We start from the raw sequence: 287622 nt of genomic DNA, 5'->3' as shown, positions 1-287622 counted from the left end.
TGTCAAATACAATTTTGAGTGTCGAACGAAGGTCAAGGTCTTTCAAGATGAAAACTGTGGCCCAAAAGCTGAATTATTACTTACTCTAATGATCTCCTGATGACACTCCAGTCTGTGTATGCAAACATGACCAAGTCTCTCCCAAAACTGCAAACCACACATACCAGAATGCTAATTTGTGATGTTTATGACAGAGATGATCTGGAGCTGCGACAACTGCAGTGAATACACGACTGGCAAAAAATATATTTATTTAAATCTCTCATAAATTCTTTTTGAAATCTGTATTGTGTTAACAGTTCTCCAGAAGAAAATCCCCACAACACAAGAAAATCGCCCTGAGAACCCAGCCTCGACACTTCATCTATGCAGGATACACAAGCGGCATCACGAGTGCCTCTTTTAAAGCCACGGGATTAATTCATTCATGTGCACAATTCATATCGTGAACTGATGACAACGCCAATAAAACCATATGAATTAAGTTTCTGTGCAGATTTCCACTGTTAATGCTTCAAGTCTGAAACCCATTTGCTGCAGCAGGAGATGGAGGAGATACAGAAATGCTTCAGATGTTTTACAGCCAGTTTTACCAGCAGTAAAATTGCCTCACTTCATATACAGTAGTACTGCTCAGTGTCTGCAGGGTAACATGTGGGCATCTTGATACAGTATGGAAAACATATAAAGCACAGCCATGAACTCTGTGTGGGGTGTGACCCGTTACATGAAATAACATTTGGATAACACGTGAATTTACCTCTAAATGAGTGAGTCATGCTGGACGTGGATTTACTGCGAAGCCTCCAGAACAAGTAGGTCCTAATGTTTAATTTATATTTTACTTTTGTTTTTATTCACTATTAAATATTATTGCTTTGTTTCTGGGCTGCCTTGTGTGTTTCATTTATGCTGTTTGTGTTTAACATCTTGGACTTGTGTTAGCTGTCTGAAATGTTATACATGGTTTTTGTTTTATGCCAGAAATCTATACAAAGACCAACTGATGACCTCAAATCACTAAGCCAATGGCTGTTTTAATGGTAGATTTATAATGTTTAACCTCGTATTGCTTCCCTGTGCAACCTTATAGTAACTACAGTGATTTCAGTGGAAAAAAGGGAGAGATACCGAATATACTGAACAAAGGATGTTAAAGATGGAGCTGCCAGGGAGGAAAACAGGGAGGCCGCGGAGAAGATTCATGGATGTAGGGCAGGAGGTGGTGCTGAGGACTAGACAATAGTAATATCCAGATGAGCAGAGTGAGAAGTCCACAGAACAGACAAAGACAAGCAATTTATTCATCCTCATATTCATGTAGTCTATTATTTTTATACAGTCGTGTGAAGAGAGTGTGAGAAACAGTCGCAGTGTATGGAAAAACGACAACTTGGTAAACAAAAAGGTGTCCTCTATCTCATCTCTTTGTGAAGCACAGCACTGCTCCCAGCGCTCCTGATTCAGGAAGTCCAGACCAACCACAGTTGCATTTGATTCCCTGGTAAAGAGGTTACCGAGTCAAATCAGTTGGGCTGGTGGTTCAGTAACATTGTAAAGTCCTGGAACTTGTGATCACAAAAGTGCAAGGCTTGAGCGGTGGAAATGTCCTGTAGGCTTTTGGCCTTTGCACTCTCCTGCAAATGTTTCTTCATCACATTCAGTTTTTTAAGAAAATCTTTATTTCATATTAAAGGGTGATACAGGACATATAAAAATGTGTGGATAACGATTAGTAAACTTTAGAAATTGCTGAACAGAATAGAAAACTGAGCACAGACAGCCTGTGAATGGATCTTCTTTAGCTAAAGCAGCTGTTTAGCTAAAGAGCCTAGCTAAACTGCAGCTGTTTAGCTAAAGAGCCTAGTTAAACTGCAGCTGTTTAGCTAAAGAGCCTAGCTAAACTGCTGCTGTTTAGCTAAAGAGCCTAGCTAAACTGCTGCTGTTTAGCTAAAGAGCCTAGCTAAACTTCAGCTGTTTAGCTAAAGAGCCTAGCTAAACTGCTGCTGTTTAGCTAAAGAGCCTAGCTAAACTGCTGCTGTTTAGCTAAAGAGCCTAGCTAAACTGCTGCTGTTTAGCTAAAGAGCCTAGCTAAACTGCTGCTGTTTAGCTAACTTCTCTATGTGCCTCTGTGATACTTGCATGTCATATTACTTTGATTTACTTTAACACAAAACAGTTTTGTCAATCTGTATGCTTGGTTCATAGATCGATCTGTGTGCTTATAGACATGCAAACTTAATTAGCTAACTAGCTGTATGGCAGCTAAACCATGCTTACAAAGGAGACAGGTGATGCTTTGCAATGAGAGGTCTGTTTTTATCTTTGTCTGTTTGAAAGGAACAAGGAACTGCTTTAAAAAAAAGACTTTCGATTACTTCAAATCAGTTGAGTCCAGCATTATTTTCACGTGCTAGTAACTGCTGATAAGCAGCTAAGCACGATTTAGCAGTTGGCGAGTTACACAGCACTACAACAGCACCTAAATCCTTAACAACTAATTGGTGAGAAAGAGAAAAATAAATGCTTATTTTTAAGCATGGTTAAACATGTTCTTGACGCAGTTCTCCCTGAACGATGAGCTCCAGCTTCGTCGGGAGCTGCAGGTCTTGCAGTTTCCACACAGTGCGCGCAGTCTCTCCCTTTCCTCATAGTTGGTTTTATTGGAGCTTCATCACTAGATGCACATGCACACATAAATTATGCTCAGCTATACACACGCACATGCAAACAGGCACATACCGCTCGTACACATGCACACTTCTCTCTGGCTTTGAGATGCCTCCAGTGGGTCACAAAGCGAAACAGGCGATTGACACCCTCTGGTTTCAACTTCTGTGACCCTTCCAGCTGCCTGTGAAGTAGGCACAGAACAGCAGAGCGAGGCCCTTGGAAATATCTGCGGTCAACTGCATGGGGAGGAGGGAGCGAAGGAAAGAAACTTGCTTTTAATAAACAAGATAATGGGTGCCATACGCCCCTTCTCACACCACCGCTGCTCAGTCGCTCCCTCGCTCCCATTACTTTGTTTCTGTCTGCGCGCCTCGCCTGCTCTATCTGACTTTCGCTATAAAAATTACATTCATTGTTTAAGGATGGAATGAAAAGACAGAGTAAGTGTGAGAAAAAAGGAAAGCAGAGTTGAGAGGGGAGGTGGGAAAGGGATGGGGTGGGGGGCTGCTGATCTTCAAACCAACAATTAACTGGCGTCAGGATGTTTATGGGCAGAGTTAGTTTAAGCGACTGGTCCTCAAGTCAGTTCAGCTGTGGCCTTAAACACTCATTCCCTTTAATACTGAAATTACGTAGAAAGAAAGAACGAAAGACAAAAAAACAAACAAGCATGTTCATTTTCAACTCTGAGGAAGAAAATCTGTTCATACCAAAAGCAAAGGACGACTTTCTGTCTGTAAATTGAATTGTTTAACTCTTTCAGCAACAACTTCATTCCTGCAACTCGGGAGCCCAAGCGCCGGCCCCAAAGCGCGTTTTCTCGATGTGCGCGTGTACCAGAATAGGAGCCGATGGCTTACAGCACCGTCCTATCTGCCTCACCCTGATTTCAATAAGTTTGACAGCAGTCTGAGTGCTTTTCCAAGAATCACAGAGAGGTGTGGATGGGCTGACATGAAAACTCCACAATGAGATTTTAAACTGGAAAAAAAAATAAAAAAACGCTCACCCACAGCAGTTAGCACTTACACAACCAGGGTAAGCTGCGGTGCTGTGTGTGTGTTTGGGGCCCACATCTGGGAGAACCCCGTTTCCCTTAGACAAACACTTGTTTGAATTAAATGCAACCAATCAGACTATTTTCCTGATTTACGTGTCAAAAGTGGGAAGAAAGGCATTTAAAATGTGTCTTTAAGAAAGCTTTTCTAAAGCACAATCTTGGAATATTAAATAGTTTTCCAAGAGAAGCAAACACTCCTTTTTTCACCTACACATATTTCTCTCTCCTTTCCCGATTAAGTTCGATTACAGTTTTGAGAACAGTCATTCAGACAGATTCATGTCTTCACGTAACCTTGCGGTCTCGGTTGTCAACAAATTGCCCTGCGTCTGCTCGACAAGTCAGCTTAAACGTAACTGTTAACAACTTCACTAACAACTACTCTTAAGTGAACCGCAGGACGAGCTGATGAAGTGTCTTTAAGGAGCTGCAGTCCTGGGAAAGCGCACAGCCAGAGCGCAGCCTCGTGTCATCGAAGTCGCACACAAAGACAGTAAGTGGCTCAACGATTTTCATGTCCTACCCGGCAACTCGAGCCGTAATAATGCCCAGACTTTCCAAGTTATGAGACATCTGAATACTTTTTTTCTTTGTAATACATATTCATGTCTGGTGAGTGGAAAACACAGAGGATCAGTATTTTGGATCCTTTCAGTGTCAGAGCCCGTGATTCTGTATGAACACGTAATTTACATCCTAGGCAACAAAGTGGTTTTCACCACAGTCATAGCTGTAAAACCGCTGCTAACTGGTTGATGTGGATCCCAGCGTCTTGTGAAATGTAACGTCCCACAAGACTCCATCCTGGCCATCGCCCCGCTGTACTGGGACTCCTTTTTTTTATTAGCAAGTCCTTTCTTTTTTTTTTCTCACTTTCTCAGCTACCACCCCCCCCACCCCTTCTTCATTTCCATTGTCTTTCTCTCCCACTTTTTGCTCTTGTGCTGTTAAGCCCTCTGAGACCGCCGCTGTGGTGTTGCGCCAAGTATTTTTGGCTCGACACTGCTTACATGCAAAATGCAAATTATGGTGAAATCCGTTGCTCCACGATCTAATTTACTGCTAAAACCGCATTTTATAGTGATATCTTTTCTGTCACCCCTGCTCGTTTCAGATAGGTTTTCACTGACACATCAGTTATAGTGCCTCATATTTCTGGCAAAGAGAGCATCTGTTTTATTCAATTATATCACTTGACTTGAAATTGACATTTGGTAATGGATCCAGTGCTGTTATTAAAATGTACTCACCCCTACCACATCTGCATCGCAGCGTCTTCATGTGACTTTTCTCCTCAGTTACATATAATCTTAGGATGAGCACATGTCTTTACAGGTAATACCACCTTCCACTTCAACGCAGATGTATTGTTTTCAGCCAGCATAGGGGCAGGGGATTCCCCCCTCTATTTATGCGGTATTAGTGCAGCCCCTTGGCCAGACACTTGGCCGGCCCTCTCCTGTCTGGCACGGCGTAAAGCGGGGCTTGCCAGAACACGCCGGTGAGCCAGGCTGTAGCTGCTGCCGCTCGCAGGAATGTGTCAGTCATCCTTGCCAGTCCATTGCTGCTGATAATTCAAAATGACAATATAATGAAAGCGGTGGGGTAGAAAGTGCGTGGCACTGCGATGTGTCGCTCTCACCCACTGCTATCAGCTGAGTGGGCTTGGGGGGAGGAGGGAGGTGGATGGTGCCAAGTAAAACACACATAAAAGGTTAGTGAATGGGGAGAAGTGTGAGTGGCCATGCCAAATTGTTTGTGGATATCAGTGCTTTTGGACCTACAGCGTATTTGGCCTCGCTTTGCACAGCGCGTCATAAATTCCAGGCGGAGGAGAAGCTGGCGGTGCTTTTTTTGGCCCGTTATTACTTGATGTTTTGTCTCCATTTTTCCAAGATGAGCGTCCAGGAAATGGCATCAGAGACATACATCAGAAAAAAAACACAAAAACAATAAAACAAAGGCCTTAGCTACTTCCAGAAAAGTTTCAACTTTTTCCTAATTAATAGATTTTCATCCCATGAAATATTAATCAAGACGGATGGTTTAACGTGGGGGAGGGCGCAGGGAGGGATTTGCATATTCGAGGTTCTTTCGGCTCGCCCATAATTTCATCTCTCTGATTCCACCTTGTGGCTTCTGTCAACCAGAGAATACCTCTGATGAAGGTGTCCTAGTCTGTCTCGTTCTGGCTCCGTTGCCAGACAGATGTTGGCATTTGAGTCGGGAACCTTAAGGGACCGGCGTAGTCCTCTGGGTTGAAGGGGAGAACAAATTATATTGACAAACATGCATGAGATTCATCCTCTGTCACACAACCTTTTCAGCAGAGGAAAGTTTGAGTGAGTCAGACAGGATATGAATATTCTGCTTTATGTATTAATGACGTGACGCTTTCGATTGACTGACAGATTCGTTGTCAAAGCTGATCACTTTTTGTCTTTAAACGAGACATTTAGCAAAGTGCCATCGCTTCACATAACCAGGTCAGAGGAGAACAGTTGCGGCCCTTAAGCCCAGCATCGCCTTCCAGCATCCCGGCGAGGACGGCGAGTCTAATCGGTGGATAAGCGTGCTGATACTCCTTGCTTTCCCCGATGCCTCCCGAGGGACGTCCTGGCTTGGCCGTCAGCTCAGGATTAATTAGAACCTCCTGCGTCCCTGCAGACGTATTATAGAGCTCAGTGCCGGTCAAACACCAGTTAGCGGTTAGCGGTTAGTGCAGGAGAGGCTAATACTTTGTGCTTGAACACATCGTGGTATAATTAATAACTACCTCTCTGCTCCCTCAAGCATCAGCAGTTATTATTTACTACATGCGGCCTAAAGGCATTTTTATTCCTGATGCAAGGGAGCACAAGCTTTCTCTCCTTTTTTTCTGACTTTAGTAATACTCCGCAATGCCGTGCAATTTTTAAGACATCTAGTTGCCAGCTAATTATTGGAAAAGGACACTTTGAAGAATCAGTCATGGAGGCACGATGCAGTGAGATAATTCCTGCCATTTTTTACATGTTTGTTTGCATTTTTTAAAAAAGCATTTTATATGAATGTAATGAATAATCAACGATCAGATCCTTTGAGGAGTCCCAAAATAGAAAGGACGTGTTTTAAAGACAAAAGCAAAAAATTTCATAGTTGCAGATCAGCAGATTTGCTTTGTATTTTAACAAACCAACTGAGATTACTGTATATTTATATATAGCTTTCGCCCTGTTTTGCTATGCACACTGATTTTGTCTTCATCTCTACCCTCACGCTATTAGCAATTTTCAAGCCGTTCCCGTCGTCACACACGCCCCGACTCAGATGGTCCACCTCGCTCTTGAATAAACATGGGCTGAGGAAGATCAGGGTGGCCTCGATTGCCTGTGGTTTGGCGAAATGTCACCACAGAAAGGAGCTGAGGTAGATGTGGGCTTGATCACTCAGTCATACTGCGTCCATTGAAGGTTAGAAGTGAGGCAGATTTGGGCAGAATATGCGCTCATAGCTTATAGACATGCAAACAAACACACACACAGTCTTAGCGGATCACAGCATATCCCTTCTATCCGACTAGCAGGTAAAGGGAAGACGCACAATCCCATATTTCTCAGGTTAGAGGGCTTGACCGTTGCCTTTGAAGGACTCGGTAAGAACGCATAAGGGTATGGAGAGAGGATATAAAGAATCCCTGCAATATTAATGTCCAAAATGTCACAGAAAGGCCACCGTATCATTCAAAGTGCGACAGGCCTGGCTCAGGCTTGCGGAGTGACATCTAGAGCCAGTGAGATACTTGCCTGGTATAATGAATGAACTCAGAGTTCCCGCCTCAGATCCCTCTGGACTTGGGTTTGTCTCCGAGTAAAGCGTGGCCTGGACTGTCAAGAGACTTTCTGTCTAGACGTTAAGGGGAAAACAAACCGCACTCCGCGAGGTCCAGTTCAAACAACAAGGCTATCATCCTCATACTCACTCAAGCCTGAAGTGATTATTTTCCTGATTACTCCCGGCTGAGGAGTACATGTTTAGTTACCTCAAATAAAACAACAATTTGCCTTCTGTTTTGTGATCACCTCCCTTTATAAATGAAGCCGCGCTGAAATTCAAACAGCCAAACGATGAGCACGAGCGTCAATATTGCAACATCTCTTTTGAGAGGCTGTAAGCTCCTTATATCAAACTGGTTTGTTTGTCCCCCAGTCACAAATCATTTAGTATTTTGCGCTACTTTTTTTTTTTTTCGCTCAGTGGGTTATATGAAAATGAGCGACGAGCCTCCGTTTCTCCCGTGTGCGGATTATGAGCCTGTGTTTGGGAGGGCCTGACTCTAATGGGCTAGTAATTACAGTTTGTTTATGAGTTTATCGATGCATGCCACCACCATGCCTGCATGGGTTATGGGCAATGCAAGATAAGGATCGCACATTTATTTTTCACCCTCCCCTCGAAAGCGCGAGTTAACTCACGTCGTGCACTCCCACTGCGATCGTATTACAAGGCCCAATACTTTTGATCTGCGCCGCTATAGGTCCGGGGCATGAATCTTACTTGACTTTGCATCCTTGGGATAAACAAGTCGCACCGTTTCTCACTTTGATGTGGAGCCAGAAGCTGTGAAAAACACAGAAATAGCTCATTATAGGGAAAAAAAAGTAAAAAAAATGATTGTCCAATTTACACCTCCACCGTGTCTCTGCAGCATTGCTATTAACAAGGTCAGCAGCTAACCTTATGGTGAATTTCTAGCATCGAACTGCAGTTCCTTCATCTGTGTTTACATCTCTGGACCGAATCTCAAAGCAGGGCCGGATGGTGGGTCATGCTCCTGTGGTGTCTTAAGGGAGGCGGGGGGGTCTGAGGGTACTTTCCATGGTGTGTTGTCAGCAAGGCAACAGCAGCAGGCGGTTTGAGATCCTGCTTACTTTCCCGGGCTCCCGACGACCTGCATGGCATATGCTCTGGGAACCCTTGACGCAGACCCACTCGCCTCCATTTGTGTTTGTGCGGTCAAATTTAATCAAGATGGCATCTGTTGGTGTTTAATGTGAGTAATTGTCCTATACAGTATGTGCGTGTAAGTGTGTGTGTGTGTTCAGACAGCCAACCTTAGCATACACTCAGGGAAAGCATTTAGGCAAATGTGCTTTCTATATGCTCGTATACTATCTCACATTTACTATTGACGCATAATTTTGCTCCGTATGCCGTCGACAGCCCGGACTGCTTTTTTTCCCTCGCTCTCTACAGCAGTGTCTTCTTGTTATGAGTGCATTCCCTCTATGATGGTGTGTTGGTCTGTGTCAAATCATGTGCCAGAGTAATAACTGTCTTGTATGAATGTACCTGCAACTGGCTGGCTGTGGAAATGAATTTCCTCCTCGACAACAAATAGAGCTCTAATCTAATCTACCCTGCATCTTTCCAGAGTGTGTGAAGATACACGGACACGCAGTATATGTGTGTGGTCGGTCGTAAGTGTATCTCTGCAAGTGTGAGAGCAAAGACGGAGCGCAAGTGTGTGCATGACTTCGGTGTGTGTGTGTTTGTGTACAGTATGCGTGTTTGCATTAAGGTTCGCCTAAGAGCCCATTGTTGACTTCAAAAGGATTCCTCTGAGGTTTTAATTATGCTACTGCTTAACTTGGCACCAGAAAAAGAGAGTGATCCTGGCTGAAGCCTATAAATCTCTCGGTGCAGACATATCCACGCCCTCCAAAGCCATCGACTCCCCTGGACCTCCCAGACACATTAAGAAGGAGCGCTAAGGTTGGCCCCAACCACAGTCACCTCACTCGCAAACACCAGCGCGTACACACATGGACACAAGCAAAGCGCTGAGCACACATGGGCAAACAGCCGCCTGAGCTGATGCCGCCAGACTTGCCCTCACATGTGTATGCGTACACGCGCATTTATGTTTGCATCTTTACAGGTATGCAGAGTTTAAACACTGTTGCTCTAAAAGACTTTTAGAGCTTTGTCCCGTAGGGTTAAAGGAGAATGCTGGCACACAGCAACCTCATCAGGATAAAATGCATGTGAGAAAAGGAAAAATGTTCCCCTTTTGTTACATGAACACGCTTTCCGAATCAGACACTAGCCCGACACTCGGCAGAGCACAAATCAAGGCTTCCGGGATGCATTAAGGGATGGATTTAAATCCATCTGCTTTCAAATGCATTCTAGCCAGATGTTGAAAAGTAGTTAGTGCAACTGTTTCTCCCAGATGCATACATAAGCCGTACTCCCCTCCTCCCCACCCTGAGCGCCCTTGTCATGTGTTATTAGCTACACAGCTAACTTTTTGCACATGTTACTTTAACATAGTTGCTATTTGGGGGATTGTTACCAAACAGCTTCAGGTGTAGCATCATCCTTTGGACTGTGCAGACCCCGACCCCAATTTGTTTCACGTAAAGACAAGATGCAGACTTGGAAGAAAGACAGAAGGGCAAACCAAAGGGTTTTGAGTGAGGGTTCGGTTACACTGGGCTTTAAAATGTGAAAATAAAAAGGCCTACTCGGTCCCAAAACTTGGTGCCCTTATCGAGGCCTGAGGGCAGGCACGTAAACTCTTCAAAACAGTTCCTCACAGAAATGTTGCTGCAGTTATACAAAAGACAAAACTCAAGCATCTACTAGCAATGTGAAGAAAAATTGTTTATTTGTATCAGCTTTTTTTTTTTCTCTCTTCACTGTGAAATGACTTTCTTGATGTCTTCCAGAGTGGCTGACATATAGTTAATGTAGTGTATCCCCCCTCCTCTGCCTTACCCATATGCCTCTAAAATCTGAAGTGGAATACCCAGATTTATCTCAAAGGCAAATGATGGTTGTTGGTAGCAGACAATCTTCAAATGACTGTATCTTTTATCTGTGTACCCTTTTCCAGGGTAAAACAGAAGGAGTGAGGGACTTGAAAAGTGATACCTCTGCGTACCTGCTTGAAAGAGGTGTTTTTTTTTTTTCCTCAGCGAGGGATTAAGAGCAGAATGTTTTTTTCTTTCTTTTTTCTTGTTATTCTTCACCATTGCGCTCCACCCTCCTCATTAAAGACCATGCATATTCTCCCAGGAGAGTCCTCCAACATTACAACTCTTCTCCACAGGTACAGCTCTCTGGGGTCCTTCACTTTTTCTCTCTCCTCCCCTTTCCTCTTCTCCGCTCTCCCTCCACCTCGTCTCCTCGTCTGTTTCCCAGTCCGTCGCCCTTCTTTTCATGTACTTCCCACTCCCTGCGCCCTTAGATCCTCTCTACCTCCTTCCCTCGTCCTTTACCTCGCTACCTTTACTTCGCCGGCGCGGCGCACTCCTTCCCTCGTTCGCTCCTATCTCCCTCACCTTCCATCTGCATATGCGAGTGCTTATTTTGAAGTCGTGGCCCACAACAGATATTCAATATTAATGAGGACCCTCATGAATTTTTGAGCTCTAATTAGATGGCTCAGAGTTCGTTAACTGAGAGGGTTTTGGTGCTCAGTAGTGGTGATGGAAGGCTTGGGGGGGGTGAGCTGTGAGAGCGAGGGACTGTCCCACCCTCATCTTCCACCTCTACGCTCCTTTCCCCCACATAATGTCTTGCGGTGGGGACGGCAGCGGGGCGAGGAGGGGGGGCCTGGATCGCCAAGCTCATTATAAGACAGCTGGCCATTAGTTTGCGGGCCCTGTGCATTGTATCATCTCGGCAAGCCGCCTCCTGCTGGGACATTATTTAGCTATTCTATTTCATCGTCGCTTCAAATGATGCAATGGCCTTTTCAGGAACAGGCAGGCAGAGACGGGGCTGAGCCGAGAAGGTGACACCTCCGCCCTTCAGTGGCAGGAGAGGCATTCCTTTTCACGAGCGGGAACGACTCGCCGTTCATCCGTGGCTTGCCCTATCTTTACTGCACCCTATTGACCGCCTGCGGGCTGGAATTGCACCTTTAAAAGTTTGTCTTCTTGGTACCTATCCCCATTTGAAGGTTTTTTCAAACGGCTTGCTAGCTGACACCTCTGTGTCATCTTGCACAATGTCAAAGTCGCGTGGCTTGCCCTTGCGACACACCCGAATTCCCTATACTCCCATACCGATTCTCCCACTCCATCTCGAGAAGCATTCCCTCTGTCCTTTGGTTTCTGATTCCCAAAGGTGTGTGTCATGATCAGCAGATATTACAGGCGTCTTCGCCTCGCCACCTCCCCTCCCCATCCAGTACCCTCCCACCCACCCCTGCCTTGCTTGTGCATATGCAGAGGAAGGAAGCATCTCCGCTGTGGCAGCAGCAAAACACCACACTACAAAAGAGATGCGCACCTCTGACAGTAACCATCAAGAAGGGCGTTGACAGAATAAGGGCGGGAGATGATGATCTGAGAGGCAGAGATGTGCAGAAGGATGCAAGAAGGAAAGAGAAAGGGCTTTCTTTCCTCTGTCTCTCTTTTTTCATATCTTTTTTTTATTTTCCCAGGATTCATCAAGCCCCACTTGACACATGTCTGACTGGGGTGGCGTTAATCTCCCCAGAGGGTAGGGTCCCCCTTTCTCCTCTTCATGCCACTCCTTCACGGAGCCCTTTCCTTTTCCTGTCAATTTACATTTCAAAACAGGCGATGAGCCGATCAAAGACGGTCACTAACGATGAGGCCTTTCATCAGCGGCTGGCATGGTATGCAGAGATAGTATACAGTGAGGTTTCATTGATCATAAGCAGGTGGGTGTGCTGTTTGGCACCGGTTTGTGTGCTGTGGGGCTCCTGTCATTGTTTTATCCCAAGTTTGTCTCTAGGGGCAAGACGTCGCTAGCGGGGGATGTGCCAGTGGGTCTCACCGGAGAATGTCTTTGTCATCTCGAAGCCTTACATGCCGGTGAATTAATAACAAGCACCTGAATCCAAATCTAAAAACTGTCTGTCAGAGAAGTTTCAGTAGATCTTGGCCATTTTAACTACTCGCTTACTGAAGTTAAATCTGAAGTCAATTCAGTTCAAGTCAGACGTAAAATGGAAGGACGGGAGAAAGGAAGTAGAAATGTCACTTGTGATACCGAGGTAGGAAAGGAGCAGAGCGCGGGCCGAACGCCAAGTCGGCGTTCTACAAAAAGTCGGGGTTTTTTTGTTTGTTTTTTCGGACAGATGCAGAAAAGCATCGTTGAAAATCCCACTAATGCTTAGACCAGTGGTTCTTAACCTTGTTGGAGGCAGTGTTGCCAACTCCTCAGTAAGGAAAATCACTATTGGCTGTCCTAAAAGTCGCTAGAAGTCGCTAAATGACGTCATCACCTAATTTGCATAATTGGTCATGCTAATGTAATTGTAATCTATGTTGTTGGAGAGAGAAATAACATCGTGGACGAGACATAAAGTGAGTAAAAAACGTCCTAAATGCATTTAGAATTTATTTAGAACTACAAATTAAATTTATTTTAGCAATTATTGTTTTTTTTAATGTCACAATCACACCCTGCTCCTTTACCCGGGCTTGGACCGGCAAAAGTGACCCGAAATAGGCACTCTGGTGGAGTTACTTTGTGTGTGTGTGTATAAGTAGTTTTAAACCTTGTGATCCACAAAACAGCATAAGAGTAAAAGAATAAAAGAAGAACTGACTGCGTTACAGCACCCGCTGCTTGTTGAGAGTAAAAGCGATATGCACTTTCACGTCTTTTTTTTTAGCGACTTTTTGTCGCTAGGGGGTCTGAAAACTCGCTAAATATAGCGACAAAGTCTTTAAGTTGGCAACACTGGTTGGAGGTACCGAATCCCACCAGTTTCATATGCGCATTCACTGAACCCCTTTACTGAAAAATAAAATGTGATTTTTTTCAAATTCAAGACATAGATATGTTTTTTACTGGTGCACAAAATGAGCCGTGCATGTCACGGCGGAGGTTCTGCTGAACCCCTAGGGTTCGATCGAACCCAGGTTAAGAACCACTGGCTTAGACACACACACACTGAACACTGTGATTCAGCTCATCACTTATTCAGCTTTGCAGGAGAAGATAAAGAAAAACAGTCTATATGGTGAGTCCGCTTATATTTGTTGCTAAGTGTTGGGGAACTTTCCTCTGGTTTGTGGTAAGCACCGGGCTTAAACAAAATTACAACTTTTGAGTGACTCAAAGAGCTGAATACTGCAATGAATACTGAGTCAGACCCTTAATCTTAGGATCAGACCCCCCTCCCCCCGGGGTGGGAGATTATATTAGCAGAGACATTCATCTCCAATAATTTAGTAATGTAGATAGTAGATTAGCTCTATTCCCCATTGTCTGCCAACACCTGGGGCAGAGCTCATATTCAATGCCTCCTTGTTCTCTTACTGTATATTGTTGTAGGTGGCCTGGACTCCCTGCTATGCTCATTTGACTCCAAATTGCCAAGTTCTCTGGGGAGATAATTCAATAGCAGCTGACCAAAAGACCCCCACCCCCACCCTTTGCACAAGTCTGCACTCTTTCTCTCAATTACTATAAAAGATCACACATTAAGGTGTAAAAAGAGCCGGATTAAGCACATTAATGCCTAATCACATGTCATTTTTATTATACTCACTCGGTATGTAACCCATGCCCTTTTTCCTGTAATTACAGCCAAGTGGCAGAAGGAAGGCACGCTGTAATTGTCTTTGAGGGAGGAATGGCAGTGGCAAAGATAGATTTCAGATGGCATATTTGCACTGAGGAATTTGAGTTTTTTTCCTCTCCCCCCTTTGCTTTCTTCCAACCAAAAAAGGACCCTGTCGTTTTCAGAGCTTGCTGCTCCCGGGGTAGTATGCTTTTTATTATTTTTCCAATTAGAGTCAATTGACCTGACAGAATGGAGGGCAATTAGTGATATTTCCCCCTCCTCGCAGGCCTGCGGGGTAATTTGCTGGAGGTTCTCAACGCTGCTTTATGTGAATATACGCCCCGCCCCGCAAACCCTTTTCGGAGCATAATGGCTTATGATTTTTCAGAATATATCTCCTCTTACTTTTTTTTTCTCTTTCTCCCAGGAAAGTACAATTACAAACTGTTGAAGGGCATCATCTTTTAAACTGCCTATAATCTCTCTCTCTCCCTATCTGTCATATAAAAAGAGGGGCTTCGCTATCAGTGCATTGCCTTAGTATTTATGAACAGAATAGAGATCATGTTCGGGGATTGTTGTCGGAGTAGTAGCGGTAGCTGTGTTGGTTTCATAACACATCCATCCAAAGAGGCATAATTGCAAGAAGAGAATTTTTTTTCGGGGTATGCAGAATTAACTTGTGTGTTGAAAGCCAGACTTATGGAGGATGGCGAGGAGGCGCTGCAGAGGGAGCCTGTTGGCTTAAATCTCCACTTGCTATTGATAAACTTGATGAATGTAATTTGTGCCTGCAACCCCGGGTTTTTTGTCCCCCCTTTGTACCTGCAATGCCAGAACTCTCTGTTCCCGTGTGCAGAGGAGCACAATGGACGGGTCCACGCCGGCTCCCATCTGAATACCTGTATCTGCCTCTGCCTCTGCTGACGAGCCTGACACACAAAGAGGAAATAATCTTCTGAACTAAGCTTGTCTGGCGTATCCACTGCTGAGTCTATAAGTGCGGAGAAAATCTCCTCAAACTGATGCACTGAAATAAATACGCTTAATTTACCGACGCGGAAGCGGCACTGCAGACCGTAGAGGCCGTCAAATAAAAAGAGCCGTCGATCGGAGTTGTATGGAGACGGAGATGCAAGGCAGTGTGGGTTAGTGGAGCATGATATGTATATAAGCAACATGCAAATTCACTGAGAGGGGGAGAGGATGCAACAAAAACACGTTTGATACATTGGGTAAAATTTATTCCATGCATGCGAATGTGCCGCCCCAACCCGAGCACATCATTTGCTCGACATTCAGTACATCTGTTGTGTTAAGTGACTGTAATTTAGGTGACATTGGCACAAAGCCTCTTAATGTAGCCCCGGTGGACCCCCTGTAAGAGGGGCACGCGGGACCAAACAGAGGCATCTCGCAGCTGGAGCCGCGTCAAGGATCATTTCCCTCTTCACATGATTAATTACATTTTGATCACTTGAATCTAAATCTGATTAATTTCGGTCACATGTCAGGGAGGCATCAGTGGTCTATAATGTATACTGTGTTAATCTCTGCCAGGCTCTCCTTGAGAGTCGTTTTATGAGACTACAACATGTGAAACTAATGTTGTGCATGTGTGAAGAGCCGAAATGATCACTTTGTGTCATTCATGTGTGAATCTTCTGAATCGTCGTGTGTGAATCAGTGGATCTGGCAACGGGGAAGTGAAATGTGCTCTCTTTAATGGGCCACCCATACGAAAAGGGGTGGCGGAGACTCTCCATACTTTTTCATCTGCATAGGAGCACTGCAGCCTGTGTGCACAACATTAACCTTTTCTTGGAAATCACTTGATGGGATATATATGAGGAGCTGCAACCTTCAAAAACCCATCATGGCTGTTTTTTACTGTGATCAACGGGAGAAATACTTCAAGCAAAAGAAGGGGCTTTAAATCACACACACACATGCACCCATTCCCTTAGGACCATAGGCAGGATTCCTGTCTTAAGTGCTTGTTGTGGAACTCCTGAGCTGTCAAAGCCTCACCTCTCATGGGTCAGGGCACAGTGTCAGAATTCAGCTAACTGTATGGCTAACTGTTTACTGGCCTCAGTTGTACCTTAGCTTAAAAAAACCCACAGGACAGATTTATTTATTAAACTGTATTTTTACTGTAGGCAGAGTCAACACTTTTGTTATATTAAATCATTAGAATTTCATTATGTTTGACCAACATGCCTGGTTCAGTTTATCCAGTGACAGCAATATGTTTGCTCTAGCATAAATGCGAGGAAGTAAATATTGTTGGATTGTGAATAAAGTTACGGCATGAACTGTTTTCTAATGTCTAGCTGATAGACTGTATATAAAAAATGGAAGTATCTTCCATACCTGAAAGGTGATATCGATGCAGGACTTTTTTTTTTTCAATACAGAGTCAAAGGAGCTTAAAAGTCTTTAAGTTGCTTGAAGACGTTTCACCTCTCATCCGAGAAGCTTCTTCAGTTCTAAGGTCAAATGGTGGAGAGTCCCAGATTTAAACCTAGTGGGAGTTTCCCACCACAGAGGGACAAAAGGACCCCCTGATGATCCTCTAATCGCCTGAGCCAAGGTGTGAAACTGGGTGTGGGTCCCAATCACCCAGAGTTTCAGGTGAGTTCATTGTGAAACCTGGCCCCACCTTATCATGCGAATTCCTGAGGTCAGATGGTCCAGGATGTGAGTGGGCGTTAAGGCGTCTGGGAAGGATCTCAAAACTGGATTATAGATGGCAGAGAGTTGGTGTCGTAAACCACCGCCTCTGTTCAAAGATGGTCGCTCACAGTGGACATAGATGGCTTCTTTCGCTCCTCTTTCAAACCATCTGTCCTCTCTGTCCAAAATGTGAACATTGGCATCCTTGAAAGAGTGACCTTTGACCTTAAGATGCAGATGGACAGCTGAGTCTTGTCCTGTGGAGGTGGCTCTTCTGTGTTGTTCCATGCGCTTGTGAAGTGGCTGTTTGGTCTCTCCAATGTAGAGGTCTGGGCATTCCTCGCTGCACTGTACAGCAAACACCACATTGTTAAGTCTGTGTTTTGGCGTTTTGTCTTAATACAGAGTTACTCCTGAAAAATGGTAAATGGCCTGTATTTGTATAGCGCTTTACACATCCAGTCATCCACCCATTCACACACTGGTGATGGCAGCTACATTGTAGCCACAGCCACCCTGGGGCGCACTGACAGAGGCGAGGCTGCCGGACACTGGCGCCACCGGGCCCTCTGACCACCACCAGTAGGCAACGGGTGAAGTGTCTTGCCCAAGGACACAACGACCGAGACTCAAACCGGCAACCTTCCGATTACAAGGCGAACTCCCAACTCTTGAGCCACGATCGCCCCGTGGAAAACATCCATTGTGTACAGCTTTATGGGAAGTTAACCTTCAGCTGCCCTGATCAGTGAAAACTGATCATTTCTATGATCTTCAAATCAAATATTTCAGTCAGATTAGCTCAAAACTTCACCACGGCTTACCAATGGGTGATGTCACAGACACTGTGTCCATCTTTTATATACAGTCTGTGAACCTGTGTTTGACAGACAGCAGAAAAGGTGTAGATCAGCCTCACAGGGATGCACGGCCCCTGTGAGGCAGGAATGACTCGTGACAGGAGTACAGTGCAAAGAAAACACAGAGAGGCCAGAGGTTACTTTACAGTACACGAGTACCCTCAGGCCTAGGGCTTGTTTGTATCTCTTTCCCTGTTTTCCTGTGTGTGTGTGCTGCAGATTTTTGTGGTTGCAACTCATCAGTGAGCTACAGGATCACAATCTCTGCCAAAACCAGTAATTAGATAAGAATGATAAACACACCAAAGCTAACAGGGAAATTTGGGGGAGCTGAATGTCCAGTAATTTACGTTGTTTTAATAAAATATCAACAGTGTGTGTGTGTTTACACCTTGGCCCCCCTCCCCACCGCGGGCCTATTTTAACTGTCAGATGACAGCTTAGTCAAATTGGTGTAATGTTTCAGTTCTGAGATGTCACGAGACGTCGCGTCCCGACTATCTTGTCAATGTCAAACATTGTTTGGTATAATCGAAATCACCTTGACTGCGCTTTGTGGGCAAACAGAGGAGGAACTGTAATTGTAGATATGCTGTATGAAAGAGGGGCACAACAACTTTCAGGGAGGCTTTGTGAAGAGTGCGAGCTCTGGAACTGTGATCCTCAAGGGCGAATCAGCAGAAAACAAAAGCACACAACAGTCGTGGCCTACATTCATGTTGCAGCGCTTTCAATGCCAACAGAGCTTATTTTCATACGCCATTAATTGCTTGAATAGATTGCCTGTTGAATTCTTAATGTGCTATAAATTCCATGTTTGTTTTCCCCAAGTTGACAGCACACAGGCACATTGTGTCAGGCCTTGCCCTGTAATCAGCACTGGCCTTGGAAGAACCTCAACTAAAGAAAACCCTTCCGTGTTCTCCTCTCTGCAACTTTACGCGCTCCTTGCCTCCTCTCGTTTTCATCGCAGTGGGATCTGGCCGTTACATTTTGCGCCGTACATCGGTGGCATTGCGCCAGAGGGATTTCTTCTTTGTATTGAAGAAGTAAGTGTGAAAGCTGGAGATGGTCACCGAGAAGTGCGCAGCGTCGCCAAACCGATTATCCAGCAGCACAGTGAGGAGTTGGACAGGACTGAAGGGACATCTCTGGTTTTTGTCTCCTCAAAGTGCAGAATCAGTCACTCCGAGGGTTTTACCTGTAGGAGTCAAACCCTGCTTCCAATCCATTTTAATGCATAACCAGCAGGGCTTTCCTTTCCAGCTTAATTCGTACGCAGAGACTTTGCATGTTTTAAGCTCTATGCAAATATTATTGGATTTTCCAAGGATTTGGGCGGATTTCCTGCCATGGATTTTCCTTTACAAATGTCTTTAGAAAATAAAGTGAACCTATTTTATTTAAATTCGGTTTAAAGAGGCAAACAAATATTTAGATGCTAAAAATATTGAGTAGGGATCTTCTGAAGTAGGTACCCAACTTTATATGAATTTTTTTGCCCATACTGGCATTTACTTTCCTGCCTAATCTTTTTTTTTATGGGAGATGAACTTTCGCTTGAGTCAAATCCAAAGTCTATCAACTGGATCACAACCCGTGTGGCTCTGTGATGCTCAGTGTGTCTGCTCGCAATAAAAGTAGATCATAGCCAAACAAACAGACAAATTAAAGTTTGAACCCTTGATTCTCACTGTTATGATGATCTGATTTGGCTATATGTTTTCCCTGGTCTGATTATCTGGGGTATTAAAAATGATATGAATTTCTTTGGCTCTCATAGTCAACAAGTATTAGCCAAATAAACACCGAAGGCTTCAGTGATGCAAGCCTAGACTGGTCAGCAACATCTTGGCAACTACTGGTCGCTAGGGAAAAATGTGTATTTCCCAACCAGTTGGCAGGGTTGCTGGTGAAACTGGGTGAAAAGAGCAAAGGAGATGCTGTACCACAAACCGGCTTGCTCACAAACAGATTGGGACACATTTGTCTGCAAGTCTCCAAGTGGGCTTCTTCTGTGCAAGTTACAGGTGACCACGGCAACCTGCTAATGACCAGAACAATCGCATCACATGGTGGTTTTCGGTGGAGCATCGTCTACCTCTTTCCAACAACCACCGACCAACCAGCCTTAGAACACACACACCTTTCCATAGCAACCAGAGCAAAAGGCCTGAGGGAGATGTTTGATCTCCAGCATGTTACCACACTAGCAGTCTGCAGGTGTTACACAAGTTTTGCCTACAAGTTTCAAGGGGTTAGTCTCAAAAATATCTGGAACGGTCAGTCATGTAGTTTAACTCCTGCCAGAGAAGATAAAGATGTTCATATACAAAGAACTTAATGAGTCTTTAAAATAACAAAATAGTGACAGTGTTCTTCTCACCTGTGTTTTTTGGTCTTTGGTGGGTTATTTCTTCCTTTTTTTTCTTTTAGTTTTTTCTTCTCTCCATGCTGAACTCCAATCAAGAGACTTATTGTTTAAATAAAAGAAGTGTTCTACATGTAGGCAGCCTAGCGTTGCAGTCATGCTACATCAAGGCTCGCAAAATTTCAAAATCTCTGGTAGCCCTTCGGGCAGGCATTCTTCAGTTTTTGGTAGCCCAAAATAAATTTAAGTAGCCCAAATAAAAAAGAAAGCAATTTTATTATGTTTTGTTTCCTTTATTGTACTTTAAAGTATAATATTGTAACGGAAACAAAAATTAATCAAAAAATCGTTAAAATACAAATAACAACAACTGTCTAGAAATTACAATCATCAACTCAAATACTTGGTTTTAATTGAACATAAATTTCTATGAACTTGTAAGAACTGTGTAGAACATGAATCAGTCTGTGTCAGATACTGAATCTGAAATTTCCACTGAAGTCACGGGTAAGAGGCAAGTGGAACCAAGATCGAGGCCATTTGCTTTTTGAAGTTTGCAAAGACGGCTAAATTTTGCCAGAGAGATTTCACTTGTCACGTTTGAATAGTAAGCTAATGAGTAATAAGTCGATGTCAGAGGAATTGGTGCGCAAGTAATCCTCACTCACCAATCAGTGCTGCCGCTCTCTACACACCTTTCCGCGATCGCAAAATGAAAGTGAAAGCAAAAAAAACAAGCGCAGATTCAAACGCGATTTCAATATGTCAGATATTGACAGTGGCTCATCGATGCCAATGATATAATTACCCAGCTACATTTCCGAAAGAATGCAAAAGCATAGACATATTTTCCTTCCTATGACAGCCCGACGGGCAGGGCAGAGATAGATTTTGGTAGCCCGACTGGAAAAATCGCTAGCCCCGGGACGTCGGGCTAGCGATTTTGCGAGCCCTGTACATGTTGGTTGCATTTTGGAGGACAGCGATCAAGTGTGTCTCCAAAGCTTTTCTTCAGTTAACATCCTACGTAACATCCTGCATTAGGCCACAATCTCAACTGCAATCTTTTAAACAAAACAAAAGGCAGGAGATGGGGGGGTCCAACCCTCTAGTAGACTTCAAGAGACTTGGAGAATGAGTACCAAGAACCACCGAAGATTAACGGCACGCAACACTTTATGATGATTTCTCCCTGTATCTGTGTAATGTTGCACAGCATTGTTTTTCCCCCAGCCTTGAAAGGCAGCACTGACAACATCCCATCCTTGAGCAAACCAAGAGGCTGTCCAGAATAATGGGCTGCTGTTGCAGTCATGTCATCTGAGAGGGCGTTGTATTCAGGAGCCACAGCAAGGAATATGATGGGGGTTTGTTTGGACATGACCGCGGCGGGTACACCATCCCCTGCGGCCGTGGAAAATGACACCGCGAAGGAAGAAAGCACACAAAAACAGGTAAAGATTGCCCCCGAGAAAAGCTCTAAGTGCTGCCCTCCTGAGCAAAACGGCTAGCTCCTCTGAAAGATGTAGACTGTGTACACAATTTTCCCAGTCGCAAATATTAACCCAACAAACAGGGACAAAGGCGAGTATATCCCCCCCCACACCCCTCACCCGCTGCACCTCCTTCAAAAACACAAAGTTTCAACAACTACTCTTGTTTTTCCAGCGTCCAGCATCGTAGCTCTCGAGCGTTTTAGCAATCAGCTCCTGCATTTTTCTGCGAGAGTGTAGCTGGTGGCAAACAGAGCCGCATGCTGAAAGTGCATCTAAATCTAAATCTAAATCGAAACAGAGCCGGGGTAAGCAGTGACTCTTAGAGTGATACGTTAAAGCAGGAAACTTGCCCATCCCTGTTTTGACAAAGGCTAATCAGACAGCGCTATGAGTGGAATTTGAGATGCACGTGTTTTTGATTAGCGCTCACTTGTGTACCGTTCCTGCATTGCAGCTTTAACGGTGGCAGACATTTTGCCAGTAATGTGTTTTTTTGTTTGTTTTTGTTTGTGTTTTTCTCCCTCCTTAAAACAATGAACAGCAATTCCTTCATTTACAGCGTTACAGTTAGCCGTTCTCAGTGTACGGGGACCAGTTTTAACGACTTTCTCTCACACCCCGCTCACTTTCTTATGTCTCTACCCTTCATTTCTCTCATAGTTTAGTCTGTTGGTGGCTTTTCGGGCTGAGAGGGGGGTAGGCCCTGGCCACAAGCTGAAGGCTTGATTACAGTCCTGGCAAAAGAACAGAAAGCCGAGGGGCAGAAGGGATGGAACAGGATGGGGAGAGAGGAGGGAGGAGGGGGGAGTATGGTGGGACCTCAGGCTTTGACTAAAAGCAGCTGTGGAGTGAGCTGGAGCGAAGGCCCTGTTTGCTCTTAAGGCCTCACCAAGACTGACCTCAGCAGAGCTACACGTGGTAGCGCTAAGAAGCCCACGTTAGCAAACTTGGCATAGCGCTCCACTCTTAAACGCTTTAGCATTACCTACGGTTAATTGGGTCTTATTTATGCGGCCTTGAACGGTGGTTCTCTGATAACTTGTACTCACCAAAGTAATTACTGAGATGAATGAACGCAACACTGCAACGTTGAATTGCATTTTTTCTATATACATTGATTTCTTCTAAATGAGACCACATTTAAAAAAAAACACCCTTTTTAAATGGTTTATACCCTGTAATAAATCGCTTTATTAATAATTTCTTTCTTTTTTTAGATCAGTCTATAAGGGGAAAAAAAAATTTACTATTGCTTTTCCTTTTTTACAATTTGGCTCTCATGAATGAACACTTCTGTGCAGCTATTTACAACCTTTCTCACTGTGCATTTTATTTATTAAGCTCAAAGCCTAAACACGTTTCAGTAAAACTCCTAACTGATATATAACGGTTTGTAAAGCATTCGCTAAGATTTGCAAAGCCAAGGATTAATTGATATCCCAGGTTTATTTCCCTGCTGAGCTTCCCAATACTGAAAACAATATCGGCAATAATGATGGCCAAACATCAAACACATGAACTCTGCCTCCTGACATCTGACCCACACTAAACTCATGGACTGGACACACACCCACAACCACCTACACACACACACACAATGGACAACCGTACCCTCAAACACACAATAATAACATGGACTGAACCACCGCTCACAACCACCAGCACTTTATAGCCTCTGTAGAAATTATCCACATATCTCACTGATCTTAACTGCACTACTGTATAGTTCTGTGTAAATAATCATTCTGTACATACGATCATTTTTAATCCTACAACTGTTTATAACTTGCATAGTTCACATTTCTGTATAACTGTATATCTGTATATATGTACATACTTATAGTTATAGAATATTCACAACATACTTCATACCGTGTACATTATAACATACCATAATAGACCCATTTCTGTAACATACTTACATATCTATATTACTGCTAATATATATTGTAATATATCTATATCACTAAAGCACTTCTGGATGGATGCAAACTGCATTTTGTTGCCCTGTGCATGTGCAATAACAATAAAGTTGAATTCTATTCTATTCTAATTCTATTCTAAAATCAAAGCTTCTGAGAAACCAGCAGGAGCTTAATCGTGAGCGATGTAACATAAACCTTTATACTTAAGGCCCTAGTGGGATAAAAGAGATCTTACAATCAAAACCAAGTAGTAACATAGTAAACCTCACGAGCAAATGAGTCCGGTCAGTAATTCAAGTGACTTGATGCTGTCTTTTCATGAAGCTTTTATCTATTCAAGACAAAAAAAATAAAAAGGATGGAGAGAGAGAGTAATGGCGATGAGCTGGAAGTGATAGTGCTGCCAGAATAATAATATATTCAATATAATGGCAGTGAGAGAGCTCCCTAATGGCAATATTCAGGAGCTGAGTATTGTAAAGAACCGCGACAAGGCTAAACTTGTGCGGTGGATTTACATGAGGAAATAGCCAGCGACTCCCACTCTTTTCCTCAATATCCGGGAGCGGGGGGCGGCAGGAGGGGCGCGTTTCTGCACATAAAAGATTTGCAATAGTCCACGCGGTGTCCTAGTATAGTTTTTTTTTCACACTCCCACAAACCTTCTGTCAAATGCAACGCTATCATGGGAGAGAGAAAGCGCCAAAGAGGATCGAGATTTACGAAGACAGCGGATCTGAAAATGGGGCGAAATTATCCTCTCACATATGTAAAACTTTAATGCTGCAGGAATTCAGATTTCACTTAAGTGCACTGTCATCTTGGCCAAACGGGCACAGGAAAGGAGCACAGTTTGTTAGTGTCTTCTCTTCAGCTTTAATAGGGGGAGGAAATCAGCTTATGTATACAGCTTATGTAATTTGGGGGATATTCCGCCCAAGCGGGGTCTCGGTCCAGCATTTTCCCCGCAATCTTGCATGCATTTGGGCTAAAGCGAGGTCATCCTCGGAGGCTAAGGTTAGGCGCGGTGTGTGGATTCCCCGTCGAAGCAGCGCTGGGATCAAATGCCTTTTGTTTTCGGAAAGGGGCTTTAATGTGGAGATAACATGTTGTTGTTTAGAGATGTTGAAAATGCAATCTTAAGTATCCCTCTTGAATGTGAATCATCTCATTACCAGGCATTCTCACACTGAGATAATGCGAAACATAATGTGTTTTATATCATCATGGTATGAAGCAGGGCCAGCAGTGCACTGTGCAAAAAAAAAATCCCCTTCAGTGGCATTATTTTGGTCATCAGAAGCATAAATTTGGATGTGAGAAACATCAAAGCCTCCATATAAATGCCTTTCTCTTCATGTTGTCATCCTATCTTTGAATCACTCCCCCTCCCCCCTAGGGCCATGGTTATTTACATTTTCAAATCTGCATTTTTCATATAGATCTGTCTGCCTCTGATTTTAATATCAGTGATGTTTCCCACGACACCTTTTGTTTTATTATGCATTATGAATTTCTTCCCCTCTCACTCCTCCCTCTCTTTCTCCCTCTCTCTCTCTCTCTCGCCTCCATCTTTTTCTAATCCCTATCCCCCACACTAGGCTTATGAGTCCCAGTGTTTTATCATGGGGAGAGAGATTTATCATTTCAATCTCATTTCAATAAATAAAATAATCTCTCTTCTCCTGTACGTGACAGCAGCTAATAGTATTTTGTTATCGTGGAGTGAAACTTTGCAGACTTAGTGCACTTGCTGAAATGCTTTGCATTGGCATTCTGCGGCGGCGTGCGGTCGCCTGCAGTAGTGAGGAACGCTTATCGTGTTGTAAACCGTGCACCGGTGCATTTAAAGAAATGTGACTCCGGCCCACCTGATTAAAGTGAAGCGTGATGTCAAAACATTTCACGCGCCGATTTAATGGATGTAATAATGTAATGTGCCTCGGTTGCAGCACGCGCTGATTGGCTGCTACATTGTCATTGAGAGGTTAAAGACAACATCGTGTTAGATGCTTAGTAATTAAAGATAGTGCACCTATCGGGTTCGGTTTGTACCTATTTCACTTGCAATATAAGGAGCCTCTTGTACCAATTCCGTCCTCTTAAAAGCTACTGGGCTGCACTCATGTATGCTTTTATCTTTCAGCCAGGATATGTTCTTAAAGCACGGTCTGTCAGATCCGCCTGCACTGTGGTGTGCACAAGAACAAGAGCAGCCATCAAGACGACAGTTTTATTTTAATTGCTATCTCCCTTTCCTCCCGGTCCTTCATTTTCCCTTACCCCTGGAGCAAATCAACAGAAAAAATGTAAAAGGACTGACAGGAAAACAATTGCGTTTCAAATTGAACTCCCTGCAGAGTGTGTTCACTTCCTTAACCTGACATCCCTCCCTTCCCCACACATGGCAGAGGAGAAGGCAAGGCGAGCGGCAGCCACACTAAAGCCAGAGAGAGGGGGGAGACCGTCCTTTTGAATATGTGTTTTCTGTTTATCATTAGCTGACTGGGTGCTTCATCATTCGGCGAAAATCCCTATCTGCTGAACATAAGGCCGAGAGACAGCGGGGAATCAATCTTTTGTGCTTGGGCAGATAAACACAGGACGCAATCAGGGGGAGACGGAGCGACGGAGCAGGCCGCGGGACTCACGCCGCCGGTGATGGATGGCGGAAGTGAAAGTGTCAGGATGGCATTATGCAAATGGGGGAGGCATCCGAGCATCGCCCCGGTGATTATGGGAGATGGGAGAGCAGCCTGTGGTCCCCCTGGCACCAAGGCAGCCATTTTGGGGGCTTGTTGTCTCCTACTGGAGCTGGGGGGGGGGCGGAGTAGAGCGATGGATAGAGTGGTCGACGGGGTGGGGGAGAGAAAGGAGGAGATGAAGGAGGAGGGAAAAGGGAGGGAAGAACGTGTCATGGTATCATTCCCTCACATGCGCCGCCGCCTCACCCCCCCACCCCCTTTACTCCAAAAAGGGGAGGAATAAGTCTATAAGCAGAGTGAGAGGCATCTGTGTCATTTACTGAAACAAATGATCAGCCTTCACTTTCCGTGGGGTTTGAATGAGGAGGGTGAGGCTGGCGAATGATAGAGATAGAACACTGATGGAACAATCATGAATAATGAACTCGAGCTGGACAGAAATAAAAGCCGGTCTGCGTGATTGCGACAGCCGCCGTGTTTTGAAACGACTGCACGCAGAGTGACTCTCGGAGGCCTACGTGACCCCTGGGTACAGTGGCGTGTGCTCTGTGCCGCCGTGTAGACTGTGACACGCACGCGCGCCGATCTCAATGACAGGCGAGCAGGACACACACTCTCACGGTAATGACCGAGGATGCTACTTGTATTCAAATGAGGGTTGAAGTGAGAGCAAGGCAGATACTTCAGGGAGCAGCCGGGCCCAGAGGGGAGATCCAGCCGCAGTCCCCGCTGTACCATTACAGTAAGATTGGATGAAGATGGAAACATGGAAAATACGATGGCGTGTGTGCGAGCGGATGGGGATGGCGCAAGGAGACGCCGCCCCCCCTCCAATGATCTATGCGCATGAGCCTGTGCAGGTTTTGTATATCCAAGAGGTAGTAAGATGATAGGTGAAATTAGTCACACAAGCCTATTTTTCTCTTGTTTACACAAGAAGAACGTATTTGTTTGTGAAATGAAAGAACAGGTGAGAGTTGTTGTCACAAATGACTCTGTTATGTTTCACTCGCCCGTCTCCATCTTTGCAATCCTAAATTGTTGTCCTGTTTCTCCTTTTGAGGCTATTTTTAGTCCCTGACCTAGCGAGACAAAGCGGGCTGAAGTGCCCGTCCTCCACCTCTAACTTTACCACTCGCCACAACGCACAGACAATACCCCTCCGTTCCGCCTGATTGGATCCATTTGCATTGGACACCTCCTCTGCATATTGATTGATGGGTTTAATCAGCGAATCAGGGGGAGCGCTCAGACATCAATCTCTGTCAGGCCCCTACCTTTTTTCCGAGCCTGTGATTCCCTGCTAGGACTCATCAAGGAAAGCAAGTTTAGACAGAAAGAAAGGGTGGGGGCCGGAGAGGGGAACAGAGGCAGAAGATTGGGGGGGGAGAAGAAAGGCATGCGGGGAGTGGAAGGACAAAGTATTTGCAATAACTTCAGGTGGATTTCTCTGACTGGGCCCTATAAAGTAGATCAGGTGTAGCATAAAGGAAGGTTGGCCAACTGTGACGCCATGCAGGAAATCTATAAATGAAATAGAAGCCAGAGCAAAGACATTTATGCAGGTAATACATGTACAGTAATGCAGAAAATGTGTCCATCAAGCATAAAAAGGGGTTTCAGCGGTGCTCTACATGTGTGCATTTACAGTTATTAATCATATCGTTTGACACATTTTTTCTTTACTTTTCCTTTTGTGTCACGTTAACTTACACGCACGGACACAACAGACGATGACAACAAAGGGGAAATGAGTGGCATCAACCAACTCGCGTCGTGTCTTCCTGTTGGAATTTTTTTTGCAGGTCCTACAACACATGTAGCTGTCAAAGCCCCGGGATCGATAGGAAGGGTTGGAAAACAGCTTCTTCACCCCCCCTCGCCGCCCCCGCTGTTTGTGTGCGAGTGTGTGTTTCCCCGCGCGCACAACTGTATATATAGAAAGTGTTAATTGAGTTGTGATTGCCATTGTGCGCCTCATCGGGGGATGAACAAGACCACCCTCCGCCCTTCTCGTGTCGACGTGAGAGCGTACCTGTGACACGTCGAGCTGACAGATACTTCGTTTCCTTCTCACTTGATAATTGCCGCAATGCAAACTCAATTAAAAGTAAGCAGCTCGACGTGGAAGGCGATGAGTTTGATTAAAACGGGAATAAAAATACAGATCTGTGATCCTCGCAAATGTATCCTCGGAGAAGGTTTTTTTAGTTTTCCTGGGTGTTTCGCTTCTTTGTGGCAGCAACCAATAGATGAATGAAACATGAAAACACTCCTTCTTCGCCATGAGCAGACACTCACTATTTTGGAAGTTATTAGGGACCAGATAACTGTCGTGAAACGGCCTCAAACGCCACTTGTAAAAACAGCAAATGAGCTCTCTTCCTCTGTATTTCAACATTTGAGTTTGTGTTTTTTATATATCTTCTATTAAACTCAATTACTTCCTGCGTGAACCTGGCCTTGACGAAAAGGGCCCCATAATTCAGTTCGAGAGTACAAAAAAAAGCAAAACATTGCAACACGCTCGTTTTTTGGAGGAAGAAACTTTTAATACCCACAGCTCTTAATGACGGCACTGCAATTAGAGTGGCTGCATTTTTGCTCTAGCCGCGAGTCAAAGGAAAACAAATAAAGCAGCTCGATTTAGAAACCTTATTAGACTTTGAGTCCCTGAGCAATTAAAGTATTACAGCTGAAGTGCTTCTGTGAACCCACCGATGGAAAGCATTTATAGGTGGTCTCTACTTTACTGGTGGTCTGTTACTGGGCATTTTTTTTGTTTGTTTTTTTCTTTTTCTTATTAGTGGCACTCAGAGCTGCAGACGCTGTTTATGCACAAGCCGGAAAAGTTACTGGACAATGAACGCTCTTTATGTATCTCAGCGTTCGTCAAGGACAAATTCTCCACATGCAAACTTCTGCTCGCTCGCTTTGCTGCGGCAAAACGCCGCGACACGTGACGCGGAGTCAAACAAAATCCGGTGATTTAAGAATTAACAAGAAAAACGATTAAAATTAAACCCAACTCGTCTTTTTATCATCTATTCTTTAATCTTCTTGCTGCAGCATTTGCCCCATGCAGTGTCTAAATTGGCTTGGCTGTGATGATGCCCTTTGCAATGCAATCTCTCCAATTTGATGCCTTATCAAATTACTAACCCAGAGGAAATTAATGGTATCATCTGTGTCAAGGCATTGATGTAGTTTCACTTAGCCTGAAACACTATGGTCCTAATTGAATGATTAGATTCCTTTAGATTTTCTATCCATCTTTATACTAATTACAATTGAAGAGGAGAAGCGAGTGCCTTACATATCAATTTAAGGAAATAAAACCAGGTAAAAATTAAACAAAAACTTATATCAATCACACCAAACTCAATAACAGGTTATGATAATTGGCGATAATTGGAGGAGATGTGTTCTGAAGACAGGCCGAATTTCATTTTCTTAGATATGTGTTATTTTAATGGGTTGTGATACATTTTGGAAGAAGCAGCACAGCAATAAAAGACTGAAACCTGATGTGCCACTAGGGGGGGTGCTGATGCTTTTTGGGCCAGGGTTGGTATGCATTGGAAAGTGAAGCACAAAAATCTTGCCTTTCAGTGACTCACACACACACACACACACACACACATGTAGAATGTGGCTGTATTTTAAAGCAGATAATGAAAAGAAAGCGAGAGAAAAAAAAAGATCACACGACTACTTGTGTTCCTGCTACAGCTCCGTCTCCACTAACTTTGGCGTGCAGCAGTTTCACCCTCCGCCTGCTAATACCATAATCCCCCTGGAATGACCTCCTCCTCTCGGACCGCTTCCGACACCTCCCGCTCGGCCACCTCTGCCCCCGGTTCCTCCCCTCTGATCACTCAGCGAGAGCCCCAGCCATAATTGACTAATGACCCCATATCAATATTTGGCTGTGGTCACAGGCTTTCAGTACTGTTGTAATTTAAAGTGGATTAGTGTTCGCCTCAGCACGTTTCTTTTGGCAGCCGGCCAGTGGGACGAGCTTTTGATAACAGGTTCCTTCTTGCGTGAGTGTGTTTCCAGTGTAAGTGTGTGCATGTGGGTGTCTACTTTGTACTTGTGTTTCTGTGAACTGCGCAAGCTGTCCATCGTCCCGTGTGCCTTAGATGCCAAAGCGGCAGAAAACAAAACAAAACAAAGAAAAAGCCTGCAGCATTTCCTGGTCAGAAGCTGGGAAAACACGCGTGTGGCCGCAGGTCGACTGACTTACCGCCCGAGCCTGTTCCTGTGTAATGCTGTGGTCCCAGTCCAGCTATTTTTACTGGTTATGGTTAATTACTACATATAGCTGATCAATATAACAGCAAGACAGCTATTCTAGCTAATCTTTTATCATTTGTGATGATAGCCACAGATTTCAAAAGGTCGTGACCCCACGGGATGGGCGCTAGTGCACACAACATGAACTCAGCTCTCTATCTTGACTTGATTTACATTCTTAAACATTACTTATAGATTTCTCCCCCCCCCCCCCCCCTACTGTTTTATTTCTACGTCTGCACTGCTGTGGCTGATCACACACAAACAGATCCAGACTTGTCAGGATACACCGTCTGCCTCTCTGCTGCGCTAAACAAACCATCGAGCTTCGCTACAGCAACGCCGAGACACCGAGACAGAAAGAAGAAAAACAGAAAAGAGACTCCGGCCGTGTCTTACCTCGTCCCTGCGCTGCTCTCTGTATGCAGAGCGCGCAGGCGGTGTTTATCCGGCTCGCTTGGTGGAATGTTTGTGTAAGTGAACGCTAGGCTGATCGAGTTCAAATCACGGCGGGATAATTAAAACATGTTGATCCCTTCAGTCATGGGAAAGGGGCAGATTTATTAATGATACACTTACCGCAGCCGTGGACGGCGTGTGCGGCTGAGAAATGGTAATATTACTTGAAATCATTGGTTATCGTTGTCATTTACCTGCAGGCCCGTACCAGTGTGAGTGGTCTTTCATGTAAATGAATTTGTCGAGAGAATGAGAGAAATGAGAGACAGAGGGAGGAGTGAGAGATAGAATTAATAGCTTCGGGTCATGGGGATAATGATTTCTTCATGGACCTAGTCAGAGTCAAATGGCCCGGGCACCTCGTTTGGGTTTTTCTTTTTCTACAGAGGAATGAATGTAAGGGTGAACATTACACCGAACGGGGCATTTACCGAGTATGTAAATGCGTTTGCTTTTACGACGAGGTCCACATGCCAGTAACGCTTCCAAATGACCCACTTTGTATTCACGCGACGCAAATTTGCCACCGCGTCGTTAGATCTCGTTGATTGAGTGCCGCTCCCGTATGTTGAACAAGAGAACATATAATTTGCTCATGATATCAAAATATTATGACAGTTAAAGGTTTTAAAAAAACCAACATTTTCCTTCTTTCTTTACAAATATAAATCAGACTGCTTGGTCAAGTTCTTCTCATTCAAAAATCGCCCAATCCCAATCGATTTTCACGGATTCACTGTGAATCCCGCGTGCATAAAGGTGCACGTGGGATTTTCCACCCATGCTTACTCAGTGGGGGGGATGGATGTGTCAAAAGTTGCTGGTCAATCTTTTTGCGCGGCTATTGTGAAGGGCGCAAGTCTGACAGAGTCGAGCAGCATGGACACATGTGAGCATAAAGGGCATACCTCACACCCCCACCACGCCATGCTGAAAGAAGCCAGGAGGAGAGAGAGGAGGGGACGGAAAAATAAAATAAAAGGGCCCGGGCCGGGGCCTAATGGTGGGAACAGTGCGGAGGTGAAGCCTTCTTTTTGTTCGTCCCGGATAAAGGAGGCTTTTGAGAGGCAGCGTGCGTTTTTGTTCCGCGGAGGGCCATCGAAGCTGCAGGCCATGCTTGTCCTGGGCTGTGTTGTTTGAGCAGGGGGGGCAGGAGTGTGGACACAGGCGAGAGGCAGAGTTACTCGCTCCAGGGAGAGAAATATGCTACTGCGAGGGTGCTGGAAAGAGGACAGCATATCATCTGTCTATGAAGAAGAAGCAGGAGGAAAAAAACGGGAGAGTGAGAGAGTGAGACGGGGCAATAGAAAGAAACAGATGGAGGGGGGGCAGAAAGTGAGACGGCGAAAGAGAGAAAGAGAGAGGAGAGGTGTGAAGGTGCTTTATGGGGTACTTAATGGCTCATGTATCCAAGCTGCCGTCATTTCAGGACATCCATTATGGTGTGTGCACCTGTATACATGTGGTTTTCACTCAGAATACTCAAAAAAAACACGCAAGTTCTCAGCTAATAACCGTCTCTGTCGGCCTGTGACAATGACCTGCTGTTCAACTCGATGGCGAGACAGCTTTAGGCAGTCGGCGGTGAACTCTCGGTGCTCCCTGACCCGTCTGACCTCTCCAACAGTTCAACTTCCACAGAGCAGCATTGATTGATCTGCCTTCAGGGCCTTTAAATCGCTGCGCGTCTCTTCTGCAGACGGGGAACAAAAAAAATCGGTGATTCCTTCACTGAAACCTGATCTTGTTATAAAGTCTTAAGAGGAGAACGATGCATTCACAGCAGCCGAGCCCCTTTATCTGCTGACACGGTGTTACACCTCCAGCCTTCACGTGTCTCGCATTAGCACGTTCAACTGGAAACATTTGTTTTCTCACTTATTTTACATCTAAAGTTTTTTGGTTTTTTACTGTAAACATCAACACTGATATGCTCAAAAGTGTCACTGCAACGTTGCCTGACTGTCAAAAGAAAATTATGTAACTCCAACTATTGTGCTGTTTGTTATGTTTGCTGCAGTGAATGCAAACATGATTATATAACTGATTTAAAAGTTTACATTTTAGTGATTTATTGTATGATTTGATGTATGACTGGATAAACTGTTTAAAGGATAAAACTGTTAAATGTTTCACATTGTTTCATTATAGGACACTCCATACCAGGAGTAAACAGGAAGCCAGTCACATATTTTTTATCCTATTTTTAAATTGTTTTGTTTTGGTTGTTTTGGATTTCTTTATTTTTTGTTTTGATGTTAAGTCACTTTTTTCTTAATTGATCCGCGGGGATCATTTAAAAGGTCTTTTAACCTTTTGACTGACTGTAAAGCTTCTAAACATTCATTAGGTGTGATGGAGAGCACAGTGCGATTGATGCTATCAGATGGCATTTCATAAGTGTAGGAGGACAGGCTCCTTGATGAATTGCGCGGACCTAGGATTAAGTGACAGGGTGATTGTTGAACTCGCTGCTGTTTTTGCTGTAGGTTGACTATCTTGCAATTTACAGTCACATGAAAGAGAAAACTCTATACAATCCCAAAGTACAGCCCATGATTTAGAACCATCTTTAGCAACAATCAGAGGAAGTAACCATTTTCTACATGAGTTTCTCACATCAAGCAACCTTGCTCCGATTTATTTAGGTTTGCGGGCATTAACTTGTGTGCAGGTCTTAAGGTGCTGCCACAGCATTTCTGTCAGGTTGAGGTCTTTTACTGGGTCATTGCAACACCTCCATTCTTTGCTTTTTCAGCCATTCTGTTGCAGTTTTGCTGCTTTAGCTTTCAGACAGATGGCCTCATATTAGACTAATGTAAGACTTGTTTTGCACAGGACTGAGTCCTCTGAAAACTCTTTTTAACTAGACTGTACCTTTAATGTTTGTTTAAAAAAACTTAAATCTGCTCTCCAGCTGTATAAAAAGCGCTGAATGTGATTCAGTGTGATGCAGTTTGTATATGTTTAACTTTTATATCAAGTCTAGTGATGCAAAACAGAATTACACAATTATAGAGGAATTATTCACTACGGTGCAGGTAAGAAGAAGAAAAAAGTCTGCAAAACTGTGCAGGATCACAATGAATGTGACGTTAGAATGCTTGAAGGATACCTTCTGGGTGAAAGGTGAGCTTACTCGAGTAAGAACTGGCAACGGCAATTAGACCACAATGAGGTTTTTTCTTTCAAATTTTAAATGGCAGTATATCACAGTCTGATTTATTGTTACATGGCCAATTAGCACCTCAGTCAGCCATTTACCTCAGGGTCAAAGGTCATGCTCCTTTAGTCTGGGAGAGAATGAGAGCTTGACACAGGCAAAAGAAGAGAGCAAAGAATATTGACTTTTTCTGGGCTCGTGTTATTGTGGGAAATTTAAAACTGGAAGAAACTTCCATTACAATATTACATTAAATATATGCAAATGTGTAACAGAGAGTGGTGGTGGGCAATGTAGCCTCAAAATTATATTGTGATATTTCAAGAAAAGTGCAGTAATGATAGTTTTGATAAGATTTTACAAAAGAAAATGCTTCCAGGCAACAGCACTCGCAAGTGTAGGTAAATGAAGGCATCTTCAATGTGCTGCTGTCATCAGTGACACACTTCCTGAGTTTGAAAAGTGAATGCACTGAATCGAGGTGCCAGCAGAAGCTTTGTAGAGCAATAGTAGTGAAACAGCTTTATATTCAGTAACACGGCGTAAGTCAAATGTAGGCACAAACGTACCGTAGGTAGTGCTTCAAAGGTAAAATTAACTGTGCTCATCAATTTTAAGTAAGATAACAGCAGCTAAACAGTAAATAAAGCTACATAACCCTGTGACTTATCAAGAATCTATATAATACTGTCACATAATAAAACAAGATGTTTTCCACCTGGGATGTTGTATCTTTTTCACCAGCTGCTTTTCCTCCATATAACTGCATCAGTGATTTCTGTCCTCTGCTGCTAACAAGTGCAGCTAGCTCTTTTGAGGCTACATACACACGTACACGGGTATTTTTGAAAATGCACATTTATCTATGCGTTTGGTCCTTTTGTCCACATGTAAATGGCGTTTTGGGTCACTGAAAATTTTTGCGTTTAGGTGTGGACGAGGAAAACGGAGATTTACTCAAGCAGCATCTTATTCTTCTTCTAAGTTTTATTAGCAGACTTGTGCAACGTCAAAGATGTGCCACATTTTGACATCAAGCATTATTGTTTACATGAGATGAATTTCTACAATAGAGACAAAATACTGCTGCTGTTAATCTCACTATCTGTAGTTTTTACACACTTACAGATACACACACAGTTTGAAATGATGAAGGCACTTGAAAAGTAACACAAAATTAACAGAATAACAAAAACTTTTCAGTTTTTGTGAGGGCACAAAACCCTGTTTACTCCTTCCCTCCCAGGCTTCTAGACTTCTGATTGGCCAAGATTTCGTTTTTAGCGTTTACATGTGGACGGAGAAATTTTTTCAAAATTGTACGTGTGGACGTAGCCTGAGACACTTCGGAACTTGCATGTCAGAACTGAGAAAACACATTTCAGAAAAAGCAAGGAGAAAGGATTCGTTTTGGTTCTTAGCGAGGTAAATCCATTCATGTATCCACTAGAGTTACACCTTAATTCCTTAATTAATACTGTTATTCTAGGTTGTCGGTGTTGTGCCAAAAACTGATTTCCAATGTTTCCGTGTATTTTTTATGTTTAATATCTTTACGTATGTTGGTAAATAGACTTTGGTGAACAGCGTTTACAAAGGGGTTATATATAGCATTAAAAAATTATCTGTTTTTTCAAGTATCTTTACAACTCTGTGTTATTGTACTTACATTATAACCAATCCGGTCCTTTATCCCCACTTAAAATATTTTTACAGAACTATTGTAATATTTGCTGCCATTTCTGCTGTCCTCATGGCCAACTTACTCTTACAAAAGACATTTAATGTTAATGACATTTTTTAACTGCATAAATAAAGGTTATATAAACGTCGCTGCCAAAAACTGATTGCGCCTTCTACCTTGTTGTTTGTTTGTTGAATGTCGTTTGTGGCTCATTATGACTTTGTGTCATCCATGAGGGATGCATTTGACATATGTTTCACATATTATAGCCCAACAAGTTACTTATAGCAGTTTAAATACGAGCAATCACTTTTTGGCAAATACCGGGACTGCTCCAACTTTCCGAGTGGGAAATCTGAGTTGAGGGGGCATTCCAGATTGAAACTCAGTCTTCCTAGGAAGCTATGAAGGTAGCTCCATTTTTAGACACTTCGTCATCATGGGAAGCTGGCACACAGCTCTTGATCTCAGACATGACTGGGCTCGTCTACGAACGTAAACTCCATAGCAAAGATATCGCGACACTTTTATGCAAAAAATTAGACCGGTATTACTGCAGATGACATGATATGACACAGCCCTAAAAGAAAGGTGAAATCACACCCGCACAATAACAACAAAGCAACATCTAGATATCTTTGTAGATTAAACACAAACTTCCTCGTGTCACTTCATATCTTGCACTGGATCCTGTATTCATACATATACTATGTAAATCTTCAAAAAGGCATTAGATTGCACACAGTCGTCTGTAAAAGGCAAATTATCTCTAATAATAGCCTTTATTTGAGAACTAATTGCCATAATCCATAAATCATCCTCAGAGATTACGTCACCTAAGGACTGTCAAGTAGCACAGATGCACGGTAAACCTCCAGAATGAGCTAATCGTCTCTGAAAGAGTATATAAAATGAATGAATGGATTCTCTTTAAAAGAAGCTTTGTTTGGATAAGCTAGGACATGCAGTGAGTGAGTAAAGCTAGCGTGTGTGGCTCTCCTGTCCATTGCTTTGCTCATTTGGCATTCTCCAGCAAATAGACAGTAAAAACAACACAATCCAGAAAACATGGCGCAGTGGTCCTGACTTCAAACCATCAGCACTCTCGTACCTACCAGGACCCTCCATTAGCCTGCCCATGTGTTTACATTCCAGGGGTCTGTTCACAAATGATTTGAATGTATTTTTCTGACTATGGTTATTTATCACATGCAAAATGGGCTGGGACACCGTGATGTATGCTATCAGCAGTGACAATGATAACCAGGACAATAATTACACAAAGCTCAGGCCATCCATCACAGTCACTTATCACTTAAATAATCAGGCGTTAAACAGAAGGAGGCGTGGAGAGGAGAAGAAGGATCCTGAAGCAAATCCAGCTTGTACACATGGTTTCATTGGTTTCAGTGGTGTCAGTGGTGTCACTTGACGCAGAGCTTATTAGGCTACAGGGGTATTAGGTAGCCTTAAACAGCACAGCTTCCACATCTGATATATTGTTGATATCACCACTAAGCTGATGCTTTTTGCGGCGCTCTAAATCACTTACGCCTTAACTTTTATGCCTTACAGATTTGTATCCCTTTTCCATCTTGAATAAGAAATTTGCTCAGAAACAGTAACATGTTATCTGCTAATAAAGATCACGTGGTCTCACTGAAAAAAGCTCTAAAATGCCTCAAATAGTCTCAAATCTTGTTATTCTAACACCTGAAATTAACATGAACCTAAACTTTTTGTTGATTAACCCTTTAAAACCGGTCAGAGCAGCACGCTCAGTTTTGTGTAACTATTTTTAAATCCCGGTAGCTCTGCAACCACGTAAGCTAGCGCAATAATTGTTTTTGCATATGAAACCGGAGGAGTTGTACTTACATCTTATGCCATCAGCTTGTCCTCGGTCACAGTTTCCTTCCACATATAGCTTTGCAAAAACTGCATAAAAAGCGCTTGCAGCAACAAAAACATAATATTCCAGAAACACGCTTTGCAGATCCGATCAGCTGTTCATAACACTTCCTACGTTGGAATAAACGTCAGCGAACTTTTGCATGTCCGCCATTACCTGCCGAAACTGGAAGTGACGTCATTTTCACGGAAATGTAGTTTTTTTTACGATCAGGGCCTCATAAGCCTATACTGGCGTTTTTAAAAGTTATCTTTGACTTTATGACTTTCTGTGTCGTTTCTGGGATGCTTAGGACTCATATTGCACTGCTGGAAATAGTTTATTTTGATGCATATGCTGATTTTTTGCAAATTTGCACTATAATATTTATTTTCGTTTTTCCTGCAGTATATAAAAATTGGTGTATTTCAAAAATAAAAATATGAAGACACTTAAAAGAAATTTCCTGTGGTGGGAAACTATTTTGTGCAACTTTTTTGTATTTACAGTTTTGAGGGATAAGCCTCTTAAATTTCTCTAACTAGAAATATATGTTAAAAAAACAAAAACGATTTTCTATTTTTTTGTAGTTTATTGCACTTTTTTGCAATTTATGTAATTATTATGCACTTAATGCAGACATATTATTAAAATTTAGGTTGTAATGGTTGGATTGATGTATATCAACTTGAAATGCTCCCAAAAATGGCTCCACAGCATGTAAAAATATAATATAAGCTCTGGCGGACTTGGTTCTATGGTAGGTCTTAAAGGGTTAAACTTTGACTTTTCAAAAGACTAAAACATTTAAATTCATTTTAGCTCATGGGTCACGCCCACTCCCCCAATTTAATCTGTAAAGCATGACAACTTTAATAAAAACACAAAGCACATTATGAACAAGATCTATCAGGGTTTTTTTTCAAATGCTGCTGTTATAACACACACAATAGCTGATGTTCATTGTCATTTTAGGATTGCCAAAGAAGAATGACACCCTCTGTTATAAGTACAAAATCTGCGATCATGTTTTATTTGCTTTTGCTTAATTTCTGTACTTTGGAGACTAAATTTTCCACAGGTTAAAAAAATGTATCTTTGTTTGGCTTCAGTCCTGCATAGTCTCAACATGTCTGGGCTGCGCTGATGGTGAACTTGAACCCTAAAAGCCACGAAAGAATCCGGAGAGGGAACGGCGCACCGAGAGGGAGTGTCCAAAGCAGCCAGAGGTCACAGGTTATGTAAAGACTAGGGAAGCCCTCTGGGTCAAGTTGATGCACTTAAGGGTAATGATGTTGACACCCTCAGGGGGCTTGTAGCCTTTCAAACATGAACCTACCGTGTACTGAGCAGAGGAAAAGTGCAAATGCGCACTGGCTAGAAGACTCGATGGAGGAAATATGGTTTAAAAACAAGACAAAAAGACGACTGAAGAGCAAACATCTGCTGCATGCCAGCACCAAATGAAAAGCACTTTACACCAGCGTTTCATTCCCTTGTTTATTGGAGTAGAATTATGAATACGTTTCCTTTGAACATGATGAATCATTAAAGTAATGGTGTACTGAGGTTTTGTTCTTCTTCTTTTTCTTTTTTTTTTTTGCTTCGATGTTTCTTCTTCTTAATACAAATTTCTATCTGTGTCTGTGCCTCTCCTGAGAGCTGCCATTGCTCTACTTACCAGGAAATACTTTCTAGATATGCTAATTTATAGTCATGAGAGAGAACAAGTGTGTGTGTGTGTGTGCTGAGAAATGCATAGTTGAGTATTGCAAAATAACAGCAAAGCAGGAGCATTTAAGTAAGTCAGAGTCTCTGAGAACGTTTGCATGTACTGTTTAGGTATTTAAGGTGTGTCTATATTTGTCATGTACTCAAATGCATACTGTATATAGCCGCCAACAGTTTGTCAGGACAACAATGCCAGAGGGCAGCTTGTGTGTACATCTCCCTTGCTGTCGGCCAAAACAGCCGTATTTGAGGTCCTGCGTGAGAACTGTTTTTTTCTTCGTGGTTCTTTGAAGCAAACAAAGGCACCAGAGCCTTAACATTATCTGCATATCTGCCTATGTCAACCACACTAGACAGACCCTCTCCTGCCACTGCAGTAGGCCACTTGTGAAAACCTGTATGAATGCAGTGCTGTGAAAAAGTGAGATGGAGAGCCTGGGATGGTTGTACCTTCCTGCATCAGTTGCTGTAACTCTTATAGATTTTGGCAGTAACCATTTATTTATTACAGACAACAATGTATGGAGTGCTGAGTTTAACCGCCCAGAATTGTCATCACTTCATATCAACTGTAGAGCTGGTTGCAAACTAATATCTTTACCTATTCAGTTTGACAGTAGACATATTTGCAAAATACACAGACAGATGGACGCCACATGTTTTAAAGTGGTACGCTCCCCTGGGAACAAAGGGATAGTGTAAATGAAACCAACTTCCTCTTCCAAAAAGTGTACGTATGTACATATTTCGTATTGGGGATCAACCTAATAAAAAAAAAGAACGAGTTCAAAAATAAAAATAGGATGAACTTGTGGGTCATGTGACCTGCCTTTGCCAGCTGTTTGTAGTGGCCCAGGCTTAAAGACAAAAGAGTCTGTGGCACCGTTGTCAGAAAGTCAATACTGTGATTAACACTGTCCTTCGGTCGAGCCGCAGTCCACCACTTTAGCAGCCAATAGCTTTGACAGTCATTACCTAACTAGTAAATCACCACAAACAGGATGCAAGTAAATAGGAAAGTCAGTGATTGAATAACTCCACTAAACGGCAAAGAGGAAACATGTTGCTGAGTATTTTTACACAAACTCATTGTAAGTGGAAAGTGAGCATATGTTACAGAAAATGAGCTTGTAAAACGTTTTCGTATTTCTTCTCTCCGGCCCCCCCTCCAATAGCTCTGGAAGTGAGTGTCATTCAAGATGTGGCCTTTCCACACTCATAAAGAACACATAAAACACACATTGTGCTCTCGTTAAGTACTTACAGAGGTGAGATTTATGTGCTGGGGTCTGGATTTCCAAATAGAGACCGATGCTGTCTCTAAAGTGTTTGTGATTTACACAGCGAATGTATTGGCACTGGCAGAATACCAATGCGATTGCTTAACACCGGAGTTTGAATGGAAAGAGGTGAGCGCAGTTAAAATGTTTGCGAGTGTATGCTAAAGGAGGGTCCCTGGTTAGTGCCAACACATTTCTTTATAATGTGTAGTACGGAGCAGCCCGGGGTCCTTCTCCTCCCCCCGTATCATTTCGAGACGTGATCTTGCTCCTCCTGTAGGTAGGCTAAAAAGATCTATTTGCTTGTGTAACCAAATTCTCTGTAACTGCAGAAAAAAGACGGAGATATACTTCAGATTTCCTGCTACGATAGTACAGGAGGTGCTCCTGCTTTAGTCAAGGAAAGAATGAATCCCTCTTTACCTGGAAGTGTCACCAACTTCACTAATGTGTCTTTAATGTAGCCAGTTTCACCCTTGGACAAGGATATCAAAACACTTAAATCGACCTGCTCACTGGAGGCAGAAGTGAGCCTTGTAAAATGAATTATTGATGCCATGCGAGGCTCCTCGCTGACTGAGAACAATGTAACATCGCGCTGGTGAATTCATCTGAGCTCTTTAAAATCAAGGTCTCTCTGTTCACTTTCATGTTCTGACGAGGGCTCAGCCTCCAAGCCGCAAGACATTCCTCGATTGCCGGTGATGTCCAAGTCTTTCTCGGAGGCACCTCAGTCCTGTCGGGACAGAGAACGTTATTGTTGGGATACCTGCATAGTTGCATGATTGGTGTCAAATAAACACGGTGCTGAGCTACAGTGCTAGAGGTCTTTTTACCTGTAATTATGGCATGGCTAGCTTTCTTCTGTGGGCCAGCTGCCAGCTTGCTTTGGCTTTTATGGGGCTTCTGGTCCTTTCTTGTGGTTGTCATGCTGCAATTAAAACTGTCTCCAATCGCTGGGTGGCAAAAGGCGCTGAGACAGACTCTTGTCTCTCTCACACACAGACACACATATGCCTGTGTGCTTGCATATGCACACACACACAAACACACTGTGGAGCCTCTGGCTGGAGGCAATGGGAAAGTGTATGATATAGGAAAAACATAGTTAATTACATTTGACAGGTATCTATTAAAGTGCATTCTTAGACCTTAGAGGCCTTCACACATCTAATGGAAATACACACTCAACTTCTGCCCATGAATAATAGGGCTTCTCAGCCAAAAGCTTTGGCTTTTTTCCCCCTTATCTCACCAACATCAAGCATCTGTCAGCGAATATACAAATCACCACTAATCAAATCCACAGAAGTATAAACCAAGGTCTTACGCTGGTATTCGGATCCTTTTTAATTAGTTATTCAGGGATTCTTTTCACTTTTAAGTGAACAGGCACTTGAATCCCTCCTCCGGAGCAGCGCGAGCTCGCCTGTTTATTACAGACAATAGCAGTGTGATTGTAATGATGGCACCCGATTAAAGAGGGGACGTATGCATCGCAGAGGTTTTTGATTGGAACCTGCGATGTTCAAATCCATGGGTATGTGTAGAATAAGGCAGGACAAGGTTGAGATGGCTGTCTGTCTGTTTGGTCTGTGCATGGCCTCGTTCGCTGTTATGGTCTGTCAGTCTGTCTGGTTTGTGGGTTCAGCGTGTCTGGATCCCCGTTCTTTGCCGTACTTTCATCTAATCCGCCTGAAGACTTTGTCAGATCAGCTGTCTTGGAAAATCCAATTTAGGTTCTTGATAAAATATATTTGAGGCAACAAGAACGGGAGACTGACTCAGTTTAAAATAACACGTGTTCTCAAGGAGGAAATTACGCGATTTTACAAGATTTTTTATCAATTCCTCACAATGATCAAAGACGGATTAATTAGTGGAAGGGTTACATTTTACATATGTTGAATTTGGAGAGCGCATTAGTTGTCATTTCATGATAATCTCAGTAAAATGCCTCATAAGCATTTCTAGCTCAGTAGTTTTTAAACATAAAAACACAAAAAAGGAGATTTCAAAATAAATTTGCATTTTATTTTGAAATCTCCTTTTTGTACAACAAACTACAAGAACACCCAGGAGCAGCTGTGGCTCAGGTGGTAGAGTGGGTTGTCCACTAATCGCAGGTTTGCATGAATAAATCCAAGGACTTGCTGGAGGTCCGTTACAGATAGGTTGCTAGGCAGTCTCTGAACTCAGCCAAGGATCAGTTTGGCCTGTCACCTCAGCATCATATTAGATACAATATTAGACCGTTTTTGCATTTACTAACTTGAAAAGTTAGTAAGCAATTCAGACTAAAAGCAGACCAACGTGCTCCTTCACTTTCTCTGCAGCAGACATAAAGGATAATATTAAGTAGTATTGGCCCTGTGCATGGTTTAGTTGACACCTTAAGTCCCACCCATCAGCTCAGTTTAGTGCAGCAGTCCCCAACCTTTTTTGCGCCACGGACCGGTTTATGCCGGACAATATTTTCCCGGACCGGCCTTTAAGGTGTCGCGGATAAATACAACAAAATAAAACTAGTACCGGTACCGAAAAAATAAGATTTATTCATAACACACGTGAAAAGACCCAGGAAAACCGAGTTAACGATAAAAAACAATAACAAAATAACGCTGAAAACCGATAAAAACCCTGAAAACCATACATTTCACACCTGAGCCTCAACTCTCGCGGCCCCGGTACCCGCTTGGTACCGGGCCTCGGACCCCAATCCCCGGGTCAGAGGCCCGGGGATTGGGGTCCGCTGCTTTAGTGGATTGATCCAACCTTGCAGCTTCTTCTTCTATTTCTTCTTTATCAGTTGAAATATGATAAGCTTTGGTGGTCCAATTTCCAAAAAGAAAACTTCAGTTTATGCAACAAATCGAGCGTAGTATTTGACATCAACTAATAACTTAGCTGTTAGGCTTCTCCACATCCAGTTTGCTAGCCTGTCCACAGTTGCTGCACAAGCCACTTTGCAACCCACCTCATCATCATGCTGTTTCTGATTTAATGTCACCTCTGTTGTCACTGATCCCTGGACTGTTCTGTGATACGGGTCTTGCTGCTGCCTCTTAAACTTTCCATATATGTGCATGGAGCACTTCGCTGCCAAATATGAATTACTGCAGATAGAGATATCAGCCTTCTTTTGACTATAGCAGGCCTGAGTTAAATATGTTTCCTTATGGCAAGTAAAGCTTGTGATTACAGGCAATGAAATGAAATGAAACAAACTGTGGTTTCCTACTTGAACCTCAGAAATGCAACGAGCGCTCCAGCCTTCACATTTTCATCCCATCCAAATTTTATCATAGAGGCGATGTTGACACCTTAACCAGTAGTGGCATTTTATCCTTGGCTACAGCAAACACTGAAAAGAATAGAGGGGAAAAAAGAAGCAGGGAGATGTTTGATGTAGCCAGGCAGGATGTCAGGAAAGCTTGTGGTGAGGTAAAGGCCATTCAAATTTGGAAGTTCTGAAAACTGTGGAAGTCAGTGACATTTTGAATTTTTGCCCTTCCAAGAATTTCCAATGCGCAAAATTTGGCTCTGTGCAAGTTTTGGCTTGCTGTGTTTGGCGTGTTTTGGACAAGCTATTGTCTGGTATCAAAAAGGTAATGATCCTACATGAAATGTCAGATATTAATGTCAAAACTAGGTAGCCATCATGTTCATACCCCTTGGTCCCTTGATGGGCTTAACAGGAAATATTTGGTGTAGCGCTCGGTGTTATCAGACAAACTGGCGAATGCTTGTGGGTTCAGGCATTCATTGTGAAACCTGGGAAACATCCATGTAATGAATGTTTGCTGGCACAATCCATTCCTCTGACTTCTTTTTTCCTGGCCAGGGAGTTCTTTGTGCGGCAGCGTTAGTTCGCCCAGTCACCAACTGAACTACTGACTTGTTGATTCACGTGTTTGTTAATTAGCTTTCGATGCCTCTGACAGTTAAACGCAAAGTTAACGAGTGAATGTGCAAGAATTTTCTCCGTGCATCGATTGGCATCTTTGCTACTCGCTCCATTCTGCATTCCCCCACCCCCCAAAAACATCACCTCTCCCATTTCCCCCTCCTCCCACACCCCTATGTTTCCCCGTGTCCTATCTTCTGCCTTTAAAAGGGCTCAAGGATCCCACACAAAGCCAGGAAAAGATGATGATGATAGTTTTGTTGCCTGCCCCCCCGTCTCTGTCCACATTCCTCTGAAATGAAAGGCGGCAACAATTATCTTCATGTCTGATGCCTCAAGTCTTTTGACACCTACCTGGTAGAGCAGGTCTGGCTCTCTGCGGCTATGCGAGCAGGTTTGTCGTTTGCCCCAATTACCGTCCACGTTAAAATGGCTGAAACCTGGGAGTTGCCCATCTCTTCAACAAAGTTGTATGTGTGAAGCCGGCAATTTTCTTTGGCATCGAACGCTGTTCTGCATGTGCAGGCCAACCTTTTCTGAAACAACTGACAGTGTGCTTTATGTGCTACTTATGGACAGCTAGTCAGGATTCACTCTAAATATTACCACAGGTCAGGAGAAAGGCAGCGTGTGGGTATTTAAATAGACCGTACATCAAAGCGTAGCAATTTGAAAGTGACATGTCTGGAAAGTGCTAATAGCCTCCCTGAGCTGATTCCATCCAACCTCCTGCCAATGTCAGAATCCAGCTGAATTTGCTTTCCAAGATGTTCTTCTGAGGTGAAAGCCAGCAGTCAGTTGTAGCTCCACTGGTAGCCGTTTCCGATGCTTTGGTAGCGTAGCATCAAAGTCACGGGGCACACATATATTCCGCAGGATTAGAGCGGCGTAAAAGGACAGCCCCAGCCCATTCACTGTTGGCACGGCCGCCACAGCCTCGGCACAAGTGAGTTTTTAATGCATTCCATTTAACTTTAATTACTCCAATCTCTGCGAGGGCACACAGGAAGAAAAGGCCCGGGCGTTTGTGCCGAGCAGATTACCCCACTGCCCTGCCAAGTCCGCGGCGCGCTGCATCCTAAGATAGAATTCAAATTCAAATGTGGGCTAAAGAAAGTGCAGCTGTCACCCCTCTGGCCTGCGAAGCCCCAACCGGATCAAAGATGAGCTGTCCTCCTCCCCTGCCCGTGTAAAAATGAGCTGTCCTGGCCGTGCCAGTGTCTCGTCCCCCTGGGGCACCTAATCCTCCTCTCCTGACTCCACACTGACAGTCTGAATAAAGGCATTAAACCCCGCAAAATAATTACCAATTAAAACGGATGGAGAAGTCATCAGGTAGTGACTGGGGGGGGAGAGCAGGCAGAGGCGGCAGAGAGGGATGGAAGCTGTGGCGGGTTTCTTTCCTCCCTGCCAAGAACAACCTGTATTTTCTCCTTTATGGGTTATGGTTTTGCAGTTCTGGATGAGTGAGTGACCTTACACAGTGGTATCAGAGCGGGAACAGACTTCTCAGAGCTTCTAGGATGTCGAAGAAAGTTTACGTGAGGCATCCCAACTGTACCGAAGCCAGAAATAAGTTTTATAAGCTGCTGAAATTAAGAGTAGTTGTTTTATCTTGGATGATGCTGTGCAAGGCTGAGTTAGAGCGACGCTTTAGAGATTGCTGGTGTTTTTCTCCTTTTTTTCACGCTTTAGGATCTTGGTATGTTTGCACATGTGCGAGGATACGGCGCATAGGTGCGTTTGGAAGTGACCCTAAGTGCAAAACGAGCCATTAACTGTGCGTCAGCTTGCTGTGCTTGTGCTCTAAATTAGCCTGTGTGTGTGTGTGTGTGCTTTTTACCTGTCATAGAGTGTTATAGGGTGTTTGCAGACTAGCGTGCCATGAAGCCCCGGGCACTAATCCACCAGCGCCACACTGCCGAATCCAGGTAAAGTGATCCTAAAGCCTTCTTACCCCTCTCCCGCCCCTGTTCTCGCTGCTCCCCTTTGAGCTCTGTCTATTAGCAGTGGCAGAGATCAGACTAGAGAATATCCACTCAACAGACCAGTCTGGACCAGGACATGCATTTTGACAACTTAATCTCCTCTTTGACGGCAGGCAGAAAAGGAGTGAATTGCCATGCGACAAAGGGGTTTCTGACTTGACCATGTTCTTTAGAAATTCCTCCCTCTGGTATGGGAGACGACCTGTGCGGCGCTCGCACAAGACTGCCGATACCATTGTGCAGACTCACTTTGCAGCTTCACTAAAACTTTGCTTTTTTTTCCTCCTCCTGGCTGCACGAGGTTCTTAGCAGGAGGACGGATGGGGACGGAACATGAAATTCCAGCTTGACACTAACGGTCTAATAAAAGGCAGACGGCATAAATCAAAATTACGCTTGAATGCTTGTTTATGACCCTCTGTTTCATAACGATGATTGAGCAGGGTGTCTCGTTCCAGTGAATCCAACTGCTTGTCTGTGCCTCACCGCGGTATTTCACTGATGTTGATCACTTTTGACCTGAGGGACAGTTTGCGTTGCTGATATGACTTGCCTTTTGGTTATTGTATCTGTGCCAAATTCTCTCTGGGCTTAGCACAATGGGTGTGTGCACTACTGCGGACGTTGTAGCTTGTGAGTGTGTGAGAAGAAGAAGGAAGAGATTTTTTTATTTTTTTTGTCCATCCTGTGAAACCCATAATTAGGTCATGACTTTGACTCAGACACACGGGAGTATTTGCAGAATGCATATGTACTATACACAGAAAACACTACATTTATCTTCAGCAGAAATTTAAAGGTGATCCCATGTGGGTGTTTTCATCTGTCTTTTACTGTCTGTGATTAAGCCTGGGATCAGTTTAAATCTGCTCCCGTTTCATCTCACTATCCCACAATTATCATGTTATGGTTATATTATCATCTTGATTTACAAACTGAGCTTTTGCGGGGGCAAGTCGGCTCAAAGCGGCAACTTTAATTCCGTGTATTTTTAAGTGCAGCCTCGGGTATTTTATACCTGAACCACCTTGATCTCTGAGTTGACAACAGCACTGTATCCAGACCTCAGTTTCAGTCCCTCTCTAAAGATCAATCGAATACTGTCGGACGATACGAGGGGGAGAAAAAAGTCATAGTCGCATAACTCAGATGATTTTAGGGACTTATTCTATGTAACTGCACCTTTTAATATATTTAAATGCAAAATCTCGCATCCATGCTGCGTGCCCATTTTTTGAGCTTTTGATTAATCCCATCAACGGCCTCCTTTGTTCTTGTCAGCTAAATTAAACACCTTCACTGATATCACATTAAAAAACCCTTTTGACAGGTCTGTGCGTCGTGTCAGGAGAACTGGCAGCTTATGTTAAGTTTAGTAAGGAAGATCTGTATTCACTCATCTGCCTACATTGCAGGGTGTTCAGGCTGTTAGGCTATCCTTTACATCCCTCCGCTCTTCCTCGCTTATTTCATTCCAATTGGCTCCACCCACGTCGCCTAACTTTTCCTGGCCATGTACGGATCCTCCAAGATCCAAGTCCTGACCCACCTCCCAACATCTGTGTTGTGTTATGTAGCTTCATCAGAGTCTTAACACCAAGTTGTTTATTTCTCAAGGCATAAAAAGTTTTTTAATTTAATTATTATCCTTTAAAATGTGTTTTTAATGAGATGATGCCAATTGGATACATTTCTGGAACGTGCACAACCTTAAAATTGCAAAAAGACAGCTTCCTGTCAGCCACTATCAGTTTCCACAAGCCCTTCCCCACTGCCACTGTCCCAAAGACCGGCTAGTTTTTAGCAATTCTTTAATCCACTGAGTAAATGCTGGCTTCAAGTTCACTCTGACCTCTGCTACATTTGATAACAAGATTTTTTTGGCAACAAAAGCTATAAACAAAAGCACTTTCCTCTTTCTGTTTATGTTGCACAATTGGAGATACAGTGGCCGTGTCCAAATTCATGGGTTGCATCCTCCTGAGGACCCAGCCTTTGCGGTCTACGTGAGCCGGGTCCTCAGAAGGTCGGGTAGGCCGGAAGTAAACGGCTGGGGAAATTGGACGGTCTAGCCTTCTGATTAGCGTCACCGCTGTCTCGGTGGAGTTTAATAAACTCGGCCGTCTGCTCCTTGCTATCTAAAATATTACAGGACACTGGAGTAAAGTCTCACACTTCTGTTTAATCAGTTTTCTGTTTGACGTTTATTCAGCTGTGTGAAAACCAAGGAGGAACCCACCCGGGGGATTAATAAAGTTTTATTTTATCTAATCTAATCTAATAACTTTAATCTCAGCCAACACTGAAAAAAGCCCAACAATAACATTTTTAGGTTGTCTAAGTGACTTATATATTACGTTTAACCCGAGCAGCGAAACTCCGCGGTGATCTGAAAATGATGTGCGGGAGTTGTGCCGTTCTCGGCGGCTTCAGTGACCCTCGAGCTCCCGGCTAGCTATCGAGCTGGTGGGTAGCAGATGCTCCGAAAACGTCGAAGCACTTTTGCAAATATGCGATATCTTGATAAACCGAGCAGATATTTGATGTTTACACAGCTACTTTCTTGCCTGAAAATATGTTAAAAGTTTATTTTGTGACCCAGAAAGATTAGTAAGAGTAATTTTAAAACTTAGTAGTGGCCGCCATTATCGGAAACTGGAGTTTGGCTGGGCCGCGCTATGAATTCTGGGATATGGTAGGCCACGAAGGACACACCCAACCCATCCTTCAAATTCGGGGAAAAGGAGGGCGCATTTGTCGGCCGCATTCAGAGGAGTCTACGAATTTGGACAGCCTTCGGCGCGTCGCTGTGACGTAATCGGTCTACAAATGCGGCCTCAGGAGGATGCAGCCCATGAATTTGGACACGAGGAGTGGGACCACGCCTCCAAACACGCTCCTTCCGGTCCTCATCTATATAGGTTCCCCCAGTTCTGCAAGCTGTTCGTTCTCGTTTACGTGCCCCACGCTCCCCACCTTTTCTTTAACTTCTTACACGGGGATCAGCGAGGCACGGGAGCCGCCGTCAGTCCCCTTCGAGGCCTTCCCCAAATGGCGAATGCTGTCAAACCTAAAATGAGGACGTGGGCCCAGCGAGTTGAAACAAATCTTTATGTTTTTGAGACTTCAAACCTATATAGATCCCAATTCTCAGGCAATCAATATGCAGGGTGTCAAAAAATGCTTTAATTCTGCAGCTGGAGGAAAGTGATTCACGACTTTCACGGGCTTGCAGGTAGGTAGCATCACAACAACAGCGGGTGCAGTGACTCCAGACAAGCCTGCAAAAGTACGGGATGAGTTTGGGTATCATATGGACACATGCCGTACATCTGGAGACGACACAATGGGCCTTGTGAACATTATAAGTTTTGTATATAAAACTTTTTTCGGCCATGTATAAAAATAATTTACCACAAGTTATGTATATTTCAGAACAAGTTCAAAAAAAGGAGCCTATTTGATGTTAAAGAAAATACAATAGTTAGAATTGGCGTTGTGGCAGAAGATGGAAGCTGTACAGTGGTAATACTCACCGGTGTGACATCAAAAGATGTTGGAGAATGCGTGGAAGTGATTAAAAGACAAAATTGTTTAAAAAAAATTGGCTAATGATGAATTTCTAGCGTGTGAGACATTCAGAGCTCGCGGTCGCTTTCTCTATTGACGTTTTCTCACTTCGAGGTGGCACACGTACAGCAGCGCTAGCACGAGGTAGACATTAGCATATGATTGCTTCCGACCACTTTCCACTTCTGCCATCCATTACGTTTTAAAAGAAAGGACTTTTAAATCAAATGCGGCACTTAAGCAAAGGCAACATTCAGTGCGCTCGAAAGCATCTTTGATAAAAAGATGAGAAACTTTGCGATACGCTGAGGTCGAAGGACAATTTGATAATTTAGGGAGGGCAAGGATTTCTCTTTTCATAAAGAAAGAAAGAGTGCCATATAAAGAGAAAGAGAAGGCCTTCAGACCTTGTCAACCATCTTCATTAGAAACCCCACTTTAGTCTTAATGCATTTCTAGTCATTATCCAGGGCACAATATGTCACAGCCCTCTTTAAAAGAATATATACACATTGTTCGAATAATTGCCCTGTGAAGGACAAACAAGCACCATGTAAAAGGCATCATTATTTAGGTGAAATCACTGGCAGGGACTTTCAGGCCTTCCCTCTTCTTCGCCATTGTTGCAGAAGGCCATTTGATGTCAGAGTGTCTGAGCGATTCGCCAAACAGCAGCACGAGCGCCTGTGTGGGTTTAAACAGTCTTCGATCAGAGCTGCTGCTGCCGTGATCAACACGTATCCAAGAATCACGATCCTCTGTCTAATGATATTGTTTCAAACTGGGTGTGTTAATCTAAACTTACAAAAAACACTCTGCTAGTTTGGGGGAAAAAATGACACCCTTTAAAAACACCCCCCCTACTCCACCTCCGGTTGTCAATCACCTGTTATAGATCTCAGGTTTTTAATTAATATGCATAGTTAATTAGCTTCTTTCTGTCAGACAGCAGTAAAATGGCAGCTTGCTGAACTAACCAGCATCACCATGCATGGCTGGTTGCCATATTGTCTTATGTATTATCATTACTCTCACTTGATGTCAAATCTATAATAACCCATAGAAACTAAATACTGGCGGCCTCTCCTACCAGTCAGACGAGTTTTTACGCCCTCTGATATTCCTACTAAAAACAAACAAACACTGGTTTTATGACACCGGAAAAAAAATATTTTTTTAAATTTTACTTTATTTTACTTTATTGTGTGCAGGTGAGTGTGAAATGTCGTCCTGTGGCAGATTAGAGACCTGATAAATGATAGACAAGTGTAATTGTGTCACAATCAGCAGGGCTGACTGTGTGTAGAGTGAAGGGTGGACCCAAATGCAGATGAAAACAAAATGTGAAACATGACTTGAATAACAGAAAACGAGCCGTTTATTGAGGCTGGCAAAGTAACTGTAAACAAAAGGCAAAATGTAAGGCTAACAATAAACTAAACTGGGTGAGCTAAATTAACTACAAAGCTACAACAGGAACGTGGACTTGACATGAGGAAACTTGACGCAACTTCTTGGCTTGCAAACAAAGCAGACGATCTGAAAACAGAGGACTTAAATACACAGGAGGTGATTGGGGGAAGTGGGAACACATGGAGGAACAGCTGACTGACATGAGCTTAATGACAGGACAGGGGAAGTGAAACTAAATACAATGAACAAAGAACACACGACTCCTTCAAAATAAAACAGGAAACACTGAAACTAGACGTGACAACACAAGCTTAACAGACCTAACACGTGATGAACGATACAAGAACTCAAACATAGAAACCAAGGAAACAATAAATAATAACTGCCTTTCCTTAACTAAAGCTAAATAGGAATGACACATAAACTAATCACAAATCTAAAATGAGACAAATACAAAATGAACTCAGAGCGCTGGGTCAGAAACCCAGCCTGTGACATTTTGCCTGTTCTTAATCAGGCAAGGTTTTGCTTAGGGTCAGGCTTAAAATCCTCACTTTCCCAGCATTAAGAGGCCAAACTTCTCTGCAGCCAGCTTCCCAAATATTCCCTTAGTTACCACAATTATCACAGCTGTAACCCTATTGGATGAACTTGTTCATTGACAAATTATCCTAAAGGTGTTTAGTGTGAATAGTGTGTCTGAATAAACTGATCAGGATGGGGGTGATTATAAGTGAGCTACTGGACAGTCAGCCGAGCACTGACCCGGACAGACCGATTCGGCTCTGCTGCCGTATTGGACAGATGCAGGAAATCTCCTATACTTCGCCCTCTAGGTCTTTACATTGCAACACATCTGTGTAGCAGAGACTCATCTCTTCTCTCATGTTAAGAGTTTAATTCAACCCTGCAATGTCACAACACTTAACGCTGATATTCTTAAGCCGCTTGAACGTCATCTGACATCTGCTGTGCCTGTTTTGTTGTGTTTTTTTACAACATTTAGCAAGCCTCTTTTATTCTGCTTTGGTGAATTTACTGCGCTATCTGACTTTGTTGTCACTTCATTAGGGCAGCGCTGTGGTTAGCACCATCGCATCACAGCAAGAAGGTCCTCAGCTGAAATCCACCAGCCTGTCGGGGTCTCTCTTTGTGGCGCTCGTGAGCTCAGTCCGTGCTTGCGTGGGCTTTTTCAGGGTATCCTGGCTTCTTCCACCAGTCCAAAGACATGAATTTAGGTGAACACTGGTGAATCGAATTTGGCTGCAGGGTTGAATGGGAGCGTAAATGGTTGTCTGTCTCTCTGTGTGAGCTGTGTGACAGACTGAGAACCTCTCCAGGGTGCATCGTGCCACTTGCCCTGTGGCAACTGGGATAGGCTCCATCCCCCCCGAGACCCTGAATAGGATAAGAGGAAGAAAATGGATGGATGGATCTTTTTGCTATTTTTTTATATGAATAACTGTATAAATGTTATGTTTACCTTTATTGTCTTTTTTCTAGATTTGTAATGTTTGACATTTGCTCCATTTTATTTATTTCATTTTATCAAGCTGTCCTGCTGTATTTAGGCTATTCTGTTATAGGTTTGTATTTAACCCTTTAAAGCCGGTCAGAGCAGCACGCTCTGTTTTGCGTAACTATTTTTAAATCCCGGTAGCTCTGCAACCATGTAAGCTAGCGCAATACTTTTTTTTGCATATGAAACCGGAGGAGTTGTACTTACATCTTATGCCATCAGCTTGTCCTCGGTCACAGTTTCCTTCCACATATAGTTTTGCAAAAACTGCATAAAAAGCACTTGCAGAAACAAAAACATAATATTCCAGAAACACGCTTTGCCGATCCGATCAGCTGTTAGTAACACTTCCTACGTTGGAATAGACGTCAGCGCGAACTTTTGCATGTCCGCCATGACCTGCCCAAAACCGGAAGTGACGTCATTTTCGCGGAAATGTAGGGTTTGTTTTTTTTTACCATTAGGGCCTCATGAGCCTATACTGGTGTTTTTAAAAGTTATCTTTGACTTTATGACTTTCTGTGTGGTTTCTGGGATGCTTAGGACTCATATTGCACTGCTGGAAATAGTTTATTTTGATGCACATGCTGCTTTTTTGCAAATTTGCATTATAATGTTTATTTTCGTTTTTCCTGCAGTGTATAAAAATTGGTGTATCTGAAAAATAAAACTATGAAGACACTCAAAATAAATTTCCTGTGGTGGGAAACTATTTTGTGCAACTTTTTTGTATTTACAGTTTTGAGGGATAAGCCTCTTAAATTTCTCTAACTAGAAATATATGTTAATTTTTTTGTAGTTTATTGCACTTTTCTGCAATTTATGTAATTATTATGCACTTAATGCAGACATATTATTAAAATCTGGGCTATAATGGTTGTATTGATGTATATCAACTTGAAATGCTCCCAAAAATGGCTCTACAGCATGTAAAAATATAATATAAGCTCTGGCGGACTTGGTTCTAGGTCTTAAAGGGTTAAAGTTTTGGCTGTTTTGGTATATTGGTGATCATTAAATACGCTTGGCTAGTAGCCTGTTGCTAAGTTAATTTGCCCACTTTATATGTATCCTGCACACAAGAGTCAAAATCCTCTACATAAAAGTGCAGCGCATGTTTCACTGAGATGCTATTGATAAAATGGTTACAAAGATCCAATCTGTCATGTGAAAAAACACATTTGTTTGTACGTCCCATGTCAGTTTTTCAGGAAAGTCTTAATCTCTTTAAAAAGAAACAAACATGTCTACAGATGAGATCCTCAAACAAATTACAGATTGTTGGCATTTTTTTTGTTATTTTCATAATAATATGAAAGAATAGACAAAACCGAAACATCACATGTCACAAGCACCCCTGCTTTTATCACGCATTCAAATTCATAAAATTATCAGGGTTTCCAGCTCCGGAGCCAACGGTACAGCTTTCTTAGGGAGCTAGTTCAACCTCAGACGTCTTGGGTCTGCTGTTCTCTTTGTTATTGAAGTGTGTGGTGTCAACACGCCAAGATCTAAAGAGCTCTCTAAAGCTTCTGGGGGGAGGAGGGGAGGGTTGTGGATGCCCATGAGTCTGGCAGGGGATTTTAAAAGATCTCCAGGTTTTTTTTGGGAATAAATCAGCCCATGGTAAGGAAAATCATCTCCAAGTGGTGAAGATTTTTTAAATGACTGCCAGTAATTCCAAGACCGGCCTGCACAGTAATTTCACCCTAAAAGCAGACTCAAAACCTATCCAGGACGTGCGGGTAACTTTTGCAACTACTGGTGTCAAAGTGCATCTATTGACAACCTCTGCTGAATGTCTACACAAAGAGTTTGCCCAACTTTAAATGAAATGGAAAATGTGCCAGGAAAATGTCTTTGCTCTCCAAAAATGTTCTGGTTTGGGGTTGCTTCACTGCCTCGAGGACAGGTCTGCACGCAGGCACTGATTCGGCTACGCTTTCCGCATCACGCGAGAGGGGCTCGGAGTTACTTTGAGGCCATCTGTCCGAAAAGCGAAGCTGAAATGGAAGACGACGTTTCAACGGGATGGCGATCCTAAGCAAACAAGCAAATCCGCCACAGAATACCTCGAAAAGAAGGAATGAAAGGTTATGGCATTGCCTGAGCCCAGATTTAATACCATCATAATGTTGTGGGAGGATTTGAAATAGGTAGTACATCCAAGAAAACTTTCATGAATCTCACGACCGAAGGAATTTTGAATGTAAGAGTGGTCAAAATTTTCAGCGAGCTGATGAGGAATGAGTGATTTCTGCTAAAGAGGCAATTCTAGCTTCTGAGGGAAGGGGTCTAATTCTGTCTGCAGAATAACATTGAAATTATTCTCCAATAGATGATTGAAAAAGCTCATTTTCCCTGCAGTGTTGTTATGATGTTACTTGTAGTTACTGTTTCACACGTGTCAAATATCCAGCAGTTTCCACGGGATATAATTGCTTTTTTTTCCGTTAGAATTCACAAAGGAATTTATGCTCTTTCAATTACACTAACAGAAAACATGCAATACAGATGATAGTGATTAGATGATAATACTGGTAGGGTCAAGATCACGGCATCTCGCTTTCTTGTCAGCTTTTGCTTTTGTGGTGCAATTTCTGACATGGTTTATGTGGCGTGCTTTATATTTTGGCTATTTGTTGGATTTTTGTCCCTTTTCTGCCAAGGATCCAGGTTGGCTTTTGCCTGCGTTCTGTCAGGCTGATGACGTAAAGAAAAACCACGAGTCCGGCACTTTTAAAACGACACAGGACCCATAAGTGATCTCCTGATAAATAGCAAAATAGAAGACGTGACAGCTGAGGTGACTACGCAGATGTAAAGTTTAATACCCGCACTCTGTCTGCCAAAACAGGAAAAGCAAGGGTAAAAAAAGGACACATTTTTGGCAGCCCTTCATCAAAAGCATAAAGCAGTGGCCACAAGGGGAGAAGTAAACAGATTAGAAAAGCTATTGACATTTCCCTGTAGCAAGGAAGGGGTGTCGAATGGCAGCGGGGATGATAAGGTGTACAGGCATTTAGTCCCCCCTCTCATGTTTTATGTATCTGTGATCACAACCGATCGTGAGCGAAATTAATCAATAACAATGCCGCCAGGATGTGTGGATGACACATGCCACTGCCCGCCCCCCGCCGCCGCCGCCGAGCTGGCCCCCCACCCCCTCGGCACCCTCTCGCCACACTCCTCCATTCTCCACCCTCCTTCATTTTCCTCACCCCATCCATTTTGATACGGGGGCCTGTTGTTCGCCCACGTCTAGGTGAGGGATTTTTACATCCCCGGCGTGCTTGGAGGAACTCCATATGGCCGGGATCAAAGGTGTTGCTGGGTGCATGGTTCTGCTTGGTTGCCAGCCACCGCCGTTAATTAGAAAACAAGATCAGAGGCGGTATTAAAATCCAATTAAGCCCGTATGAACAGATTGCCAAGTGATGTTCACTAATGCATTACTGAGCACCATGCAAATTTTAGTGGCAGCATTTGGCTTTATGTTATGTGTTCATGTCATTAAGAGTCTGTGTGTATTCGGGAGTGTATCCGAGTGTCTGCGGGAGTGTGTCTATGCGCATCACTTGCCGGCTATCTAAGGCTCTGTGACATTGCCTGATCTTTTCCTTGATACACAGCCCTAATCTCATACAAACAATCAGCTAAAGCTCTGCAGAGCAACAACACCTATCCACACAATAAGATTGGATGATATTGCTTCTTACAATTAAAGCATAATTGAGAATGCTGAATTATTGATCCATCATAATTGAGTTCTCTTCATTTGATTTGTATGAGAAACTAATATGATGCACAGAAAAATACAGCAGATTTGACTAAATTGCCTGAGAGTATTTGAGCTTAATCCAAAGATCCATAACGTTTCTACGTGGCCTCCACTGGCCACTCAAAGACATAAATTACAAGCGGGACAGGAGCCTTCTATTTAAATCAGTTTAAAATCCGAGATAGCTGTCAGCAGATAAAATTAAACCGTGTTAAGGAATTGGATGAGGCACATTAAAATGCGTACATAAAATGATTCTGCACAATAAGTGCCAATTTAGTCCATGAGTTTCATTCGCACAGCAGACAGACAGGGCATCTGTACCAAAGACTGACAAGTGGATGCAGCTGGTGGCCTATGGCCCGAAGCATCCACATTATCTCAGACGAGGGTTGTTAATGTTGGGCTGAATGGAGCCCCTTTTGAGATACAAAATAACATTCTGATTAGAAAGCCAGGAAATACACATCTGAAGAGCCGGAAATTGTCACAATGCAGAACCGCGGCACATTTGGCACAGTCTCAAGCTGGGTATGGAGGAATAAGATCTTAATGAAGGGATGTGCTCTATCAAATGCATTGAGCTTTCTCATATAGTTGCGCTGTTTATCAATTTCCACAGGATATGTTCTTCGAGTTAAAGTTTTGTGGCAAGGAAACAAATTGCTGCACCCCAGTTTGCGGTCGGTGCCGATGATTTGTTTGCTGTAAAAATCTTTCGGAAATCTAATATTTTACGAGGGAGCCGTGTGATGGGCCTTTTGGCACTTTAGCTCCACCAGCATACAGTGTTGGGAAGGTTACTTTTAAAATGTATTCCATTACAGAATACATGCCCCAAAATGTATTCTGTAACGTATTCCGTTACGTTACTCAATGAGAGTAACGTATTCTGAATACTTTGGATTACTTAATATATTATCATGCTGTTTACAACTACATGAATGTACTATTGCTGTGATTTATTACTGTTACTGAAGGTCCGCGGCTCCGAACCGTAGTAAAGGGACCTCTGGCTAATACGGTGGGTTCTGTGTCGGCTCGTAGCTGAAAACTAGCTTTACTTTGTTGTCTGGGTCAACTTTGCTAGCGAGAGACAGAGAGAGGCGTTGAAAGGCTGCTCCAACTGAACTTATTGTTTTTGGAGGAAAACACGAACACAGCATACAGTCGAGTCTTAATAGCTTACTTACAACTGGGCTCGTCAGGCTCTCTTCTTGGCTGCAGTGGTTATTATTATATTTACATGCTTCCAGCTCCCGTTTTTGCTCGATGACAGCTCGTACTTTTCCTTTTTCTCCCTCCCTCGCTCACAGACACATAACGTGTATGGCAGTCCATTCTCCCTGCAGCACGGACTACACTGCCTATGATGCTACATTCTTTAGAGCTATACCTGTAGCATTCTGCCTGTTAGCTTAGCACAACAACAACAGGCGCTCTCTCACCCAGGAAACACGCAGAGAGAGAGCGTCACTCTGTAACCATGGCAACCGTAACGCTGCCGCCTGGAACAACAGAACGTAGCTGTCAAACAAAACCCAAACAGTCCTGACCCGCCACAATATGAAACAGGGAAGTACCGCCGTGTAATCCATTTATTTCAACAAAGTAACTGTATTCTAAATACCACCTTTTTAAACGGTAACTGTAACGGAATACAGTTACTCATATTTTGTATTTTAAATACGTAACGGCGGTACATGTATTCCGTTACTCCCCAACACTGCCAGCATAGGACATCTTTCTTGTGTTTTAAAATGTTATTTATCTTTAACAACGCAAGACTCTGAGGGATTCAGTTAGATAGGTGTCCGTCTCATTACAGTATGGACATGCTGCTGAATTACCGGTGCACGTTAACCACGGTAAAACAAGTGACCAATCAAAATCATTGGGCCAACACATTCACGCAGTGAGGCACAAAACTGTATGTAAAGAAAACGTTTTGCACGTACTGTAGCGCTGAACAAAATCATTGCAACTGGACCGGCTTAAATTTCAGGTTGAGGGCTCCGCCTTTATCTGTGCAGCTGTGCGTGGTTAACTTGTTGTGCTGTGATTGGTCAGGGCAGGTCATTGTAGCATTTATAAAGCTTTGACAGGGCAGCAGTGGCTATTAAGAAGCTCATTCAACATGATGGGTGTTTGGCTTTCCTTAGGGTAAGTGTGTGGTTATATTTTCTGGGAGGGTGTTGTTAGTTGCTGCAAAGTTGCTGCAAAGTTGCTGCAAAGTTGCTGCAAAGTTGCTGCAAAGTTGCTGCAAAGTTGCTGCAAAGTTGCTGCAAAGTTGCTGCAAAGTTGCTGCAAAGTTGCTGCAAAGTTGCTGCAAAGTTGCTGCAAAGTTGCTGCAGTTAAAATTTTTCTATGTCAACAGGGCTTTGCTGCTTGTCATGCTGAGTGGAGATGGTTACAGCTACTCTGTGAAGAGAGGTAAAATTCAACAAGTCTCAGCTTTTCTAATTCCAAATGTTAAAAATCTGCTTTAAAGTTGTACTAATGACTTCTCTTGCTGTGCAGGTACGGATCCTGACATCACCTCCAGCAGCGGTTACTTTAAATCTCCTGATTCTGATTGGGAAGTACCTTCTGCTGTGTTTGCACCCGTATCACCTGATTCTTGGGTTGTCCCAAATTCAGATCACCCTGAAAGTAGTGCTGCGAGTGGATCAGCAGGCAGCTCTTACAGCTCTGATGCTTATCCTGCGTCTGCATACTCGGGACGCAGTAGTGGCTCCCACGCAGACTCGACACAACCAAGTTTTCCGCTGGGCTTAAATCACGGTAACTAGTACAGACATGTAGAAATAAACTCTTAATAAAAGCTTGCCATAATACTCAACATCCCTCTTTAACTTTTGTGCTCAGACTTCAGCTGGGCAGTTATGCCTCCCAGTCAATCTGACAAATTTCCACCTTTCTATGTGGGAGCACCAGACCCTCTTCCTCCTGTGTTCCAGAAAGGCGAACTGTCTCGTGTGGCGAGGGCCTTTGAGCATGGCAACTCTGAATCTGAAACTGAAATGCAAGGTTTTGAGTCGTATCCTGATGCTGAAGGTTTCAATGAGGACTTCAGTGACCCTCTGTCATCAGACCTTGATGGGTTTTGGTCTGAAAACCCTTTTTTGGACTACATGTTTCTTACTGGCAAGTATCCCCCAGGCACAGTCACTCACTACAGTTCCAGTTTTGAGCAGGGGGGTGAGCAAACACATGACACGCACTACATAAATGACCAACCTGCCACCTCTGATCCTGATGACCTTACGCAGCCAAGCCAGTCTGTGCAACAGTATCACAGTAGCTGGCTTGTGAAGTGACTGGACGACACCGGGCCTCGCAGTGGGGGTCCCCCTCACAGCCAGGTTGATTTGAGCGGCCGTGCCTGTGCATCTTAGCAGGCAGCTGCAGCCCTGAGGACACTCTGAAGGCCAACTTTAATGTTGCCCAATAAAGATCTGATTCACCAATACTGCGCTCTCTATGGGTTGTTTTTCCACCCTCTTTCAGTACACTCATCTAAATGAGTTGACATGGCAAAAGACATTACTTAAAATGACACTTAAGATTTCTAAATTTATGGTTTGTAGTCCACTCACAAATTTCAGCAGAAACATGTAAAGGCCATTGGGGAGTCACATATCCAATAATGACTGAAGCTGTTTAATGGGGCAAATGCTAAAAGCATCTCGTCTAACCATTTTCTACAACACCCCTAGAATTAGATGCTCATAACACTTGAACCGACGGTTCAAAGCTTTTGAGCTTGAACAAGCAGATTTATTAGAATCGTGCATTATGTGCACTTAATGGTGCACTTCAGCCCACACCAGATTAGCTTATAAACTTCAATGCGACTGCATACAACTACCTCAAACCCAGCAGGAAGATGTATGCTGCTTATCAGTCTTCTGATGACTCGTATCCCATGCATTTGTAAACTCATCTAGGAGGCTGCTCGCAGTTTGCCGCGCTACGAATAAAGGACATTAATGAGCAAATCCTAATGTCATGAGCTACAGTTTAGACTGCGCTATTTCTCACGCAAGGGCACATCAATACCCAGTCTTACAGTGATATTGCCTGACAACATTAATGGACACCATTCTAATTCACATAACAAATCGGCTCGGAAAGACTCTCCATTGATCTTTAATTAGAGGCGGCTGTTAATCACCTTTATGACTCCTCGGTGGCACCGTAATAGTTTCTGCAGTGAAGCCACAGCAGTCTGTTCTAAGAACCGCATCAGCGGGGAGTGTTTACTGTGTTTATGTACAGCACAGCACATTGCTAATGGATCTGCTTGGAAGATTTTGACTTTTTTATCTTTGTGGTTCTTATTCACGAGAGAACGGCAGAATTGCAGAGCCTTGATCCGAAGCTCTGCTGCTGTAACAATCTAAAATCCTCTTTCTGTAATGGTCTTGTTGGGCGTAGGGACAAACAATGACCCACAGGAGAGAAATGGCAATTACCTCTAGTAAGATGTCCACTTCACATACCTGTCACAACGCTGATGAACCCATCTTAAAAGGCCGGCAGAGAGGGACAAAAACAAGGGAATTTTCCCTTTGTGACCCTTCAGCTTTCAGTCTTTCTTTTTCATCTATTAAGACATAAAAGGGTGAGTCCCCAGACAGATCCATCCTTTATCCCTCCCTCCCTCACTCATCGCTAACATGAACCCTGCCGTGTCCATATTCTATGGATTATCAGTACCCGCTGACATCATGAATGTAACTGTAGCATGTATTTGCTCTATTGGTGGATTATTTTTCTGAGTGATGGTTTCATGAGTTAAATCGGGACCAGAGCCAGTTTGTCAGTGGGTCCAAACCAGCCCACTGAGTGGCTTTGCAGAGACGGTGGGTACAATGTTTTGACTTCATTGTATTTTACACCAGGAAATGCTGTGTTGTAAATCTTGAAGAATGGATCATGAACCCTATATTATCAGTTTCACAGCCTTCATATTGACAAGTCATATCCCCTGCCACACTGTGAACAATAAACTTGTTAAAATACTTATTTTTAAGACATCTGTTAAGACATCCATCCCTTCTCTTCCAATTATCCGATCCAGAATCGGACTGAAACCCATCTGATAACGACTGTGTTTAGACTGTTCCCCCCATTCCATGCAAGGCCACCTGGGTTGGCTGGAAGACTGTTTACTTAGCCTGGCGGGGCGAAGGACACACACACACACACACACACTGATCCCCCCTCCCTTTCCAAACGCCTTCGATGCTTGTGCCCTACCCGGAAAGACGGCAGTCGACTGGACCAGCGCAGACATGCTGCAGGACCGGATGCGCTGTCTACACCGGCTCTCTTACCCTTTACCCGCCCCTGTTGCTTGTCTTGTGTTTCTATGGTGTATTGATAGTCATGTGCTTTTTGTGCTGAGGTGTTTTTTCTGTTATCAAACTGTTCTCCCACTAGGAGCTCAGTCTGAGTGGAGTTTTTTTCTCCTCCTCTTACCTCATGTTATTCAATTCAATTCAATTCAATTCAATTTTATTTATATAGCGCCAAATCACAACAAAAGTCGCCTCAAGGCGCTTCATAGATACAGAGAAAAACCCAACAATCATATGACCCCCTATGAGCAGCATTTTGGCAACAGTGGGAAGGAAAAACTCCCTTTTAACAGGAAGAAACCTCCAGCAGAACCAGGCTCAGGGAGGGGCGGGGCCATCTGCTGTGATTGGTTGGGGTGAGAGAAGGAAGACAGGATAAAGACATGCTGTGGAAGAGAGACAGAGATTAATAACAGGTATGATTCAATACAGAGAGGTCTATTAACACATAGTGAGTGAGAAAGGTGACTGGAAAGGAAAAACTCAATGCATCATGGGAATCCCCGGCAGCCTACATCTATTGCAGCATACCTAAGGGAGGATTCAGGGTCACCTGGTCCAGCCCTAACTATATGCTTTAGCAAAAAGGAAAGTTTTAAGCCTAATCTTAAAAGTAGAGATAGTGTCTGTCTCCCGAATCCAAACTGGAAGCTGGTTCCACAGAAGAGGGGCCTGAAAACTGAAGGCTCTGCCTCCCATTCTACTTTTAAATACTCTAGGAACAACAAGTAGGCCTGCAGAGCGAGAGCGAAGTGCTCTAATAGGGTGATATGGTACTACAAGGTCATTAAGATAAGATGGGGCCTGATTATTTAAGACCTTGTATGTGAGGAGCAGGATTTTGAATTCAATTCTGGATCTAACAGGAAGCCAATGAAGGGAAGCCAAAACAGGAGAAATATGCTCTCTCTTTCTAGTCCCTGTCAGGACTCTTGTCTATACATACATGTTATGTATTTTCGTTGTTTTTTTCCTATCAGCCGACCTTTCTGACATGTCTCCCCAATGTGATGTTTGTGTAAAGTTGGTCAGAAGGTTCCTTTGTAAGTGCGCATGCGCCATTAGCGTGCTGCCTGCTGTAACCCTAATTTCCTTCGGGATTAATAAAGTATTCTGATTCTGATTCTGATTCTGAACTACCACGGGGCAAGAGGTGGGGTACACACTGGACAGGTGGGCAGTCTGTCACAGGGCTAACACAGAGAGACCGACAACCATTCACACCTAGAATCTCCAGGTAAGGTAAACACACTAAACGCCTGCATTAGACTGTGGAAGGGAGCCATCACTGACACGGCAAGAACATGGAAACTCTACACAGGAAGTCTGCGCCCAGATGGTGGATTCAAAGCCGGGACCTTCTTGCTGTGAGGCAACAGTCCTACCAACTGTGCCACCGTGCTGCCCTAAACGAAAACATAAGGAAGAATTTTAAGGTGCTTTATTTGTAGGTTTTCATAAACACATTACTCGATCAAATTTGAGCACATGTATGGTGGCCTGAAAGTGAAAAGCAACTAAATGAAAACAAGAGCAAATAGAAAAATCCTGCAAAAGCACACAAAATGTAACACAAGATTTTTTTTGGAGACAAATAATGCAACGGACCAGCTGTGATCATTTGCATTTTTCTATTTCCTCTTGTTTTCTTAACTTGCAGTAAGTTTTGTTTTCTCTCTCTCGGGGCTGCCGTACATTTGTGAATTTTACACCCTGGTTACAAGTTGTAACACTCGTGTCTACACGAATATCTGCAAAGCCGTGTGTGCATCTGCCAGTCGCTTACACTGGACTTGTTGCATTTTACGTCTCTTACGCTGCTCAAACTCCTCCCCTGTAAATCAACAAATGTGCAGGTTGGAGGCGGTTCGTTGTAACCTATGGTTACATTTTAAGATTAACTGACCTCAGGGGGTCGGAGAGTTTTGGTGCCTAAATTTGAGCAAACTGTGAGTGAAAACCAAACAAATGGTCTCACAGGAGACTCAAACCACATTTCTCCTGGTTGAAAGTGTTGCGTGGAGGTTTCGCAGGCTCTGATGTCCACTTAACTGGAAACACTCCTGTTGTTTCTGACAGACTCCGCAAGCAGCCAGTGTATTTATTTGGCTGGAATATTTGTTGTATCAGAGCATGAGCATTGCTTCAAAATATACTCCATGACTTACAACCCCCCCAAAAATTCACACTTTGTTACCATATGCTGTGATTGGGCATCTGGCATCCTGCTGTGTGCATTGATGTGAAGGTGAAATCTGGTTCGACTTAACCATTTGGCAAATGTGGGCCTAAACAAACATGTATTTCAGTTGCGTGGCTGTAAATACCAGATAAAGAGCTGAAGCCCTATGTGGAAATAATTTGCCCATAAAATTCATAGATAATACACGTGTGTTATTTTATGTGTTTTTTGGCTCCGTCCTAAGATAATGCACGAGATAAAAGAGCCACGGTTTATTTAAAGGCGTTCGCACATCAGTGTGATTTCTTTTGATGAGATTTGGTCATTTATTGTTAAGTTTACTTATCTGTCTGACTTCACACAGTCAATTTGAAGCGTACAAAGACCAGGAAAAAAAGCCCCTTTATTCTCACCAGAGAATTTGAATACCTTTGTGGGATGAAAACCATATCATTAAGTGCACCGCAGAAATAGAAGAGGCATCGTATTCCATTACCATGTACATCTGCTTAACTCTTGACTCCCCCCCCCCCCCCAGAATCCACAGGATGTGTACAGACCAGTGTTAAAATCTACCCTCAGCCATTGCAAACGGCCAAATTGCCTTGTGATTAACGCACAATAAAAGAATGTGATGGCTTAAAGAAGCTGCAGGAAAAGCTGCCCAGTGAAAGATGGGTGTATGGCGCACTCTGTAATTAAGCCAGTCTGCACTTGATGAAAGTAGATCACACTGGCGGGCCATGGCTTCACAGCCAGTTTGTTTTTACGACATAATTACAGTCCAAATCAAATGAGAAGATTTAATATTGCACCACAACGAGCATGTGTCCAATGTCAACAATGACACTGACCCCCCTGAGGCAAGGTGTGCATGTGTATGAGTGTGAGGGGGGGTGTGTTTGAGCGAGGGGGGGGCAGGTCAGGCGTCAGGAAGCCGACAGCACAGAAGCTTCCCCACCACAGCAGCTATCTACCTGTGTAGGAGCCTACCTGGGAGGTCTGACACCAGTGGAATTACACTGACAGTGGGACAGAGGGGAGTAGAGAGGAGGAAGAGTTTATCTAAGAGATAGAAAGAGGGAAGAAGGAAGAAGGAGAGGGGGAAAAAATGATCGAGAAGAGGTTAATCTAGCTGAAGGAAGGAGAGGAAACAGAAAACAAAGAGCCGAGAATGAAAGAAGCGATGTTATGAGCAAGTGATGAAGTGACTGAAAAGAGAAAGAGAAGCAGCAGACTTTAATATGTAGACAGCGAGGGTGTGGCTGGAGCGTAAAGATAAATAAACGTTTTGCTTGACTGTGTCTCCATGGTGAGGTGTCGGCCAGTGGTTAGGAGGACTTGTGCAGTCACGACCCACTAAGTTTGTAAAGCGCTTAAAAAACCCGAATCACTCGAGGACAAAAAGGGGGAAAAAATCACTGTTCGAGTGAAAAGAGCGCTTGTGAAAATAACGGAAACTCTAATGACTAATTGCCGAACAATAGATTTCAGGCTCGCTGTAGCCGAGGAATCCTTTGAATATAGGTTGGAGCGATTATAGCATCTGAAAGTTGTCATTTCTGTTTGGAGGTGGGTGCTGTTATGATGCTTGACGACATGGTTATGCTGTAAACGACCGAAACCTCCCACTGAGCGGCTTTTGAGTTTTCTTCCCGCTGTAAAAAAAGTCTGCATTTCCTGTCCTCTAGTTAAACACTCAACACAACCACAGCGCCTTTGTTCCTCTGGGTCAGACTCTCCCAGAAGAGAGAATCGTCCCCAGCCACAGCTGTTGAATGACCACCATCGACCACACTGCTTTCTGTCTTCTGACCACCCTACTAAATTGCTCTTCTCTCTATCCAGTCCTCCCTCCACCCTTCCCCTACTTCCATGCCTCTTTCCACCCCTTTTTCCTTCTTTTCCCAAGAGCAGCCAGCTGGGCTGGATTTACTCTGGTCGGCGTGTCGCAGGGCGAAGCGCCGTCTGCTCTTTGGGCGGGCAGCGTCATTTGACTGGGTCCTGGTCACTGGCAGATTACTAACTGGATATCTACAGAGAGGCCAGTGGGGCCTGAGCCCTGTCATCCACTGGAAAGCGGGGTCTCTGCGGTGACCCCGTGGTTCTGTGGGGCCCAGGACACGAACCACAATCCCTGCTGACACCCTGTTCTCCGAGGACGCGGTTTTACTCCAAATTGTGATTTCCCATCGACTGCTCCGCGACAGACTGTCTGTGACTGCAGGCCTCTGCCCAGCGCTTTCTAGCGAAGAGGATACAACGCCACCTCACTGGCAGTGCTTGTGGCCACATTTCCCCCACGAAGCTGGGCAACGCAGGAGGGGGCCTTCTTCTGCACGAGCTTAAAAGAGAGCTTTTTAAACTCGTGTGACATGTGTACCATGAGCCGGTGTCAGAGAAGTGGCTGGAATGTCTCTGATTACATGGAGAGCAGCCCTTTTGAAAAAAGAGACAGTTCAATATGAGCACCAAAATAAGCTGTATAATAAGATGTTTAGGGTTGTAACGTGATTTACAGTTTTGCAAGCGGAAACTTGCAGCTTTGTATTCAAACTTGTCCATCTGAAAAGAAAATGTTTAGAAAAAAAGCGTCCGCCGTGTAGTTGGTGGGAAAAATATTAACTTTGATCAATCTATTTGTATTTTATTTCTCTCGTTAAAAACATCTGCAGCCACAAACAATCCGTACAGTCACACTGTTCCAATTGTTATGTCAACAGTTATGCCATTGCTAGGATAAGAGCTGTGGGAATGTGACATCTTCTCAACATGCACATTTCTGCTGACCAGAATCATCAACATGGTACCCAGATGTCAGCCTTCAGGCACAAACACACACAGTCAGCAAAATCACCGTCGGATTCCTTCAAGCAACAAATCCATCATCTGAGTATTTGTAGCTTCTTATCTGGCAATCCAGAGAATATTTTACAGTAATAATCATATATCGCTCGCAACTTTGGGACATTTTGTTTCGGCCTTTGCGCCGACTTTCTCACACAAACCCACCCAGCGCGCCTCTTTTCCTTACGTTACTCCACCACCTCCGCCCTATTGTGGCGTTTCTCCTCTCCCTTCTCGAACTTTCTCTTTGAGCACGCGCGTCCTGCACGCGCACCATTTCTGTTATGCTATCCAATGGCCTGGAGGCTCGAGTGAGGACAGACTTGACTGCTGTTGGCCTCATATCAAGAAATACCTGATGGGTCCCTGCACTCATGCCAAGACTCATTTATGAAGCGTGAGACCGTCAACAGCCATCTTCAGAAATAAAAACCTATGAGTCACATTCATAGCATTACTCTCTATAAGAACAAAGGAGTTCTACTAGCAGTTATCGCTGAGGTTCCACGTAAGGTGTTTTGTTTACCAGTGAGCTGGTTGTGTTAGCGCGCTGTGAAATACGGTTTATCAGATTCTAATCAAGATTCTGTACTTACCATCCATCTGTGTCTCGTCTTGCCCCGGCCTTCGGCCAAATGTCTGCAAGGCAGCGAGATTTCTCACTGACAGCGTGATAGGTATTTCTTAAATTTCAACCATAAAGATATCAACTTAGAGAGATCCAGCTGAGACTGCAGTTCAGTCAGCACCGCTCCGTTCTAGGACATTCAATTTCAATTCAATTCAATTTTATTGGTCGTGGAAGATGGTTGCCCCTCCCTGTGCATGGTTTCTTCCTGTCAAAAGGGAGTTTTTCTTTCCCACTGTTGCCAAGTGCTTGCTCATGGTGGGCAACTCCAGGCCTCGAGGGCCGGTGTCCCTGCAGGTTTTAGATGTGTCCTTGAACCAACACAGCTGATTTAAATGGCTAAATTAGCTCCTGCAGTTCTCCAGAGGCCTGGTAACGAACTAATCATGTGATTCAGGTGTGTTGACCCAAGGTGAGATCTAAAACAACACGTTCTCACTCCCAAAGCGTAACATTTTACGCTAGGTGACAAATCGTCAACATATTACGTTTTCGGCTACCCACCACGTTCCTAAATGACGACCTCGGAAAAATTAGGAAATATGAGAACCATATGGACTCAATCTACACATGTTCGCTCTTTTTCTTCAAATCACTTAGAAACACGCTATTTAACATCATTAAAGTCATGGTTAAGGTCAGGAAAAAGGTTATGGTTAGGGCTAGGGATAAGGTTAGGTTTAGGGCTGGAACGTCTATTACCGCGGGAGCCTCATTGCACTGGATTTCGGCCATAACCCGCCGCGTACCATAAGAACGCCAAAGATCTCCTTTTGCGTTCCTCAGGAACGCCGCGGGACGTGACAAAACGTCGGCATGTTACGCCTCGGGAGTGAGAACGGGCTCTCTAAAACCTGCAGGACACCGGCCCTCGGGGCCTGGAATTGCCCACCCCTGTCATAGGGGGTCATCTGATAGTTGGGGTTTTACATTACAATCTACTCCACCTTGAGGTGACTGTTGTTGTGATTTGGTGCTATATAAATCTCGAGATTGAACATGACTGATTTAGTAGGAGATTTCTTTCTTCCACTGTAAGCACAGGAAACAACTTAACTTGGGCGACCGTGGCTCAGGGGGCATCTGTAACTGGAAGGTCGCCAGTTCGATCCCTGGGCTCTCTGTCCTGGTCGTTGTGTCCTTGGGTAAGACACTTTACCCTACCGCCTACTGGTGTTGGCCAGAGGGGCCGATGGCGCGATATGGCAGCCTCGCTTCTGTCAGTCTGCCCCAGGGCAGCTGTGGCTACAACTGTAGCTGCCTCCACCAGTGTGCGAGAGTGAATGAATAGTGGTATTGTAAAGCGCTTTGGGTGCCTTGAAAAGCGCTATATAAATCCAATCTGTTATTATTATTATTATTAAAACTGGACAGCATCAGAGAAACGCTTAATTATGCACTTATAGTATCTCACAAAGAATTTGACGAATCCAGCAGCGCAGTAGTCTAGCTCGCCACGCACAGTGTCATAACCCTTTTGAATATGCTTTTGTCTTCTGTTGTTGTGAGTCAGAATGGATTATCTGATCTGGCTTTCTTTTTTTGTCTTCTGTTCCAGCAGTTTCACTTCATACTTAAATATGATCATAAGACATGAGAGTCCTTGCTTTAACAGTTTACCACATCAGTAATATCCGTAATCGGTGGCCAGAGTTTGGTTTTTTTTTGACAAAATGCAATAAAGCATATAAGGATAAGCAAAGATTCACTGAGGAGCAGGAATAATGTTTTGGCTCATCAGTCCAAGCGGGGCCATAATGGTGGCTGGAGCCTATCACAGCTGCACACTCTGCACAGGTCCAATCAAGTCCAACCGTTCATATACAAACAGCAACTTTAAAGACACAGATTAACCCATCGTGCATGTTTTTGGACCGTGGAATCAAACTTTTCTTTCTATAAATTCCACAACATGCAACGTTTAGATTAAAGGTAAGAGTAACTGGGTTTCTGTTTGGCTGGCGTGTGCTTTGTATAGTTTTTATTCATGTTGCAATCTGCAGATCAGCAGCACACTTAGAAGCAACATCAGATTATGAGGTTATACTAAATTATGAGCAGCTGTTTCTGTCGGTTTGTACATAAGTGTATGCAGAAGTCAGTTTCTCGTGTGTGTCGGCGCAGCGAAATGATTTAAAAAATAACTTTTTCTTAATGCCTTACAGAGATGCCTGCCGCGGTTTCGAAAAACGGATGACTATTCGCATTTTAGACGTGCACTAAAATTAAAAAAAGTCGCGCACAGTAGCTGTTCCACGGCCGCGTCCGAGTCAAAGGAAGAAGAAATAATCAGAGAGGAAAATTGTTTCAATCATAGAGCAATTGCAACATTTATTGAAGTGTTGGCTTTCTTGTATTGATTTTTCAACACATTACAAAAATACATATATGTTCAAAACAGCAGATGTGTACTGTTCTGAAATCACTTATTTTTTTTCACAAGGATGCACCCCCCCCCTCCCCCCACCCTCACCCCCCCAAAAAAAGAGAACAAGGAAACTATTTTGTACAAAGAGTGTAAGTGAAAGTTGTGAAAAGTGAAATATGAAAATGTATTTAAAATTACATTTTAATGTGCTAGCACAAGACCTTCAACCAACCATGAGGATAAACACCAAAAAAAAAGAAGAAGAAGAAGAAAAAGGAGTCCATGAATGTCTGATAAAATGATTCGATAAAAGTATTCCTGCACAAAACCACTGTATTCGTTTTTCTCATTTTTGAAAATCATTTTATTTTACACCCGTGGAGCATAGCTTCACCAAAAAACAGCAAATTCATTTAAAAAAAAACAGAAAAATGGAAAAAAAAATACTTAAAAAGATGAAGATACCAAAAGTCAATAATGGCACCACTGTTAGAAAAAAACATGATAACCTGGCATGATTCTGCAATATTACAAACCAAAAAAATCTGTTCATAGAGTGAACAAGCAATCATACAGAAATATATTCATGTAGATAAAATCCCTCCACCAGGACAATCATACAAAAACTGCTATGGCATTCAAATCATTTGAGAAAACATTGGAGGAAAACAATAGTTTATTATCATTTTTAAACACTTACACAGAGTATTTCATTAATGGCATACTTCAACACTGTAAACATATTGTAAGACTGAATGTCCATGTGTGTGTGTGTGTTTGGGACACTGTGAGGGCTCCACTCTTCCAGTTGCACGACTCACTTTGGCCTACGTCTGAAACTGGGCTTTCGGGGGGGGGGACGTGTGCGTTCTCGACAGAACCTCGATTCTTTTGCAGTCGTGCGTCAACACGTGTAAGCAAACTGAAAGTAGCTCATCGGGCAGTCTCGCTTTTCAAGTCGATTTGATAAAATATGTCAAACTAGCAGGTAAGTGGATAGCTTATGAAGAGCTCGACAGCTTGTTCCTTTTTTCGAAAATCATTAAAAGAAACAAAGAGCACTTTGAATTCAAGGTACCGCGTAGTTCGGTTTCTTTAAAAAACTAAACGGCACAGATAAAACCTGAAAATAGGCCAAAACGGGAGGTCAAATCTTCAAGTGACAATGCTTTTGATGATTGAGATTTGCAGTAGTAAAATGAAAGATGTATTCTCAATCTCCTTTCATGTGGCTTCGCTGTCTCCCTCCCCTCTCACGCTCACTCTGCCTCACTCTGATGGTCTGTTATAAGATGTGGCGAGTAGATGTGCATTTGGTTACAGAAAGAAAATACACTTTTCATATGCTCCCAATTTCATTTGAATGACTATTCTCCCTGGTCAAGGTCTTGCTCTCTCTCCCTCCATTTCTTTCTCTCACATCTCCATTTCTCAGTTCCAATCTTTCATTTTATGCTCTGAGAATAGCCCCCAACTCAAGGTCGGCCGGCCATCCCTTAGTGCAGCTGTGCTCAAAATTATCATAACTCATTCAGCCTCTCTTTTTATATATATATATATATATATATATATATATTATAGATTCATTTCAGAAGGAACGATGCAGAAAATAAAAACTCCAATCCCCAGAAGACACGAACTCGCACACTGTCTCAAAATCTGTTACTGACAGTTAAACCCGTATCACTTTGTGAGGCGAATGAACAGGCTTCCCTTTAAAAGCAGCGCTAATACACGAATCTGAGCTAGTGAACTGTGAAAAGACGCCGTCACAGAGAAGGGCTTAGAGCGCGCCGCCGAGAGGAGAACGCACGCTTTACACGGACTGATGTGAATTTCATCTGAAACTATTTTGTGCGCCGCGAGGGGAACACAGGAAGTCGACCTGGGTCAGAGAGAGTCGCCGTGCCAGACATGAGCGGGAGATGGAGAACGATTTAGAGAGTGTTGAAGCAGGTTTGGATTAACAAATGACCTTTAAGTAAAGCACACATGAGGTGGGGTCGTGGGACAGTCTGATAAAGCAATAATGTATGGTAGTTACATTTAGCATATACTGTGGATGACGCAAGCAGCTGGTCTTCTGATTGTTTAGTCTCGGCCATATTTCATGGTCAGTCAGGGCTACTTTTACATATATAAAAAAAAATAATATATTTACAAACCATAAACAGGACTGTTCTCCTTCTCACATTAATCACAAGTAGTCTCAATTTATTCAACATATTAAATATGGTGGTTTTAACCTACACTGGGAATGTACTGAGCATCAGTTAAGGGTTTCTCCATCAAGTGCAACCTTTATTTATGTCCTTTGTGAAGCAAGGACAGCAATACAGTAACTGCATTTTCAAATTATTCACATGCCAATGTTGAAAAGGACAAAAAATAATAATAATTCCCTGAATAAATTAAGAGGAACTCACCAGATCTCTAAGGTAACGCTGGATTTTTTTTAAAAATCCGCCATATTGTTTTATTGTCAGGCTGACATTCAGTGCTTTGAGCCTGTACGAAGGGAATGGATTGTAGTCCGCTGCTGCAGTTAATATAGAAAACAATTATTTATTTATTTATCTTACTTTTAAAAGCTATCTGCTTCACACAAATTTATTCTCACTTGATAATAAGCTTCCTTACAGGAAAAAAAAAGAATGAAAATTTGTATTAAGGGTGACGTCTTTTATCACATTTTTGTAAAGAAAATTCTATTTATTTTTTTTTAAGCACATTTCAAAACTAACTCCATATGAAATCCCACAAAGATGTACCTGCACATGCCAAATATCATTACAAAAATCCAATAAATACAGAAATTATTGCACAGTAGAAAGGCTCCATGGATTCCTAACTGATAAAATCCTCAGACGGTTTGCCAAGAAACACCTAGTTAGGCATTCTAGGCAAGTTCTCATTAAAGTTTCCCTTTGTTTATATTCTCAGGTGGCAGTTTCTGTGACGAGGAAAAGAAAGAAGAAAGAAAAAAGGATGAACATCAATCATTCTCAAAACATTTTCTAGAGAGATTATCCAGCCAAGCCCCATTGCAGAAAGTGGTTATAAGGATTTTGTGTGTGTGTGTGTGTGTGTGTGTGAGTGTTTGGGTACACTGTATGCTGTGTAACTAATGGTTGCTGGCTTAACTTCTGTCTGCTTGCTCCAATTTGACCTCGCTGGCCATCAAATGTTCACCATGCCATTTCTTCATGTGTTTCTCCAGTGTGCTGTAGACACTGAAGGGCATGTGGCAGATGTCGCAACGGTATACCTCTTTTCCATATTGCCCGTGGGTCTTCATATGGCGCGTCAGCTTGGAGCTCTGGGCGCAGGCGTAGCTGCACAGGTCACACTTGTAGGGCCGTTCCCCCGTGTGGCTGCGTCGGTGCACCGTCAGGTTGCTGCAGTTCTTGAACACCTTGCCGCAGAACTCACAGGTGTCGTTCCTCCTCTCTTTGGAGCTCGGAGGCCTGCCGGGTCCGGGTCCCCGCAGGAGGTGCGGGGTGCTGCTGCCGCTGCGCCCCGAGGCGCTCCCGCCTTCCATTAGCTCCCCAGGTGGGGTGGAGAAACGGAGGCTTCCCGTTTCTGAAGAGGAGTGCTCCGAGGAGGTGGCGAACGGCGACTGGCGGGAGTCGGTGAATCCCAAGAAAGGTTCTCTGATGAAGTGGCGCGAAGCAGCGTAGCCAGCCAGCAGCTGAGAGTAGACGTTTTCCGGGGAAATGAGAGGTATGGTCGGGGGAATCTCCAGCTGTTCTTTCTCTATCTTGATCCTCTTGTTGTTGGAGGGGCTCGGGCTGGTGATGGGGGTGGGCCGCCTCTGGAACAGCCCGGGAAAGCACTCTGCTTCAGATACGCTGATTCTGCCGTTCATCACAGGCCTCTGGTCCTCCTGCTCCTCTCGCTGTCTGTCAGGTTCCCTCTCGTTTTCTCGTTCTCCTTCGACCCCCTCGCCGCCGTCGCCGTTGGGTTGTCTCTCCAAGCTTCTCTTGTTAGGGTTAAGTCTAAGGTGATTGTCCAGATGGTTGTAGGGGTGCATGATGCCCACCCCGCCACTGTCGTTTACTCTATCCCCACTCGGGGGCTTCTCACTGGGAGACTGTCTCGAGCCGTTTTCTCTGTTCTGGGTGAACTCTTGGGAGTCCTCGCTTAAGTTGGAATCTGGCCGACTGCCATTTTGCAGTTCTTCCTCCTCTTCCTCTTCCTCCTCCTCTTCTTCTTCCTCTTCTTCCTCCTCCTCCTCATTGTCCATCCCCATTCCTCTTGCATCTCCCTCCCTATTCTTCTCCTCACCCTCTCCCCCCTCCCCTCTATTTCCCTGTTCTGGTGAGCCGGTTATGGCCCCAGACTTGTTGTGCATATGTGTCTTCATGTGCCTTTTAAGCTTGCTGGCCTGAGAGCAGGCGTGATCACATAGATGACACTTGTACGGCCTCTCACCTGTGTGACTGCGTCTGTGGACGATCAGGTTGCTCTGGAACTTGAAAATCTTGCCACAGAACTCGCAGGATTTCGATTTCCCCGGGGCCTGGTTCTGACCCTGTGTGTCAGGAGGGCTCGATGAGCCGTGTCCCCCCTGAGAGGTGGGTGGCTGAGGGGGGTAGGTAAGAAACGGCGGGAGCTGGGATCCGGGCTGGAAAAGCGTGGGACTCAGGAGGCGATGCATGGGTGGCACGCGGTTGGGTGAGAGAGGAGGCGTGGGTCCACCGTTGTTGGTCGTGTTGCCTGCCAGTTCCCTCAGCCGACGGGAGAAGTCCATGGGCGGGGGCTCCATGGGGGTCATTCGCATCACCCTCTCGAAGGCACTGGGGTGCTGTGACAGCAGCCCCATTTCCTCTGGGCCCAGCCGCTCGCGAGGTGGTCTCGGGGGAGGCGGCGGGCTGACAAAGGGCGGTGTCGCGGGCAGCCGCGTCTCCATGTAACCCGGAGGATGGGGGTGATCCCTGAGCTGGGGTGCAGCCATGCGGAGGAGGTGGAATGGGTTGTTGGCATCACCAAGGAAAGTGGGGAGAGGGGAACGGGGCAAGGCGTCAGCTCCTGGGGGTGGAGGAAGAGCCATGCGGGGGGTGAGGGAGCAGTTGACCGGGTGGTTGTCCAGGTAGATGCGGATGCCATGGGTGTGCTGGGCGTGCTGAAGCAGAAACCAGGCACTGGTGAAGGTCTGCTTACACGTAGTACAGATGTAGCTGGATGGCTCATCTTTTTCTGTGGACCAAGAGAGGAAAAAAATCACCATCAGTGATGAAACGAGAACTCAAAATCATTTTTTTCCTTCGACAACTAAACCAAAACATAATATTTTAATAAACACAAGCAAATGAACTGCGCTGTGTGTGAGTGTGAGTGTCTTCTGTGGGCTTTTGAAATACATGTGCAGTCAGGGCATGTGTCTACAGGCTAGTGTAGGTGGCAGGTATTGCCCTTAGGCCATAGCATATTATGCTAATTCTAATGTCAGCTTGGCTTTAATATACAGATCCATCTCGTCTACTTTGTCATTTCCATATGAAGAAAGGGTAGGCAGCAGTGGAAAAGGGGGAAGAAGGGAGGCGGGGGCGGCAGCTGGGGAGGGAGAGGGAGGTGAGATGTGGAACTAGAGAAAGAAAGCCACTCAAAAGGAAGGAAGGAAGAGCGAGACGACGTGTAAACAGCAAGAGCCGACGCTGTATCCACATTAAATAAAGCTCTACGTCACGGATGTAATAACAGCAGTAAAGTGATCTGTTGTGACTCCGCGTGCAAACACACGCACAGAGCTATATGCCACACACTGACAAATTGGCCCCTTTAAATGTTGAGACTTAATAATGCCAAATGAATCTATCAGTCACTGTGGCGTGGCCCTGTCAGCCCGCTTGTGACTCATAAAAAGGGCCTTCGTAGAGATTCATCTAATTCAACACAGGCTCGTGCTGGAGAGGCATTTCCACATTTCTCGTGTTTGCTCACAAACCATCTGCATCTACTTTATCATCGGCGGCTACCGCGAGCGGAGTCGAGTTGGTACGGTGGTCCCAAAGTTTGAAGCAGGGACAAAACAAAGACGGGGAAAGTTAGTAATGCTCAGAGTTTTGTGTGATCAAGAAAGAAGTCCTGAACCGTTGGCTGACGAATATAAAACACACATTTCCCCTTTTTCCTATTTCCTTTTTCACTCCTTTCTCTCTACACCTCTGTACCCACTCGCGCAGATTCACACATGAACTCGCGCTGTGGAGAACAGATGAGGGAAAGCTGATGTTGGATCAGTGTCTAGTACAGGAAGCTGATTTGGCGGTGTGATTGGTTTGGCTTTCCCCGGGGGAGAGAGGGTCAGAAAGAGTTAATGAGGGGCTCATTTACTGATTCTGTCTGTTTTTCTCTGCTATTAGTGGTGCTCTGGTGTAGCCGTCGCTCTCGCTGCATGTGTGGGGTGGGACACGACCTGACTCCCGCTACTTAATGCGTATGCGCGAGCGTGTTTGTGAACGTGTGTGCGGACATGTATGTGGATGTATTTTTTTTTTTTTGCGGACGTCTGTGTGTATGTGTGGGGCGAGTGGCGGGCTGCCTGCCCGTGTTTAGTTTGGCTAAGCTTCACACGGCCGCTTGGCAGCAGAGAGCTGGACAGCTTAACAGCTTGGACGGGGAGAAGAGAGCGAGAGAGGGAAGGGGAAAGGAGGAGGAGGAGGAGAGGGGGTAAGAAGAGAGGTGGAGGGACTTTAAGGGCCAGACGTGCTTGGCTAAACACGCGTGCACGTACGCACACACGGGGGCTGCTTACATGTCCCCAGGGAGCACGTTAGGTGTATAGACTGAATAATCTCATCAATGCACAAGGATCAATATTAGATGAAAATGTGAGTTTAAGAGAAGGGCTGGCGATTTCTTTCTTTTCCAGTTTTGTCTACATTTTTGTCAGCGCACAAGGCCTCATCAGTACAAGTTATCCAATCAAACAACACCAGTCCCACAACCTTCCAGCCCCCCCACCGCTACAACAACACATTTGCATCTTGTCATATCTTACACAGCCGTGCCATATGCTGTTAAAGGAAGCGTGGCAGCTAATAGAGTGGCAGCTGATGGCTGCTGCCTAATGACGGCCAAAGACAAATTTCATCAACTTCCCAAACAAGCAAGCAAGGAAGGAAGCAAGCCGGGCGGGGGAGGGGGGAAACCGAGACAGGGGAAAAGAATAGAAAGCAAGTGCTGTGCTGCCAATACGGCACCGGTGTCGTCGATATCGATACCAATACTGTTACTTTTAACCCATAAAGCCAGCTTATGTAATGGAGATCAGTGTGTCATGACTTATGAGATGAATGCGAGTTCTGAACTAATTTTAACGACCGCTAAATCAATGTGATCTTTACTTTAATCATAATTAATTAACACAACAAAACACGGCTTTTCATATATTTTGAAACTGCGTTTTTTTTGGGAGCCTGTCTCTAAAGGACTGTGGCTAAACATGCCATAAGCTATAAATAAAATAAACTTGAAAGACAGCAAAAAGAAAAATCAGACATCTTTTGTAGTGTATGAGGTAAATAACACAATCTAACACAATTCAGTGAACTCACAGGATAGAAACAAAGTATCAATCCTATCATTCTAGTGTCAATCTGATACCAATACCAGTGTTGGTACATCTAGGAATCACCAAAATCGCCTGCAGCCTCCCTTATGAGTAACATCACAGGGCACTACCTTCTTGTTGTTCGCCAACTAATCATAATTAATTAACACAACAAAACACGGCTTTTCATATATTTTGAAACTGCGTTTTTTTTTTGGGAGCCTGTCTCTAAAGCAGGGGTGTCAAACTCAAATACACAGTGGGTCAAAATTCAAAACTGGAACAAGGTCGCGGGCTAACATTAATATTTATTGAAATATATTTATTCCTCCAGATATAAGAATTAATCTTTTCTTATGGACTCCAACAAGTTTTGCTGAAAAACTGAATATGGAACAAGAAAAGCTTAATACTAAACAATATCTATATTAGCTGTATAATACCAGTAGGCCAGCTCTAATAGTAATTTGGTATGGCTTTGCAGGCCAAATGTAATTAGGCTGCGGGCCAAATTTGGCCCGCGGGCCAGAGTTTGACACCTATGCTCTAAAGGACTGTGGCTAAACATGCTATAAGCTATAAATAAAATAAACTTGAAAGACAGCAAAAAGAAAAATCAGACATCTTTTGTAGTGTATGAGGTAAATAACACAATCTAACACAATTCAGTGAACTCACAGGATAGAAACAAAGTATCAATCCTATCATTCTGGTATCAATCTGATACCAATACCAGTGTTGCTACATCCAGGAATCACCAAAATCGCCTGCAGCCTCCCTCATGAGTAACATCACAGGGCACTACCTTCTTGTTGCTCGCCGACTACGAGCCGTGACACACACAGCTGCACAAACAAGTTATGTTACACACATCCTCTCTCCATTCTTTCCTCTTATATAAAGACTTCCACACATGCTGAGAGAGCGTCGCTCGACAGTGCTCCGGCCAATAAAAGCCTTCATTAAAGAATCACGGTGGGCCGTGTCATGCTTCAGTTTGTGGTAATTACAGTCGTCTGCCTGACACGCAGGCAGGGACCCCTCCACCGCTGACCGCCAAGGTCAACTACCAGTTAGAATAGTTACATTCTGCTCTCTACGCGATCGCTGATGCTGGACCTAATCGCCCAATTTACTCCAGCACACCATGCGCACACACACACACACACATTCAGCGTGTGTGTGAATGAGACTGAGAAGAGAGGTTAAATGAAATGGAGTCACAGCAGGATTCGGTAATGTGGTACAGTGCATTTTGCTGTTTTTTTTCTTCTTCATTTTGCAATAGTGTGGTTTGTAAATGCTCTAGTGTAATGGGATTCACCTCGAAAAGACTCCCAGCCCAGGTGTTCACTCCTGCAGACTTTTCCCATGAAAGAGAGGAATACAATACAGAACTGAGACCAGCTTAGGAGGGCAACTCTTTGTCCTGTGCAACAAAACAAGGGCTAAGGGCCAGGAGGCCTGGAGGAAGTTATTAAAACATTGGCACATGCGTGGAGCTGAGGTGGGCCAGTAATAATGCTCTCCTTCTCTCCTGGGTTGTTTTTTTTTTTTTTTTACTAAACCACCAGGCCAATTAACCCAGACTTCGGGGACTAAGATCTGAGCTTTACATCAGATTTTATTCTTTCCAGATTGCCTTTTATAGCCATTATTTTGCCTTAAAAAGTACAAACAAAATGCCAGTGAAGGAAGGGGAGCCATGACATTGACTGCTTGCATATGGCCGGTGTAGTTGGTGCGGCTGGTTAGGATTGACGTAGACACCAGGTGTATGGCGGAGGCATATGGAGTTGTGTTTAATTCACATATTCCATCTCTGCAGCTTGTCTGATTTATATTTCAAAGCATGGGCTTCTTCCATTTACATTACACTTACATTATGAGGCCTTTATCAGGTGTGCTAATCCACACGGACTTATAATAAGACCACAGAGGGATAACAGAATTCCACAGGCTCAGCCTTCAACGAGAGGGGCAAACAGGAGCCTCTCTGCTGAGTGAGAACAGCGAGCGGATGATAATGAATCCTCGCTGATGCCAAATTAACTCTCAGAAAGCTCAGGGAAGTACAATCATAACTGGAAATAAGTAGCGATGGATTCCAGCCTCGTCAACTTCTGGACAGCACCGAACCAAACAGCATGAATGAAAAGTGGAGAAGAAAGTTGCTTTAATGTAAAACAACCCAAAAAAGAATAAGCCAGTGCAGGTTTTTGGTTGTTAAGAAGAAAACAACTGGGGTAGAGAGGATGTGCTATACTCGGCGTCTCTCACACACACACACACACACACACACACACACACACACACACACACACTGCAGCATTCCTGGGGTTCACGTTCGCTGTACTGCTCCAACATTCCATCAAGGGCGACAGAACGCCACAGCGACAGATTTGCATACAGAACAAAGCCGCCCGCCGGCTAGGCCACTGGGACACAAACCTGCGCCCCTGCAGCCCCTCCTCTCCTCTCCACCTCTGTGCACGCACTCACACTGCCTCTGATGCGCGTGCACACGCCTGCACAAGCCCTGGGAGTACGCATGTGTGCACCTGTCAGGGGTTAGCTGACACCTCTGCTGCTGGCAAAGCAGCTTCTCATTAGCATGGCTGTGATCTAGGGGTCCCCAGGGGTCCCAGCCTCCTCACCTCACCCCTTGCCCCCCCCCCACAAACCTCTGCTCCTCTCCTCCTCCTCTTCCTCCTCCTCCTCACTTCTCCCAACTATCCCTCTCACTCGTCCTCCTCCTCCTCCTTCTGTGGCTGCGCTCCCTTTCTGCTCTTGATGGCTTGTTTGTCATGAAGCAGACTAATCAGGAGACACAGGGCCACGCAGATCAACTGTGGAAGCCTGTGTGTGTGTGTGTCTGCTTCACATAGGGAGTTTGGACGGTAAACTACAGTACAGCCCCTGCTGACAGTCACACATAGGTGGGTAAAGAAAGAGGGAGATGGAAAGAAAGAAATAAGTGGAGAGACTGTGGAGGGTGGCAGTAGTAGGCAGGGGGTAAGGCTCTCACACAGTGTGGCTGGCTCCATGCTAACTCAAACCAGCTTTAGCCTGCTAACCATATACATCTGTGTGTGTGTATGTGTCTGCAGCCAATATGACCAGCTGAAATGCCTGACAGCCTCAGATGGGATTTTAAAGAAACAGCACTCTTTTTAAGTTGTGGCAAACTCAGAGCCACACACACAAAATATATAAATATTTATTATGATGTTTTACTATGGCCTCCTTTCTTTTTCTTAATCTCTTCACTTATCTGCATGTTTTCTCTCTTTTCCCTGTCTTTCTTTTTCTCTCACGCACACACTAAGCACCTGTACATGCTATCTGGGTACTCCACCCTGACCCTCATGCCTTTTGCTATGTGGGTCAAATGAACAATATAAGGGATCGGGTATCTCCAACAACTTGATCACAGACACGCACACACGCACACACTGACTAGGTCCAGCTGCACAGCAATGCATGAGTGGAGGAGGCTCTCATGTAGCACGACTGAGGGAGAATGTTACCGCCATGAGGCAAGCTATCCCAGCCAGGGCACGGAGGACACGCTGTGAAAAATAACTGGCAAGACCTCTCCGTCAGTAAAGAGCTATGACTTTGGCTCAGGTTCTAGGACAAAGAGGGAGAAAGAGGGAGCGATATAAAGAAAAAGGGGAGAATAAAAAGAAAAAGGGAGCTCCATAAAGTGCATTAGCTAAGCCCTCTGTGCCATTTCTCTAAGCCTGACTCATCGCTATCAGCTCCTAACTGGTCCCAGCGCCTGTGTGTGTGTGTTTTGGGGGTCTTTGAACACACTTGTGGGGTCTGCTGTCTATCACGTGATGATGACAAATGGATGACACTGAGTCGTGCTTGTGGTTGAAAGAAGATGCAAGAAAGTCGGAGTGAGATGGAAAAGGAGATTGAAGGAGGGAGGAGAGGAAAAGAAGTGGAAAAAGTAGAACTGCACGCAGCGTGGAAAGAAAACAGAATCGCACTTTGTTTTTGTTGTTTTGTCTTTGTCTTTATCACATGCATTTCAATTTTCAGGCAAAAATTACATCCACTTTAATCTCTTGTTCCATCTCCTACCCATTTTACCATGACACAGAAGCGCGAAAAACAGACAAAACATAAACTTTAAAAAAAAAGGACCCAGTAGTCGGCGGCGTCACCGGGTGGGGGTGATGAAGGGAAAATTCCAACAGAAATAATACGAGAACCCAAAAACCACTTTCATAAACAAATTGAGAAATTGAGTTAGTGGATTCGCACAAGGTTTGTTGAAAATGTCCTTCCCTCTAAAATGGGCAAATACGTCATTCGTGAAGGCGTTTTTACAACCTCAAGTTCTGTTTTCAAAGTTTAGCCACCTGTAGCCTGAATGAGTAAAACGCTCGCCCGTGTCAACATTTTCACACGGAGCAGGTTTCTAAGCACGCTTAACCTAGAAAACGGAGCTTTCTAACAAACCCAAGCTATTAATTTTTTCCTAAAATTACCCAATCAGTTTAACGTAATCTACTGAAACAGCAAGCGAAACTTGAATTGCATCACACAGTCACAATTTATGGGTGTAAATCTTTTTTTACTCATACTTTTACAGTGTCTTAAAATAGAAACATCCTGAATATTTTCACGTATTGTCTCAGACATGAGGAGCAAACGGCAGATATCACTGGTTCGTTGGAGGTTTTACATCCAAATGAGTTTCACTTATACCCACAGGGACACTCTGTCCACAGAGTCAATTTGCTATTCAGCGGCGCTAAATAGCAAATTGACTTGTGACATGTGAGCGAAATGTGCGTAATTAAAACAATGTAGGCGTTATAAAATGATGTGAAAATGTGAGCTTTAATATGGCGAACACACTGAAATGTAGTGTTTGTCCTGACTTGTATTAAAGAGCACATCCTTTTGCAAATGTCTCCCAAGGATGAGCCGTCTGCATTGACATGTTGCACATTATATCTTTTGCAATGTTGCTTCTGTGCCTTGGTTTTGTGATGTATGTGTATCTATGTGGCATTCCATGTGCCCTATATGTGTTTGCATGCATGCGCCCTTGTTATTCTGTGTATATCTCGGTCTACCATTCTGTGACGGGGTGAAATATTCTTTCAGCAGTAGTAATGATTCCCAGCTGGCTTCTGCCCACTGGAGCCAAGAAGCCAGTCCCGCTTAACTAACAGCCCACAGGAAGACACCAGCATGGCCTTGAATGGAATACAAGTCCTTCCAATCTAATTACCTTACTATAAAACTCGCCTCTTGCATGCCACAAAGGAGAAGACCTTCATGATCTGAGTTACTATTAATGAACACCTTTTTCTAATAATGATCAATTCTGTTCCCCTATTTCAGGAACAAAGCAGAGGCAACAAGAGAGACTACAACAACGATTGCATGTAATTAGTGCTAGTTCACTAAAGTTGTGTTACGGGGGGGTAAAGTTGGATTTACATTTTTCTTATCTAACTCGGGGTCGAAAGGTAGTGTACATATTTGTTCATCAAATATGAGGCTAAAGCCAGGAAATTGTGCACTTGGTTAACAGAAAAACTCAGCACAGCGGAAAAACGGGGGAGCTTGGGCAGTCATTTTCACACTTCAGCTCATATGGATTAAATAAACGAGATATAACTTAAAAAGCTTTAAAGCTGACGGGCTTCTCTTAGATTTGTGGTATAGTTGGGTTTTCCAACACGCTCTCATATCATAGTCACATGCGGCCATTTTATCAAACAGGAAACAGCGGTTCGTGTCTCATTTCGGAGGTGTTTGCTTTGCCCTTATTTGCCCTTTGTTTCCATTTGGCTGTTTACTTTTTCTTCTGCCGTTATCTTGTTGGGCTGTTTTTTCAGCTAAAGCATCCATTTTTCAGTTGGGTGATGTTCGTTTTGAAGGATTCGTGCTTTGCATTTTTTTTTTTTAGTGAACTTGATGCATTTGGGAAAATTCACAAATTGAAACCTGGGGTTTGAAAAATCATGCTTAGCACTACCCAAAATGCAATTAAATGTGACCGTAAAGGGCCCCGAAGCATCACATGCATGCAGGTGTCTACAGGGGATGATTTGAGATCTGTTATGCTCTTCCCTTAACCAGCATGTTGAGCCACAGATGCCACTGTGTTTACCTCGTGTGTATCACTGTGATTTATCACGAAAAAACGCACTGATGCCAGCATTACAGCACAGGAGTGAACATGTACGGAAATTTTTTTTTTTTCTAAAGATCTTCTTTTTAAAGGAAAACTGTTCCAAAACTCTACATGTTGAGATTTTTTGCCTTCAAAGATAAAAGGGTCATGGAATGTGGAAAAAACTGCAACATAGTTTTAAAATTGCTTTTTTTTTTTCCTTAAAACATTTCAGTTTATCAGCTCTTGTGTAAATGGATGGTTGGTAAATGTACAAGTTTATTGAAGGTTTTGTACTTTTTTCACCAACAGAAAGGGTAAATAACTGGAGTTTGGTACTTGAGATCAAATTAATTACACTCCACTGCACACAAAAAACAAGATATCAGTAATGTTTATTTTCATTATTTCTGTCTCTATATGCAAATAAATGAATTAAAACCAATCAGTCTTCCCCCCCCCATGTATTTATGCATCTCTCCCAGCTATATAATGTCTTGTGATCCAGTAAAGGCCAGCGGCAAAATGCTAAACGTTATTTGTAGTTGTAGCTGTCATGTCTCCAGGGGGAATTCTGTTTTTTATCTCCTATCAGTTCTGAAGAATGCCTCAGTATGTCAAACCATCTCCTGTCCCACATTGTGTCTAAAAACAAAGCCTCTCAAATTACCTCATGTAAAAAAAATGTAAGCACGAAGATCTGAAAAAAATAAAAATAACTACAGTTCATCGAAACCAGATAATCTACCGAAGACTTCTTCTGACACAAGGACAAGTCAAAACAGGATATAAATTTTTTTCAAACATTTTCAAAGTATTTTGTGGAAATTCAGTGTATTAAAACATTGCTAACCCATTTTATTAATGTTGAATACATTGTACTATCATTTCTACGAGCATGACTAGAGTTAATTCATGCCTTTTGTGATTTAACTTATATTTTGCCAATATCAAAATCACTGTTGCATTTTTATAACACGAATATAATGTTGTCTTTTTTATATTTTAGGTAATATTATATATTTTGACATAAATTATTTTACAAGTAATTTATGTCAATATTAATTTCTGAAGATTGCAGCTGATATAATCTTTGGTAGTGCTAAAGTAACTCAAAATAGACAATCTTTGTAAGGCCTCCTGGTTACTACATAAATGAGAAATCTTGGTGTTGCTGCTTCACAACAATAAGGAGTGTCTGAGTAGATTTTTTTTTCTTTTCAATATAATTCTAGCCTTTTTGTGCTCCAAACACTATAAGCAGCAGCCTTTGTAGGTAGGGAGTGAGTAGACATAGATGTGCTGATGATTAGCTGACCTTGGGTACTTTGCTAAGCTAAGACATTTTAGATGCATACAACATTTTTTCCAGAGTAAAAAATTCTAAATGTTATCTTGCAAGAAATGATAGTTTACAAAGCCTGCAGTTGTGGAGAACAAAGACTGCACGCCAGCTGTTTCAAACTCCTGGCAGAAGACGTTTATGGATACATTTCAGGTGACGGCTAAGTAGTAAATAATGCTAATTGCTAATGCTATTTAGCAAGCTAACAGAGGCTAAACTACTAATTGTATTCTGTGTAATTAGATGGCAGAAAAGTAGCAAGAGGTGTCAGTCTAGCTTTTATTAGGCAGATAACATGAAGAACAGGAGCCTGGACAATCCTCTGGTCAGTGTTTAGGGTTTCGAGAGGATTTTAATGTGTACCAAATTAAGAGCTAACAATTCTCAAACAGAAGGAACAAATGACAGGTGTGGGCTTATATGCTGCTAAGCACAGGTGAGGGGAGAGACAAAGGCTGAATAAGGTTAATCTGTTCAAATAATTATCTAGCCCATGTAATCACTAATAGTGGGCGTAAGTGGACAGATACTAATACACAATTCTGAAAATGGGGTTGGCCATTTTTACATGGTTAAGAGGTTAAAGGCAGCCAGAGACTAACGGGAAAATTTATCCTATATTATTACGAAGTATTATCTAACTTATCTAATGTTTGCAGGATTTAGTTTATATATCTATATATAAATATATATAGATATATATTTGTAAAGTAAAATCCTAAACGTAAAATGTATGTACATACATTTTTTTCTGCAGGATTTAAGCAGTTATGTGCAACATTTACATATCTTACTGCAAAGTGGGACATAATCTCAGTTTTAAAAAATGGAATTGGAGAACAGCAACAGTCTCTTTTCCTTTGCTTTGACAAAATATTAACATAGAACAATGATTTGTTTTACCCCACATTAATTGAGGCTTTGATGCCTACATCTGTTCTGTGGCAGGATGTTTTAATCATCTGCTTGTATTTCTCTTTGAAAGATTGAAGATGGAAAATAAAAAGCATTTCCTCACAAATTTTCAAAATTACCTGACAAATGTTAAAGTTATCTATTTATTCAAGTTTACTTTACCTGTTTATAAACAATAACAGTAAAATCTAATTGCGTTATTCCATGTGTAGATGAATACTTGACCGTTAGTTGGTCATCAGCAGCATGGTGGAGGTATGGTTAGCCCTGTCACCTCACAACAACACATGATTCAGACCTGCTGACTGTGTTCTGTGCAGGTTCTCAGCCAATGAGAGGATGAGTTTTAGCGGTGTAGAGTTCTCCAGCTTCCTCCCACAGTCCAAAGACATGCATGGAAGGTTCTAAATTGGCTGTAGGTGTGAAGGTGAGCACAAATGATTGCCTTTCTGTGTCAGCCCTGTGATTGACAGGCAATTTTTCCAGGCGAGAAGAAGATAAGAGATTGAGAAGAAGAATAGGTAGATGGACGGTCATTTTTAAATGGAGAATATTTTATCTGCACTGCATAATATGGTGTTTTTATTCTTTTCTGTGTAGGTCTGCGGTGCCAGACTGGGACACAATAGGGACTGATTCTCCTTCACACACCACCTTGTTATTGCCACAGTTTGAAAGATTTGAACGGTACAAGATGGCGTTTCCTGAGAAACACCCTGAAGGCCTCGGTGGAGGTAAGCTGAAGGCAAGGCTAAGCTCGCCACCTGTTTGCTGATGATCCATGAAGGCTGTGTCTGTAGAACCTTGAAGTAGAGTTTTCAGGGACGGTCAATCTACACAGATCTCGTCACTGCACTATGGCTGGATAAGGTGTCAAATTAAAATTAGGGTTAAAATTAAATTTGGGTGAGATGATCTGTTTATCCCATAAAACTATGCCAGTGTTTGTATCTCTCCAACTTCTACCCCTTCCTTTGCATCTCTCATAATTTTCCTGCAGCATGATGGGAAAGCAAAAGTAGCAATTCAGAGTTTAAAGGCATACGCTAACAACATGTTAGTTGACAAAGGTTCTTCCCACTACACACACCATGAAGAATTAGACTTTTTCTCACTAGGACTCGACAATGGTTCATGTCACCACAGCAAAACCATTAAATCCTTTTTTTTAATATAGTTTTTTGACTTCTTGATCTCGTGCCAGCTGCCATATTGCCTGTTTAGACTCACTGATGTCATCCCACATGGGACTATTGACGTCTTTGTCCAATGTGAACAATATCACTGGCTGGAGGATTTTAATTTGCACATGCCTTTACATACCAAATGTGTCTCAAGAAAGCAGTGGCTCTCTTCAAAGATTTAGTCGATAAATCTGAACAAGAATCTCACAACCCAACGACCCAGCACCTCTATGTTCTGCAAGCTTTTGTTAGTGGAATCTAGAGGCTTTGACAAGAGCAATATAATAGCTTTAGCTGCTTGTTAAATGGGCTGTTTGTGGTAAACATGGCCTTAAATATAGTGCACACTAAATTGATGTGAGTTTTAAGAAGCAGCTCTTCTGTGTGCCGATCATTCGCTGTAGGGAATAAACTGACTATAGATAAGTACCTCATACTACCCCACTTCAAAGGAACCAAACTATGCCTAAAGGAGTGAAAACAAAGTAAAGTGGTTGTTATTTTAAAAAAGGATGGTGACGTATGTAAAATGAAATTGAAAAAGCTTCTGGCAAAAAAACAAAAACTAAATATGTTGTGTAATATTGATTTTCGCTCGTGAACACTCACATTAACTTTGGCAGTAAATGCTGAGATTCACATATCCTGTATCACCATTCAGACTGACAATGCAGAGGACTGATTTTTGATCCGTATTTCCCAGCCCTACACCATATCTGTGACGGCAGCAGAAGCTCTGAGGTATTTTCAACCTCCACAAGAATTCAGACTTTTCCTGTCCTGTAACCCAGGAGAGGCTGAATGCATTGGCCGTGCTGTCAGCGGAAAAGAGATGACTTACTTTAACCAGAATGTAATTGAGAAATGTGCTGGCCAGTGTTTGGGCAGCATGACAGGGTGGTGTTTTAAGTCTTTTTTGACTTGAGTTTTGGTTTATGTTAGGCAGTAAAATGTCTGAACAAATATTAAATGGATTCAGGAGCGTGTATTTGACACACTTCACTGACATTTCTTTGAGTTTTCAAAATACATTTTAACTGGTAATGTGTTCGATTCACAAATGACAGCATGATAAATACTGAAACTGAGGAATTTGATTGTAAAATATATAAACTCATAAGCTTTAAAGTTTGATGGCATCTTTCAAAAGATTTTGGCATGCGGCAGGAAAAGGTTAGAAATGTAACACCTAGTGGATTATCTCACAATTAATAAGGTAAATAAATAATATGATTAGGTATAAAAAGTACATCCCAGAGAGAGCATGCCTACGAAAGACTGTATGGGCAAATAGTCCACAAATGTCAGAATTACATGAAATTGAAAATATTATCTATGATTGCTAAATGTGTGTACATATGTTTACACACATTACTAAATCAACTCCTGCATTAAAAATCTAATGATTTTGCTGTGGAAACATAACAGGATTTATGACTGCATTATTGGACATGGACTGGATAACCTGCACAAACATGAAGGCCCCATTAATACTGAATCGTACGTCCCTCTGGGGTTGCATCACGAAGGGCAGAAATCTGCCAAAACAAGCTATGCGGAGCCACCCGCTGCCAAAAGTCGCTCCTTCTTAAATAGACGGTTTGAAGCATCTTATATCCTGATAGCATCTCTTGAAAAGCAAATCTTGCTTATTTCAGCAAGAAAATGTCAAGTCACATGTGCATGCATTCCAACAGCGTAACTCGACGGTAGTGTTCGTCCTGTCCTGCCACACACAGAAAACACTCGGCACATTATGAGAGAAAAAATCATGGAATCTGTTAAGCAGCTAAAATCTTAACACAATCAGGAATCATTAAACAGGTTTCTTTCAAAACTGCAGCAGTCCAAAGGAATTCCAGAGGAGTCCTCTGCTAATCTGGTATCAAATTCAAAATGAGAACAAATATTTCTCAAAGAGTTTAAAAAGAAAATTCATTTTCAATTTTTTTTAATTCAATTTTTTTTAAATTTACAGATAAATGACTGGTTTCAAAAAGTTTGATAATTACATTGTAGTTTTACCGTGATAACGTGATTATTTTCTAATGTCTCACGTATTATTGGTGCTCTTAAATAGGTTCAGTTTTGCTTTGTGAGTGTTCACACTTGAAGTACCGATCAGTGGTACCTTACTACAGGGGCTAACAGTGACTTTCCTTCTTTCTTTTTTTTATTCCTAGCCAATAAGCAGTGTTAATACATGGATATATCCTGTGTCAAGTGGCTTTTATCTAGTCACACATTACTGATTGTGTGATTTTCAGTGTGTCTGCACTCACAAATTTTTTTAGCATTAGCCGCCAGTGCACCTAACACATTTTTATGAAGGGCTGAGTTTGGCTCCAGACCTCTTTCCCTCTCTCCTTTCTTTCTTTCTCTTTTTCGTTTTTCTCTCTGTCTCTTATCACGCTGATACATTTCCTGCTCCTGGCACGGCTCCTGCATAGCTTATGGTTAAAGAAAGCTTTCATCTATCCAGTGCCTCTAGGACACACACACACTCGTTCACACACACACACACACATAAACACACTCACACCTATACTCACACACACATATACAATCACTGGTACAGGCCAGCGCTGCCCTGCCAGACCACAGGCCCAGACAAGCTCCGCTGGCACCAATCACCCTGATAACATCTTAGGCTTTATTTCATTTTGGCTTGCTCTGTTTTGCTCTGGGAAAGACCGGCACATGCAAGAGGGCTTTCTGGAAAAGAATGAATTAAGCCAGTATACGGGGAGAGTGTAGCCCCTTAGCCTTGAGCAGTTAACTCCCCTGTCTTCAATGCCATCTATGGACATGACAGTGCAAGCCCTCTTTCATCCCAAGAAAAAAAAGAGCAGGCCAGAGCTGATGTTTCTTCTCCATTCTTATAGATGGAAACACAGTTTTTATAAGGTAACATAATAATAAAAGATAATGAATAAGGCCAGAAGGACAACTATGAACCTTTCATCTAGAGGGTGTGTTTGCTCAAAGCGCTGAAGAAATAAATTAAATGTCAGTCCGTTAAATGTCCCCTGTAGTCTGGGTAATTCCAGACTTCACCAAAAAAAAGACTCTAACATGGAGATAATTTTTACAATGTAAAAAAGAAAAAACTTATATTTTATTTTATTATTTTTTTAAGGTTTTTTTTTGCTTGTCATTTCTCATGCAATGGGGGCGGAGCCATTCAACCCAGAAATCTGTATCTCAAATCTGAGTGAGTGAATGAAATCAGATGACTGATTTGGTAAGTGAAAAAAACAGACACTGAAAGAAATGAAAGTGTAAAAAACAGAGGCGACGGTGACCTTTGCACCCATGCTTTTTCCTTCCCTCCTTTTTCCTGCTTACAGTAAATCGTTGCTGATTGCGTAGCGTGTAGGAAGGAGGCGGTATTAGTAGCATGCATATCACAGCATTGCTCTAGGAGCACTCCTGATTTATACTTAAGTGGTAGACCAGCATAAAGGCAGCCAGTTCAGCACGTGTTTGTCTGTGTCTAGTGTTCTCTCCCGGCATAATTGCTCAAGACAAATAAGCAGATGAAATAAAAGGAATTGCACCATGAAAGGCTTCCAATATCTCTTGCGGTGAAGCAGCCTGCAAAAAAGGGGTGGAAAAAAAAAACGACATAAACGCTGTCTCCTTATTTTCTTCTCGCGACCATCCCACCCAATCAGAGGCAGGACGCTAATAAGATAAGAGGAAAGGAACAACAGCGGTGTGGCAAGTAGGATTACCCCTGTCTGACTGGCTAACAAGCACCATCTCTTTTTCTTTTCACAAACACCTAATGCTAGCCCCACTTTTCCTCCCCCAAAGGCAAACACACACAACTTTTCAATAGGAAAATGGGAGCGAAAATTCCCCCATTTATGTCTGAAAGGGGCATATGATATGTTTACGCGCTAATGTCTCCGCGATAGCTGAGCGCACATGTGAGGATTTTATCCGCATGTTTACTTGAAGGTTTCTCCGAGAAGTGTTTCCAGAGTGGGAGAAGTTCCCGTTTAAGGCCCATGCACGTGTATACTTTAATTATAAGCACGTACTGTAGGTTCTTTAAAAGATTTGCAACATTGCCCATCACTGATAAAAGCACACCTGTTATCAATTGTCACCACCAGCGAGGGGAAGCGAGGGGTAGCTCAAGTTCAGCGGTGGAAACACCTTGATTATAGCTATTTACACAAAGAGCATAAACACATTCAGATTCCCACTGGCACAACGTAAAGTCTTCACTTCCCTCAAACTCTTGCGCCTGTGTCAGAATCCCAAAGCGCCATCATCACTCGCCGTGCGTATGTATGTACACATATACATAGAGCAGGGACCAGGGGTGTGAGGTTCCTAATGCCTCTTCAGTAAGGCCGTTAAGGAGCAAAGAGTCCACACATCTGGAAGACACAGTCAGTCAGCACATGCTGAAAGTTAGCGGTGGCGCTCGCAGTCCAAATTAGTGGCGAGTTTTATTCCCCCGCTGTGGTAGGAAAATATCAAATCTGTTGCCATATGAGTGCCATAAAGCCGGCTCTGGAGTGTTTGATGCCTTCATGTGGGAGCCTTTAAGCCGTGTGTGTATGTCCGCGTGCGTGTTTGGTGGGAGATGCAGGCCTTAATGGAAGATGAGAGTCCCTGTATGAATTCTTGCATGCACATATGTTTTCTATGTGTGTGTGGCTCTTATCAGTTTATGTTTCTACTTTCCTGCACACACATGCAAATGGATTTTCTTGAAATTTCTGTGTGTGTATGTGTGTTGGATGCTGTGGCAGTGTGCATGTGCAGCTGTGCCATTTAGCAGCTTGCTTATAGACCTAGTTGACCCTGCTGCATAGAGCAGACAGACAGACACAAGCAGAGTCAGACGGCCCCTGGGGTGGTCCTGTCTGAGTCGCGGTGTTATGTGCCAACAACACTAGGGGCCCATACACAGGCAGGAACACATACGGTAATTGTGCGCACGCACACACACACACACAGGCAAAAAAATGAGATTTTAACCACCACAAAGGATTTAATTATTTTAACCTAAATTTAAAGCTGAGGCAGGAACTACATTCGCTGTGTTTTCACAGGTTCAGTATTACTATGCATGTGCAGCTCCTAGAAAACACACGGTCCAGCGTGCATCTCGCTCTTTCATTAACATGTTAGAAGCTGAAAATTGCAAATAAATAAGTGGCCAATTATTTTTGCTTTCAGCCCGCAACCGCCTGTAGCTGTGCAGAAAGGATGACTTGAGAAGATTTACGTGCAGCTTTGTGCAAAAGCACCAAACAAAAGCGTGCGCGCCAACTCTCCACACCAAACTGCATAAAATAAAAATACTTTTCCATGCATGTGCTGGACGTATTTTGCAATCGACTGCAGTGTTTCAAATGTAAAACCGAGCCAAACATGTGTATTGCGAGTCTTTAAAAAAAAGCGTGTTTTATTTATTAATGCAACTGATACTGTGAATTTGTGTTACTCAGTGTTGTGTGTTTAAATAGAGGAGGGAGTGTTCGCCGTTTTTTTTTTCCCCCTGCAGAGGAATAAGGAAATATTTGCCACTCGTAGAAACTAGGAAACACACGCACACACACAAATTAAAATAGACGCACATGCCTAACAGCAGACACAAGATAAATTCCTTGGCAAGCATTCAAAACACTCATGTAAGGACAGAGAAACACACTCAGACCGCAGCAAAAGACACACACACACACACACACGCTACCTCCACAACTCCCACCATGTGACCCCTAATCACAACCCCAGAGCTTGGACATCAAATGAAGCAAGTTAAAAAAAAAATCATCAGGAGTAATTAACGCATTTTCATATGCAAATGTGATTAATGCAAAACTACAAAGTCATTATGCAAATCGACTTTTCCTTGAGCCTCTGTACAAATATTCGCAGCTCAAATCAGGGATCAGTCTCGCCATCTTTCTTTTTTTATCTCTTACCCCTCTCTCTCTCTCTCTCTCCTGCTTTTCCTCTCGCTCTCTTTTGGAGTAGAGATAATACATAAGTAGCATGTGAAGTTATTTCTAACTCACGCAGTGTGTGTGTTTTCATGCGATGGGCCGGGGCTATGGCATTACGCCGCCTGCCTACTGATTACTGGCTGCTTGGCACTGGAGCGAGACAGGGAAGCCGGCGAACAGGGGAAGGTATGAATATGCAAAAGCCTGATTGCTTTTCATGATTAAAGCCTATTTAATATGGAAATGAGAGCAAGCCAGGTGATTAAAGGAACATTGGGTGGTGGGGCAAAAAAAAAAAGGGAAAAAAATCAGGGTGGGGAGGGAGAAACAGAGAGAGGAAAGAAGAGGAGAGAGGAGAGGGACACCTTCAAATCTAATGTAGAGGTGTGGAAACAGGAATGTCACCGTTATTTTGTGGCAGTTTTGACCTCTTTGATGGCAAAGGTCAGTGTTGCTTTTGTAGGTTACTCCACAGGCCTTTATCTAGAAACCATAATGACTCATTTCAGGTAAAAAAATAGAAAATGTAAAAAAAAAATTCCCTGTTTCATTAGGACTAAAAAAGACGTGTTTTACGTTAAAATGCCTCTGCGTGTTTTTGCACCTGCAGAAAATGTAGGTGTGACAGTTCTAGAGTGGCGGGTGCCTCATTTGAGTTCTTTGATCGTGAATCCAGCGCTACTTTGGCTCAGTTAAGAAAAGAAGTATCGGTATCGTATTGAGTTTGTGAAGAAGAAGAAAAAAGAAGGAGGAAAAAAAAAAGCAGCGCGAAATCTTTATCTGAGTGTAGTGACATGCCCACTAAAGCGAAAGCAGGGGGATCAGAGGTGGGCCGAAGAGAGACACACAGAAAGACGTTTGAGGATGTCACTGTCGTTCACATCACCTCATGAAATATTTACTTTGAGCTCCTCGCAACGTGTTTGCGCGCGCGGGAGAGAATGAGATAGAAAAAGAAAGAGGCTGTCATGATGCGACTTCACCCGTCTGTGCTGGATGTCTTAAAGTGCTCCAAGGGGGCCCAACAGCAGTCCTAGGAGGAGTTCAAAGCGGGGCCAGGGTCGTCTTAGTACACTAACACTCCCCTTGCGACAACCTCTCGCTTTCTGGATGACACGCATCATTCTTCACCCACACATACACATATACAAATTCATCCCAGGCACACACGCACGCATATTAACATAGTCTGACAAAGCTCCGACACACACGTGCACACATAGTGCATGCATCAGCAAGAGAAACTCTGGAAAAAAATACAAACAGGGCACAGAAGGGCCATTTTTCATCTACGCCGTCGAGTATGCATTTGCTTGCGTGCATGTGTGTGCACGCGTGTGTGTTTGTGTGTGTCTGCGTGCAGCTTTTGGGGTTGAATCTGCTAGCCTTGCAGCATGATTGCAGTTTAAGCAAGGAAGCTGACAGACAAAGAGGCCAGACAGGATGTTATAAAACACAACCAGGTGAGGAGTGAAAAAAAAAAAAAATCCAGGACCAGGGGGAGGAAAGCAGAGGGTTAATAATGTTAGATATGCAGGGACGGCCCAGGCATTTCATGCATTATCAGCATGCTTACATTAAAGCTTGTTTCATCTTCCCGCAAGTCAGACACACACTCTAATTTACCTGTGTGTTTTGTGTCGACTCCTGTGCTGCAAATATTTGCGTGCATCTGGTCGCGCACCCCAAACTTCCTCGATACCACGTGTAAGCCAATGCGATGTTTCCTTACAGTGTGTGCGTGTACAAATGTGAGAGCTGCTAACACACTGGACGTAATTAGACCTAATAATGTAATCCAATTTGGTTGAAACTTGAGACTGCCTTGAGTGGCAGTATAATGTGTTGAACAAAGCCATCCTCCTTTCTTTCATTTGGGGCTTCGAGTGCTTTCATGTTCTGTTCTCTTAGTGATAAGACTGTCTGTGTGAATGACTAACTGACTGCTGCTGTAACAGGTTGACTCACCCCCTCCTTTAAACATTCGCTCAGCACCTCTGTAAAATGTATAGCATCTTTGTTTTTTTTTTTGCTTTCAAAACACTATTTTTGCTCTCGTGTTGCTACTCAACGTGTCACACTCAGTTGATTTTGGAAGTCTAATGGGAACAAACTAGACAGTTAAAAAAGATTTTACTATTATCAGTGCTGGTTGGTTATTTTGTAATTGATTTTTTTTCCACTACTGGGTAAAGTCTTAGTAAAGGGAAACAACATCGGTGTACGCTAAAATTAGCAGGTACATCAAAAACAAGCTGTTGCAGGTTTGTGGTTAGTAGATATTAACCAGTCTGTATGATAGTGGCACATGCAGCTGCAACCTGTAATAGTCTTTAACTCTGTAAAGCCTGACACATTGAACGATGGCTATTTTGAAAGTATATTTTATAAAATATGAAAAGTATCATTGCTATTTTTTCTTCGAATATATTTGATATATAAATGTATTCACGGTGCAACGCTGGTCACGACTGTATATTTTTAAATCAAGAGCAAATGTTTTTGAAAGTTTATAGCAAAATATTGCACATATAAAAAGACATCAAAATATAAATTTTAATAATTTACTCAAAGTGTAAGTTTATTACAGCTACATGCAACTTTATGCAACATTGTTTCACTAAACAGGAAGGAGTGTGTTTAATTGATGCTGTTTTGTAATTTGTATCTGTTACTCCACACGTTATTAACAAAAAAATCTTCCCATATGGAAAAGATATATATAAATCTTATAAAGTTCGTATCTGTTTTGTATGAAACTTGTATGAAAAGCATACAAGAGTGAAAACACATATAAGATCCCTTGAAAAATTATATAATGAAACTTGTATGTTTTGGATACTTACTAACAAAATATATGAAAGTAATGAGAAAGTGGCCACTTTCATGAGTAAATCATGTATGTTTTTACTATTTCTTTTCCATATGGGTTTACATTAAGAACCTTTAACTAGTAAAGTTTATCTATTTTTTATTCACTTATTTGATTTATTTCAGTATGTCAGTCACTGTCTGAAGTTCCTTTACGATCCATAAGTGGGCGGTACACATTCATCAGATCGTATATAAGGTAACGCTTAGAATATATGAAAGGTTTAGAAATTTTAGACTGTATTTAAATATCACATTAATCAGATTTCAAGTCTTCACAAACAAAGGCGGAGGAGCTTTAGCCTGCTAGCAGTTCTCTTTTTGAATGAAAGGAAAAGGTAGCGTTTGCCAACGAAGTGGCGTTACGTCAAACTTTACATTTCAATCCTTTGATGTTGTTCTGAAGAATCTGAATTTGTTTTTCCTTTATCAAAAGATATTTTTAATGCACACTAGTAAAAGAGATAGCATGGCATGCTCAGTAGAAGGACATAGAAAGGAGGGTGGGACACTTGCAGAAAACTGAAGATCTGTACTGAAAAATGGTAAACGTGGAACTGCTGAGAGACGCTTGCCATGGTGAGACTGAGAGATGGTAAACCATGCAGGCAGAAAAGAGGAAAAATACCAATATATTCATGTTTCAGGACAAATGGAAGCTCTAATTTAAACGACGTGGTAAACATTAAGAGCCTGAACACTGGTGCAAGCCTGTTTTAGCCCTGGACCTCACAGCTTCTTCAACTCCACTGGCATATGACGAACGATATCTGAAAGCTATCTTCATGTCTTTGCACAAAAACACATCGTACTATAGCTGTTGTGCTTTTCAGCAAAGATTTACACACTTATCCAGCACACAGAGGTAAACAGGTGGCAGCCTACATTAGACAACATGGATCATGTATGTTTGTTCAGAAAAATAAGATGGCATGGACTTCATGTCTCCACTGAGAATCATCTCAGACGCCTTTGTAAAGTTCGACTGCTTTTTTTCGTATTTTAGGCGCAAGCAAGGCGGGTTGTGCTTAAATGTCCCCGCGCTGTCCACAGTGCTGAAATAAAGAAGCACACAGCAGCCTGTTACTGGCTGTGCTTGAGTTATTGTCATTGCTTACATTAGATCGGTGCTGCTGGCGTGTATGATGTTCAGATCAAGTGGCCTGTCTGTGCCTTTGACTCTGCGTGTGTGTGCATGTGTGTGTGTGCAGTTAGGCAGTGCAGCTGCTACGGCCGAGCGTGCTCTTCTGTGCCTGGCGTCTTTGCCTTTTTGCTGCGTCTGTAAAAGTTCCTGATCGCTGTGAGCCCTGTACTCGTTGCTCTCATAATGACATTGATTTGGCCGTTGTGGTGTCTGTATGTGATGCAGCATCCTGTTTTACTGTGATAGTGGTGCATCATTGATGGTTTCACTAAGCGTGCATGCATGTCTTTGCAGTTCTTCGCTCTCATAGGAGTTGTGTTTTGTCTTTCACCCAATTTAGGTTAGAGTCGCTGTAAATATGGTGTGGTTGTCAAATGACAGCAGCTGGTGGAGCTCTAAAGTGTCACAGTGAGGTTATTGGGTAAGATACTGTTTCACATATCAGCTCTGTTGCTACAATCTTTAAAAAAATAAATAATAATGTTACAAACTTACTGAGGTTTACTCAGGTTTGCCTCTGAATCTCATCAAGTTTGGGATCAGATACTTGAAATCAACTTTCTGCTGTCATAAGTTCACCGTCGCTTCTACTGTACATGTGTGTAAATATATTATAAATTAGTGTTACACGAGGACGTAACAACATAACGTTGTGCTGACCGGCTCCTGCATTAACTGCATAATCTCGCATGTAATTCTACTCGGTAACTTTCACAATGAAGCCATCTTCCCTCTTCTAACCAGCCCTTTCTGACTCTACTGGAGTCGGTGTAATCCTGGATACCCTTCCCAGCTCTCGGGTGTGATGGTGACTGTCTCCCTCCTGATAACTTTGAATTGGTTTCCCTCCAGCGCTGGCACTCTCCAGGCCTTGCCCCCCACCCCTCCGCCTTTCCCTTCCCCTCACAGCCAGATGAACGGCCTTGCTGCTTTATTAATCCCCTTCTCCTCACCACGCACACAGATGAATTTTAATCAGCTTTCTTAACCTCTTCATATGCTGCAGGATTTCTATACAAACGTTCAGACACGTGAGGTGCACTCAAAAAAAAAAAAAAAGGAAGAAGAAGAAGGAAAAAATACAGGCACACACAAATAGACACACACATTCTGGGGGCGGCTCCTCTATCACCTTCTTTCACAATTGGTTTCAGCTGAAGAAGTCCTTGAGGCCTGCGAGTGTGCGCGTGTGTGTGTGAGTGTATGTTTGTGTGTGTTCTGGTGTGTGTGTGATGTTTTACTTAAAACGGAGCAGAATAGACACACAGTGCAGCTCTCACTCACTCTAATAAAATCATCTCAGGCTACATTAATCCCTCCTGAAGGCCACTGTCAAAATAACAAACAGCTGGGATTCTTTAAAGAGAGCTATCTGTCTCGGACAGGTGAGAGACGCGTGTGCGCCCGATCCAGGTGTTACTCGTGTTGTGGGGACCTAAATCCGTTTGCTCTGCCATGATAGGCCAAGTGTCTTACTGACGGGGACAAAAACGTGATATTTTCAACACAGCGGGTTGAGGTTTGGGTAAGTGTAGTAAAATGAAAGCAAGTCGACAGCAAGTCCTCTGAAGTCACAGATATAAAACTGCATGTGTGGATGTGAATGCTCATTTGTGTAAGTGCGCCTCTTGTGTGCCTCGATGTGTGCCGGTGCTACAATCTCTTTACCTCCTCTCTCTTGTTTCGGGCAGATCCCTTTGGCTGGGGTCAGCCTCCTCGCTTGATCCTCCTCCCCTCCTGGGGTCACCTGGACGCCCACTTCCACCGGAATAGCCCCTCTTCCCAGCTCCAGTGACCTGGCCCTCGGAGAGATGGGAAGGCCCATAACCCCGCCAGCCGCCCCAGGTTTGGAGAAGGACCCCAGTCCGCCAATGGGCCCCCGGCACAGACGGCGCTTGTGCTCGATGAAAACCAGGATATCACCCAGAGGGAAGTTAGTCTGGCACTGGCCGCAGGTCAAGAGGTCATGCTCTCCAGATGCTCTCCTCCGAGGGCTCGGGGTGGACAGCTCAGGAGATGGAGATCCTGCCCCTGAGTCATGATTGGCGTCTGCTGCCGAAATAAGAAGGGGAAGGTAAAAGATGTCAGTCAGTGATGTTATTTTAAGAAAGATAGTTAGAGCCAAATATAGAGAGGTAAAGGGAAAAAACACCCAGCGAGGTTAGTTATCCCTGAAACCATTACCTGATGAAAGCATCTCTTCCTACCACACAAGATGATCATTACAGTCACAACTGTGTGTCACTTTCATGGCATGAAACAACGCCGCTGTTAAGTTGCTTCGCCCAGGCAAACACCTGCACTGCTTATCCGTGAGAGATCTGCGTGGGCTGCACCCAACACATAAACTCCACGTGCATGTGTGTCTGTGTGCACATCAGCCTGTGTGATTGTGTGTGTGGCCAGGAAGCTATTCATCTCACAGTGCAGGCTTGGTTTCCGGTGAGGGCCTTTTGCTGCACTAAGCTGTCATAGCTAGACGGCTCCCTACACCACGGGAGCCCCAGCTCGTGCAGAACAAAGTGTAGAGTAACGTAGGCCACATCCACCACCCTGTGTGTGCGCGCGTGTGCGTTCGTGTTTGTGTGCATCCTAGAATGAGCGAGAAGAAAAATTAAAAGGAGCGAGAAGAGAAAAAAAAGTGTCTAAGTGCGTGTGCACATGAATGGATCAGGTGAGTTTGAACAGCGTATTCTCCACAGACAGAAAATCTATAAAGCCAAACCCGAGGTCCTGTTAAGAGAGTAAATCTCATTCTTTACAGATCTGACACGGTCATTAATAACATTTACACATCCTTCCCTCTGTTCCTCCCCGATGGCGCAGACTCTGTCCCTCAGCTTAACGTAAATCCCTCATGGACAACCTCCGTTTTTTTTTTACATTTTAAAACACCACCCTGATGTACCGGTATGGAAATGCGTCCTGTTCTAAAGAGCCCCGAGGAAACCTGAAGCTCCAGAGACTGAAGGCGTGTCTGAGCGAGCGGGTACCCAGGGAGAGGTGTTGATGCCTGGGAGAGGAGCGTAGCAGCACTTGCCTGTCTGCGCCCGTATCTCCCCCCCTACCCACGCCCCCACACCCCTCCCCCTACACCCCTTCTTCTTTGCCTCCTTTTCTCTTTTCCTGACACCCTAATAATTGCAAAGATTAGACAAAGAGGGCGTGTGCTCTCGCTCTCGTCTTCTTTTCTTTTTTTTTGTTCTGCTGTATTTATCAGACCAAAGATCCTAAACCTTCTTATCAGCCATCTCACGCTGTCAGGGAAGCATCGCATCGCTGTCATAACGCTTAAACTCGGGCAGGATTGGGGATGAATACTAACGCATCCCCCTTTTTTCACCAAATTATCATTATTATTATTATTATTTATCATTTTCAAATATTTCTTTGTAACTACGATCCCCCCACCACCACCACCTCCACCACCCCCTTTACCAAATCACCCATCCGCCCACGTATACACTCATACACACTTTCCAGTCCTCTCATTCCACCCTGGAGTGATGATCCGATGCCAAATATCTTTTCTCTAAATGGCGATGGCTTCCTGGACGCCCGCCAAATAATTTCCATCTCATAATCTTTTGGCGGCAAAGAAGGAACACAGCCGCATATTTACCTACAGTTCACAGCTTGTGACCACGATTCGCTCGCGCAGGCAATGTAACTCTGCATGTATGTGCAATGCATACAAGTAGGACGGTGCAGGAGACGTTATTTTATTTTTTATTTTTTACTTCGGGGAAAAAAAACAACAAAAGAGAAAAGAAAGAAGACAGGTGGCATGAGGCTCGGATCCTCGTGTGAGAAATGAGAAAATGAAAAGAGAAAAAAAAGACGACTACAAGTCAGCGAGCTGACAGACACCTGGGCATTTGAACTCGACTCTCTCCCTGTGAGAGACAGAGACAAATAGTGAAAAGGCCTGTTTGTTAGCCTATGGTTGAGTAACACGGCCTGAGGCTGAGGCAGTAAATTAGCAGGAGTTGGCACCGTGACTGTGAATATCTGGAATATCAGTCGGACATCTTCTGAAAACCGCACCCCTCTCTGAAACCCGCGCACTCATCTGTCCCGAGGCTCACCTGTGTGAGAAAAACATGTGTGCAAGAAGGAACCGAACGTGGAATGCTTGCGGGGCGGGAGGGTGGTACAAAATAAATAAATAAATAAAAATCTTGGACACAAGCAAAATGGAAACGTGAAAGAATAACAGACTAATGTAGCCGATCACGGTGACAGACAGCGTCTAATTCCTCAGTATAAACTCCTATGTGAGAGGAACGAGCTTGATAGGTAAAGGAGCATAGCTGACACGCTGTCAAACATGCCATCGTTGGCGAAGGCGTGATGATGGCAATGAAACCGGGCTGTCTGACATGATAGCACACATACTTTATTTCTGTCTCTTCTTCTTCTTCTCTGTTTCTCACACACACACATATAAACTTGGAGTTATATTCACCCTATGACAGTCCTGCTACTCTGCCTTATCAAGTGTGAGTTAACTGAGGCAGCCTTAGAGCACCCCCTATCAGTTTGATGAGGAGAGAGTCAGTCATTCACTCCACTATTACTACTGCTGCTGCTGCTGCTGCACACAGCCACTGCACAATATGTACCAGATGGGAGCTCAAGACAATGGGCCTCTTTCACCAAAATTTCCATCTTTGTAGAAGGTCAAAAAAAGCTGTTCAAAAGCCAGAAAACACTTAATAAAAAAATATTTTTGGGATTTTTCAGATACTTATAAGTGCAAATGCTGAAATTGATCCCGTGTAGTTTGGCTATGCTCGAGCGGTGATTAAACTGGTAAAAAGTTAGGTGGGTGAAACCTGCCAGGGTGCATATAGGAGGACTCTGGCCTCCAGTCATGTCCTCAGACATTAATTGCACCTATAAGTCTTTCTAATCCTCAACTATTGTGTTTGTTCTTATATGTCCTTATACATGACGACTCCCTCGCAGTTTCACTGTGCCCGAGGTGAGGGCAAAAGCAAGGAAATTTGACAGCACGGTAAAACAAGTTCTGCTCTTCCCAACGGAATAAAGGGAGGGGGGGGGGAAGTCAATTTTTTTTGGATAAGACACAATTTTCTTTTTTATTTTTTTTATTTGAATTTGACGAAATGCCCCGAAGAAGCAGTGTCAGAACAGAAAACCACGAAACTATTTTCCGCTGGTCTTACACAACACTTTAATACCAGCTGCGCGCTCTGTTCGGCAGTTGAAAGGCAGAGGAAGGCCATGGGCACTCGTATGACAGTCGGCCATAGCGTATGGGTTCAGACCTGTCTCCCTCTCTTTGTTTTCCCCCTTTCCATTTTGCTGAGCTGAGAACACATGCACACACACAGAAACCCCCAAAGGGGAAAGTTGGGAAAGATTCACGCTGTCGTTGAAAATAAATGACACCAGCAACGACGCAGATGGTTGCAATCAAAAATTCAAACGACAAGCGGCCTCGCTTAGCCTCTCCCCTTTTTTCTCAGCAGCGATTGCCAAGGAGAGCTGCAACAGTGTGCGTTGTGAAAGGCCAGGCCTGTGTGTTTCATTATCATATCACCATTTAATCTGTAGCAGCCCTATTTCTTATCATAAATCTTAGATTATCAGGCCTGAAAGTGAGCAAAATACGACTGCAGCTGACTGCGACTTGTCACTAAATCGCTATAAATGACTTGCAACCTCTGAGGCATGACATTTGGTGATATAAATCAAATTTGCCAAACAATTTTTAGAGATATCATAATAATAATAATAAAAAAAAGCCGCTTTATAAGCATTGCAAAACGGATTAAACGTGTTCGATAATATTGAAATATAGAAGGAAAATCGGCGAACGAACTGCAGCACTGCCTCGCAGCGAATCATAAATCGCTCAGCAGTCATCTCCCCTGTGAGATTATCATCCGGTTACCACAATGTGTGTGCATATTTACTGTGGCGTAAGACTGCGTACGGTGGGTTTCTCCCCATCATTTGACAGCCATATGGTGTGCATAAAGAAGAAAACATTAACTGTTTCACAAGTAGCATGCCAATTCAGAGGGTAAACAGTTATCACGAGGCGTTTCCACGGCTGAATCCAGAATTCTCAGAAATAAATCTGATTCGAGATTGCAAATGCACCACTCTCTGAAGAAGGGGGGGGCAAACCTGGGATGCTAAACGCCAGTCGTTCCACATTAATTTGACTAATTCATAAGGATATTTGTGTGACAGGTCTCTCTTTGTCACGGATGACTCCGAAGCTGAATCACCGAGCCTGAAAAAGCCTATAGGGATGATTTCCCTGTAAGGAAACCGAGAACTATAAACTGCTCCGGCTGAATCGGCCTGCTGCATTTGTCACAGCGAGCATAAACAGATACGTGCTGATGTATTCTGAGCGTGGCTCTTTCTGCAGTTGCACAGTATAGGCAGAGTCTACATAGAGCCAGCGTGTTCCTTCCTTGCTGCATACTTGCGCACCGAGCGCCTCGACTGCAGTTACAGTCGCTCGTTCACCCCTTTAGATGTCTGGCCTGGCAAGTACACAGGCTTCTGCTAAGCCTGTCCAGAAATATGCAGATATTCAGGTTCTGTTCATAAGTAGTGCATGACCTGTAGGCCTGCAGCTGGCACAAGGCTGTGCTCTGTTACAGTGAGCCATGACATGTGATTTGATGACTGCTGGTGCCCTGCAGAAGCTAAATATCATTACTTTTATAAAGAGATACGCCGAGACTGGTCTCGACAGTCGATACCAGTCGAGCTGCAAAGCGATATTAAAATCAAACTTTCTTTTTTCTTTCTTCCCGTCTTTCTTTCTTTTTCTTTGGCAGTATCTCTGTGCATGTGTTGACTTAATCAAATAACAAGTTGGCTTTCCTCCCACTGCCCCCTTTGTCCTGCAGCCTGAGTTGTGGACACAGGTCCAAGTTCTCCCTCTTGAACCTGAGCCTCTCAGGTCTTTGCCACTGCTGGAGTATTTTTTTTTAGTAGGTGACACTGAAAGAAGATGAGAGCCAGGCCCTCTCTCCACACATTTCCCCTCCTTTCCTCCACCCTGTACTCGACCACTCCTGTGTTATTAGGCTAAGCACCAAAACATTTGTCAGCATTTACAGATATTAAGTTGTTTTGTGACACTTGCAAGTTTTATTTTTTTGTTTTTCAAGACCAGGCCAGAGATGATTAAAAAGATTTCTAAATCCAGTCGTTTAAAGCTTCAGGCAAGAGCAAATGAATCCTGGGGACATTTCAGCGCAGCTTGAGAGCTTGGACAGAGAAATTAAGAAAATGAAAGCTGATCTGTGACAGCTAATTATCAGCCTAATGACATTCAGCAGGTGCAGAAGAAGAAGCAAATATTATTTTAGCCTTAATTTGTACGAGTTGACTAATAACAGAGGGATGTTATGTAAAAAAAGAGGAAAAAAAGCTGCAATTGTTAGACACACTTTATCCAGATTAAGTGTTAAACACACAAAAGCAGAGCCTGAGGTGCAAACAAAGTTTTGCAAATTTTTGTTTGTTTGTTTTTCGGTTCAGTCGAAAAAATGTGACTGGGGCTGAAATCATCTCCACCTTAATTAATTATCAGACAACAGAGAGAATCAGCCTTCACATCAATAGCTGCACCATAGCCAAGCATCAGCTTAACGTGGTGCTGCACGTTATCACAAATAAAAATAATTCCATTAATTTAACAAAAAACCTCCACCGCTGATATCTGGATGTGTCTCTCAGATCGCTCTGTGTGTCTGAAATTGGCGAAACAATTTCAGCAACAACAAAAACAGAAAGAAAGAAAAACTTCAGAGGGGAAAGTCAATGAGAGAGTGCCAAAGTGAATAGTGATGAGTCTAAATGTTAAATGTGTCGGGTGGGACGGAATGCACCTAACCGTTTTCAACGCAAAACAGATTGGCCAAAGATTACATCATGAACTTCTGCAATGAATTACCCAGATTAGGCCTCTATGAAATTGGATTTAGGCACAGCAGAGCGCTGGGAGATGAAGGTTAGATTGATATAATTGATTTGAAATTGGATTATAAGACTTTTTAATCATATGCTCGCCTCCCTAAAAAAAAGAAGAAAGAAAGAAAAAGGAAAAATCCTGCGCAGTTTTTTTTTTGCCGCACTCGTGAAAAGAAGTTGTGACCCTACGGATCCTAAAATGTGGCCCACGTAATAATAAGATTAGCAAATATAGTAAAATAAAATAAAATAGTGATCTTCCCCGTGTGTGTATGTGTGTGTGTGTGTGTTTATTTTCGTGCTCTGCTCCATTCTTAAATATTCTTCTTGTGTATCGCAAATATAACAAATCATTTTAAGTTTGATGCTTTGTGCCAAAATGTTAGAGTGTGTGACAAAAAGTGAGAGAGAAAAAGAAAGAGGCTATTTTTAAGAAAAAAAGAAAGAAAAAAAACTTTAATCGTGCAAACTCACCCTCTGTGGAAATGTTTAACAAAGTATCCACGCGCAAATGTGACACATCCCGGGAGAAGAGAAAACGTAAAATTGAATATGAATTGTTAGAGTACAACCTCAGTGCACATGTGTGTGTGTGTGTGTGTGTGTGTGTGTCTATGTGTGTGTGTGAGCACTCACACACACAATCAAGCAGACACCCCAGTTGTAGCTGTCATAGGATCGTCCCTTGTAGTAAAATCCACTGAAGCCGAAAAAGGCGCATGTAAAAACGGTCTCACTTACACTGATACAAATGATAAAATAGTTTAGAAGCCGTGCAGTCACTCGCTTTGAGTCTAAAAGTTTAGTTTTAAATAAGCAGCTGCACGGTATACTATTTTTTATTGTTTGTGCATTAGTGACATCACATGATCTATTTATTTTTTTCTTGTTCGGCGCATTTTTTGCAATCACTGAAAACAACGTGTGTCTTCGTGTTTTACTAAAAAGAAAAGTGCGTTATTAATCATTTTTAGTGGTTTATTTATTTATATTGGCCCGAAAGTCCGACTCGGGCTAAATAATAATATTGACAAAATTGCAAAGCAGTAAATGTTACGATAAAGGAAGTGATGAGCGTGTAAAGATTTTAACCTCACCTTGTATTGTCTCCCTGTGCGTCAACGATAAGTGCTGCGGGTTCACCTGCTTGCGGCGGGACATTGCCCCGGCATCTACTCTGGCATCGCCCGGTGAACGGCACTTGGAGTCGGCTTGGACCGTGGTGTCGGTCCTCTCTGGATCACAGGTCCCCGACTTCCCGCTCCCTTTTGTATTCCCCTGCTGCTTTTCACAGTCTTTAGCTGGAACTCGTCTTTTTATGTTTCTTTTTTTGTTTCTTTTGGAAAGATCACCAGTCGGACAGCAGCGCGATAAGGATGGAGGACCGCTCAGTCCACGGTGTCCTGCTGCGCCTCGGAGGAAGCAACACTTGGATTAAGGACGCCAAAAAAGTGTAGTTTTAGCAAGGAAGCGTCTGCAGACGAGTTAATGAGTGCGCCGGTAAAGTGAGCTTTTGCAGATTAACCAAAAAGGACAAGGAAAGGGAAAAAATCCTGGACTGTCCGCTTCTGCAGCGACCGCGGTGACAGATTAAGTAGCCTACGGAGCACTCCACCAGTGATGGATGTTGTCACCTATTTAACTCCTTTTCTTTATTTTTAATGATATAATTATATCATCTGGGTTCAAATGGTGGCTCTTTAGTTTAGGATTCCCTACAGTCCTTCCATCTCAGCAGTGGCGCGCTACAATGACCCTTTGGCACTGACTCCCCTCGCGCGTTTTGGCATCGGTGCGCAGAAACGGCAACTCTTGGCTCTCGTGGCAGTAGCCGCGTTGATTGAGAGAGGGAGAGAAAGCGACACAGAGAGAGAGAGAGAGAGAGAGAGAGCGCGCAGGCGGGCAGACGGACAAGAGACACCTCCCTCCCCTCCTTCCAACAAGCTCCAGTGTCTCCTATTGAGCCGTCTTTGCAGCTCACGAAACATGCCCTGTTTGGGGCGACCCCGCATGTGTGTGTGTGTGTGTGTGTGTGTGGTTGGTGTTGCCTCATTCAAGTTTAAGTGCGTCCAAGACATCAGCCACTACAGAGGTGTGAACGCCAGACAACACAGAGACAATTTGCGGGGGGCAACCAGCAGTGGCTCCCCAGAGCTCCACCACCAGCTTCACACGCAAACATCACTCAGCAGTGGCTACTTCACAGGCACGCTCATGTCTGGCTATTGGAAGCCGAGTCAAGTTAGCAGCCAAAATTCACCTTGACTTTCTTTAAGTAAATCAATCTGATCATTTCACCTTTTACCTATTTAGAACCACCACCTCATCATCATTGCTTACAGAAGCCTCACAGGCACAGATGGAAATGATCTTAAAACAAGAACAGCAAACACCTCCATCAGGTCCAAGTCAAACTTGGATGAAGGGTCACCTTTAATTTAGACAATTAATCCTTTGTGTTGCTGTGCGTTTGTCGGCTAAACGGTGAAGCAATGCACAGGACACATGGCACCATACATGCAGTATTTACTCACATTTGAGTCAGAGGGTGGAAAACCCATGCTGTAGCTTTGTTGTTGGGGATCATTTAAATATGTTGTGAGGCAACAGTACCCTCTGTTGGCACAGTCTGGAGAACCTGTTTAGGCGGTGATACCTTAATGCAGCATTACTAAACTCCATCCCTATTTTTAGAATGAAGCCTCCTTAATTTGCCATTTATACAGTTCAGCGTCTGAGAGAGAGTCCTTGGAAAAGCAGATCGGGTTCACTGAGAGGCAATTAATAGCACTAAGGGAAGGTAATTGCACACGTACGGGTCTGCATTGAGATGCGGGTTAGTACAGCTCTAATGCCACCGCACCATACAGTCCAAAGTGGCGCCGTGCCGTAATTTGCTTGAAATACATTGTCGAATAAAAATAATAGCCTCACACGGCCGTTTAAAGTTGACACTGTTTCCTCGTAGATCAGCAGAGAAGTGTGCAGCCATAGCAATACATTTTACAGCCCGCCATTAATAAAACATGGTGGGCAATTTTAAGAGCATTAGAAGTTTGATTGCTTCGGGGCAGGCCTAGGGGACTTTCAGGACAGTAATTATTTATATAAATGAAATGTCATCTCAGCTCTGGCTCAAGTAGACGTAACCTCAGCAGACGCCACATGGAAACACTACGGCACAACAGCTATCTTTCACAGATAGGCCAAGCATGTTGTCGAGCATATTGCTTTGACTGGAGCGCATAAATTCGATATGTGATATTACACGGAGTGTCTTCGACTCCGCGTCGGGCCAAGAGAGCAACAGCAGTCGCGGACATATTGAATGCTGAAGGAAAACATTATCCTGAGTTCACACACGCTCTCTCTCTCTCGCTCGCTCTCTCTCTTGCCATCCCTGCCGGCTGCGAGCAGCTCCTTGATCCTTACCCATGGGTTTCTCAATAATACATCAATGTCTCCATTATAGCTTGTAACTGCAGGCTCTGGGCAAAGGCAGTTTAAAGCTGGGTTGCATGGGGCCAACATACCACAAATACCCCACTTGTGGACACAGGAAAGGTTTTAAGTCCAAATGTTGCCTCTAAGGAGACATGCATCTCTCGTGCTGAGTGCGGTCGCTCAAGAGGAGGTACCTGAACACACCACGGGGCAACATCCAAGCAAGATGTGAAAGTTTTGTCCAACTTACAAGGGGCCACGGTGCTGACATGCAATCGCTTTTTCCAGAATCTACTGACTTTAGAAAGATCTGCCTTGTTTGTAACTTACAGTTAAGCATTAAAATAATGAGCTTTTGCATTTGCGTGGACACGCGACTCACCCGGCTTTGACTCTGGGTCACCTCCATCATTGCATCCCTCACGTCTTCCATTTATTTACTCTCCAAAGAATACAACAAAGACATTAATATAGTCCTAAAATAGACTAATGTACATGACGGAAACTGCACTTTATACAGTTTTTAGGTGAAGTGTGCAGACCTTTGGAGGCAGTCGCTTCAATGCGTTTAACCACAGCGTGACAGAGCTGACATAAACAATGAAAGGTCCACTCCAGGAGAGCTGGGGTAATATGAATATTGCTCTGGGATTTGCTTATAGTCGGCGCTTCATTATGCAATGTTTAATATTAATAAAGAAAGTATAAGTATATATTATTCATAAGCTGATTTACGGTGGCTGGTGTGTGTGTGTGTGGATTTGAGTGACAGATTGAGATGCTCCCTTGCTACAGGCAATACAACTAGACAAGGCTCTTACTTTTCTACAGGACACATCCTGACAATTTCTCCCACAGTTAAGAGGATTTGTCCGAGCAGGGGTGAATATATAATGCATGCAGATTCCAAATTTTAATTTGGACGGAGTAAATGATTCAATGCTGGCTTTTCTCAGAAGTGAGACTGGGCGGGTGGGGGATGCAGAGGGCACAAGATGTTACTTGCAAGCCCCGCTCTTATGCAGTGACATTTAAACAAGCACAGATGATGCTGCACCTTTCACATGTCAACAACAGGAACCTAAAGGAAAATTACTTTTCTAATATTTTTCATTTTCCTGCTTAAAATTCCTTTTTGGTTAATATGATAGCAAGTTTCCATTACCAATAAACACCACAAAAAACCTCTTTTTTTTGTCCTAATCAGTCCCTGTTCTCGCCTTCTCCTTTGCAGCAGGATGAGGTGGTAAACTTTCAGTCTGTCCTGTCTCACAACCTCCATGTTTGAACTCAGAAGCCATCGCGACAGATAATGCATAATAATTATTTGCAGTTTGAATCTCATGTGCATATATTGTTTTGCGTATAATTAATATCATCGTCATTCTGTGCATACAGCTCAAAACCAATATTTAAGGTAAATTCTAAACGTGTACGTATTGTTTGATTAGATAGAAATAACTCACGAGTAATATAGAAGATAACGCCGGCACTGAGGTAAAAGAATGAGGGATTTTCTTGTGTTTAATCAGTAAAATAAACCAGTGATGTTTATTTTAGGGAGTCAGAGTAGATTTGGACTCAGTGTTCTTTAGTATGTGCTCTCTCAGGCAAACACCGGCAAAACTCATCTACTCTTGGATCCAGTTGTGCATCAGAAGTATGTTTGTAACACATACAGATGTATAAAGATCTATAGGTATCAAAGGACAAAGGAAAATCTGCTTCAGTTCATGTATTATACGTGTTTAACCTTGTCATTTTTTCTTTTTAATTAAATTTTTAACTTACCTGCAGATTCGCATTTATACTGGTCACAACTCATACTTCCTTTTACATCCTGCTACTGCTACATCCAGTGATGTTTCTTGTAAGGAGCATATTTCTATGTTTGGGTGTTGCCTGCTGCAGGACTCACCAGGTGTGAAAATAACCGGTGACTATTCAGCACAATGTAAATAGTATTTGCTTGCTTGCTTGTAATTTGCACACGTAAACTATTTGGTCAATGCTAAGTCAACGCTGACCGCCAAAGTCCAAGAGAGATTCTGTGTCTCCCTCTAGTGGATATTATTGGGAATATCATCCTTTAGATTATTATCAAGAATATAAGAATTTAAAATGTTTCCAGGAAAGGCGGGCTGTTTCCAGCAACGCTAGATAGACTCAAAACACGAATGAAATTAATTTAGCAGTGGAAATGGAAAGAAAAATGTGACCAGAGAGCACGTGTACCTGAGTGCCTGCGTGATGACGTCATCCAACGGTCTGACGTACCGCAAAATGGTGGTGCCCTTGTTACAATGGGGTCTGTTGTTCACTTGTTAGCCAACTTATTGTGATCAACAGTGGATTATTGCTACAACTGCCTGATTTAGGCGATTTATTCGGACGTCTACATGTTAAAGGTAAGAGTTGTGTCTCGTTGGAAGCGGCGGGGAGATGAAGAGGCTGAATTCTGAACTACTTGTGACATGTCGGAAGCTGCGGCGTTACACCGAGTGGAGCAAGTTTGCTAGCCGAGGTTTAGCTAGCCGAGGCTGGTGCAGAGTGGCCCTGTTGATGTGACAGCGTTGGTTGCCTTCAGCTTGAGAGTTTCATAGATGTTAGCCTGTCGGTGCATTTAAGCCGCTTCGAGTGTGTGGCTCGTGTTACCATAATCTCCGCCCCTAGCTGCTTTTTTAGTTTTACGAAGCTAAGTTACCATCACAGCTAACAGCGCCAGCAGTAGCGGGTTCGTTGCAAAGCATTATTCGCTGTGTCTAAACTCGACTGTTGATGCTGTGCTGCTGTATGCACACTGGGAGCCGACATTCATAGATCTATGAAAATTATAGAAATATATTATGTTGCTATCTGAATCCATTTTAATCATCTATTTGTTTACAACGAGCCTCGAGCTCAGTGTAGCTCAGAAATGTTTACTGCTCTTTAGCGTTTCACACCGTCGACTACAAGCTAATTACACTTTTTATAAGCCTGAGTGTATGTATAAAACTGCGCTATGGCCTACACAGAATACACTGGTGGCCAGGTTATAGACGGATCCTTTTAAAGAAAGAGACAGGATTTGTGGTACTCTTTGCCTGAACGTAAATATCTACTCGTGTAAGCTATGCTATTTAATGCTTTGCTGTCCTTAGTGATGATCCTTTTTATTTTTATCTCAGCAGTCCAGCACAGCGGGTCCATCCACCTCCTCTCCTCAATCAATGAAGGAATCCAAGGAAAACGCGTCAATGACGGGCCAGGCAATCTTGGACCATATAAAACCATGCTGGTACTGGGACAAGAAGGATTTAGCCCACACGCCCTCTCAGTCTGAGGGTCTGGACCCTGGCACAGAGGCCCGGTATCGCAGAGAAGGGGCTCGCTTCATATTCGACGTGGGGACCCGACTTGGCTTGTATCCTTGATTTAGATGATAGATTCATTGCTACAGCTACAAGAGAAAGGGTCACAAGATTAATCAGTGCCGCATGCTTCAGTTTTATAGTTAAAGATAAACAGACTTTTAAAAAGCAATACATCTTGTCCTTTCTCACAGAACCTACTTTGATGTGAATGTGAACATTTTTACAGGGTCCGTCTGATATACTTATATATAATGATGTTTGTGGAAGTGCAAATGACCGTTAATAGTCTTTGTGAGTCCTTGACCTGCATTCAGACACTATGACACCCTGGCAACGGGCATCATATATTTCCACCGCTTCTACATGTTTCACTCCTTCAAGCAGTTTCCCAGATATGTAAGTAAATCTGATACTGGTCTCTGTTTGTTTCACTCCTGGAAGCAGACCTGATGTTTGTAATGGTGAAGTGATGGTGTGATATGTGTCTCGACAGGTGACGGGAGCTTGTTGTCTTTTCTTGGCTGGTAAAGTAGAGGAAACCCCAAAGAAGTGCAAAGATATCATTAAAACTGCCCGCAGCCTCCTGAATGATGTGCAGTTTGCCCAGTTTGGAGATGATCCCAAGGTGCAGTTCCTTGTATTGACCTTTGTTTTGAGATGTTTTTCACTTGTGATAGCAGAAGCAGAATGGGTGTGAATACCTGTTTAAAAACAGGTAGTGGGTAGTGGTCACAGCGCTCACTGATACAGGCAGATTAATAAATGAGGTCCTGGTAAAACTGAAGACAGAGTTTTCAATAACCTAAAAAGTTCCTTACTTATTTTTTTAGTGATCAGATCTTTTATTTACCTTAGCTGCCTGTAAGTGAAGCAGGCGTGCATTACAAACAAACTTTTATTCCTCGCTTTTATTAGAATAACTGTCTGTGTTCACTTGCATACAAAGCTTTAGTTTAAAGCTGGTACATTAGGTGTGTAATACCACAGTGAGCCATGACTCATTCTTTAAACACATCAGCGAGGTCATCAGAGCGTCATTCAACACAGCTTTATGTGCCCTGACTCACAGAGACAGTAATCAAACCAGCAGCTCTCATGGGGTCAAAAACAAACAAGAACAAGCTGTAAATGTGGAATATGATTATGTCATTATGGCCCTTCACGTCTTTGCTATTAAAAACAAAGAACTCCGTCTCAACATTCAAGATTTTCTTTTTCCTCTTACCAGTCGGCGAGCTAAAATATCTATTAGCATGAAGTAGCCTCTGTTTCACTTAACTTGACCTTGAGTACTTTTGATGTGACATCTGGACCTGGCTTATAACTTGTCACTTTGTTAGACACATTTACAGCACTCACATGAAGCGGCACAAGCATCTTACCGACGGCTTGTTTGCTTTCCATGTCGCTCTTTAGCTTATTTAGCATCATGCTAGAATTAGCCAGTTTCTCCCAAAACATGATGCCCTGAGCCTGAGTGCTTTTCTCAGTTGAGCTGAAGCTTTAACTTATAGAGGGCTTTTACTGCCAATCATTTGCAGTCATACCAAATACATCAGTGATATTTGGATATCAGCCTTTTAGTTATAAGCCACCATCAGTGTCCTGGCTTTTCTCACCAGTTTTAGTAGCTTAACTACTGTCATTAAGTCAGAATTGTACATCAGCTTCTTTCTTAAGTGTTTTTAAATGAAAAGTTAAGCCAGATGAGAGTCGAATAGCTAATTGTTACTAATTGCAGGTAAAGGTGATGGAAACTTGTCTTGTTAAGCCACTAAAATTCAGATTTTTCCAAAAGACAATATTATTGTTACATTTTTTAAAAGGAGAATTTTTGTCATTCATTGCCAAAACGAATGGCGACATCCAGAGAAAACGACCACAAGTGCAATCTAGTTGCGAGCTTTCATGTTTTTAACATGTGCAGAATTTCCAGCACCTACAGCCTCCACATTTACAAGCAGGGTGTTTTTTAGAAGAACGATACTGTGACAAATATTTAGATTTTGGACTCAGCAGTAAGCCTTTAATTAGCTTGTTTGTTGTAACAGGAAGAGGTGATGGTGTTGGAGAGAATTTTGCTCCAGACGATCAAGTTTGACCTGCAGGTGGAGCACCCCTACATGTTCCTGCTGCGCTACGTCAAGCAGCTCAAAGGTGAGATCGGATAAGTATGACATCAGCTCCACAGAGCGTGAGAAATAATGGGCAAACTCTGATATGTTTCATGTTACAGGGGAGAAGAATAAAGTGTGCAAGGTGCTGCAAATGGCTTGGACCTTTGTCAACGACAGGTGAGGATTTTGTGTGTCAGGTTTTACATCCTGGTTAGTTTTGATTTGCAAGGAATGCAAAGTTCTACGGTGATGTCACAATAACCTGGTGCTTCAACGGGCAAAAACTCAAACCACCTCTCGTGTTGTTCGCAGCCTGTGCACCATGCTGTCTCTGCAGTGGGAGCCGGAGATCATCGCGGTCGCTGTCATGTACCTGGCTGGCCGCCTGTGCAAATTCGACATCCAGGAATGGACCAACAAGCAGTCCACACGCCGCTGGTGGGAGCAGTTTGTCCAGGACGTTCCAGTGGAGCTACTTGAAGGTACTCAGCATAAAGACGTTCCACTTAAAGCCTCTTCCTTTGTATTTTTTTTTGTCTTCACCAAAAAAACGTGTCTTTGCCTTCCAGACATTTGCCACCAGATCCTGGACCTGTACTCTCAGGGAAACAAACCCATCCCTCAGCAGATGCAGGAGAAGGAGAGGGCACCTGCTACTCCGATCTCTGCTCCTCCAGCTCCACAGGGACAACCGCCAGCCGCTAACCCTCCTCCCCCACCACCAAAGAAGACTTCCCCTCAGGGTGGCAGCCCGTCACGCCAGCTTAAACGCTCACATGTAAGTATACATTCAGCCTGTGCTGTACAACTGCTGTCAAACAACTGATGATATATGGCTCGTGTTTAAGATTCATGCACGGGGCTCATATTTTATTTCCTCTTTGTTGACAGACGTCCCCCAAAGATGAACCAAAGGCTCCAGGTAACACGTTTATTAATGATTAGGCAGGTTTTAAAGCTGTTAAAATCTGATGAAATTAAACTGAAATGTCTCCAAGAAAGCAACAAATTAATGTCAACGAAGAGCAGCTTAGAGAAAGATGAAAGACGGCAGTTAGATTTTCCTGGCAGGGTTGAGGTGTTTATGATTATCCAGGAGCACAGAAGCATTTGGTTACGCAGTTACAGTTTTGTTTTAAAAAAGCTTCTATTTAATTCACAGAACAAGTTGGATCAAAGATTCCTCGACTGGAGAGCCCCATGCCTCCACTACCCACGACGCAGCCTCCCCCAGGTAAGCGTGACTCTGTAGCTTACGTCATCTGCATTCTTTACACTGTCCAAGAAGTTCAAATGATTTAGAGCTGGATCAAAATACCGTTACGTGCCGGCGTCCTCTTAATGCTCTGTTTGCGTGCGCCACCACAGCAACCAATAATGAGCAGCCAGGACCCCCCGCCTGCAGCTCGAGCTTAGAAGCAGCCCGCAGTCGTTAGTCCTTTCAGTCTGCTTACATAACCACATCTCGTCTGGACATTATTTCCCAAGACACGCATACCCCTAACCTATCCCAGACCAATCTGATTAGTGCTTGAGCCTCATAATGAGACCTCCTATGTGGCTAAGCCCGGTAGTTTTGGTCTGCCCGTGCGCTCACTGTCTGAGAATGGCGAGCTTCATTTTAGATCTTTGCAGTAGGGAAGCTGATTTTTATTAACAAGTCGTTTCTCTTTACTTTGTCCTTTCACTCCAGCTCCTCCCGCAGAAGCAGAGCCTGGAAATGAAACAGCTCCTCCTCCCCCACAGGCTCCACCTCCACACCAGCCTCCTCCGCTGCCCCACCGCCCTCCTCCTCCACCACCTTCCAACTACTTGATGTCTACAACGAGCTCTTATATGTCTGGCGAAGGCTACCAGAGCCTACAGTCCATGATGAAGACTGAGGGTCCCTCCTACTCCATGCCGCCCAGCTACGCACCCCCAATGTATCACGTCTATCCACCACCTTCAGCACCTCCTCCTGGGCCACCGCCTCCTCCCTCCACATACCCACCACCCAGCTTGCCACCATCCTATCCACCACCGGTCTACAACAACTACCCCCCGCCACCGCCTCCACGCATGCCACCAGGCCACGTGCCTCCACCAGTGATGGCCCTTCCACCCACTGGGTACCCTCCTCCGCCTCCAGTGCCTCCAGGACAGTCACAGGTGCCCTTGCCCCCTCCGCCTGGTATGCCTATGAACCGTGGCGCATGGATGAGATGAGAATGTGATAAGTCTGAACTGAGGCTGTGCAGAGCCACAACTGGGGCGAATAAAAACAACCAGGGTCTTGTTATCTTGGAGCAAAACACGAAAAGCGGAGCTGCTTCATGACTTAGAGCTTCTGATAGAGGTGCAGGGTTGTGAAAGAAAGCGTGTAGGTAAATGGACTTTAAAGATAACGTGAGGTCTGGACAGTATTGTTATGGGAGGTGATAGGAAGGTTAACGAATTAGCAAATATGTACAGGATAGGTACTCACAGTGCCCAGTTCCAGGAGCTTATAAGAAACACTGTCCAGTCATTGTTTTTATTCGTTTTTTTCTGGAAATTTATCAGGAAATAAGAGATTTTTTTTCTGTTGTCATACATGCACTCTCACTAATTGTGGGTGGTGAAATGTTCGTTTCATTCAGCCTTTGAGTGGATCTAAGGTTGGGTCTTGTGTTCCTTCCTTTAGTCTATCACCTTTATTGGTTTTCCTGAATACACCTCCCTTCACTTTGTTCTCTTCTCCACATTCCCGTTGTTCTGCTGAGAGCAGTGTAATAAAATCTTAAGGTGGTTGAATATGCTGTGGGACTGTCGTATTGAAAGACTTGAACAGACACATGCTGTATATTTTTTGTGGTTTAAACAGCGTTTTTTCTTTTGTTTTTTACATTTTACTCTTATAATGCTGAGGTAGAGTTGCAAGACATTTCTGCTGCTTTTCCCCCTCATGTCACCACCCATCGTCTCATCGCTTCTGCACCCAGAGCAGTAAACATTAAAACAATTTAAAAAACTAAAAGGGTTTAATTTCCTCATTCACTGTCACTGGTCTAAGAAGCCCAATAAAGAAGAAAAACTGACTTCAGCTGTTCTTTATCTGGGTTTTGCTTTGTTTCTATTTTTTTTTTTAATGGTACTTTTTATGGCCGTAAGTTAAAAAGAGTCAAAAGTTCACCAAAGAAGGCAGAGCGAAGTACTTCGTCTGGGTTAGGTACCTCTGAGTGTCTGTTCCTGCAGTGGGAACACACACATGCAGACCACTAATAGTTAAAACGATGAAAAGCTGCTTTTTGTAAGAGAGGAAGGTTACAGCCTGGGCAGGCTGGGCAAGCGAATCTAAGTACTAAGTACTCTGAGAAAAGAGACACAGGAAGAACAAGCAAAACCTGGGTGTGAGGCCACAGTGCTAACCGCTGCACCACCAGCTTACTTTTAAGCACCTTTTATTTCCTTGCACTGCAGGAAACACACACAGATCAACCACAACTAACACTGGACAGTTTGCAAGTGTAGAGTTCAGTTTTTTTGAGCACTTCTGTATAAAACTGCCTTAGACTACTCTGTGCTTTGGTTTAGGTGTAAGAAAAGTTCTCGTCACCTGCTCTTCATAGCTGAAAATGGGGTCTGTGTGAAGAGAGGTGTTGCTTCTTAGATTTCTTCCACCCTTTACACACCAGCTCATGTTCCTCCTTATCTCCACCAGTCAAATGTTTATGAACAGAGGCCAGGATACAGGCAGATGAGCAGATACCTTTTCCACTAATCAGTTTTAGCAGTGAAAATGATACTCCCCCACTTCTTCAGTCCACCCATTCAACTGCTTATTGACGCAAATATCTAATCAATCGCATAGCAGCAACCCAGCGCATCTAGGCAGACAGACGTAGTCATGATGACCTGGTGAAGTTAAATGGGAAAGAAAGTGAGCAGCAGATCTCTTGGCAAAAATACGTAGTTGATGCCAGAGGTCAGAGGAGAATGTTTTGAGATGATAGGAAGACTACACTGACTCAAATAACCAGTCATTGCAACCAAGGTATGCAGAAGAGCATCTCTGAACATACAATTACCGTATTTCCCGGACTACACAGCGCACCCGAATATTAGCCGCACAAGCTAAAATCAGGGGGAAATCCTGTTTTGTACATACATTAGCCGCACCTGACTAAAAGCCGCATATGTAAGAGAATATGCACAAAGCAAATTGTCAGGAAAGAGATGGCTGTTTGGAGACACATCACTTTTATTAATATTTTGAAAAACAAGTTATGGGTACATATTTGCATAACTTTTTAGGTATATGTACAAGTAGAGGTAATTACAAGTACGAAACATGTACTGTGCTTCATAAATGAGTAACAAATGTAGTACATAACAATAACCTACAGCACACCAGAAAAATAGATTCGGACTACCTTTTAGGCTCAGGTGCAGTGACACGGCTTTAACAAGAAGAAAAGTCAGTCATTCACCACCATCTTTCTCTTCTTCCTGCGCACTAAAACCACCAAAGTCCTCTTCTCCAGTGTCGGAAACGAACAGGCTCAGGATGGCTTCGTTATCCACTCTCCGCTTCTCTCCTTCAAATCCTGGTTGTCAGTGTCAGAGTCGAACACCCTCTGAAGGGCCGTGGCGGTGTCCTCCTCTCCATCATGCAGCAGTCCAGCCCTTTGAAATCCGTTGGTGATCATGGATGTTTTCATACTTTTCCACGCTGTCAGAATCCACTGGTGGAGTTGGGCGTAACTTGCTGTTCGCAACTTTATCGCTGCTCATCATCCACGCCTCCCGCTGAATGTAGCGCTACTTTGAAGTTTGTTTTTCCCGCTACTTGCCTGGCGGAGGGACATGTGACCAACATACCACTCTTGAACCCCGATCCTTCCGCCAGGCAACGTAGCGCCGTACAACAGCGGAACAAACAGAACAAATCCTCTTACGACATCACAAGGATCATGGACAATCCATAGAAAAGCCGCACCTGACTAAAAGCCGCAGGGTTCAAAGCTTGTGCAAAAAGTAGCGGCTTACAGCCCGACAATTACGTAGCGCCAAATCACAACAACAGTCGCCTCAAGGCGCTTTATATTGTAAGGTCGACCCTACAATAATACATACAGAGAAAAACCCAACAATCATATGACCCCTTATGAGCAAGTAGGACAGTGGGAAGGAAAAACTCCCTTTTAACAGGAAGGAACCTCCGACAGAACCAGGCTCAGGGAGGGGCGGGGCCATCTGCTGCGACCGGTTGGGGTGAGAGAAGGAAGACAGGATAAAGACATGCTGTGGAAGAGAGACAGAGATTAACAACAGGTATGATTCAGTGCAGGTCTATTAACACATAGTGAGTGAGGAAGGTGACTGAAGAAGAAACACTCAGTGCATCATGGGAATTCCCCAGCAGCCTACACCTATTGCAGGGAGGATACAGGGTCACCTGATCCAGCACAACCTATATGCTATGAGCATCATTTAAAAGCCTGTCTGAGTATTGTTGCAGACCAGGGTTTTTATGATGTATTTTATGACTGTATTATGTTTTTACCTTGTAAAGCACTTTGTGACATATGTCTGTGAAAGGTGCTATATAAATAAACTTTACTTACTTACATGTCCATTTTTCACCATAAATGTGCAGAAACTGTGTCATCCTATCCTGCCAACGTGGACCAAAATCACTGTTTTGTTTTCAACATCTTCTTTAAAACTACGCCAAAAATGAAGGCACATTTGAAGGGGTACCTAATAAATTGGCCAGTGGTGCGCATTCCAGTTTTTGGTTTTACATTTTCATTTCCACTGTTCCGCCACCAGAGGGCAGCCTACCTCAGCTAATGAAAAAATATTGCAGCGCATGCTTAAATAAAGAGCCGTTCACAACATCATTAAGCAACTTGTTTATTTTCTTCCAAATGTTTCTAAAAGTGGACTATTTCATGTTTTCGGTCTCACCAGCGAAATATTCACCTTTATTGGTGAAACCACGAAAAGAGGTTCCAGTCATGCTAGTTACTAAAGGAATAGACATTTACACTGTAGATTCTAGGTTTCTGTATTGTGGCTTTAGCATATAGGCAGGAAAAAAAACACTACAGATGCTTTTTTTTTTTCAAATATACAGCTGGGTCCAAATTAAAACACAATAAAGAAAACAGTGTGGCACGTCTCAAATCATTTGCCATATATAAAGTACTCAAAATTGTATAATGGCTTCAAATCGGTTCCTAGAAAAAGGACACTTTAAAAAAAATCAGATTTTGATTATTATTATTATATATATCTATATATTTTAACCCTTTAATTGAGAGTACCAAGGTGGACAAACGGGTAGCCTCAGAAATGTTCTAATTTGGAACAAATAACACTAGAGATGGGAGAGCCTGAGCTGTCGAGTCACTCGGCAAACTCATCAGACAACTTTAATAACACGAAATCCGTCTGATGAGTTTAAAACGTGACCGTTCAGTTACCAACTGCGCTCCCATCTCTATCTCACTATGTTACACCTGGCAATAAATACACCGACAAACAGTATTTGTTCATTCTGACATCAAGAAAAATTTTTATGTTTTAAATGTTAGTGTTTTATGGTACGGAGACATCAAAGGGAAGACTTATCTCATATTCTAAAAAAGAAAAAATAACTTCAATAAAACACGCACTGCATAAACACACCTGCTGAATCCATGATGCGAGAAACTGTCTAATATCCATCTATGTGACTTTTCTTTCCCCTACCCTTATCATCAGAGATACAGTGGTGTGAAAAACTCTTTGCCCCCTTCTTGATTTCCCAGTGTTTTGCATATTTGTTACACTTACATGTTTTGGATCATCAAACGCATTTTAATATTAGGCAAAAACAGCCCGAGTAAGCATAAAACACTGTTTTTAAATGGTGATTTCACTGATTAAGGGAGAAACGTTATCCAAACCTACCAGTTCCTGTGTGAAAAAGTAATCGCCCCTGTAATTAACCACATAAAAAAAAAAAAGTTAGCACTTTTTGCACACAGGGCCATGCAGGTTTGGATTTTTTCCCCCATTAATAATAAACACCTTAATTTAGAAACTGCATTTTGTGTTTACTTGTGTTATCTTTATCTAATATTTAAATTTGTTTGATGATCTGAAACCTGCAACTGTGACAAACATGCACTTTTCAAACCACTGTATAAGAAAAGTTTCAGAGCAGATCAAACTGAGTGGGGAGGTTCAGGATATTTTAGTTATAGCAATTACATTTTATTTTGGATGGATTCAGAAAATGTCTTCATCAGCCTTCAATCGGGCTGTAACCAGGGTTCAATGGCCCAAAAAAAAGAGGATTCACAGGCAGATGCTACAGCTCCAACCATTCAGTCTCCTCCCACACAGACTCGCACTCTTAAACACACTCACACACATGCACGCACAGTCACAGATGGGCAAAGGTAAAGCTGTAGCCCTCCCAACCTGAGAGAATGATTGTCAAGCATGCACACAGCATACAATTTTTAGCCCGTTTCACAAAAGTAAGAAAATTTATCTGTTCCTTAATAAACAGAGCGAGACGGCAGATTCAGAATGGCCCGGATACATTTGAACAAACATTACAGAGAGAAGGAGTAAGAGCAATTCATCTGGAAAAGAATGATAATGATAACAATGACAATAACAAAAAAAGAGTGTATTACCAAAAGCAAACCCTGTTTGAGGTCTGTGTGTGTGTATATGTAGGTGTGTGTGCTTTTTAAAACTCAATTCTTGATCACATGGCCACGCTAGAATACAAAATAAAGTCAAATCAACAGAAACAATGAAGTAATGCTATGGTTTTATACATAATATACACGAGTTAACAGCGATTTCTAAACTTTATTATCCATAGACTTGTCTTACGAGCAAAAAGGCGCTAGGTCACAGTGGGTTTCACTTGGCTAACATTATAGAATGCTAATGCTAGTTATACTCATTGACCGCTGGAGGAAGTGGGGAGGCGGGGTCATACATGTGACAGGAGCTCGGGAGGGGATGGGGGTGTTTCTCTCTATAGAAACTAGTATTAATCGCCTCACTGTTGCCAACTTCTGCCCCCCCCCCACCCCCGTCACCTGTGCTCAAAACCACGTCTCATCACTAGCTTATTACAGCTCAGCTAAGCGCTAAAGGAGCAAAAGCGGGGTGCGTTTGTTTACAGAGAGAAAAGAGAAAGCCTCCAAACCGATGCGGAAAAGTGGCGGGTTGGTGACACTAGCTGCCGGCTGTCAACGTGTCAGCGCAAAGATCCAAAAACGTATACAGGCGACGCTGTTCACGTGAACAACGAGACTAACAGGTCCATTCTGTAGCCAGTCTAAAACGAGAGCGTTTGCCGGAGGAATGCCGGGTGCTGTCGGCAGGAGGGAGCACGGTGGCGTGACGGGTCCGTGTAGGTGCAGGTGGGAAGGCGGCGTTTCAGGTGAGTGTGGATTCTGATATCTCTCCGTCTCTCTCTAGGGCTGATATGCTACAGCGGGCCTTTGAACTGGTTACCAGAGAGGTGCTGTCTGACGGACAGCTTTGATCCTGCTGCATCACCCAGTTTTCTCCACACCACCTGCGAACAGAAGAGGAGAGAAGAGGAGCTGAGCGAGGAAGAGGAACAGCGGGAGAAAGACGAGCAGACACAGAGTGAAAAGAAAAGACTTTCTTCTTCAAGAGGGAAAACTTCAAATGCCCACAGTTTGGCTTTGAGCTGGGAAGACTACACACACTCACACACACTCACACACTACAGTAGAGCTTCAGTACAGTGCAGACGTCTCGAGCTTCTTTATATTTTGCTTTCAAGGAGCCGGATTTTCTCATAATTTTTTTAAGTGGTCTTGAGCAACAGTCCTCCCGCCTTTCTGAAGGTCTTTCAAAGTTTTTCTTTGGACTCATTCTTCAGTCGATACGTCTACTGTTCACTGAAACCTGATCAGAAAGGGCTTCAGTAGAAGGGGTGGCCCATTCTTAAGAAAGGCAGGGTGTGAAAAATCAGGTCTGATCGATGTGATGAGCTAAAATTTGAACGTTTGGGTTCACACCATCATCAGTATGTTGGGCCGAGGTCAGGAGAGAGGGACAACAGCCATGTGTAAAACACGGTGGAGGCTCTGTCATGGTTTTGGGCAGCGTTTCAGCCAGTGGTGTTGGAGATTTATGGAATTTTAAAGGGAGAAAAGCACAGTGAGGTTTTAACCCACCGTGTAGCACCATCTGGAAAATGTCTGACTGGCAACAGCTTCATTTTTCAGCATGACAACGATCCAAACACACTCCCAGTGCAGTAAAAGCGTACACGGATGGAAAAAGCACACAATGGAGCCGTATCAGTCATGGACAGGCCTTCCTCCTCAACATTACTGAAGCAGCGTGAGATCAAAAAGCAGCCATGAATGACCTTCAGGAAGCCTGGAGAACTATTCCCAAACACCACTTTAAGAAATGCTGCTTAAGAGAGTTATTAAGGAATAAAGGTGGACACGTCGAATATTGACTTTTAAGCTCTTTGGAGTTATCCCAACTGTTATACACTGTATATGTTTGAACATTTCAATGAAGCACTGCACCTATTTTCCATTTCCATCAAAGCATAAAGACAAGAACGGGACTCTATCTCAGTCCGTGTCGTCTCTCCGGTGCTGAAATCTCTCTATGAGAGTGAGAGGGGCCCCCGCGGGACCCCGGTGATGTTACAGAGGTACTATTGTAGTGCTTCCCCATTCCTGGCCTGTCACATACCTCTGCAGGGCCCAGATAACCCGACTCTCGTACTCGCTCTAATCAGCAGAGCTTTTTATCCTGGGAAAGGCCTTTTCAGCACAGACAGAGAAAGATGAGGGGAAAATGAGAGGTGGAAGAATAGAAGGGTGAGGTGGAGGAGTGCTATTGGGAGGGAGGAGGGGGTGGTGCTCTTTTTCCTGCCGCACCAGTTTAATTGCTCTGACAGCTCAACTATGAGCCTCTATACTTTGGGCTTTCAGCTTTGGAGTGGAAAAGGGGGGCACAAAAAGAGAGACAGAGGGATGGATAGAAAGAAAGAAAGAGTGCTGCTGTGTCATTCCAAACCAAATGAGCCCAAACGAGTTCCTCATTAGCCAAAAAGGCTCAAAACTGACCTGATTTGAATCTAGTAGAATGAATTTAAAAAGCTAATGAACAGACTGATGAATTTACAACTATAAAAATCCTCATTTTTCCATTGTTACACTAATGGTCTGCATATAGTGCATTTTATATTATTGGCACTAGATCAGTGACAAACCTGTGGTGTGATTAGCTAAGTGGTTCTGCAGTGATGGCGACAGACCTGTGTGAGAGCTCAGACACCCACCTAGCCCCCCACTCTCAGGCTCTCCAATAATCATGACAACACACAGACAATTAGAATAAAGACCGGGATACGAGTACATCTGTGGGAGCAGGAGGTGCACTTACATTGCACATCTCTCGCACAATGGCCTTCTCTTTCTCGCTGAGATCATCCTCATAGTCCTCAGGAACCTGCTTATCCAAGTTCTCGTGGACCTCCAGCACCTGATGGCAGACACAGGGATGGACATGCCTCATTTTCCTTCTGTATTTACAGAACTACACTAGGCAACGCTGTTATCTTCCAGCCTAACTGCCAATATGTTCTTGTTTTTTTCCATAGCGCTACCAGCCTGACCCACTTGAACATGGTTAAGTACTTCTAGGCATGCTAATCTGCTAATATAATGCTACCCCCTTTTAACCATTTAAAAGAAAGTAACATTACAGTAGCAACAAATGTGTTTTTCCCACATTTGAACTGTCACGCTGGTCGCAGCCATAATAGCCTTCAGGCATCATCCTGCAAATTCTCCAGGAACAGCACTATGACAGCATCACGGCTGCATCAATGATACAAAAGCTGTAACACTGTTTACCAACAATTACACCCTGTGATTGATTTCCCTGACTAATATTACCTTCATGGCGTGGACCACAGCCTCAGGCTTTTGGACGCAGGACAAATAGCCTGTAGCTGGAGAGGACTCGCTAGTTGGTAGGCGTCCAGTCCCCTAAGGGGAGAGAAAAAACAGAGAGTGAGAGAAAGAAACAATAACATAACAGTGGCAACTGAGAAGATGTTAGGGAGCGGGAGAACTGTGACAGATGCAGGTGTTAACCTGCACCGGCCAGGACATCTGCAAAGAGCTCTTCATTTGAGTCAAGATACCAAAAAAAGGCCCCACTCGTCCCATCAGGGGGCATCTGTTCAGATTTAAAAAGAGAGTATTCCTGTACTGTCGCACTGAAAATGTCACCCCCTTCATACCAGCTCAAATCACCAATCCTCCACTGGTGTTTTTCTTCCCTGTTTCTTTTGTATTCCACTCCCTCCCCTGGTCTGCTACCTGCACAGTGTGATTTAACCTGGTGTGATGGGAGCAGCCAGCCAGGAAAGAGACTGGGGGGGGACTTTGCTTGACTCATCACCACCCCCCTCCCGGGTAGTTCCAGACAGTGGGTCTCTGTCTGAGGGACACAGAGATCGCTGGGATACACAATGGGTCCCATTCACTGTAACCTGGCATCGGGGTCTTGCATTAGACACAGATCCCTGGCTCTGTTAGCCTGGGTTAAATTCTCTGCTCACTAGTGATGCGCCTGTCAGCTCCCTCCATGCCCGCTGGCCCCATTTGGGTGCCAGAATGATCCCACGTAACCTGATAGCACGGAGATAAAATAATAATCCCACTGCACCCAAGAGGACTGATTTGTGGAAACTGCCCAGCAGTTTATTCACATCACATAAACCGCACGAAGCACTGATTTATGTCTAGAGGCTTTTGGCCATACAAACCAATAAGAACAGTATTCTTTAAACCATTGGACAAGAAAAGGTCAAAGTGGCAGATTTATAGAAAATAAAAAAAGAGCTTAACGGCACATTTCCATGTTTTTAAGCATAATTTGATGTTATCCTCAGACAAGCTCTGACATGAGAAAAATAGGATGAAAGTGAATGTGAGTGTACATTTGCACATTTTGCCAGCACTTGAACTGACGCAACGTCGTAGTTTAGTAACTACATCAAAACAACCATTTATGACATCCACTTAATTACATACAGTACCAGAAAAGCTTGGACTGGTTTGATACTTGATGTAATCCAGTGCAGATGCCAGTCCAAGCCCCCTTTTTTGCACATATTTAGTACATTAAATTTACCCACCCTTTTTGTTTTTGCCTGTGTGGATTCCAAGGTTTCTCTTTAAATCTGCAACTGTCTGATCAAAGAGCAGCTAAACAACACAGCAAATTCATCCAGACATCCGACGGAAACATTTTGTTTAGTATTCCACAGACACAGTCGAGTTCGCTCGTTGCAACAGCTGCTCGCTCATGTTTGACCTAAAAATTACGCTTGCAAAACTTTGTGTGTAAAAACACATAAAACAAAAGACAAATGGAGTTGTTTTTAAAATTTATGCCAGTTATGATATCCAATTATCTGTATGTGCATCACAAAGACCTATCCATACTTTACAAGCGCTTCAATTTTCCAGTGAGTTAAGACTGTGTCTTTATACCAACAAAAGGTAACAGCTTCCATACAGTGAAGTGGACTTTGGTCTGACTGAAAGTATGAATGTATAAATCATCGTTAAGCCTTTTGTGATATTCTAAAATTTGAAATATGTAAACATTTACTGCAAGCATTTGCCAAGAGCAGCGCAGTCAAGAAAAGGATTTGGACACAGATAGCTCGGGGCAGTGTTTACTGCTCGTAAGACTGTAAGCATCTCCTGCATTAACAGGGCTGATTTGGGTCATTGCAGCAGGAGGCGGGCAGGGGGACAAACACTGTCAGGAGCAATGGTTTGAAGTTTAAACATACGAAAATGAGCACAGACTGTTGAGCGTCTTCTATTTGACAATCTCATGTACGCTCACTGACCTGAAACTTTGAGTAAGACAAAGAAGTGAATATAGAGGATGAGCTGATCGATTGGGAGGGACACACACAACTAAGAGTCCACTTCACTGAAGTCATTCTGAAGTCCCACATCTCATCTTCGATTTTATGCCTTCTTTCCCTGCTCCCCAACATGAACCGGGCAAACTACAGAGCTGAACATTAGTGCTGTTCTGTGGGCTTGTCACAAACCATTAGCAGACAAAGCTAAAAATAAATAAATAAATAAGATAAAAAAAAAATCTGCCTTTATTGTACAATTTAAAAACCCACAAGAACATATTACAGTCATGGTGGTGGATTATTTTACTGTCAAATAGCTCCAGACTAGCCATTTCTCACCGCTTTATCACTAAGCTAAGCTAAGCTAAGCTAAGCTAAGCTAAGCTAGGCTAACTGACAACTAGCAGCTATTAGCTTGCCACTCTCTTTACTTCCTCTCTTCTCTCTCTTAAGAAGAGTTTCACAGCTTTTTATATTTATATAAGCATATAGAGAAATATGTGTATTTTAGAGTTATTTTTACAGCGCAGAGAGTATGAGAGAAATACAGCACTTCATGTATTGTATTTATTATAAAATTTTACAGCTTGCATTGTATTGCTACTTATGGAAGCCCATTTCTGCCACTGAAAAAAAAAGTACCAATTTTGGTAACTCCAAATTTTGACTTATTTTCTCAAAATTTCGAGTTATTAACTCTAAATTTTGAGAAAAGTAACTCGAAACTTCGAGTTAGCGCTGCCAATCAGTAATATACGTGAATTATGTCATTTCCTTGTTAACCGGAAGCTAAAGCCCTCAGCTACAAATGCTAAAGCTAAGCTACTAGTATTACAGCCAGTCGTGAATGCACAAATTGCTGATAATTTTCAGCGTGGCTTCACAAATGATGAAATCTTTGTGTTATTAGCTGAATCACATGGCGTTACTATCACCAAACGTACTCTCGAAAGCGCCAATTTGTTGCGATCCGGTTTTGAGTGCGAATTCCACGTAGATTACTGATTGGCAGAGCTAACTCGAAATTTAGAGTTATTAACTCGAAATTTCGAGTTAAGTCGTTCAATCTAAAGAGCAACATATATAATTTTAGAAATATTTAAATATAAATATAAAGCAGGGGTAGGCAACTCCAGGCTCGAGTGCCGGTGTCCTGCAGGTTTTAGATCGCACCCTGGGTTAACACACCTGAATCAAATGATTAGTTCATTACCAGGCCTCTGGAGAACTTCAAGAAATGCTGAGGAGTCATTTAGCCCTTTAAATCAGCTGTGATGGATCATGGACACATCAAAAACCTCCAGGACACTGGCACTCAAGGCCTGGAGTTGCCTACCCCTGATATAAAGCATAAAATAATAATCTAAATCTAAACGTTAGCAAAGCGTAGCAGCTAGTTTGCAGGAAAATGTTACTATAACGATCATAGGATGTGTACATACATAAACTATCTCCTCCTTAACAGAACGACAGTTAAGAACAAACTTTGAACAAATATTGTCACACATACTTATTAATATCTATACATTTTTTAGATTTATATTACATCCCAATTCTTATGGATGTAATATAAATCGGGATGTAACATAAATATAAATATGTTCTTTTCTGATATATTATGTACATTTAATCATCTCAATGTTATGTTCATCGCTTGCGTTTGTTCAGCGTACGTCACCCATACATAATTTAACAGTCACCAAAATTGTGACCACTAAATACACAATGAAATGATGAATAAATGAAACAATGAATAAAAAGCGCTGCTGCTAATAATTCTAATTTAACAATACAAAAAACTCTATTTTAATACCAAATTCATGATGCTAAAGCAAAAATATAGTTACATGATGATTTAATCAAATATATCCAACATTTTTATATCCAGCATATTTTTTCACTACACAACACATGCCTGTTAAATGTCTTATTCATAGCACGTCAAAAGTTTGACCTTATTTCATATAAAACTACACTGTAAATATGGGGAACCTACAATTCACAATTTACCTCTGTGTTACAAAATGATCCAGTGATTTAAACAAAAATTATATATATATTTTTTAACACAAGGAAGATTTAGTCTTATGAGTAGCAGCATAGCCTGACTCTGACCTTGCTTAATTGCCAATCCTCTCCTCCTGAAGACATTGGCAGGGTTAAGGGTGGAGGTGGAGTGGAGAGGATTATTATTTTCATAGTGGAATTTGGTTCAAACAAGCTCCAGGGAGGAAGAAAAAGCAGGGACAGGATATGAGGAAGAGCGCTGACTATGCTGAATTTCTATCCTGGTCTCTGCCTTAGTTTCTCTTCTGTCTAAGACTCTGTCTGGATCATCCCCCTTATGCCCCATTTCCTTTCATTCCTTTTCTTCTCCCTCTCTCTTTTTTCTTCTTCCTGTCACGTGTAAGCGAGAGCGAGGTTGCCTGTGGAGGTTTAATTGGAGTGTGAGAAGTAAAGTGAATTAGAGCTGACTTGACTTGATTTTGCCGTGGAGGCACTGGCATAGCGCTCCCTACAATTAAGCATGTGCATGTCTGTGTGCAATTAAGCCCCGTCTCTTTATGTAACCACATCTGCATAAGCAGTCATAGCGCTGACTGATTGCTGTGACTAGTGTCTTAGCGGTTAGTGTGAGCGGGTATTCATCTAAGCGTGTCAGTGTGAATCTTAGTATAGGTGGTTAGCCTTCTCAAAATTTGTGTGTTTGCATATGTGTGCGTGTGTGTCAGTCTTCTCATTACTGACCATGTGCATGGCTTCCTGGCGCTGGGGCAGTGAGGACAGCTGGGACTCTGAGTGGTACAGAGTCATTCCCTTCCTCAGGGCACGAAGGTCACCTGGGTTACACTGCTGGGCACAAACGGTCACAAAACAAACAACAAAGGAAAAAAAAAAGAAAAATAAGACTTCAATGTGAGTTTTACCTAAAATTACCCAAAGAGTGGCTTCACGGCATGCTAATAAATCAAAGTTAATAATCCAAGACAGAGTGCCAACACACAGGGAATCCTGTCAGTTTGTTCACTGTTGACAAAATCAATGTATTTGCCTCTATGAGAGATATTTTAACATAAAAACGGCCACTTTTTACTCAAATACTCAAAATCCTGAGGTACCTGTAAGTACCATCACCAACATTTGATGGAGATTAGCCCAGTTTTGTGCACATAAACAGAGAAAACACTGCCTGTGAAGCAATCTTACATCAATTTGCTCTTGCATCTGTGTCACTAGACGCACAACTACCAGCATCTTTGTTACTACCCAGGTTTTGCCCGTTGGTATTTCCATCCAAGGGGGTTTATTAAAGTGTTTGGCTGTGCCTCCCTCACCATACAAGGCACTTTTCCTCATCATCACTCTCACGCCATTGCTCGTGTGCGGAAGTATCCCGTTTTGCCTTCATTGAGGTTCACTACATAGGGGCAACATGCCTAATATTTGTCCTCATTAGCAGCCAAAGACCACTGGTTCCTGGGGGGCAGTTACCAGCCCAGCTTCGCTCTGCAGGCAGGGACACGGCAAACGCCACTGTTCCTTGTGACATTTCTCGTGTCGCGCACTAGTGTTCCCTCTGTGCGTGGCGCGGTGCATGAACACACGTGATGCCTGGGAGCACTCGGCTATAAATAACCCGTTGAGCTGTGGGTGTGTGTCTATGAATGCCCGGACATTGTGCTGTGTTGTCTGCCTTTGTATTATCTTTGTGTGTGTGTGACGCACTCAGGTGCACGCTCGCACACACAAAGCCACAATCAGCATTCCCCTCGTCGTCCCCGTCCTTTGATATTCCTGCTCCTCTTCTCTCCTCCAACTCAGTATCCTTGTAATGTTCCTCTAACCTTTTCCAGTCCCCCCCCTGGCGCTTCTTGATCTATCCTTTCGGTTTCCATATTCATGCCCTCAATAGTGCATCTTTTTTGACATCTCTATAAGCTTCGTGTCTGGTAACCTTAAATGTCAAAATCAGGAGGGGTGATATAAACGCATAGTTGATCACCTGAATAAGAAGGCTTGCTTACCGATGCAGACCTCTCCCTGAGTCTAGCTTTTCATTTAACCATCACAAATCTCCAACTTTACTTCCCAACCCGACATGACCTTGACCGCTGAGACCAGCAAAGCCATTTGTTTGCCAGACAGCTGAGGACAGTTGGCTCGCTGCAGTCTTCCTGGCTAAAATTCAGGGGCCCTGCATCTTATCCATCCATCACAATGTTCTTGGTGCTGACGGGAAGATGCTGTGGGTGTCTTGCATCGTTTCCTGTTTGAGTTATGAGGGGCAGGGGTGATGCCACGCTGACAAAAGGGTAGGAAGGACAGCGGGATGCTCCTCCAGAGCCGCGATTTAATCAAATACAGGATGGAAACTGTTAAATCAGAGTAACCCGTGCTAGACTGAAATAAGAGGCGTTTCTTATCACAGTTACACCGTTAGACAGTTGCGCTGTACATCATATGCCGGTGCATATGTATCTGAAATCAACGACCTGGTCTTTAAACTCGCTCTTCCATCATTATTGTTGCCTAATTATGCCATGAATGCAAAGCCTGACAGTCATAACATTAAGTGTTTGAGAGTTTGGGGCTTATTGCAGCGACTCAGGGGACGGAGCATCGTCTGACATACAGATCATTACGTGCAGTGTGAATTGAGGAGGAGTGCATGAGTGCTTCACACACTGTAGTGAGTTGACAAAAGATATTTTCTCCACAGGTCTGAGCCTCTCTCAACGACGGCGCAAATTTCTGACATTGGGTGATAAAAGTGCTTTGGGTTGCAAGCTCCCAAATGCAAAGTTTACAAGATGCCTGACTCACCCTGCCCTAAACCAAACAGTATTTACCAAGAGTGAACTTCCGACAACGTCCGGACCAGATTATCTCAACATCGTCCGGAGTTCGTGTGCGAGCTCGACTAGAGACAAGTAACAGCTGGAAGAAATGGGAGAGCTGAGTGGGAGAAAGCCTGAGGAGGATGCGCGTGTCTGAGCATGTCTGAATGTGTGCATCTGAGTGCACACACCTGTTTTTCTAATTGTGTTTACACCTGGGCTGCGTAGGCCCTTGTTAATGTTAATATCCACTGTGGGATCCTGCTGTTAACTCCCTCCACGCTCCCTTTAGTATGGTTAAAATACCTCAGCCAAGCTGGTCTGGAGGGTCAGCATTCCTGCACTAAGAGGCCATTGTTTCCTCTGGTTTCGCTGGGCCGGTTTCATAACACAGGAAGTTAGGCAATACAATCCACTGGGGCAGCTAATCCATTGTAACAATTGAACCTGCTAATATGCACACACGTCATCAGGTAGGATATTATGAAATCTAACTGAATGGTAAACTTCAGTAATTCTTATTTTCACCCAATATTTTACTGTTATCACCCCTGTGTGAAAGTCATGTTTAGTAACAACAACCAGAGATTACAGATTCATATTTTTCAGCTTCAGATTGACAGTCCTTCATTGTTCAGTTGCACTCCAACAACAGTTTCGGCCATGCATAACAGATGCCTGAATCTACCTGGCTTGCCCCCCAGATCTTTAATTATTCAGCCCTCCAGACGTCAACACAAGCTAGGACATGCGTGTGTCATTTATGCACCAAAGCACAACGTAGCATTCATTCACTTAAGTTACCTTGTACCAAACACTGTGCGGAGCAGTTCCAAGGACAGATAAAAGCTTTCTTGCCAAGAAAGGCCACGTACAAGCAAGGGCCACCTGTGTTCATTCATTAGCACGGCATGCTAGCAGCACAGAAAGGAAACCCCTGGACACAGAAGCCACAACCCTGCAAGGCGGTGCATTTAACTTCCCGTGTTCTCGGGAAACCGGCACAATCACAAGGTGAATCATTTCTGTGGTGATGTTTGTCAATGCACTTTACTGTATTACGAAAAGTTGGAGATCAATATCAATATTAGGTTTGTATCGATGATATGAAGTCACAAGCAGAAACCGGTTAGTTTAGCACTACAGGACGAGAGGGAGTGATGGGGACAAAGCTCGTTTGAGTCTGATAACACGCTCTCTCGTGATTTGACCACTGACAAGCAACAGAAGCTATGTGTTGTTTAACTTTTTTTTTAATGGTATAAAACCATGAGATATATTATGTTAATTAGAAGTTCTAAGTGTTAATAATACTGTTATGTTAGCACTTTGAACCACAGACAGTGGCTGCAGCTTTCAGGTCCGGAAAGTAAATCCAAAGTGTTTTTACGGTGGCCCTAAGAGGCCAAACGGACTGCAACTTAAGAAATAAGAAAAATGCTGCAAAAGCACACAAAGTGTTTCTGGGGAGACAATAACCTGACGGACCAGTTACAGGAACCAAAACATGCTAAGTCAGTGTGTTTTAATCTCATGATTCATAAAATACTGATGATGGATTTTTAGGCTAATAGTTAAGCTAACACACTTACCTCTCATCTTTTCTCACAAAACTAATAGTCTCTCAGCAAAATTATTGGCATATTTTGGTTCCTGCAACTAGTCCGTCGGGTTATTGTCTCCCCAGAAACACTTCCCTTGTGCTTTTAGAAATCAGTTTTTTCCCATTTCTGTTTTTGTTTTTCCTATTTCCGTTGTATTTTGTGTGCTTTTGCAGCATTTTTCTTATTGCTGGTGTTTTCTTAGGTTTCAGTCCGTTTGACCTCTCAGTTCCACTGCAGTTTTTGCTTAAAAACAAAATGATTTCAGGTCCTGTAATTTATGTGAAAATGGATTTCTTGTGTAAATACTTTCCAGCTGCGTTTATGGGCTCAGTCGCTCATTTTGGGTCATGAAAATTAAGTGTATTTCGTAAATCCTGGTCCTAATAGGTTTCAAACTGGAGGATTATCGGCGGTATGCTCATTAGCTAACGATTTGATATTGACAAATTCATAGCCGATGAGCAAGTGGTTTGACGGTCAGACCCACCCCTCCTCGTCATATTAGATTTGTTTGTTTAACCAAAGTGGAAATAGTTTCTTCAGAAGCCAGTGGATGATGTCACAGTCCCGATCTTTGCCGCACTCTAGCTAGCGTCTAGCATTTATGCTAAGCTAAAAAACACTACAGGCCGTTGCGTCATAATAACTTAATCCCATCAAGGGAACAAATCATCATATTCCTACCCTTTAAACATTACCACAGAGGTGATTCCTTGTCTGAAAGGCACAACATAAAACATTACTGCAAAGAGTCGCCTTGCCTTGTACAGCTGCTGCTTTGACAGTGTCAACCCTCTACAGAAGAGAAAGCAAGAAGCTCAAAGATGTGAAAAGTCCCACCACCAAACGAGTAAAAAGAGTGAAAGGGCCAAACAGACTGAACCAACCGGCCAGCAGAAGAGCCAACAAACACAGACATCACAGAAAATTACCTTTCTCGTCTGTATTTGCGATAAGCTATAGCGGCTATAAGCCTAGGGAGAGAAAAACATAATGGTGGAAAGGTTTATTATGTTGTTTTGCTCTGTGAGGAGCCGTGAATGACAGCAATGGAAGCAACTGTTTTGCTGATGGATTTAAACACATAAAATTAAGTTAATGTATTTGTTAAATAAAATAAAATAAATCAGTCATTTGAACACATTCATATCCCAACTTCACGTCTGCAGAAAACAACGTGAACAAAAACTATAAGACGGGAGTTCATATTCTATGCTTGGACTGCTGCGAGACAATGTGTAACACTTAACTGTAGCGCGTAAGAGATAATTATGAGGATCGTTTAGGTTTCATGTCAGTGATAACAGCCTACACTCTGCCTACACATGAATCTGCTGGGATATAAGTGGGAAAAAGACTTCAAATTACAGTGTGAAATTCAGCCTCGTCTCTGTGCAACCTGATTTGCATTCAAACGAACCGACTCGCATCATAAAATGATGCGATAAAATTAAAGAGGCCAAATTATAAACTTAAAGCCTGAGCTGTTTTTTTGCCAATATTTAGTCGAACACTTCATGAATCAGATTTCCCCTCACGTGACCAGATTAGTGTGCTTCGGTTTCATCATCTGCTGCTTGTGCTCGACTGGGTAAACACACCTCCGCAGACTGACATGTGACCTTCTGGTGAACCACACCAGCATTCCACACACACACCCCACCCCGTTTTTGCACACACACCCCTCCCTCACCGAGCCCCCCATCCTCCAAATTTGGGAGAAGTCAGAGCAAGGTCAGCTTTGGGGATAAACCCTTTACTCTGTCACTGTCACTTAATGCCTCTTTCCCCTTCTTTTTCCTCCTCTCATCTCTGCTCCCACAGTTCGCCTCGGGGGCTAACATCAGTGCACGCTGCTGAAGCTTACTGACTCCCTATGAATTAAACATGGATAAACATATTCCCCAACTAACAGGGAGCCTGTTGCAAGGGGTAGCTTCACAGAAGCGTTAGGCAACGATTTTATGTCATCGCAGCTTCCTGTCATGTGTTGAGGATGAGTTAAAAAGTCGCACAAGAGGAGTTTAGCGAGGATAGAAGAAAAAACTCAAGTGGGCTAATTGCGGCATGGCACATGTGCCTGTGTGTGTGTGTGTCCTTGTGCAAGCCTCACCTGTGAGAGGAGCTTATTGTTATCGTCTTCCAGTATCCGCACTTTCGTCTCCAGCTGCCTGATGTAGTTGGTGGAAGAATCTGGAGGAGAGATGAAGAGGGAAAAAAGAGAAGAGGAGGAGTGATTAGCATTTCAAAGACCTCAAGCGGAAAACGGGCAGGCAGGGCCACTGAGGCAGAAGGACCACAGAGAGCTCCAAAGGTTGCCGTGCAGTTTGAGATGCACATCAGATCCTTGTGAAAGAGCATTATAATATTAGCTAATATGCTAGCTCTGACACTCAAAGGTCTAAAAATATTAAATTGGCACGAAAAACAAAAGACAAAAGGTACAAATTCTCCCACCTTTTGCATTTTTGCACTATGGATGCAAATGTTGGTATGGGCTTATATCAGGTGACTTACATTGGCAAAAAAATAAAGATGGCATCAGCTTTAAGATGGCTAAACAAATAGTAGTAAAGATTTCATCCCTAATTTTAATTTTTTAGTAATTTTAGTTGTTCCAAGTATTGGTTCTAGGGCTGTGCGATATGACCAAAATCTCATATCCCGATATAGGAACTCTATCGTCTGATAACGACATAAATCACAAAAATGTAACATTTTCTGTAAATTCTGTGAATCTCGGGCAGCTCGACTTGCGTGAAGTGTTTCCAGCTGTGCGTCATGTAGCTGGAGTCGAGTGTTTTAACCGATGCATGAAACGATACATTTTTAGACATAAGTTGTAACGGCCGCAGTTTTCTTTGAGTATTTATTACACGGCGTGCTGCGGGGAAAAACCTGTTCTAACGTTTGAGTCTAAGGTTTATTTTTTAGCACCTGGCGGCTCTTTTTTAATTCTCATCTATAAATAATCTGCTCTTTCACGTGATTCAGTTTATTTTGAAAAGTCTCAGCAGGATCTTGAGCTTTATTGTGAAAGTTTTTTGTGGAACATAAACAAGCGGACACGCAATGGTGTTACCGTGGTTGCTAACCACAACGCATAAAAACAGGCACTTGTCCGTCCTTAGTGTGGTTATATTAAATATAAGAGAAAGAGAGAACTTTAATTAATAATAACTACAGTGACCATCAAAACGATAAAAAATTTGCCGTAAACAGTTTATTTTGCGACACCACAAAACAAACGATAGCGTAAAATGAAACCATAGACGTTTTTATATCGTCATCCGATATATATCGTAATATCGAACAGCCCTAATTGGTTCTATCCCCAAATTCAAGCCTATTGGTCGCTTTGCAAAATAAGTTCTTGCAGCTGATGTCAAAGGTCAAGCACAGTGTTCACGCTGACCCATTTTTTGACCCCATACTCGACCGCTTTTTCCTTTCCCTACTTGGTGCACATTTCTCCTGTTCTCTGTATGAAAGAGAGTCAACTGACATATTTGAGATTCGTCACAGAACTGTCTGTAATCTGCACATCTGACGGTCTAACTGCAGCCTAATTACCCCACAGAGGTTTACACAACCAAGGTTGATCCCGATGAAGCGGCACTCTGTGCTGACTTGAATCAACTTTCCCGAGTTCAAATCAGGGACGGGAGCTGATGTGAAGCGCGGAGGTACAGTTAGACTGCAGGTGCCAGGGAGCCTGTTATCTACAAAGGCATGTTTAATTTACAGAGAGAGATCAAAGCCGAGTTACGCACAGGAGCCGCGCTCTGGTAGCTACTCGGGAGCACAACACTGCACGCGCGGCTTTATTTTGTTTTGTTTTCTAAGTGGAATTACAGAGAGGCTGAGAGCGGCGACGGCGGGGAAGCTGCTGATGAAAATGATGGGTTGAGGTTTAACAAGATGCACATGAGGACTCGCAGCTGCAGGGTGCCGCACACGCAAATGAAACAAAGCTTCTCGCATCTGTTTGGCAACTCTCGTCTTAGTTTGCCTCGACTTAAATGACCCTCACAAGTCCGACACGCATTTAAGCAAGTCGACAAGCGCTTTGCAAGCAGGGGGCACCACTGTTCACAAATCAGCCCACTCGAACGCCAACCTGGATTCAGCAGGTTTGCAGTTACATGCACACAGCCACAGATGCTATCAGTTTCAGACATACTTTATGCAAACAGCAGGAGGTTTCTAAACACGTCAGACAGCATGCACACTCAGCTGTCTGCAGATCCATGAAGTTTTGGTCAAGCTTATGCTGGTGTCCTAAATCTACCTTACATTATAGATGCAGAACTGAATCTGGAGCCTTTAAGTGTTCTCATGTCAGAATAGAATAGAATAGAATAGAATAGAATAATCCTTTAATTGTCCCACAAGGGGAAATTTGGTTGTAACAGCAGCCAAAAAGACAAATATACAAACAAACAGTACACAGGACACGGAACAGATACATACACAATTTTTCTTACATATTTACAGTGGGGCAAAAAAGTATTTAGTCAGCCACCGATTGTGCAAGTTCCCCCACTTAAAATGATGACAGAGGTCAGTAATTTGCACCAGAGGTACACTTCAACTGTGAGAGACAGAATGTGAAAAAAAAATCCATGAATTCACATGGTAGGATTTGTAAAGAATTTATTCGTAAATCAGGGTGGAAAATAAGTATTTGGTCACCTCAAACAAGGAAAATCCCTGGCTCTCACAGACCTGTAACGTCTTCTGTAAGAAGCTTTTCTGTCCCCCACTCGTTACCTGTATGAATGGCACCTGTTTGACCTCATCATCTGTATAAAAGACACCTGTCCACAGCCTCAACCAGTCAGACTCCAAACTCCGCCATGGCCAAGACCAAAGAGCTTTCGAAGGACACCAGGAAAAGAATTGTAGACCTGCACCAGACTGGGAAGAGTGAATCTACAATAGGCAAGCAGCTTGGTGTGAAAAAATCAACTGTGGGAGCAATCATCAGAAAATGGAAGACATACAAGACCACTGATAATCTCCCTCGATCTGGGGCTCCACGCAAGATCTCATCCCGTGGGGTCAAAATGATCATGAGAACGGTGAGCAAAGATCCCAGAACCACACGGGGGGACCTGGTGAATGACCTGCAGAGAGCTGGGACCAAAGTAACAAAGGTCACCATCAGTAACACACTACAACGGCAGGGAATCAAATCCCGCAGTGCCAGACGTGTTCCGCTGCTGAAGCCAGTGCATGTCCAGGCCCGTCTGAAGTTTGCCAGAGAGCACATGGATGATACAGCAGAGGATTGGGAGAATGTCATGTGGTCAGATGAAACCAAAGTAGAACTTTTTGGTATAAACTCAACTCGTCGTGTTTGGAGGAAGAAGAATACTGAGTTGCATCCCAAGAACACCATACCTACTGTGAAGCATGGGGGTGGAAACATCATGCTATGGGGCTGTTTTTCTGCCAAGGGGACAGGACGACTGATCCGTGTTAAGGACAGAATGAATGGGACCAAGTATCGTGAGATTTTGAGCCAAAACCTCCTTCCATCAGTGAGAACTTTGAAGATGAAACGAGGCTGGGTCTTCCAACATGACAATGATCCAAAACACACCGCCCGGGCAACAAAGGAGTGGCTCCGTAAGAAGCATTTGAAAGTCCTGGAGTGGCCTAGCCAGTCTCCAGACCTCAACCCCATAGAAAATCTGTGGCGGGAGTTGAAAGTCCGTGTTGCTCGGCGACAGCCCCAAAACATCACTGCTCTTGAGAAGATCTGCATGGAGGAATGGGCCAAAATACCAGCTACTGTGTGTGCAAACCTGGTAAAGACCTATAGTAAACGTTTGACCTCTGTTATTGCCAACAAAGGTTATGTTACAAAGTATTGAGTTGTATTTTTGTTATTGACCAAATACTTATTTTCCACCCTGATTTACGAATAAATTCTTTACAAATCCTACCATGTGAATTCATGGATTTTTTTTTTCACATTCTGTCTCTCACAGTTGAAGTGTACCTCTGGTGCAAATTACTGACCTCTGTCATCATTTTAAGTGGGGGAACTTGCACAATCGGTGGCTGACTAAATACTTTTTTGCCCCACTGTACATTAAGGACAATGGTTACTATAAACAGAGTACTGTACAGTTATTAAATTAAATAAAAATAATTACAGGTAAGAGGCAAACCAGGTTGTAGTGTGAACTGGTTAATTAACTAACTTATTGCAGTTACAGCATTGATGTAAACATCTATGTTTGTTGGGAGCAGTTCAGATTGTACAGTCTGACAGCTGCAGGGAGGAAGGACCTGCGGAAACGCTCCTTCATGCATCGAGGATGCAGCAGTCTGTCACTGAAGGAGCTCTGCAGCAACATCTACATGCATGGGGTGGGAGACTCTGTCCATCAGAGATGTTATTTTGGCCAGAGTCCTTCTGTCTCCCACCACCTGTACTGGGTCCAGGGTGCATCCCAGAACAATTGGTGCTCTGTATTAAATGCACTTTACCAGAACAGCAGTGGTAAAGCCCTGTTGTCTTTCATTCAACTACTTCTTTTATCTTCTTTTGCATCATTTTTCTTTGTGTAATAATGTAAAACAATTCCCTATTTTAAAACCCACGGGATCATCGATCTTTTTCCCACAACTTGAAAGCAGACAGAGCCAAGTCCAATCGGTCTAACCCCATCACTTTTTTTTGTTAAGAAGGGCCAGTGCAGACAACACTTGTTAGCCAGTGACTGGACACCTACAGGAGGCCACAGTGGGACGCTGGCCAGATCTGGTAATCCTCTCTTACTGCCTTGTGACACTCTAATCTGTATTCATCTGCTTGCCTGACCTGCAGCCAGATCTCAAGCTGATTAGGATGAAGGTTCCTCAGCGTTCAGTCAGCAAACAACAAACGAAGAAGACTCTGAAAGGGGGAGGGTGGGGGGCAGAAAATGGATGTTAACTGCTGCTTTTCTCCCCCAGTGTTGTGTATGTTGAGATTATTCACAGGGATTAAGATTAAACCATCAGTGTTCGAACAAACTCGCATTTTTTATCTTCTTAAGACCAAATAAATAACAATAAGATGTAAAGATGTACAGTCGAAGGTAAATATTGATGCGGTTTTCCGTTTTAACTAGAAAAACAAAACAAGAACAGAATTGGCCCTAAGTGATGGGCTCCACAGACGCGAGCATGAACAGCTTCTTCACACACCACAGCACCATCCCTCCCCTGCTACTCCCCACAAGCCTTTGATGTGTTATAGGGGGCTAAATCTCAAAGTGCATCCCTTCAGCATCACGCACGGCATGATTAAGTTGTCTTTCTCAAATATGTGCAGATCTGCTGTGAGAACATTCACAAGAACACACACACACACACAGAGTGCTCGTGCTCAGAGCTGCAGGGATCTGCTCGTGGATCCAGCCGTCACCCTCTCTCTTTAACACCCGGCTCCGGAGTCATCCTGGTGGGAGAAGGGTCAGGCAATTAAACTGTTCCCTGGCTCCCCTGCCACTCCTTCATCCTTTTATCCCCGCAGCCCCTCCAGCAACACATCCTCCTGCATCACTCGTCCACAAGGAAACGCTACAGATCATACAGAGATCACACAGCCGAGCCAAAATAACCGCCTCTCAACTCTCAGCTCGGTGCATCTGCTCTTTCATGCACACACAGCCCAACAAACACAGGATCATGGGAGAGGCTGTTATTATTTATGCACAGCCTGAATGCAATCTTAAACAGGTGAATAAGCGAGTAGAAGATGCTGTGAAGCAGTGAAATATTTCCAACTAGGCTGTAAACAATGCAGCATGAGAACGCTGGAGGCCCTGAGAGGGCGAGGAAAACCCGGCCTTTACGTGAGCTATTTTTATATCTGTGCTACTGTTGTTTACCCGCTGAGCTGAGCTGACGTGAGACTGTATATATCTGTGCGCGCGCCGGACAAAAGGTGACGCAGACGGCGGCACGAGTCCATCCCCCTTTTCAGCGCGTCGCTTTTTATCACGTCAGTGCCACTGTGACCCACTTCCAGCAGCCACTCCCCTCCTTACCTCCACTCCCACTTTTCCCTCCATTTTACTACATCCCATTACTTTAACGACTTTCTCCATTACAGCTCTTTTGCTGCTCTGGCAGAAAAAAAGGGCAGTTTTGAAGAGACTGACCTGATATTATGTCACAACAATAAAAACACATATGAGGCCGTTAATCTGACTGAAAATAGAGTTACAAAAAGTTGTTTTGACCCCGTTTTAAAAGGGTCTGGGCTCCACTAGCTCCCGTTTGGTTGCTACAAGGCTCCAAGCAGCCTATGCCCATCTGTCTATAACAGCCCATCTTGCTGTCTTTGCTGCACGCCGCTAGCAGAGAAAAATATCTGCGAGCCAAATCACAAGTGAAACAAGTGTGGAATTTAATACTGCACAAGACAGTGTATGTGTTACAACAGCGGTCACCAACCTTTTTTGCGCCACGGACCGGTTTATGCCCGACAATATTTTCACGGACTGGCCTTTAAGGTGTCGCGGATAAATACAACAAAATAAAACTAGTACCGGTACCGAAAAAAAGAAGATTTATTCATAACACACGTGAAAAGACCCAGGAAAACCGAGTAAATGATAAAAACGATAACATAATAACGCTGAAAACCGATAAAAACCCTGAAAACTACACATTTCACACCTGAGCCTCAACTCTCGCGGCCCGGTACCGAACGACTCACGGACCAATACCGGTCCGAGGCCCGGAGGTTGGGGACCGCTGTGTTATAGTATGAACTCTAATGCACTGTAACATTTCATAGTATGAAATTTAATGCATAATGTCTATTAAGTGTTAAATGGACTTCTGTCGCCATAAAAAAAAACATAAAGACCTTTAAAATAATTTAAATGTTGGAACCTCTGAGGCTGAAACCTGCAGCCAGTGCACTCGTGCCAAAAACTGCAGTTCTTCAAATAGCTGCTTGAAGGCGTCTCCAAATACAAGTCACTCGAGCATAGACTCCTTATGTTTAAAGACCAACTTTACAGCACAAATAAACAAGTTTATTAACTTTTTATACAAGTTTGTAAAACTTTTAAACTCTAAGAAAAAAGGTGTTGCATTTTTCTCCTTTTGCAACAACAGTATGTTGGTCAATGTTAGCCATTTAATGATATATTAAGGCTTAAATTGTTAGTTGTTTGGCCACTTTGAGCAACAGTTAAACAGGTCGCTACCAGAAGACATCTAAGAAGCTGGCTGTCCACTTCAGTCAGTATGTGATTTTAACCCTTTAAGACCTACCATAGAACCAAGTCCGCCAGAGCTCACTTTATATTTTTACATGCTGGGGAGCCATTTTTGGGAGCATTTCAAGTTGCTATACATCAATACAACTGTTATAGCCCATATCTTAATAATATGCATGCATTAAGTCCATAGTAACTACATTTATGGCAAAAAAGTGCAATAAACTACAAAAAAATTGAAAATCATTTTTGTTTTTTTAACATATATTTCTAGTTAGAGAAATTTAAGAGGCTTATCCCTCAAAACTGTAAATACAAAAAAGTTGCACAAAATAGTTTCCCACCACAGGAAATTTATTTTGAGTGTCTTCATAGTTTTATTTTTGAAATACAGCAATTTTTATATACTGCAGGAAAAACGAAAACAATCCTATGATGCAAATTTGCAAAGTAAACAGCATGTGCATCAAAATAAACTATTTCCAGCAGTGCAATTTGACTTCTAAGCATCCCAGCAACTATTCAGAAAAGTCATACATGACTTATAAAAACACCAGTATAGGCTTTTAAGGCCTACAAGTAAAAAACTACATTTTGCGCGAAAATGATGTCACTTCCGGTTTCGGACAAGAAATGGTGGACATGCGATCGTTCACGCTGACGTCTGTTTCAATGTGGGAAGTGTTCCAAACAGCTGATCGGATCGGCAAAGCGTGTTTCTGGAATATTATGTTTTTGTTGCTGCAAGCGCTTTTATGCAATTTTTGCAAAGCCATATGTGGAAGGAAACCGTGACCGAGGACAAGCTGATGGCATAAGATGTAAGTACAACTCCTCCGGTTTCATATGCAAAAAAAATTATTGCGCTAGCTTACGTGGTTGCAGCGCTACAGGCATTTAAAAATAGTTACGCAAAACGGAGCGTGTCTGCTCCGACCGGCTTTAAAGGGTTAACTTAAGCTAAGCAGCTAACTAATAAAGCTAATGCTAGCTAACAATTACGCCAAACCTTTTGTCCAATTGTGGCACTTCTGGTTTAGAAACAAATAAATAAAAACAAACAAAAACAAGTTAGCAACAGCCAACTTTAGGCTTCATAGCAAAAGTCCACAAACCAATGGGTGATGTTAATGTCTGTGTCCATCTTTTATATACAGTCTGAGTTTTAAGACTTTTTGGTAAGTGTGAGATTTTGTACGTTACACTGCTGATTAGCAGGACAAGGTGGGAACATCGCAGCATTTCACAATACAAACAAATGTGAACCCTCTCGTAAAACCGTGCTCCGCCGCGCTACAACTGGCCAAACCTCCAGAGAGTTCCTTTAGTTTCTGTTTGAGTACTCTTATCTTCCAGGATGATTTATACAGCCTGCACTGAATCTCCTCATAATGATAATGTATCATCCACAAGAAATGGCAGAATTAGTGTCACTGTGATGGATAGCGTATGTATAATATCATTCTCCTCCTTAAATTTGTAGCCTGCTTTTCCATCTCTTTATTAGTTCTTTTTCTCTGTTACACCCTCGGTGCATATGTTTCAAACCCGAGTGGAACAAAAGGTACGCCTGATGTTATCGGAGGTCACGGCAGAAGAGGGGGTTGCAACAATTATAATGACGAGTCTTAAATTTAGACCACACATATACATTTATACTCGACATTGGGCAGATAGTGGCGGGAATATAACAAAAACCAGCCCACGAGGTCTTTGTTACATCAAAGTAGCTTTGGTAAAACAGTATGGTTAAAAAGGACCAGGCTTTGGAATCCCCTTATGTTTTCAAGTCAGATCCCAGGGCTGTTTAGAAAGCCTGCAGTGCATTGAAATCACTCTGCTTTTATTATTCCTGGCTCGGCTCTGGCTTTCATCTCCTATTCACAGCTGTATCTCAGTGTTTTAGTGCAGAGACATGTATATTCTCTCAGCGACGTGCGTGTCTGTGTGTGTGTAGCGTGTATGAGTGCTTATGCACAACATTTTGAAGACGGGGAATGCATGTGGGCTGTATGGGTGTCTAAGCTGACAGTGTGAGCTCATGTGGGAGGGTGAAAGAATGAGTGAGAGGGTTCGTGCGAGAAAGGGGATTTTTTTTTAACCCATCTGTGATACATATATATATATAAATATATATATGTATGTGTGTGTGTGTGTGTGTGTGTGTGTGTGTGTACATGTGTTCAAGGCGGGAATAGGTTGGGTCAATTACCTCAAGATGTTGAAGAAAGTGAAACAGTATGGACTGTTTCTGCTTTTTTTCTCTACACTTACACCCGAGTCAGTGGTCAAATCAGTTCCACTGGTTACATAAAGCTTAAATCGTTATACTAAAATAGCTCTATTAACTGGCAACTTTTAAAATCTCAGTTTGGAACGAGCCGTATTCATGCTGGGAATCTGAAAGAGGTCCACCTTAAAAGCTGAAAAAGAGGAAAGGCAGAGAGGGAAGAGAATCAAAGACATGGAGAGACGCCACTCCCTCCAGCCAGCAGTCAGAGCAGCAGTAAACATTTAAATGTAATGTTTGTCTAAGTAGCTGCAAAAGTAATTCCTTGAATTATTGTTCCATCACTTTATTGCTTTTGTAAAAACCCATTAATTGCTGAACTTACCCTTAAACCCAGTGAGGATGGAGCTTACAGGAGTGCGTCACCATAAGGTGTGTGAAGTACAGTCACCACCTCGAGTTACGGTGTTGTAACTGTTGGAAATGCATTGCTTGCATAACATGCCGCATTAAAAGTGGCTTTTCAAGCACCTTCAGCTGCTCTTAAACAGTGTGCACAAATTAAGATGCTAAATTTTAATTTGTGAATACAGATTAGCCTCCATTTGCGTTGCCAGGTGCAAATTTGCATCAACTCAGTTGATTACATAGGCTTTGTATGAAATCAAGAATAATAAAAACAGGCTTGGTGTGAAGGCACCATTAATGCTAGCCCATATCAAGCTACACACCCGTTCACCACAGTCTCTTCTCATAATGCAGCTTCTGGCTTAATAAATGGTGTATCTGTCGTGACTGATGCTCTCACTTTTCTGCGATGGGATCTCGCTGCCTCCAACTTTCCATGTAGCACTTGAACGGTGAGGAGTGCAGCATGACTGATAGAGCATTTTTAAGAGTGATACCAGTGGCTATATTTGTTGATTAAAAAAGAAAATGTAAAAAATTGTGAAATTAACTTTTTTTCCAGTTTTGGTTTCCAAACATTAAGATAGCAAAGATGACAAACAGACGGTATTTTCATTTCACAGCGTTGCTTTCTTTTCCCCTTGATGTTGCAAGTCTAACAAACCTCCGCCCTTGTGTAAAAATGAAACTTTCATGAAACATTCATTGCCCAGTTCATCAAGATGATGGAAAGGGAAACTGTGTTCAACAAACAAAGAGAAACAAAAAGGAAAAGTATTCAGTAGGGCTGCCACGATTAGTCGACTATCAAAATCGTCGACGACTGATTTAATAGTCAATGCGTCGTTTGAAGCTTTGTAAGATCACAAAAGACGCAGGAATAAGTAGTAGGATTTAAGAGTGTAATAACGGACTGAAACAGAAGATGGCAGCACTGCATGTACAAGGATGCCAGCTGCCGTTAAACCCCGAAGAAGAAGAAGCTGTGTCCCAGAATTCATAGCGCAGCCCAGCTCAGTTTCCAACAATGGCGGCAGCTAGTTAGTTTTAATATTACTCTTATTCTTCTTTCTGGGTCACAAAATAAACGTTGAACATATTTTCAGGCGAGAATGTAGCTGTGTAAACCTCAAATATCTGCTCAGTTTATCAAGACACCACATATTTTCAAAAGCGCTCCGACGTTTTCGGAGACGTCTGTTAGCCACTAGCTCGATAGCTAGCCGGGGGCTAGGCTAACTAGAGCCGGCAAATCGTTTTCAAACCCCCGCTGTCTTCCGCTACTCGGGTTAAACATGATATATAAGTCACTTAGATAACTTAAAAATGTTATTGTTTGGCCTTTTTTTGTATTTTATTTGTTCCTGAGTAAATCGGTTTGGCTGAGATTAAAGTTATAGTTTTTACACAGCTGAATAAACGTCAAGCAGACAGCTGATTATCAGAAGTGTGAGATGCTCCAGAATATACTCCGGTGTCCTGTTATATTTTAGATAGCAAGGAGTTTATTAAATTTCACCGAAACAACCTGCAGATTTCATTAAAATTTAATAAACTATCATCTTGTCTTTATTTTTAGTTAGCACAGACCTTAAACACTCAAAGCTGTAAGCTAATGATAGTTATATAAGAGCAGATGCTGCTGGTGCAATAAGCTGTACGTTTTACGTCCAATGGATGATGATCTGATTAGTCGACTAATCGCAAAAATAATCGGTGACTAGTCGACTATCAAAATAATCGTTTGTGGCAGCCCTAGTATTTAGTGACAATTGCCTGCAGAGCCTTTCTGTGCTCCATAATGTAGACATGGCTGTGTACTGTCAGCTCAACGAGATGTTAAATTCAGGCAGATTAGTTGGGAAAATCCTTCCCTAAGGAGACTGGTTAGAATGGTCAGGAATGTCAGATTGAAGATGGAAAAGTTGAGCTATAAGAGTTATGTCCAAGAAAGAATTTTTGATTACTGATGTGCATTTGTGTCAAAAGTGAAGAAATCTTCTTTAAATGTTTGAGATTTATTTATTTTTTCCTGTGACATTTTAGCCCGGAGTGGCTGAGGAACCCAAAGAAACAGGGTTTCAGGCTTTCCTTTCTAGATGAACAGTTTTAATTTATCAATTACGTTTATAAAAACTGCAAAAAAAACGAGCTAATATTTCATGTGCTGCATTCTGCAATCCACAAATACAGGCATGCACTTGGCCAGTTAGTTCCTTTGCTTGGATGCACTGTAATCGGTCATAGCCAGGGCAAACTGGCCAGGAGAACAGAGAAGAACAAGTTAAGTGGGCAACCATGCTGCATTAATGAGGGGGATGGCAAAACCTGGCAACCCAACCACGTAAACCACAGGCTCCTGGAAGGTCTTCAAAGCCTCGACTGGCTCATCAGCCGGCGGGGAGCTAACCCCATCTGACAAGACATGGCACCCACTCCAAGGGAGCGAGAGCGCCTCACCTCCCCACGCACTCTCCCGTGCGCGAGTCCGTGCATGCGTACATGGGAGAATGTGCTGCGGAGAGAAGCAAGAAACAAAACCAAACACCGACAGCTCAGCGCGGCTTCAGCGCAGAGAGAAACTACTAGAGGAGGTTTCTGCCTCGGGGAGTTTTGGGTGGCATAAATATTTCACGCACTTTGGTGTATCACATGAATAAGTTGGCCTTATGAAGCATTGTGCGGGCATGCAGTGGAAAGTAGACAGTTGAATGGATGTAAAGTGCACCTTGGACCTTGACCACAATAAAAATAGTGAATAAACAAGCTTTGTGTTCTCGGTTTAAGAGTAACAGCAGGTCTTCCTCTCTGCTAAGCATCAACTTTCAGGTCTTGTGAAGAGAGAAATGAATTACATCTGACCATCAGTAAATTAAATCGGCAATTACAAGGTTAATATTTGGTTTGCACGCCGTTTTCTGGACAGTTTTTTTCCTATGGAAGATGGGTTTTGGTTCAGTGTCCCATCCTGACAGAAAAACAAAATAAAAAATTGTAAATAAATCTTCCAGTCACATGTCTAATAGTGAAAGCACCAAATCACAGCAGAATACAGCATCCCTTTTCTCTGATTTCAAAATAAAGACCAAAACTTTCAAAATCAAGTTTTTCAAAGTAAAACATAAAAATATTTGTGTGTTAAAAGAAGGACACATGGAAAGGCCGGCCCTCTGAACCTTGTTAAAAACAAGTTTGGAGAGGATTGAAGGAAAGTGGGACACCCAAACTGCTCTTCAATTACACTAACAGGCTTCTGTCAGTTGGAAATGTCCTCTCAGTCCAGAAGTCTAACCACATTACAAAATAGGCTTTCCACTCGTTTCCTGCTTCTTGCATCCTCATTTGGCCTCACATTTTCCAGAGCAGATCAATCTGTCTGGATAAACAAACGGATGCTGGCATCGAATCCCTATTTACTTTGTTCAATTCCCCACGGTACTCATATCCTGTTATGCATCTAATCATGACAATTTCAGACATTCACAGTTACGCACAGGTCAGCTGGGGCTCTTCATAATGTCAGAGGTTATTCGCTTCCATTGAGTGGAAATTGAAAACTAATTCTCTGACGTCCAACGATCGATCGCTCCGTCTGCTTCGACGGTGGCAGAGAAAGAGGGAGAGAAGCCCAATTTATTTATAGGTGCTCCAACAGACAGCGACGCTGACGCGCGCCTTGTTCCCGTCGCACATCCTGCCCGACAAAGCGATGCCTCCCTCCGCTGTCTCCTCAGCTCGTCATCACCGCCCTTGCAGGGTCAGCGGATGCCTTTGCACGTCTGCACCTACGGGCTGAAAACACGGCTGCAATACAGTACGTGTGATATCCGTGTGCGTCACTGATTACGTGCACGGTATGAGGCCACGCATTAATGCACAGACATTTTTGTATGTTTTTTATGGGAGATCTCCAGGGTGACTGCTTGCAAGGCTGTCGAAAATCAATACATATGGTTTAGCGCTTGCATTGCTTAAGTGCTACACAGTACTAGGCCACTTCTCAGACTACTGCCCCATGCCCTTAATCTTTTGATTAGGCTAAAAGAAAGGCAATCAGGCAGCTAGTTGAGTTCAATCCTGTGCAATCAAAGCTGTGGGCTTAATTTAGCCCGCACCCTTACTGTCCATGTGTGTGTGTGTGAGATGGCTATTTACTGCGAGACAAAACAGAAGATTAGCGACATTTTGTAGATGGATTAGCTGGTAGCTATTGTTTGCCTTCAGATTGCCGTCCCGAAACCCTTCAGCCTACAGCACAGCGTGTAAGTTCTGTTATTTAGCAGATAACCCTTTTTAAAATCATCCTTTACCCCTTGGTTTACTGGCCGATCAAGGTCAGGAGCCAAACTACAAGATAAATGGACATTAAAAGCGCTCCAGTGCTAATTTAAGAAGCTGTCAAGGGCTCGCTAAAGCTTTCAGCGGTGAGCCATATATTCTGTTCAGTCTATGCTGATTCCAAGAGGACCAAAAAAGGCTTTACCGATATCTCACGCTCGGCAGCACTCAAGGCCCTCGACAATGAAGGTCAAGGGTCATAACTCTTGACTGACTCGGGGACGGGACGCGTCATTCCTCTAGATCAGCAACCGTTTTCTGCTGGCGCAGAAGAAGACGATGGTGGAATTAGTGCGTTTCTGTGTATTTATTTTAAATAACAGCACACAAAACTGCACAATCCCCTTTGTCTGAATACATTCCAGTACAATGCAGCCATTTAGATGGGATGATTTGTTCGGGGGATTAGGAGTGCTTTATGAATATTTACTTGTTGAGTTAAATCATGTTTTAGCCAACAAAATAAAATGAAAAAAAAAAAGAACATTTTGGAAATGTCAGCAAAAACAACAATTTAACTCGTGAGTCTGGACGACAGATTCAAAGATATGTTGCCTGTAAACATGTGGATGTCATCAACGTGAAACCCCACAGTGCCCACGGAAGGCTTTGCAGAAGAGGCTTAAGAGATGGCTGGCTTTACCTCGCACAACCCACAACCCACCGCAGTGTGTAAACAAACACCAGAGGGCATTGTGGGTAGAGAACGTCCCCCCAGAGCCCACGGCCCTATTTAACCTCATTCCTCTCCCGTTACCACGGTTTCACCACCGCAAACCCAATAGCAGCCTCATTTGCATAAATCTGCATTCTTTTAAAAGCCTGTCTGACTGACTGCTGAGCTGGCAAAGGTTGTGCTTATGTAAGCAGAGTCTAAGAGTAGCAGTTAGATGGTAAATACAGGGGACGTTCAACACTGAAACCCCTTTATTATCGGCCTCTGAAAATCCCATCTCCCGTGTGGGTTCTGATGCAATCCGCAAAGCGGGGCTTTTTCTTCCAATCCTGTGAAAATAACATTTCCAGTGACATCATACGGAGGTTTCATTACTGTTGATGCCAATATCAACCGCCAGTGATTTCATTCTAATGTAAATCGGAGAAAACAAACAGAAAAAAAATGGAGGGCAAGATTCAGCTTGTGACTGCGCTATTTAATCTATGAGCTGACAACATCTGTCTTGCTATGTGTCGACATGGACGGTATTTATGTCGACTACATCTCAAAACAAAGATAACATGTGACAACATGAAGGAAATCCCGAAAATGACTTTGCATAAGAATAAAAGTAAGAAGGGGTGAGTTAACTTAATGCAGAGTCGTATAGGTGCAGCTCTCACTGCTGCCGGTGCGAGGACAGAAAGAGAAGCAAGAAAGTTTGTTCAACACTTACGGTTTAGGGTCTGGTCAGAAAAAGTTTTCGACCAATATATGGGTCCTATCAGTCGACATTAGAGACGGGGAAACACTAGAGGTGGGAATCACCATACATCCCACGATACGATATTATCACAATACTTAACGCACGATACTACGGAGCCCCGCAGGGGACATGGGAGAAAAAAAAAATTAAGACGGACTTTTGCGAGATCTCGCAAAACAAACTCGGGATCTCGCAAAAGTTTTAGCCGCATTCTTCCCATTAGCTCGAAGCTAACGGGAGGTCGAGACCTACTACAGCCGGGAGGAACACCGCTTTCCCGGCACATCGTGCCTCGACCTCTCGGTCGGCTTCAAGCCAGCGTCCGAAGAATGCGGCTAAAACGTTTGCGAGATCTCGCAAAACTTTTGCAAGATCCCAAGTTAGTTTTGCGAGATCTCGCAAAACTTTTGCGAGATCCCAAGTTAGTTTTGCGAGATCTCGCAAAAGTCCGTCTTAATTTTTTTTTCTCCCATGTCCCCTGCGGGGCTCCGTACGATACGATATTATTGCAATTTTTAAAAATATTTTGCGATATTCATATTCTGTACATAAAGGTAAACTTTATCAATATTCATTTTATCTAATATCAAAGTCTCACACTCAGTCTTTCTCTCATTTCAGTTTTATTGTTGACAAACTGAACGGTTTGTATTACAGTCTAGTCCAACTTAACTGAATCAACCATCTGGTACAATTATAGCTATTCTGAACAATGCAATTTATGAAAATTAAAGTTTTACACTTAATTAAAATAAAACATGTCTTAAATTAAAATAAGTAAACTGTCATGTTTATTGCTGCCAAAAAAAAGTTAAACACATTTGGACAGTGAAGGAATGTCAGGATTCTTGCTCAGAAACAGGATCAACATGCTCTGAAATCAGAGCACAAAAACCTTTTTCTGTAACAAAATATCGATTTCTGCTGTCCCTGTATCGATACATTATTAGCAAACAAAATATCACGATGCTACACAGTATCGATTTTTTCCCCCACCCCTAGGAAACACCACTCAAACTTTTTATGAGTGTTAACGTTGCATCGTTTGTTCACCAGAGGACACTCTGCAAAGTCAGCTCGCAACACCGCAAACATCAACCAGCTGATTCGAGTAGTCACTGACGGCATCAAAGTCATCCATGACTTCCTGCGATCAAAAAACTAAATTATTTTTAAACTTATACTTTTTTAGGCATGTATCGATATTAGGGATGCAACGATACCAATTTTTTCAAACCGATACAATACCGATACTTGGATCTGAGTACTTGCCGATACAGAGTACAAAAACCGATACTTCTACCACACACACACACACACACAAATGCAATGAATTGGAAGACAGGTTTTATTTTATTCTCTGCCGATAAAAAATAAAATCGTAATAAAAAATGACCACAAAAAAAATTTCAAGTGAAAAATAAGCACTTCTGTTAAATTATTGCAGAGTATCCACATTGTAATTTAACAAAATATCACTGAACTATTGGCACTGTCTCGAGCTTTCAGAAAAATAAATAAACACTTCTGTTTGTTTTATTTTATTCTCTGCCGATAAAAAACAAAATCTTAATAAAAATGACCACAAAAAAAAATTAAAAAATTTTCTTCGCTTTTCCAAAACCTGAGTTAAAGTTGGCTGTTCCGGTCCACACTGCTGACATTTTGTTTAGCCTAGCTACAGCAGCCTCCAGTTTCTCAATTTTTATCTGGAGCCGCCAGTCTCACTCGCCTAACCCTGTGCCTGTTTTATGTCCCCCTAGTGGCCAATCTAAAAAACTACAACAGAAATGACAAGCCACCCTCTGATTGATGAAATAAGTTGGTATCGGTTCATGGTATCGGTTAACTTTTACGAGTATGAGTACACACACATTTTACAGTATCGGCCCCAATACCCGATACCAGTATCGGTATCGGTGCATCCCTAATCGATATCGGTCTTAAACATCCTACATCAGTCGGGCTCCATTTCTAATTGCACAACTAGTCGAGAGTTTTGTAACAGCACAAGGACAATTCTCACAAACGAACATAAAAGCCTGTCCATGCGCTGGAGTCATCTGGAGATGCACCAAAAGGGGCTATTGGCACAGAAACTGCCACAAAGAGAAAAAAGGTCTTATGTAAGAGCTGTTCAGATAGACAGTATCTCATCCAAACCACAGCTTAAAATTGGATTGATGCTGGATCCGAGTTCGCTCCCATAACAGCGATTTGAGAAACGGTGAAGCTAAGCGAAGGCGACAGCACTTATACTCTGCAGTCGTCAGGAAAGAGGGCCATTAGAAAGGAAACAGGAGAATGACAGCAAGGCGTACAGTAGGGAGACAGGAGACACTGTGCAGACAGGACAGAAACAGGCATAATAACAAAGGCAATTCTATTATAGCCTCCATTATGAATGGTTAGAGCTGGCTGGACTGAAGTCTCCACTACAGAGGAAAACAACGCTAGCCAGGAATCATTATCCACGCCACTGATATTATCCCCTCAATTTTTTTGTTTTTAGCTCCAAGTAAAACTGGCCAGTCTGCCAGCTTTGAAATGTCTGCATCCTTTTCTGCAGGAGAAGCGTTCGTAACAAGTCCACACAGGGGCACGCTGCTAATAAACACATTCACAGACACAGGATGTGTTTAACCTCTCCCCGACGTGAGGTTCCTGCAGCAAAGCAACAATTTAATCGAAGCGAACAAGTACTCCTTTTCCCTTTGATGGCAAGATGACACCTAGCTGTTCCAGATGGATACAAACAAAAGACTTCTTCATCTAATATTTAAGTGCACGAAAGATAAAGTCAAAGGTGTGAAACCTGAGGGAGAAGAGGAGTCAAGTGAGCGTAAATGCCGGCGACCTTTGAGGAAGAAAGTATTACGAGTTGTGACAAGCACACATTAGGCTCCACTCCTGCTTATTTTTGTCACGTGGCAGGCCTGAGAGAGCAGGGCAGCACTGACAACTTGTTTTCCTCGTTCAGGCCTGCTAAGCTTTCCTGAGGTGCCTGATCAGCCCAAATGTGTGCAGCTAAAACTGATCTAGAGCCAGCGTCCTTCACGATGGACCACTAGTCTCTTCATAGCTCTGCTTCAGTGGCATCTTTAGTAAAATCCCTGTACCGAATTTAGCAAACACTGAAATTTGCTCCTTTTCTCTCTCATAAATTGAGTGCGGACCCCCCCGGCTGAGAACAACTGCTTTCATATTATTCCAATATGCCAATAACGATTTGTTTCAACGCTAAATTGAAAAAGTTAAAGAGAAATGGAGCCCGTGGTGACAAATACCCGAGCGGCGCTCTGTACTGGCAGAGGTTTAAATACTTTGTAAAGAAGCCCAATCAATAAAGTAAGCAGCTCCAATCATGTGAGGGTGATTAATTATCCGAGTAAACACTTAACTAATGAAGCTAATGAACGGCTTCGTGGAAGCGGTGCCGTCGCAAACATTAACTCTACTTCCAGCCGAGCGCCGGTGCCGCCACCCGTGTCGGCCGACCCTGAAATTTAGAGCTTTAGATTCAATCGGATAATGGAGTGGATTAAAGCATTATAGATAACTGTAACCCAGCATATAGGGAGAGTTTAAAATCCCATCGCGCACACCGTGCGGTGGTACATCACAAGGGTCCCAATTCCATAAGTGCCAGTGTAGCAGTGACGCGCTCCATGCTTTTAATAGGCCTAAACCCTGACTCTGACTTTACAGTCATTAGGTTTATTAGTGTAGCTTGTTCACGCGCACACATACACGCAGGAGTTCAGAATCCCAGGAACAAATTCCATTAGCGAGTAAGACTAGAGGTTTATGGCCAGATGGTTAACCTGCCTTGAATCAGCCTACAGTAAAAGACACACACACACATAAATGCCTCATAAAGCTTAATGGAAACTCATCAGTTGGTAATTTTATTATACAAGACCTCCCCGGCACCCCGTCGTCTGGTCGTCAAGTCACACTTTCTCTCTGCGTGATGCATGGCTATCGTTCGCACAGCGGGGCGGTTACACAGGCTGTTTGGTTCGAAGCCTCTGATCAGGATCAGAAGCCCGTTTTATGTCAATCTGACAGATGCAATCTTTGAAGATGGTTTTCGGGGTCTGGCTGTCATAAATAAAATGTAGAAGAAGAAGAAAAAATGTGAGGGGACCATTTTTCACTGGGAAGTTGTAACTGTGGCAGGAGCTGCTGAAGCCGCTGAACTTTAGAAGGTGGTTGAGTGAAATATGCACTCGACTGGGATAATAATTTTAACGACCAGGATTGGATTTTTATTTCACGAATGCCTCAAAACGTCTCCAGAAACTTCACGCAAAAACTATTTCAGCTTGTCCAAAAGTAACAACGTTGCTACAGGTTTAAACAGAAGCGTCACCTCCACACCGAACGGTCGTCTATCTGGAACAAAGTCTGTGAAGGTTCTCAGTCATCCAGGTCATCGTAGTCAAAGGAGCTTGCAAAGAAAAGCGTCTGGACTTCTTTAAGTTGCTTGAAGACGTTTCACCTTCATCCGAGAAGCTTCTTCAGTTCTAAGGTCAAATGGTGGAGAGTCCCAGATTTAAACCTAGTGGGAGTTTCCCCCCACAGAGGGACAAAAGGACCCCCTGATGATCCTCTAATCGCCTGAGCCAAGGTGTGAAACTGGGTGTGGGTCCCAATCAGCCAGAGTTTTGGGTGAGTTCATTGTGAAACCTGGCCCCACCTTATCATGCGAATTCCTGAGGTCAGATGGCCCAGGATGTGAGTGGGCGTTAAGGCGTCTGGGAAGGGATCTCAAAACTGGATTATAGATGGCAGAGAGTTGGTGTCGCATGATAAGGTGGGGCCAGGTTTCACAATGAACTCACCTGAAACTCTGGCTGATTGGTAAATGGTAAATGGACTGGTTCTTATATAGCGCTTTTCTACTCTTTCTGAGCACTCAAAGCGCTTTACACAACTTGTACATTCACCCATTCACACCCATTCGCACAAGCACATTTTTCTAAGTGCTTTCTAAGTAACATTCACACACATTCATACTCCGATGGACGCATCGGAGAGCAATTTGGGGTTAGTATCTTGCCCAAGGATATTTGGCATGCAGACTAGGGGAAGCCAGGGATCGAACCACCAACCTTCCGATCAGTAGATGACCTGCTCTACCACCTGAGCTACAGCCACCCACACCATTGGGACCCACACCCAGTTTCACACCTTGGCTCAGGCAATTAGAGGATCATCAGGGGGTCCTTTTGTCCCTCTGTGGGGGGAAACTCCCACTAGGTTTATATCTGGGACTCCCCACCATTTGACCTTAGAACTGAAGAAGCTTCTCGGATGAGGTGAAACGTCTTCAAGTAACTTAAAGAAGTCCAGACGTTTTTCTTTGCAAGCTCCTTTGACTATCTGGAACAAACTCTCCCATTAAGCCCATTCGCCCTTCTTCTCCTGATTGGCCGCCCCTGTTAAGCAGAACGTTTGAACTACTGGGGAGGCAAAAGGCACCAGACACCAGTCAAGAACAAAAGCGGGGCTAACTTTATCTCGGCGAGCACGGTTGGGTCACGCGCTGCTCGGCCTCCATTGTCGTTTGCGGAGCCAGCTGTCCTCTGGGAGTCGCCGTGTCAGCTCAGATTAGCAGTGAGTGACACAGATCAGAACAAGACAGCGGTCACCAGGTGGTCTCTGACTCCACTGATTGTACTAACAGGCCTACAGTAAAAGCAGAGGGTGGTGAGCAGTAAATCTCCAACAGAATCCAGTTGGGAAAAACGTTAGTGTGTCAAAAGGCAAACGGAGGACCAGGCTGGTGGCAAACAAATTTGTACACACTTACAGATGGACAGAGTATATAGGAACTCCAAAACATAAGAGGGAGGTAAATCTTTCTAACTGGATTCAGCCCTCTGCCTTTTTTTGTTTCATTTTTAAATGGAGGCTTTTCAAACCTCTAATCATCTTACTGTAAAAGCTCCAGATTAGCAAACAGGAACATATGTTAGCTTTTTTTTTGTCCTTGACAATATTCTCATGTCTGTCTCCGTTTAAAAATTCCACTTAATCCAACGTGTTCAGCGAGAGGAAGCTTCTCCTGTTGGGAGATTTTTCCCCCCCCTCTTCTTCTTCCTTTGTTCTCCTGCTCTGCGTCTTCAGATTTCCTCTCAGTTTAAAAACATGTAGGCTGTGAGCGTCTTGGCCTTCTTGTCTGTGTCAGCCCTGTGACAGCCTGGCCTTTCACTTCAGAGTGTGCGTCGGGAAAGCTTCAAGCAATCCTGCACAGGACAGGATGGATGGTAGGGGTGGGGGAAAAATCGATACTTTGTAGTATGGTGATATTTTGTTTGCTAATAATGTATCGATACAGGGACAGCAGAAATCGATATTTTGTTACAAAAAGGTTTTTGTGCTCTGACTTCAGAGCATGTTGATCGTTTTTCTGAGCAAGAATCCTGACATTCCTTCACTGTCCAAATGTGACAGTTTACTTATTTTAATTTAAGACATGTTTTATTTTAATTAAGTTTAAAAGTTTTTTATTTAATGTAAAATTATATTTTGTTTTAATTTACTTTCAAATTCTTCAGTTGCTGAAGGGGCTGCATAGTTTTCATAAACTGCATAGTTCAGAATAGCTATAATTGTACCAGATGGTTGATTCAGTTAAGTTGGACTAGACTGTAATACAAACCGTTCAGTTTGTCAACAATCAAACTGAAATGAGAGAAAGACTGAGTGTGAGACTTTGATATCAGATAAAATGAATATTGATAAAGTTTACATTTATGTACAGAATCTGAATATCGCAAAATATTTTTAAAAATTGCAATAATATCGTATCGTGCGTTAAGTATTGTGATAATATCGAATCGTGGGATGTATGGTGATTCCCACCTTTAATGGATGGGATGGTGTTCAGTCCATGAGGTGTCCGCACAGAGACCAAAAAGACGGGCGTCAAACCGCTGCAAGCTGACAAACTGATGTCAGCTGCTGTGTCTCCTTCACCGGTTTAAAAGTTAGTTTCACGTACATTTCTAATGTTTCCTTGCCAACCTAGTGGAAAAAACGAATCCGTGCATAAAATTCTCAACGCTCTCACACAGCACGGAAATTAAAATAATAATGATAATAATGGATTGGATTTATATAGCGCTTTTCAAGGCACCCAAAGCGCTTTACAATGGCCACTATTCATTCACTCTCACATTCATACACTGGTGGAGGCAGCTACAGTTGTAGCCACAGCTGCCCTGCCACTGACAGAAGCGAGGCTGCCATATCGCGCCATCGGCCCCTCTGGCCAACACCAGTAGGCGGCAGGTGAAGTGTCTTTCCCAAGGACACAACGACCAGGACAGAGAGGCCGGGGATCGAACCGGCGACCTTCCGGTTACAGATACGCTTCCCAACCCCCTGAGCCACGGTCGCCCGACAAATGACAACATTATGGCAAAGCGCCTGATTTGCCTTCCCACCTGGTGGAATATGACCTCTTCTGTCACATTTTTCCTTCCGTATGTGGAATCCCACGAGGCAGCTCAGCAAAAAGGCATCTTCACAGAAACAGAGTTACGTAACTCACCTGCTTGTTTTTTAAACAGCGTAACAACAATAAACTGCACTCGCTGCACCTTTCATTCAAGTTCCTGTCAGCGCGCCATTCTCATTGACTTCCCACAGAAATGGAAAGAGTCACAGAGGCCCCACCCGAGAGCCATTAACATCTGCGGCCTTGCAGCAATCACAAGTTCACATTCCATATTTTACAGTGAAAGCCATAACTCATATTATAAAAATCATGTAAATAAGCGAACTTCAGACCACCACAGACGTCTGATGGTGACAGAGCAGTTAAGAAGTTGGATCCGCTCCAAGCTGGATCAGTTGTGAAACACACTGATGGCGATATGCACGTTTATGAATGCCTGGCTACAAAAGCGATTTGCATAGCGTTGCATTTGGTGGATTAAGCTAAAGGCTGGAATGTGAAAAGGGGAGTGTACAAGCCAGACCTTTAAAAAGCATCAATCATTCAAATCAGCGTCGTGGGAGCACTTTTAATGAGCCAATCATCGCTGAGACCGAGGGTAACGCCCCTCAAACTGCTGTCAAACCCTGACAAGCTGTGCGGTGGGACACTGGCCTCCAATGACTGGTTAGTGAGCATTAGGGAGCTAATCTCGCTAATGCCTCCAGGCAGCTATTTGGGCAGTTATTTTGAAGGTGCTAGCTCAGGGGTCAGCAACCTTTAAGACCCAAAGAGCCACTTGGAGCCGGTTTCCACGCAAAAGAAAACACTGGGAGCTTTTTGACATCTAAAATAAGATAACACTGTATATATTGGTTTATACCTTTATGGTTTGTGTGAACAACTAAAGTGTGTTGCTTATGAAATCCATGAAGTGCTACAGAGAAAATGACATTTTATTTATGTAATTAACACATTTTGAACTCTTAAAGAAATATAACAACAGGAAAGCTGAACTAAAATGATCCAGCAAACAAAAACTGTTGTGAGCCGCCCCCTTATATCGCCTTGACCTGACTTTTAAAAGAAAATAATTGGAAAAAAAGCACTATGCTGCTGAAAGATGAAAAATACTGCCTAAGTATGTATTTTACGTGGTTAATGTGTGTGGTCGGGTGCGGTCTGCAGCACCGCTGCAGGGGAGGGGACGCACCTGAGCGGCACTCGCAATCACGCCTCGCCGCCTTAACGTCTGTGCTCTCTATGCTGTTGTTGGTGTGTGTCGGGCTGTGAGCTGCAAAGCTACAGCCGGCTGTGTGCGTCAGCAACCGTGTGAAAAGTGGTCAATAAAGAGATGCTGAAAAGCGTTTTCATGGAAACATCGTCAGGTCTGCCGTGATATGTTTACAATAAGACTTCTGCTCCTGAACCTCTGCGCACAGCGTCTGCAAATCAGGGCTGCACGAAGTCACTTCATCTTTACGCAGGACTGTAAGCTGTCATCTGTGAGGCGTGAGCGGTGTTTGTTTTTAACATAGTTCACGGTGGAGAACAGCCGCTGACATGATCCGAAGATCCATAACTGGCCTACCTGGGTTTGAAGTCTCGATAAATGCACGGCGTTTCGGCGGGTACACCGGCTTCCGCGAGTGTGACGCTTATTTTGAGCGATGAAAAAAATAATAAAATATGATTTATTATTATATTTTAATGTCACAATAATCTTCCAATTTAGACCTACAAGTTAAAAAAAATAACTAACATAAATAAAATACACTTCAGCTAAATACTTCTCATTTATTTCCCAATCCAGGCGGAGCCGCACTATAAGGACTAAAGAGCCGCAGGTTGCCGACCCCTGTGATAGATGAATTGGGAGAGAAAGCTACAACTTCAGTTTCAGTGGTCACCAGGACCCAAAACTGCATGTGTGAAATCTCAAGGCAAATTTTATATATAGAAACAAAAAAACAGCTTAAAGCAGCCGCCCAAAAATAAGGTTTCTAAAGCTATTTTATCCCTCTTGGGTTACATTAACTTTACAGCTTTGTTATCAACACAGAGAGCCAAATGTCTCAGGATCATCCATGCAAAGCACAGATATGAGAAGAACTCATCTGCATTTTTACTACGATAACACGTAAATATGGCTGCCTCTGCCGCGTGCGCATCAATGTAATCACCTGATTGTCGACTCATGTTACGAGTTTTCGTTTCACAATTCTTGAAGTGCCAAGTCTCCTACAGCGTGGCTGATATCGGGAAAGAAGTGAACAGTGTGGAATCCCAATCATCAGCACCCAGCAGGGCCGGCCTAAATTACTAATGTTGTGGGAAAAAAAAAAATACATTAAAATTGAGCAGATTCCTCAGATTCCTTACAAAAAAAAACTTTACTGTGTTCGGTGCTTGGTAGAAGAGGAATCACTTATGTGACTCAAAAGGTATGCAGGGCAGAACGTAACTTGCACTTTGTACCTCCAATGTAAAACACAGTGATAAAGTGGGAGCTGTGCGAGCAGATAAAAGGCTTTCCTCTGGTGAAATATTTACTCCTCTGAAAATGAAAGTATGTTAAGTCAGTGCCAAGTCCTTTTTTCAGCGCTTAGTAATGTGCATTGTTCAGTGCTCTGCAGGTGTAGTGATGTTTCTAGCTCCTTAGTCTTTTTCTGTGCGTCTTCTTCAGATGTTTTTTAAGCAGAAGCACTTAAGGTTACTGTGGATAGCCTGTTTTGTCTCTTTTAAAGCCGTGAGATATTTCCTCTCTTTCTTTTATACTTCGCCCCTCGTCCTTCCCATCAGCTCCACCAATAATTTGGTCTCTTCTTTATTTAGGCCCCTTTAATGCTTTTGGTTTTCTCTCCTGTTCATGTTTCCACATGTGCTCAGATCTTCTTTCCCTCTTGCACATTTTTCTTAAGCTTTACAATTTCTCAGATTTCCCCTCATCAGCTGATGGTCACTGACGTGAGCTCCCTGAGAACCTCCTCTGTCAGCCTTTCCACTCGCTCGCTGCACCGCTCGCTGCGTGTCTGTGCTTTTATTTTACTTTGTGGCTTTCTATGAAAGTGTTATCGCATCCAGCATTTCTCCCAAACAGTGAATGAAACTTCTGCATGGAAAGTGCTTACACTGTATCTTTCATCTTGTTACACGTTGTATAAATGCTCCACCTTACGTAGCTTAACTGAGCTCAAACCGTTACCACATTTTCGTCTCTTTCCGCTGAATGCCCGGTTATTGTTCAGTGCACATGTGCTGACTACGAGGAGGCCCCCGCAGGTACGGAGCGCACATTCCTGCTCAAGGGAGGCCTGATTTAAAGTCGCCAGCCTCCATCGAGATACATTCCTCTGCAGCAAGATTCAACTTGTTTAGAAGTTTCCCCCCCAAAAAACAAAAAGAACTAAAGCTGACAGGAGAAATTTATCAAGATGTACAGCGAGATGTACGGCAGAAATGAGCACAGCCAAAAGAGGTGCCTCTCTGTGGAGAAAGCGCTGTAAAGCACACCCCATAACGCTGAATAAAAAGGGTATAGTATCCTAGCAACTGGCAAAAAGGGAACACTGCTTGCTCTGCAGTGTCCTCCGTTGCTCCTGGATCTTCAACCTTGCATCCTTCTTACAGAGGTCCCCCCTCAGCAGCCCCCTCCCTTCTCTCATACTCTATTCCTCCGCTTCCTGTTAGGACACTATTGCACCCCAGTGAGGGGCACTTTCATCAAGCACACATGTCATTTAACACTGCTATGTCATCTAAAGGGTTTAAGAGAGTGCATCGGTTTATTCGGCGCCTATCATACGCAGGGCTACATGCCACGTATTCAAAAGAGTGGTGGGCAGAGATATAGCACTGGAGCCTGCTCTTCAAATCCTTTTTAAACAGAAGCCCTCCCCTCCAAACCCTCTGCCACGTTTGAGATCCGTGGCACAGCTACAACATCAAGCGGTTTAATCCACTTCCATGTTTTGCAGACTGAGAGGAGATTTAGCAAGGAGGAGTGGATATACGGGAGATAACGTAGAGCGAAATGTGTCTGGAAATTCCCCATGGCTGCTTTTGCTACTGTCTACAAATATAGTGACGGGTGTCTGCGAAGACAGACACGGGTCAGAGTGGCTTCCTCAAGAAAAAGGACGGTTTTAGAATATGAGATGTTTGTTTGTTTGTGGGCAAAAATTAATAGGCCAAGTGTGACTGGAGAAAATAGCAAACTAAAGCGTTGGCCTTGGTGAAGGACACACTCTGCAAGCGCCCTTTGAGTCCTTCTGTGCTGTGGCATCTGCTTGTCTTTTATCCTGTCTTCCTTCTCTCACCCCAACCGGTCGCAGCAGATGGCCCCGCCCCTCCCTGAGCCTGGTTCTGCCGGAGGTTTCTTCCTGTTAAAAGGGAGTTTTTCCTTCCCACTGTTGCCAAAGTGCTGCTCATAGGGGGTCATATGATTGTTGGGTTTTTCTCTGTATCTATGAAGCGCCTTGAGGCGACTTTTGTTGTGATTTGGCGCTATATAAATAAAACTGAATTGAATTGAATTGCATATGAGGATGTGTGGGGTCAACCGGTCCACTCAGACAGACGGCATAGAAAATATCCCAGCTGCAACGTTTCCGTAGATTATATCATATTTAGTTTTAGTACATCTTTGCTTGTGGATGGACACTCTGAGATTATGCACATTTTAATTTTTAGTGAAACCCTTAAGCCATCTTTAAATTTATGTGAGACTTCTAAACAGCTACTGAAATTTATGAGTTATGTGTGACAAACTTGTTGTCTTTGACGCCAAATTCTTGACTGGCTTTTAATAAACAGAAAATAATTAATAATAGAAGTACCGGTCATGAAAATTTACAGAATATTTTTCCAAACCAAGCTCGAATAAACAGATCTGACTGATCGGAGAACTGTCTTACTAAATGTGTATTCACAGCTCAAAACGGCGACCTGTACTGAATATAGAAATGTAAAATAACACTATGGGTGAAGCCTTTTCTTGTTTAGACACACGAGGACCCACATTCAGATCTGCAAAGTGCTCGGCCTTAACGCGTTAAAATCAAATAAATTCTGCAAATTTTTCCGGTGAAATTACACGGTCGGCATTTACGCGTCTGGTGTGTAAAAGCCTCAATTCACTTTAACTGAATTTGGATAACGTTCAGCTTATCACTCCCTTAGTTAGCCATCAATAACCATTAGCCTATTAGCCCAACCACTGATTTAGCCTGCTAGCTTTGGCTACAGCAGCTAATTGCTTCTTTAAGACGTCTAACCGTGTTTCACTAACATTCATTTCTAGTGTTTGCTTTTAGCTAGCTTTTTAACATTTATTTGAAGTTGCAGGCATATATTTAGCAAAAAAATTCTACCCATAATTTTAGCTACTCCACTTCAATGGTTTATTCATTATTTTTTAGCTAATGTTTACATTTTTCTTTTTTAAATGAGTAAATCATTTAAATTGCTGTACTTTTAGAACACTTTTGCAAACACTTATTTATTAATAACCATTAGCCTATTATTGCAACCACTGATTTAGCCTGCTAGCTTTGGCTACAGCAGCTAATTGCTTCTTTAAGACGTCTAACCATGTTTCACTAACATTCATTTCTAGTGTTTGCTTTTAGCTAGCTTTTTAACATTTATTTGAAGTTGCAGGCATATATTTAGCAAAGTTTTACTCATAATTTTAGCTAATGTTTACATTTTTCTTTTTTAAATGAGTAAATCATTTAAATAGCTGTACTTTTAGAACACTTTTGCAAACATTTATTTACTTTGTGACCATTACTTTTCCATTTCAACCAGTATAACTAGTTTTTGCTCTCTTGGGGGGTTACATGTGTTTAGCTCAGTCATTCGGTGCAATAGCTAAGTTAATCTTTCCACATACGCCCTTCCTATTGCAGCAGGACCTCACACTTAAGCCACTGGTTAGAAATCGCTGTTTCAGTCGCACCGAGAGCCTGATGAGGATGAGTTCTTGTGGTGCCTTGTGAGAAACACTCGAGATGAAGTGCTAGCCAACCTCTTTCGCCCTGCAAGCAGATGTCTGACTCAAAATGTGCCGATGCTGAACTTTCTCAAAAAGAAAGAAAAACACAAAAACCAGCAGCCGAGGAGAAAAGATCAGAACCAACTAGGCCACAGAGCTGGGGAGGAGAAATAGGCTGGCTATAATTGGCTGTCATAAGTGTCATCTCCTCTCAGTGTGTGAGTTAGAAGAGATTTGAAATATGACGTGTGATGCCCCTCTGAAGATGAATAACTGCCTCAATTTGCCTCATATGACACCAACCAACTTTACACCAAGCTCGAAACCCGTCTCTATACAGGGAGGCTTGAAAAGACGGAAAAGAGAGGGCGATTTCTTTTCCCTCCGTTTCCCACTGCAACACTTTCAAACCAAACTGTCTCGCATCCTTTTAAGAACCATCATTGCGGCCAACCATAGCCAGGCAGCCTGTGCTTAATCAGACATTATCTGCGCATCTGCAGAACCCACAGCTAGCTCTGATGGAGTCAAAGAGGATCGGAGGGAGACCCAGGAACATGTCCAGATTTTCAGATAATCACACAGACTTTCCCTGGCGGCTAGTCCATAACCGTTAATACCAGCACAAACGGCAAACGCACGCCAGATAAAAAGCATCTGCATCACTCTCCGTCTGTTGCCAGTCATCGATTTAGTCAGGTAAACGCCTTTTCTTCCCGTGAGCTTGCATTTTCGCCCGATTATCAGCTTTCATGTAAGCTCTTTACGATTGTCACGGTGGAATCAAATGGCCTACATTTGGCTCGGTTTGAATAAATAATGACTTTGATCAGGCTGTATAATCTGAGGCCGAGCTCAGTTAAGTGGGGTGGTCTTAATACCTTTTTTGATGGACTGTCGACAGCTGTCAGATCGTCGCTGAGCATTTGTGGTGAGAAGTGGGATGTGGTAAAAGACAGATGAATACAAATTTAATGTGTTGGGAATACGTTTGATGCGTATTGCAGCTTCAAAGCCAACCTCTGACCTTCTACGTTCTGACTTACCTTCTTTTCATCTGTTGAACTTTCTCTTTACAATCTTTTCCCCCCAAGTTCAAAACAGACATGCATTTCCCAGCACACCTAGATGTTATTTTTGCTTTGCGTCATTGTTCAACTTGACCACTTCACTATTAAAGCTCTACTTTAAAACATAACCAAATGGTTTCAATTGCACTTTCTTTCCAGCGCCCAACAAGAAATAGCCGAGAGAAATGTGTTTCTCAAGTGCCGTGCCAAACCACAACAGAGATGTTTAAGTTACGCAGCCCAGCCTGCAGGAGGAAATTAGCCTCCAGAGCAAACCAAAGTAATGTTACCTGAAACCATCTAAAAAAAAAAAAAAAAAAATTCCTTAGGATGGAGCAATAGTGCTGTAGACTGTACGATTGATTCCAGATGTTTTAGCCGAGAGTCAGACCTCCACATTATCTCATCCATCTCGATGGCCAATGGCCAGTTTCATTATTTGTGCTCCAGTGAACATCCAACTAGGAATGTGACGCTATTCTCACCCAAGCAACAAAGCAAGCGTTTCAATAATTCTTTAATTTTCTTTTTCCTTCTTCACAAAGAAGTGAAGAAAGTGAAAGCAGTATCCAATGTCCGTTATAGTACGTCCTGTGCCAGGTTACAACTCATCCAGTTCAAGGTGTTGTACAGGGTTTACTATTCAAAGTCTCGTCTGTCTGAGATTTACCCACAAGTAATGGATCAGTGTGAGAGATGTCATGCCACCCCATGTGACCTAGGCCATATGTTCTTTCTGTGCCCAAGACTCCACGGCTTCTGGAGTCAGTATTCAGTTATTCTTTTCAAGGCTCTTGGGACCCAAATCTGCATGGACCCTTTTCTAGCTGTTTTTGGGCTCCCAGTCAACACTGGTCTAACCGACCCCACACACTTCAAAATATTAGCCTTTACATCACTTTTGGCTAGACGTTGCATCTTACTCCTTTGGAAATCTTCAAAGCCACCTTCAGTTTCTTTTTGGTTTAGAGATGTGATGTCATTTCTTAACCCTTTAAGACCTACCATAGAACCAAGTCCGCCAGAGCTTATATTATATTTTTACATGCTGTGGAGCCATTTTTGGGAGCATTTCAAGTTGATATACATCAATACAACCATTATAGTCCAAATTTTAATAATATGCATGCATTAAGTGCATAATAATTACATAAATTGCAAAAAAGTGCAATAAACTACAAAAAAAATTGAAAATCATTTTTGTTTTTTTAACATATATTTCTAGTTAGAGAAATTTAAGAGGCTTATCCCTCAAAACTGTAAATACAAAAAAGTTGCACAAAATAGTTTCCCACCACAGGAAATTTATTTTAAGTGTCTTCATAGTTTTATTTTTGAAATACACCAATTTTTATACACTGCAGGAAAAACTAAAATAAATATTATAGTGCAAATTTGCAAAAAAGCAGCATATGCATCAAAATAAACTATTTCCAGCAGTGCAATATGAGTCCTAAGCATCCCAGAAACGACACAGAAAGTCACAAAGTCAAACATAACTTTTAAAAACACCAGTATAGGCTCATAAGGCCCTGATGGTAAAAAAAAAAACTACATTTCCGCGAAAATGACGTCACTTCCGGTTTCGGGCAGGTCATGGTGGACATGCGATAGTTCGTGCTGACGTCTATTCCAACGTAGGAAGTGTTACAAACAGCTGATCGGATCGGCAAAGCGTGTTTCTGGAATATTATATTTTTGTTGCTGCAAGTGCTTTTTATGCAGTTTTTGCAAAGCTGTATGTGGAAGGAAACTGTGACCGAGGACAAGCTGATGGCATAAGATGTAAGTACAACTCCTCCGGTTTCATATGCAAAAAGAATTATTGCTCTAGCTCACGTGGTTGCAGAGCTACCGGGATTTAAAAATAGTTACGCAAAACGGAGCGTGCTGCTCTGACCGGTTTTAAAGGGTTAAATTGCAAAAGATAGGCCTTGTGGCAAAGGGCAAATAGAGAGAATTTTATCGTATCTGGGGCCCCTTCGTAAACTATTGCAAGTCATTAAACGCTCTACCAGCTGATTAATATCATATCTCCCCCCCCCCCTTTTTTTTTTTTGTGTGTTTTGGGTTTGTTGTTTGTGTTTGTTTTGGGTTTCTTCTTAGGTTTTGTTTTGTTTGTTCGTTTTTTCAATTTTATTTAAGCGTGTGTGTATCATCGTATCTGTTCATGTAAGAAAAACTAAAAAAATATGTGAGGGGAACAGATTGTATTGTCATTGTAAATTAATCTACACTTGTCTCTCAATAAAAATATGAAAAAAAAATTTAAAAAAAAGAAGTGAAGAAAGTTCATTCTCCTGGCTCCAAACCGATAACGCCTCATTTAAAGAGCCCAAGCACTCACAAAAACACAATCTATAACTGTTAAGACTGGAGGCTGGAGTAAGGTGACAGCGCTGTGTAAACCGAAGCAAGGCGAAGACATCTGCTGACTCCAATGTCACAGCGACCAAAACAGAAGAGCTGACAGGCAGAAAATCCAGATAAACGCCTCGTTCCTCCCGGGCCCTCGAAAGGAGCTGATGAAGAGGTGTTCTATCAACGAGATGCTGACTTTTGGCAACCTGTTCTACTCTCGAAGGTCACCGGCGGTGTTGCGTAGACAAAATCAAATTGCTGATGGTGACTTTACAGCGCGGCCCAGACGGGTTTTTGCGACAGGGCCAATTGCACCAATTGAGGTCTGTCCAGCTGCTCTCATTTGCATCCTAATCAGCTTGTTATCGGATCTAGTGCCATCTGACGTTAAACGTGAATCGATAAGGGTCTCGCCAGGAGTACAGCGTCTTTCACTTACCTCGACTTTAATCGAGAGGAGGTCGCCAACCAGGGATGATGAAGATGTGAGTTAAACTAAAGTTAGCCACATTATTTTAGAAGAGAAGCAGGAAAAAGATTTTGGACATAATCTCAGAAGGGTTTATGTCAGGAAATTTAAAGTGCGTTCTACGTTTAATTGTTACAATGTGACGTGTTTTACCTGTATGAAGCTGTCGCAAAATATTGTTCAACTTCACACGACAGTGCCCACATAAAACGTGGTCTAGTGATGAGTAAGCGCACAAACCACGCCCTGCTTGTCTATTATGAGTGAGTAACTCGCACACAGACAGAGCTGACCTCACTGGGCTGGCATCATTGTGCACGGGTCAACCACCATGGAGGCCAACCATGCCCAAACCGAGCCCCATCCCCCCCAACCCCTTACCTCTCTCCGCTTCAGCGACTCTGAGGCTAGGCGTGGGAGCCATCGACTCGCCCCACTGATCACTGCTTGTTGCCTTGGCAACTGAGCAACCAAGCCCCTCCAGCAGCCCGCTGTCCAACGATCAGAAGAAAAGGACAGCCTCTTAGATAGGCACGGTCGCAAAACGGCGGCCGAGCGTGAGGACGACAGAGCCAAGCGCTTTTATTAATTGTATTAAAACACAACATCAGCGGCACTTTTATAGATTCCAGCGTGTCACTGATGACCACACGGACATTAAGCAATGTTATAAAACTTTTTGTTCTATTAAAAGGCCTCGCGTTGGATCTCCGAGCCAGCCCGTGTGCATGCGCGAGCCTCACGCTGGCTCTGTAACCTCATTCTGTCGGCCGGGTGCTGCGCTGACGGGAATGAAAGGACAGTGAATGAGACAGCAGGTTCACAGAAATCGGCAGAGAGACGAATGCGGAGAGAGGCAACGACTGGAATAGTCTGTCACGTAAGAATAGACGGTGAGGCAAAAGTTCAAAAAGCGGCCTAGAGACACACGCTTTCCTCGATTTTTCCATCCTGCTGCTCCTCTCTCTGTGCAGTCTCATTCCTGCTGTGTCACAAAGAGGAACAGGACCCACTTCCTCTTTTGTTTGTTCAGGAATGTGGGACGTCCTGACAGGCAGGCTTTTCATTGACAGTGAACAGCTGAGAGTTTCCCCACTGAGGCTCTTTCTCTCTTAACCTGTCCTGCGTACATCAGAGTTTGTGTTTCTTCTCCATTATCTGTGTTATCAGCCTAGCGGGCCTCACACAGATAGTTTGCTGGAGGAATAGAAGCCACAGATGCTGGCTATGCTCCAGGGACACGACATGTGACACAACCCAAGTCACCGCTGGGTCTAATTATGTTTTGTGGGGTATTTTGCAAACTAAAACGACGAGCCACGGCAAGTTTACGTAGATTTATAGTTTTGTTTTAATTTGATGTGGTGAACCTTTATTCACTTTGGCAGCTATGATGATCTCAAAACTGCCGTTTCAGTTTAGCAAGTTTTGACTAGGCAACATGAAGCTGTTTATCTTTACCAGAAAAAGCGCCACTAAGCGGGGGAGAGGTTACAAGAAACCACCTCAGCGTCTTGGAACACAGAAACATGAATCTCAGCGTGGACAAACAGGATATCTGTGACAGAAACATCCTATTCCTGCTTAGACGCCCTTTTTCTGCCACACAGACTTCCACACAATGACTTGAAACGACAGCAGAGAGGAAAAACACCATTGTGTTGCTGGTCCTATGGTTTCCTTTGAAACAAGAAAGGAGCTCACACAGAAACAGAGTCGCTGGCTGAGACATAGTGAAGAAAAACATGGGAACCATTCAACTTTCCTTAGAAGTAACAAACTCTTCTGCATGAAGACTTTGAACTAATGCAGAAAAATAGGCAGAGACTGATTTTTTCCCCATAAAAACTGACCATAAAGGGTGTTTTAGTTCAAAACTACTGTGAGGAGATGAAAATAATCCTTGATCCTTTGCTTTTAAAGTAACTGATCAATCATAACGCAGAGAAAACTGCTTCTGTCACACACGAATGTGGACATGACTAATTTTCTTTAGTATGAAGAAGCACACAAACACACGCCGGTGGCCAACAAAGACGGCTGGCTCTACACTTTCATTGTGAGCTTTTAGGTCATGTCACTCCCTAAGGGCAACGAAAAAGGAAATGAAAACAGAGTGAAAGAGGAAGATCGCTACATGAGAGAGGGGAACAGTTCCCACCGACTGTGGCACCTCATACATTAAAGCGCACATACGTGTAGCAACAGCAGGTGCTAAAGACCCCGGTTTAAACATGCATTTTTATGACGTCTCAGTCAGTTAATTAGGAGTAATTTGAACCTAATTTCAGCCTGAGTGGGTTGGTTTAGTGGATGACTCAGCCCAGTGACTAAACATATTGTACTAAGGCACAGCTTCTCAGGAACAAAACGTTTTACTCAGTAAAGTAGATGCAGGAGATCGGGGCACGCTTCGATATATAGAATACTGGGAAAAACGTTTGAGCCACTCCTTAGTATTTTCTATTTTGTTATGTTTTGAATAGAGTGCAAACATACATAGATATACATGCACATACAGTATATAAAAGGCAAAAAGAGCATTTGTGCAGTTTTGACAGTATCTGCTATGACCTAGGGATGCACCGATACTGGTATCGGGTATCGGGGCCGATACTGTAAAATGTGTGTGTACTCATACTCGTAAAAGTTAACCGATACCATGAACCGATACCAACTTATTTCATTAATCAGAGGGTGGCTTGTCATTTCTGTTGTAGTTTTTTAGATTGGCCACTAGGGGGACATCCCGCGCTAAACAGGCACAGGGTTAGGCGAGTGAGACTGGCAGCTCCAGATAAAAAAGAGAAACTGGAGGCTGCTGTAGCTAGGCTAAACAAAATGTCAGCAGTGTGGAACAGCCAACTTTAACTCAGGTTTTGGAAAAGCGAAGAAAAATGTCAAGAGAAAATCCACGGGCAGTTAAAATAACAGAGGCTCTGACTCATTTTATCGCTCTGGATGACCAGCCAATGCCGGTCGTGGAAAACATAGGATTGCACCGTCTTCTCAGCATACTCGAGCCGCGATATGAAATTGGACACTCTGCAATAATTTAAAAGTTTATTTTATTCTCAAACCTAATTTGTATTTATTTTATTCCAAACAGAAGTGTTTATTTATGATTCTGAAAGCTCGAGACAGTTCCAATAGTTCAGTGATATTTTGTTAAATTACAATGTGGAGACTCTGCAATAATTTAACAGAAGTGCTTATTTTTCACTTGAAATTTTTTTTGTGGTCATTTTTATTACGATTTTATTTTTTATCGGCAGAGAATAAAATAAAACCTGTCTTCCAATTCATTGCATTTGTGTGTATGTGTGTGGTAGAAGTATCGGTTTTTGTACTCAGTATCGGCAAGTACTCAGATCCAAGTATCGGTATCGTATCGGTTTGAAAAAATTGGTATCGTTGCATCCCTACTATGACCATCTCTATTCTTCAACACAGTAAGAACCATCTTAGACCAGATTCCTCGTCATTTCTTTTAGTCTTCAGGAATAGTTCTTGAGGCTGAAAAATGAAGCTGTTCCACATATGAATGCAGATAAATCAGTCTAACTCCAACACCACTGGCTGAAAGGCAGCCCGAACCATGAGATAGCCTCCACCGTGTTTTGAAGATGGTTATCCCGCTCTCCTGACTTCCTCTGTTTACACTCAGTTTAGATTCATCACTCCACAAGTCCTTTCCCACTGATTTTCAGTCCAGTTCTCCCAGTTCTCGTGTAATTACCCAACAGCTTTGGCAACACATCAGCATTTTTCTCCCCCTGCTTTCCTTAAGAATGGCGTCTTGACAGTCACCCTTCCAATGAATCCATTTCTGATGATGCTTCGGTGAACAGTAGAGGGACATTTTCTATTTCCTAAGAACATGATGTTAAATCCTGACATTTATTTGTTTATCTCTAAGGACTGAGTTACAAATGAAGCGAAAAGCAGCCAATGTCAAAGAAAAAAAAGAGCAAAAGCTGGGAGAACTATTGCTCAAGATCACTTTAAACAAATAAACAAACATATACAAAGAAATCTGGTTTCCTGGAACCAAAACGTAAAGAAAAGACGAGCGGCACAAGTTTTTTGCATGACGCTCTAAACCAAAATTCAAAAGTAGTATCTTGACACATCTTAATCTCTGGTGACTCACCAACCTATCTGACTGGTTCCTGCGAGCAGCACACACAGCTGAGTGGGCTGACACACTGGGCGGTAACAAGCTCTAAATAAATAAATGAAAGAAAACTCATCGCAGAGCTGACGAACTATGTCAGCTAGCGAGCCAGTCGCTAACATGTCAGCCGCTCACTACTGCGGCTTCTCTGCAATGTGCACTTTATCCCCCCCTTTGTTCTCAAGCTTGCACACTATTCCACTCAAGCATTTTTACTGAATAAGGAAAATAATCTATCCAAGCTTGCTAATTGCTCGCCAGCCAGCTCATTAACTAAGCTACTAGCAAGACAAAGTCCCCATTGTTTATTCAGAAGCCATGCTTGCAGGTTTCTGCCTTCCTGTAACGCTCTGCAAACCTTTATGTTTATAGTGAAACAGCAAACTAACATCCTGAAGTTTGGACTGTAGGGCTCAAAGGTCAGCTCTGTGAGCCCACCCACTGCAGCAGGGTGACTAGAATAATACGAACTGGTAAAAACAAGCCTTTGGGAAACGTTTTAATAATCAAGTATACCAGCATTTTGGTATACTTCTGCAGATGTCACCAATGATTGGTGACACACAGCCTAGTGCGAGAAAACACTCGCACTAGGCTGTGTGAAAGTAATGGATTAACCAGCTGCACCTACGTAGCCCAATTAAAAGTATTTACTGAATCAGAGTCTTATTTACTACACGTTTTATTCATCTGTGTTGGTACACAAGTGTCAGAAGATTTTTTGTAGACTGGGAATAATTTATGAGAAGTGAAATCCACAGCACAGCGGGGGCTGCGATACTGCGGATAGATCTTAAAATGTTACAAGCGGGCAAAAATGTGCCGATGACAGCGTAAATTTCTCTCTTTCTTCAACCGAGTCTGAGAAACCTGATCCTCCGGGTTAGCTGGGCCGTAGCCACAGTAACAACTTTCACTGAAACCATCTCTAATAACACGTCCTATCATAGCGATCATTCGTGTGCACCTGCATGGTGGTTTGACATCTGCTTTACACCCAGTCCCAAGCCTGGAAAAATGGGAAGAGTGTCCAGTCTGTGGATCTAGCCTTAAACATGGCAAAGCTCGGACAGTTTGAGTTATCAAATCAAAACTGGCTCATTAGTAGTGTGGCTACTAAAGGCGAAAAAAATGCAAGTAGCATGTTTACACCATCAGATTATCTGGGGCTGTTTCAAAACAGAAAACATTTCCTCTCCAGGTGAGAGTTTCAGCAGATTATTAGATAAGTCTTGATAAGTGCTGCAAAGAATGCAGCAAATGCAAGTCAAGTTAATTCATCATCAAGGCGTTTATTTCCCAGAAAAGGAAGGACACAAACTGATGCTTCCTATCACCGTGTCATGTCTAAAGTTTATCGACTGAAACGGGCTCGGCAGCACTTGCAAAAGTCAGGAAACTGTGGACATCGGGCGTGAACGTCGTTGTGTGCGACAGACTGCTCTTTACGATCCCTGGCAGCTAAAAGGCCAGTGGAATGTGTAAGAGTGTCTAAAGGTCAAAGAAGCACTACTGCAGGGAGGATCCTAATCAGTTCATCTGGACAGCCTTTCCCCCGACTCGTTTGGTGTGGCTGTGTGAGTTTCAGGCAATCTGTGCGGCACTGTAGGGGAGCCTAAAGCGAGCCCTCTGTGACAGCATCATGTTTCAGGCGGTCTTTGACTGGAACCAAGTTCCAGACCACCAGAAGCAAATGCAAACGTTAAAAGTCTGGAAATAGAAGTCACTGTTTTAGATTAGAAAACTGAGCCGTACTCAAAGCAACCCCCCCCCGATGCTTTTTCTTCTAGGACTTCTAAACAGGAGCCTCACAGTTAACGGCGCACACCCCGTCTCACACACACATTGTCCTTATATCCACAAAAGAAGAAGAGTTGGTAGGGGGAGTAGGGTGGGGTGAATCGGGGTGGGGGTGAGCCATGTGAGTGCACAAGAAATTCAATTAAGCAGACAGCGGGATAGCTCCACAACCCAACCTCCTTTGAGCACAATGTGCCCTCCAACAGTCCCGGCTCCGCTCCCAAGCTTCCCAGCCAACCCCTTACCGCCATTCAGCCACTCCCCCAACGCCACCAAGACCCACTGAGGACCCTTTGCTGGGCTCCCTTTCATGCACCCCCCTACCTCCCCCCACCCTCTTCCCAGTTGTCTCTTTTGCCTCAAAGGAGATGGAAATCTTTAAGATGTGCAAGAGCGAAGGTGGAAAAACTAATTTAATAGTTGACATTAAAAAGTTTAAGGCTACTTAGCTAAAAAAGAAAGTTGTTAGTTTTAGACACACAAACAAAATCTCTTCTTTTTGTTTCCTGTGTGTGTGTGTGTGTGTGTGTGTGGCAAGCTGACAGATGCTGTTCATTTAGCACTTGTGCAGCAATCCTCGAGCTTGTCTCCTAAATGCCCAGGGGAGCCACTGGCATTTGGACAGCATTAAATAAAAAGCCACTCTGCAGACCTCACACTACGTCCAGCTCTGACCTCGCAAAGATGGCCACTCCACTCGGATTTCAACCAGCCAACTGACTAAATCTGTGCCGGTGAAGAAGACCGTTCCACTCCCCCTCCCCTCAGCCTCGCTCTGGCACGTAACAGGTAGCCGGGCCGCTACTCGAGCAAGGTTTTAAGAATTATTTACTCGGGGTGGAAGCGGTGAAACACCTGCTCGACCGGCACGCTTCAGGGTAAAGCAATCTAACGTGTGTAAATAACAGCTTCCTATGAGAGTAGCCTTGCTTTTTCCTGACATGTTAGGAAATGTCAATAGCTGTTCTGTTACTTACCAGACTCGCGCTGTTTACAGCACGAGGATAATTTGCGATTCTCAGGGTTGTTTGGGACGACGCAGCGTCAGTCTCATTACAAATGCATAGGTTTTAACAATGAGATAATAAACCTCTCAAATGAGGCGGCCCTTTCCCATGCCGGCGTATTGTTAGAAATGTGTACATCATTGTCAGCGATGAACACACAGAGCCCGAGACTCAGGGGCGCACAATGTCACACACACACTCGCGCATAAAGGCTGAGAGAGGCGCTAAGCTGCCGCAGACACAATGTGGATGTTACATAATAACAGCCGAGCACAGACCGAAATGTTGCGTGTTGTGCGAGTGTACGTGCGCGTGTGTTTACGGATTAAGAGCCCCCTCGTGCATGCGACCATTCTTTTATATTGTGTTACCTTCACGGTTTTCTCAGCGCACAATTCCAGGAATGTCCAATGGACAACATGTGACCGGTGTGATCTGATTTGAAGCTGCTCGCCCTGTCCTTGTAAATCGGGGTAAAATAAGGTCCAACCCCCCAAACACACACACGCGAAACAGACTTTATTCTTCTTGCAAAACAGATCACAGTGTGTTATGAGCCCGTGTGCTTGCTAAACGAGGCTTAGTGTCCTGTTCCATCATGGCTTTTTCATCCCCACTTGCAGCTTTCAGTCGTGTATTTAGGTCTTAAAAACAGGGACATTGACTTCTGGTCTCAAGCCACGCATTACAAACGGGGGCCCTAAGCAGATATGAGTCCTCTTCCACAGCCAGAGACAACAAAGATAATCAGTGAACAACCCCAAAGAGAAAAAAAATCAGTCTGCTTGATCCCCTTTTGAAAGCTATTAAGATAAGTCTCCTTCACTGAGAAGCACAAGTGCAGTGACCTAAATCAGTGCAGACATAAATGACAGGTTGGCGTGGGGGCTGAAAAGGCCACTTAAGAGATGCTGTGTGTTTCATAATCACCCCAATCAAGACTTTACAGTGAGGTTAAGCCAAGACTCCATGGGTGTTAATCCATCCCAACAGTTCTGATCAGCATATGCGGCCACAGCAAGCGCAGTAACTACACAGTGTCTCTATTAGCAGCAGAGCCCAGGAATACAGGTGTAAGGGCCAATTCCCCATTGTTTAAAGCAGGGGTGTCAAACTCAAATACACAGTGGGCCAAAATTCAAAACTGGAACAATAAATATCAATAAATTAATATTTATTGAAAAATAAATCTTCCTCCAGATTTAAGAATGAATCTTCTTATGGACTCAAACAAGTTTTGCTGAAAAACTGAATATGGAACAAGCAAAGCTTAATACTAAACAATATATATTAGCTGTATAATACCAGTAGGCCAGCTCTAATAATAATTTGGTATGGCTTCCAAATGTAATTAGGCTGCGGGCCAAATTTGGTCAGCGGGCCAGAGTTTGACACCTATGGTTTTAAGAAAGAATTGGACCAAAGTTTTTATTTAGGAACTTTTAGATTCCGATTAGTCGACGACTGCTCTACTTCCCTACAGAAACCCCATAATGTGGGGCGTGCATGATGACTGTGGCATCCAGGTGTGTTTACAAGTGCATGTACTCACCATTCAGTCCATTGGGGATGCTTCTGTGATGATGTGGCGCTGACAGGTCATCCATGGATCTTCTTATCGTGGTCCCCATCTTACCGTTCTCTGTGGGCTTGTGCATGTGGTTGTGGTTGTGATTGTGGTGATCGGGGCTACCGGCACTTCCTGTGCTGGACGTGCTACTCCCATCTCCAACATCCCTGACCGTGTTGGTGCCCCCGTTCAGGTTGGTCAAGCTGGACTGACTATCTATGGAGCTCCGGGACCCTGCCCCATTCCTCTCTTCATCCAGCATGAGGATGATCTCCTTCAGTTCAGAGTTCTCCCTCAGCACAGTCTCCTGGTTGGCCTCCAGCTCTTTGAGCTTCATCATGTAGGTGCCCACCTCCTTCCACATGGCGCTGGCTGTGTAGCGGCCGAAACGCTGCCACTCCCGGGACAGCTTCTTGCCCTTCTGTCGGTCGTCGTCCAGGAAGCAGCAGAGTTCCCGGAGCTCGTGGTTGTCATCTTGGAGCTTCTGGTTGATCTCCTTCAGGTTCCGGATTTCATGAAGGTGCACCTGCAGCCGCCGGTTAATGTCCTTCATCATGTTGCCATGCTCGATCATCAAGTTCATTTTCTCGCCGTCAACCCTCCTTAATTTCCTAACCAGCTCGTCTTTGCTGCACCGCAGCAGCTCATCGTCCGTCAGCTGGCTCAGGTCATCCTTCGGCCCCTCGGACGGATTTTTAGCCATGACTGTGGCGGCTGCGAGTCTCAGTTCGTTTATGCAGCTGCTTAAAATTAACTCTCAGAAACTCACTAACCTAACCTCAATTGCGGAATCGTGTTAAAAAATGAATACATTGTCCAAAAAAGAGGGAAAAAAATCAGAAAAGTATCGATAATGCCCTGATCTTCAACAGGCCGATAATAAAACTGAAAGAATAAACAACACAAATATGACTGTGGTGCTTCCACAACCCAAGCTTTTAAAGAAATGACACCACTGATCTGGTAAAATAAATAAAAATACTCACAGGAACAACAGTTGGTGGTCACAGTCGGTCAGAAACAAACAAGCGATATAAAATCGATTATCAGGGATTTCCGATCACCGAGTCCTGTCGGCAAAAACACAGCGACCCGTAACAGTGTGCACCGTCTCTGCTGGACATCACAACATTCACATGATGGAAAACGTGAAATCCGCCAGCTTCTTCCTTTACGTTTAGGTGAATTCAACCTAATTTCGCGCAAAAACAGCGAATGTTCGAGTAAAACGCGCAACCTATGAGAAAAGTCCTCTTGGACGTGTTTCACCGTCTCCTCAGATAAAAGCGTCTCTACGTGATAGTGGACGGACGACTCAATCCTTTCCACCCAGCAGCCTCGGAATTATCAGTGGACCCCCCGCCTCTCTCCTCCCTCTTGTCCAAACACTCGGGTTTGAAATCATTCAAGAGGATTCAGCTCGAGACGACCAATCAAGACGTGCGGGAGAAGTGGGCAGCAGGTAGATGAAAAAGTGCGGCGCAGCCTCGCGCAGCTCAGGCTCGGCCTTCTTAAAGGTACAGGACGACGCGCTCGCCGTAAAAACACACTGGAGTCATTAAAGAAGAAAAATCAGACTACGCCTCACGACTTTTATTCTTTATTGTTAAATGAAGCACAGATGTATTGTGTACTTTTAATAGCCGTGATTTCGTTGACAATAGTTGAGCATTGAAAAGCTGGGCTGGTTTTACTGAAATGAAGCCCCAAAATATTCATTTAGTTAAAAATCAAAAATACTTTAACCTATGACAGTAGGCTTTAGCTACATGCATATTTGATTAAAGATTAAAAAAATATTACCATCTGTGTTTAAAGCAGAGACAACTTCTGGGAGAGTTGTTTTTCTGAACATTGAATTTAAACAGCTTTTTAAAAGTCAGAGATCTCTGCAAGATCTCAGCGCCCCCATGTGGACACTGTCCGTAAAGGCATTAAGACAGCAAATCGGGTACAGAAATATAAAACACGCTTGTTTCCAAATGATTTCCATTTACACACATATTAGTGTTGTAGGCACAAAGAGGTTTGTGGTTATGAAAAAAAAGTCACTACACACCGCTATATGATGAGTTTGTGCATGATTAAGCAAACAAGTGCAAATGGTATTTAACCCAGCTGTCCCCATCAAAAAAAATATGGTCTATATTGTAATGAAAAAATAATAATTATCACCATCATTTAATTTCGCTTTACCATGTAATTCATATCTGATACTGTTTTTATTATAACGATTTATTTTTTTAATCAGGAGTAGATCAACACAGTTTTACCTTATAGACCACTATGATTTCTTTTTATGTAAAGTCCTTTAAGATCATTTATTTTTGTAATCCCTGTGACTCAAAGTGCACAACACTCCACTCTTTGGTTTGAGTGTGCCAGCATCCAGGATGTCAAAGGTCTGTCCCGGGACGAGAGTGAAGTCAAACCTCTGGAGCAGTTTGGCCATCACCACTTTAGCCTCCATCTAAAAAACACAACAGCGCCCACAGAGATGAGTCAGTGTGTTTATAGGTGAGTGGGTCTTCATGTTGACACTGTCATCCTCACCTGAGCAAAGTTCTGTCCCAGACACGAGCGAGGACCGAGGGCAAAGGGGTAGTAGCAGTAATGAGGCCTTGTTGAACAGATAAGAGACAGCCTCAGTTACTGTGAACCGTTTCACTCATTTAGTCTGAGGTAATAAAGTGTTTGCAAACATGAAACAGAATAAAGTCAGCATGGTGAAACAGTGTTTTTCTTACTTGGGAGCATCTGGGTGAAATCTGTCTGGATCAAATCTCAGTGGATCCTTGAAGAATCTCTCCAGTCTCCCACTTACATAGGAGCTGAACTAAATATGAGAAGATTTAATTTTACATTTTAACCATAAATGTATTTGTTCTTGCTTGAATAAGACCTCATTTTTTATGTTTTTCTGGCAACTTTGTGACAATTTTGTTTATACATACACCAGTCAAAGGTTTGGACATATCTTCTTATTTTCTTTATTATGGGTTTTCTTTTTTTCATGACTATTTACATTGCAGATTCTCACTGAACACATCAAAACTGTGAATCAACACATTTGGCATTATGTAGTAAACAAAAAATGTGAAATAACTCAAAACATGTTTATATTTTAGATTCTTCCAAATAGCCACCCTTTGCACTCTCTCGATGAGCTTCTTGAAGTCATCGCCTGAAATGTTTTTCCAACAGTCTTGAAGGAGTTCCCAGAGAGGCTGAGCACTTGTTGACTCTCTTGCCTTCACTCTGCGGTCCATCTCATCCCAAACCATCTCCATTGGTCAGGTGACATCTGGTGCGGCCCTCCATCACTCTCCTTCTTGGTCAAATAGCCCTTACACAGCCTGGAGGTGTGTTTGGGGTTCAGTGTGCCTTCAATTCTGAATAAATCCCCCACACCATCACACCTCCTCCTCCATGCTTCATGGTGGGAACCATGACGTTTTGTGCATCACACAAAGACACAGCAGGTGGAACCAAAGATCTCAAATTTGCACTTATCAGACCAAAGCACAGATTTCCACTGGTCTAATGTCCATTCGTTGTGTTTCTTGGCCCAAACAAATTTCTTCTGCTTGTTGCTTTTCCTTAGTCATGGTTTCTTAGCAGCTATTTGACCATAAAGGCCTGATTCACCCTCCTTGATGTAGAGATGTGTCTGCTAATGGAACTCTGTGTGCATCTATCTGAGCTCTAATCTGAGCTGCTGTTAACTTGCTAATTCTGAGGCTGGTGACATGGATGAGTTTATCCTCAGCAGCAGAGGCGACTCTTGGTCTTCCTTTCCTGGTGCCGTTCTCATGTGACTCAGTCTCGTCGTAGCACTTGCTGATCTTTGAATGTGTCCCCAAAGTTTTAGCAATTTTCCAGACTGACTTTCAGTTTTTAAAATAATGAAGGACTGTCATTTTTTTTTTTACTTAGAATTCATATTATGGCGAGAACAATCAGATCAGGGCTGTCAGCGGTGTACCAACCTGACTTCTGCACAACACAACTGATTATCCCAACTCCATTGAGGCGGCAAGGAATACCACAAATGAACCCTGACAAGGCAGACCTGTGAAATGAAACCACTTCATGTGCCTACATCATGAAGCTCATTGAGAGAAAGCCAAGAGCTTACAGCGCTGTCAACAAAGTTAAGGGTGGCTACTTTCAGGAATCTGTAAAACATATTTAGAGTTATTTATCTTTTTTTCTTCGCTACATAACTCCATATATCTTGCTTCATATATTTGATGTCTTCAGTATGTATTTATCATTTAGACTTACAAACATATTAAAAAGAAAATGACTCACAACAACGCTAAATCCCCCGGGTATGTGGATACCATCAATCACCATGTCTTCAGCAACGTCACGAGACGTGCCCGGAGCTGTGGGGTAAATTCTCAGAGTCTCCTTTAACACCTGAAGGAAGGTTACAATGAGTGGTGCACACTTTGGGTGAGTTATTAAAATAAATAAATGAATAACTAAATTTACATGTACCTGTGACAGGTAGACCAGCTCTCCCAAGTCGTCATAGCTTATGTCACGTTTCATCCCAATGACATCATCGACCTCTTTCTTCGCTCTAAGAAATAAAAATACAATTTAGAAAACCAAACTTCACTTTATATATTACAGTTATAACTGCAGAAATATTACCTAAATCATCTTTAGAGTTTAACACAGGTCATAGGAGTAAATACATAGAAACAGATGTAAAACTACATTTTTTATAGAGAAAAATGCACATCTATATAAATGTCTGTAGGCTTCAGATTTATAATATTCTTGGGATTGGGAATATTTTTGATGTTTAATATTTGGATGGATCAAATTAGAAGTTGTTTTCACACAACGGGTTGACAATCAGATCAGAGGGACACACTGATTGTAAGAACTGGGATCAGACTGACTGTACAACAAGTGTGTCACGACAAGAAGATTTCTGAAGATCTCACAAACTTTTGTTTAAGTCATCTTTACTTGTAGGTTCAGTCAGATCATGTTTCAGGTCATATTCATGCAAAAATATAGAAAGTTGTAAATAGAAAGTGTAAATTGTGAAGTTCTGTTTGACTTCTTACTTCTCCAGTATTTCAGGATGTCTTCCAAGCGCCATGATGCAAAAACCCAGTTGATTGGCTGTTGTTTCTTGGCCTAAAATGTTACCAGTTTGTCAATAATGCGTCAGAATATTACCTCAATCAAGAAGTTGTAATCCTAATTTGTACATCACAACTCTTTGAGTCTTAAAAAGCCTAGTTAACTCAAAATCGATAATATCATTATGTAATAAAACAGATATGTTTATTTTTTTTGATTGATATTTTACTCATTTTCAAATGTTATGGTCCCGGTCACAAATAAAGATTGAAAAGAGTGATAAATATGTTTGTTTGTTTTTACATTTGAGACAAACAGTCAGTAACACAGGAACTAGAGTTGTGTCACACAGTGTGTGTGTGCAGATATTATGCAGCCCCTCTGGATAAGAAAGGACAGTTTTGTCCATGCTAAGTGAACACGTGTTTGAACAGTGATATCAGGAAGCTCTACAATTAACATTAAACTGCAGCACACAGCAGCAGGATACAAAGTCACAGACAACAGTGGCCATATTGTGTAAAACTGAAAATAAAACACACTCTTCAGTGCTGTGAGCTTCGTCTGATGCTACAAAGGAGCTTCCAGCTGCATTTCACACATCAAAGATGAAACAACAGAGACTCACCTGCAATGAAAAATGTCACAAAATTGTCCAGCATAAATTCTTCATCTTCTTCAGTCATGTTTTCCTCTGAAATGAGGAGAGAATGGACAGATACATCGATATTTAACTTCTCCTGGTTTCCAACATTACTTACAAACCACATGAGAACTGAGAAGGCATCAAAAACTGTGGGTCACATTTTTGTTCTATTCACTTTGTCTCATCACAAAGAGAATAAAATATTGCTCTAGTCTAGTCTAATGTGAAATTTGGGAACTCCAACCTTGGCTTGCAGTTTTGATGATTTGTGTCAGGATGTCTTTGGGGACCTCGTCACCGTTTTGCATGGCGGTCTTTCTCTCACTGATCCACTTGGCTCCAGTTGTACGGAGCAGGCGGCACGCTTCCCTCACCTCATTAACGTATCGTCTGTTCTTTGGATTGAACTGGAATGGCAGACTGAAGGGTTTAGCATGTCATTCTGATAACAGTGTTGTTGGCAGACATACTGCATAATAACAAACGCTGAAGTAATACCTCAAAAAATCTGTCTCTAAGGTAGGTAACCATTCCTTTCAGACATGTCTCAATGGCTTTAGGGAAAGGTGAACTATTCTTCAAGAGGTCCAAGTCTACCCCAAAGGCAACCTGTTATCAAGATAAGACATGCACAGCAATTCACTCACGCTTAGAACATGATTGTAGCCTTTATAAAAAGTTAGAAAAGTTAGAATAAACATGTTTTTTATTCTTCAGTATTAAGAAAAAAAACAACATGTTAAGGAAGCTCTAAAAACCTTAGTAATAACATCCAGAGTGACACAGTTGATGAGATGGAGCATATTAGCTTCTTTTTTACTGTCAGCAAGCTCTGCAAGTTTATCCATCAGTTTCTCTGCTCTCTCATTGAAGGTTCCCATTAGACCTCTCAGATACCTGGAAAAAACAAAAGTTTGATACAGAGGAACAGCGACTAAAGGATTAGTCGCTGTTCGTTATTATAATTTCATAACTCACAAGCTGCTGAATGCAGGGTCCATGATGCGTCGCTGTTTGTACCACCGCTCATGATCCCGTGCTGTTATCAGACCATCACCTAAAAACCTTGAAGACAGTTAAGACAATGATTTAAAAAAAAAATCTGTGTAGTGACTTCAAGAACAAAATAAATGTCGCTGAGGGGCAAAAGAATCCAAAACTCAGTGATAATAAAGAAATAATAAAAAAATTAAACAAATTATAGCAACACATTCACCCTCTCTCCTGCCAGGCGGGCAGGTGCCTGATACTGGCAATCAACACTGTCCCAACCAACCACAAAAATATTATGCAATGAGTTTCATGATATACACCAAGCATCACTGTTAAAAATTACGATAGACAGCATGAAAATGTCATCATCATAAATTCGTACATGGCTCCTATAATATGATCACTGAGGTCAGGAGTTAAAATGCTAAGATGTGACGCAAGGAGAGTATCACAACATGGTAATACTATCAAGTTCTATTCATTATGACTAATAAAGTATGCACACATAACTACAATAAAGTCACTCAGATAACAGTGTTGGGAAGGTTACTTTTAAAATGTATTCCATTACAGATTACATGCCCCAAAATGTATTCTGTAACGTATTCCTTTACGTTACTCAATGAGAGTAACGTATTCTGAATACTTTGGATTACTTAATATATTATCATGCTGTTTACAACTACATGAATGTACTATTGCTGTGATTTATTACTGTTACTGAAGGTCCGCGGCTCCGAACCGTAGTAAAGGGACCTCTGACTAATACGGTGGGTTCTGTGTCGGGCTCGTAGCCGAAAAATAGCTTTACTTTGTTGTCTGGGTCAACTTTGTTAGCGAGAGACAGAGAGAGGCGTTGAAAGGCTGCTCCAACGGAACTTATTGTTTTTGGAGGAAAACACGAACACGGTGTACAGTCGAGTCTTAATAGCTTACTTACAACTGGGCTCGTCAGGCTCTCTTCTTGGCTGCAGTGGTTATTATTATATTTACATGCTTCCAGCTCCCGTTTCTGCTCGATGACAGCTCGTACTTTTCCTTTTTCTCCCTCCCTCGCTCACAGACACATAACGTGTATGGCAGTCCATTCTCCCTGCAGCACGGACTACACTGCCCATGATACTAAATTCTTTAGAGCTATACCTGTAGCATTCTGCCTATTAGCTTAGCACAACAACAAAAAGGCCTGTCACTACCCAATCGGATCGGGTACGGACCCGGAAACCCGATCGGTACCCCGCATGCGCGAAAGGTGTCTACTTCCGGTCTTAGCGTTTTACGATAGTTATGGGTCAGAGTATCTGTTAAGATGTTAAGAATAATGAGTATATCTTAAGATGTTTGCAATAATGAAGCATTTCAATACAATGTAGACAAAAACGAAAAATAAAAAGATAGTTACAGATCGGGACTCCCCGATCCTTACTGCGCATGTGCAAAGTCAGACCGTACAAATCGGGTCTACCCGATCCGTACTGCGCATGTGCAGATGCTTTCTTCTTCTTCTGTTCGTTTAATAGCAGTTTACTCCCCAGTGTACGAGGATACTGCCTCCTGCTGACCGAGCGAATGAACCCTATTGTGAACTGAATTGGCGTCATTACAAACGTGTGTTAAATTTGATTTAGTGATAGTCGAGTGTGTTTATGCTTGTCTGTGAGGAGAGGATTGACTGGAATAGTGATGATGATGTCCGCTATCACTGTCAATTGTCAGTAAACACTTAATCTGGCTGATGAATCTTCACGTGACACATTGCTAAGTCAATATTATTAAGTCTGTAATTAGGCGCCATTCTTCTTATTTTACGGCGCTGTTGTTCAATCGGGGGACGCTCTCTGTTGAGGAGAAAAGCATAAATTTGTTTGTATACGGATTATCCATTGTTTAAATGTCCCGGGCAGTCGAAAAGGAGGCAGAGCTGTTGAGAAATGCTAGGAGCTAACTGGGCGCTAACCGTATCATTAAAATATATTGAATGTCGCAATGTTGGCAAAGAGAGGAAGTGACGTAAGATTTGCGCATGGGGGGTACCGATCGGGTTTCCGGTACGGATCGGGTAGTGACAGACCTCTCTCTTTTTTTTTTTTTTATAAACTTTATTTATCACATTTTAGACATACAGTCGAGTAAAACAGGGATCACATAAAAGATGACATTGTAGTAGTACAATGAGGAACAGAGAGAGTGACAAGGACAGTGAGACAAAAGTGAGTACAAAAAAATAAAATAAATTAAGGGGAACATAAATAAACAAAAGTTTGCAAGAGCCAAAATCAAGTTAGCAGTTTCAATCGGTTATAGATGTTAACAGTCTTGAGAGCCTTAGTGTTTTTTGATGAGGAGATTGTCCTTATATATTGTGCAAGTTCCATTTTTAATACAAGAAGTTCAGGCTTTCTGCCGAGGACTTTGCTTTTGTGTATATGAAATTTTGCCAAAAATAAAACCAAATTTATAAAGAAGAAAGCATCATTGTCCTTGTCTTTAAAATTATAATAGCCAAAGATAACATCCTTATAGTATAGTTGAAGATTAGGGAGAACAGAGTCAGTAATAAACTTGTGGAAATCCTTCCAGAATTTACATGTAAATTTACATGACCAAAACAGATGAGAAACTGTTTCAGGTTGCTCTTGACAGAAGGTACAATTTACATTTATTTCAGCCATAAATTTGGACAAATATTGTTTGGTAGGGTAAAACTTATGAATCAACTTAAAGGAAATCTCTTTAATTTTGTTTGTTAAGAAAAACCTTTGTGGTAAAGTCCAAACTTTTTTCCATTCAATATCTGTTACAAAATTGGCCCAATAAAATATGGCTGATGGAACAGAGACCATTGCATCCTGAAAGAGAGATCTGTGACAGACCTCTCTCACCCAGGAAACACCCTGTAACCATGGCAACCGTAACGCTGCCGCCAACAGAACCCAAACAGTCCTGACCCGCGACAATATGAAACAGGGAAGTACCGCAGTGTAATCCATTTATTTCAACAAAGTAACTGTATTCTAAATACCACCTTTTTAAACGGTAACTGTAACGGAATACAGTTACTCATATTTTGTATTTTAAATACGTACGGCGGTACATGTATTCCGTTACACCCCAACACTGTCAGATAATGTGATACATCACCTTTGACCAAACAGATTGAAGAGTCTTTTATAGGTAGACTTCTCTTTAAGGTACTTTGGGGACATCAGGATTTCCTGAAACCAGAAACAAAATGATACAAAAGTCTGACAAAGAAGAAGAAGAAGAGGGCTTTAAATGTGAACAAGTCCCCAAAAGGCCAGTAGCTGGCACTGTTTATTAGCAGGGACCTCTGCCAACAGGATTGATGGGTGCACTTTCACACACAACAGGTTTGTTGCACTGTAGTCATTTTAAACTGAAACAGCAGAGATACACAGGTACTGCTAATCACAATAATTCACAGATTTACAGTAATAGACCCTTTATTAATGACACCTGTGTACTGATGTGAAAACAGTCAGGTGACAAGTGTTTACCTTGGTGGCCTCTGGACAGTACGTACACAGTGAAACGTAGTGAAGCACATTTATCCTGTAAACAGGTCCGTACTTCTCGGCCCTGCAGGTGACATCTTAATTAAACCTTTTAAAGGCGTATGATATTAATAACGAGATTCTGCAAGCACTGTAATACTGCAAGCAATGTATTTGTTATATAGGCAGAAATTAGCAGGCAATTAGCGGCAAAATATGCTGTGAAAAAGGAAACTGCATTCAGTTCAATACAGCCAGGCTAGCTAGCGTTGGCTGGCAGCAGTCCCAAACACTGACCTACATATTGTGTTAGCTTAATGGTTTGACGTGTTGTTTTTTCCGCATAAAACATTGTTTGCGCTAAACTTACCACTCCAGAAATTTGTCGTGTATAATTCCGTCATTTTTCATCGCCTTCAACATCGTTGGTGAGTGTCCGAAGAAAAAACTGAGGAGGAAACAGCGAGTTACTCTCAAGCAATGTCCGCATAACTGCTTCAGCCGACGACTTTTCCTACCTGTCCCTCGGCGGCCCGGGGATGTGGTCATACTTCATATGAATGTATTTAATGTACAAGCAGTAGCCAAGAAACGCAACGACGAGCAGAAAGAAGAGAAACGTAAGTGCCCGAGCAGCCAGGCTCAGAAGCAGGCTGGAAAGTGCCATCCTGGAAAATGTCCCGGAGACGTCCGTGTTAAAGGTGGTTGTCCTTTCAGTTAGAAAGTCCACGGTCAGATAAAAGCAGCGAGCCTGTTATCAGTGACTCTTTAGACTGAAGTAGCCTATGCAGTTCAGATCATTAAGACGACACTCCATCACAGTTTCCCACTTAAACTTCAGGAATATCGATATGTTAGGAAGCAGAAACCATAGTGCTTCCAGTTCAGCTGCTTTAATGTAAATAAAGTAACAAGAGGTTCACTGGAGCTGCAACAACAAGAAAACCTGAAAGGGAAATGGCTTTTCAGCTGGACCTCTGCAATGCACTCATCGATCCCAGTCCCTTTAAAGCTAAGCGTATCGTATTTGATACATGTGGTTTTGTGAGTTTTGTTTGTGTGACCTTTATTTACCCTCAAAAAAATGATACAAATTGCATGACAAATTTTTAATGACTAAGTTGCAAAAATATGGCTAATGTAGCTATAAATGTGATACAATTTAAACACATATGCAGATTATAATTTGATACATTTTTATGCATTTCTAAAGGTTCAACGTACACTCCATTATCAGAAAAATAAAGATTTCTGGCAGTTATTTCATGGTTCAGGTTTTAAAGGGCTAGTTTTGCTGGTACCTGTGTCACTGCTGGCAGCATTATATTATGAGCTCCTGATGAGATAATTGACAGATGTTGTCCTGATTCATCCAGAGACCATCAGTGAGCTCTGTGGTGGTATTGATTTAGAGTCCTATTCATTCTCTCTCTCTGATATTCACCATGTAAAAGGACATTAAATCTTGTGAACTGTTTGCAACTTATTTACAGAACAGATTTTTTTAAAGTGCTCAGTAAATTCACTTTTTGCAAATTTTTATTATTACTGCAAAAAACACTTTTTAATGAAACATTGTTTTCATATTTTCACTCTATACTGTTTCACTTGTAAGTCACAAGTGATTTATTGTTCAAAAAGCTGAACACAAATATGATTCTATTTTAAATAGAGTGGTGTTTGATGTACTTTTCACCATGAAGGTTTATTTTTTGTTGATGTCAGTAATGCCATTAACACAAATAAAATTGACTTAGAGACATTTTTAATTCATTTTAATTTTACTTAAAACTGACGTCCAGAATTATTAAGTTAATGTTATAGGCATTAAAAGTCCTTTTGTAGTCATGAAAAAGCAATGACAGAGCTACATTAAAGTAAAGAGAATATTAAAGTCAGTGATCATCAAAAATATATATATATATATATATATATATATATATATATATATATATATATATATATATATATATATATATATATATATATATATATATATATATATATATATATATATATATATATATATATATATATATATATATATATATATATATATATATATATATATATATATATATATATATATATATATATATATATATAATAAAACAATATTCATTATTGGTTTTTTTTATTTATTTATTATTATAAAAAATAGATTTATTATATCAAATTACAATCACATTAATGCTTTTAGATTTTTTTTTTTGTTTACATTAGTAAAGAGTATCCCATTTTTCTTCTATGGTCCACTACCACTTGTGTGATGTTGCCTTATTTTTTGTAATCCCTGTGACTCAGAGCGCACAACACTCCACTCTTTGGTCTGAGTGTGCCAGCATCCAGGATGTCAAAGGTCTGTCCCGGGACGAGAGTGAAGTCAAACCTCTGGAGCAGTTTGGCCATCACCACTTTAGCCTCCATCTAAAAAACACAACAGCACCCACAGAGATGAGTCAGTGTGTTTATAGGTGAGCGGGTCGTCACATTATTTAGCTATACTCACCTGAGCAAAGTTCTGTCCCAGGCACGCACGAGGACCGAGGGAAAAAGGGTAGTAGCAGTAATAAGGCCTTGTTGAACAGATAAGAGACAGCCTCAGTTACTGTGAACCATTTTCCTCATTAGGTAATAATGACCAAAAACAAGAATAAAACATGTCAGCATGGTGAAACAGTGTTTTTCTTACTTGGGAGCATCTGGGTGAAATCTGTGTGGATCAAATCTCAGTGGATTCTTGAAGAATTTCTCCAGTCTCCCGCTCACATAGGAGCTGAACTAAACATTAGAACAGTTTATTATTTATCTCGATTCCAGGTAACTTTTTTTTAAAGGACTTAAGCTGGTGGGGGGCTGTTTGAGTAAATGATTAGAAGCATAAGCCTCTATTTTAATATATATAAAGAGATCCATCTTCAAACCAGAAGGTATTAAAACATATTTAAAATCTTCACAACTTACAAGAGCAATAAATCCTCCAGGTATGTGGATCCCATCAATCACCATGTCTTCAGCAATATGACGAGATGTGCCCGGAGCTGTGGGGTACAATCTCAGAGTCTCTTTTAACACCTGGGGGAAGATTACAAGGAATATGTGTAATGTGTATGTGTTAGTCTGCATTTAACCCATTCACCCAGTGAAGCAGTGGGCAGCCACTGACTACTGAGCTATCCCTGCCTGTAAACTGGTCTTGTGTCCTAACACACGAGATGCCGCCTTTCATTGTTAGTTGACGAACTTTGATTTTTAATCTCATGGATTCACACTAAAAACATTACCACAATTTTCAAATTGCCACATGTACCTGTGACAGGTAGACCAGCTTGCCCAGGTCATCGTAGCTTATTTCATGTTTCAGCCCAATAACATCGTCCACTTCTTTCTTCGCTCTGAGAAATGAGAAAACTCCATAAGAAACCAAAGTTCACTTGTTCTAATGGAAACTGTTATGTGCTATATTTTGAGTTCTTACCTTTCCAGTATATCAGGATGTCTTCCAAGTTCCATGATGCAAAAAGCCAGCTGATTGGCTGTTGTTTCTTGGCCTGAAATAGCACAAATGTATCAAAATTGAATCACAATACCACCTTAAAATGAACACAACACTTCCTGTCTGATAAAGATTGTGACCATGACGTAACTATGCGAGCTGCAGGAGCCTGTCACTGGAGGAGGGACGGGTCTGTCACACAGCATTTTAAACATTAAAGCTGAAACAGAAACTCACCAGCAATCAAGAATGTCACTAAGTTGTCCAACATCAACTGTTCATCTTCCTCAGTCATGCTTTTCTCTGAAATAATAAGAACATTGACATGTTAATTAATATTTGATTTCTTTGTCTATGTCCTGTACTTACCCCGCATTTTAAAATTATCAGTCAGGTTTATTTTCTGCCTCCATAAACAGATATAAACAAAAACCTCCATGGCTAATACGATGGTAGGATGATAAATATTTAATTTATTGCATATTTTAGAGATTCTTTTGTTCCAGCAGCTGAAATACAAATACTACTACTAGTAAACTTACTAAGAATTAAGAATAACTGAGTAAGTGATTAAGCAAACAAACAAAACACACAAGAGCTACTGCAGCAGGCAGCCACGCAACATGGCGCCGTCCCTCACGCTGAGAATGCGACGTCTTTTCATTCATCTTCATTGTATTTCTTTACTCTTTGTGTAATATTGAAAGCAGTTTAAAATCTGTTCTTTCCCGACACAAAGAATCTATAATATTTCTCTTATCCAGTCTAATCACATGTCAGATTTAGGGGCTACAACCTTGGTTGGCAGTTTTGATGATTTGTGTCAGGATGTCCTTGGGAACCTCGTCACCGTTTTCAATGGCGATCTTCCTCTCGTGGATCCACTGAGCTCCAGTTGTACGCAGCAGGCGGCACGCTTCCCTCACCTCATTAATATACGATCTGTTCTTTGGATTAAACTGGAATTGCAGATTGAACAATTTAACATGTCACACTGTTAACAAGGCTTTTTTCAAACATACTTCATACTAAACAAAAAAGAATCGACATCTCAAATACCTCAAAAAATATGTCTCTAATATGGGTAACCATTCCTTTCAGACATGTCTCAATGGCTTTAGGGAGAGGTGAAGTATTCTTCAGCAGGTCCAAGTCCACCCCAAAGGCAACCTGAAATTTATCAAGAAAAAAAAAAAAAAAAAAAAAAGTATACACACACTCACCCTGTAGAAACTGTAAAATTGACTGTAATATAATACCTTAGCAATAACATCCAGAGTGACACAGTTGACAAGATGGAGCATATTAGCTTCTGTTTTATTGTCAGCAACATCTGCAAGTTTATCCATCAGTTTCTCTGCCCTCTCATTGAAGGTTCCCATCAGACCTCTCAGATACCTGGAAGTAATGATAGCTTTAGACAGAAGCAGCACGGAAGACACTGTTGTGTGTTTTTGTGATAACTGAAACTCACAGGCTGCTGAACGCGGGGTCCATGATCCGGCGCTGTTTGTACCACTGCTCATGATCCCGTGCTGTTACCAGCCCATTGCCTAAGAGCCTTCAAAGAAGGAAGTTGAGAAAATACTTTTTCACAAATTTGAAAAAAATAAGGGTTTAAACAGTTTGGATTTGTCAGCTGATTTTTACTTTGTTAAACTGACATTACAGGATAGTATTACATCCGTTTTAATCTTAGTAAAAGGAACTGAACAAACCACAGCATCACAAAGCTCACGTCTACCACTAAATATTGGTAAATGAGCGCAAGTCGCACACTGGTATCTGCTGATATCAGCCTTATTTGACTGATGCAAACCAAACACAAAAAAGTGTGTGTGTGTGCGCGTGTGTGGTGGGGGGGTTAGCGTGTTATTTACCCTGGACAGGTCACCATCCTGTTAATCTAACCCGTGCTCAGAGAGAACCCAAGCAGACACATGGAGAACATGCAAACCCCACGCAGAAAGGCCGGGACAGATGTTGGATTTAAACCCAGGTCTTTCTTACCAACTCTGCTTTTGAATTAGTGTATCCTTATAAAAATTAAAAGCGAATGAAGCAGACTGATAAGTCAGTGTTACCTCTGACCAAACAGGTTGGCAAGTCTCTTGTAAGAAAATGCATCCTTGGAATACTTTGAGGACATCAATATTACCTGAAGCAAAACGACAAAAACATTGAACAGAAAGAGGATTTACTGCCAATTTTATCAAGAGTTATGCTTTTTGATACAAAACAAACTTCACTATTTCACACTGAGGTTAACGGCGGGATTTACCTTTGTTGCTTCTGGATATGACACAGACACTAGGACATAATGAAGAGCATTTATCCTCCACACAGGCCCATACTCCTCTGCCCTGTAAACGACATGCTGTCATTTAAATGATACACTTAAACATCATTATTGACACTGAAATGCTATTTTCAACTGCACAAAAACATAGTTTGTACTCAACTTACCACTCTAGGAATTTTACATGTACATTTCCGCCATTTTTTAATATCCTTGAAAACGTTGGTGAATGTCCGAGGAGAAAACTGGGGAGAGGAGCTTTAAATTAACAAGATCAGTCGCACATAATGTCAGCACAAGTGTTTTACCCAACAACTTTACCTACCTGTCCCTCGGTGGGCCGGGTATGTGGTCATATTTCATATGAATGTGTTTTACGTACAAGCAGTATGCAAGAAACGCAACGATAAGCAGAAAGAAGAGAAACGTAAGAGCCTGAAGTGCCGAAGTCAGAAGTGTGCTGGAATCTACCATCCTGATGGTTGTCCTTTCTGTTAGGAAGTCCGCTGCGGATAACACCGCAAAAGGTCCCACAAGGCGACACAAAGGGGACTCAGGGGGTCACGAGCTGATGTACTCTTAGTGTACAGAGACACACCAAATGCTCAAAGCTGTCAAATTACTTCTTCTTCCTCTCAGCTCTGGTGCTCAAACAAATAGTACTGCACCTCTGATTGTGTCTCCATGTCACCTGCTATGGAATAAATGGAAGTGGGAACAGGTGCGCTGGAGAGGCAACAGAAAGACAACCCCCACAATGGGTGAAGGATACAGTCCATTGCTCTCTCCTCATCTTTCCTGACTGACTTTTCTCTAGTTTTAGGGTCCTCGTCACTACACTAGGGCATGCTCCTGCAACACAGCAGTAAATGCATTTGAAATGAGCCATTCTCACAATGTGTGCTTCCCACTGGGCCGACAACTGTAGATAATAGTGTTTTTCCATGGCCTGATGGAGCGTGTTCTTAACCTGTGTGACGTCATCTAGCTCATCCTGTTAAAAGGAATATATCAATTTAAGAAAAGTGCATACATGCCTGCCAAAAAAGTAGAAAATTATAGCATTTACACAGTTTTCATTTTATTTACACCCCTGGTCCTCTCCATTTCTCTCATTCCTTCGCTCCATTCCCTCTGCGGACATTACTCTCAAGTAATGTCCGCATAACTGCTTCAGCCGACGACTTTTCCTACCTGTCCCTCGGCGGCCCGGGGATGTGGTCATACTTCATATGAATGTATTTAATGTACAAGCAGTAGCCAAGAAACGCAACGACGAGCAGAAAGAAGAGAAACGTAAGTGCCCGAGCAGCCAGGCTCAGAAGCAGGCTGGAAAGTGCCATCCTGGAAAATGTCCCGGAGACGTCCGTGTTAAAGGTGTGTAACAAGTGTCCCTTGACAGTTTGCTGACTTCTGCCGTGTGATTGGCCCAGGAGCTTTAAAAGGTAGTGGGTGTGTTGGGGGAGGTCAGTGGTCTTCTGTGGGAAGTTCCAGACTCTGGTGCGAGTGGGTATATTGTTCGGTGTGAGACTTTTGCCGTTTTGTTTGGATAATTTATTATGGTAGGTGCCCGCTTTTAATGCGTGCTGCAAAACACGAGTTTTAATGGAGGAATCAATCAAGCTCTAGATCGACTGCGCGCGGGGAAATCGATCAATATTGTAGGTATATTGAGTGTTTGTTTTAGATCTGTGATTTTGAATCGTTTAATAAAACTGATGTTTTATTGGATAACATTTTAATCGATAGTGTTGATCGTGTTTTGCAGCTGTTGTGCTGCCTCTGCTTTAAAAGTCAGATTTCTGTGCAGGAGCTTAGCGCCCCCATGTGTACACTGTTGGTAATTGCATTAAAAGAGCAAGTTGGGTACATTAGAAATCACTACACCGCAAACACAAATAAAATCACACTGACAAACATTAAAGTTTCAGTTTTATTTCGATTTACATAAAACCTGTGCTTAAATTAGTGTTACAGACACTAAAGCTTCTGTGGTTCAATGGCTATGAAAAAGCAACTATATAATATAAACTAAAATATATATATATCAGCAGTGTATAAAAGTAACAAATGGCATTACCTTAGAGACCAGCGCCCCTCAAAAATGTTTCTATATACTGACTATTGTAATGGGTGGCTCTGAAGTGTAGTGGTTAACACATTTGCCTATCAAGCAAAAAATCTGGTCATTCGCACAGACACACAACTCCTTTTGGTGTTGCATCAGAAAGGATTTCTTCCTCTTCTTTTTCCTGCTTCCTTCACCTCCACACTCCTACCTTCTCTCTCTCTCTGCCTCCAAACATACCTGTTGTTTTCATTACAAGGTTTTCTTCTTCTTTTTTAAGTGACAGTTTTAGATATGAATAAAAGCCCAATTTGACTCTATAGACTACTGTGACCTCTTCTAATGTATTGGTGCTTTATGGCCATTTATTCTTTTTATTCCCTGTGAGCGAAAGAGCAAATTACTCCACTCTTTGGTCTGAGCATTCCAGCATCCAGGATGTCAAAGGTCTGTCCCGGCACAAGAGTGAAGTCAAACCTCTGGAGCAGTTTGGCCATCACCACTTTAGCCTCCATCTAAAAAGCACACCAGCACCCACAGAGATGAGTCAGTGTGTTTATAGGTGAGTGGGTCTTCATGTTGACTTACACTGTCATCCTCACCTGAGCAAAGTTCTGTCCCAGACACGAGCGAGGACCGAGGGCAAAGGGGTAGTAGCAGTAATAAGGCCTTGTTGAACAGATAAGAGACAGCCTCAGTTACTGTGAACCGTTTCACTCATTTAGTCTGAGATAATAAAGTGTGTGCAAACATGAAACGGAATAAAGTCAGCATGGTGAAACAGTGTGTTCCTTACTTGGGAGCATCTGGGTGAAATCTGTCTGGATCAAACCTCAGTGGATCCTTGAAGAATCTCTCCAGTCTCCCACTTACATAGGAATTGAACTAAATATGAGAATAGATTATTTATTCGTCTTGATTCCAGGTAACTGTCTTGTGAGTTTGGTTTGGTTTTGTTTAACTAATTGATGCCACTGATCTTTATGATTATATAAAACAGAAGTTTATTTTCTGCTTTGAAGCTAGAAACACATAAAAAAAAATCTATGACTCACTACAGCAACAAATCCTCCAGGTATGTGGACACCATCAATCACCATGTCTTCAGCAATATCACGAGATGTGGCCGGAGTTACGGGATAAATTCTCAGAGTCTCTTTTAGCACCTGGGGGAAGATTACAACGTTTATGGTGCATCTTGTTTTATAAAAACAAGACTGAGAGCCAAAGTTTACTGTTGATGCAGTCTTTCATTGTCAGTTGACTCATTTTGAATCCATGGGTGAACATGAGATTACAAATCACACTAAAACCATTACCACTAATTTCAAATAGTAACATGTACCTGTGACAGGTAGACCAACTTGCCCAGGTCATCGTAGCTTATTTCACGTTTCATCCCAATAACATCGTCCACCTCGTTCTTCGCTCTGAGAAATGAGAAAACTCCATAAGAAACCAAAGTTCACTTTTTCTAATGGAAACTGATGTCTGCTATATTTAGACTTTTTACTTTTCCAGTATATCAGGATGTCTTCCAAGTTCCATGATGCAAAAAGCCAGCTGATTGGCTGTTGTTTCTTGGCCTGAAATAGCACAAATGTATCAAAATTGAATATTACCACCTTAAAATGAACGTACAATCACTTAAATAATTGTACTCTTAATCTTTTCTTCTTTCTACACCAAAACAGTGATCATAAAATAATCAGTTGACATGAAACTCAATAAAATGTTACAACATACACTATATACAAAAGACGCTGCTGTTTTTCAAGTTTCAAGTTTAGCATTTCCTCCATTGCTTAGCATTTTTGAAACCAGGCGTCACAATCAAAAGACAGCTCAGACGGTGAACCCAAGAGCACTGCACACTCATATAATAGCAGCAAGCCATTATTTAGATTCCTGTTGATGCAGAAATCTACAAATACCATGTACTTCAGCATAAAGACTCGAATCAACAAGGCAAATGAAACCTGTAACTCCTTGATGCTGCTCTGGACTACAAAAACCAATAACATCCACCAGCAACTCAGTTCAATTGTTGTGTCTACGCCCTCTCCAGAACCTTTTCTCTATTTTGAGCCGTTTTCCACTTTCCATCTTCCTGATTTATCTGATATTTCTGAGTTTATATGTAAATCAAAGCCTGCCACATGTCATCTTGACCCTATGCCTACAGGGCTTGTAAAATCCTGCCTCTCTTCCTTACTCCCACTCATCTCTGCTATCATTCACTCTTCACTCACCACCGGTATCGTCCCCTCCTTAGGGGATTGCTTCATTGCTGATTGCTTCAGTCACTCCCATACTGAAAAAACCTTCTTTAGATCCTGACAACCTTAACAACCGCCGTACGATTTCTAATCTACTCTTCATCTCTAAAATACTTGAAAAAGTTGTTGCAGTTCAACTTCATTCACACCTGGATAATAATAACATCTACAAGAGATTTCAGTCTGGTGTTCGTTCATGTCACAGTATAGAAACTGCTTTACTTTAAGTCACTAACGATCTTCTAATCGGAGCTGACTCTGGTCTTCTCACCATTCTCGTCCTTTTGGATCTGAGCTCAGCCTTCGACACGATCTCTCATTCTGTCCTTCTAAGCAGACTTTCCTCTCTCGGCATCTCTGACACACTCCAGTCAGTTCAGTCTGTAGTCCAGTCTCCCATAGCTCAGTCACCGGTTGCCCAATCTTCTATCCAGTCTCTGGTCCAGTCACTTATTCATCATCCTGTTCAGCTCCCTGACCTGGTTTCAACCATAGCTCCTTGACCACTCCCAGTTTATTCAACTGAAATCATTCTGCTCTCGTCTATTCCCGGTCACTTCTGGTGTACCCCAAGGTTCAGTGTTTGGATTTAAACCAGTCTTTGATGAAGGGGGCTTCATATATGTGGACGAATATGCTGTGGCAGTTAAGCCTTGCAGTGTGCCAGAAGGAAGCACAACCTCCAACTTATTTTGTAACATTTCCCATATCCATCCAACTACCCATCTACTTTGTTAACCGCTTATCCTCTTCAGTATCACAGTCTGCTGGAGACACATGAAATAACAGAGACTCACCGGCAATGAAGAATGTCACGAAATTGTCCAGCATAAACTCCTCATCTTCTTCAGTCATGATTTCCTCTGAAACAATAAGAAAATTGACATATAAATTAATATTTGGCTTCTTTCTCTTTTTTCATTTATTACAATGTTACAATGTCTTCTGTGTTAATGTCTCTATCAGTCATCTGTTTATATTCGGCAAAGCTTCCAAAGTGTCCATTTCCAAGCGAATCACAGAGCCAGCCTTCCTGATCAGTTTATTTAGTTTGCTGGTGTCATCGGCATGATGTCGCTTCTTCAGCATCAGCATGCGGACCACAACAAAGAACACTCCACTCGCCACAACTAAAAACTCAGTGTATTTGTTTACTCTTGTGTGTAGTATTCACAGCAATTTAAAATCAATGCTCAATGCTTACTGAGTCTATTCAAATGTGAAATTTAGGGATTACAACCTTGGTTGGCAGTTTTGATGATTTGTGTCAGGATGTCCTTGGGGACCTCGTCACCGTTTTCAATGGCGGCCTTTCTCTCAGCGATCCACTGAGATCCAGTTTTGCGCAGCAGGCGGCACGCTTCCCTCACCTCATTAATGTATCCTCTGTTCTTTGGATTAAACTGGAATGGCAGATTGAAGAAGTTAACAGTCCATGCAACAAGACTTGCAGTACATACTTTCGTCTTCTTTGGCTCTCGAAGAAGGCGGACGCCTCCCCCTCTCCCTCCCTTATCTTCCCTGCTGCTGCTTCTAGGTGTTTGTCTAGTCTCGTCTAACTCTAACCCTCAAAGAGTTTCTCGGTCTTGTTCTCCAAAACCTAAAGAATTATGGATTTGATCAACTGGTCCCGTAATGGAATTGACAACCTGCTAGGCTTGGGAGAGCCCGATTGTCCTGTGGAGACGTTTGCTGCCGGATACTCGATGGTCGGTTGCGTCGAGTGTCGCCAGGACATTGAACGACATCTGCCAATTTGGAACCACGATAACAGAGTTCGGGCTGATTGGAGCTGGCTTGGAGCTGGCTTGGAGCTGGCTTATCGAAGAACATGAAGCGGCTACAGCCGTTCAAAATCCCATAAGGCTGGCCGACATGATAGACAATTGGCAGGGCTGTGAGTACTCAGACTGTGTTTTGAACGCAATATGGATAAGATCTTGGAGAAGAACAACGGGAATTGAGATAATTGATGACCAGTGATGGACATTAGACCAACTGTAAAAATTGGATGCCGTTGTTTGCACTAAACCCAAACATTCACCATCTTCACTGGATGATCTGATATCGTCGTGTTGGTGTTGTTCCCAGATCATCATGAAAATGTTGTTCCAGGTTCAACATTGCAAGTGACCAATCACATTATTGTGACGTTATTCTTTTGCGCACCAACCCATTCGTGCATTTATGAAATTCCAATGTTGCAAGGACAATATCAATTCTGCTTAGCGTTTATTAAAGGGTTAGGGTTAGGGTCAGGGTTAGGGTCCGTTGATCGGCGGACAAAGGCGGTTTCTCGCAGCTTAAGTACAGTTTTTTGTTTTACGCCGGTTTTTCCCGAAGTCGCAAAAGTATGACATCACAACATTCTGATTGGTCACTTGCAATGTTGATCCTGGAACAACCTTTAGTATGATGATCTGGGAATAACACCAACACGAGGATATCAGATCGTGCATCTTCACTCATGTGGCTATCCTACCGTCGCCAGCTGAAGGCCTGCCATGGTCGAAGCTGACTGGAACAACAAATTCTTCCCATCATAACAGGATTGTTGTCAGAACTCTTTGTACCTCATTCAAGGCCACCTGGGTGGCCACCCTCCCTCCCCCGAATCCAACGCCTCCTCCCATGCTTACCTCACATCCGGTGTGGACACCGGATCAGCTGGAGGCGCAATCGAAGATTGCAGTGGACCCAGATCAGCTGTACACACTGGAACACTCTCCCATGTTGTTTGTCTGTGTTTTATTGTGTTATGGTGTATTGATATCTGTGCATTCCTGGATTATCCTTTTGTGTTACACATTTCGATGTTTTTTTTTTCCCTTGCTACCTGGCCTGTCTCCCCAATGTGATGTTTGTGTATTCTATGTACGGTCGGCAAGGTCTGTCATCTCGGTTGTGGGCAACTGCAACTGACAAATAAAGGCTATCTCATCTCTCTCATCAAAAAACACTAAAGTAATACCTCGAAAAAGTTGTCTCTAATGTAGTGAGCCATCCCTTTCAAACATGTCTCAATGGCTTTAGGGAACTGTGAAGTGTTCTTCAGCAGGTCCAAGTCCACCCCGAAAGCAACCTGAGATTTATCAAGGAAAAACACAAACATGAGGAAACATTATTTGGATAAAGATTGCTGTAAAAGCTGTAAAACTGACTGTAATATAAAACCTTAGTAATAACATCCAGGGTAACATAGTTGACAAGCTGGAGCATATTAGCTTCTGTTTTACTGTCGGCAACATCTGCAAGTTTATCCATCAGTTTCTCTGCCCTCTCATTGAAGGTTCCCATCAGACCTCTCAGATACCTGGAAGTAATGATAGCTTTAACCGGAGGAGCCAGAACCTGCCAACAAACTACCACAGAAATTCATTTGGAAAAAAATCAGTGGTTGAACAAACAAACTCTTGTCTGTTTGTGATAACTGAAACTCACAGGCTGCTGAACGCAGGGTCCATGATCCGGCGCTGTTTGTACCACTGCTCATGATCCCGTGCTGTTACCAGGCCATTGCCTAAGAGCCTTCAAAGAAGACCGTTGACAAAATACGTTATTTTATTCCTCTGAGTTTTAGTTACTGTTAGTTTTGCTTACTGTTGGCATTCAGGTTGCATCTAATCTAAATGTTCCTATCTGGTCCTCGTATAGTTTTAAGCTGTGCGTGCCATCTGCTGTCTTCTCTTATTATCCTGTGAGTATATATTTTCTCTGTCTCCCTCTGTTCATTGCCACGTTGCCCCTCTTCCCTCATGGTTGTGTATTACCTTATTCTGTGTTTCCCAGAAAATTCCTAGTGTTTGGATTCCTCGTTCCTGCCCAGTTATTGTTTGAAATTTTATGATTTTTTTTGCTAGATTTGAGTTTATGTTCTGTCTCCTGAATCCACATCCTGCCTGCCATACAGCGAATACATGACAGAACGACGCGATCCTGATGGACTCACCGAGCTTTCTCAGACTGCCTCCACAGTGAGGGACTTTTTCCCTTAAGTTCTTCTGCCCAAGCTGTTTTTTCCTGAGATGTTTTGTCAAAGCCAAGAATTATTTAAGCTCAGGCTGAGCCTACTAAACCATCAAACATCAAGACTCAGGGATCAAAGGATCAGCCACTAACCAGAAGGTCGGTGGTTCAATCCCAGGCTGCTCCAGTCTGCATGCCAAATATCCTTGGGCAAGATACTAACCCCATGTTGCTCTCCGATGCATCCATCGGAGTGTGAATGTGTTTGAATGTTAGTTACTTAGCACTTAAACTTAGAAGTGCTTGTGTGAATGGGTGTGATTGGGTGAATGAATTAGCTGTATAAAGCGCTTTGAGTGCTCGGACAGAGTAGAAAAGCGCTATATAAGAACCAGTCCATTTACCATTTACTTTCAGTTCTGCACAAACAAAAATATTTCTGAGTATCAGCACAGACTTTCAGAATTGGTGCATCCCCACAAAAACACGAAATAATAACTCCTCTTAAATGTTTTAAAGCCAAAGTAACGAGCCTGTTTTGAAAATGTAATGAGTGAAAAGTTGAGATATTTGCGTTAAAATGTTGGAGTAAAAGTAAAAACTTAAGTAAATACCAAAAAGGCTACTTAAGTATGTGATAAAGTATTAGTACGTCATTGATTCCCATCTCTGCAGTACAGTCAGTGTTGGGGAGTAACGGAATACATGTACCGCCGTTACGTATTTAAAATACAAAATATGAGTAACTGTATTCTGTTACAGTTACCGTTTATAAGGAATGTATTTAGAATACAGTTACTTTGTTGAAATAAATGGATTACACGGCCGTCTTTTCCTATTTCATATGTTAGGCTATGCCCTCTCTATTTTTGGTAATTCCACGCCGGTGGAAACCCAAACAAAACACGCATTAAGAGGCTCAAATGCCCGTGTCTCATAATGACGTGAAGAAATATTTTTTAAATGATTTAATATGAAGGTAATGGGCAGAGTGTTACAGGCATAGCCCTAAAGAATGTAGCCTGATGGGCAGTGTAGTCCGTGCTGCAGGGAGAATGGACTGTCATACCCGTTATGTGTCTGTGAGCGAGGGAGGGAGAAAAAGGAAAAGTACGAGCTGTCATCGAGCAGAAACGGGAGCTGGAAGCATGTAAATATAATAATAACCACTGCAGCCAAGAAGAGAGCCTGACGAGCCCAGTTGTAAGTAAGCTATTAAGACTCGACTGTACACTGTGCTCCTGTTTTCTATTGGAGCAGCCTTTCAACTCCTCTCTCTGTCTCTCGCTACCAAAGTGACCCAGACAACAAAGTAAAGCTAGTTTTTGGCTAAGAGCCCGACATGAACCCGACGTATTAGCCAGAGGTCCCTTTACTACGGTTCGGAGCCGCGGACCTGTTTTATATACGCACAAATAGTTTTCTATACGAGATCGCTGCAAAAAGTGCAGCCTTACCTAATGTCCACCTACTGTTACTCATTTATATTAAGATTTAAAAATCTAGTTGCTAATGGTATGGTGAGTAGCCTTCAGTAATAGTAATAAATCACACAGCAATAGGACATTCATTAGTTGTAAAAAAGCATGATAATATATTAAGTAATCCAAAGTATATTACTTATATATTAAGTAATAACAAAATACATTTTGGGGCATGTATTCTGTAATCTGTAGTGGAATACATTTCAAAAGTAACCTTCCCACCACTGAGTACAGTGGTGGTCTGTATTATACCTGCGTGTCTTAATCTTAGTCCAGGTGTTAAACAAATAACAGTATTGCAAAGCTCACTTCCACCTCTAAATGTTGGTAAATGAATGCAAAGTATCACACTGGTATCTGCTGATATCTGCCTTTGTTGATCGACTCCAGTCAGTAACCGAAGTTAAAACGATATCAGTAACAGCACAGCCTTTTAGAACTGGTGCATCGCTACAAAAAAGCGCCTGATAAGGCAGTCTTACCTTTGACCAAACAGGTTGGCAAGTCTCTTATAAACAAGTTTATCTTTGGGGTATTTTGGGGACATCAATATTTGCTGAAGCCAGGAGCAGAAAGACAGAAAAACATTTTTTTAGAGAAAGAAGATTTGATACGAATATTATCAGGAGTTATGCTTAGTGAAACCAAAATGTCAGTAGTTCACACTTTGAAGTTAAGGGCAGGATTTGTGCCAAGCACTTTCACACACTCAGTGGCGGTCCTAGCCTGTTTGGCGCCCTGGGCGAACGGATGATCTGATATCGCCGTGTTGGTGTTGTTCCTGGAACAGCATAGTAAATGTTGTTCCAGGATCAACATTGCAAGTGACCAATCACATTCTTGTGACGTTATTCTTTGGCGCGCCAAGCCATTCGTGCATTTATGAAATTCCAATGTTGCAAGGACAATATCAATTCTGCTTAGTGTTTATTAAAGGGTTAGAGTTAGGGTCCGTTGATCGCAGCTTAAGTACAGTTTTTTGTTTTACCGCGCTTTTTCCCGAAGTCGCAAAAGTATGACGTCACAACATTCTGATTGGTCACTTGCAATGTTGATCTGGGAACAACACCAACACCACGATATCAGAGCGTGCCTGGGCCAACACTCCCTCTGGCGCCCCCTCTGGCGGAATTATAAAGTGGAATTGCAAAGCGCTTTGAGGGTCTCAAAAAGTGCTGTATGAAAGCAATCCATTATTATTTAAACCAACTGTTAACTGTATATTTCTGTACATTTAAGTATTATTATTCCTATTGCCACATTCATTGACCTTTTTTATAGGTAATTTCATTGTTTAATCACATTAAAATGTTATTTTAATGCAAAAATTATTTATTAAAAGTTATTTTCTGTTATTTTATGGTATTATTTTGGCGCCCCAGCTGCCGGAATATTACTGGGGGTTTTTAGGATTTTTTTTTTTTTTTTACGGTGCAGCAAATGGGCAATAGAAAACCGATCGGTGCCTATGCCGTTCCCAATATGCGCTGGCATGATGTCGGGGCAGCATGAATATGAGCAATTTTTTTTAATTTTTTGCCGATGCCCATGATGCCGCCCCGGACCCATGTCGCCCATATCAAAAACCGCTACTGCACACACTCTCATGCTGTTGTCACAGTTTACCTTTGTTGCCTCAGGACAGGACACACACACTACAGCGTAATGCAGAGCATATATCTTGTAGACAGGCCCATACTCATCCGCCCTGTAAAAGACATACTATCGTATAAATGATACGTTTTATCATTATTTATTAATCACTCCTACACACAACCATCGTTTACGTTCAAATTACCACTCCAGAAGTTTCTGGTGCATATTTCCGCCATTTTTCATTATCCTCAAAAGCGATGCTGAGTGTCCGAAGAGAAAACTGGTGAAGAAATCAAGTGGTCAGCGTCGAGCAGTGTCAGCAAAAGCGCCGAGAACTTTACCTACCTGTCCCTCGGTGGGCCGGGTATGTGGTCATATTTCATATGAATGTGTTTAACATACAAGCAGTATCCCAGAAACACAACGACGAGCAGAAAGAAGAGAAAAGTAAGCGTCTGAGCAGCCAAAGACAGAAGTAAGCTGAAAACTGCCATCCTGAGAAATATCCCGTAGACGTCTGCGTTAAAGATGGTTGTTCTTTCTATAACACCGCAAAAAATCCCTGGTTCAACACCGAGGGGAGACACAAACAAGCCTCAGTGAGGTCACAAGCTGGTTTACCCCAGTGTCGTCGTTCTAAACTCGCATTAACGGGAGATCCAGCCGCCGTGGCTGTGGAAAAACAAGGGAGCAGCTCCAAATACCGACCGCACACAGCCAGATCTAATCAAGTTCGACATAGCGTACTTCAGAGAAGAGAGCCCACGGAGACGCACTGAATGTCACAGCTTTCGCGCTGTTATTTTGCGAACATTGTTAACAAGTGCAAAAACCCTCTACAGTTTAAAAAGGCTACTGCTGGGATTTACTAAACAGGCGCAGTTTCGATTTTGCGACATAAAGGAGTGGGCCCGGGTATTTTTTTCGGCTTTGTATTTCATATGTGTTTGCAGAAGTTGCCCTTTCAGAGCGCAATATTTTGGGAAGAGAAAGGCGTCTAACTGAAGCTGAATTTCAGGCCAATAGAGGGCTTTGAGCTGACGCACACACTTGGTAAATCTGCCTCTAAGCATCATCTTTTGTAAATAAAATGCATTCCACCGTAAAAGCTGTCGGCACCTGCAGGTTTATTAATAACTTAAGGTTAAGAGTTCAGAGTCCCGGAACACTCTGCTTTGTTCATATTAACATTATATTCAAGTCTTCTTCATCAAGAACACGAGAAACAAGATAAAAGCAAATAAAATGCATGCAAATTCATTTTATTTGCATTATTATTATTATTATTATTTGTTATTATTTATTATATATATTATTATTTGCATTCATCTTATAGTGCAAGGCGTTTATTTATCTCAGCAGATGAAGATGTCTGACCTCTTCACTTTGACAGCCAATAAACTCATCATCCATCAGTCTTTCATCACGAACCTCTCCCGCTGTGAAATTTCGTACCTTACTCTGTTTATGCAAACTTTCTGGATTTGTTTCAAATTAAAAGCGCTCACCAGACAGTAATAGAGCTTTTCTTAACCGGGCTCTTATTCTGAAACATTAGTAGGAACCTCTTGTGAAAAACTAAACCGTTAAGAAAAATGGCACATAGGATGTGTGCCTCTGAGATTTCACTCTCTAATAAAAGTTTGTTAATTCAGGTTATTACTGTATAAAGTTTGTCTGAGGTAGAGAAAGGGGGCAACTCCTCAAAACAGACATTGTATTTCAGTTTTATTTCATTTACACAAAAGTCAGTGAGTGCTACAGGCAGTGGCTATGAAAAAGCAACTGCAATCCATTTTGCAGTTCTCTCCATATTTTGCTTACAAGAAGCCAGATTTTCCTTTAATTATTTAAAGTGGTATTAATCATTCAAGCATACAATAGGCACCTAACTCAAGTGATGAATCAGTGATGTGTCTGTGACAACTTTGAAAGTGTCTTTTATATTTAGGAAAATTGTTACTAACAGAAAAGAAATGACAAGAAAGGTGCCTAAGAGTCAGTGCACTTAGTTCCTATGTTCTAAGCACAGTATGTGTCTGTGTATATTTATATGTGTGTGTATATGTGTGTACATACATACAGTAGCAAATGGTATTGATCCTAGCTTCCTCAAAAATGTTTCCATAATAATAATAGATTATTCCAGTGAAGACATAAAAATAGTTCTAAGCATTTCATATGAATATATTGCGTGTACTACGATCATACACGAGACTATTTTCATTACAAGGTTTTCTTTAAAAAATCAGTTTTCAGACAAGAGTAAAAACTCTGCCCCACCATATAGATACTAGGGGTGGAACGATACTCGTATCGATATTGAACCGTTCGATACAGTGCTTTCGGTTTGGTATGCATATCGAACAATACAAATTTTTAAATTTATTTTATCAACTTTTCTTCTGATGATGCTGTCTGTGTTGAGCGCTCAGTGGATCTGCGCTCGACTACTCCGCCTAGGCTGCACTGTTGAGTGCAAGCTAGCAAGACAGAAGCTAAGCTCCTTGCAACATGGCAAATTGAACCTCCCCCACCCTCATTCAGATCTGGTGTTTAGAACTATCTTGGTTTTCATGTGACGTATGACCCTGAAGGTAAGTGCGTCATGGACAAAAGTAAAACAGTATGTCAGATGTGCCACGCAATGCTCAATTACATGGGTGGGAACTAGTGCGTTAGCGCAGTTAGCTTGTTAACGTGTTGACACCGTCCAGCCCCACACACGGGGTGATCCGCGGTAACATGTTAATGGAGATTTGCCGTGTTATGGCGTTAATGTAATTTTAACGAGATTAACGCTGACAGCACTAGTGGGAACACAACGAATATGACTGCACATTTACTCCGACATCATCCTAGGGCAAAGACAAGTGGAAGCAGACAAAAACAACAAGCAGGCATGCTACAAACTTTACCCGAGTCATTTAGACAGCCGTTAGCACATGATTCTCCTTATGGGGACCTGATATGTTTAATATGCTGCTGAGAATATAGCCCAGAAGAAGCGTATAGTATAGCTTTTATTTTGGAAAGAGCCATTTCTCTGTAATAAACTCTCTTTTCCAAAGATGAGTGATTTCTTGATCAGATAGATTTATTTTGTTGTTTCAGCAACATTAAATTTAAAAACTGTACTTTTGGGTTAAAATATCTATTTATAATTTTAATAAATGATAAATTAAAAAGGCATGAACATTTTTTGTATCGAAAAAACATCGAACCGTGACACCAAAGTATCGGACCGTGAATTTTGTGTATCGTTGCACCCCTAATAGATACCTATGACCTGTTCCAATGTGATGTACTTTAAGATCATTTATTTTTGTAATCCCTGTGACTCAAAGTGCACAACACTCCACTCTTTGGTTTGAGTGTGCCAGCATCCAGGATGTCAAAGGTCTGTTCTGGGACAAGAGTGAAGTCAAACCTCTGGAGTAGTTTGGCCATCACCACTTTAGCCTCCATCTAAAAAACACAACAGCGCCCACAGAGATGAGTCCGTGTGTTTATAAGTTAGTGGGTCTTCACATTATGTTGTCATCCTCACCTGAGCAAAGTTCTTTCCCAGGCACGAACGAGGACCGAGGGAAAAAGGGTAGTAGCAGTAATAAGGCCTTGTTGAATAGATGAGAGACAGCTTTAGTTACTTTGAACAATTTAACTCATTTTATCTGAGATAATAATGGGTGTACAAACATTATGTAAAACATGTCAGCATGGTGAAACAGTGCGTTCCTTACTTGGGAGCATCTGGGTGAAATCTGTCTGGATCAAATCTCAGTGGATCCTTGAAGAATTTGTCCAGTCTCCCACTCACATAGGAGTTGAACTAAACATTAGAAAATCTTGTATTTACTTATCTTGATGTTTATATAGAAGTGTATTTCCTGCTTTGCTAGAAACATATCAAAAAATACATGTCTCACAATAGCATTTATTCCTCCAGGTATGTGGATCCCATCAATGACAATGTCTTCAGCAATATGACGAGATGTGCCCGGAGCTGTGGGGTACATTCTCAGAGTCTCTTTTAACACCTGGGAGAAGATGTATACGGCACATCTTGTGTTAAAAAAAACAAATGATGCTAATGGACTGGTACATATATAACACCGTTCTACTCAACAGAGCAGTGAAAATGCTTAAAACCACAAATCCCATTAATGCAAAAGACAAAGGATACTTTAAGATACAGAAAAATAGTACCACAATTTTCAAATTGCCACATGTACCTGTGACAGGTAGACCAACTTGCCCAGGTCATCGTAGCTTATTTCATGTTTCATTCCAATAACATCGTCCACTTCTTTCTTCGCTCTGAGAAATGAGAAAACTCCATAAGAAACCAAAGTCTATTTGCTATAGTGGAAACTGTCGCGCAATATATTTTGACTTTTTACTTCTCCAGTATATCAGGATGTCTCCCAAGTTCCATGATTGCAAAAGCCAGCTGATTGGCTGTTGTTTCTTGGCCTGAAATAGCATAAATTTGGCAATCCTGAATAAGAATACCACCTTACAATGGACCAATAACACACGACATCAGGCAGTACAAAAGATGTATGTAGCTATTGTAACATCATTCACTGGTTTGATTGTAAAGCTGCAAGATGAGAGTTTCCACCATCTTCATTCCAAAAAGAAAAGGATGTGATGATGAGGGGGTGAGCCCACACACCTGACAATTGACTGACAAACCAATGAATGTGTTGTTTAATACTACAGATAGCCCTCAGCCACCTTCTCCTCAAAGACAGTATGGCTAACATACTGGTTTTTGATTCAGTGTTGACCCAGGATGAGTGCCTGAGCCTATACACTCTGCAGGTTTTACAAAATCACATTAACCCTTTAAAACCGGTGGGAGCGGGCACGCTCTGTTTTGCGTAACCATTTTTAAATCCCGGTAGCTCTGCAACCACGTAAGCTAGCGCAATAATTTTTTTTGCATATGAAACCGGAGGAGTTGTACTTACATCTTATGCCATCAGCTTGTCCTCGGTCACAGTTTCCTTCCACATATAGCTTTGCAAAAACTGCATAAAAAGCGCTTGCAGCAACAAAAACATAATATTCCAGAAACAGGCTTTGCCGATCCGATCAGCTGTTCATAACACTTCCTATGTTGGACGTCAGCGCAAACTATCGCATGTCCGCCATTACCTGCCCGAAACCGGAAGTGACGTCATTTTCGCGGAAATGAAGTTTTTTTTTTACCATCAGGGCCTCATGAGCCTATACTGGTGTTTTTAAAAGTTATCTTTGACTTTATGACTTTCTGTGTCGTTTCTGGGATGCTTAGGACTCATATTGCACTGCTGGAAATAGTTTATTTTGATGAATATGCTGTTTTTTTGCAAATTTGCATTATAATATTTATTTTCGTTTTTCCTGCAGTATATAAAAATTGGTGTATTTCAAAAATAAAACTATGAAGACACTCAAAATAAATTTCCTGTGGTGGGAAACTATTTTGTGCAACTTTTTTGTATTTACAGTTTTAAGGGATAAGCCTCTTACATTTCTCTAACTAGAATTATATGTTAAAAAAACAAAAACGATTTAAAATTTTTTTGTACTTTATTGCACTTTTTTGCAATTTATGTAATTACTATGCACTTAATGCAGATATATTATTAAAATCTGGGCTATAATGGTTGTATTGATGTATAGCAACTTGAAATGCTCCCAAAAATGGCTCTACAACATGTAAAAATATAATATAAGCTCTGGCGGACTTGGTTCTATGGTAGGTCTTAAAGGGTTAAAAACAGCACCACTGAAAGCCATATATGGAAAAAGTCTTCTATAGGAACAGGAGCAAACGCAGATATCACCATTTGGTGGCCTTCAGAAAGAATGCAGGTTTAATTCACTTCCATTTTAAAGTTCACTTTTAAGACGCGAAAGCTATTTCCATCTTTGATATACAGTCTATAACAATACATCCATCATCTGGTCAGTAGTCCATGAAAATGAATGTATGTTGTGAATACCCAGTGTTGGGGAGTAACGGAATACATGTACCGCCGTTACGTATTTAAAATACAAAATATGAGTAACTGTATTCCGTTACAGTTACCGTTTAAAAAGGTGGTATTTAGAATACAGTTACTTTGTTGAAATAAATGGATTACACGGCGGTACTTCCCCGTTTCATATTGTGGCGGTCAGGACTGTTTGGGTTTTGTTTGACAGCTACGTTCTGTTGTTCCAGGCGGCAGCGTTACGGTTGCCATGGTTACAGGGTGACGCTCTCTCTCTCTCTGTGTTTCCTGGGTGAAAGGGCGCCTGTTGTTGTTGTTGTTGTTGTGCTAAGCTAATAGGCAGAATGCTACAGGCATAGCTCTAAAGAATGTAGCATCATAGGCAGTGTAGTCCGTGCTGCAGGGAGAATGGACTGCCATACACGTTATGTGTCTGTGAGCGAGGGAGGGAGAAAAAGGAAAAGTACGAGCTGTCATCGAGAAAAAACGGGAGCTGGAAGCATGTAAATATAATAATAACCACTGCAGCCAAGAAGAGTGCCTGACGAGCCCAGTTGTAAGTAAGCTATTAAGACTCGACTGTACACCGTGTTCGTGTTTTCCTCCGAAAACAATAAGTTCCGTTGGAGCAGCCTTTCAACGCCTCTCTCTGTCTCTGGCTAGCAAAGTTGACCCAGACAACAAAGTAAAGCTAGTTTTCGGCTACGAGCCCGACACAGAACCCACCGTATTAGCCAGAGGTCCCTTTACTACGGTTCGGAGCCGCGGACCTTCAGTAACAGTAATAAATCACAGCAATAGTACATTCATGTAGTTGTAAACAGCATGATAATATATTAAGTAATCCAAAGTATTCAGAATACGTTACTCTCATTGAGTAACGTAACGGAATACGTTACAGAATACATTTTGGGGCATGTATTCTGTATTCTGTAATGGAATACATTTTAAAAGTAACCTTCCCAACACTGTGAATACCTGCATCGTTACACCTGACAATAGATAACATTTTATAAAGATGAAACCATATGGCATTAAGTTAAAAGTTGATGCTTAAAGTGGTGACTGCATTGTGCGCCTTTTAACACAGCAAACCTTTTGGTGTTCCACAAAGATAGCACAGTCCCAAATTATTGTGTAATATTTCATACATCAGTCCATTATCTTAATTGTTTTCTTAACCTATCCCCGCTGTCACTGAGAAAAAGGCACTATCCTCCCTGAACAGATCGCCAGTCCATCACAGGGCACTACTTCTAACATCAAAGATGAAATAACAGAGACTCACCGGCAATGAAGAACGTCACAAAATTATCCAGCATAAACTCCTCATCTTCTTCAGTCATGCTGTCCTCTGAAATGATAAAAAACTATCATTTTTTTTTCAGTGTGTTTATTTACTTGTTTTTATGCTCTTCACACAGATTCAACAAGATTCTATATTATTGCTCTTATCTAGTCTAATCAAATGTGAAATTTGGGAACTCCAACCTTGGCTTGCAGTTTTGATGATTTGTGTCAGGATGTCTTTGGGGACCTCGTCACCGTTTTGCATGGCGGTCTTTCTCTCATTGATCCACTGAGCTCCAGTTGTACGGAGCAGGCGGCACGCTTCCCTCACCTCATTAATGTATCCTCTGTTCTTTGGATTGAACTGGAATGGCAGACTGAAGGCTTTAGCCTGTCATTCTGATAACAATGTTCTCGGCAGACATACTGCATAACAACAAACACTGAAGTAATACCTGAAAAAATTTGTCTCTAAGGTAGTAAACCATTCCTTTCAGACATGTCTCAATGGCTTTAGGGAAAGGTGAACTATTCTTTAAGAGGTCCAAGTCCACCCCAAAGCCAACCTGAAATTTATCAAGAAAAAAGTATACACAAATATGCACACACACACTCACCCTTTGGAAGGGTAAAATTGACTGTAATATAATACCTTAGTAATAACATCCAGGGTGACACAGTTGACAAGATGGAGCATATTAGCTTCTTTTTTACTGTCAGCAAGCTCTGCAAGTTTATCCATCAGTTTCTCTGCCCTCTCATTGAAGGTTCCAATTAGACCTCTCAGATACCTGGAAGTAATGATAGCTTTAGACAGAGAAGCAGCACATCCAGGACATCCCAACAAACTATCACAGAAATTCATTAAAGGATAATGTTCAACAGAAAAAAGAAAAACCTTCCTACTATCTGCTACTATCTCCCTACTGTTTCTACTAGTTCTCTGGGTGAAATTGCCTTGTTGATGCCAGAGATGGGATGAGAACGTCCAGACTGCTACAAACTGAGTAACTACTCATTACAAATCCTCTTAAACTGGTTTCTTCCACCTCTTTCCATCTCTGTAATATTCTTTGTCAATATTTTTGATATTTAGAATTGAGCGATTTTTGATAAATTAGTGCTATTTGTCAAATTTGTAAATTCTGTAACATGTAACAACTGTAATATGTTGTAGTCCAGGGGTCCCCAATCTCAGTCCACGAGGGCCAGTGTCCCTGCAGGTTTTAGATGTGTCCGTGATCTATCACAGCTGATTTAAATGGATAAATTACCTTCTCAACATGTCTTGAAGGCTGTATCCCAATTCAGGGTCTGCAGCCTTAACGGTCCACAAGGGAAACGTTACATACAGCTTTGTTTGACAGAAATGAAGGAGAACATCTTTTGTTCATTTGTTTGTTTGTTTCTACATGATCTTTGATCATTCTCTGTAAGATTAAGATCAGCTATTGAACGGCGTATATTTTAAAGTAAAGGCTTTAAAACCAAGTTAGTACAAACGTCACTAATGTCACATAACTTTGCCGACATGTGGCCAACAGTAATGTTTTAACGTTTTTCGTTATTAAACATTTGCACATAAATAAGTGACATAATTTTCAGTACTTAAAGTTTACTCTTCGGGCGCCCCTCATCCGCCGTTTTTTTTTCGGCAAAATTATCCACACCCATTTGAAGGCCGCATTTCGAGCAGCCTTTGAATTGGGACAGCCTTCGTCACGTCGCTGTGACGTAATCTGCCTTAAAATGCGGCCTTTAAGGCTGCAGACCCTGAATTGGGATACAGCCGAAGTTCTTCAGAGGCCTGGTAATGAACTAAATATGTGATTCAGATGTGTTGACCCAGGGTGAGATCTAAAACCTGCAGGGACACCGGCCCTCGTGGACTGGGATTGGGGACCCCTGGTGTAGTCTGTTACTGTAACTGTCTTGGAGCAACTGTAATCCATATAGTTTCCTTAGGGATTAATAAAGTATTCAGAGTCTGATTCTTGACTGTGCTAATGAGTTTACTGTGTTCAAATGGGCTCCACAGTCAGCTCTCTAATTCCAGCTGAGGTCCTTTAGGATGTGGCAGATTTGAATGATGGATGCACAGCCAACAAATGTGCAGCAAGTGCATGATGCCATATGGACCAAAATACCAAAAATCAACCAAAACGTATTTCCAGCACTGGTTGAATGTATGCCATGAAGAAATGAGGCAGTTCTGAAGGCAAAGTGGTTTCAGCCTGGTAAAGGCAAGGTATACTTTATAAAGCAACAAATGCATAACTCACATGCTGCTGAACGCAGGGTCCATGATCCGGCGCTGTTTGTACCACTTCTCATGATCCCGTGCTGTTACCAGGCCATTGCCTAAGAACCTTCAAAGAAGGAAGTTGAGAATAAATGGAATAATAATAATCATCAAATGGAATAATCATAAAAATATATAACATTTCTCATTTTTTAAAGTATATTATAGTGCACACCAGATCTGCGCTGGCTAAATCAGCTGGATGACTTTAAAACAGTTTGGTTATTTATTCATGAAAATACATCATTTTATTGTGAGAATTTAATTTTGTTCCACTGATAAAGAAAAATCTAAATAAACAAGTCTGATGCTAATGTAAAGAAGCAACCTAAGTAGTTTGATAAGTCTTACCTTTGACCAAATAGGCTGAAGAGTTTTTTGTAAACAAATTTATTTTTGGGGTACTTTGGGGACATCAGGATTTCCTGAATCCACAAACATAAAGTAGAATCAGAAGACTTTATTTATCCCCAAGGGGCAATTAACAAACAATGTTCAGCATATGTTGAAGATAAGAACAATAAGAACAGACAATAGGAGCGAAATAATAAATACACAGAATATACAGTTTTAAAATTAAAGTGACTGAAGGTGAATAAAGTGTCAGTAGTGTAGGAAGAGTGTAGTTTATGTTTATGGGTGTGGGAAATGAAAGAAAAAACATTGCAAGAAATTGGATTTATGCAAATATTATCGAGAGTTAGGCTTAATGTAGTTATTTTTTATTATTTGGCAATTCAAGGGTGTAGATTTGGTTTTGGCATTGGTGGGGACGGATGATTCAACCACCGAACCCTGCCCTGTTTCTTTTTTTTTTCCCTTTTTGTTTTTGCTTCTAGATAAAAAAGGAGAAATATACTTGCCTACATATGCTATTCTACCTGCTTTTAAACCATTTAAAATTACAATTCATAGTTTTATATGTGAATTATATAATGTTAAGTTACTATTAAACAAATGACTGACTAAGTATTTAAGAGTTTAGTTTACTTCAGCCATATTTCATATAAATCAGGTATCATACAAACATAAAAATAGCTTCAAATACAGTCATGACAATAAAAGAATATGACTTTAAGGACTTAACAACATTACTTCCGTCATAGTACACCAACATCTCTTATATTTTGGCACTAAGGGAACACTGAATGGCCTGGTGGGTTTTGTCCATAAAACTACTCATCTAAGATTACCACAGAGTAAAAGATCTCTCAGCAAAATTATGCAACATTTTAGGCACAATTGCCCCGATCAAGTCAGTGAGCTGAGATTTTCTATTCTAAACATGAACTACTGTTACAGCAACAGACATGGACTACTGGTGTCCCACACAACAACTCAATGTCCACTATGTGAAGGAGCCAAACACATGCCTGCTCCTCTTGTTAACTGAGATAAACTGCTGGCATATTGGTTTTACATCTATACTGTCCAGTCTCTCCTGGTGGACATGGCATACAGCAGCATTGTTTAATCTCATTCGAGTCACTGTTAACCTTACCCATCTTTTCACCAACATTTTAACGTTAGACATATATTTTTAACAGCCTCTGTAAACTAATATCCGGGCTTACTCGAGGCTGCCGTTTTCTCTGACGGTTTCAATCAAAATTAGAAATGCTGCTGTGGGAGACTGAGATAACTAATAGTGCTGCATGTTGTGCAGTTCGTTTTCAAAATACGTTATTAATGGGTACATACAATTTTAGACTGATGTGGGCCAAAGCCTAGCATAGCCTGTAACGTTATTATGACGGACACATTTTATGAGTGAACTTGGCTTTAAGTGACTTACAGGTTTCTTTGAAAATTACTTTCTTATATCCAGGTTCTTCCTTTTTGCTGCCGTCCTCCTCTCCTCCTGGCAGCGTAGGTTTGCCGCTGCTAAAACTAAACAGAGCTCCCTGAAAGGCTCAGCCAATCAGTCATTGACTGGAGTCATTGACTGTACAGTCAATGACTCCAGTAGAGAACGTAATTTAACTCTTTCTGCACCGCTGGGTGAATGAGATGCTGACAGATCTTTTGTTTTCTTTCTATCGGGTTAGTTTTTCTTTACTCAAAGAGATCAAATTATTGGTGGGGGGATAATCGCTGGATATTGGTGGGGACATATCCCTTCCGTCCATGCCAAATCTACGCACTTGTGGCAATTTAACAATTGCAGGATTTCTGCCCAGCACTTTCACACTATTTCACCTTTGTTGCCTCTGGACTGGACACGCACACTACAACGTAATGAAGACCATTTATCCTGTAGACAGGCCCATACTTCTCGGCCCTGTAAAGGACATGCTGACGTTTAAATATTATTAATCACAACTTTTTTAAAACCGCACAAAAACATCATTTACGCTCCACTCACCACTCCAGAAATTTGTCGTGTAAAACTCCACCATTTTTCATTATCCGCAAAAACGACGGTAAGTGTCCCAGAAGAAAACTGAGGACAAAAACAGCTGGTCATTCTCTGGTTATGCCAGTATAGGGGTTTCGACGACGGCTTCACCTACCTGTCCCTCGGTGGGCCGGGTATGTGGTCATATTTCATATGAATGTGTCTAACATACAAGCAGTATGCAAGAAATGCAACGATAAGCAGAAAGAAGAAAAATGTAAGTGCTGGAGTTGCTAAAGTCAGAAATACGCTGAAAACTGCCATCCTGAAAAAATGTCTGAAATATGTCTGGGTTAAAAATTGCTGTTCTTCCAGTTAGGCAGCCCCAGCCTGAAAGAAGACGAATGCTGTGTCCCAATTTAGGGTCTGCACGCTTGAAGTACGCGCACTACGCGTACTACGTAAGTGCGGAAGTGAGAGGCTTGTGAAATGGGACGGTCTAGCCCTTCGTTGCGCTGTTCAGGTTGCCTAGCAACCATGATACTAACCGCGAGAAACATTACATACAGCTTTGTCTGACAGAAATGAAGGAGGAAAATGTTTTGTCATGACATCACTTTGATTAGTTGAGTATCTGAGGCTGAGGCCACAGGACTGTAAAACATGATTGTTGGGCTTCATTTCTGTACTGAACAGTCATTTAAGATTAGTTAGTAAATAACAATTAGCTAATGTTGTTCATGAGACTAAAATCATCTCACTGTGGTAATGTCAGATTATTATGATATATGTATATATATATATATATATATATATATATATATATATATATATATATATATATATACATCGTCAGTATTTTCCGACGATGTTTGCTCTGTAGTAAAATTAGCGATATTTGACTGCCCTGTTGATCTCATTGAAATGTATACAGCCTATTTAAAATCTAAAACTTAACATTGTCCGTAGCCTGCTGTTGTTACCACTGTCCTGTTTGAAATGTAATGAGAGAAACTGGTTATTTTGCCATATGTGCATGTGCCAATATTGAACCCAAGGTACTAACTAACTAACTGACTGGATGCCCATTAACCTTATAACTCCTGGTGAGTGTGTGTGTACAGATTGTCAGTCCAAAGAGGGAGAGAGGAAAGAGGGGAACATGAGGACAAAGTACAAGATCAGGAAGTACCAGGTAAGAAAACAGACAGGGAGTACTAACAGGCAAAACAGTAACTGTTTAACTGGCAAAGAAAAAGAAAGACAAACAACTAATACAAACAACTCATACAATCTGGAAGTTGTGTTCTCCCTATATTAAAGCTGCTATACAGAATCTGCAAAACAAACTGGGTTGTCAGCCCTGGCACTGCATTACCATATTGAGCTTCAGTCAGAGAAAGTCACGGTTGCCAAAGACTTTATAAAGCTCAAGAGTGAGGCTGGTGCCATTCCAGATATGTTAACATTGTACAATCTTCTGGATAATCAGATCTTCCCCAAACTGAAAACTGTTATTCAGGTTGCCCTAACAAACCCAGTTAGCAGCTGTAGCTGTGAAAGGTCTTTTAGTGTCTTGAGTCAGCTCCATACCTGGATGAGAAGGACCATGGGTCAAAGCAGACTCCAGCACCTGGCTGTGATGTCAGTTGAGAAAGAGATGCTTGAGAGACTTGACCACCAAAATGTGATAGACAGATTTACCAACCTCAAGGTGAGGCGACATAGGTTAAAAGAAAAGAAAAAATCTGCAGAGCCATAGTAGTATCTGCAGTAAAGATCTTTTACTAGGGTTAGGGTCCGTTGATCGGGGGACAGAGGCGGTTTCTCTCACCTTAAGTACAGTTTTTTGTTTTACCGCGCTTTTTCCCGAAGTCGCAAAAGTATGACGTCACAACATTCTGATTGGTCACTTGCAATGTTGATCTGGGAACAACACCAACACCCAGTGTTGCCAACTTAGTGACTTTGTCGCTATATTTAGCGAGTTTTCAGACCCCCTTAGCGACTTTTTTTCTAAAAAGTGACTAGCGACAAATCTGGCGACTTTTTCTGGTATTATTGGAGAATTATTTATGACGACTTTTTGACGTGAAAACGCATATCGCTCTTACTCTCAACAAGCAGCGGTGCTGCCGTGGGCGCCTCACCCGTGCCAAAGCGCTCACGGGCGGAGGATAGTCCTCCCCCAGCTGCTATCAGGGCAGGAGACGTTCACACCTGTGCGTCCAAACTGCAAATGAATCGCGCATGAGCGAAGCCTCTGCTCCAGCACTGACTGTAATGCAGTCAGTTCTTCCTTTACTGTTATGCTGTTTTGTGGATCACAAGGTTTAAAACTACTTATAAACACACACTCTCACACACAAATTAACTCCACCAGAGTGCCAATTTCGGGTCACTTTTGCCGGTGTTGTGCCAAAAAGTGATTGTCTGCCAAAAACTGATTTCCAATGTTTCTGCGTATTTTTTATGTGTAATATCTTTACGTATGTTCATAAATAGACTTCGGTGAACAGGGTTTACAAAGGGGTTATATATAGAATTAAAAAAAATATCAGTTTTTCAAGTATCTTTACAACTCTGTGTTATTGTACTTACATTATAACCAATCCGGTCCTTTATTCCTACTTAAAATATATTTACAGAACTATTGTAATATGTGCTGCCTTTTCTGCTGTCCTCTTGGCCAGCTTACTCTTACAAAAGACATTTTTAATGTTAATGAGATTTTTTTTAACTGCATAAATAAAGGTTATATAAAAGTCGCTGCCAAAAACTGATCGCGGCTTTTACCTTGTTACACGAATGTTGTTTGTGGCTCAAGATGACTTTATGTCATCCATGAGGGATGCATTTGACATCTGTTTCATATATTATAGCCCAACAAGTTACTTATAGCCGTTTAAATACGAGCAATCAATTTTTGGCAAATACCGGAAATCAGTTTTTGGCAGACAATCACTTTTTGGCACAACACCGGTCCACGCCCGGATAAAGGAGCAGGGTTGGAATTGTGACATTAAAAAACAATAATTGCTAAAAGAAATTTAATTTGTAGTTCTAAATAAATTCTAACTGCATTTAGGATGTTTTTTACTCACTTTACGTCTCTTCCACGATGTTATTTCTCTCTCCAACAACGTAGGTTACAATTACATTAGCATGACAAATTATGCAAATTAGGTGATGACGTCATTTGGCGACTTCTAGCGACTTTTAGGACAGCCAATAGCGATTTTCCTTACTAAGGAGTTGGCAACACTGCCAACACCACGATATCAGAGCGTGCCTGGGCGAACACTCCCTCTGGCGGAATTATAAAGTGGAATTGCAAAGCGCTTTGAGGGTCTCAAAAAGTGCTGTATGAAAGCAATCCATTATTATTTAAACCAACTGTTAACTGTATATTTCTGTACATTTAAGTATTATTATTCATATTGCCGCATTCATTGACCTTTTTTATAGGTAATTTCATTGTTTAATCACATTAAAATGTTATTTTAATGCAAAAATTATTTATTAAAAGTTATTTTCTGTTATTTTATGGTATTATTTTGGCGCCCCAGCTGCCGGAATATTACTGGGGTTTTTTAGGATTTTTCTTTTTTTTTACGGTGCAGCAAATGGGCAATAGAAAACCGATCGGTGCCTATGCCGTTCCCAATATGCGCTGGCATGATGTCGGGGCAGCATGAATATGAGCAATTTTTTAAATTTTTTGCCGATGCCCATGATGCCGCCCCGGACCCATGTCGCCCATATCAAAAACCGCTACTGCACACACTCTCATGCTGTTGTCACAGTTTACCTTTGTTGCCTCAGGACAGGACACACACACTACAGCGTAATGCAGAGCATATATCTTGTAGACAGGCCCATACTCATCCGCCCTGTAAAAGACATACTATCGTATAAATGATACGTTTTATCATTATTTATTAATCACTCCTACACACAACCATCGTTTACGTTCAAATTACCACTCCAGAAGTTTCTGGTGCATATTTTTCATTATCCTCAAAAGCGATGCTGAGTGTCCAAAGAGAAAACTGGGGAAGAAATCAAGTGGTCAGCGTCGAGCAGTGTCAGCAAAAGTGCCGAGAACTTTACCTACCTGTCCGTCGGTGGGCCGGATATGTGGTCATATTTCATATGAATGTGTTTAACATACAAGCAGTATCCGAGAAACACAACGACGAGCAGAAAGAAGAGAAAAGTAAGCGTCTGAGCAGCCAAAGACAGAAGTAAGCTGAAAACTGCCATCCTGAGAAATATCCCGCAGACGTCTGCGTCAAAGATGGTTGTTCTTTCTATAACACCGCAAAAAATCCCTGGTTCAACACCGAGGGGAGACACAAACAAGCCTCAGTGAGGTCACAAGCTGGTTTACCCCAGTGTCGTCGTTCTAAACTCGCATTAACGGGAGATCCAGCCGCCGTGGCTGTGGAAAAACAAGGGAGCAGCTCCAAATACCGACCGCACACAGCCAGATCTAATCAAGTTCGACATAGCGTACTTCAGAGAAGAGAGCCCACGGAGACGCACTGAATGTCACAGCTTTCGCGCTGTTATTTTGCGAACATTGTTAACAAGTGCAAAAACCCTCTACAGTTTAAAAAGGCTACTTTATTACTTTATTACTTTATTAATAACCTAATAACTTAAGGCTAAGAGTTCAGAGTCCCGGAACACTCTGCTTTGTTCATATTAACATTATATTCAAGTCTTCTTCATCAAGAACACGAGAAACAAGATAAAAGCAAATAAAATGCATTCATTTCATCTTCATCATCATTATAGTGCGAGGCGTTTATTTATCTCAGCAGATGAAGATGTCTGACCTCTTCACTTTTCGTTTGACAGCCAATAAACTCATCATCCATCAGTCTTTCATCACGACTTCTGAACCTCTCCCGCTGTGAAATTTCGTACCTTACGCTGTTTATGCAAACTTTCTGGATTTGTTTCAAATTAAAAGCGCTCACCAGACAGTAATAGAGCTTTTCTTAACCAGGCTCTTATTCTGGAACATTAGTAGGAACCTCTTGTGAAAAACTAAACCGTTAAGAAAAATGGCACATAGGATGTGTGCCTCTGAGATTTCACTATCTAATAACAGTTTGTTAATTCATGTTATTACTGTATAAAGTTTGTCTGAGGTAGAGAAAGGGGGCAACTTAATTATTTAAAGTGGTATTAATCATTCAAGCATACAATAGGCACCTAACTCAAGTGATGAATCAGTGATGTGTCTGTGACAACTTTGAAAGTGTCTTTTATATTTAGGAAAATTGTTACTAACAGAAAAGAAATGACAAGAAAGGCGCCTAAGACTCAGTGCACTTAGTTCCTATGTTCTAAGCAAAATAAAAGAAACTAGCTTTGCACAGTATGTGTCTGTGTATATTTATATGTGTGTGTATGTGTGTACATACATACAGTAGCAAATGGTATTGAACCTAGCTTCCTCAAAAATGTTTCCATAATAATAATAGATTATTCCAGTGAAGACATAAAAACAGTTTTTTATTTTAAGCATTTCATATGAATATATTGTGTGTATTACGATCATACATGAGACTATTTTCATTACAAGGTTTTCTTTAAAAAATGAGTTTCAGACAAGAGTAAAAACTCTGCCCCACCATATAGATACCTATGACCTGTTCCAATGTGATGTACTTTAAGATCATTTATTTTTGTAATCCCTGTGACTCAAAGTGCACAACACTCCACTCTTTGGTTTGAGTGTGCCAGCATCCAGGATGTCAAAGGTCTGTTCTGGGACAAGAGTGAAGTCAAACCTCTGGAGTAGTTTGGCCATCACCACTTTAGCCTCCATCTAAAAAACACAACAGCGCCCACAGAGATGAGTCCGTGTGTTTATAAGTTAGTGGGTCTTCACATTATGTTGTCATCCTCACCTGAGCAAAGTTCTTTCCCAGGCACGAACGAGGACCGAGGGAAAAAGGGTAGTAGCAGTAATAAGGCCTTGTTGAATAGATAAGAGACAGCTTTAGTTACTTTGAACAATTTAACTCATTTTATCTGAGATAATAATGGGTGTACAAACATTATTATGTAAAACATGTCAGCATGGTGAAACAGTGCGTTCTTTACTTGGGAGCATCTGGGTGAAATCTGTCTGGATCAAATCTCAGTGGATCCTTGAAGAATTTGTCCAGTCTCCCGCTCACATAGGAGTTGAACTAAACATTAGAAAATCTTGTATTTACTTATCTTGATGTTTATATAGAAGTGTATTTCCTGCTTTGCTAGAAACATATCAAAAAATACATGTCTCACTATAGCATTTATTCCTCCAGGTATGTGGATCCCATCAATGACAATGTCTTCAGCAATATGACGAGATGTGCCCGGAGCTGTGGGGTACATTCTTAGAGTCTCTTTTAACACCTGGGAGAAGATGTATACGGCACATCTTGTGTTGAAAAAAACAAATGATGCTAATGGACTGGTACATATATAACACCGTTCTACTCAACAGAGCAGTGAAAATTCTTAAAACCACAAATCTCATTAATGCAGAAGACCAAGGATACTTTAAGATACGGAAAAACGTTACCACAATTTTCAAATTGCCACATGTACCTGTGACAGGTAGACCAACTTGCCCAGGTCATCGTAGCTTATTTCATGTTTCATCCCAGTAACATCGTCCACTTCTTTCTTCGCTCTGAGAAATGAGAAAACTCCATAAGAAACCAAAGTCTATTTGCTATAGTGGAAACTGTCGCGCAATATATTTTGACTTTTTACTTCTCCAGTATATCAGGATGTCTCCCAAGTTCCATGATTGCAAAAGCCAGCTGATTGGCTGTTGTTTCTTGGCCTGAAATAGCACAAATTTGGCAATCCTGAATAAGAATACCACCTTACAATGGACCAATAACACACGACATTAGGCAGTACAAAAGATGTATGTAGCTATTGTAACATCATTCACTGGTCTGATTGTAAAGCTGCAAGATGAGAGTTTCCACCATCTTGATTCCAAAAAGAAAAGGATGTGATGATCAGGGGTTTGACTGACAAACCAATGAATGTGTTGTTTAATACTACAGGTAGCCCTCAGCCACCTTCTCCTCAAAGACAGTATGGCTAACATACTGGTTTTTGATTCAGTGTTGACCCAGGATGAGTGCCTGAGCCTATACACTCTGCAGGTTTTACAAAATCACATTAACCCTTTAAAACCGGTGGGAGCGGGCACGCTCTGTTTTGCGTAACTATTTTTAAATCCCGGTAGCTCTGCAACCACGTAAGCTAGCGCAATAATTTTTTTTGCATATGAAAGCGGAGGAGTTGTACTTACATCTTATGCCATCAGCTTGTCCTCGGTCACAGTTTCCTTCCACATATAGCTTTGCAAAAACTGCATAAAAAGCGCTTGCAGCAACAAAAACATAATATTCCAGAAACACGCTTTGCCGATCCGATCAGCTGTTCGTAACACTTCCTACGTTGGAATAGACGTCAGCGCGAACTTTTGCATGTCCGCCATTACCTGCCCGAAACCGGAAGTGATGTCATTTTCGCGGAAATGTCTTTTTTTTTTTTACCATATAGCCTCATGAGCTTATACTGGTGTTTAGTTATCTTTGACTTTATGACTTTCTGTGTGGTTTCTGGGATGCTTAGGACTCATATTGCACTGCTGGAAATAGTTTATTTTGATGCACATGCTGTTTTTTTGCAAATTTGCAGTATAATATTTATTTTCGTTTTTCCTGCAGTATATAAAAATTGGTGTATCTGAAAAATAAAACTATGAAGACACTTAAAATAAATTTCCTGTGGTGGGAAACTTTTGTGCAACTTTTTTGTATTTACAATTTTGAGGGATAAGCCTCTTACATTTCTCTAACTAGAAATATATGTTAAAAAAACAAAAACGATTTTCAATTTTTTTGTAGTTTATTGCACTTTTTTGTAATTTATGTAATTACTATGCACTTAATGCAGACATATTATTAAAATTTAGGCTGTAATGGTTGTATTGATGTATAGCAACTTGAAATGCTTCCAATAATGGCTCTACAGCATGTAAAAATATAATATAGGCTCTGGCGGACTTGGTTCTATGGTAGGTCTTAAAGGGTTAAGACACAAAAGCTATTTCCATCTTTGATATACAGTCTATAACAATACATCCATCATCTGGTCAGTAGTCCATGAAAATGAATGTATGTTGTGAATACCTGCATCGTTACACCTGACAATAGATAACATTTTATAAAGATGAAACCATATGGCATTAAGTTAAAAATTGATGCTTAAAGTGGTGACTGCATTGTGCGCCTTTTAACACAGCAAACCTTTTGGTGTTCCACAAAGATAGCGCAGTCCCAAATTATTGTGTAATATTTCATACATCAGTCCATTATCTTAATTGTTTTCTTAACCTATCCCAGCTGTCACTGAGAAAAAGGCACTATCCTCCCTGAACAGATCGCCAGTCCATCACAGGGCACTACTTCTAACATCAAAGATGAAATAACAGAGACTCACCGGCAATGAAGAATGTCACAAAATTATCCAGCATAAACTCCTCATCTTCTTCAGTCATGCTGTCCTCTGAAATGATAAAAAACTCTTTTTTTTTTCAGTGTGTTTATTTACTTGTTTTTATGCTCTTCACACAGATTCAACAAGATTCTATATTATTGCTCTTATCTAGTCTAATCAAATGTGAAAATTAAGAACTCCAACCTTGGCTTGCAGTTTTGATGATTTGTGTCAGGATGTCTTTGGGGACCTCGTCACCGTTTTGCATGGCGGTCTTTCTCTCATTGATCCACTGAGCTCCAGTTGTACGGAGCAGGCGGCACGCTTCCCTCACCTCATTAATGTATCCTCTGTTCTTTGGATTGAACTGGAATGGCAGACTGAAGGCTTTAGCCTGTCATTCTGATAACAATGTTCTCGGCAGACATACTGCATAACAACAAACACTGAAGTAATACCTGAAAAAATTTGTCTCTAAGGTAGTAAACCATTCCTTTCAGACATGTCTCAATGGCTTTAGGGAAAGGTGAACTATTCTTCAAGAGGTCCAAGTCCACCCCAAAGCCAACCTGAAATTTATCAAGAAAAAAGTATACACAAATATGCACACACACACTCACCCTTTGGAAGGGTAAAATTGACTGTAATATAATACCTTAGTAATAACATCCAGGGTGACACAGTTGACAAGATGGAGCATATTAGCTTCTTTTTTACTGTCAGCAAGCTCTGCAAGTTTATCCATCAGTTTCTCTGCTCTCTCATTGAAGGTTCCAATTAGACCTCTCAGATACCTGGAAGTAATGATAGCTTTAGACAGAGAAGCAGCACATCCAGGACATCCCAACAAACTATCACAGAAATTCATTAAAGGATAATGTTCAACAGAAAAAAGAAAAACCTTCCTACTATCTGCTACTATCTCCCTTCTGTTTCTACTAGTTCTCTGGGTGAAATTGCCTTGTTGATGCCAGAGATGGGATGAGAACGTCCAGACTGCTACAAACTGAGTAACTACTCATTACAAATCCTCTTAAACTGGTTTCTTCCACCTCTTTCCATCTCTGTAATATTCTTTGTCAATATTTTTGATATTTAGAATTGAGCGATTTTTGATAAATTTGTGCTATTTGTCAAATTTGTAAATTCCGTAACATGTTGTATTATTTAATTAGTGTAGTCCAGGGGTCCCCAATCTCAGTCCACGAGGGCCAGTGTCCCTGCAGGTTTTAGATGTGTCCGTGATCCGGATTTGAATGATGGATGCACAGCCAACAAATGTGCAGCGACTGCATGACGCCATATGGACCGAAATACCAAAAATCAACCAAAACGTATTTCCAGCACTGGTTGAATGCATGCCATGAAGAAATGAGGCAGTTCTGAAGGCAAAGTGGTTTCAGCCTGGTAAAGGCAAGGTATACGTTATAAAGCAACAAATGCATAACTCACATGCTGCTGAACGCAGGGTCCATGATCCGGCGCTGTTTGTACCACTTCTCGTGATCCCGTGCTGTTACCAGGCCATTGCCTAAGAACCTTCAAAGAAGGAAGTTGAGAAAACATTCTCACAATACCCAATTCCTAATTGCTGTTAAAATAAAAGCTTTTTTTCAAAATGTCCTCAAATGGAATAATCATAAAAATATATAGTCTAAGGAGCTTGCAAAGAAAAGCGTCTGGACTTCTTTAAGTTACTTGAAGACGTTTCACCTCTCATCCGAGATGCCCTCCAGATCAAGATCAGCCAGACTCTGCAGGAACTGGAAACCCTTCTACCCTCTCCAATCTTAGAAGAGGTTTACAAGTTTGTGGACAAGGCTCAGCGGGCCCAACACTCTAAAGGAAAAGAAAGACAACGCAGGAAATTTCACACCTTGCTTTCAAAAACACACACTCCTCATTCTGAACCTACACAACCCAGAGAAGAAAACACACCTGAAGACAGTCAGGAGAAATGGGTTAAGAACTTTTCAGACAGGAATCTCACTGAACCTGAAAAGAGAGTATTAGCCAAAGGACTCAATTTTGCCATTTCTCCACAACAGTTGCCCATAGTGGACCTCATCACAGCCACAGAAACCGCCATACGGATTAATAAATTATCACAGACAGAAGCAGAGCAAATCAGGATGAAAGTCTCAGCCACCCTCTCCAGTGCCAAAGTCCCTCCGTCCAACCTCTCAATACAGGAAAAGAAGGCCGTCGCTTCCCTGAGCAAAGACCACAACATCACTGTTTTACCAGCTGATAAGGGAAGATGCACCGTGGTCCTAAACACTACAGATTACCACACAAAGATCACTACTCTCCTCAGTGACAACAATACCTACGAAGCCTTAAAGCGGGACCCCACAAGAAGCTACAAAAAGAAAGTTATAGCTTGCCTTCAAGACTTTGAAAAGGACAAAATCATTGACCGCCTTACATATCACCGCCTTTACCCAGGGGATGCCATACCTTGCATTTACGGACTTCCTAAAATCCACAAGGAAGCTGTCCCACTCAGACCCATAGTCAGTAGCATAAACTCAGCCACTTATAACATTGCAAAACACCTTGCTACCATCCTTGCTCCTCTCGTGGGGAACACCCCACACCACATCAAGAACTCCACCGACTTCACTGACAAGGTCCAGAAACTTACCCTGGATCCAGATGAAACCATGGTGTCCTTTGATGTAGTCTCTCTCTTCACTTGCATACCCACCACGGAGGCAGTGGAGACTGTCAGAAAACGACTACAAGAAGACAGCTCCTTGGAGGACAGGACCAACTTCACACCCAATCAGATTTGCACACTGTTAGACCTCTGCCTCACCACAACATACTTCAAATACAACGAAGGCTTCTACAGACAAAAACATGGCTGTGCCATGGGCTCCCCCGTGTCACCTATTGTAGCCAACCTTTACATGGAGGAAGTGGAAAGGAAGGCTCTTGGCTCTTTTAAAGGGAGAGTACCCAGCCACTGGTACAGATATGTAGATGACACCTGGGTCAAAATCAAGACACAAGAAGTGGACCAGTACCTCCTGTTTGACTCCCATCACCCTCTGGAACACAAACTTGGAGTAATTAGGACCCTACACCACCGGGCAGAACATATTCCCTCTAAGCCTGAAGGGAAAAAGAAGGAACACACACATGTAAAGGAAGCACTCAAAATGTGCGGCTATCCTAAATGGGCGTTCTTAAAGTCAGCAAAGAGGCACAGAAAAGAAGATCAGACACTAGCGAGGGAGGATAAGAAGCACAGACGCAACAACATTGTCATCCCCTGTAGCCGGTGTATCAGAAAAACTCAGGAGGGTTTTCTCCAAGCATGACATCCCGGTGCATTTCAGACCCAGCAACACACTCAGACAAAAACTGGTTCACCCGAAAGACAAAACGCCAAAACACAGACTTAACAATGTGGTGTATGCCGTACAGTGCAGCGAGGAATGCACAGACCTCTACACCAAACAGCCACTTCACAAGCGCATGGCACAACACAGAAGAGCCACCTCCACAGGACAAGACTCAGCTGTCCATCTGCATCTTAAGGTCAAAGGTCACTCTTTCGAGGATGCCAATGTTCACATTTTGGACAGAGAGGACAGATGGTTTGAAAGAGGAGTGAAAGAAGCCATCTATGTCCACTGTGAGCGACCATCTTTGAACAGAGGCGGTGGTTTACGACACCAACTGTCTGCCATCTATAATCCAGTTTTGAGATCCCTTCCCAGACGCCTTAACGCCCACTCACATCCTGGGCCATCTGACCTCAGGAATTCGCATGATAAGGTGGGGCCAGGTTTCACAATGAACTCACCCGAAACTCTGGCTGATTGGGACCCACACCCAGTTTCACACCTTGGCTCAGGCGATTAGAGGATCATCAGGGGGTCCTTTTGTCCCTCTGTGGGGGAAACTCCCAATAGGTTTATATCTGGGACTCTCCACCATTTGACCTTAGAACTGAAGAAGCTTCTCGGATGAGAGGTGAAACGTCTTCAAGTAACTTAAAGAAGTCCAGACGCTTTTCTTTGCAAGTTCCTTTGACTACGATGACCTGGATGACTGAGAACCTTCACAGACATAAAAATATATAACATTTCTCATTTTTTAAAGTATATTATAGTGCACACCAGATCTGCGCTAGCTAAATCAGCAGAGGTAGTCTATTGAAGAGCTGGATGACTTTAAAACAGTTTGGTTATTTATTCATGAAAATACATCATTTTATCGTGAGAATTTAATTTTGTTCCACTGATAAAGGGGAGATAAATAACAGCAAAATCTAAATAAACAAGTCTGATGCTAATGTAGAGAAGCAACCTAAGTAGCCTGATGAGGCAGTCTTACCTTTGACCAAATAGGCTGAAGAGTTTTTTGTAAACAAATTTATCTTTGGGGTACTTTGGGGACATCAGGATTTCCTGAATCCACAAACATAAAGTAGAATCAGAAGACTTTATTTATCCCCAAGGGGCAATTAACAAACAATGTTCAGCATATGTTGAAGATAAGAACAATAAGAACAGGCAATAGGAGTGAAATAATAAATACACAGAATATACAGTTTTAAAATTAAAGTGACTGAAGGTGAATAATTAACTGCAAGTGACTAAAAGTGAATAAAGTGTCAGTAGTGTAGGAAGAGTGTAGTTTATGTTTATGGGTGTGGGAATTGAAAGAGGAAACATTGCAAGAAATTGGATTTATGCAAATATTATCGAGAGTTAGGCTTAATGTAGTTATTTTTTATTGTTTGGCAATTTAACAATTGCAGGATTTCTGCCCAGCACTTTCACACTGTTTCACCTTTGTTGCCTCTGGACTGGACACGCACACTACAACGTAATGAAGACCATTTATCCTGTAGACAGGCCCATACTTCTCAGCCCTGTAAAGGACATGCTGATGTTTAAATATTATTAATCACAACTTTTTTAAAACCCCACAAAAACATCGTTTACGCTCCACTCACCACTCCAGAAATTTGTCGTGTACAACTCCGCCATTTTTCATTATCCTCAAAAACGACGGCGAGTGTCCCAGAAGAAAACTGAGGACAAAAACAGCTGGTCATTCTCTGGTAATGCCAGTATAGGGGTTTCGACGACGGCTTCACCTACCTGTCCCTCGGTGGGCCGGGTATGTGGTCATATTTCATATGAATGTGTCTAACATACAAGCAGTATGCAAGAAATGCAACGATAAGCAGAAAGAAGAAAAATGTAAGTGCTGGAGTTGCTAAAGTCAGAAATACGCTGAAAACTGCCATCCTGAAAAAAAGTCTGATATATGTCTGGGTTAAAAATTGCTGTTCTTTCAGTTAGGCAGCCCCAGCCTGAAAGAAGACGCACTTATTTCACCCTTCGTTCACCACTTCCGTGTTGCCCAGGAGTAGTAATAAATAGCTGTTTTAAGACTGCCGGTAACAGCACAGGCTCCATAGCTCAGTGGTTAGAGCACTGGTCTTGTAAACCAGGGGTCGCGAGTTCGATCCTCGCTGGGGCCTGGCGCGGGACAACCTTTTAATCCCCTCAACATATATATATTTTTTTTAATTCAGGCATGTTACATTGTTGCTGTTTTTTCTTTTCGCTCTCTAATAACCATGTTGATCGACAGAGACGGATTTACGGCCGTGTCATTGGTGGCAAATAGCATTTATATCTAGCATGTTTCAGTCATTCGCTTAACTCAAATTATACAGGTTCAATTATTAGCTGGCTTTTTTGTTGTTCGTCAACTACGTAGTGTTACCACGACGAGCAAAACAGATTTCTCATACTACATCAATATTAAATGAATAGTCACACTAGTTATCACTAGGTAAACGCTATGATCGTCTTATAAACAGTTTAAGACATTTAACTTCCGAGTCATCATAATTAAAATGGCATATTAATATTCACAGATCAAAACCTACATGCTTGACTGAAAAATTCTGAGGTACTTTGAGAAATAATAATCATAAATAATCCCTCGGTTACATAAAGCGCTAATGAAAACAGAAGGCTTGGGCTTGATATAATTTCATGTTATAGCATTAGAAATACGATCCAACAGCGACCCCTATCTCCGACTCCCGAAAATTGTTTCAACTTCTAATCTGGCGAGCCTAAATTTCTGAGTAACACAAGCAAGAGTCATCGCCTGCATGAAGCTGTACAGTACATAAGCATCATTATTACTGCTATGAAACATACCAAACAATAGTAGATGGGTCGATGGACTCAGTCACACTCAGAAGGGAATGTGATTTTGAGTGATTCAACGTCAGGATGGCCGAGCGGTCTAAGGCGCTGCGTTCAGGTCGCAGTCTCCCCTGGAGGCGTGGGTTCGAATCCCACTTCTGACATCAAATATTTTCTTGAACAATTGAGGTTCTGAAGACGGTTTTCCTGTGAAATGCTTGTACACGGTCCATGATGAGGCAAACTTGCTCTCAAACCGCATGGATATGTTATGCTCTTATCCCCTTGGATGCTGGGAATTTGGAAACAGAAAATTTTAATCTGCAAGAGCTCTTAATCTACTAATACGAATCAACATTGCTATAAAACACTTGGCTGGACAATATGAACCCATGAAATGTCAACAAGGAAAAGAAAGCTGTTTTTATTGTAATTATTTTTATGTTGTAAATGCCATGACCATAACCAACAATAATAAAAATGTAATTAACAGAATTTCTAAGATGAATGTGGGCTATGCGCAAAAGTGCTTCCTTAGAATACGTATGTTAGGTCACCCCATGACCCATGAGCCATATGAATTGAATTAATACACCAAAAGAAAGTTTAGCAGGAGCAGGCTTGTGTGGCACCGCGCCCTGTAAACTTCAGCGCACGATGTGACGCAGATGCAGTTTTGACTCATCACAACTTTTAAAACAAACTGTAAACGGGGGAATTCCTTCGAAACATAAAACAGGATCAATTTTGTGCTTATTACAGAGATAGATGTGCTTCACACATCAGATCCCGCCTGCCTTTTCCCCTCTGCTGGCGAAGCGGGAAATACTGCCTCGGTTCATGCGATTACACTCGTTTCCAGGAGCGCCGGGTAATTGCTTGAGTCAGCACAGAATCTTACGTAGATGTGATGAAGACGCGCGTACAGAAGCGACGGGCTGAGTGATGCGAATGGGCATTGTGAATCAAATGCGCACTTATGTTCGCTCGTGTAAATGTGCTGGCTGAGCATTAAGCACACTGCGCGGTGCTTAAGCGGGCTGAAAGGCTGTGACTAAGTAAGCGTATAAACTGTTACTTTAACTCTCCTAAACCGATTTCTTTTCTCTCAGTCCCAGCAGCATTAGCCTGTGCAGCATCCTATTTATAGGACCCAGTATTGTGATCCATATGATTAGGCTGACACAAAGCTAGAAGCGGAGATCCATGATTACTATCTCCAGACGTGGGTGGTGATATATACGCACACTGTGGGATTATTTTGACATGCTAAGCCGAGTTGTTGATTGCTTTTTAGTAACAATGTGCTGGGTGAATTCACCAGTGTGAAAATCTAAGGCAGTTTAATACACTATGGTTTCTGATTTACGTGGATATTTTTTTAGGTCACTTATTTCAAAAAGATTTAAGTGAAATGTGATTTATAGAACAGGCCAGCAGTTTATATACATCACCTGCCGACTGTAAGCTAAAACATTTAGCTGCAAAACACATTTTATTTGTTTAAATTATTTTTCTTTTAATTTCATTTAGTGGTTTAAGCTTCGTAGATATGACTTTTTCATCTCCCTGCCATGATATTAAAATGTTTTCTTATATGGACTCCTGTCAGAAAGAAATCTTTCAGGCTGGACTCTGTGCAACTAAGTACTCCCTGTGATTCTGTAGCTTGTAGCATAACTTTAAGTTATTGTTTTCTGTATGTTGCTTCAGTTCACTCAGGTTCTTTTAAAGCCCTGCCAAGGTTTTTCAGTCACATTGAGGTCTGGACTTTGGGCCACTGCATCACCTTGATCCTTTTTCAGCCATTCTGTTGAAGATTTGCTGCTGTGCTCGAGGTTGGTGTTCTGCTGTATGACCCAGTTTCAGCCAACCGTTATCTTACAGACAGATTGGCCTCACATTAGACTCTAGAATACAGAGTATACAGAGTTCATGGTTGAATCAGTGGTTGCAGGGCTCAAACCAAACCCAAATCATCCCCCCTCCACCACCGTGTTTCTGCAGATATGCTGTCTTTGGTTTTCACCAGACGTGATGCCCTGCATTAATGACAAAACATCTCCACATTGGCCTCATTTGTATATTTTTTTCAAGTCTTGTTGTTTGTTAAGATGCAACTTCAAAACCTAAGCTATGGCGCCTTATGACGTTCTTTCTTTCCTTCCGTCATTTTGTTAACACACCTGAGTGCTCCAGTCCAGCAAAACCTCTACTTTTATACAGGTGCATTTAATTGGCACCACATGGCTGATATTTACCCTCTTAATTCCTACACAATACAATACAGTTTTATTATATAGCACATTTAAAAACACAAAGGCACACCAAAGCGCTTCACAATAATACAGAAAATCAACATAAATCAATTAACAAAGTACAGATTGGGCACTAGCACCAGCACAGACAGAAAGGAGGCACTAATAGACCAGAAGAGTTAAGTAAAATAGGTATCGAACATCCAAAGGTTAGGTGCAGCTGAAGCAAAGGCATGATCGCGTCTGGTCTTCAGCCTAAACGTAGGTTGGGCCTGGAGTAATTGACCTGATGATCTTAACGCTCGGCAAGGAGTGTACAGATTGAGGAGATCAGTGAGATAACTGGGCGCAATATTATTCAGAATTTTAAAAGTGAGTAGCAAAATCTTAAACTCAATGTGATATTTAACCAATGTGAATCAACAAGAGCTGGAGTGATAGAATCAAATTTTCTAGCTCCAGTAAGATGGTGAGCCGCAGCATTCGGAACAAGCTGTAGCCTGCGAAGAGCGACGGCTTGGAGACCAAAGTAAAGAGAATTACTACAGTCTAACCTGGAGGTTCCTTCCTATGGAAGGATTTACTTGGATTTTAGAGAACTCTAAAGCGTTCTTATTCACATGGCTCGATTTCATAAATACCAAACAAACTCCTAAAATGATGAAAATAAATAACAAAATAATAATAAAAAATATTGTTATTATTATTTTATAAATAATAAAATAATAATTAAATAAAACATAAATAGCTTTAAAAAATTATCTTTATTCTTTTAAATATTAGGTCATTTATTAGGCTACAAACAAAGCGGTATATCCAGGACTGCTACAGTTCAGGCTGAATTAATAAGGCCTGTGTACTTACAAATGATGACCAGCAGGTGGTGCTCAATGACAGCTTCCAAAATTCCCACCATTCTTTCTGGCCTTTTTCTTTAGAGAACTAAAGTACGACATACATAGACTGGCTAGAAAACACTGTGATGGTTTCTACTTTAAAAACACACTTTTTAAAAATCAAACATTTAAACGAGAATGTCGTCTGTTTTTTGTTTCCACCATTTCCTGCAAGACAAGATCGCAAATTCTGATCTAAGGAATCCAATAATCCTCATCTGACCTTAAATACCACTTTCTTTCTATTTGTTTGATACGATCCAGCCACTTTTACTGCTACGGCCGCTTCATACCTGTGCATATTGTTCGCAATAACCTTCAAGCTTGTCTGCATTCTTATCTTAAAAAGAACAAGCAATCACATTTTGGTCCAGGATCTTGGCTCTGTGTAAACGCTGGAGGCTGGGGGCCGTTTGATGTTGTTATGGCTGGCTGGCTGCCGCCTCAGCACTACTGGATCTGCAGGCCCCTCTCATGTCCAAAGGTATTGTGTTGGCTGTTCTTTTGATTATATTATCAACAGAGAGAAAATTAAGACTCCCACTGGACATGAGTAAACAAACAAAAGTTTGTAGAGTCTGGTTCATCCAAAGAATGTCAGCTATTCAGACTTCTCTGAGGATATTGATGTCCAGTGTTGGGATTATCATGCCGAATATTATTCTTACTTGAAAATGTTATCAGTCCTTGGTTTGCGAGAGACATGAAAAGCATGAAAATTCTAAAGAGGGAAGGTCAAGTATCCCAAACTTGAGATTGTTCATGCAAATGCATGCCAAACCCAGTTTTTTTAATCTCTTAAGCTGGAATGTGACAGCGAGGGTTGTTTGTTTTCAGCTGAAATACATCAGTAATAACTGGATATGTCCTTGTGAAAATTTGACCGGGCGCATTTAGGTTCATCTCTTTGAAAAACCGTCGTGCAGATACCTTTTAAAATCTTACTTATTGATTGCGATTTAACTTGTGACAGGCAGTGTTGGGAAGGTTACTTTTAAAATGTATTCCATTACAGATTACAGAATACATGCCCCAAAATGTATTCTGTAACATATTCAGAATACGTTACTCAATGAGAGTAACGTATTCTGAATACTTTGGATTACTTAATATATTATCATGCTGTTTACAACTACATGAATGTACTATTGCTGTGATTTATTACTGTTACTGAAGGTCCGCGGCTCCGAACCGTAGTAAAGGGACCTCTGGCTAATACGGTGGGTTCTGTGTCGGGCTCGTAGCCGAAAACTAGCTTTACTTTGTTGTCTGGGTCAACTTTGCTAGCGACAGACAGAGAGAGGCGTTGAAAGGCTGCTCCAACAGAACTTATTGTTTTTGGAGGAAAACACGAACACGGTGTACAGTCGAGTCTTAATAGCTTACTTACAACTGGGCTCGTCAGGCACTCTTCTTGGCTGCAGTGGTTATTATTATATTTACATGCTTCCAGCTCCGTTTCTGCTCGATGACAACTCGTACTTTTCCTTTTTCTCCCTCCCTCGCTCACAGACACATAACGGGTATGGCAGTCCATTCTCCCTGCAGCACGGACTACACTGCCCATGATGCTACATTCTTTAGAGCTATACCTGTAGCATTCTGCCTGTTAGCTTAGCACAACAACAACAAAAAGGCCTCTCTCACCCAGGAAACACGCAGAGAGAGAGAGCGTCACCCTGTAACCATGGCAACCGTAACGCTGCCACCTGGAACAACAGCACGTAGCTGTCAAACAAAACCCAAACAGTCCTGACCCGCCACAATATGAAACAGGGAAGTACCGCCGTGTAATCCATTTATTTCAACAAAGTAACTGTATTCTAAATACCACCTTTTTAAACGGTAACTGTAACGGAATACAGTTACTCATATTTTGTATTTTAAATACGTAACGGCGGTACATGTATTCCGTTACTCCCCAACACTTGTGACAGGATTATATTATGCCTACAGGATCACCTAATTATTTTTCCCCAATCACCACGATATTGTTATCAAGCCAAACCAATGCTGGAAACTGTATTTGCTTTAGTGGCCACTTGAGGCCTCTTGTCCTGTTGCCTTTCATATTAAATTAATTCACATAAAACACAGACTTAGCTTCTGGGTCTGACACGTGAAGCCAGCATGAAAGTGACTTAAACCATTCTTTTTACAGGCCAACAGGGGTGGTTGCAAAAAGACCTACAGTCCTATAGTATCTACAGGCAAACAGCCCTCTGCAAAGACATCTGTAACCACTTTACTGAGGAGTTCATGCCCTCATTTTGGGTCATACTGTACAAAACATGACGTTTATTTTGAAAATTTGGGTATTCTAGGCATCAGAGATGAGGAACAACGCGCCAGTGAACTTGTAGCTTCACATGTCATTGGTGTCACCTCATCAAAATGTGACCTAAGACCCAACTGGTGATGCCATGGTAACTAAATCCCTCTTTAATGCCGTGTATGGTTAAAATGGCAAATATAACAACTTTGAAAGGCATATTTATCATACTGTAAGTATTTCACCAACAACATTCTTGACAAAGAATGTCACTTTCCGAGTCACTGTGAGTCACTCTGTCTGCAAACTGGTGACTCAGAAGTTTTCTGTGGTTATTCTTGCATCTAGAAAGTTTTCTTGACTTCTAGTATTTTTGTAGTCAGCTAGCACGCTCCGCCTTCCCATTTCACTGTAACAATCGTAGTATATCCTCGTCCTTAACGGGTGGGCTAACCTCAACAAAACCTTTCACAAGCATCATCACACATTATTAACATTTATACATTTTAAAAAGGATTTATTATAAATGCCAATTCTTTGGATTTTATGATTTTTTGAATATGGTGTTCCAACATGCAAAATGAAGCTGGCAAATGTGTCAACCAGTCACTGTTGACAACATGCAATTGCCATTAAGTCGGCCTGCTGGTGTTAGCATTTAGCTTCAAGTGCATTTGTGCTCAAGTCGTTTTATATTTGCAGGATTTTCAGTCTGTAAGAGTGGAAGTACAAATTGTGTGAAGTGCCACTTGTATCCCACAGCTCCTCCTTTTTCAGACTCTCCCTGGGATAGAGGCTCCATTTTCAGATTAGTTTTGTTGACCACTTGAGAACAAGGCCTTCCTCTGTGTCAAGCTGGTCAAGGAATGGGATAATTCAGGCCTGCAGATAATCCATCAGTTCCACTGATCCTTTGGTATTCTCCAAGTCGCATAGGTAGAGCTGCTGAGGCATGTGTATGGGTCTGTTCGTGTGCGCCGACATGCATATGTGAATTAGCGTTTAATTAGGTTTGTGAGCGCGCCCGTAACGACCGCTTTACTCGACCTTACTGAACCCTTTTCTGTCTCGGTGAATATATGTTTGTTTGTGTGGAGTTACCCACGTCACAAGCGATCGGCGGGAGAGCTGCGGATGAGGCTGCCCGTAACAGGAGCAGCGAGGCACTTGAAGGACCGTGCTGTTTGCAGGTCGACCAGCCGCAGCACACCCAGAGGAAATCTCATGTTCCTGCCAGCCTGCAAAAGTAAACAGATCTGTAACCACCGAGGGCTGGCACCAGGCCTGGGCCACCAGCGCTATAACTAAAGGAATGAATCACATAACACACACACACGTTCACGGCCTAAAATTAGAGCGCACGGCAAAGAGCGCATTCAGAATCCTCCACGCCGGTCCGGTCTTCTCACATTTCGTGCGTAAAATCAATCGCCCTAATTTGAAAAACAATGATTTTTGTCAGCTTGAACTTCTGTGCAACCACAGCACACTCCCTCTGTGACATGATCCACATGCTCTCCATAAGCTGTGAAGTGTATTCACCCGGTTTTAAACGCATCTGCCCGGAAAAAACTCCTGCTTCATTCAATATTCCAGATACCATCTTTCAGCTACAAAGCTTTGAAACCTCCCCTCCCTTTTATGTTCCCTTTCCCTCTCTGTTTCCCTCTCCTTTCTCCTCTGTCTACACATCTGTGGTTATTTATCTGTTATTCTGTGGGAGCAATGTGGTCAACATGTGTCTGGCTTCCCTCCACACAGCACTCATCTGTAGTCAACTTAGGAATCACTGGACGACCATAGTAGATCTACCAAACTCTAAGCAGATACTCTCCATGGACATGGAGACTGATTCTTATATGTTTTTCTAAAGCATGTAGACATGACAGCAAATCTTTCTGTAATGGGCCCACTTTTAAACCAATATTCTTTTGTTTCTTGGGTGAATGTGGGCAGTAAATGAAGGTTAGCCAACATGACCGACAGGAATTAGGGGATCTGAAAGGAGTATTTGGCTTGCCTAAGCCTATGGATTTGCATTAACCTGACCTTTAAACTTTTAATCTCAATGTTATTTAATCCTCTGGAAAGAGTATAGCCTCAGACAATGTTATGGTACGAGTAGGTCAACCTAGGCCACAGCAGACATGGCTGACATTGATGGCGGCTGTCAGCTAAGGCATGCAATGGCTTAAGAGGTTAAATTCATGTGTTTAAGCAGGTGTATTTGTCTAATTGGTTAATCAGAAAACTAGCTCATTGTATGCACTTAGTGTGGTTGAGTAGAGCCTCTCCACAGTCTGATGTCTTTTGCTGACATCCAACTTCAGGAGGCCGTGGCTCAGGAGTTTGAGCAGGTTGTCCACTAGTTGAACAGTTGAAGGTTCGACTGCCAGCTCCTCCTGTCTGCAAGGTGAAGAATCCTTGGGCATGATATACGAGATGCCCCCAGATGCATTTGATCGAGTGTAAATGGGTGAACTTTTCTAGTAAGAAAAGTGCTATATAAGTACCACACTATTTACCCACTTTCTGGAACATCAGTTTAAAGGATTTTCTAGCCAAAAACCACCATCAAGCTCTTTCTCTCTCTGTCTTGTAAAGTCTTTCAACTTTTGCCCAAACCACAATTGATAAATCAGATTCGTGAATTATGCCTCACCCTCGTGAATCACAGCTACGACGGCTACAACATGTTTGTAAATTGTGACCCATGCATGGCTCGATGAAGCTGTGGCTGATTGTTTGGAAGTCTTAGAGAAAATGTTAGTATGACTTTTGACTTGTAGACGTGAAGTCAACTCTTGAGGCAGACCACTGTTACACTGAGAACAAGCAAACACAATCAACAGAGTAGGCTGATGAAATGTTGGACTGTGATGGTGCAAGCAGTGACTCTTTGCTAACATGCTAGCAAGGTGCCTCACTCAGTATGTACTTGGTGACGGAGTTGGGGTTAGTGCCCAATCGCTGCCCAGTTCATTATCTATATGTGTTTAACTGCTGGGGAATGCAGATATCTTATGAGCCAATCACATTGCAGCAACTCGATGCATGTAGGTCAAGGTGACCTGCTGAAGTTAAAACTCAGCATCAGAATGGGAAAGAAAATTATTCAAGTGACTCTGAATGTAGCATGGTTGCTGGTGCCAAGTGGGTTGGTCTGTTTCACAAACTGTTCATATACAGTGATTTCTCCACACAATCATCTCCAGTGGGGATCAGATTCCTGGGTGAAAATGTCTTATTGATGCCAGAGGTCACAGGAGGACAGAAGGTAACAAGTCAAATGACCAAATGTTACTACCAAGGCAGTGGTTCCCAAACTTTTTTTTGCTAGGCCCCCCTTTGTATTACAAGAAAAATGTTCGCCCCACCCCCTGTTTCTATGCGTTTGGGCTTTTCGTCCACACGTAAACGGTGTTTCAAATCACCGAAAACTGAGATTTTTGAAAACTCCTTTTTTGCGTTTACGTGTGGACGAGGAATACAGAGTTCCTGGTATGCGCCTTTTTTCACGTCACGCTGTGCGCACGTTATTGTTTACATGACATGAATTGCAGAATGGCAGATAGAGACAAAATACTGTTACTGTTAATCTGACTATCTGCAAGTTTTATATACACACGCAGTTACTGTCCCTCCATTTACAAAGGCAGAGGCGTCACGGTATAATTATTTTATGTGTAGTTGTTGTTTTTTTCCCGTGTAACATTGCTATCAATACATTTTTTTAAAAACTGCCTTTATGTGCAAAATGGGTTTAAAAACATAAACAGCTGTGGGATGCTGTTTGTCCTGATTTGAACCGAGGAACAAATCGTGTCAGGATCAGCCTGATATTATTCGTATCCCGCTGTAACTTTACTGTGTAAAGAGCAAACATCTCCAAAATGTCAGGAGCAGTTAGTCATCACAAGAAGTGTTTGTGAACTAAAAATCAAGAATGTGGGATCCTATTAGTCCGTGATTTGGAAAGCCCAACGGTTCCCAACGCAGGGAAAAACAATTCTGCGGGGCAGACCTACCTCGGGACTCGTGCAGGTGAAGCCAAAGGGAAGATTTGCTTCACCATATTTTCTAGTCTTTGGCTTGGAAGGAAGTTGGTTTGGAAACATATTTGGCGATGCTTCATCTGCTTTGCGTTTGTGTGGGCGCCCCGTCAAAAACCTGTCCATTATGCTAGCAGTGTCCAAGCGCTCTTTTTTTTCTTTTCATACCATGCCCCCCCAGCTTGGGAACTTCTGCTACCAAGGTATGCAGAAGAGCATGTCTGAACACACAATGTGTCGAACCTCGGAGCAGATTGGACCACACCAAGGGCCTTCCCTAAACTAAGAACGAAACTGAGCTCACATAGGCTCACCAAAATTGGGCAATAAATGACTGGAAGAATAGTGTGATGAGTCTTGATTTTCTGCTGAGATATTCAGATGGTAGCATCAGAATTTAAGCATTGATCGATCCTGCCTCTCCAGTGGTGGTGTAAGGTGTGTGTGTGTGGGGGGGATTCTTGGCTGTAGATTTTAAATCTGCAGCACCTCTGCGATGCTGTTATGGCACTATGGACCAAAATCTTTGAGGAATGTGTCCAGGACGTTGTTGCATCTTTGTCGCAAAGAATGAAGGTAGATCTGAAGGGAAAAGGTCCACTACCAGCAAGGTGTACCTAATAAAGTGGTTGGGTGAGTGCATCCTTCACATGTTTTGGACTAAGCCTGTAACCTACATAGTTGTTGTTGTTTTTTTTAAATTTTAGATATAAAACTGTATCCACTCCAGGCATTAGTAACATATTGTTGAACTCTTACATACTGTTTTCCTCACATTCAGTTTGTTGGGTTAAGGTCCCCCTCGTGGGCCTTGGCGCTCCTAGAAGTGTCAGCACGGATCTGGACCAGGAATTTTTTAAAGGATTGTTTACCATTGCTAGATAGGAAAAAACTGCACATTCAGAATCATTTCTTTCCAAATGCATATTGAATAGAAATGACTAAAAACGACAGACATCCTCTTTATATTGCTATATCACAAGCTGATCCAGATCCACATGACTGTCTGGACACAGGGATTCAATTCATGCATGTTGTTGAGGGAAATTTCAGCCTTGGCGGAGGCGTGCAGTCTCAGGCTGCTCATGTTTTTAAAGCATTCAGCTTGGCTCTACTACACAGTACCTAAAGAGTGGAAAAAGAAACACCACAAGAGTCAGATGATGAATGCAAGGTCTTTATATATATATTTCTTCAGTATAATTGCAACATATTTATAGAGTACTGCAGTAGAACAGAATAAAACACAGACACCTGTTGTTGTTTTATGTAGTGATATGAGGCAGGAGGTTTCCCTTTAGTTAATGGGTGCCTTCATTATTCAGTCTTACTAGTGCACCATGATGAGAGTAGAGTCATTTCAAAGCTTCAGCAAACTTAAAAAACAAGAACAGACAAATAAATACTGTACAACACCATATATGTAATACTAGATTCAGAAGTCACAAAAAGGTCATGCTTTTCTCAACAGAACAGTTATACGTATATATGCACCTTCATATAACAATGCAGCATTTCTGGCGAGTTTCCCTTCACAATAACACTCTCATCAACAAATGGCAAAAGTAAAGTGCCTTTTCTTTAGAATTGGTGATACCAAAATGCAAATGCATGATTACAAAAATGCATCTGGATGCAGACTTCCTGAAAAGATAAAGGTTTGGAGCAGACATCCATAGAATTAGACTGGATAGAAAGGACAAGTGGCACATCATTTTGATAGGCTGTTATAGGAGTGAGGATTGTTTAAGTGATGTGCAGTGTTTAAAAAACCTCTGTAGCTACAAAGCCAAAATATATTCTGAGAGCGGTTAAACGGTCGCTTGATCAATCTCACGAGCCGCACTTAACACTTAATCTCTACTTTTAAGATTAGGCTTAAAACTTTCCTTTTTGCTAAAGCATATAGTTAGGGCTGGACCAGGTGACCCTGAATCCTCCCTTAGTTATGCTGCAATAGACGTAGGCTGCCGGGGGATTCCCATGATGCATTGAGTTTTTCCTTTCTCACTCACTATGTATTAACAGACCTCTCTGCATTGAATCATATCTGTTATTAACCTCTGTCTCTCTTCCACAGCATGTCTTTATCCTGTCTTCCTTCTCTCACCCCAACCGGTCGCAGCAGATGGCCCCGCCCCTCCCTGAGCCTGGTTCTGCCGGAGGTTCCTTCCTGTTAAAAGGGAGTTTTTCCTTCCCACTCTCGCCAAAGTGCTTGCTCATAGGGGGGGTCATATGATTGTTGGGTTTTTCTCTGTATCTATGAAGCGCCTTGAGGCGACTTTTGTTGTGATTTGGCGCTATATAAATAAAATTGAATTGAATTGAACACTCTTAAGCCACACACTTGAACACACACCATATAACGGTAAGAGACTATTACCAGTATCCTGCGTTAGCCTGTTCATGGGCCGCTACCCGAATGACCTCTCAGGGATGTTTATTTGAGAAGCAAATGTCCTTTCTATCCAATCAAGCACTGTACATAAACTCAAAGACCTTAAACAGCAAACCACACAATTCATCAACAACAGGGATCAAAGGACTCCGACTGCACTAAAGCATCATCTGTTCAGCAATTATTGATTACACACCCAACACGCCTCTACTAATCTTTACCCACAAGACTGTACAAGATCCAATAGTGCTCCGCTGTCGAGGTAAATGAGCAAATTTGTTGTGATGGTCAGCTAGTCCCCCCCTGAGAAGATAGCAGAGACACAATCTAAAAGAACGTAATGTTTTTCCCCACGTTGCGTGGAGATACGGAGGTGGGATTTACACAGGCACCAACAGTCAGACTTTTGTTTTATCTCTTTGGCACCCAGATCACATATACTTCCTGGCAATGAAAGAAAATGTGTGGAAACACTTGAAATCAATCGGTGTGAAATAGCATTTGAAATCAAATGTTCTGTCCTTTTATAATTTCTACCTGAAGACTAATAGCATCATTCTCTCTAGCAAACTAAGCACTTGCAAATGAATGTTCCAAATCCTTTTAGCTTAGTTGTCTGGCTGAGACCTCAAATTTCTCAATAACCTCCTACTTCAGTTAAATAACTCAGAGGACTGGCTGAATGAATGTGTTTTGTGAAACTAATGTCTTGTTCCACTTTATAATGCCTTTGTAAAACCTGAAGGATTTTATACTGTAGCAGCATAGTTAGTTATCACCTGGACTGTCCAAGCCGTGTGCTTGTTCCATCAATCAATCAAGCTCATATTCATTATATTTCCTCATGTAAAATCTACAATAAGCACGATCAGGATGTTTTCTTAATGTTGGTGTTGTCGATCACAAGCGCTCAAAGATAGCATCGAAAAAGCCAGTAGGCAGACATCATGCTTACACACACCCAGGAGAGAGTACTGAATATAAAGAGAAAGAGCTTGGTGTCATGCCAGATGTGTAACAGGTTGGCAAGTGATGAGACAACAACGTATTTTTTGTTTTAGTTCAGCTTGGTTGAGGCCGATATAAGGATACTGTGCCAAATCCTAACTTGAGGAAACCAGACTTCACCAATATTCCTAAACCTCCGCAAAACTCCTAACCTGTCAATTTCCTTCAAGTCATGTCTATTTAATTATTTATAGGTGGCTTTGATGTAATATGTCATGACTTTTAAGGTAGGCTACCTCCCCTCTGACTCTCTGAGTGAAGTGGTAGTTTTGGCTGTGGTCCTTCAGTACTCCCTGGCCTCTTCGAGTTCATTCATGAACACGTCCTCGTGGGGGTTTTCTGGGCAACTCAGTCCATTGTTGGGTGGTCGCACCGCATGGAAGCGACTCCAGTCTCCCTTGCACAGAATCCAAGGCAGCACATCCACTTTGAAGTGCAGCTCGGGCGAAAACTCGGTGCTAATCAGGTTCGGCGTGCCTGCGCCTTTTCCTCGCGTGATCAGCCTCCCGCGGTCGTCGTAACAACAGTGCTGTGCCGCAAGGGTAGTCGAGTCGCTGGACAGTGCCGAGCGGATGCAGCTGCGCGCCGAAGGCTTGTAGATGTCCAGGCGCTCCTTGGGGCCGCTGGCGTCGTGCCAGCGGAACGGCCGTCCGTGAGCGTCATCGTAGACACTGACCACGGCGTACGCGGCTTCGAAAGGGTATGAGCAGGGGCAGTTGGGCAGCTCAGACAAAACCTGATGGAGGTACCTCTGCAGGAACTCACTCTTACAATTGAGCCATTTCTCACAGCTGTCTACATCTGTTGGAAAGAAGACAGCAACACCGCATTAATCTCTGCAACTGCTGAGAGCATGAACAGATGAAGGGACACCGTGCAGTCAAGTCTGAATCCTATACTTGCATCTGTATACATCTGCATTACACTACTGAGTAAGCCCAATCTAGATCCAGTTCCAGTTTATATCTGATTGAGAAACCTTTTTTACGGTTATGGAAAACTTCCCGAATAAACACTCACCTGTTCCAAAAGGCTCCGTGCCATTTTCCATTTCGAAAGGGAAAGGCTCTACCACAGTGTTGACATCACCTACATAGAGAGTGATAGATTAGCCGATTAGTGAAAAAAAGCCCTGCAAATCTGAATAAAAATCTGAATCATTTAATGCAGCGGTCCCCAACCCCCGGGCCTCGGACCGGTCCGTGAGTCATTTGGTACCGGGCCACGAGAGTTGAGGCTCAGGTGTGAAATGTATAGTTTTCAGGGTTTTTATCGGTTTTCAGCGTTATTTTGTTATCGTTTTTATCGTTTACTCGGTTTTCCTGGGTCTTTTCACGTGTGTTATGAATAAATCTTATTTTTTTCGGTACCGGTACTAGTTTTATTTTGTTGTATTTATCCGCGACATCTTAAAGGCCGGTCCGTGAAAATATTGTCGGGCATAAACCGGTCCGTGGTGCAAAAAAGGTTGGGGACCGCTGATTTAATGCACGTGTTAAAGTAAAATATTACCCGGGCAGGGCTCCAGGTCACATTTAGAAGCTTCTGTCAGAGTGCAGGAGTACCCACAGGACTTGGTCCTCTTCCTCTCACCATGTCCACATGTCACTGAACAGGGAGACCAGGGTGTCCAATCATCTATGTCTTTCTCTGTGGAAGAGAAAATGTAAACATCAGTGTCAGGAACCCAAAGGTACACAAGTAGTGCTTCACTCGTTTATTTGCACTTATGCACACAAACATGCAAACGTGTTTCAGCCTTGTGGCTTTCATCAGAGCATCAGAGACTGAAAATGTAAGCATTTTCTGTGAACTCAGATTAAGTTTTTGTGACTCATTTCCTACTGATCAAAACCTATCCCACACAAACAAGAAAAAGCCTATTAAGATGAAAGCACAACAGAATTTACACAATGGGAAAAGTGAGATTACGAGAGGTGATGAGAAGATTAGAATAGCAGCTCTGCACCTTCCTTTTGTAATAGGTGGAGCTAATTGGAAGCAGCTTCGAAGTGTTGATAAATAATTACAAGCACAAGAGAAAAATACAATAACACAGTTTTGTGTTGCTATGAACTAAACACGCACTTCGACAGGCTAATCCAAAATGAGCTTTCAAACTTTCCTGACTGCCTCAGTCCAATTTTTCTCCTGGTCTAACCTTTCCCATGCAAACCCATGTTCTTTTTAAGAAGGCTTCAGTAAAATTAGAGAGAGAGAAGCTGTGCTGTGGCTGTCCGCCTCCGCGCCATGCTTCCTTGTGGTGTTAATAACACTGAAAACAAGTCATTCTTGATTAAAGGCGAGGTGGGTGCAGAAATACCAGCTTGGGTGTAGCGAGCACCCAATTTTACTTTGTGGGCGCTGCCAACTCGCCATGTGGCCATACGGGAATGAGGTCTCAGGAGAGTCTTAATTATAGAAGAAGCTAAGGCAGACATCCTTGATTTATGTTCACCAAGCCTTTAGATGTGACCACTTTATAGGCATTGTTGCCTTTGCTCGCTCGTCTATACACACAACAGTCAAACAGATGGAGCCTATATACCGATATAAAGGACAGAGGAAAAGCGTTACAGTAAAGTTTTAAGCACCTGTTACTGCATTACAATAAAATAGAGGAGTTTTGTGCAGCGTTAACCTTCATAACTGTTCAAAAAACACAAATAGATTAATTGTGCACAAATTTGTATCTATGGGAAAACCTTTGACGACTAAAACTTTCATGCTGTGGTGAGTCTGTGGCTGTGCACTGAATTAATTTGCTTTTCATTCACTGTACAAATCTGACCTCTTCTCATCTCGCACTATTTACTATTTTTACAACTGAACAAATTGTCTGTGCAAGCTGAGACACAACACTAGTTATGTGGATCCTTTAAAGCCCCACGAAATTCTTGAACTCGCTCAAAAGGCCAAACCGCCGAGGGTACTGGGGACCGTCAGGGTCTGAGGGGGGCCCGAGGGGTCCCAGGGAAAGATGAAAGGGCCGGACAAATGGCCGCTGTCATTCTCTGTTCCCAATCTGCCCTCTAATTGTCTACAAGCAGAGGGCTGTTTTGTCCCAGGGAACAGTGCCGGCCTCACGCTGCCATTAGCAAAAGCATCAGACCCATCTTCAAAAGGCAGGCCTCTGCAACCAGCACAACCAGTGTCAACTTCAAAGTACCCATAACCCACAATGTCCTCATATTCAAGTGCTCATGCAGCCTCACTTGCTAGCATTGTTTGGATCTCTGTGACTACAGTTAACATGCAGCCTTTCTAAGCTACACTTCTTTCTCCAGCTCTACTTCAGAACCATCTTCATCGCTTTCAATATGATTTACTGAGCTATTTAATGTCCAAAGGTTCATTTTTAAACCTTTTTTCCTTTGGGAAACAGAAACAGTTGTTCATACGGCCTTAGTTACACACAGAGAGTGCACCACTTGGCAAAACCTACCATAGTAACTCTGTATTGGATCCCAGCCTTCGTTCCAGCGAGTATCCCAGTCCCCGCCTACTCCGCTGGGTAAGGGCTCCTCACTACCGTAATCCAAAGAGTAATCTTCCTCCTCCTCTTCTTCGCCAGTTTCCTCCATGCCCGACCGGCTGTTGCTGTCCTCGCTGGAATCGGTGTAACTCCAAAACAGAGGCCAGAAAAGCTTCTTGCCTCCGAGCAAATCTACTGTGGATGAGGGGGAGGAGGAAGAGGAAGGTAGCCAATCCTTTTCCTTGGCGAGGTCCATCTCCACTTCCATTTGAGGATCATCGACTACTTCAATGGTCACCTGAGTAAAATAAGAGAAGGTCTCTGTTCATCAGACGGAAGCCACAAACACATTCACCGGTGATATCACTGCGGACAGCATGAACAACGCTTACATGAATTATTTGGAGTCAATGAGAGATAATCAAATATTATCCATCTGAAATGTTCAATATCGCTACAATAAATCTGCTTTTGCGGTTATAACAAAGTACAGCATGTACTTTTTGCAGCTTTAGTGCTTGACTTACAACTCTTAAGAAATCAACCATGTCAAATCCTTGGAAGGGTATTTTAGTCAGGAAACCCGCTCTCCGGATCTAAGTAAGCCAGTCAGACGTGAGCATGAGCACTCAGTCAACTAAACGATCCTCTCAGGGAGAGAATGCGAACCTTTATTCTGGATAACTACCTCTCATTACCTCGATATGACTCATCCTAGATTCACAGTACTTCCAAGGGCCCACTTCAGCTGATGTAAAGACCAGACAGCAGTGAGACTAAAGAGAAAAGCTATGTTTCTGTAATTGTTGTAAAATGAATAGTTAGAAAGTAGCTTGAAGATCGAGTACTATGGTCATTTCAGTATAGCTGGGTATATTCTTGCTGTTATCCTCGGCCTAGGGTAGGTCTTGTAGGTCGATGTTACATAAAATCTCCTCGGAAATCAAATGTCTCTGTACTTATATTGATGTACAGCAGATTGGTAAAACTATGTCTCGCATTCTGAAGATAAGTGCCTGCAGAGATCATAGAAAAGACTAAATCTGTGTCTTCATCTGTTTGTTGTAGACCAACCAACTCGGACTGGTACCGGTCCGTGAGTCGTTTGGTACCGGGCCGCGAGAGTTGAGGCTCAGGTGTGAAATGTATAGTTTTCAGGGTTTTAATCGGTTTTCAGCGTTATTTTGTTATCGTTTTTATCGTTAACTCGGTTTTCCTGGGTCTTTTCACGTGTGTTATGAATAAATTTTCTTTTTTTTTGGTACAGGTACTCGTTTTATTTTGTTGTATTTATCCGCGACACCTTAAAGGCCGGTCCATGAAAATATTGTCGGGCATAAACCGGTCCGTGGCGCAAAAAAGGTTGGAGACCGCTGTTGTAGACATTAAAGGGTTTCCTTTTAGCCTCTAAACATATAACATAGAGGTAATATCACGTGACTCCCTTGTCCCTACTAACCTGTATGTTGGGGTTCTGTGAGTTAATGTCAGCTTTGGCCAGGTCTGGAAAGTTCTTCAGATCCAGTATAAAAGGTTTGGTCTCCTCCTCAGGCTCAGGTTGTGGAAGAACACCAAGGGAGCGGTGCTGGGGGTGAGACCACCTCCTCTGGTGGCTGTGGGGCTCAGGCAGCAGACTCTGAACCTGGTTCTGCTGCTCCAAAGCCTCAGAGGCAAACTGGACACCACCACTGTGAATTGACTGGCCATGAGTCTGACGGAAAGAACAGGTAAATGCAGGTTACAGTGAGCACAAGTTACTGGAATAATTTAAGAAACTAACCAAGAGAACTCTTGACAGAAAAACTCTTAAGGTGCGATTCTGCTTGCAAGGTGACAAAGTTTGCAGACACCACCAGTGTTTGCTGCTTAAGGGTGGTCGCAGAAAGAAAGATTTTATTAATAGTGGCTTACTGAAGGGTCTAAAAACAATTAGTGTTCAGTTTTCAGGAAGAAAGCCTTTACACCATCCACCGCTTTGCAGCTTGGTAAGCAATTCCAAAAGGCCCCTGGGCATCCACTAACCAGCCAAGTCATCACCCAGCCTTCGGTTCATTTTCTTTTTTTTTTCCCACAACAGTCATGCCATCCAGGCCGTGGACAAAGAGGGTCCTGTGCCAGAGAGAGATCCGCTTTTAGCTTTAATGAGAGGGCCTGGGAGGCGTGGGACCCCTGGGCTGATGCGAGTGTGTCTGAACCTGCTGTGCTGCCGCCGCTACTGCCACTGCTTAATTTGACCTTTCAGGTTTTACAGTTACTAAGAAGGAACGCCGGCAGGAAGAATCGCTGATCTCCGAGATTAATGGTGATTAGTGGTGACATTATAATAGTGGGTAGTTGCGGAAACATGCACCAAATGTAGAATGTAGTCTCTAAAATGTGATTGTTTTTTGCTTAGTCTGTTTTAAATCTAATAGGACCGTTTCATGACAGTCACTGGTAAAGAGGAAAAAAACAAAAACCCCTAATGAACCCTTGTCTGCCATTCGTTCATGTTTTTGTCATCCTGTGAAAGAGCTAACTGGCCCAAACATATGATTTGACAAGAATTTCAGATTGGACCTGTGCCAGTTTGTGGTACGCTCAGCACAACAGTGGCAGTCGGTGGGCTAAAGAGCAGAAGAAACGCTTTAATGAATGACCAGTCAGTTCGTGATTTATGGTTATGGCCTCGAGAACAGGGCAGACTTTTCAGGGACCGCCTGTGATCATCCCATAAAGAACTTATGTAGTCAGTCAAATCCAAGAATGTGAACACATAAAGCTGGTTAGGAGGCGGCGCCTGTCGGGGATGATAAATGATGGATAAAGGTGAGCCCTCCTCAAATATGTGTAAGCTGGTGGTGACAAACAGATACTTTTTTCTGGATACATTTAGGTGTTTTCTTTGCACTATTTGCCACTTTTCTTACAAAAAATGACACCAAAAGTTGACTGAAAATAGCATTTTTTAGCAAGAATTTTAACATTAATTGTAAGAATATAAGTAGCGGTTAGTAACATTATAGGTGTATTTATATTACTAATGTAAAACAGTTATGTTTACTGGATTTTAGAATTTTTAGATGAACATTTAATGTGATTTTTCACAATTTTTACTGAACATTTTATACTTTACAATACGTAATCAGCCAAAGAAGACTGCCAACTTGCTGTCCCCCCCCCCCCCCCCCCCTACACACAGATCTAATGATTCACCATCTTCAACATTACATCTCATGTCTGATATAAGATTTCACTGGTAAAAATTCACCACCACGTTGCTGCGTTTATCCCTGTACCTGACCGTAGTCCATACAGGTCATAACGGGCTTACACAAACCAAACACACAAAATCTCAAGTCCAGAGTCATGAAAGAGACCGCATACTTTCACACCCTCCTCATCTCGTCCTGTTACACATCTGGATCCTGTATTCTTTCGCCCTGTATATCACTCTCCTCCTCCTTTCGTCCTCCCCCTCATTCTCTCTGATCGTGATCTCCTCCTCTTGGTAGTGGGGCTCCTCTGATCAAAGGCATCATGGCTGATGGCATGCAGTGCGTTTTAACAGGGACACTGCATGATGCACCCGGGGTACTCGGCTCTGGCCTGACAATACACCCTTTTGGCAAACCGCAGCGTCCTGCTTTTAAGTGAAAGACTGAATGTTGGGCTACTGTCACTGCTACTGCTGCTGACACACATTTAGGTTAGGGAGAGGAGGTCCGGAGACTGGATGGGGTGAGCCAGAGTAGAGGGGTAGGGACAAGATCCGGTTGGGGTTTGGGGGAGGGGGGTATGCAGTATGGCAGCCCTGATTTATGCGCCCGCAGATATCAAAGGGTCCTGCACTTGGCTGTTTCCAAACCATTACAGAAGAACAATAAACTATGGACTCTCTTTGATCACCATCTTTGTGTAAATGGAAAGAGGACAACAAATGCATGCCTGGTGGAATCAGGGTGAGGTAGTGGAAGTTGTGTAGTGGGGGTACAAAGCAGAAGAGGGCAAACAGGTCCCAGTATCTGGAAAAGAGGCCACTTCAACACAACGCCCCTCCCTCTATTCTCCACCGAGGCATGGGGGTAAAGGCAAAAACAGGAAATTCCACATTAACACAAAAAAGAGCCAACGTAAACAATCAGATGAATGACACTTGACCTGAGCTCCAGTGTGAGAGATGCCTAAGGCTATCCTTTCTCTGGTTACATAAGCATCTTCTTACTGGGCACCCTAACCCATACTGAGCTTGTCCTCCTCCTCCCGCAGTCTTCCTCTGCTAATCTCCCCTCTTCATCCACCACTCACACATGCAGGGGGGTCACAGGCGGAGAGAGTCGCCAACATTTGGCTTTTTGGTGAATGAAATGAGCAGTCACAGCAGCCACAGTAATATTTTTATTTCCTTCTTGTCACTAATGAGTCCTTCCTTGTGTCTTTTTGCTTTGACATCAATCAGGCAGATGATGAGAGAGAGAAAGTCCCAATAGGGCATCCATGGGAGGCCACACAAGAAGGAGAGAGTTCAAAGGCAAAAACTGAACCCTGACACAAACACACACAAGCGGACTTTGATATCCAAATATGTCCATGTGTAACACAAACATTCCCCTTTGACACACCGCACAGTGTGTGTGCAGAGAGTTTGGATTTAGCAGAGTGAATGCCCAGAGATGGCAAACCTTACATGGAGAGAGCAGTGGAACAAAAGAAGGCAACAAATTTCTAATGTGGAAATTCTTTAGTTGATTAAAGAATGCCTGGAAAAGGAGGGTGAGCACATTTCATTAAGGTGTTTTTAAATTTCAGCAAACAAAATTACAAACAAATGCACAACATAAGTTTTAAATGTTGCAAACAAAGTGAATAACTTAAATAATTTGCACCAAGCAAATATTACCAAGAGGCTGAATGGGAAATTAAAGCTAAGCACTAACTTTCTGATATTTTATTGTGCTTTAGTTTTAAAATTATGTTGGTACAATTTTACAAGCTATTGTAGTAATAAAAGGAACAGGACTCAGGAGACATTTTACAACCATCAGCAAAAACTTCAAAGCATTAGCTAATTGCCTGTCAGTGGCAAGTGTGATTTGTGGCTTTTTCGAACTTGTTGCTAAACTCTACGCCACAAAAAAGCCAACACACAGAAAGGGAAAAGAAAAAGGAAAAAATGGAGAAGAGAACTTACTTTGTGGGCAATATTCTTGCGTCTGGTCGGTAACCCTGTCACCACACTCACAAGAAGTATTGACCAGAGCACAACCAGCATCTGAAATCTTCTCGGGACCTCTTGACTCATCTTCTCCACTTCAAAGCTTCCCGTGAAGCTTAAAGGCGGTAAAAGTGCTTCACTGTGCACTGTGTGTTTTAGGTTAGATTACAGCTTTACAACAACAACACAAAAAGCGCTCGTGTCCTTTTCGTGTTTTCTTCTCTCCGACTTTTGGCTCAGGACAAATAAAAGTTTTCAGCCTCGTCTATCAAGAAGTGTCGCAACTTTAATAAGATGCGCACGAGCGTCCGCAGGTATCCCGCGCGCTATCCATTCCTGACACCAGCGCCTCGCGCAGCAACTGTCAGTCCGTGTGGCGGCTCGAGCTCGATGCTGCGCTTCTCCATAAACACCGCGGGACGGAGGAGCTTTAAGTACCAGAAAGAAGTTAAATACCCCACGCAGAAACTCCCCGTCCGCACTGTCGCTCACTTATTCAGCTACTTCAGAGTGTGACTCACTCGTCGTGGGCGGGTGCTCACTTCCAATACATTGACATCTGGAGTTCATAGTACGCTGTGCATTTTGCTAGCTGTCTGTCTGATGCGTTCATCCATTATCCAGCTGAAGTTCATCCACCGGCTCTGGAGAGGGTGTGCGCGCGCACCGCCCAGCCAACCGGTTTCGGTAAACTTTCCTTTTACGCACGAATTCAGGGGGGGTTGATGCTGAGGGAGGAGGGGGCAGGATGCTCATTGCTCACAGCTGTGCGGAGGGTGGGTGCGCTGGGCACTGAGGTACATGGTAAGGTTTAGTTTGCGTTGCAGACAGCCACAAGGCGGACATGCTCTCACGTGTTACTGGGACAAGTTAGAGATTATCTTCAATCTCGAATACCAATGGCAATTGGTTTTTTTTGTATTTTCATAAATGTTACAGCTTATCCTCCTGATAAAGACACAGACATTAATACTACAATGATGAAGTAACAGATAAGCAATTAAATGATACCATAGAAATGTCTAGTTTCACTGTGTCCATGGTAAAATAAACAAAAATAGGAAATTATAATTACAGGACAGTCTGGGCAGTGAGGTCACAGACTTCTCTGTAATTTTACACATTTCTTACAAATTTAAGCCCAAAGTGACAGATTTCTTTCATGTACTACATCTTTATATAGGTAAACTGAGATGTAGTTGAAACTGCACTTTTTGTCCTAATAATGAGATATCTCAGAGATAAAATGTGAAGTTACACATCTTTATGCCGACAAAGGGTATTCTTACTTGTCCTCCTTACTTAAGATCAAAGCATGACCCTCGAATGTAAGATGAGCTTGACAACACTTAAGTGAATTATTCAGCTTTAGCTCTGTAAAATTTTTTAATCAATTTAAATTTGTGTCACTGCTTTAAAAGTAGGTTAAAGGGCAGCCAATGACTGGACTGTAAGGAATGCTGACTTGTAAGGCAAGAAGGCTTTGTAACGTATTGTTCGTGAGCTGTGTCTGCAGTCTGTGTGTGTGCGTGTTTGTGGTAAATAAACACAACGTCTTTCTAGAAGTTGATACAAAGAAAGTGATTTAATCTTTGCAGCACCGTTTCCAACAGCACGGTCAACAAACATCATGGCTTTATAAACTCCTTTAAGTGGTTTATCTCCAACCCAAATACGGTGCCAAAAGGCAAAAGCAACATAAGTTTCCACTGGTCACTGCAAGCAAGTTTACAGGTATTGTAAGCAGCTCTGCATTTGAATCATTTCTGCAGACATTAAACCTGCAGTTTCAGTGAGGGGAAACCAGGCTGAGAAAAACAGCCGTGTTGCTGTTTGCAATTACATTTTTTTTGCCTCCATGGACAGAAATGTGAAGACTTAACATACTGCACGGCCCTGCAGGAAACTGAGTTTTATGTCAGGGTGCATACAGATCATAATGAAGTGTTCCACATTTTATTGCTTGTTAACAGCAAATGCATCACCGATCTGTTAGTCAAAGTATTTTTTGTGAACACAGTACTGGAATAATACAGACAAAAAAAAAAAAAGTGACTAATGTATGATGGATGTACAGTTTAAAAGACCAGCAAATAGCAGTCATGCTGTGCTGAAATGCCCAAAACATTAGACACACACACATCTTGTGTTTCATCGAGTGTTTGCGGGAATTGGCCAGACGCTGGCCAGGTTTCTTCCTGGCTACACTGACACTGCAGCTCACATCAATAAAGTGATGGAACATTTAAAAAAACAAAACAAAAACAACACACACTCAGATGAACAATGTTTGACAGTGGCTTGTAAAGCCACATGTTTGGGGTGACCTTACACAGTAATGTCGGACCAAAACAAAGCAAAAAGAAACAAATGCGTCACAAAAAGCAGGTTGATATGGAATGTCATTCCAGAGGATGATAACATCTGGTGAATGATAAAGTGGGGGAAGGAAAAAACCAAAAAGAAAACCCCAATGACATTTGGACCAAACAAACCTTACAGGTTTTCAGTGACTACGTCATCTGGACATATAAACGCCCGTCAGTAGTGCTGCACTGAAGTTAAGACATGTAGTCGAGTTGAAACACACTTTCCACTCAGATAATGGTTTCCGCAAATAAGAGATCGCTAACGGCCGACAAACACATGTTAAATAAATAAAGTTGTCTGTATATCAGATGAGCCCTACATCGTCATGCATACAGCGTGCTGTCGTGCTCGGATTGGCGATTCTCATGAAAGCACTTGAGTGAGAACGAGTTCAGCAGGTGAGAAAGCAACAAACAAGATAGAAATCACATGTAGCTCATTAGCTTATAGAAATGTTAAAGACACAAGGCTCAAGTTTTTGAGTGCAGGTGTAAACAGTAAATAAAGCTGAAAAATATTTCTAGAAAATATGCAGTTAAAAAAAATCCTTTGTCTTCCTCTCTGGAATTCTTTCCCTGTTAAATGATTTAATTAGGAATATCTGCTTTGCATTTTAACAGGAAGGCTAGAAAACATATCTATACATATACTTAGAACCTTTGGTTGGGTAAAAGAACCCAATAATCTCTCTGTTCAAGTAAAAGTGATTAGGATTAAAACAAAACAAAAGCAGATAAATACATATAGTATACACATGCTTATTCCCGTGAAATAATGCATCTCTCGCTGAGGTTTGGGATGCTACCCTAAGGCAGTATTACCAACATTGTGATAAATAATATTTACATATATGATCGTTTCCTATCGATCATAGCACGAGCTATGATCAGATTTCAAGAGTGCAAGAGCAGGAAGTCATGGCAGAGCTTCTTCTACCTCGCTCTGAGTTTGAATTACAAAGAAACACCACACTGCTGCTGTTATTGCACAAATAAGATACACATTCAATGTGCGCACAAGAATAAGACTTTATGTTAGACAGATGCAGGCGAGGTTAGGACAAACTGGGAGGCTCTGAACGGACTTTGCAACAACGGACACGGACGCATGTGGCTGATTTTGGTCGCGGTGAAGCTGTTGGGACTTTGGCTTTGAGTCCACTGGAGTTTGATGTGAACAAATGTGGATAACATGAATGCAGACACTGGCTCAGACAAAAATACGTGGGGGCATAAGACGGATGTCGGACGAGAAACGCTAAGGGAGGGGCCGGTGAGTTGGGAAAACGCGCTCGGTGTGACAAGAAGAGGGCGACGAGGCTCAGTCCTGAAGAAGACTCTCCTCGGACATCCACCCAAGCGAGGGAAGAGGCTGCTCACGTCTTGAGTATTTCAGCTGCAGGAGGTCGCCCACTTCACTGATGGCTTCCAATGCCTGACAAAGCAACAGGAAGAATGCAGTTAATCTCGATCCAAAATACAAGAGAAGAAAGCCACACAGTAAAAAAACTAAACAAAAAGATGGTACGCATGCCAAAACTTAAGGGATTCAGCCAGACTGATAAGACTGGCTTTGATTTTTAACACGTCAGAGTGCTGAAGGAGGCGAGGAGTCCAAAAGCAGAGGTGAACAGAAGGCTCCCTGTATAAACCACAACTGAACACTTCTTTCCACCAGAGACTGTATCAGTGTTGCAACACACTGCAGGGCACCTGGAAACAATTTACCTTCCTCCTGACCTTTTTTCTGATTCCACGCTTTGCGAGGCCTGGCTTTTCCAAAGACGGAAAAAACGGCTCCTAGAAGCTCTGCTACAAAGGCAGGCCTGATGCCGTTTAAACGGACTATTACAAATGGTGTTGACAAGCTTCCCAGCAAGATGAATGAAGTGTCTTTGGAGAGACAGAGCAGCTCAAATAAAAGTCTCTGCCTGAGTCACGCTGTAATCTTTAGAGACAGCTTGGCCCTTCTAGGTTCCTTCAAAATAAAAGGACATATTGGAAGCATTTATTATTTGACAGGCACGCTCACACATACATGGACTCGAACGCAAGGCACAGAAAGCTGTCAGTCAGCGGTCAGGCAGGCTGGTTGATTAAAAGTGCAGGAATCCATGATCACCCACAGCGGATCAAAACAAACTCTTAAATCACATTGAGGATAAAATTAAGTCTTCAGCAATCGAATAGTCTATCCTGTAACAACAACTCTTGAAGAGACCACTTAGAAGAGATCAGATGTGCCCCTCTCTTTATGTCTTTGATGATATTTAAGAACTTAGTGGAAGCTGCAGATCAGAAGTGGCAGCACTACAATGAGGGAAGTGACTTTTGCAAAGCTCTGGTTTTAGGTCGTACTTTACAAAGCAACATTTCAAACTGTTTTTAAAAGAGTGAACAATATTTTCAACTCAGTTTTGCACCAATTCTGCTTCCAGATAAAAGTAAACTTTTGTGTTTCATCAGTCGACACTGGTAAAAGGCTTTTGCTATTAGTAAAAGGAGAATGTTAGAAATGGGACTTACTGTATCGAGCATCTCTCTGGTGTGAGCGGCTGATACACAGAAGCGCGCTCTGGATTCGATGATGGGCGTCGCGGGAAAGCCGACGACCACCGTACCGATGTTCCTCTTCAGCATCTCCCGACCGAAGGCGCTGATGAGCAAAGGAAACTTAGACAAAGAGCAGTGTGCTGCTATTCATACGATGGATCTACGATTAATGTTCTCATTAAGTAAAAGGTTATACTAAAAACTGAGCACATGCTCTTGTGCAGCTATACCCCCAAAAAAACCAAAACAAACAAAATAAAAAAACACACCCGATCTTGGCCGGCATGTAGAGCATCAGCGGTACAACGGGGGAGTCGTCGTTGCCATAGATGATAAAGCCCATTTCGTGCAGTCTTCTGCGGAAGTAGGTGGTGTTCTGTGAAAGCTGTCGGAGGCGATCGGCACCTGGAAAAGGTAGACGGAGATCCAACTGGGCTTCAGAGGAGTTATTCACAATTTTGATTCAATCTTTTGAGTCAGTTTACTCTCTTTACTCCCTGAGATTTCTTCCTCTTGAAGAAGTATCAACTGATTCTTTGCATTTTTGTCAAATTAAATATTATAATCTCTATTAAGTTAACTTTTTTGCAATTGGAGACCTCAAGTATTTACCAAGTAACGTCTCCTGGCCTTGATTAAAGCCCCTCCACATCAATGGTGCAACCACACAGGTGTTTTCACTAAATCTGCCTGATAAGCCCTTTTCAGTACAAATTGTTCCTGATTGGCATCCCCCCCACCCCTCACTCCCCATTGCACCTGTCAGAACAGAAAAACGTACACTTTTATGGCACTTTATTAGTACATGAACTTCAGTGATCTCACACATTCCAGACAACCTGAGCAGACGTCTAATCAGCCAGAGTGAAAGCACCTGTGAGGGTGTGCTGCTCCTTTAAACCACACCGTTCTGGTTACTGGTGCTTGTAAGCTTCGTAAAATTTCATTATCTGCCCTTTTTCTGCAGCCAAGTGGAGAAAACAGTGTGTACTTTACAGAGACCCCTCCCACCACCACTCATGACGTCTTTATTCCCCCTTTAGCTCGCTTTTGAGCACAACTGAGCCAGAGTGAAATACGCAAAACCATGTCAATAAAAACAAACAAACAAAAAAAAGTACAAAACTCTCAAGAGGGACACATTGTTTCCAGCCTTCTAGTTATTTGAAGACTAGCTTTGAAGTCAAACAGAACACTAATATTTTATGGTCAAGAGGTGAACATCAATCATGTGTCAACCTGATACATGTTGTGGATTCACTCACTGAGTCTGTCTGAGCCTCCAGAGATAGCATCGTAACCCAACAAATAACCGTAAGGCACAAAGCGCCAAGAGCAACACACATCTGCCTGGCTGTGCTCAAAAATGGAGCAGAAACAGCAGCTTCAGAGCACGAAGAGACACAACAAAGTCTGACATTACACTTAACCACATGCTTCTTTTCCAGTCAAGGGATCCAAAGGTATCCACAGAAGAATGGAAGATTCTTAAACCTTCTTTGTATACGGATGAAAGCTTTGTCTGCTTTTAGGTCGTCTACGTATATTTGATTAATATAAGCTTACAGGCTTTCAGCAACAACAACAGTTTCGCAGGCGGCTCAAATGTCACTCTGACTTTGTGTCAGCGCCTGGATCTTCAAAGGGTTTCATTTCGAGCGCTGACGAGGCTGCAACCAATCAAACCGTAATAGTTACTGCTGCAATGCTGCAAGGTCAGCTGGTCTGGCCTGCTCCTCTCAGACTAACTTACAGGAAAAGTTGATGACACTGTAGAAAGACAGCAACAAAGGTTAACACCAGATGTTTATTCCTATGCCTAATGAGTTTCATTTCATCTTATATCAGCATTTTTTGGAACTCCAAGTCAGTCGAGCCCTGTGAAGAGTAAAGGGGTCCCACCCTGCAAGAAAACAAGACCCTATCATCTATTTGTGTGTGTGTAGGAGAGTCCAGCAGAGTTTGATCTGCACAGACCTCTGGTCGCGAGCACCATGCTGCTTTGTACCCACAGCGTGAAGGAGCACAAACATATACAAAGAAACACACATCTGAAAGCCATAAAGGGGGAGAGGGGAGGGGCAGAATAAAGCCTTCCATCAGCCTGGACTGAACTGGACAAAAGAAAGGAACCGTTAACAACCAAATGGAAGAGGCACAATCACACAAAGTTCAGAGCCTGACCAACATATGTTGGTTTGCCAAATGTTCTCAGCTAACGTCAGACCAACACAGATATATTGCTATCAGTGTATATGTTGTCAAATATGCAACTGGGCTTGGGAAGAGTTCGTTTAGAATCAACGTTGTAGGTGAGCTTATTATTAACTCAGCGTGTTGCAGCAGATAGCCACCCTCCTCGAGCCAAGACTTGTTCTCATTATTTTTAAAGAGAACATAATGCAGAAAAAAAGTGCCTGAAGTAATCTGGTCTCATCACATGCTTTGTCCAGCAGAGTGCGCTCCAATCTCAATGTTTATAACACGTAGTACCATGGACAACAAATCTATGTGTGTCTGATACTTAAAAAACAACTGCATTTCTCAGTCCCTGATAAAGTTCTGAGCCTAAAACTCCATCATCAGTAAGCCAACAGTTTTTAAACATATTTAGAAATCAAAATCAGAAGTGACTTGTACTAAACTTTGCACCCCATGCTGCAGTCACATGTGACACTGTCAGATTGTTTCTTATATAATATGGGCATGTACCTGTGCGGCATTTACAGCATACCCAGAAAGCTGTAACACACACACATGCACCTTTATGTATAGGTAAATATTTACCAGTTAGCTAATAACACTGGCTTTTATCTCTTAGCTGTGATAAAATATAGACCGTATGAAGGAGTAGAAAAGCTGGCAAAGTTGATTAGAAATTAAATAAAAGGAATACCATAGTAACTTTGCATCCAATAACCCACCAATAAGTCTGCAGAATAACATCTGAATGACTGGTCTATACTGCCATCTTGTGGTTATGTCAAATAATAGCAGGAAAACTGACCACAAACACGAGGTTAACATTTCAGTGATTTCTTAAGTGTTGCAACCAAAACAAAACTGCAGGGGGAAAACAAACAAACAAACAAAAAAAAAAAAAAACCCCAAACCAAACCAAAAAACATTTGTAATTAAAATTTTAAAGATTCAACTTTAACAAAAGCTAATTAACAAAACTTCTATTTGCAATTTGACCACCAAAATGTTTCTGCACAACAATAAATAAGCAGTTATCAGAAACCGTTTATGGATAAAAACACCGTCTACAGCAGTTTTTCACCTACCCAGTGTGGTCCCATCTTCTCCCATGATGATCTTCATAGAGGTGATTATCTGCTGGGCCACAGGAGGGGACATAGAGGTGGCGTACATGGCGCTATGAGAGTGGCGGCGCAGATAGTCAATCAGCTCCTGACAGAATGCAATTAAAGTGAGGGGGGAAAAAAAAAAAGTATCACTAAGACAGTTGGGACATGATTTTTTTATTTTTAAACATGTCATACTTGAGTTTTTCAAACTGTCATTTCTTGCTCAAAATGAAAGCATGCACTCAATCAGATCCTATCTTGTAAAACAGGAAGCTGAATTCCACTTTACCAGTAAACACTGTTGGCCAACACTGAATTTAGCAATTTTAGGAGTTAGGAAACTACTCAATCTATTGACTATGAGTAAGTGTCTCAATACTGTAATAACCAAGAACCATTGCTTTGACTACGTCACATTGCACAGACTAGACTTAACCTTCTGAACACTGTCAGCAGTTCACTAACCTTTTTGCCTCCAATATATCCCCCAGCAGCCCCAAAGCTTTTGGTGAATGTTCCCATCATGATGTCAACATCTTTGGAATCCAGGCCAAAGTAGTCCACCACCCCCCTGCCATTAGGGCCCAGGGCGCCGATACTGTGAGCCTCGTCCAGGTACAGGTAGGCCTTGTAGCGCTTCTTCAGAGCTATGACCTCCGGCAGGCGTACGATGGACCCCTCCATACTTCAGGATTATGAAAAAAAAAAAGAAGAAGAAAGAAACGAAATTAAACGTCTGCAACAAACCTAAAGCCATTATTAACAAACACCCACAATCTGAACCAAAGCACCAGAAGGCTGCTGTGTAAAGCAGTTGACATTAAAAGGTACATGCCTAACACTTGCAGGGCTGTTTATGCACAGGTGATACTCTGTTTGAGAGTACAGTCTATTTTAGCAACATAAGGTTTAACTCCAGAAATCCCTGTGGAAATGAAACTCCATTAACATTGCATCAGTAAAGGGCACTGACTCTTTCAGGCAGAAAGAACTATATTGATCAACAGAATTGATTGTCTTTATAGTAAATCCCTTCAAAGAACAAGGAATTAGGGGTGCAACGATACACAATTCACGGTTCGGTTCGATACTTTGGTGATACAAAAAAATGTTCATGCCTTTTTAATTTATCATTTATTAAAATTATAAATATATATTTTAACTCAAAAGTACAGTTTTAAAATTTAATGTTGCTGAAACAACAAAATTAATCTGATGGAGAAATCACTCATCTTTGGAAGAGAGTTTATTACAGAGAAATGTCTCTTTCCAAAATAAAAGCTATACTATACGCTTCTTTTGGGCTATATTCTCAGCAGCATATTAAACATATCAGGTCCCCATAAGGAGAATCATGTGCTAACGGCTGTCTAAATGACTCGGGTAAAGTTTGTAGCATGCGTGCTTGTTGTTTTTGTCTGCTTTGTCTTTGCACTAGAATGATGTCGGAGTAAATGTGCAGTCATATTCGTTGTGTTCCCACAGACAGACAGCTGCTATGCTGCTCAAAGACGATCAACCAGCTCACATGGACAGATATCCACGTTAGTCCCACACCACCCAAAAAAAAAGAAGCTGTGGTTGAAGAAGCATATTAAACTACCAATCTGCCAACACCACCTATGTGTCATGATATCAGAAGTGGCTAATTGTTATCTCTTTGGGTGCAGCTGTCTGCCTTGGCTAATGGCAGATGGTCATGTAACAACTTACACCCAACCACAGTAGCATATTCATAAAATATTAATAATTCATTTGATTTGCAATATTTATGAGGTTGAAATGACTAACTATACATTACCAGCTCACACACCATATAATCTATGCTAATTCGTTAAGGCAGTACATTATTTCGTTTAGGCAAGTGCAATGCTTTAGAATAGTATTTTATCATGCTGAAAAACCACAAAAACTGCCGTCTGCACCTGTAGATGCCCTCCACCACAATAAGAATTTTCTTCCAGGGTCGGTGGGTTCTCGGCTGCCCGTGCACGATGGCATCTCTCAGTAGCTTCTCAAGGCTTTGCATGTCTACAACACAAAGGAGTTTGTGAATAAATGTTTGTTTTAGGTTACTCGTTAAATCACCGACAGTAAGAAAAAGCCAAGTAATGAAAAGACAAGCAAACATTTTCCCAACAGAAATGTGAGACCTGTGTTAAATGGATGAACAACTCTGTCAATATTTCATGATCACGGAGCATTTTCTCAGAAGCCACCCGGCCTGGTTCCTGCCTGCTGACTACACGTCATGATCTCAGCTGTGTGTGTGTGTGTCATGTTTTTATCCTGAGCCGAAAAATAACCACACCCTATAATGTGTTATTTAGCACTGGAAACAATACAGTCAATGTAGAACTGCAGACATGAGTAAGCAAGTGTCCAAAAAAATAGTTTGGATTTTCTAAAAGCAGCATGTTGAAACACACACCCACGCTGAATGTCTTTGCCATCCTTTTGACTTAACGGGAATTATTGTTAATCGTTGCATAGAGTTGAAAGATCCATTCTAATCCTTTGTCTCCAGTGTAATGTCAAGCTTTGGGTGTAACGCAAAATACAGCTCAACTGCTTTCAGGTCAGAGGTTTAAACCTGGAAGTCACTCACTGTTGTGTTTGAAGACCCGAATCGTGGAGCCCGACAGACGAGCGCCCAGCACCAGTGACGTATGATTCAGCTCGTCGCTCAGGATGAGGCAACCCTACAACCGCAAACAAAATAAATTTATAAAAATTAAAGCGACAAAGTTTACACATTTTCACGTAACTTTAGCAGCTCACCGAGTAGCCAGAACAGCAGAATGCCATTATTTCTCCAGAAATGTATATAGCTCAGAATTTAAAGAACTGTCTTCGCTCATCCTTGTTTAGGGATGGATCTATTGTTATTTAGGTTACACTTAAGGTAAGCCTTTAGTACATGAGGCAAATATTACAAGAAGAAGTTGCGTAACTGACACACTATGCCTGCCAATATGAATTTTTATTACATTGAAGAGTGAATTAAATATGACAGATAAAAAATGGATCGATAATTGTTAAGTTCATACAGACTGAAAGCAAAAAAGACATCATTAAAAGCAATACCAACCCGTTTAAAAAAAACAAAACAAAAACAGATAACATAGCAAAATGGCAGCCTGCCCAGCTCTTAAAATCAACACACCCAAACGGTCAAATAAAAGTTCCTCGAGCCAATGAAAACCCGAGTTTGTTACAACATCACACTATGAGGATGTGAGCTAGTAAACGTGACAACCACGGTTAAGATTTATTAATGTTTATGACAAGAGCAGTCTGATTAAACGTCAGTCTCGATGTTATTTCCTTTCCCGTGTCATTAATGGTCATAAAGACATATGCTCTGACTCACAAGGTGCAGTGACACGCGCCTGTCAGCACAGATTTCTACCTCCTCACCAGCTACAGAAGAAAAGCATCACGGCTGGAACAACAGGAATTCCAACCCTCAGATGTTTTGAAAACTTTCCCAGAAACTAACGGGTTTTAGAACAACCTGAACTCTACAAGTGTGGCTATCCATCTGAAAAAAATACCCCGTTTTTGTTTGTTGTTGTTGTTTTTTAATCCTGTCCCCTCTGGCACAATCATGCATTCAGATTATAATTCAGATTGCAGAGGCTGCCAAACACATTTTGGTTTTCCCACCAACACCCAGGCCCCCGATTAAACCTGTTTGACCAGGATGTATTATGAATGGAGTGATTTTTTTTCCAAATGTTTTGGCAAGGCCTTTGTGTCTGTCAGTGCGCCCCAGGGTGGCTGTGGCTACATTGTAGCTGCCATCACCAGTGTGTGAATGGGTGTGTGAATGGGTGGATGATTGCGTATAGTGTAAAGCGCTTTGGGGTCCCTAGGACCAAGTAAAGCGCTATACAAATACAGACCATTTACCATTTTGTAAAGTATTTAGTTTTACATTTCTAAGTGACATTGGGCAGTAGCTTCGCCTGGTATCCAGTAAGTATCCCATTTTCACTTTATACAGGAAGACGTGGGTTTCCTCAGCAGAAATTGTTGTTACCAACACTCAAAGGGCTCAACGTGATAACATACGTACAGACTCAGATGAATACATTTGAGTGACAAAGGAAGTGAATGAAATTCCTCACCTTCCCCATGAGAGCAGGAATATTCATGGAATTGGTTGCAAAACCCATGCCAAAAGCCATGGCTGACTCAACTCCCAGAAACCTGGCAACCAACTGCTCCATTTCCTCGTGGATGTCCAAGTTTCCTGAAAAAAAAAATCACAGCAGCTCTTCAGGTTCCTCTGATATTTAAATTACAGACTTTTCTCCAAGTCACGCTTCCTTTTCCATCATATCGGTGAAGTCGGTCCATTTCCCTTAAGCTACCCCCCCCCCCCCCCCCCCCCCCCCCCCACACACACACACACACACACAAAAAAGTAAAGTAAAGAAAAAGAGAGCAGCATACTAGGTGCTGAACTGTAAAAGGATTCGAATTTCAAAGCTCCCATCACAGATTATTATTTCAGCACTTGAGTTGTGGCTACTGATGCATCCTGAAAGCGAAAACAAATGTGGAGCAGCGGTTTAACTGGAAGTGGAGAGTCTGGGCAATTCCACTTTTACTCATAGTGGAAAAAAGCATCCTTGAAGGATGACGAATCACAAGAAGGATTTCACAGACCAAATGTCAACATTCAAAAGATTTCCCCCCTTACCCATCTCACAGCGAGTGCTGCCCACTCCCACTCCGTACATTTTTGTGACCTCGAGAGCAGCATCGGCACAAGCTCCGGTGTTCTCAGCGAAGCCGAGGTAGTTGTACGAGCCCATGTTGATAACGTCCTTCACCACTTTGCCTGTATGCCTGACGGGAAGAGACAGAAAATTGGGTTTAAAAAAAAAGTTGTTTCTTTAACCTTGTTTGCTCATTTTGCAATGGAAATCTTTTTTAGTGTTGACATTTCAGCTTCCAATGTTATCGTGCACATCGGAACAATAAACTATTATGTTATCAATAGAATTTGGCAGGTATGCTGCATTTTTTAAAACAATAGATACTAATCAGAGAAATATTTTTAAAGAACGATAGTCTTTAAAATAAGCAGAGCAGTTTATTGACAGCTACTGAACTAAATTCAAAAGCTGTTTTCAACTCTTTAATTACAGATCACTTAACATTATAAAGACCCTACTGTACCCTATTGTAGGTAGCACGAGCTAGCACATGCTACCTACAATAGGGAGGAATAACAACATCCCCTTTAACAGAAAGAAACTTACAGCAGAGCCGGGCTCAGCAGCTGTCTGTGTAACACAGACAGACTTTATGAACAAAAGTACCGGGCCACACCTGTTTTCAGCCCTACACACCTGGCTTTGCAGTGTGCCTTCACAAACTTGTGATATAATCAGTCATTCTAAAGAGCTCACTGAATTCCAGCATGGTACTGTGACAGGATGCCACCTTTGCAACAAGTCAGTTCACAAACGTTTTCCCTCCCAGACATTTCATGAGCAGCTGTAAGTGGCATCATTGCAAAATGGAAGCATTTAGGAACCACAACAACTCAGCTAAAAAGCAGTGGACCTTTTAAAGTTACGGTGGATCGTAGGTAAAAGTCACCAAAGCTCTGCTGACTCATTAACTACAGAATTCCAAACTTCCTCTGGCATTAACATCAGCACAAAAACTGCATGCCGAGAGATTCCTGGCAGAACATGTGATGTATAGGTGGCCAGTACTGTCGTGCATAAATTTGTTTGTATTTAAAGTTTTACGGAAGTAAGCTGCTCTTTTAGAGCACTGAGCTAAAGCACTCTGAACGCCCTTGAAGTAAACACAAAGAAATATGATGAACTGGGTATGAAAATGATATGAATTATAAACTCAACTCACTCATCTAATTTGGCTCGTCATTATCGTCTAATCATATTTTCCTAAATAGTACCTCTGGAAATCTACAGGTGTACGGGAAATACATTTGAGACTTTAAAGGACCGACTGCCAGTTTGCTTTGGGATGTCAGCATGTTCAGGGATGACTTCTCTTTCATACTGTAATGAGTTGTGTAGGGTGTATCTTAGGACATCATGTGACAGAAAGCAGTGGTTTCAACATAACCACGTGAGTCATGCCTTGCATCACTCACTATCAGAAACACAAGGTCAGTAAACTGTGAGTGTAAATCAGTGACACAGAAATACACACCTCAGAGAGACTACGTCACTCTCGTTATCAGAACTGCAAGGTCAGTGACTTAAAGTGCACGTTAATGGAACAGACACACCTCTGAGGGGATTAATGACCTTCATGTGAAACACCTCTATTCAAAATAAACACATGGAGACAAAGAACCACAAAAACAACACAAAAAACAAGCGACTTACTCAAACGTCCAGTTGTAGTCGTGAGTTACTCTCTCTACCAAGTCCACCTTGGCACCAGGAACACTGCAGATAGGGCGGTTCCAGTTGTCTCGGATCCGCATGTACAAATTCCTGGTGTAAAAGTTTTCAAAATCCTGATAGAGGGGGACAAAATCCTGCAGAAAGAAGGCGAGAAAGTGCAGACGATTTCTAACATAATCTTGACCGTTTAAATTAGGAGCAATCTCTGAAGCAGATGTAAAACAACAACATGAACACCAACTCTTTTCAGACATCAAATATCCAAAATTCAAACATAAAACATGTTGCAATAAAAGTAGGACGACTAGATTATTTTGTCTTGTATGTGAAAAACTTCAGTATACACTTCATTACCTTCTGCTCGTCTCTCTCACGGGCCACATGGCACTTTTCAATGTCCCAGTGTCTAAGGAAGTCTCTGAGGTAGCCAAAGATGGTGAGGATACCGTAGCCCATGTAGGTGAGCACAGCAACCCATAGAGGAGTCTCCTCGAAGGATTCCACAAATGGTTTCTTGTACAAGCTGGAATTATGGGGGACATTTTGGTTCTGGACGTCAACAAAAAACAAAACAAAACAGGAGGTTAGAATCTCAATTTGAGTGAAATTTAAACATCTTTGTGCAGATTCAACCAGCCAATCTGAGTGCGAGATATAGATTTAAGACCATTTCCGCATCTCGCCAGATCTGTTTGCTTCCTACTACTAAAGTGCTATATAAATCCAATTCATTATTATTATTATTATTATTATTATTATTATTATTATTATTATTATTATACAAGAACTCCAAAACACAGCGTAACAGGAAGCAGACCCGGTCACTCCAGTTTAAGCTAAGTTTGAGTTTGTCTTGCAAACACTTTCAGAAAGCTAAAAGTTACACAATAAGTAAATATATTCGTGGACACTGAGGCATTCCTGTGTCACTGCAGCCCCCCCCCAGCCCATTCCCTCTAGGGCTCTGAGTCACTGAGCTTTATGAATAGTTATATTGATCTTGGATTGTGAGGTGATATAAATGTGGTCATAGATTGGTGGAGCAGCACAACATTGAAAAAAATAATAATAAAAAAGCTTGGCTATTTGATTTTTTTAGTTGCTTACAAAACCAACAGTAAACCGATGAGGGCAGTTACTCATTACATTGCTCTGCCCTGCAGCTTAGCAGCCATATCGCATATGACCAGTCATGCCTCTCCGAGAAACACCTTTGAGCTTATGACCAGGAGAGGAGCGTGCATGTGTGTGCACAGGGTGTGTAACTAAACCCAACCTCACTGAAACAGCACAGAATAGCACTCGGGCAGCCATGTTTTCTGAAAGCAGTGAGCACAAAACAGTCCTGTTCAAGTGCACTGTTCAAACAGACTGTTGCATACCGATGGCAGCCAACAAGACTAGATGTAGTTTGCCTGGCTTCAGATTTACTCTGTTTAAAAATAAAATAAAATAAAAAATACACCAGAGGTCCCATTTGTTTATAGACGAGCATCACTGAAACTGCACCCAGAGGAACAGCCAAAAAACAACCCTTTATGTTTGCTCTTTCTCATGCTTCCTCTGCGGTTCAGCAGATCATATTACACTGTATACACAATAAGAGCAGCTCTTGGTGTACGGTTCACATCAGACACAACAAATTATGTCTAATTGTCAGCTGAAAGGATCTTTCCCTCTGCATGCTCAAATCCTTTTTCCAACCATTTTTCGATAAACTTGTCATACGTGATTATTGATCCGTCACTGAAATCCAGTCTTTACTGTAAATGTGTTAAATACTGCACTCGATCGACAGGGAACACTCATTTCAACTGGCTGAATGAAGGAAACAGTTACAAAAAAACCCAAACAGTGCTGCTAAAAGAGAGCAATTATTAACACCCCTATTCCTCCATCAAACACAGGTCTCACCATGAAGCACCATAAATTCAAGGCCTTATCAACAGCAAGCAGAGTGCCCAATCAAAGCAGGCACAGGAGAACGCTTTTTCACCATTTACAGCAATTCCAGTTTAAGTGTAAATACCATGTATAACAATGACCAAGGCCAATCACCCAGTTTGACATTGCCAAACAAAATTAAAGAGGTCCTAATGTGCGCATTTCTAGCTCCAGGTTTCTTTTTTTTGGGGACTCCATTAGCTTTTACTTTTTGCCTTAAACCAGCTTATTACAGGCCCCGCCCTCATAAACTGAAGGTTTGGGGAGCAGGTGGGTAGGGCAGCAGTCAGCCTTGTGTCCCTAAGATGACCATATTCGCTACCAGTGACTCACACAGAGGCAAGATAAGGAAAAAGTAACTTTTCTAAACTGATCTTTCGGTTCACAGCCTTTACCGCCACATACATTCATTTCATTATTTGCAACTTTGACGATGTTAAAACGAGCGTCTATATATATCTTTAAGGATTAAGCTGTTAATATAGCCACAAAATCTGGATCTAGTTATGTAAATGTTGAAATCAGCATTCTGAATGCTGTTGGATTAATGCTGTCTCCCTTCTGTGTTTAATTTAAACAAGCTAAAAACAACAAGCACAAGGCAGACCTCCACTACCACAAAAAACAAAAACAAAAACAAAAAAAACACTTTCAAAAAGAGTTTTTTTTTCTTTTTGTGGGTTTCATTCCTGCCTTGGGAATGAAAGGGAAGGACCCCACCCTTCACAGCCTAGTGCTCAAGTGTCATGTGAAAGTAGTGGTGATAAGTTTCTGTGGTAATAACTCCGCAGGACCTCAGTCATCTCATACTGGGGTCAGCGTAAACAAAGGCCTGTCTGATTTCACCTGGCACAGGTGCAATATACACGCAAGAGGTAAAAAACAACAGAGTGTAAAGTTACAGGAAAAAAAAAGTCTCCACTGCAGTCAGGCCTGATCAGGTGGCATGCTCCCCTTGACAGCATAAGTATATGTAGCCTATACAGCGCAGTAAAACCCAATACAAGGTAGAATCACAGTAGTGACTTTCTAGATTGGAATGTGTTAAAGAGAAATGCTTATTTAAAAATAAAAAGTAAGTAAACGTTCATTTTAACTTAGCTAGCTTGAGGTTTATAGTATTAGGCTTAATAGTGTAGACTGTATGAGATCACCAGAGAATGCATTTCCTGAAGAAACTGCAGTGTGAATGCTGATAGCTGAATGTTTTGAGCTGAAATGTAATGTCATATTGAATGAGCTGAAATAGGCCGAATCATTCGCCTGAAGGCTAAAATGTAGAACTGTTAAGAGCTAAAGTTCACACAGAAGTAGTTTCAAAATCGGAAAGTAGCTGAACATCTTTAAAATTGAGATGAGAAAAAGCTGACTAATACCAAAAGAAATTTAGAATCACAAAACATCTGAATGAATATTGAAAGTTCATATTCTTTAAATCACTGAAATGTGGGGAGAATCCACTACAGACACACATCAGTGTGTTTGTTATGCTCCTGCTGTCAAAAATGTGGCCACAGGAGCAATTTAAAAAGTGGAGTCTTTCCTGCTGTTGAGACAAACTAACTAAAAACACAACACAGCATGTCTCTATGGGTTGGTTAGAAGTTGAAAGATGCATTGTTGATAACTGTAGACTAAACTCTGTGGACACAGCAGCAGTTGAAAGAGAAGATTATAAGATGCATCTTTTGATCTATGCCACTCTTGGCATTTGGCTTTTCTCACTGTAATTGCCAACATTCCGTCCCATAGACACCCATTTATAAACTCTGAAACGGGTGGAAAAAAAGCATTAAACTTAAACTTTTATCACCACAGACACCATTCAAACTTTGTGTCTGTAGGTCAACGTATGTGGAAGTAGTTGGAGATGAAAGATGAGTAAGTTGAAAGAAGATTTGAACAGTCTCCCCACTGAAATACATTATAAATTTTTGTTGAATAAAGTTGAATAATTTAAAAAAATATATAAAAGTTAGAAATTAGGGAAAATACCAGCAGTAATGTCCAAAAGAAGAGGAATCTAACGGTGGTTTACCGTTTTTTCTATGCTGAATGGCGCTGAAGGAGACAGCGTAAAACAAACGTACGGAATATGAAATAATAACAATACTAATAAAGACGTGAACCAACTGCCCAGACTTCAGTCTTGGCTTATTTCATTAATATAGCAGCTAACTCGTGAGGTCACAGTCATATGGCAGCTACTCACACTCATATGCTTGCTGTGGAAACACACTCCCTCACAGGAGTATGTGACCACAGGACAAACAGAAGTAATACAAACGAACGGCTCACAGGCTAACACTAACAGGATTAATTCAAACTATGCTGAAGAGCTGTTTGTATATGGACGTGCCCTAGCAGTTGATGGTTGGGCCTTACCTTGTCTCTGGGGCGGCGATACTTCTGTGGCTGTTCAAACAGAGAGTGATCCTTCACGAAGCCATTTTTACTGGCCTTTTTACCATTCGAGGTCCGGTGACAAACGTCTCCGTTTAGCAGCTTACTCGTAGCACTTTCCGTCATCTTCGTCGACCGGCTAAACCTATAAATTTCCCGGTTTGACGTAGCTTAACTTGGGTAACGTTATCGTGAAGTATGAGCTGAAGAAGAAGACGCTATTCAACGCCCACTATGAACCGTGAAGACACGAGACTGCCGGAAATCCCCGCCCCTCAGTGGTGTTATTGGCCAATGCGGTTACTCTAGGACAAAGATCGTCTATATAAGTCAAAAATATTGTTCCTACCGTTTAAACAAAACAATGAACGATAAAATACACACACACACGCACACACACACACACGCACTATATATATGTATATATATATATGAGAAATAGAGAGACAGAGAGAGAGAAGAGAGAAACGAGTGTCACTGCTTATATACATTTCCTGCTATGTCTTACGTAACAGCTGCTGTTCAAATAACAATAAAAGTGATGATAACTAATTTAGGGTCTTGGATTCATTGCAATTAGCACTTGTCACGATTCTCCCAATTTTTAGGCAAACAATTTGCCATTAAGCTCAGAAAACATAATCTGCAAATTTCGTTGGCGGGATTTAACAACGTGATGACATTGCGTTTTATTAGGAACAGTGTGAGAGCTCTTACTCTACTCCTCCCTCCCTCTCTGCTAGGTCCACCCTCTCGTTATCGTTGGACGTCCTAAAGCCCGGGCCTTGGAAATAACCCAGAATAACCTTCGCTTGGGCGTCAACTGAACACCTTTTTCCACTGACGTTTTTTATGGGCCGGGAACATACAAAACAATGCGTCACTGTGTATACTGTGCAATAAATTAATTCCACTATTAATGCCTTAATTACGTATTACATCGTGGGAGAAACACTGCCATGGACCATATTTGAAGTACACAGGCAGGGAAGAGATCTCTGTTGTGAAAGCGTGCAGCAACAATGGCATTTCCTGGACACACAGCCAGGATTTTGTGGTGGACCTCCTTGTTGTACTTCCTGTTCTTTTCCTGTTTGGTACATGCTTAGTGGGGAAACGTGCCTGGCTGTCAGCACACAGTGCTGGATAATATGTGACTGTTTGTACAATCCTCCTGCTGTAAGGCAGCATTATGCTCCTTTCTGGCTCCATCATTTGCATGTATTTGTTTGGTTGCTGGAGGAATATTTCATGTGAACAGGGCTGTTCAGACTCTTTAAAAACCCATTCCCACTTTTAGCCTCTTAGATGGCACTGTTGTGCTATGGAAAGCTTGAGCCCCATCTGTTCCCGTACCTGCATCAGAGGTTATATGCTGGTGCTGTCGGTCAAATATAGTTCAGAGTTAAGCGGCATCGGTGTGTTGCTTCGGTGTGACATCCGCAATTAAGACACTGATGATAAAATCTGATGATTTAATTCTCTAATCAATGGTCAGCCCTCCTCTCAAGGTGGTAACCTTGTTTGTGGATTAATGCAACATCAGCCTGGTCAGCTCTTACCACTGTGCACAAATGCAGTTAAGCACCCATCCATTCCAAACCTGATAAAGGTGATAAGGATCCAGCTTTAATAGGATCAGAGGCTGGGTTAAAAGGTACAGAGACGTGCTCTCATGGATGCAGATAGTGCAAGGAGCTTTTACGTTGATGGTATTCGTTCTGATGAGACTGTGGAAACCATACTAACGTAAAATGAGCAAGCAGTTTGTTTGTTCTTGGTATGACCTCTGTCTTCTCGTAATTATTAGCTTTATCCCCTAAACAGATCTGATGCATTGGATAGTCATTACACTGTTATTTGTTAATAATACAAATTCTATGTTATGTTACGCGTTATGATAACCGTGGAACAGATTCATCTCTGATATATAACCTTAACAGTATCACAGACATTTTTGTTTTTCAGCTGCTACTATCGCACGTCCAAGGGTTCCCAACTAAGGCAAGTGAGGCAGCAGTCCCAGGTACTGAGCTCCAAGAGCTCCAAGAGCTGAAAAGATATTAAAAATTGACCTCCATTCCTGCCAGGGGTGCCAGATCTGTAGTTCTCCTAGAAGAGTGGGTTAAATAGGGTAGAATTAAAATGTATTCCCTTCTCTTCTTCTTTCAGCTCGTCTTGTTAGGTGGATCATCTGCCTCACTATCTGCATGTCCTCCTTCATTGCATCCATGAACTTTCTCTGTGGTCTTTCTATTTTCCTCCTGCCTGGCAGCTCCTCTTCTGCACATGTCCAAAACATCTCAGTCTTGACTCTTTAACTTTGTCTCCAGCTCACTCCCAGTGAAACTCTTAGCACCTTCAAATCTGTATACTCAAATCCTAACAAACTCCTAATTAAAGTTGCCAACTCTACTGGTATTGGGCTTTTTCTTTTATTTTTCGATTTATTTTGGCTAGTTGTGATTGGCTGTTAGACTGACTTGTCTCATGCCAACCCTGATTTTAACAGACACATGGGCAAATGAATGCTGAAGAGGCCTGATTTTCTATGTCTTCTGTAATTTGGATGACCATGACTTAATTTTTTGACTTTGTATCTTACTTAATATAATGATTAACTGGTCAATGAAACAAACAAGCCCATAATTACTCTCATTGCCTTACTTGCAGTTATAATATAGTTGTCCTACACAGTACTATAGGAATGAAAGTAGCAATTAGTTAACAAGCTTCCAGCCTTTGAGAGTGATTTAACTTTTCTTACTTTTCTTGCTACATACAGTTTTCAAGGCTGTTGATATCTAGCATTTTTTAATCTTAACAAAATGTAAAGTTGCTTCTATGTTTCTGAGCAATAAATATATAATGAATACTGAAGTCAGTGCAGATCTTAAACTTGCATTCTTTCTAATGGCCACCAGGTGGCGACTCCACTGTATGCAAGAAGACGTTCCAGTGTGCAGAAGTGCATGACTGAATGACATATCCTTGGTAAATGTTTCCAAGTGTGTTTATGGTCTTAATGCTAATATTAGGTCACTTTGAAATTATAGAAACAGTTGGACTAAAATAAACATTAAGCAGGCTGTTTTCTCATTGACGAGTTGCTACTGAGTGAGGCCTGAGTCACAGTGATTATTCCCATCGTACATATACAGTCTATGCTAAGATTAATGGGGAATTTGCCAGATGGGGGAACGCTAAGATCCTATCTGTCGATGCAATGGCAGAAAATGACAACTTGTATTGTGAGTTCTTGTTTTCTTGAACTGGCTGTGAGTTTAACTGACCCGTGCTGTTGTTCGTCTGATGTTAACATTTCAACATCTGCAGCCCGCTTTAAAATAATATGGTCCGTTATGGGAACTGATCAAAGGGATTTTTTCATCTTCTCCCCATCTCTGGTTAGACACAAGGATCTATTATCTATAAAATATTTAAATCTAAATGCAATATGAGAGTAATTATGCCTGGGAGCATATGTACCCAAAGCCTCCTCTTTCAAGCAAACATCAACTTTCCAGCCACCTGATATTCAGCTTTAGCCTACTCATGCTACCTGTTGGTGTTTTTTCAAAATTTGCCCAACAACAGCTTCATCCTCATCATGAAAACGGAAAATTATCCTTGTAATTTATTCGTATTCAAAAGGAGAACACTGCACATAGCAACTCTTTCCCTGGGCACCTGGCTGATTGGATACCTGCAGCGACTCAGACATACTATGAATGCAAAAACTCTTTACAGATATTGATTCTTTCACTGATCCGCGGTGCTATAAAACCTATGTGCCTGCTCTTGCATCATAATCCAAATACCTTATTATCATAATCTACCCAGCGTGATGCCCCAAGAAAACTTCCCTGATGAGAAAAACATCACAATTACAATATCTCCATTGACAAGGTCATATGTCCCCGCCAATATTCTTACGGTGTAATTCAAACAGGGCATTATTTCCCATTCACCGAAGATGCATTCCTGCTCTCTGCTGCAATTTCCCCGCTTTGATGTCATCTAATGAAATCATCAGGAGAATCAATCTCTCCTCCTATTCCCACGACAGCCTATTAAGACCCAGCACTAGAGGAAGTCTAGGCAAGCAGCCATTTTTAACTTCGGCGGTGTCTAAACACAGGGCGATAACAAATGATGAAATCAAACTGGTGCACAAGTAAGAATATAAATGAGTATAAACGAGGGTGCTCGTCGCTAGGAATTACGCTCCGCTACGCAGAGAATTTGCAAGTCATATCCCAATCAATGATCACTAATAATTCCTGTAATCAATGCTTCCAACAATCGTGTAGGGACAAAGTGTTCATTAGAGCACCGCTTGTGACACTGTAAAAGGGAGAATAGTCAGTATGGGCGTAGCATGGAGGAGGATTAGGTGATACTCATACGAGCAATATTACTCCACCATCGTCATTCCTTGTTGCTTGTTTTATAAATGAAGACATCAGCTGCTGTGGTTATAATCCATCAGGGAGCAGAGCAGTCCATCCCATATGGGCGAGAAATTAGAAAAATCTTGTGGCCCTCTTCTGAGTTTTCTTAAGTTAAGTATACATCAAGCAACCACACAATATAAGACAACTTTTTAATATTGTAGGCAATGGGAAAGAAAAAAATCTATACGCGCAGCTCCACAATGTTGGATGGATGCTGTCGCCACTGTGCAGCAGCTAGGCTGCTTTCTGACTGACACCACCATTAGAGATGGTTACACCTGTCTAAACCTCGCCTCTGTCACAGATTATCAGCAGAGAGAGCCCCTGAGAAGAGGACAGAGCCTCCTCCATGGAGTCAGGTAAGGCAGGCGGGACAGACAGATTGACAGGTGGGCTATTTTCCAGAGAGCAGTAGGCTCTGTCCAGCTCTACAGCACTTGCATAATGAGGAGTGAATTCTGGCGTGAATGTGCGCAGATGAGGAACTAATGATAAGAACGTGATTGAGGGGCACGGGAAAGAGGTTGCTCAGGTGTGTGCTGCTGTTAGTGCTGAGTGTCAGTTTGACATATTCAATTTCCAGACTGTGTGTAAACTGTACTCACCATATAAATATCCCAGTATGTGTTTGAGTGAAAAAAAATATCAGGCCCAAAGGGGAATATTTCTAGATTACAATATAAAATAAACATTTTAAGTAGAAGACTGCTGGAACATAATGTAGGTCATGTTTTTTATGCTAAATGTTCAGCGCATAAATATATATTTTTTCTGCCAGTTAAAGACGGTATGAATATTTCACATATTACAATCAGCATTAATTCTTTGACTTTTTTAATGGCACAGAAATAAGATGTAAACACAGCCCTGACACATTTTAAACTTACCAAGTTAATTAATAAGTAAGCAGCAGACAAGGAACAACACTTTAATTTGCAGTCAAATGTTTCCTTATATTTACTAGCGAGGTGCTAATTTGATGGTAATGCTAATTTGTAGCTCAGGTGGCAGAGCAGGTCAGCCACTAATCAGAAGGTCGGTGGTTCGATCCCAGGCTGCCTCCTGGCTGCATGCCAAATATCCTTGGGCAAGATACTAACCCCATGTTTGCCTACTGGTGGTGGTCAGAGGGCCCGGTGGCGCCTGTGTCCGGCAGCCTCGCCCCTGTCAGTGCGCAGCTGTGGCTACAATGTAGCTTGCCATCACCAATGTGTGTGTGAATGACTGAATGTAGTGTAAAGTGCTTTGGGGTTGTCAATAGAAAATTGTACTTAGTAGTCAGTATAATCTTTTTGTGATATATAAGTTTGCATATTATAGAATACTGCATGATGACCCTTTTATGACTGTTGTTGGAATCAAGACTTGCTTTATAAATTCTTTCTCACAGTGATAATAGCTGAGCAAGCTGTTATCATTTCACTCCTGCCAGGAAGAGGGGAGCTGGATGCTCTTATCTTCAAGAAGAGGGGCAACGTCCTTCAGAATACCACACACACACACATACACCTGAACCACTTTTATCTTCACTCCCTACATACTAACATTCCTCTGTTAATGAATAGACGTATTCACTGTTGTATTACTTTTGTATATAAATAAAGGCAGGTGCAGGAGACAGAGCGCACATCACAGGGCCCCCACTCTGGTGTGAGCGTTCTGTGATCATGCCCTTGCAAGTAAAAGCTGCAGCGTCTGTGTGTTTCTACCTTTAGATTCTTAGCTGAAGAAGTGTCTTTAGAATAAATCTCTTGACAGGGGTCCTTAAGGACTAGAAAAGCGCTATACAAATGCAGGCCATTTACCATTTACCATCTTCCAGGCTACAATGAGCTAAAAGAGGATAAAAAGGGTCTGCAAAGCTATGGTGGAATCATGGGAAGGCAACAGCAACTCAAATCACTCATTACAACCAAGATATGAAGAACAGCTTCTCTGAATGCATAACTTGTCAAACCCTGAAGAAGATGGGCCTCAGCAGCAGAAGACCACACCAGGAGTGAGGATGCATTTCACACAGACTCACAAAAACGGGACAATAGACATTTGGAAGAACATTGAGTCTTGATTGGTGCTGAGACATTCAGATGATTGGATCGGAATTTGATGTAAACAAAATGAACCAGCGAATCCATCCTGCCTTTTATCACCAGTTCAGGATGGTTGTGTTGTTGTAATGCTGTTTGTAGAATTTCTTGGGAATTTTTTTGCCTCCTTAGTGCAAGCTGAGCATTGTTTAAACACCACAGCCCACTGAACATGTACTTGACCACATCATACCAATCTTCTGATAGACGGTTGGAGCACAATCATGTGTAATCTCCAAAAGTTGATTCTGTTCATCTGGACGTAGCGTTTTCTGGGAGAAACGTTTCGTCACTCATCCAAGTGACTTCTTCAGTCTCAGCTGACTGCAGGTTTCCCCAAATCGTATAAACAGTACATTTGCATAATGACTGAAACCAGCCCACTGAAGGAACAATGGGCTGTGAGGTCAGTTCCTTAATCATAATTATGCAAATTCTCATGACCATTGATCAACAACCACTGACCAAAACCCACTGATCAAAGACCACTGATCAATGGCCATGAGTACCATTCACAGAGAGTTGGGGAATGGCTCACTTGGATGAGTGACGAAACGTTTCTCCCAGAAAACGCTACGTCCAGATGAACAGAATCAACTTTTGGAGATTTATTTTCCTGGATGATTGAGAATGCATCAAGAAATCATGTGTAATGTCATGAAACTCAGATAAGTCTCCAAATCCCAATCCAATAGATCTCCCTTGGGATTTGGTGCAATGGGAATTTCACATCATAGGTGTGCGGCCAACAAATATGCATTATCATCATCTGCTATCATGTCAATGTGGACTAAAATCTCTGTTATGAATGGAGGGAGTTCTGAAGGCAAAATGTGGTGGTCAAGTGAAAGTATATTTTCTAGATTATCGCTGCTGTAAATCAAATTTACATTTCTTGCACAGTTCTTACGTAAATAAAGAAAACTCCATCTCTGAGACCTTAGAGAGAGTAGGGATTTTTGACCTTTTGTCCTACAGAGTAGATAAGTCATGCCAGTTTCATGGCAGAGAGGGAATGGATGCAGTGTTTTCCGTGGATGCGGGGGTGTTTCTCCGACAAAATGAAAAGGTTGCCTTCAATACTGGAAGAGACACACAGGGAGACAAGATCTCTCTCCGGCCACTGTTTTCGACAGGTCATCAGCAGCAGGCTAGAACATTTATCACCAAACTTATTGCTTTGCTGCCACCAACAGGAGGAAGGGGTGGGGTCGGGGGGGAGGAAATCACAAAAGGAATCACAAAATAAACTAAGCTATCCTCCTTCAAGTCCAGCAAGTGGAAAGATGTGCCGCAACAACTCAATATTGTTTATTATTTCTGGGTTTGTTTCCTTGTGGAGCACAGATAAGGAGCTATCCATCACGGTCCCGGCTGGTGACCTGAGGATTCCATTATGTCCCGACACAATATGTTCACGGTTTACATTGAGCAGCACACAAAGGCAATGCCAAGGAACCAATTTCCTCTTACCTTCATGAATAAAGAATCTCATTCATCTTCCTCTGTGCACATCCATAAAGGCAGACAAGAGTGGAGAGGAGGCCCATTATCAAGCTGTCCTCAGTGCTTCCACAGTGGTCTAAGCACTGAAGGGAGACACAACTTTCCCGTTGTTTTGAGATAGGAAAGTTTCAATTGTGTTGGCTTTTGAGTTTTTTTCTTTCTTTTTGTGCCTCCACAGCCACACGTGAGAGTCGTGACTACACGTGTGATTCAGCTACCCTCAGCTGGTGTCTGTCATATTGATTTCTTCACACTGACACTCATATCAAGCCTTCACAATAAACCCCCGCTGTCCCTAAAGTACCTCCCACACTGGTGGCTGAATGAGTTTCTATCCGTCCATTCAACATTTATTCGTATACAGCTTGTTCCCCTTTCATGTCATTGTTCCAGATAATATAACATGTTCGAGACAATAGAGTGATCCTAAAAATGATGCCTCATGCAGAAATGAAAAATCAGGACAGCTCTCAATATTACAATATCTGAGCCCTCTCCTACCACTGACTCGTGTTTTTTTATTATTCAGCTCATTTCCTCAAGAGCAGAGGGGAGGCTGTGACAAACCACCTCCTTTCCCCCACGCTGGTGAAGAATTGGATGACTTTGGAGCATGTCGGGTTCTTTCTTTGCAAGTATAGGTCAGTGTTAAATCACATCAGAGCCACATTGCTGAAACTGAGCGAGAGTTTAATGTGTTCGCGCCTGGTTTCTCTGTCCGTAGACGAGCTCGGGTCTTTCGCAGCGTTTTCTTCTGGTCCGAGGGGAGGTGAGAACTGTATCAGCACCGTGAGGAGAATGAATTTTAAGCTATAGTCCATTCAACCTTTATTTTATTTTTGACTCGAATTTCTTCTGCCATATTCATTACATATGTTTATATCTAGTTAGACTAGATAAAAAAAATAAGGTTTTCATAGGAATCTACACGTTAAGTACACCCCATGATTCAGTAGGTTGTAGAACCATGTTTAGCAGAAATAACTTCTGTATGACTGTATCACATTATTGTGGAGCAATTTTGGCCCACTCTTCGTTACGATGTTCGTTACGACCAGTGTTGGGGAGTAACGGAATACATGTACCGCCGTTACGTATTTAAAATACAAAATATGAGTAACTGTATTCCGTTACAGTTACCGTTTAAAAAGGTGGTATTTAGAATACAGTTACTTTGTTGAAATAAATGGATTACACGGCGGTACTTCCCTGTTTCATATTGTGGCGGGTCAGGACTGTTTGGGTTTTGTTTGACAGCTACGTTCTGTTGTTCCAGGCGGCAGCGTTACGGTTGCCATGGTTACAGGGTGACTCTCTCTCTCTGCGTGTTTCCTGGGTGAGAGAGCAACTTTTTTGTTATTGTTGTTGTGCTAAGCTAATAGGCAGAATGCTACAGGTATAGCTCTAAAGAATGTAGCATCATAGGCAGTGTAGTCCGTGCTGCAGGGAGAATGGACTGCCATACCCGTTATGTGTCTGTGAGCGAGGGAGGGAGAAAAAGGAAAAGTACGAGCTGTCATCGAGCAGAAACGGGAGCTGGAAGCATGTAAATATAATAATAACCACTGCAGCCAAGAAGAGAGCCTGACGAGCCCAGTTGTAAGTAAGCTATTAAGACTCGACTGTACACCGTGTTCGTGTTTTCCTCCAAAAACAATAAGTTCTGTTGGAGCAGCCTTTCAACGCCTCTCTCTGTCTCTGCTAGCAAAGTTGACCCAGACAACAAAGTAAAGCTAGTTTTCGGCTACGAGCCGACACAGAACCCACCGTATTAGCCAGAGGTCCCTTTACTACGGTTCGGAGCCGCGAACCTTCAGTAACAGTAATAAATCACAGCAATAGTACATTCAGGTAGTTGTAAACAGCATGATAATATATTAAGTAATCCAAAGTAGAATACGTTACTCTCATTGAGTAACGTAACGGAATACGTTACAGAATACATTTTAGGGCATGTATTCTGTAATTTGTAATGGAATACATTTTAAAAGTAACCTTCCCAACACTGGTTACAACGAACCACTCGTTGTTCCTAGAGTATTTAAAAGTTTTCAGGCCCCTCTTCTGTGGAACCAGCTTCCAGTTTGGATTCAGGAGACAGACACTATCTCTACTTTTAAGATTAGGCTTCAAACTTTCCTTTTTGCTAATGCATATAGTTAGGGCTGGACCAGGTGACCCTGAATCCTCCCTTAGTTATGCTGCAATAGGTGTAGGCTGCTGGGGGATTCCCATGATGCATTGAGTTTTTGCTTTTCAGTCACCTTTCTCACTCAACATGTGTTAACAGACCTCTCTGTTGAATAATACTTGTTATTGATCTCTGTCTCTCTTCCACAGCATGTCTTTATCCTGTCTTCCTTCTCTCACCCCAACCGCTCGCAGCAGATGGCCCCGCCCCTTCCTGAGCCTGGTTCTGCTGGAGGTTTCTTCCTGTTAAAAGGGAGTTTTTCCTTCCCACTGTCGTCAAAGTGCTTGCTCATAGGGGGTCATGTGATTGTTGGGTTTTTCTCTGTATGTATTATTGTAGGATCTACCTTACAATATACAGAGCCTTGAGGCGACTGTTGTTGTGATTTGGTGCTGTATAAATAAAATTGAATTGAAATTCTATTTGTTGGGGTTTACAGGAATTTGTTTGTACACAGCTCGCCCATCACAGCATTTCAGTCAGTCTGGACTTTGACTGGGGCATTGCAACAATTTTTCTAGGTTTGCTGCTGTGCTCGGGACCATTATACTATTGCATGACCCAGACGTTACCTGTGTGCAGATGGCACACAAGTAACGTCTGTATGCTTTGGTATACAGAGGATTTCTAGACCAAATCAATGACTGCAAGGTGCCCAGGTCCCGTAGCTGCAAAACAAACCCAAATCATTACACCTCCACCACCATGTTTAACACCTGATATGACGTGTTTGTGCTGATATGCTGTTTGCTTTATTCAGATGCAACTTTGCAAAGCCTAACTGTGCTAACATCTCTCTCTCTCCTATCAACCCTCCCAAACAAGCCACACTTGTTCAATCTTTTTCCAGCTGTACTGTCACGAACGTTAACGTTCATCATGCCAACTGAGACTGTAGAGTCTGAGATGTGGCTCTTGGATTTGCTGCAGTTTCTCTGAGCATTGCACCGTCTGACCTTGGAGTGGATTTACTGGGACGATTGTGTCATTGTGCTCAAACACGCCTGAATGCTTCAGACCGACAAACTGCTTAAACTGCTGCTTTTACAGAGGTGCTCACACTTAACATCCTCTTATGGAAGCGGTGAGGCAGTACTTAGCTTTTCATGGCTGCAAAGAGTTCGGTGAAAACTTTTTTCTTTACAACTACATATGCAGTTTGGATCGTCAGTGCCATTCCTACTATAGATGTAAATGTGTACAATGGTCTTGTGTTATTTACACCCTTAATATATATGGAGTATCATTTCAGGATCTGTGCTCAGTTGAAATATTAAATGGAAAAGGAACAAGCTTAAGGGCTGAGTGCAAATTTGTCATCTCCATTTAAATTCTGGCAGACAAAGCAGGTTTTAAAAGTTTAAGCAACTTTAGGTTTTATGGAAATGGTGCAAAGTGTTCCTTTAGGGCTAGGATCGAAAAGCTTAGTTGCAATTTCGTGGGGTGGGGGCTGTGACTTGGAAATTCCTTGAAACTCACTGTATTTGTTAATGTTAGGAAGACTTGGTCTGCTATGAAAACTAAAGAAATAGATCCAGTCGTGTTTGGCTTTGGTTTATTTGTTGTGTGCTAAACAGTGTATGAAGTAAGTGTACAGTAGTACGCCCTTTCCTTGTGACATCTGCACGTACAATAAACTGTTATCATTGGCCTGCAGGCCACACTACACCTGTCTTTAAAATGAATTACACTGGGATATCCTAACTTGGTATTTAGAGGTCTTCAGTTTTGGAATGACCTTTCCAATAACCTCTGGTTTGCATCAGTATCTGATCTTTCTCACGTCCAACAGAAAACATACTTTCTTTAAAAAAGAAAAAAGCCAGCTATCCAAAGTGGCTGTACAATAGCTGATATTTGATAGCTGCGAGTACGACCCCAGGAGTGCATAAATACAGGACTAAGTATTATTGCAGATGACCTTCAGCTCAACACTAAGCCTCCTGTGTAGCTGTGGCTTAAGGCTATAATTTCTCACCTGCTGGTAAAAAGATGTGCAACATAACAATCGCATTCAGAACCGTGCAGGAGTCGATACCCACAAACAGCGCCCACTGAAGAACAGTCTTGTGCATGTAACCACTGTTTGTCCCTTTTCAAGCATCAGTGGAAAATGGCATGGTGCAAAGATTTTGGAGTCCACTGGGCTGTGTAATGCCACGCTGATTATTTTCCAGAGCCAGGGAAAATAAAACTGTCAGGCTGCATAAATCATAATTAATTGTAATTAATTGAACTAGTTTTAGCCTAATCATCACATAAATCGCACAGCCAATTTCTAGTGGGGGGGAAAAAGCCCTGAAAACTACTCACACACTGTAATTGATGGCTTTGCTGAATGCATTTCAGGCATTTAATCATCTATGTAAATGGGCTGCATTACTCAGGAAGTGATTAAAATAATGGAAATCTACTATGTACAAACTATGCCAATTACACAACTAATGGACTTCCCACTATGTTGGAAAAGTTTAGAATAACTGAAGCTTAACCGGACTAAAAATAACTGACAAGGAAAGACAAGTCGAACTTGTTTACTAATTAAAAAAAGCACAGCAGTTACACACGATATGAAATTTAATCCATTGGTAGTAATGTACAAGAACTATAAATTTGGCTGGATTTATATCTTCTAGATACATGTAAGCTGCTGTACACATCTGCCATAAAATAGGGACTGTGCTCACAAATGTACGAGGGGTTTAAATAAAACACTGCCATAACAAACAGAAGGAGGGAATGTGAGGAGAAAGTGAGAAAAAAAGGGGGTAAATACTGAGGAATTCCTGTTGAGTTTATTCTGTAACCTTCAGCATTACAGGTTTATAAAAACAAAAGCAGACAGTGACTAAAATCTACATTTTCCCAGGGTCAGTTATCACCATTCCCAGCCACATATGAAATGAAAGACTAATGTTTCAGATGCGGAGCCCACTCATACTTTGCCTCACAACAAATGCTCAACATGGGTTAATAAAGTCTAATAGACAAAAAAATAAACAAAAGCGTTTTACACAGCCTCACACCCTCTTTCACACTGAAAGAAGACATCAATCTTAATGTCCAGTCCTGACAGATACTTGTATACCACGACACCCCTCAACCGCTGAGGGGATGCACCGACTCCCCCTCTGTATGAGAAGTGCACCGAGCTGCTCTCACTCCTTCCTGCGCTTCTTGTCGTGGTAGTCATCCTTGGAGCGGTTGCTAGTGGATGGCCTCTTAGAGCCGCCGTGCTGCTTGGCTTGCTCCAAAAATTTATCCAGACCGAAGGGATCCTCCTCAAACTGAACGGGTCCTTCGCGCCTCTGCCCGTGGTCGGCGCCTGAGAACTCTTTGTCTGGGGCAAACCTGAAAGTGGACAGGAAAACAACTCATTACCAATCCCAACTGATCTGCAGGTTATTTAAACAGACTCAGAACATTTTGAATGAGAAGAAAATGACCCTGAAAACATCACGGAGCAAATGTACGACAGTCAAAAACTGTTTTCAACATTCTGTTTTGCACAATGGTCTCGCACCCTGTGGCCAACCAAACATTCCTGAAGCCCAATGACAACCTGGTGACTAAACATATGGGACAGGCTATGCTCGACTAGCCGAGTGTAGCACTGCTGCCTCAAGGACGAGACTTCCTGCTGGGATTCATGTGAATGCTTGTCTCGTGCCTCAAAATAAAATTAGAATAACCTTGAAATTTTTTAGGTCTTTGTCATTTAAAAAAAAAAAACATAGATACTCCCTTGGCAAAAGGGCGCAGGCTTAGCCATGTTGGTAGCAGCCTAATTAACAGTTACTATGCTTAGATTCCACATTTTCAAAAGCAAAATTCAAACAAGACAACAGCGACGACTTCAAGTTATTATAAGTGAGAAAACTGCTGGCGATGTGAATTGACCAGCTCCGGGAAAAATCAACTCCCAATGCGAGCGACTGAAGGAATTACCAATGAGAAGGCAGGATACCACTAGCTGACATATGACCAGTGATAGGTTTATGCTACAAACCTATTCGCTGGAACGTTAAGGACAATTCAACTACACAGCAAAAAGCATTAAACACCAAGTAGGCAAAGTTCTGATTATACAACTCTAAGCATATATGAGTAGATATTTCTAAGCATAAATGACAATAAACAATACAAATCTAACAACCAGGTATAAAAAAATATATATTACAAAGTCATCTAGGTAACCGGAGCCTGGAATGTCTGCTAGCAACAAACAGTCAGCACCAAACGATGCACAATGAACAACCCACGTCCTGTGCAGACGGAGCGTATTGGAATACCAAACTGTATCCATGGCAGAAAGCTCTGAAATAAGGTTCACCGACCACATGAGGAAGTATGATCACACATCTGTCACTGTGTTCCTGAGTTATGCTGTTAATTACTTGCTGGAACAATACGACATCCAAATAAAGCTGACACAGATACCACTTCAGCTTTTTTACCCTTTTAGACATATTAAATAGGGGTGGGGGAAAAAATCGATACTGTGTAGTATGGTGATATTTTGTTTGCTAATAATGTATGGATACAGGGACAGCAGAAATCGATATTTTGTTACAAAAAAGGTTTTTGTGCTCTGACTTCAGAGCATGTTGATCCTTTTTCTGAGCAAGAATCCTGACATTCCTTCACTGTCCAAATGTGTTTAACTTGTTTTTGGCAGCAATAAACATGACAGTTTACTTATTTTAACTTTATTTTTGACATGTTTTATTTTAATTAAGTTTAAAACTTTTTTATTTAATGTAAAATTCTATTTTGTTTTAATTTACTTTCAAATTCTTCAGTTGCTGAAGGGGCTGCATAGTTTTCATAAACTGCATAGTTCAGAATAGCTATAATTGTACCAGATGGTTGATTCAGTTAAGTTGGACTAGACTGTAATACAAACCGTTCGGTTTGTCAACAATAAAACTGAAATGAGAGAAAGACTGAGTGTGAGACTTTGATATTAGAGAAAATGAATATTGATAAAGTTTACCTTTATGTACAGAATCTGAATATCGCAAAATATTTTAAAAAATTGCAATAATATTGTATCGTGGGATGTATGGTGATTCCCACCTCTAATATTAAACATATCTCTGAAATGGACTCATAATGAAAATATGAATATAATAAAGTCCAAGGTGTTCTTGATTTATTGTGTTCAGTCCTTCCTTGGGTCACTCTAAATTTTGGATGTGTTGTCAACACATTATGTTTATCTTAAAGGAACATTTTTGTAATCATTTTCTTCCCAGAACAGTTAAAAAGGTGAACAGGTCAAATAACGCCGTCTGAAGAAAAGAAACACATAAAGAAAAAGTCCTCAGACCTGTTGTTGTGCATGAGAGAGTCCAAATCATCTGCGTAAGCATCTTTGTCTATATTCTTGCTGGGCCTGTAGATGTTGGAGGCCATATCTCTGCCAC

General features: G+C 42.3%; 12 protein-coding genes and 2 non-coding genes across 25 annotated transcripts in view; 4 read left to right on the top strand and 10 right to left on the bottom strand.

Annotated features, from left to right (window-relative positions):
- Positions 1-58990: 58990 nt before the first annotated feature.
- LOC148098373 (uncharacterized) lies at positions 58991-60403 on the top strand. Its single transcript, XM_087852506.1, has 4 exons — positions 58991-59154; positions 59369-59424; positions 59512-59775; positions 59860-60403. The coding sequence occupies exons 1-4, from the start codon at positions 59129-59131 to the stop codon at positions 60309-60311; spliced, it is 798 nt and encodes a 265-aa protein (XP_087708632.1). The 5' UTR covers positions 58991-59128; the 3' UTR covers positions 60312-60403.
- A 10094-nt stretch (positions 60404-70497) lies between these two features.
- bcl11bb (BCL11 transcription factor B b) lies at positions 70498-107352 on the bottom strand. 3 transcript variants are annotated; one of them, XM_035908723.2, is made up of 4 exons: positions 106585-107350; positions 99185-99568; positions 73651-75581; positions 70498-73335 (listed from the first exon to the last, which is right to left on the bottom strand). In XM_035908723.2, exons 1-4 carry the CDS (start codon positions 106646-106648, stop codon positions 73297-73299), a joined length of 2418 nt encoding a protein of 805 aa, XP_035764616.2. In that variant the 5' UTR covers positions 106649-107350; the 3' UTR covers positions 70498-73296. The 3 variants fall into 3 exon arrangements, with proteins under 3 accessions (XP_035764616.2, XP_035764615.2, XP_006793058.2); XM_035908722.2 differs by having other exon boundaries at positions 70498-75581; positions 99185-99565; positions 106585-107352; XM_006792995.3 differs by having other exon boundaries at positions 70498-75581.
- A 3849-nt stretch (positions 107353-111201) lies between these two features.
- On the top strand, positions 111202-117457 carry ccnk (cyclin K). 2 transcript variants are annotated; one of them, XM_006792993.3, is made up of 11 exons: positions 111202-111339; positions 112102-112337; positions 112602-112683; positions 112781-112912; positions 114339-114444; positions 114524-114581; positions 114717-114886; positions 114974-115182; positions 115296-115326; positions 115567-115638; positions 116098-117457. In XM_006792993.3, the coding sequence occupies exons 1-11, from the start codon at positions 111331-111333 to the stop codon at positions 116610-116612; spliced, it is 1620 nt and encodes a 539-aa protein (XP_006793056.1). In that variant the 5' UTR covers positions 111202-111330; the 3' UTR covers positions 116613-117457. The 2 variants fall into 2 exon arrangements, with proteins under 2 accessions (XP_006793056.1, XP_006793057.1); XM_006792994.3 differs by having other exon boundaries at positions 111208-111339; positions 112105-112337.
- Positions 117458-120268: 2811 nt separating this feature from the next.
- ccdc85cb (coiled-coil domain containing 85C, b) lies at positions 120269-178760 on the bottom strand. Of its 5 annotated transcripts, XM_035908695.2 has the most exons (8): positions 178308-178760; positions 177304-178206; positions 135897-135976; positions 134716-134757; positions 130090-130194; positions 125345-125437; positions 124830-124928; positions 120269-122964 (listed from the first exon to the last, which is right to left on the bottom strand). In XM_035908695.2, the coding sequence occupies exons 2-8, from the start codon at positions 178022-178024 to the stop codon at positions 122875-122877; spliced, it is 1230 nt and encodes a 409-aa protein (XP_035764588.1). In that variant the 5' UTR covers positions 178025-178206; positions 178308-178760; the 3' UTR covers positions 120269-122874. The 5 variants fall into 5 exon arrangements, with proteins under 5 accessions (XP_035764588.1, XP_006793051.1, XP_006793053.1 ...); XM_006792988.3 differs by having other exon boundaries at positions 130090-130191; positions 177304-178759; XM_006792990.3 differs by lacking the exon at positions 134716-134757 and having other exon boundaries at positions 177304-178759.
- Positions 178761-178920: 160 nt separating this feature from the next.
- Positions 178921-188564, bottom strand: LOC102781662 (cholesterol 24-hydroxylase-like). Its single transcript, XM_087852157.1, has 15 exons — positions 188103-188564; positions 187955-188032; positions 187588-187669; positions 187211-187284; positions 184055-184141; positions 183835-183973; positions 183575-183685; positions 183321-183483; positions 183059-183124; positions 182412-182484; positions 181828-181912; positions 181636-181746; positions 180069-180157; positions 179875-179941; positions 178921-179791 (listed from the first exon to the last, which is right to left on the bottom strand). The coding sequence occupies exons 1-15, from the start codon at positions 188249-188251 to the stop codon at positions 179639-179641; spliced, it is 1527 nt and encodes a 508-aa protein (XP_087708283.1). The 5' UTR covers positions 188252-188564; the 3' UTR covers positions 178921-179638.
- A 1260-nt stretch (positions 188565-189824) lies between these two features.
- Positions 189825-194769, bottom strand: LOC102792679 (cholesterol 24-hydroxylase-like). 2 transcript variants are annotated; one of them, XM_087851877.1, is made up of 15 exons: positions 194574-194769; positions 193547-193624; positions 193362-193443; positions 193165-193238; positions 192555-192641; positions 192340-192478; positions 192140-192250; positions 191877-192039; positions 191318-191383; positions 191063-191135; positions 190895-190979; positions 190549-190659; positions 190277-190365; positions 190094-190160; positions 189825-190011 (listed from the first exon to the last, which is right to left on the bottom strand). In XM_087851877.1, exons 1-15 carry the CDS (start codon positions 194720-194722, stop codon positions 189862-189864), a joined length of 1524 nt encoding a protein of 507 aa, XP_087708003.1. In that variant the 5' UTR covers positions 194723-194769; the 3' UTR covers positions 189825-189861. The 2 variants fall into 2 exon arrangements, with proteins under 2 accessions (XP_087708003.1, XP_087708004.1); XM_087851878.1 differs by lacking the exon at positions 194574-194769 and adding an exon at positions 193705-193898.
- A 529-nt stretch (positions 194770-195298) lies between these two features.
- LOC102781956 (cholesterol 24-hydroxylase-like) lies at positions 195299-221282 on the bottom strand. 2 transcript variants are annotated; one of them, XM_087851876.1, is made up of 15 exons: positions 220810-221282; positions 204975-205052; positions 204803-204884; positions 203659-203732; positions 201168-201254; positions 200901-201039; positions 200698-200808; positions 198967-199129; positions 198524-198589; positions 196961-197033; positions 196793-196877; positions 196503-196613; positions 196244-196332; positions 196050-196116; positions 195299-195962 (listed from the first exon to the last, which is right to left on the bottom strand). In XM_087851876.1, exons 1-15 carry the CDS (start codon positions 220956-220958, stop codon positions 195822-195824), a joined length of 1515 nt encoding a protein of 504 aa, XP_087708002.1. In that variant the 5' UTR covers positions 220959-221282; the 3' UTR covers positions 195299-195821. The 2 variants fall into 2 exon arrangements, with proteins under 2 accessions (XP_087708002.1, XP_087708001.1); XM_087851875.1 differs by lacking the exon at positions 220810-221282 and adding an exon at positions 205118-205656.
- Positions 206308-220662, bottom strand: LOC148098372 (cholesterol 24-hydroxylase-like). 2 transcript variants are annotated; one of them, XM_087851871.1, is made up of 15 exons: positions 216868-217402; positions 216720-216797; positions 216554-216635; positions 214706-214779; positions 214335-214421; positions 212705-212843; positions 212508-212618; positions 212254-212416; positions 212051-212116; positions 209176-209248; positions 209008-209092; positions 208702-208812; positions 208516-208604; positions 208323-208389; positions 206308-208240 (listed from the first exon to the last, which is right to left on the bottom strand). In XM_087851871.1, exons 1-15 carry the CDS (start codon positions 217014-217016, stop codon positions 208088-208090), a joined length of 1527 nt encoding a protein of 508 aa, XP_087707997.1. In that variant the 5' UTR covers positions 217017-217402; the 3' UTR covers positions 206308-208087. The 2 variants fall into 2 exon arrangements, with proteins under 2 accessions (XP_087707997.1, XP_087707999.1); XM_087851873.1 differs by lacking the exon at positions 216868-217402 and adding an exon at positions 220504-220662 and having other exon boundaries at positions 206310-208240.
- An 834-nt stretch (positions 221283-222116) lies between the features above and the next one.
- On the bottom strand, positions 222117-230627 carry LOC148098371 (cholesterol 24-hydroxylase-like). Its single transcript, XM_087851874.1, has 15 exons — positions 230348-230627; positions 230200-230277; positions 230034-230115; positions 229575-229648; positions 226677-226763; positions 225880-226018; positions 225683-225793; positions 225429-225591; positions 225228-225293; positions 223476-223548; positions 223308-223392; positions 223002-223112; positions 222816-222904; positions 222620-222686; positions 222117-222537 (listed from the first exon to the last, which is right to left on the bottom strand). The coding sequence occupies exons 1-15, from the start codon at positions 230494-230496 to the stop codon at positions 222385-222387; spliced, it is 1527 nt and encodes a 508-aa protein (XP_087708000.1). The 5' UTR covers positions 230497-230627; the 3' UTR covers positions 222117-222384.
- Positions 230628-230660: 33 nt separating this feature from the next.
- trnat-ugu (transfer RNA threonine (anticodon UGU)) lies at positions 230661-230733 on the top strand. The gene has a single exon. It is a non-coding gene; the product is annotated as a tRNA-Thr (tRNA).
- A 763-nt stretch (positions 230734-231496) lies between these two features.
- Positions 231497-231579, top strand: trnal-cag (transfer RNA leucine (anticodon CAG)). The gene has a single exon. It is a non-coding gene; the product is annotated as a tRNA-Leu (tRNA).
- A 10355-nt stretch (positions 231580-241934) lies between these two features.
- Positions 241935-253607, bottom strand: ism2b (isthmin 2b). 2 transcript variants are annotated; one of them, XR_015720706.1, is made up of 7 exons: positions 252945-253607; positions 249234-249485; positions 247745-248072; positions 245812-245949; positions 245320-245388; positions 242148-245100; positions 241935-242018 (listed from the first exon to the last, which is right to left on the bottom strand). XR_015720706.1 is itself a non-coding variant. In XM_087852414.1 (6 exons), exons 1-6 carry the CDS (start codon positions 253053-253055, stop codon positions 244583-244585), a joined length of 1416 nt encoding a protein of 471 aa, XP_087708540.1. In that variant the 5' UTR covers positions 253056-253607; the 3' UTR covers positions 242057-244582. The 2 variants fall into 2 exon arrangements, 1 of the variants encoding a protein (XP_087708540.1); XM_087852414.1 differs by lacking the exon at positions 241935-242018 and having other exon boundaries at positions 242057-245100.
- Positions 253608-254535: 928 nt separating this feature from the next.
- sptlc2b (serine palmitoyltransferase, long chain base subunit 2b) lies at positions 254536-272240 on the bottom strand. Its single transcript, XM_087851945.1, has 12 exons — positions 271935-272240; positions 267960-268154; positions 267585-267739; positions 265913-266061; positions 265335-265459; positions 263810-263903; positions 263127-263232; positions 261667-261886; positions 261178-261304; positions 258160-258295; positions 257864-257993; positions 254536-256772 (listed from the first exon to the last, which is right to left on the bottom strand). Exons 1-12 carry the CDS (start codon positions 272076-272078, stop codon positions 256659-256661), a joined length of 1695 nt encoding a protein of 564 aa, XP_087708071.1. The 5' UTR covers positions 272079-272240; the 3' UTR covers positions 254536-256658.
- A 12966-nt stretch (positions 272241-285206) lies between these two features.
- snw1 (SNW domain containing 1) overlaps positions 285207-287622 on the bottom strand; it is an 8580-nt gene continuing 6164 nt past the window's right edge. Inside the window, exons 13-14 of the mRNA XM_087852194.1 lie at positions 287526-287622; positions 285207-285544 (exon numbers count right to left, since the gene is read on the bottom strand). The exon at positions 287526-287622 is cut by the window's right edge and continues 67 nt beyond it. Of these exons, the coding sequence (XP_087708320.1) occupies positions 285352-285544; positions 287526-287622 (290 nt within the window). The 3' untranslated portion in view covers positions 285207-285351. The remainder of the gene's footprint in view (positions 285545-287525) is intronic.

This window comes from Neolamprologus brichardi, chromosome 15 (assembly GCF_056152115.1).
Source record: "Neolamprologus brichardi isolate AB-2024 chromosome 15, ASM5615211v1, whole genome shotgun sequence".
NCBI lineage: Eukaryota > Metazoa > Chordata > Actinopteri > Cichliformes > Cichlidae > Neolamprologus > Neolamprologus brichardi.
This window is presented reverse-complemented; position numbering and strand designations above follow the sequence as displayed.

Excerpts from the sequence above, each read along its gene's own strand:
- sptlc2b (XM_087851945.1), bottom strand. The coding sequence starts at position 272,078 with ATGACGGAAAGTGCTACGAGTAAGCTGCTAAACGGAGACGTTTGTCAC. Across the intron at positions 268,155-271,934 it reads ATCGCCGCCCCAGAGACAAG|AACCAAAATGTCCCCCATAA; the intron begins GTAAGGCCCAAC and ends GTTGACGTCCAG. Across the intron at positions 261,305-261,666 it reads GATATATTGGAGGCAAAAAG|GAGCTGATTGACTATCTGCG; the intron begins GTTAGTGAACTG and ends GCATTCTGTCAG.
- bcl11bb (XM_006792995.3), bottom strand. The coding sequence starts at position 106,648 with ATGTCCCGCCGCAAGCAGGTGAACCCGCAGCACTTATCGTTGACGCAC. Across the intron at positions 99,569-106,584 it reads GCACAGGGAGACAATACAAG|CAGACGCCAATCATGACTCA; the intron begins GTGAGGTTAAAA and ends TTATTTCGGCAG. Across the intron at positions 75,582-99,184 it reads CCCGAAACAAGAGAGAGGAG|AAAAAGATGAGCCATCCAGC; the intron begins GTAAAGAGATTG and ends CTTGGTCCACAG.
- LOC102781662 (XM_087852157.1), bottom strand. The coding sequence starts at position 188,251 with ATGGCACTTTCCAGCCTGCTTCTGAGCCTGGCTGCTCGGGCACTTACG. Across the intron at positions 187,670-187,954 it reads CACGACAAATTTCTGGAGTG|GGCCGAGAAGTACGGACCTG; the intron begins GTAAGTTTAGCG and ends TGTCACCTGCAG. Across the intron at positions 187,285-187,587 it reads ACTGTCCAGAGGCCACCAAG|GAAATCCTGATGTCCCCAAA; the intron begins GTAAACACTTGT and ends TTCTGGTTTCAG.
- LOC102792679 (XM_087851877.1), bottom strand. The coding sequence starts at position 194,722 with ATGGCACTTTCCAGCCTGCTTCTGAGCCTGGCTGCTCGGGCACTTACG. Across the intron at positions 192,642-193,164 it reads GCCAACCTGTTTGGTCAGAG|GCTCTTAGGCAATGGGCTGG; the intron begins GTAACACTGACT and ends CCTTCTTTGAAG. Across the intron at positions 190,660-190,894 it reads AGCTGGTCTACCTGTCACAG|GTGTTAAAAGAGACTCTGAG; the intron begins GTACATGTGGCA and ends ATCTTCCCCCAG.
- LOC102781956 (XM_087851876.1), bottom strand. The coding sequence starts at position 220,958 with ATGGCAGTTTTCAGCTTACTTCTGTCTTTGGCTGCTCAGACGCTTACT. Across the intron at positions 201,040-201,167 it reads GACCCTGCGTTCAGCAGCCT|GTATCTGAGAGGTCTGATGG; the intron begins GTGAGTTTCAGT and ends CATTACTTCCAG. Across the intron at positions 197,034-198,523 it reads CGTGACATTCTTCATTGCCG|GCCAAGAAACAACAGCCAAT; the intron begins GTGAGTCTCTGT and ends GTGCTATTTCAG.
- ccnk (XM_006792993.3), top strand. Across the intron at positions 114,582-114,716 it reads TGGACCTTTGTCAACGACAG|CCTGTGCACCATGCTGTCTC; the intron begins GTGAGGATTTTG and ends TGTTGTTCGCAG. Across the intron at positions 115,639-116,097 it reads CACGACGCAGCCTCCCCCAG|CTCCTCCCGCAGAAGCAGAG; the intron begins GTAAGCGTGACT and ends CTTTCACTCCAG.
- ism2b (XM_087852414.1), bottom strand. The coding sequence starts at position 253,055 with ATGAGTCAAGAGGTCCCGAGAAGATTTCAGATGCTGGTTGTGCTCTGG. Across the intron at positions 248,073-249,233 it reads CACAGAACCCCAACATACAG|GTGACCATTGAAGTAGTCGA; the intron begins GTTAGTAGGGAC and ends TATTTTACTCAG. Across the intron at positions 245,101-245,319 it reads CACGGAGCCTTTTGGAACAG|ATGTAGACAGCTGTGAGAAA; the intron begins GTGAGTGTTTAT and ends TCTTTCCAACAG.
- LOC148098373 (XM_087852506.1), top strand. The coding sequence starts at position 59,129 with ATGATGGGTGTTTGGCTTTCCTTAGG. Across the intron at positions 59,155-59,368 it reads GGTGTTTGGCTTTCCTTAGG|GGCTTTGCTGCTTGTCATGC; the intron begins GTAAGTGTGTGG and ends CTATGTCAACAG. Across the intron at positions 59,425-59,511 it reads CAGCTACTCTGTGAAGAGAG|GTACGGATCCTGACATCACC; the intron begins GTAAAATTCAAC and ends CTTGCTGTGCAG.
- LOC148098372 (XM_087851871.1), bottom strand. The coding sequence starts at position 217,016 with ATGGCAGTTTTCAGCGTATTTCTGACTTTAGCAACTCCAGCACTTACA. Across the intron at positions 216,636-216,719 it reads CACGACAAATTTCTGGAGTG|GGCCGAGAAGTATGGGCCTG; the intron begins GTGAGTGGAGCG and ends TGTCCTTTACAG. Across the intron at positions 209,249-212,050 it reads TGTGACGTTCTTCATTGCCG|GCCAAGAAACAACAGCCAAT; the intron begins GTGAGTCTCTGT and ends ATGCTATTTCAG.
- ccdc85cb (XM_035908695.2), bottom strand. The coding sequence starts at position 178,024 with ATGGCTAAAAATCCGTCCGAGGGGCCGAAGGATGACCTGAGCCAGCTG. Across the intron at positions 135,977-177,303 it reads CATCCCCAATGGACTGAATG|ATTCTTCCACCAACTACATC; the intron begins GTGAGTACATGC and ends TCTCTCCTCCAG. Across the intron at positions 122,965-124,829 it reads TTGTGCGAGAGATGTGCAAT|GTGGTGTGGAGAAAACTGGG; the intron begins GTAAGTGCACCT and ends TTCTGTTCGCAG.
- LOC148098371 (XM_087851874.1), bottom strand. The coding sequence starts at position 230,496 with ATGGCAGTTTTCAGCGTATTTCTGACTTTAGCAACTCCAGCACTTACA. Across the intron at positions 230,116-230,199 it reads CACGACAAATTTCTGGAGTG|GGCTGAGAAGTATGGGCCTG; the intron begins GTGAGTGGAGCG and ends TGTCCTTTACAG. Across the intron at positions 223,549-225,227 it reads TGTGACATTCTTCATTGCCG|GCCAAGAAACAACAGCCAAT; the intron begins GTGAGTCTCTGT and ends GTGCTATTTCAG.